Source organism: Lepidochelys kempii, chromosome 10 (genome assembly GCF_965140265.1).
Source record: "Lepidochelys kempii isolate rLepKem1 chromosome 10, rLepKem1.hap2, whole genome shotgun sequence".
In the NCBI taxonomy this organism is placed as follows: Eukaryota; Metazoa; Chordata; order Testudines; family Cheloniidae; genus Lepidochelys; species Lepidochelys kempii.
In genome coordinates this window covers 65,709,344-65,953,168 of record NC_133265.1, presented here as the reverse complement: position 1 = coordinate 65,953,168, position 243,825 = coordinate 65,709,344, and the positions used below count along the sequence as shown (strand labels likewise).

At 41.0% G+C, this 243,825-nt stretch overlaps 3 protein-coding genes and 1 long non-coding RNA gene across 8 annotated transcripts; 2 read left to right on the top strand and 2 right to left on the bottom strand.

Annotated features, from left to right (window-relative positions):
• Positions 1 to 7,232: 7,232 nt before the first annotated feature.
• C10H15orf48 (chromosome 10 C15orf48 homolog) lies at positions 7,233 to 11,839 on the bottom strand. 2 transcript variants are annotated; one of them, XM_073303983.1, is made up of 5 exons: positions 11,648 to 11,839; positions 10,286 to 10,346; positions 9,862 to 9,950; positions 8,776 to 8,836; positions 7,233 to 8,164 (listed from the first exon to the last, which is right to left on the bottom strand). In XM_073303983.1, exons 2-5 carry the CDS (start codon positions 10,328 to 10,330, stop codon positions 8,096 to 8,098), a joined length of 264 nt encoding a protein of 87 aa, XP_073160084.1. In that variant the 5' UTR covers positions 10,331 to 10,346; positions 11,648 to 11,839; the 3' UTR covers positions 7,233 to 8,095. The 2 variants fall into 2 exon arrangements, with proteins under 2 accessions (XP_073160084.1, XP_073160083.1); XM_073303982.1 differs by lacking the exon at positions 11,648 to 11,839 and adding an exon at positions 10,505 to 10,848.
• Positions 11,840 to 13,357: 1,518 nt separating this feature from the next.
• Positions 13,358 to 32,504, bottom strand: AFG2B (AFG2 AAA ATPase homolog B). Of its 4 annotated transcripts, XM_073303978.1 has the most exons (9): positions 31,194 to 32,504; positions 27,759 to 27,944; positions 24,087 to 24,245; positions 22,422 to 22,631; positions 21,591 to 21,818; positions 20,880 to 21,014; positions 18,291 to 18,416; positions 16,756 to 16,943; positions 13,358 to 14,407 (listed from the first exon to the last, which is right to left on the bottom strand). In XM_073303978.1, exons 1-8 carry the CDS (start codon positions 32,268 to 32,270, stop codon positions 16,791 to 16,793), a joined length of 2,274 nt encoding a protein of 757 aa, XP_073160079.1. In that variant the 5' UTR covers positions 32,271 to 32,504; the 3' UTR covers positions 13,358 to 14,407; positions 16,756 to 16,790. The 4 variants fall into 4 exon arrangements, with proteins under 4 accessions (XP_073160079.1, XP_073160078.1, XP_073160081.1 ...); XM_073303977.1 differs by having other exon boundaries at positions 13,358 to 16,943; XM_073303980.1 differs by lacking the exon at positions 13,358 to 14,407 and having other exon boundaries at positions 16,860 to 17,086.
• A 392-nt stretch (positions 32,505 to 32,896) lies between these two features.
• On the top strand, positions 32,897 to 35,465 carry LOC140894971 (uncharacterized). Its single transcript, XR_012154014.1, has 3 exons — positions 32,897 to 33,443; positions 34,284 to 34,371; positions 34,997 to 35,465. It is a non-coding gene; the product is annotated as an uncharacterized lncRNA (long non-coding RNA).
• Positions 35,466 to 87,610: 52,145 nt separating this feature from the next.
• On the top strand, positions 87,611 to 243,523 carry ATP8B4 (ATPase phospholipid transporting 8B4 (putative)). The gene is made up of 27 exons (XM_073303976.1): positions 87,611 to 87,728; positions 101,391 to 101,449; positions 122,027 to 122,140; positions 123,806 to 123,904; positions 135,967 to 136,028; positions 162,690 to 162,762; positions 163,736 to 163,806; positions 166,752 to 166,834; positions 179,627 to 179,785; positions 182,193 to 182,281; positions 183,992 to 184,188; positions 186,419 to 186,627; positions 188,321 to 188,364; positions 192,173 to 192,338; positions 202,843 to 203,031; positions 210,385 to 210,500; positions 212,746 to 212,910; positions 214,165 to 214,276; positions 215,507 to 215,612; positions 221,381 to 221,528; positions 223,748 to 223,931; positions 225,824 to 226,047; positions 234,809 to 234,892; positions 235,569 to 235,814; positions 239,200 to 239,338; positions 241,043 to 241,173; positions 242,832 to 243,523. The coding sequence occupies exons 1-27, from the start codon at positions 87,686 to 87,688 to the stop codon at positions 242,979 to 242,981; spliced, it is 3,462 nt and encodes a 1,153-aa protein (XP_073160077.1). The 5' UTR covers positions 87,611 to 87,685; the 3' UTR covers positions 242,982 to 243,523.
• The last annotated feature ends 302 nt before the right edge of the window (positions 243,524 to 243,825 follow it).

Sequence of the window (243,825 nt, the reverse complement as noted above, 5' to 3'; positions counted from 1 at the left end):
AAAAATGTTGTGCAATAAAGAAATCTTTGCAGTTATCTGATAGATTAATCTGGCTATTACTAGAATTGGAACCATGAGTTACAAATTGATTCTCTTCCTCCTTTGAAGAACCCAATTCTCTTTTTATGGAAGTCAGAGGCAAAACTCTCAGATGGAGCAGGTCCAGGCACCAAACCTTTATTTATAATCTACATGAATGAACAATACTGAGTGTGAGGGCAGATTGTAGGCCAAATGCAATCCAGTACACTTTGGAAATGGACTGATGAGGCCAAATTTTGATTTTGCAAAAAACAAATCTCCTTCAGATCTAGGTTCCATTTTATCTTAATTAGTATGCTGTTTTTTCCCCATCTCTGTATACATTGTGACAAAAGTTCTTCCTTTACCTTGGTGAGTCTTGCACTTATTGGTGGATTTGCTCACCTCGGAGATTCACGGCAGCCCTCAGTTTGGCCGTTTTTGTGAACCCACAGTCCAGGTCAACTCCTCCTGTCTGATCAGGAGTTGGGAGGTTTGGGGGGAACCTGGGCCCGCCCTCTACTCCGGGTTCCAGCCCAGGGCCCTGTGCAATGCAGCTGCCTAGAGTGCCTCCTGGAACTGCTGGGCGACAGCTACAACTTCCTGGGCTACTTCCCCATGGCCTCCTCCCAACACCTTCTTTATCCTCACCATAAGACCTTCCTCCTGGTGTCTGGTAATGCTTGTACTCCTCAGTTCTCCAGCAGTACGCCTTCTCACTCTCAGCTCCTAGTGCCTCTTGCTCCCAGCTCCTCACATGCACACCACAAACCGAAGTGAGCTCCTTTTTAAACCCAGGTGCCCTGATTAGCCTGCCTTAATTGATTCTAGCAGCTTCTTGATTGGCTGCAGGTGTTCTAAGCAGCCTGTCTGCCTTAATTGTTTCCAGAAAGTTCCTGATTGTTCTGGAAACTTCCCTGTTACCTTACCCAGGGAAAAGGGACCTACTTAACCTGGGGCTAATATATCTGCCTTCTATCATTCTTCTGTAGCCATCTGGCCCAACTCTGTCACAACACATACAACTGAAAAGGAGAAAATCAGATCAGGTTAAATACAAAATGACCTAGACCCAGGCCTATCACTCATACCAAACAGTTTTTTGTTTTGTCATGCCTTTTTTGAGGAGTGGTGGTGGACAGGGCTTAAGCTTTTAAAAAGTTTGGCTAACTTTCTACTTTTTTGGATGACTGCTGCCTGGACTGAAAGCACTGAGATTCTGTTAGCATTGGGGCTTTCCCTGTATTGCAGCCAATGTGCCCACCATCAGGAAGCACAGGTTTTCTCAGCAGAAATTGTCTTGTGAAATTCCTAGTTGGAGACCTAGACCAAAGAGATTCATCTTCTTACCTAAATATGACCCCCAAACCTGGGGCCTAATGCTGAGAGCTGATGAACAGCTGTAACTCCCACTGAAGTCAATGGCATTGTGGGTGTGACAATGCAGGGCATCTGCACTTGTATTGCCCCTCTGTGGTCCAGGAAGGGCACCCACTCTCAGGCTTCTGGCTCCCCAGCCATCACCTTTGTTGGGAGAAGAGCCATGTCTGTCTTCCTCCTAACTGGGGTATTTGTGGCTGCACAGCTCCCTGCCAGCACTGAGCGTTCCCCAGCACATCAGACTGTGCAAACAGGCCTGCTTTGCTTTTCTCCTCACAGGCTATAATCAGTGTAATTGCCCGCAGTTTTAAGTTACCACACAGCTTTTCCTAAGCAAGCACATTTACTGTTAAGGTAAAAGCATTAGAGAGAAAAACATACTAAAACAATAAAAGAGCCGATATGCATGCTAATAAGATTACCAGCAATCACCCCCCATCTCCACAAGGGCACTGGTCAGTGTCAGTCCTTCCAACACTTGCCTAAGGTTTGGTGCTCTCTCTTTGAGCAAAAGGTCCTCTCTGTTTGCTGGATCAGAAAGAAGGATCTCAATCAGTTTAAACTCAGTCTAGTTATCCAATAGTCCTTTTTTTGTCTGTTGGCCTCTAGAGAATCTACTTTGAACTTGTGTAGACAAGGATCCCCAAGAAAGTGACACACTCAGGCTGTAACACCTCCAGAGTGGGATTTGCCTAATCACCTCCAACTATTCTGAGTTCCTGAAGGCGCTATGGTCACCATCCCCAAAGGAATTACATTCTGTATTCATCATTGTAGGCCAGGTATTGAAAGGGCTCCCAAAGCTATTGCAGGAAATTTGCCATATCTGCCACCATGGGCACACAGGATGTTCCAAGATCCTGCCCCGTTGAGGTTCACCCATCACTCCTTATGCATCTTCCCAAAGGCTGAGGCACAGGAGACCTGATCTTTTAACAGTATTTTGAGGGGTTAGGTTGGGTTTAGGTGCATGTGCCTTGTGCTGGCCCCATGCATAGAGGTTAGTTTCACCCATGAATAGTCTAATATGATTATTCAAATAAGGACTGCTTACATGAACACAGGCTGAAGGATTGGGCCCAAGAAAAAAAACTCTGTGAAAAGTTATTCTTTTTAAAAATAGCTTCCCTCTTCCCCATGGATACTTTGTTTTTTTTAAATAATTACAAATACAACATTTTGTACAGTAAAACAAGATCCATTACGTGTGACTTTATCAGCAGTGTACACAACAACTAATGGAATCCAGCTGACATTATTACTCTCCATTAAAGGGCTTAGAGTGAAAAAGTACAGCAATATTTATGGATTGCATTAGTGCCATTGTAAGAAGCCTCAGACTACATAAAAGCCCTTGATATCTACAGAGGGAAGCAATTATAACACTTCTAAAAATGTAACTATAATATGTCTGTGTGATCCAGGATTTGTATATAAATGTCTGAGCACTGAAGGGTGAGCATGCACTATCAGAGCTATGTCCTTACTAATACTGTGTGTGTATTACAAGTTCCTCTCTGTGCTGAGCCACAAATGATACGAGTGGTTATAGATGCCAGATACAAAATCTTGCCTTTTTAGCTCAAGTTGTAGCAGCTTAGGCTTTTAGGCCTGGAGGTCCCCAATATGTCAGTCAAAATAGTAGCTGTCACACATAATCAGATACAAGGCCAAGACAGAGAAACCTTAAACACACAGAAAATGACTGATCTCTACATGGCCTAGGTGAGCACCTACCTTCTGCAAAACAGAACACAGGAGGTGGTCAAAAACATTACCTGTGAGGAGGGACAAGATATTTCAGAGGGTATTAAAAGTCAATGGGACTTAAGCACATGCTTAAAGTTAAGTGCTTTCCTGAATTGCGGTTAATGTGCCTACCTGCATTTAGCAACTAAAATTTGGCCCTTACTTTTCAAAACTGAAGGTGAAAACATGTCCCCATTGAAGTCAACGGCAAACCTCCCATTGACTTCAATAGGGCTAGGATTTCACCAAGTATTGTGAATCTTGTATAGAAAATGCAAAATGGCCATTGAGAAAATCTATAGCTGCAGTAATTAATGTAGCAAGCTGTGCAGTGATAAAGGAAAGCTCTGGCTGAGAAGATTGCTTGCTCGATTATAATTTCAGAATTCTAATTTAAACTCAGATTTGAAAGGTGTCACTTTTTCTCTCATATACACTACTGTTAATCAAGAGTACCTCCACCAACGTCAACTCTTGTAAAGCTGCTGTAATGGAGGGGAGAAGAGCGCAGTATCTTTTTCCAAAGTACTTCTCATACACACACAGTTAGAGACATATCCTGGTAGAGTGAAATTAACAAACAGTTTAGAAATGTTGTATCTACCAAATAGCTGTAAAACTGAAAATAATTTTAACTTATGTTGCTATTTAAGATGATTAATATGTAAAGAATCATTGTCAATCATTGTTAGGAGCCACACCTGCCTTAATCACACAGTCTGTTTGCACAGTTAAAAATGAAAAAATATTGAACAAAGGTTACTTCCTTCTCTCTCTCTGCAGCACGTAGGCAAATGAAACTTCTACAGGTTATTAGACTAATCAACTGACATGTGTGTGATAATACAGCTGCTGTCAACAGGCATAGCAGAAAATGGAGTTTCCAACTTGCTTTTTGCTTCCCTATATTTTCTCTCTAAATGCTTGGCTCAGAATCTTGCCCTAAGGATGAAATAAAGGACATTACCATAAATAAAACACTGTGTAAGGGCCTGCTCCAGCTTCCATTGACTCAAATTATTAAGAGATCCTCTCTCCACTTTACAACTTTTAACTAAGTTTGTAAATGGTCACTGGCATGGCTGGTAACCACATCGGCACTTAACTACCTTTGAGGAACGGCCTATCACGCATTGAAATCAAAGGGACTTCAGTGTCTAAATACATTTTGAGGAGCTGGGCCCCAGCATTTCTCTGACAGAGGCCTAGTTTATTTTTCTGTACTGTGGATATGATCTCTAACCATATTTGTGTAATTGATTTGATTGGTCATCCTACCTCCCAGCTCTCTGACCAGTTCTGAACACACTGTATTGATGCTGGTTCTGTATGTACTCCCACTCCTGGGTCTGATGCATCTGTGTACATATGCTCCAGTACATACACTTGCCTTAAAACACCTTTTTAGGTAGGTTACTCTTTAAGATTAACTGGTGGTATAGATTATATTAATTACAAACCAAATGGTATTTACTATTTTTTTGAATGCTATTATCCATACCATAATGATTATAAGAAACTGGTATGAGACATCTAAACAAAGTTTGTGTGATAGACTCAAACAGCTCCTTAACTGTCTATCACAGACAACATGCTGCCTAACCCTTTAGCCACAATGAAACCTTTCACAGACCACAGAATAGTTAATCTACCACAGAGAAACTATCGATTTTGATACCAAAGTCAATAAAAGGAAATAGGGGGATCTCATAGCTACACTGCTTAACTGGCTTTCAACCTTTCCTTTCTGCAGAAGACTAATGAAGCCATTATTCCCAAGATTCCTTGATGAGGATGTAAGCCTTACTTACAAATGTGGGCCTGGCTCAGAATTAATATTTTCTTACAATAAACCTTATAGACTTAGATTTCATTAAAATTCTGACCTCTGAAACAGCTCCATGTCACAATGGCTTTTTCTGTCTTGTCTCTGAAGTTGATATACAATTACAGCCCTTGATCATCCACCTGCCCAATGTTGTGAGCCATATGGGGGCCATCAAGACATCAAACCCACCTGGCACCAGCCTAGCAAGTATGCTGGCACAGTGCCATGAGGTAGCCACATAAATGGTATGCACCACCAAAAGTTTACCGGTCAACTGCTCAGGCATTAGTCATGTCCATTAGGGTGCAATTAGTAACCACATGAGGTAATCTCCCACTACTGGTGTTGTTAATGTTATCTAACATGAGAAAGAGTGGTAAGGTTGTTTACCAATTAGATCAGGCACTAGGAGTCTGGACTCTTTGTTCTAATTCCAAGCATTGCCAAAGACTTTGTGTGTGACTTCAGTAAGTTCACATCTGTACCTCAGATTCCACAGCAGCACAATGAGTATAATACCTACCTCACATGAGGTAAGTAAAGGTTAGTTAATATTTGTAAAGTGCTTTTCAATTGCTATAGAAGTATAAAGTAAGCTCTTTCAGGCAGAGATTGTCATTTTCTGGAAGGCCATACAATGCCCAGCGCGACGGAGCTCCAATGTGGTTGGGTTTCAGGTGCTACTGCAAAATAAACGTTAAATAATAATATTCAGGATGAAAGGAGCTATAGAGTTGCAGGTGTAGTGAAGGAAACCAGAGATTTCTTTTTGTCCTGTGAAGTGGTTGGATTGCTCGTGTTTACATGCTTTCCCCTGACTGAGTTATACAACCTTCTTCCCCACTTGTGTTTTATATTGCTGTACATTTAACTTTTCCTGTGGAGAAAATGGTACATTTGCTCCAGAGTAAATTAAAAATGATCTTGGAATTTTTCATATTTTCTGGGGCCTTGCTTGCTAATACCATTACTGGAGTGGGTAAGGGAGAGATATGAGGGAATGCCTACACATCGAGATAAGAATGATATACCCCTATATTTGCTCTTTCTAGCACTCCATTATATATAACCATTGCCCTACACTTTTTTTTCTAGTATAGGTAGACCTTTCATGGCAAGATCCGGTTTTTGCAGAGGAGACAAGTGATTTGCTGACAGACAAAAATGTTGAATTCACATATTTACTCAGAGCACAGCACACTTTTGATGAGCATATTCCAGTAAAAAATGTAGAAACACTGAGTAGATTATTAGATTGCACAGAATTATGTTAAAAATGTCTCTCTGTTTAAACAGACAAAAGCCAATATTCTAGAGGACTGGAAGGCAAATTTTTGTGGTTGCACATCTAGGGATCTTCTGATGCCATTCCTATTAAATTTGTAATTTTAGCAAAGAAAATTTACAAGTCTGATAATTCCTCTTGTCCTTACACATGAAAATTTTTCTGAAGCTAGGGAGGACTGGAGTTATTTACAGCAGTTGTATGTTGCTGAGTCATCCTTACTTGTAAAAAATAAACTTTATTGCCACATCTGTAAAAAATGCAGCACAACGGTATTGTAACTATTTTCTATTTCTCAAAATCAAACAAACTTTGAGAACTCTGAAGCCACATTAACTTAGTCTAGGTGTATGGCTTCATTATTTACATTCAGTTTTGTTTGCACCATGGCTGAATAATGTATATAGCACTTCACAACTGCTAGCATTAGGGGGATTTTTTTTTCTAATTTAGAGAAGTTATTCCCACAGAATGCAAGTCATTCTCCAGTGTAGCTCATCTAATGATTCCTGCTTTGATTTCTTCACCCTTACAAACTTGTGATTCTAGAAAATTTTATGCACTTTAGAAATACAATATAGTTAGAAACCATACAGTCAGTACATGATACTGTCTGGAGGGAGGATGTGTCGTGACACAATGAAGGAAAACCTTTCTGGAGGGATACCCTCCATGGCGATTATTCCAAAATTACAGGCACATAAAGGAGAAGAATACCTCCAGATCTCTGCATTAACCAATCTTCAGAAAAAATGTAAATTATTAAACAGGAAGTGCCTTATATAGGATCCTACTCCTAATGTAATCTTTGTTGATTTTCTCTTGGTACATGCTGTTAAGATTGTTTGCTTTATCTAGAAATCATTTTAAAATGTCTGCTGGGAATCTGCATTGTATGCTTAAACTTGTACGTACAATAAAAAGAGGAGAATAAAATGTATTCTAATAAAGTTTTATGTCCACTCCAAATTAATCTTCATTTTACTTTAATAATTTTTTCACAGGAATAACAGCAGGAACTTACAAATACAAAAGATATGCTCTTGTTTCACTCATACTGAAGTGCTGATAATTTGTCTTAGGACCTGGTCCTGCAAAGACTTACACATGTGCTTAAATTTATGCACTGAGTAGTCCCTCTGAAGTCAATGGTACAACTGACACGGTGCAAAGTTAAGAACATGTGTAAGTCTTTGTAGGATCGGGACTCACCAAATCTGAACTGGAAGCCTAATTTTCTACTATGACTGCTTATGCTGCCATGTACAAATAGCATCTCGGTACAATTAGCATACATCACTGAAATATGGTATAAAGAACTAAGAAGCAACAGACCAGAGTTCTTATTTTGGAGGTGATCTTTTAAAAGAATATTGACACTTTCACACTCATTATCGTCTTGTTCCTGCTCTTTTTGAAGTCACAGGGAATTCTGCATAAATCTAAACATTTAAACATAAGTGCCCATTTTATTAGAAAATTTACAAAATTATAATATAGTTTAAGAAAAATAATTCAGCATTCTAAAAAACTCATATGTGAATGAAGGATTTTCCACCCCCTTAAAATTCTGCATATTGAACAATGTACATCAACTTAAACATGACTGTTGAAACAATGAGTACCTGAAAGAGATGTTTATTTTTGGACTGTGTGGATGTTCTGAGGCAACCACTAAGGCAAAATGAAATTCCTCATCCAGAGTCCAAAAATGTAGGGAGACCCTAAAAATGTAGCAGAAGCAATTCCGCACACTGATTTCAGTAGTCGAGTTTGTGCAGAAATGATTCCACTAGATTCATAGAGTACATTTTTGAGGCAATGGCAACTTGTCACTTCATTATCTTTTTGACCTTCTCCAGCTCCTCTATGGATTTCCACTCCTGGTTGATTGACATAAACTAAAAAAATAAAAAGAACTATGAATTATTATTACAAAGCAAACAGTTATCCTCTCTAAAATATATAGTAAGTTTTGTCGGTTTTTTACACTATACAGCAACTTACACAATATCTTGTGTATGAAGAAAGTCTTCTAATAAATAACTTTACATTCTCTTTTTACAAGTAAACAGAAGTACAATTGAGCAATATATTTTCTTTATTAATTATCAGATAAAACAATTCGCATTTCAAATGAAAAAACATTACAATCTATGCACAGTAAATATTTACACCACTCACAATAATTTTTTGCCTACTAAGCCTGACTCTCCACAAATATCTTAAGACTTTAAGAATGAAGTATTTAAGAACATAATATTAGGTTATTTCTGATTTTATGAACACACAGGGTTTAGCCAAGTATTCCATGTTGCATTTGCTCAGCACTTTCCAGAATCAGACCAGGAATGCAGATTTGATTGTATTCTTATATTAACATTCTGCTAACTCATACACTAAATATTATGTGTATACATTCATTTAATTTAATCTCTAATGAAATAGAATATAGTTAATTAGCACTACACTCGACACCAACTTTTATGGACTGAATTATTTTATTCGTTACCTTTTGAGACTGGTTAGGATTCACATTTTCCCAAGGTTCTGGATTGCCAGACTTGTTAACGCTAAAAAAGAATTATGAAATTCATTGTAGGAAAAACAAAGAATGTTTTAGGGCCTGGTCTTGCACACCCTTAATCAGCTGAGTAGTCTCACTAGCTTCAGTGTAACTACTGACATGAGTAAAAACTACTTGCACGAATAGGGGTTTACAGCATTAGGCCATTAAACCTGGCAGAGGGATTGGCTTTTGTTTGCAGTTTGTATTCAGACATGCTGTCATTGCTTAATAAATAATAATATCGTGTTGTGGTTTAGGCTAACAGTTACTGGAATTCTTAGCCTTATGCGTAAGGGCCCAGTCATGCTCACAGGTCCATTTTAAAACTGCCATAGACTTCAATGTTTCAAGCTTGGGCCTTAAATTAACAGTCAAACCATTTTTAAGAAAAAAAGCAGTGACTGATAATGGGTATCAAAATACTGCTATCTAGATATGAGCAATCTCAGTCTGTTATTTAACAACCTGATTTAATATCTTAAAGAGGGAGTTATTAATAAAATGCCTTAATGAGGTTAAGTGAAATAAACTGAATGAGATGGTAAAGGAAGTGAAGGCAGATTCTGGGTTATTGGCTACTGGAAATGACATATTGTGATCTGTGTACCTCTGTCTCAGAAGAAAAAATGTAAAAAGACATAAAACTTGTAAAAATGATTCCTTTTCAACACATTCCTCTGAGACATATTAAATGCTCTTTGAATTCACTATTTAGAACTTTGCACAAGAACATTTTAGCTCAAACTACATTTATAGTGAAGACAAAAAAAATTTTCTGAGCAACCAATTCAAAGCTTAATCCAGTTTGGGGAATAAAGACTGGAGTAAGTTCTTTACAAAAATATAATAGGAGAATTAATTATCTGTAAAATAAAGACATTAATTTAAAAAATCTTCTGAGTTTCAGATCTTCCCTAATTCTCCCCTCCCCACTCTGATACCCTGAAGTCAATGAGGTGTATCTGTTTAGCAAAGAAAACTCAATACCAAGCACATAACTCAGAGAAATACCAAATGGATTATGCTTACATCACATCACTTTTCGTGCGTAGGAAATACAGAGAAGCACTTAGAGCCCCAACTGCTGCGAAGCCCACAAAACCAACCAAAGGAATGAGCTGAAAGACAAAAAGTTAGAAGACAAGACTTTCAAGAACAAGATGTCTCTCTTGGTGGTCCATACACGCTGGAGACATGAATTACAAAGCTTTAAAGAAAGTGAAACCACCCGCAAAGAAAGGCGTAACATAGATGCCGATCGCACCATCTCACTTCCACTGTGTCTTCAACTTCTGGGCATTCATCATTTTATTTTTGAAAGTGCATTTTATTAATTTGGCAAATGTCACGTTTTAATGTAACCTCTTCAACATGCACTTGTTCATAGGACTCTTCATCAGTGCCAGGAAGGCAGATCGGATCATCTTAGGGCAAAGCTCTTTTGCAAACTTACTTCTTTGTTTTTCCTTAGCATTTGGAAAAAGCCCAGGTTGGCCATAGCGGCAGCTGTAGACCTGAAATAAAGGGTGTCCAGTTACAATCTCATCAGTGAGGCAATTTAGGTACCATAACTGGCAGAAGTTATTACACACTTGCTACATAATCGCCTATCACCACTAATCCACTATCCCAGATACACTCTGCCGCTAGAGGCAAGGGAGCCTGCATTTACCTGGCCTGGAGGAGAGGGCAGAAGTTGCACTGCAGACACAGCCTTAGCTTGGGGAGGCGTCCAGTCTCTTATATAGCACTGCGCACACCCCAGGAGGCTGGCTGTGTCCCAAGTCACGTAGCCCAGTGCGGAGGTCGTATAGACTGATGCACAACTTCCCCTTGCGGTCTCCTGTCTCTGCAAAACCGGCAGCATGAGGCAGCGTCTCCCCCTGCGGGAATACGTGGGGACCCGGGGTCCGGAGCGCTGCAGAGTTGTGCTTGCAGGTTGGAGGCAGGCAGAGCGAGGGGTTAGGTTCCAGAAAGGCTGCCGGCGTGGGGTGCAGGAGTAGGGGGCGGGGTTGGCCGCATCGGGTGCAGAAGGAGAAGGGGGGGGTTGGTTGCACGGGGTGCAGAAGGAGCGGGGGGGAGGGGGCGTGTTGGCTGTATGGGGTGAAGAAGGAGTAGCGGACCTGGGGGAGGGGTTGGCTGCGTAGGGAGCGCGGCGGGTGTGCGCGTACCCGGGGGCTGCACAGAGGGACGGAATAAGGAAAGGGGGATTGGCTGCGTGGCCTGGAGAAGGGCAGAGGTTGTGGAGGGCCGGGATGAGCTGCATGGGGCGGCGGGGAAGGGAGGTGTGTGCACCCTTGGCTGCCTAGGATGGGGAAGGCGGGGGTGTATTAGGAGGGGTGGTTCCCCGAGGTGTGGAAAGGGGGGGTGGATCAGCAGGGAGAGGGGGCAGTGTAAGGGGGGTGGCTCCTCTGGGGGAGAAGGGGGATGGTATAAATAGGGGTGGGGATAGAGGGAGTGGGAGGTGTAAGGGGGGTGGCTCCTCCGGGGGGGGTGGCTCCATGGGGTGGGGATGGTGTAACTGGGGTGGCTCCGCGGAGGTATTTTGGGGGGTGTGTGTGGCTCGGGCACGGGGGTGGTGTATGGGTGTGTAGGGGGCTGTCAGCTGCAGGGCTGTGCTGTGGAAGAGCCGGGCAGCTGCCGAGGGCTGAGGGGCAGCTCTCCCCCCTGCCGCTCGCTGACAGGCAGGGTTGCCGCGCCCTCTGCCCCTACTCCCTCCCCGCGCCTGGGCCCCTCCCTCTCTCGCTTCTCCTAATTGCCCCCTTTGGCTCCCTCACCCAGCGTGTCTGACTGGGCCTACTCTCTGCCCACCTACCGTGCTCCCCCGTTACCCTTCGCAGGAGGCAGCTGCTGCTCGGGGAGGGGTGGCAGGTGCGAGGCAGCTGGGCTGACAGCCTCCTCCTTCGCGCGTTTCTCCTCCCCGCCGCTACCCGTGCTGCGCGCAAAGCCCGAGCGGTGAGCGGGAAGCACAGGCGCTCAGTTTCCCTCCAAGTCGCCCCTGGCAGCCAGTAGGAGGAACTAGGGAAAGCCCAGCTTGCTCCTTGCACGCCCTCCCCAGAATGCTGTTGGGCGGCCGGCCTAGCGGCGTGCCACCCCCATTACAGATTCGTTGCAGAGATGATTCACAAACACAGTTGAAAGTATGGGCACCAGTTGCTGGCCTCTTGCTAGGACTGTCCCTGCCTGAGGGCAGCAAGTGATGCACCAACACTGAGCACGAGCAGGAGGCTGGGGTTGGGCTACTGCATGGGGAGGTTGACTAGTTAGCCAATATTAGTAATGGAACAAAAGGCCTGGGTGGGTGGCTCGAATGGAAAATGAAATACAGATCCATTCACCCTAATTCCTGGCTTGATCAAAGACACCTTTGCCATGACTGGATATTGTTACCACTGATAGGTGTTCAGTAACCTGTGGGAATTGAGTTTGGTGGTCTCAGTCCATTCCCCACTGGATGTGTATCCACATGACGAAAAGCAGCATAAGGCGCAGCACTTGACACACATACAGCCAAAAAGGCAAGGGAGGGGGGAAGTAGTTAGGAAAATTAATTTTCTTGAGATAGTGCTTCAAGCTCACCCCTGACCCACCTTACCCTACGTGTTCTTTCTAAGGCCATCTCCCCAGCTTCTTGTACCAGCAACATCATTCATCCCTATTTTAAAGTTTAAGCATAACTCCAATATTCTGAAGCTCACTCAGGTTGTACCAGGCAGGACCCTAGCTCCATGAAGAATGTGGGGGTAACAAAGGCAAAACATACAATAGTATTGATTAAAAAACACTAGAAATGTAAGGAGTTTTACCTCACAAATCCCAGAAATTGCTTCAGTCACTGAGAAGGGGGCATTTGGGACTGGACACATCTTCTAAAATCTTGGCTTCAAACATTCAGTGCTGCCCGGGGACTCTCATGCCATTATGGGCATTGTTCTCCAAAAGCTTAGTAGGGTAAAGGGAATGGGGAAATCCCACACGTAGGAACAGAGAATGCTGAGCAGCGAACCACCATGGCAAAGACATCCACTAAATTAATATAACCATTTACTCTTTCACATCTGTGTCCCGATCCCAGATGCTACTTACATAGCAACGCCGAGTCAGCAAGATGTTGAATCAGTTTCTGACACTCAGCTGGCTTTGTGGGTTCCTGTATAATTGTAAGCGGGCTGGATGCAATCACTGGCCTATTCGTCCCCTCAACCAGCAAGCTTTCAACTCTAGTTCCTTCTAAAGATGTAATCTCAAAGTTCAAAAAGCAGCAAGGATTAGTCTCCTAACTCTCACCTCTATGTCTCATCACCACAGGCCCTCAACAGCAGCCCTAGGGGTTTAGGGACCCCTGCAGAAAAATGGTAACACTTCTGGGTGCCAGCAACACTAAGAACATCAGGCTACTCCTTTGTAATGTGGAGGTGGGTGGCAGCAGCAGCATAGCTAACAAATTATGACAGTAATTTATAATCCACCCCCTTTCTCACACAGTAATGGGTTCCAACTTGTGGCCAGCTGTTCTCTTCACAGTAGTTGTCTCCAACTGCCATGGAATCTTCAACGCCCAGTGATCTCACCCCAGCCACAATCTGGGGTAACGCTATTTAGGGGACCTGCTTGGGGGGTTTCTTATTATACACAATAGGAAAAAAAGAAAACAATGCCCCATTCTGAATTTTAACCTTAGGTTTTGTATTTTACTTGAGTTTCTTCGCATCACCTACAGGAGAACAGTCCAAAAGCTTTCCCCTGACAGAAACAAGATTACATTTCTAAACCTCTTGCCTGCCAAGTTAAAAGCAGAAACAAAGAGTCACTTGTAAAAATATTTAATCATGCCCTTCCAGATATCAGTGTATTTTTAACAAACATTTCCAATGCAAATGCATAAAGGATGATGGAATGTAGGAGGAAAATTGGGGATTGACTGACAAAATTCAGACTGCAAAAAGATTGTCAGTAAAAACACTACTCCTCCCCACAGCACCAATTACCACTTACCTTTGGACTGTCTTGTTTAAATAGGTTTGTGCTTGTAGTGGTATCTCTGTGTTTCACTACTAATCCAGCAACAGATGATAAATTCTTTTGGACAAAATGGGTTTCCAAATTCACAAAAATAGACAGACCACCAAATGGCAGCTTCATTTCACTGATGCTGTATACCTACAATAGCCAAAAGTGCTTCTGGCACGCCTACTGCTAAAAATACTATACAAGTTATATGATGCATGTATATATATTTGAAGATTGCAAGGAACGTACACATGACTTTAGGGCTCACAGTTCCCTAAGTCAATGGCACTTAATATACTTTATTAATACAAGCATTTTGTCCTCAGGATCCTCTGGCACTTTGCAGTATTCATTTTTTTAAATTATAGAAAAGCCTTTTACTTCTGAAGATCTTGTATCCAAAAGCCAGAACAGACCTTTAAGTATGGATATAAATTAAAAATCCTTAACTGTCCCACTGTTTCATTTTATAGATGATTGAAATCGTAATTTATCTGAGGTCCAGACGTATTGGACTATCTTGTAGAGATGCAATATTTGTCTGACAGTGACTTCTGCAAATAATCTGGGAAATGGATTAAAGGGTGAAAGTAAGTCAGTTCAGATAATAGTCACCCCCAAGGTTTTTCCTCTTACACCAAGACATCTATTTAGCCTCCCCAGATTCTAACTGACACTAATCAGTAGAACTATTTCTTGCAACTTGTTTGTGAGAATGATCTGTATCAGGATTACCAGGCTAACTACACCTCATACACTTTGAACTTTTTGAGTACACCCCCTCTGGGCCTCAGGCAATTCTCTTTTTCTTGGGGTGAAATCATGTTTCTCTCCTATTCTCAGACCAGGTGCTAGGTGGCAGTAACCTCTGTATCAACTGTGATCACCTTAGGTCTGACTTCGGCTGCCATTCTATTCCCTCTGGGGCAATGACAGTGATAATTAGTGACCAATCAGCTTCTTTAAAGCAAAGTATAATTTATTTAGACCAAAACCATTTCAGATTAAACATTTTAAAAACTATAAATCAGAATAAAGTCCATGCCTATTTTCTCTTAATGCTTACCATTCTGTGAATCTCAGAATCCCCAGTTCCTCTGGGCTCCTTCCTTCCTTGGTTGCTCTATACAGCTTGTCTGCTTAGACAGCTCGCTGATAAGTCAACCCCCCTGCCCACACAAGCTTTTTAACACTAAACTTTTGATCTCTAGTTCCCAGCCTGGCAAAACAAGATTTACGGCATGTTGGAGACTAAATGTAGGATCCCTATGTCTAACACCTGGCCTCAACTGTCCTTTTAGTGTGTATGTAGGTATTCTTATCTGGGAAGTCATTGTATTGCAGTCCTGTACAGTTCCCATTGAATTCCAGCATTATAGGCATATAAAACATTCTACTAAGACCAGTGCAAATTAGCACAATGCTTTCAGACGGCAGTCTTATAACCCAGTACAAAAAAATCATCCCCTCACTGACCTAGTCAGATATACATTGTTCATACCATTATTGCATATCAGTATTCATAGATCAAGATGTAGCAGTTCCTACAGTATTCATAACCATAGTACATATCCACTGCACTGTCAATCTGATTTTGGGAGCTGAGGGACAACAGGAAAGGAGTCCTTATAGGAGTTGAACATATACTGCTTGAAACCAAAGCAAGTCTGTGGCAGCCTAATATATATCTTACAGTTTTATTCTAAGGGCTCATCTACACTTGGAAATTCAATTTTGATAAATTTTCAGATAAGCCCTAAGAAAAAGACTTTGATGCAGGATAGAACTTATTACTGGATAAAGACTTTTTTGGTTTGTGAAAGGCTTGGCTTACAATTCAGAATAAAAGCGTAGTCCATATCAATCAGCTATGAGGAAAAGTATGTAATAACTACAGTGCAAGGGACCCAAAAATTAAGCAAGTCTCTGCCACTCAAGTTTAGTTTATATCAATAACAGGCCTTAATCAGAAGAATGCTGTCTGAAAAATTCAGTACTTTTAAAAGACTTATATTTAATGCAAACAAGATTTTAACTTTTATTTTTCCTTTAACGTGAAAGATTTTTGTAATCTAGAACAAGTAAAAATTTGCTATATTACATACAAAACCAGAAAATTATAATTCAATATTAAAAAGCAGTACAAACACAATATAATGAAAGTTGCAATCCATAGGGAAAAATCTATGCTTCAAATGATTATTGCAAATATAGCCTTGTGTAAAAGGTGAACAGCATGAGAAAAAAAGTCATTTATGCCCCTTTTAATTTCTTTATAAAGTATAAGTGTGGCATGAAAGGTCATTTTTTCTAAGCGTTTTCTTCTTTGCACTAGATATTTAGTTCTTGTCTAGTTTAGAATATTCTGTGGACCACTGGGAGCTAGTAGGATCATGACAATATTACAGTACAAAAGTAGTAAAAATCTTACTGAGAAGTGACTTTTATTCAGACTTTAAAAATTTAATTTTGTTAACACCTACTTAATTCAATCATTCAATGGTTTGGAGAAAACAAATCTTCATTAAAGATTTAATACCCTTGTGCCTTCAGTTAAAGGCAGCTTTCAATATACAGTGCAAATCCTCAAAGATTTCTGGCTGTTGTGGATGGCCCCTTTGACTGTGTCAGACCTCTTACTGGTACTGGTCTTAAGAATCGCATTCTGGCTCACAGAAGTGCTGACTGACTGGGACTCGGAGATAGAAGGTCCCATGGAAGACCATGCTTAATACTTCTATGTCAAAAACCAGCAGAATGAATATATATAAAGCCTTTCAATCCTTCTTTCTATACTGTAAGGAAGGAAAAATGGGTACTATAAAACTTTTCTGCCCTTTGTTTTTTAATAACAATTTTAGAAGAATTGTTATAAAAATCATGCATTTCTAAAAGATTATATAAAAAACCCACCAATTTTTGCATATCATTCTTCAGATTTTTCTGATTTAAGAGGATACTTCCTTATTAAATAATTTTTCATAAAAATCCAAATCTGTGAGGGTTAATGATGGTTTTACAATCTTCAGTGATTTTACAAAATGCTCATGTTTCACACAAGTTGCTTCAAGTCCATTCTCTTGTAATGCCTGCAAAGCAGCCTTAAAAAAAATACAAACAAAAACCACACGATTTAGAGAATTTGAAATGTTTTCAGCTTTATCAGGAGCTCCGACGTTACAAATCGATCTTTTCAAAACTTAAAAATAAAAATGAACTTTATGTCCAGTGTTTCGACACAGTACTGTATGATTCAAGATAAAAAAAACCAATAGGTATACATTACATGAAGTCAATTTATCAGATAATACAAATGTTAGTTTGCCTTCTCTATTCTTCTATTCCAAATTCAGTTAATACTTTTTAACTCACTGCATCCAGTTGATTGGGATAGAAGACATATCCTTGGTCACTTAATTCTTCAGATGTTCTATCTAATCTCCCCCTTCCTCAAGTATTTGTGGACACATGTCTCTTGCCCTAGGCTTTTTCTTCCTGATTTATCGATGTTAATTTCAGCAATAAATTCTATAATGTGTAGTACAAGGAAACAATTTATCTGGATTTTAAGTAAGGCTTTGAAAAGGAAAGCAAGAGGGTAAGTTCTGGAGCAAGTACTAGAGTAGTCCCTTACTCCAACTAACCTGTAAATTTTGTCAAAGAAATCCATCAGGTTTGTTTGGCATCATTTTATTTTTTTTGTAAATTAACCCATGTTGCTTATCATTCACTCTTTTAAATGCTCCCTCTGCTTCAATGAGAGAGTAAACAGAACCCAGCAGATTCTGGTAAATGCAGGTAAGAGGGGTAGAGCCACTTTGGTAGCATGCTCCCAAGATGCTCTCTGATTTTTGGAGGGGCAGGTCTGGAATACAGGAAGAGAAGGCACTCCTCACAGCGTGCTCATCTCCCTACACACTGGATATGTGCCTAGGTTGTTTCTACTAAACAGGAAATAATTTAGGCTCCTTACTTGCATTATTTGAAGGTGTTTTTGAGCACTGTGTGTTTGTCCAAGGATGGGAGCTCTTGACAGGAAGAGAGGGATTAGAACTATCTTTCTGCAGGACTGGATTTACCCTCCTTCCCAAAAATCTAAGTTAGTAAAGTTGCATCATCTGCCTTCTCCATACCATCTGCTGTAGGGAGAGTTTCCAGGCTCCACAAACTATCTGCTTCTTTTGGATGCCTCCACAGGAACAATTTATTCTAAATTTGCACCTAGTTCAACGTCAGTACTAGCAGGTCCCTTATTTACTGGGTGTATTTTATTGGTACAACATATGTTTTTCACTCAGCTGGTATAAATTTTTTCACATCTGTCTTACCCTTTTCATTAAAAATTGAGGAAAAGTACAAATGTCTTAGAATATTCTATAATTTGGCCTCTCTCCATCTAAAGTATTCACTCACAGCTTACTTCACTGATTAAACAAAAAGCTCCTTACCTCCTTGCAGAGATTTTCAATATCGGCTCCAGAAAAGAGTTTGGTTTGAGCTGCTAGGTATTCTAATGACACATCAGAATCTATTGGGATTTTTTCTGTGCAAATTTTCAAAATAGAAAGCCTTCCCTATGATACAAGCACATTACAAAAGACAAAGGACAGTCACTTATGTACTATTTGTTTAGGCCTATTTTCTGCCACCTTTACTCATGTTGACTAGTACTTTACTCTGCAAGTTCTAAACTCAAATATACTACAGTACAGTAACACCACACAATATTCTGCTTGTGATCAATAACTGCCAAGAAACAAAAACTCAGTTTACCACAGAGTAATCATACGATGCATTGAAGGTGGACAGTAAGACAGCAGTTGAAAATATTTACTGGCAAAGCTCAATAATGTATAATCAATAATGAATAATCAATAATCAAACTTGACTTGAATTCTGAACGCTAGCAGTTTGAATGAAAATCTAGTTGGGTTGCCAGGTATCTTACTGGTCTGTAGGACACTAAGATATAGTTTTCCGGCAATATCCTCACTAATTCCAACAATTTTTACATCATCTCACGATTTCTTAAAATCATGAATCACTGGATCTTGCTGCCCTTTTTTTTTTTTTTTGGTTTTCTTTTGTACCTTTGTGCTCCCGCCCCTAAGCTGGTACAGGCTATCTGAAGAACTAGAATGCAAGACAAAGAAAACCACAAAAGAATGTAGAATGCTCAACTATCTATGCTATAAAAAGAAAAGGAGGACTTGTGGTACCATAGAGACTGACACATTTATTAGAGCATAAGCTTTCGTGAGCTACAGCTCACTTCATCAGATGCATCCGATGAAGTGAGCTGTAGCTCACGAAAGCTTATGCTCTAATAAATGCGTCAGTCTCTATGGTGCCACAAGTCCTCCTTTTCTTTTTACGGATACAGACTAACATGGCTGCTACTCTGAAACCTATCCATGCTATGTTGGCTGTTGGTGGTTTTTTTTTTTTTTTTTTAGTAAGGAGTTGGCAATACTATAAGCAGATCTCTCAGCAATGCTTATGGTTAAGGTTGTCTAATACTTTCCATTCTAAGTCACTTTCTTCAATTGCTTACACCTTTACCCACATTTTAACCTTTTGGACTGAAATATTCCATGTTTGCCCTCTGCTTCAGGCTGACTTTTTCTAGCAAGTTTCAGAGAAACAGTTCAGTTTCCAAGAACAAGGCTAGTACAGTAACTCCTCGCTTAACGTTGTAGTTATGTTCCTGAAAGATGCTACTTTAAGCGAAACAAAGTTAAGCAAATCCAATTTCCCCATAAGAATTAATGTAAAAAGTGGGAGGTTAGGTTCCAGGGAATATTTTTTTGCCAGACAAAACTATATTTTATACACACACACACACACACACACAGACAGAGTAAAGTGTTAAACAATTTAATATTGTACACAGCAATGATGATTGTGAAGCTTGACTGAGGTGGTGAATTCAGAGGGTGGAAGAGGGTGGGATATTTCCCAGGGAATGCCTTACTGCTAAATGATGAACTAGCACTCAGCTGAGCCCTCAAGGGTTAACACATTGTTCTTAATGTAGCCTCACTCTCTACAGGGCAGCATGAATGGAGGGAGGTGAGACAGCATGGCAGAGACATACACTATATGTTTGTGTGTGTGTGAGAGAGAGACACTCACATTACCCCTTTAAGTAGACTGACCCCTCTCTAAGTTCACTGCCTTTTTAAGTAGATCAGGAAAGTTGCGACAGCAGCTGCTGCCAGCAAGCTCCTTCTATCCTGAGCCCTGTGGTGTGTGTCCCCCTGCTCCGTGGAGATGCGGGTACAGGAGTGGGGGGGGGGGGCAGGAGCAGGGGGACACCCTGACATTAGCACCCCTCTTCTCTACCCCCCCTGCACAGCAAGAAGGCGGCTCCTGGTAGGAGCTCCAAGGCAGAGGGCAGGAGCAGCACATGGCAGTGGGGGGAGGGACACCTGAACTGCCCAGTAACTGCACACAGGGAACTTAGGGGAGCTGATAGGAGGGCTGGCGGACCACCCTGGTTCCGAGCCCCCACCAGCTCCAACGGGCTGCTCTTTCTGTAAGCAGTGGACAAAGTAGGCAGCAGCCAAATAACATAATAAGGGAGCATTGTGCAACTTGAAACGAGCATATTCTCTAATTGATCAGCAAGCTAACAATGTAACAACGTTAACTGGGATGACTAAGTGAGGAGTTACTGCAATTTAACTGACCTACGCACAGGCAGTTCTGGCACTTCCTAACTTCTGAATGCTTGATTTTGCAAATATATCATCATCAAGCATTCAAAAGTCAGGAAGTGCCAGATATGCCTGTGCCTTGGTCAGAGTGTCTGAAGGGTGTACGTTTTTATATACATTTAAATGCTATTTTATAATCCAGGCTGCTTTCATATTTATTTTAAAAGCTGGACATTTAGTAGTTAATCTTCAGTGCAAACAGTTACCCACTCTTACATACATTATAGTACTATAACTCTTTTTGTTGTTGTTAAGAAACAGTATACCTACAACTTCACACCTCTACTTAAATTTGTGTACAGATTTATAATGCATTACCTTCTGATCTGGAGGTGGAATATAGATGATCTTGTCTAACCTTCCAGGGCGCAACAAGGCATCATCCAACTTGTCTGGTCTATTTGTTGCAGCAACTATCATGACATCTTTGTTCAAAACTTCTTGAAACTCTAGCTTAATGAGATTATATATGCAGCAAATTAGATGGGTATACAGTGTTTTATATGCTTTGGGCTACAGGACAAGTATAATTTGTAAGTGTCAACTAAGAGGAGAAAAAGAGAGGCAATACAATGAATAAATGCATATATCCATATGTAGTCATATTCCTTTTCACTACAAACCTTTCTACTTTGTGTAGGCCAATATACCAATATGTAATACAATGAAGAAGAATCAATATCCATTCTGGTAATGCATATGGAACTTTCTTGTGGTCAGAGTCTAGCAAGATTGCGTGTGTCAGACTGAGTGCAGAGATGATGTAAGATGGTGATGGAGGGTTCTTCAGTATGCCAGAATGGGGGTGAGGATGTAATTTCACCACCTTGAAATCCATTTTAACAGCATAGCAGGAGCATGTTAGCTATGCCCAATGTTGTATGTAAAAGAAAATATTGGGTACTATCAAGAAGCTGACAAAGGCAGCAGAAAGGTAATGTTTTAATCTGTGAAAGCCAATGGTTTAAACTTCTGGAGCACTTTGGCAATAAAATCTACCCTTCTTCCTATATATGCAAGTGTACTTACCTGTCTCTCCTTTTCGTTTTGTTCTTGACAATCACCTTCAAGCTGTAATTTATTTCCTCTTCTCTCTGTGACTTTAACGCCAACACCATCTAATTCATTAAGAAGGACAGAAAGAACCTTCTCTGGGGCACCATGTCCAGTTTTGCAGGCTGATCGAGATCCTAGCATAGAATCAATCTCATCCAGGAATATTATTGCTGGAGTATGTGCTCTTGCTTGGCGAAAAACCTTTTATTGGGTTCGTAAAATAAATTTAAAATGTTGTAATGCATGTATAAGCTCCACCATGTCAACTGAAAACACTAGTTATATATTTTCTATACTTTTACTTAACTAATTCACTTTAAATAAGTATTTATTTACAACACTCAGTGGAGACCAGTCTGGTTTACATTTACTGTATAGCAGACTCTAGGAGCCTAACCTAATACTAAGATAAACCAAAGAACAAAAAGCCATACATAATAGGTAGATTAAAGAAATGAGTTTGAAAAATAACTTAGGGACATATGCTCAGCTGACGTAAATGGCAATAGCTCTTCTGAAGTCAATTGAGCTGTATCCGTTTACACCAGATGAGAATCAGCCCTCAAAGTCTTAAAAAGCAAAAACATAGGAGTGATGGTAACTCAGAGTAACAGCCATGTTAGTCTGTATTCGCAAAAAGAAAAGGGGTACTTGTGAAGTGAACTGTAGCTCACGAAAGCTTATGCGCAAATAAATTGGTTAGTCTCTAAGGTGCCACAAGTACTCCTTTTCTTTTTATAGGAGTGATGAATACTTTATACAAAAATAAGCAAATTATACATCATATGTGATTAAAAACCAAACCTGAGACAAAATCTTCTCTGAATCTCCAACGTAAGGTGAAAAAAGGTCAGCACCACTAACAGAAAGAAAGGAACAATGGCAGCTTGTGGCCACAGCCTTCACCAGAGTGGTTTTGGCACATCCTGGTGGCCCATATAGGAGAATACCCTTTGGCTGACACAGTCCCATTCTCAAAAAAGCCTGAGGAAACTTCATAGGCCATTCAATACTCTGTAAATACAGAAAGGATGAAACATTTGCAGTGATGTATCTACTGACACATTAGCCAGTAAAACTATTGGATACACTACAGCCCTTTACCTTGTTGCATTATCACAGTGGAGATCAATGGACATACTCCAATTTGACCCTCTTTGTTATAAAAGAGATAAGGCAGTGGGTAGGGCATTCTCTGAGAGGGCACATTGGTTGACTAGAACTCACTTTCCCTTTAGTCTGAAATAGCCAAAATGTATAGATTCTAAAGCAGGGGCTGGCAAACTTTTTGGCCTGAGGGCCACATCGGGTTTCCAAAATTGTATGGAGGGCCAGTTAGGGGTGGCTGTGTCTCCCCAAACAGCCAGGCGCGGCCCGGCCCCTGCCCGCTCTCCGATCTCCCCTGCTTCTTGCCCCCTGACAGCCCCCCTAGGACTCCCGCCCCATCCAACCCCACCCCCCCATCCCCGATGGCTCCCCTAGGACTCCTTCCCCATCCACACCCCACTCTTCCTGTCTCCTGACTGCCCCTGGGCCCCCTGCCCCTAACTACCTCCTGCTGCCCCATCCAACCCCTCCTCTCATTCCTGACTGCCCCCCTGGGACTCCTGCCCCATCCAAACCCCTCCTTTTCCCTGTCCCCTGACTGCCCCCGGAACCCCTGCCCCTGACTGCCCCCCGCCACCACATCCAACCCCCCCTCCTTCCTGGCTGCCCCCCCAGGACGCCGCTCCCATTCAACCCCCCTCTGTTCCCCGCCCTCTGACTGCCCTGACCCCATCCACACCCTGTCCCCTGACTACCACCCCAGACTCCCCTGCCCTCTATCCAACTCCCCTGCCTGGAGCACCGGTGGCTGGCGGTGCTGCAGCCCTGCCACCCAGAGCACCAGGACAGGCAGCCGCGCCACCTGGCTGGAGCCAGCCACCCCACCGCGCAGCACAGAGCAACGGGTCAGGCTGCGGCTCTGCAGTTGCGCTGCCATCCAGAGCATTGCGCCGGCAGCGCAGTGAGCTGAGGCTGCGGGGGAACAGCAGGGGAGGGGCTGGGGGCTAGCCTCCTTGGCCAGGAGCTCAGGGGCTGGGCAGGAGGGTCGCCCAGGCCGTAGTTTGCCCACCACTGCCCTAAAGGGTTGAGGGTAGTTGGAATGAGATGGGCATATGCTGAAGCAGTAACTGCCCTCTACTGGCTGATGTGTTAATTTGCTATGGTATGCTCCTGGGTGATATATTGAGATTGTAAATTTAATTACACAAAGTGCTAGAGCCTGTGTATAGGCAATTTTAGTTTGATTTAAGAAAATACAAAAATGTGTTTTAATATTTTAAAGTAGTTAGGAATAAAATTTTAAATATGAATTAAAGACCGATGCAATTCCCATAAGAACACTTTTCAATACTGCACCATATAGAACAGTTTGAGGTAGACGGGAGAAATTATAGTTTTGTTTAAATGTATTCTGCACTCTACCTGTTTTAACTTTAATTTTACATCTTCAAGACCACCAATTTGTTCCCATGTAACGGGTTTAAAGTCAGTTAGTCCAACACTGCTTCGAAAGGAAGATGGCTGAATTTTTTTAAAAGCTTCATGGAAGTCTGCCAGGTTAATCAACATGTGAACTGAATCCTGAAGAAATACACAAAGAACAAATACAAAAGGAAAGCACTGTTTCTCCTTTGCGTTATTAATAATTTACATAGCTCCATTAGATGTCCACAGAATTTTTACAATTTGTCAAATGTAACTGACAAAGAAGAGAACCCCTATACTAAAGAGTTTATGTATGACAGACAAGTACAAACACATACCAATAAAATAGTGTGCATTCATTGTGGCTGGATACATTTTTTGTTATGGCACAGGGCTGGCCTGTAAGAAACTGATGTTTGAGAGAGTATCTTTGATTTTCTCCTAAATCTACTCTACTTCCACCATATGGGACTCTAGTGAGGGAAGCTGCTGATAAACCCAGGGTTTAGGGTCACTACATACAGGATTCCTAGTTCTCTCTCAAATATGAGACAATGGTCCCCATTTACTCACGTACCTGTTCCAGTAAATACAGCAGAATGCATTTAGATCGACTATATGGGCCAAAGGCATTAACATAACCCAGTCACTGTCCAACATTAAACAGTGTTAAATAAGGTCTGGGGTTTGCTATACATAGACCTCAGCCTGTTTAGTACCCTGGCACATACTCCATTAAAAATCCTTTTAACCCTTAACAAAAGAAAGGAAAAACAGTTAAAGCATTTGAAATGTAAAATATTACATAAGGCTTTCATTTTAACAGCATCTCTTGCTCCCTTTACTTTTAGCTGGAGAAAGTCTTCAGATGGAGAATACCCTTTTTTGACAGTCTTTTAGATGATATCAAAGATGGCAATAACTGTCCTTTTGGGGAAAACAGAAGTTAGTTGAGATGGGCTGGAGCTGCTGTTCTTGAAGTTGGATCCCACCATCGCGTCTGGGATTCAGCTGGAGTTGATATAGGTGATGATGGCATATGGGTCCCTCTCTCTGGCCCAGATCAGGGTCCCAGGAAATAATAGGGATGATAGCCATTATGGTGAAGCTTGTTCTAGTAACTAATTATTCTTCACAAAGTCTCTTTCTTTAAAGACCCACAAAGGAAACTGTGTGGAAAATAGCCCATCCATTCATTATTTTGTCCACCAATTAGGCCTACTTTCTGACATACCAATTCTGGTCTGTTGATTTCTGGTTTCATACTTTTCTTGTTTACTAAGCATGATCTTAATACAGTCCTTGAGTTCTATTAGTAGGCCTTTTTGTTTGGACTAATTCCGTCTGTTTCCTATTCATAACTTTTCCCATCAAAATTTGTTGTTATAGGCTACTGTGATCTCTTATGAATTTCCATGTCCTTTTTAGAGTTAAGCTCACAACTAGGGTAAATTTGTAGTCCCAACCACCACAACATATCTCCTCACCTCAAACATTCTATAGAATACAGGCTTGCAAAGATCTTGGATTATGGATCTATTTTTCATCCTCAGTTCATGCTAAATTTCGTCAAAGGCCAGGCTGATCCCTGGTATTGTTCAATGTTCTCCATATTCTTCTGGTCTACATTAGCAAACTCTAGCCATAATTCACCACCAATGCAGTTCCTCAAATGACATCTGAGGTAGAAGCTTTAAGGTAGACAGGACTCAGGTGTTTCCTACCATGTCACCTAAAAATGCCCCACATGAGTCCTGTCTACACAACTAGTAGCTTCCATTGTTGCTACCATCAATGATGACTTAGGGTTACCGAGTTTGTTAGTATAGCCAGGGGTTCTCAGGACAAATTTTTTAGTGGCCTCAGAGTGCGGCCACCAACTCTTGCTGGTGGCCGCTGTTAAAATTTTAACTAAAATTCCTAATTAAGTTTAGGAAAGAGAAATAAATATACACATATACATGTCCAAATCATTCCAATTTATTTATGTTGAGATTTTTTGCAGACTCAATAACAAAAATAATGTACACTTGTCTCTATTCTTTATTGGAACTAAACAGAACAGAAACATGTTCTTGTCTTTTTTCTTCTTGTTTATTGTGTGCTTTGGGTTGCTTTTTTAAAGACTTTCTGGCTAGTGAGTCTGCTGCTGTGAAAAGTGATATTAACAAACATACAAATAGCACTTTTCACAGCAGAAGACTTACTCAGCGCTGGCAAGCCCAGGACAAATTAAGCCCTGAATAGGTAGGTGGGTACGGTGGCAGTGGGGGCCAGAGGAATGGGGAGAACGAATGGAGCAGCAGTGGGGAATGGATGGGACACCAGGGAAGGTGGGGAACTCACTAGCAGCCTGCTCCTCCAGAATTTCTCTCTCCAGAAGGGAGCAGGACCCAACCCCTGCTGGCAGTCTCAGGGGAGGGGCCACTGCTTTGCGGCAAGAAAAGCCCCTGGTGGCCATATGTGGCTGGTGGCTGCATTTGAAAAATGCTGGATAGATACAGCTCTACAGGCAGAGCATGAATCTGAGGGACACTGTATTCTCCACATCATAGTGGAAAAATTCAGCACAGGGCTAAAAACCCCACTGTCTGCGAGCTATTGGACCTTCTTCCTTCCCTCCAGTGGAGAGTTTCCTGCAGCCTGGCAAGCTACCCCCTATATTATGTTTGCTGAAGTCTACAGATTTCATAATAAAACTTAATAAGCTGCACTTTGCAGAGGAGTTGGCAGCGTACACAGCACAGAGGTCAGCAATTTGGTTTATTTTTTCTTTGTCCATCTTTTGACAGAAGGGCTGCTTCTGTCAGGGCTACTGGGCTCAACTTTATTTTAATGATCATTTTCAGTTTTTGTACAGGATACATGGTGATGGAGGTTCTATAAATAAAATGTTCCCCTGTTATCACCACCTGGGGAGGAGGGTAAAGTGCTCCAGCATCTCCCATAGATTCTACGATTCCAGAGATATTCTGGATCTCGATCTCACAGAAGCACTCCTTGACTTCTTTTCTGCCCCTCCACTCCACCTTGATGAACAAGGGAGCAATCAAAGCCTTTGCTCCCCTTCTCCTAGCAGTCCTGACTGAGGGGGAAGAAAGATTAACAAATAATGCTTCCCTGAGACCTAGATCTACAACATCCCAGAAACATTACTGCAGCACAGTAGGGAATTGTAACTATTCTCTTCTGGCCAATATGTTCATGCAATATTAGACACACAAAATAAGTCTCTATTTGTGCAAACCACAACACAAACTACTAAATCACTCACCTTATTAAGGAACAGAATTTTATATACATTGCCTGTAGCTTATAGAAGAGACCTTAGGTGGAAAAATGTATACAATTTGCTCTTCAATTAAAAACAAAACAAAACAAAACTTACATTCTCTCCCTTGTACAACACTAAAAAGCTCATGGAGAGAATAAAGATATTCCACATCACCTTTTCACTCAAGGAAATGGCAGTCACTTGATGACTGGATTGAAAGACAGAAGCAAAGCTTATAATTACATCTATAACATGTTTTCTAGCTTATCTGAATATTATTTGAATATTCTCATCCCTGAATTATTCATTTTATATATTAAAGTAGAGTGATATTAGTGTGGAAAAAGTGATAAATGTGAATAATGACATCTTTCTGGTTTAATCTGACTCCTTACCAAACAGCTGTGGAGGACAGCCTGCATAGCAGCTTCTCTGCAGAGTGCTGTAAGATCAGCTCCAACATATCCAGTTGTCATTTCTGCTAGGTTAATCAAATCAACATCAGTGGAAATAGGCATATTAGAAGTAATCAACTGTAGAATAGACCTTCTCTGTTTAAGTGTTGGTGTCCCAATGATAACCTAAAATAAATACAATAAATGGAAATTTATCAGTGTTTTGCTATATTTCTCTCTCACTCTTTAGCCTTAGGTAAGTCACTTGTGTTGTCTGTATCTTAGACTCCCTCATGCAAATTCTCCTCTTTTCACATTGTTTCACAAGGGACTAATTAATGGCTCTATAACTCTGAAAATATAAAGCACTATATGAGTACTTTTCATTTACACTTATTTAATTTTCCAGGTTAGTAGCATTTCAACAAATAGATGTTTTATAAAAGAATGCCACCTAGTGTCTAAAGTCATATTTGAAAGATGAATCAAAAGAAGATTTAACAGTGAAATAATTATTTCCTTTCAACATAAGAACACAAAAGCCTAGTGCAGTGGTTCCCAAACTTGTTCCACTGCTTGTGCGGGGAAAGCCCCTGGTGGGCCGGGCCGGTTTGTTTACCTGCGGCGTCCACAGGTTCGGCCGATCCCAGCTCCCAGTGGCCGCGGTTTGCTGCTCCAGGCCAATGGGAGCTGCTGGAAGCGGCAGCCAGTAGGTCCCTTGGCCCACGCTGCTTCCAGCAGCTCCCATTAGCCTGGAGCAGCGAACCGCGGCCACTGGGAGCCAAGATCGGCCAAACTTGCGGACGTGGCAGGTAAACAAACCGGCGCAGTCCACCAGGGGCTCTCCCTGCACAAGCGGCGGAACAAGTTTGGGAACCACTAGCCTAGTGATAACACTTTTCTATTTAAAAACTGTACAGGACACAAATCAGATTAAAAAAACCCAAGGAGAACGATTAATCTGTGCCCTGTTAAATAAAGCTAATCGCTATAAAATTAAGTAACACATGGAATAAACAAAGAAAATATGACTGCACAAAAATGTAATTGAGTAGCACAAAAAAGGACCAACAAGCCCATAACTATAAAACTGAGTAGAGAATGTGCATAAATTATTGAAAACCTGCTAAAATATTATCAAAATTGTGTATTTCACTTGTTAATAATGCTGTCCAATCCTGAAAATTTAGATAAAAGTGTGAATGCAGTACAGAAGAATTTATTAAATTTGAATTGACTGGGATAATCTTTCTGAATTACTGATATTAGGCCATGATCCTGGAATAGACCCTTGCATCGAGTTTGTTGCAGGTTCAAGGTTTTAGTGAGTACACAGACAGACAATAAAGGAAACAAGGATGCATCACTTTGCTGACTGTATTTTTTGTCAATTTATTTTGACAACTGTAAGTTAGTATTTGATGTCTGAGAGAGATCCTAAAACACAAGCAAAGGTGATATATTTTGTAAAAATAATCAAATTAGTACATTAACTAAAATGAGCTCTCACTAGAGCACTCTGCTATTAAATCTTTCATGCGAGGGGCAAAAGGTGTCAATTTTGTGTGTGAATTACCATGGTTGTACCTGAACATCGCCACTTTATGCACAGTCCAAAGAGTCCCTAGAATGTACTACTTTTACATTTTAGAAGTAGATTTAGTGCTTACGAAAGGTGCCACTAACTGACAGAAGTTAGTCTTGTCTATCTTAATACATTATTGCTAATACTGTCCGCTCTTGCTACCACCAGCCAGCTCAGCTCATTGCTCCCAGCCAGGTCTACACTAGAAGATTTACTGGTACAACTCCTAGTCTAGATACAATTTATACTGGCAAAAAAGTACTTTTGCAGTCGAACTTATACCAGTTCAACAAGCAAAATGATGAACAGCAAAAGTACTTTTATGCTGCATAACTGCACGTACACTAGGGTTTTTGCAAGTACAGAAAGGTTGTTAAAATAATTCACAACTATAACCAATTTTGTTGATAATATGAGTGTAGACCTAGCCTCAGTTAATCAAGTTTCATTTGCATGGCATCTGATATCATAGGACTACTAATTCAGCAGGTGTCCATTGAGACTTCCTAGAAAAACAGGGTATAGATTCAGATTATAAAGCCACTGTGATCATCCAGTCTAACCTCCTGTATAACGCAGGCTTCTTACAGGACTTCCCTGAATTCATGTTTGAACTGAAGCAGTTCATTCAGAAAAATGTCCATATCTTGATCCAAAAATTTCCAGTGATGGGAGAATCCACAAAAATTTTGATAAGTTGTGTCAATGATTACCCCTGACTGTTAAAAATGTATGCCTTACTTCCAGTCTGAAAGTCAATTTCCAGACACTGGATCATTTTATGCCCTTGTCTCCTAGATGGAAGAGCCCCCCCTTTTTTTGGGCCATGTAGAAGCTCATAGATGGCAATCACCCCTTAACCTCACTTTGTTAAGATAAGAAGATTGAGCTACTGGACTTTATCACTATAAAGCATATTTTCCAATCCTTTAATCATTCTGGTAGCTCCTTTCTGAACCCCTTCCAATTTATTAACATCTTTCTGAAATTGTGGACACCAAAACTTCAGTATTCCACAAGGAGTTGCACCACTGCAAATTACAGAAATAACTTCCCTATTCATATTCAATATTCCTGTTTATACATCAAAGGATTGCATTAACCCTTTTGGCCACTGTCATACCAGGAGTTTGTGTTCAGCTGATTATCTACCATGACCCCCAGTCTTTTTCAGCTACTGCTTCCCAAGATAGGGTCCTCCATTCTGTAAACATGGCCCTGGTTATTTATTCCTAGATATATAATTTTACATTTGGCTGTATTAGAAAAACCTCGTACTGCTTGCTTGTGTCCATCTTACCATGCAATCCAGAGCAATTACCTGTCCTCTGCATTATTTATAATTCTCCCAACTTTTATGTCAGCTACAAATTTTATCAGTGACAACATGAACCAACCCCTGTGAGACCCACTAGAAATAAACCTGATCGACCACGATTCCCCATTTACAGGTTTCATAATGTAATTGTCAGCTAGCCAGTTTAATCCATTTAATGTGCGCCATGTTAATTTTGTACCATTCTAGTTTTTTTTATCAAAATGTTTTGTGGTACAGTTAAATGCCTTACATCAGTTTAAGTTCATGTTTAGTAATATAACCTTTAATCAATGATATAAAAAGCAAGAAGGGGAAAAAACTCTCAAAGCATCATTATAAAGCAGCAAAAAGGTAACTTTCTTCTCCTTTGTAGGTCACTGATCTACAGTGAGAAATAGGGCATCAAACCCAATCAGCCGACATGACACTGCAGAACACTATCACTAGGCCCTTCTTCAGCAATTTTTCAATAGAAGAAAGATAAATGGTATTAAAGCATTAGAACAAAACATGAGGAACAGGCTATGCTCACCTCTCGGTCAAATCTACCATGCCTCCTCAGTGCAGGATCTAAGGCATCAGGCCTGTTTGTCGCTGCCATGATGACCATCTCATTTTCACTGCCTATGCCGTCCATAAGTGTTAACAATTGAGCAACAATACGATTTTCAGAGATGCTGTTTGAACTTCCCCGTTTAGGGCATAAAGAGTCAATTTCATCAATAAAGAGAATGGTTGGTCCCTCAGTGGACAATTCCCTGCCTTGTTCAAAAACTCTTCGCAAATTCTCTTCACTTTCTCCAGGCCTTGAGCCATATATAGCTGGACCACTAATGAAAAGCAAATATGCCCCCACTTCCCTTGCAACTGCCTTTACGAGAAGAGTCTTCCCCACACCTGGAGGGCCCACCAACAGTACTCCACTACGGACAGAAAGACCCAACTTCTTGAAGGTTTTGGGAAAACGTAAAGGCAAAACAATCATCTCTTTCAAAGAGCTGCCCAAATCATCCATTCCTGCAACTGAAATTTGTGCAGTGTCCTTTGACAAGTGTCTGTACCATTCTAAAGTGACTACCTCCTTAATGTTTATATTAGTTTTGGGAGCTATCAGGCCAGCTTGTTCTGTCGAAGCATCTACAGCCAGTATTTCAACACACACCACTGGATTTCCAGGAATTGGGGAAGCAGTAACAACATGGTGAAGAGAAACATACACATTTCTCAGTAGCTCTTTGACTGTCTCCTGTAGTGTTCCTTCTGGGGTGGATTTTTTCACAGTAAGGTTCTTAAGGACCACTTTCACGGTTACTTTTCTCAACCGGTGGCAGGCCAAAAGCTTCAAGTGACAGACACTCAGGGTGAGACCTTTCAACTTGCTTGCAGCTAAGCCTGAAGTTTTGCATTTCAGATCAAGCTGCAGGTAACCATCAGCCAAATCATTTCTGGGCCAGGCGGTGCACAAACAGCAGCCACCAGGAACCGTGATCCTAAGTGGGGACCCGAGCCTGGCTCCCAGAGAGGATAACGTGGCAGGTCCCATCCTGCATCTTTGTGTGCCTTCGTCCCCTGGGTCTAGGGGGAGCAGCTTCAGGAGAGCAGCCGCCATAGCCGATATTACACAGGGGTGACGGCGAAACACGTGCAAAGCGAGCCCCCTCGCCACCACAGCCGGCCGCCGACGTAAGGGCGAGGATCTTACGTGTGCACGGCACCCTGTGGCCAAGGGCGCTCACTCTCCAACGCGACCCCTCAAACCACCCGCCCCCGCGGGGAGCTGGCCAGGGGGCACTCCCCACGCACACGGAGGCTGCACTGGTGTCCCGTCCACCCCCCGGAACATACAGGGGAGCCCCCAGCCAGGCACAGGCAGCTCGCTGCCCCCAGACCCGCCGCCCCCACGCCTGACAAGCCCGGGGATGGCGGAGCGCGCCCCCCCCCCGTTATATCGTTACAGGCGGGAATGGAAGAGCTGGGCGGGTTCTCGAGCCCACCAGAGACCAGGGCACGTCGCGGGAGCAGAGCTGCGGGGCAGCCGCAGTCGAGCGGCTGAGCAGGTCTCTCGCAATGAGGAGACGCGCTCGGCCTGGGGCCGACCGGTCGCTCACCAGCGCCAGGAAAACATTGGCTTCTACCGCCTCCGAGCTATTGAGCATGCGTCCTGTCTGCGTCACCGCCTCGCGCATGCGCCGAGCCGCACCGCCTCAGCCTCCGCCCTGCTAGGGAGCCGCCACCGCTGCGCGCCGGAGTGGCATGGGGAAGGGTGGCTGTGTGTGCTGCCGTTTAACGCGCCCTCCCGGCAGCTAACGGGACTTCCCGCTCTGCTTCGCTCTCCTGTTGGCCCCAAACACGAGCCCTGGCATGCCTGTACCCCGCCACCCCCTCAACACCCCCGTGGCAGTGAGAGACGTGCCCCCGGGGAGTGCCTCTCCTCGCTCGCCCCGCTGACACACCCCTCAAATGACCTCCCTGCCTCGATCCCCCGGTGGGGATCCTGTGCCCAAAGAGCAGCCCCTGCTGTGTGAGAATCGCCTCCCCTAGTGCGCCGCAGGGTGAGAGCTCGCCTCCACCCTTCAGAGGGGCGCTTTGTACCTCAAGCCCCCCCGGCTGGGGTTAGACCTCACTCACTTCCAGTGCCCCCTCAGTCTGTCCCCATGCACTCTGGAGGGTAGGGCAACGCATTTACCAACGCCTTCGCTCATGGTTTCTGGGTCAGAGCAGCTTTAGTTCCAGCTTCAGGGAAGTGGGAAGCCATCCAGATGTCTGGAAGCTGAAGGTAGAGGTAAATAGTACATCATAATGAGTCCAGTAATTAATAATGCAAAGCACATAAGATATATATTAAAGAGAAGAAGAATACATCGCTGACTAGGAAATAACTGACTGTTTAAAGGGAATCGATTCTCTAGCCTTCTGCTCTACCAATTATTTATTTTTATTCATAGGTCTTATGAAAAGGTATCTAGGCTTGATAGAATCCAAACTAAAAGCATGCTCCTGCGAACTTCAGTCTGTCAGTAGCTTCATAATGTTCCATAAGGCTACTCTTGTGAGTAAAGATATACTTAGAAGGAACGGGGCCTAAAATATAAAACAATATTTAAAAAATCATCTCGACCAAATGCTTGGCCAGATAGAAACTGGGATTTGCAGCATACCCTAAAGGCAACCAGCACTGTAATTCTGCAGACCCACTCTGTTATGTGGGAATTCTTGATGGAGAAAGTCCTGTACTAGCCCAGTCCTGACTGAACCGAGTGACTAAATCCAAAGTAATTTCAGTGGCTTTGGATCAGGCCCTCTGAACAGACCTGCCTCAGCTAACTGTAAATGTTAGGCAGGAACATAGTATGAAAGGTGATGGCTAAGGCAGGAGAAGTACAGCATCTTCTCCCAGTTATTGTGGGAAACTGGGAAGCTTTCCCCTTCTAATTAATTCTTGCTTGAGTAGTCCCACCTACTCTCTCTTGCACTTTTTTCTTTTTCAGTTCCTGATCAAATCCCCTCATTTGTCTTTATCTTATTTTCTGTCCCCCTTTTGTCTTTTTTGTATCAGTTCGAGCATTTTTTCATAGCAGACTTTTCAATGCAAGTATGTACAAATATTTTTTATGTCGTGCAGATCTACTACTTGAAAAGTGAGCCATTTGCTGTGAGTCCGATTGCCAGGTTGGCAGGCCAGGAACTGTCTGAAGCTTGCATTCAAAGAGGTAATATTTTTAAGCCCAGCCTTTTAAAAAACATCCTGCGGGGGGGGGGGGGGGGGAAGGGGAAGGTTTCTGAAGGAACATCATATTTGAACATGAACTTCTTTGAGTCCATATTCAATTAAGAAAAACAAACAAAATATTCCATTTAAAACGGCAACAGACCTAGTTCTGAGATGGAGAGATTTCCAAATTGGCAGTGGCAGATCCTCTGCTTGGTGTTAAAAGGTTGTGTTTAGGAAAAAAAGAGCATATTTGAAACCAGGCACTATGGCCTGTGTTCAAATATAGTTGCTCTTTAGAACAGACTTCTTGTAACATCTGGAAACTCTGATTTCTGATGACAAAGAAAAACATCTGCAAACTCTAATCTCTAGTGGCAAAGAGTTCCAAATAACAATTGTTAAAATTGTTGACTTTGGCTGCTATTCACTTTAGTGGGAGCAAGGTCAGGCCCTTTCTTGTTGATTTTTGAATGATGTGTGCATGGATGGGACGCTTTATTTGTTTCCATTAAAATTTTAACACTGAAAATGCATGCGTCGCTATACTATGTGGAAAACTGGGTAATGGGAATTACATTCAGTTAGTAAAACAATATCATAATAATGTTTTATTTATGTTAAAGAGTCTAGAAAAGAAGGAGAAGATGGAGAGAAAAGACGGGGGAAAATCCTCAACTAGCCAACCAACCAAAAACAAAATAAACAAAAATCCCCTCATTTGTTGCTGTTCCCATACCGTAAGTCATGATGGTTTTGGGTTTAATTAAAAATCTATACGTATATATCGACAGATAACCAAGGTCTGTCACTACCATCCACTACAGTTGTGTCTCATCGATGGTTCTTAACCAAGATCAATATTAGTATGACTGCAGCTCCATACATGACATACCTTATGAAAAGAGGAACCCTTGGTCTGTGTCCTTTTGAGCAAGACTTCCAAATCAGGGTTGTTTCCTTATTTTGGGATGGCCTATGAAAAATCTCCCAAGCAATGGTCTAAGACTTACATAGCCTTATTAAAGCCAGAGAGAGAGAGAATAGCATATTAAAACAAATGAAACAGTTTGCATAACATACCACACTCTACAACATTCAGGAAGGGAAGAGCACTTTTGTTTTAGTTCAGTGAATAAAATATATCTTTCATTTTCTCAGAGACTTTCTTCTTCCTGTCTGTTTCTCAGCCTGCTACTTATTCAGATAGTATTCCATAGACACCCAGTGGGCTCTGTGTTCCAGTAATCTTGTTCCTCTTATTCTCCTTCCTCCTGATTAAATCTTCATAGAATCATAGAACTGGGAGGGACCTCGAAAGTTATCTAGTCCAGTCCCCTGCACTTGTGGCAGGACTAAGTATTATCTAGACCATTTCTTACAGATGTTTGGAGATTTTTAAGAGTAGGTTAGACAATGATGGAGACTCCACAACTTCCCTGGGAAATTTATTCCAGTGCTTAACCATCCTGACAGTTAGGAAGTTTTTCCTAATGTCCAGCCTAAGCCTCCCTTGTCAATTCATTTGCTACTCAAGGTGTTTACAGAGTTCATTTTTGTGTCTAACAAATAAACCAGATTTTAAAATCTTTAAATAGTACAGTTTTGATGTAATGTGATAATTTGTCACTTTTGTCTTTCCATCCACTCTGTCCTACACTTTGCTGTTGCATCCTGTTTTTATTTAGGCTCTTGATCTCGCAATTGGAGCTTCATGGGAGGACCACCTTGTTTCTCTGGACCCCCATTCAAGCCTTGGGCTCCAGTTGTGTAACAAACTCCATGAGGGTGCAGGGGTTATGGCTGAAGATGTGGAGCTGTGACTGGTAAAAAGATTCTAGGTCTCCAAGTGCTTAGGAATATACTATAGAGCACTGAAAATTTGGAGCAAAATAGCTAATATTTGTAGTCTAGTTCTTTGATTCCAGACCTAGTGTGTGTGCAGTCTGGTAGGAAAAAGTCAGGCACAAGAGGAAGAGACTAGGGCTTAGTCTGGGGATGTTCCTTATTTTGGCAAATGCGGTTGGATCCTCAGAGAAGCTTTTCAGCCATCACTGAGAACCCTTGGTGGGGGAATAGAGGAATTAGAGTCCAGGGTAGGAAAAGCCGCAGCCAGTTGGACTGTGGAAGAGTCTGAGAGAAAGAAAGCCAAGAAGGGAAAGTTGGAACAGAATAGATGGATATTTCTTCTTGATTTTTCTAGGAATCCTGGATAAGAAAAAACTTAAGCCTTGGATACTGGCTGAGTAAAGTCTCTCTCCCCCAGTGATTAATGACATTGAATTGCAGTTGAGAAAATCATGCTGGGACTGCTGAGAATTTGCAAACTGATAGTCAGCCCCTGCAGCTGAAGGAATATTTTTCATTTTACTGTAATGGGCATCTGGTATTGCGTGATATTCCACAGTTTCCATTATGTTCTTTCATTTTTGCATTCAGATAAACTTCTAAAACCTTAATATTTTGTGTTTGGCATTTGCTTAATAGTTATTTACTTGTTTATTTACGGTTGCGAAAACATGAGGACAATCTTTTCCAGCAATAATGCTTTCTTCATTGGTGGAAGGAGATCTACCGTTCTTTCGAACAGGGTTACCACAAAAGCAGCTGAAGTTTGAAATAAAGCATAAATGTAATCCTCAATAAAGAGCAGTGTCTAAGGTGTCTTTACTTAGTTTAGGGGGGAACACCTAAACTAAGTAAAGACACTTGTGGCACCTTAGAGACTAACAAATTTATTTAGGGGTGTCTAAGGTGTCTTTACTTAGTTTAGGGGGGAAATTAAAATTATTATTAATAATAAATTAGTTCAAAAGTCACTTCCAGTCATGCTTTCTGAGAGAGTAATTGAGTGCTGCTCACTTAACCACAAGGAATAATTGTCCCTGTGGGGCCTGAATCAGGGTTTGAGGCTGAAAAGCTGCTGTTTAAAAGCAATTATGCCTCATTAAAATACAACAAAATACTACCCTCCAATGTAACATCAGGCACACAAGAAAGTGATGGGGCGGAGGGAAGGAGCAATGGATTATGAAGTCTTAAATTTTCTCCATTACTTAGGCTGCATTATATAAATGCTAAGCTTTTACTTAAAAAAACAAACAACCCAACTTCATTGTGAAAATACAACCAATAGATAAAAAATGTCTCAAGTCAAATAATAGCAGTAAAGGAGGAAACTTGCCTTTCCTTGTCCTATACACATCAATAAGATGTGAACAACAAGGCTTAGGTAGGACAATTTAAAATGTTAACATTAATAAACAGTAATTTTTTCTGTTAACTTTTTAAAAACACAAGGATTAAATGTAGAATAAGTCTGTGCAATTAAAAATCACATTAAATAATTTAATCTTCCAAAATAAATGATAGACTGGGCCCTGCTGATACACAATATTTCTGTTCCTGTTTTTATTTTTTTCTGGTTAATTATCAGTTAATAAGTTACTACTTATCTGAAAAAGCATACCATAAAATATACAAGTTATGCAGTACAGGATTACAGTAATCTTTAACGTGGCTTTAATGCAGAGTTTTTCACGTTCTTTTAACTGGCTCTACTGCAGCAGGGTGGAGCCCCACTATCTGCAACTGAAGTTAATGCAGGGGCAAATGTTTACCTATATGGATCCAATTGCAGGATCAGGACCTTAATTATGTATGTTCCTGGAAAGTATATACAAAGAGAAAAGGAGTACTTGTGGCACCTTAGAGACTAACAAATTTATTTGAGCATAAGCTTTCATGAGCTACAGCTCACTTCATCGGATGCATTCAGTGGAAAATACAGTGGGGAATATTATCCCATTGTTTCATGTTCTCTGTGTATATAAATCTCCCCACTGTATTTTCCACTGAATGCATCTGATGAAGTGAGCTGTTGCTCACGAAAGCTTACGCTCAGATAAATTGGTTAGTCTCTAAGGTGCCACAAGTACGCCTTTTCTCTTTGCGAATACAGACTAACACGGCTGCTACTCTGAAACCTGGAAAGTATACGGGGTTGAATGGCAGTGCTTTGCATTTTGTTTTGTCTGTGGTTAAAACCCAAAGACAAAGAATAAAAGTAGTTGTTGCGAGCCCATTTTCTGGCAGCCACACCACTGGAACAGTTATGCTCCCCAGAATCTGACTGCAAAAGCCTGTCCGAAAAAACCCCTAAATTAATATGTTAATCGTTTTCTTAACATCCACTAGATGGCAGCTGAATTTCAGGAATGACTGTGTGTCTGCTTGCAGATAGGTCATTTTAAAGGGAGTAGTCATCAACTCTTGAAGAAACCAAATCTAATCCATCTTTCAACAGATGGTATCTCAAATCAAACCAGATAACATATTCAGTGAGTGTTCATATCATTTTCAGATTTATCACTATTTCTGCTTTTTCATATGGGGTCCACTGCTGGTTTGCTGGGAAAGAATCTTCATCTATCCTTGACTTCCTTATTTGAATGTGTATGGTTTGCTTCTTTTAAGAAGAACCCTAAAATACTATGTTAAGGACGAGAAATAATATAGCTAGTTTTATGCTAGAGCTGTCTGTTGGTTTAGGTATAATAAGATGTTGCATGTCATTCCCAGAATTCATAAAATTTAGATAGGTGTGTTTTGTTTTGAGAATTTTCTTCATACAACAGAAACAAGATATTAAACCAATTATCTATTTGCTAAAATGTATTAGGTTCAACCAAAGAGGGTTTATAAATATTGATACATTTTATTAAAGCTCTCTCTGACATTGGTTTAGCATGGCTTATTTTAATGGTAAATGTATTTGAAAACGTTCTATTGATGTATTATTAACCAGGCAAAGATTGCATGATGTGAAGAGTAATGTGTTTGTGTGAGAGAGAGAAAGAGCAAGAACAAGCAAGATTTTAGGGATTGGTAGAGAGTTCATTGAACATATATTAATGCTGTTGTATTCTGCTTTCTTTAGGTATTCCCCATTACAAACACCAGGCTCAGTTGCAGAGAAAATTCTTGATAGGTAAATTGTAAAGGCAGGTCAGGACTGGAGAAGATAGAGAGATTTTATGTGTATATATCTTTATTGGTATACAGGGCCATACTCAGTGTGTTTGTTTCAGTTTCCTATCTGAAGGCCCAGTCTTGCATTGAAGTTAGTGAGGACTTTGGATCAGCAAGGAATGCAAAATTGGCTCTGTGTTTGTTAAAGAATAGGATGGATAGTGTTTACTATTTGGAGTGCTTGCTTGTCTGTGGTTTTCTGTTGCCTGCCCTTTTACTGTGACTGGGAGTGCATATAGAATGGAATTTACCTGCTAACCCTGCCCATCTCAGACCAGCTCTATTTTTCAGTAGACTTTTTTAGAGGTTATAATGCTAGGGCAGTGGTACCCAAACTTGTTCTGCTGCTTGTGCAGGGAAAGCCCCTGGTGGGCTGGGCTGATTTGTTTACCTGCCGTGTCCGCAGGTTCCGCCGATCCCAGCTTTCAGTGGCCGCAGTTTGCTGCTCCAGGCTAACGGGAGCTGCTGGAAGCGGCTGCCAGTACGTCCCTCAGGTCCGCGCCGCTTCCAGCAGCTCCTATTGGCCTGGAGCAGCGAACCGTGGCCACTGGGAGCCGCGATCAGCCGAACCTGCGGACGCGGCAGGTAAACAAACTGGCCCGGCCCGCCAGGGGCTTTCCCTGCGCAAGCGGTGGAACAAGTTTGGGAACCACATGGAACAGTTATCAGTGATCCTTACCTCTTCGGCTAAAAGTGTGGGGAGAAAAGATATGTTCATATAGCTAATGTAATTCTAAAATTAAACAGGGTCTACAAAGTAGCACACTCAGACTGCTCTCCCCTTTCTGATCGATGCTTTTCCAATCTGTTTGCAGAATGTACATCCTAATCAAAATAGTTTTCTCATTTGGGTCCCTGTAGGCCAGTGGTTCTCCACCTATTTATCATTGTGGGCGCATGTTACCTGGGCTGCAAGTTGAGAACCAGAGACCCCTATGCCCAGCGTCTCCTGCCCAGAGACCCCTCCACAGAGTGGGGCAAGGAGTGGAGCCCTGGGGGGGAGAGGGGCTGGGTGGCAGGGACCCCAGACCCTGCTGTGTGGGCCAGGTGACAGCCCTGACCCTGGACCCAACTGCGCAGGACTGGGTGGCAGGGCAGCTGGGCAGCAGCCTGGACTCCAACTCCGTGGGACATCTGGCAGCCCGAACCCCAACCCTGTGGCAACTCCAATCCTGCCGCGCCAGGCCAGGCAGCCTGAACCCCGCTGCACAGGGCAGCCAGGCAAGTGGGAACCCGGACCCTGTGTGGCCAGGTGGCCTTTAGCACACAGCTGGGCCGCAGCTCTGTGCTAATTGGGCCACATGCAGCCTGTGGGTTGAGAACTGCTGCTGTAGACTAATAAAGAAAAGGAGTTCAGATAGTAGAGAAAAGTAAAGTGTGCCCACTGTAGAATTAAAACATAAGAATAGTACCGTAATATCTTATATTTATATAGTGCCTGTATTCCAAAGTACTTTACAGACTATGGGTTAGTTCTTTATTTATGCCAGCTATTTCATCACAGGAATAAACTGGTTACAAGGTCCTTCGTGACAGAAAGTTTACAGAGGATGCTGCTGCAGTGTATGGCAGCATCCCATCTTCTCTACACCAGGTAACCTACAGGTAGCCAGTGTTGCCCCCAAGGTGTGTGTGTGAGTGCATAGCTAAATTAATCAGGGGGATGGGCTAACCTAATTTAGTGTATACTACTGAAGCCTCTGAAGATCACAGTGGAAATTTAAAGCTTCCCTCCCCAAATTTAACCCCTGAGGAAGGGCAAAGGTAGAAACAGTGCTTGTTCTGAGTCAGATTGAATGCCTCTGGGACACTGGAAGCCTCTGTGGTGAAGGGAGGTGTGATTTTCATATTAGCCAGTGGGGGTGAATCTAGCCAGTTTGAAACCAACATAACGTCATTCACCAATGAAATTCAGCCATCCCTGTGATGAAGGTGTAAAGTCAATCACAAAATTAACTTACAACAAAGCCCCTGGTGGCATGTTTTTTCGATTGTAGAACTGGGACACCCCCCTCCTAGTGTGAAGGAGGCATAGACAGGATATTTAAGATACAGAAACCACATAATGTAAATGAAAGTAAGGGTCATGCATTTGTGAGAGGTTTTTTCCTCTGCCACCCCAATTCTGAGTCTGTTTTGCCACAGTGGCAGTGAATTGATCTTTGCATTCTTGTTTGTTAGACCTGTGGAAACTGGGGGAGTAAAGATGGACCACATCCATCTGTTTGCAGTTAATTCTTGGAACAGTAATAAGGGCTTTGAACTCAGTTGCATCTCTTTTGGTCTGTAAGCATGGAAGGTGGTCAAGGTGTCTAATGAGAGAGAGAGAGAGTGCCTGTGTAAGAAGGAAGGTGAAGTAGACAGTAGAGTAATGGAATAGGTGGGGAGAAATACATTTTTCTAGGGTGATCTGGGAAAGAAGTGGATGATAGCTTGAGCTCCCTAAAGTAGGGTGAAAGAAGCTTTTATGTGATACAGTTTATGTTTAACTTTTTTATTTATAAGGTCATAGCACAAACCTGGTTTTTGCTTTTAGATTTTCGTAGAACGATAGCTTAAAATTGTATTCAATTTCTTCTTTTAAAATGATCTTCTGTCTTAACATACATTTCTTGATTTCCAAAGTAAGTTAATCAGAAGAGGTAACTCTATTTTTAAAATGCAGTATTTGATCAAGTATTCAAATATAAGCGTGTTAGGGTATTACCTCCTAAAATGTTTAGTGATAGGATTTTCCTTGGAAAAATTCATTGGTGTTTAGTGATACAAAGTTCTGGAAACTTTGGAACCAAGGGAATTAATAACTTTCCTTTCTAGAAACACAGACATTCTGGTGGTCTTACATATACTACATAGCATTACTAGATAAGGGCCTAACCTGCAGTGTTTTTATTTATATCTGAATTATGCCAAAGTGTAGGGGTGTTCGGCTCCCGGAGGGGGTGGAAAGGGGAGGAGAGACTAGCCAGCTGTAAAGTCTGGATATGTATCTGATCTTCTCCAAAGTGTTGTGAGTTGGTTGATCCAGAGTTTTAGTTTGGGCCCTACTTTAGGTAACACAGAATGAAACAACAAAATCATTAACTCTGAATAGCAACAGCTACTATACTATCTAAATGCTTAATGCAACAAAGGTGGCCTATGTGCAAAAACAATTTGGGGGTTAAAAGAAAACCAGATCACATAGGCAACATCAAAGAAAAAAATAACTGTACAAAAATACTTTTATAGATATATCTTCCCATACAATATTGAAATACATCTAATTCAAAGATTGCAGCTTTTCCAAAACAGACATAAAGGAGGAGCAGCAAAATAACTGCTTTATTAATTTTTTTTGTGCCTTAATATCAGCATGGCTGTAATAATAGTATAATGGCTCTGCAGGGGAAGCACAGGAACTGGTGCAAGAGGAGCCTATTCTTTTCACTCCCCAACTATCCTTTCAGAAGTAACATCAGCTAGCAGATTGGAAAGGGAGCAGCGGTCCTCTCTGTCATTCGGTTACATGCAAATCGTTGTATTTTTATTTATTTATTATTTTTACAAAATCAGGGCAATGGTGTTTATAAAGAGAACATATTTTCATTTGTAAGGCAGAGCTAATCACTGATGTGCATGGTAAGGTACAATTTTACTCAGTGCTTACTGTCGTTATCCTAAGTTATTTCAATGGCAGACAATGTATAGGTAGCAAGTATATAGAAGGAGATTGTGGTATTCTACTTTGAAATCTTTTCAGAATCAGAAAATGATACATTATAATACTAAATATGTAATCTCTGGCTTGTACAATTCAGCGTATCTATGAGTGCCAAACACATGGCCTCCATAAGTCCTACTGTAAAAGCAGATGGGGTGGTCCTGTTTACTTAAACTCCATGACTGATTATGCATGTTTAGCATCACAGTAATCAACACAATGTGAAAAATGCAGAACCAGATTGCTTTGTTGTTCATCTAGGTGCCATGCTTGTGCTAATATGTGGAAAAATGTGCCTTTCTGCAGTGAGGAAGCCATATCTAAAGTGAAAATAGGTAGTGAATGTGTTAAAAATAGTATTGTGGCTGTGATGCATCTACTGTGCAGAACTAGAAAATGTACATAAAAATATACTAGAAAATATACATAATAACATAGTGGTGTCCCTGGGAAACAATATGGAAGTGAGTTTGTAGTTTGAACACTGAGACATCTTTACTTTTTCTCTAGTCTAAAATGCTCAGAATATGATGTTGAACAATATGCACATGGTGCTAATAGCTGATGATGAAAACTCCTTGAGAACTTTGGCTGTATATTGGGATGCTCATTTGAACCTTCTGAGCCTCTTTGATATAGAAATATTATGGGAACAGGTTTTCTCATGAGATTTCCATTTCCTGGTCAGGCCGGAAATACTGTAGAAATAGAACTGTCTGAAGCTAAGGATTTCCAGTTCTGATATTTTGAAATTTCCCATGAACTGGAAGTCTTGAAAAAAATTTCATTTCAGAAAGAGTCTGAAATCCTGGGGTCACCTAGCTGGGAGCAGTCCATAATTTGGATATTTTTTTTAAACTCTGTTTCATGAGAAATGTTATGACCAGCTCTACACAGGAAGAGATTTTAGTTCAGATTAGAAAAGATGTGTGAAGAAATGGAAAAAAGTGTGTGTGAGGGTCGGTAGGCAAGGAAGCCGGCTAAACCTATTTAAATCTTGAAAATGAAGTTCTTATTTGATTCCAATTGAATTGCTCGTCCCTGCTAAGAAATTTGTGTCATGAGTGAGAAGGATCAGTTTCACTAACATCTTTGAAAACCTCAACTTGTATGTTGTTTCTATACTACCAAATATGGCAAAATTGAAAAATATGATTCTGTTGTTGAGAGAACTGTTTCATACAATGTTTAATTATTAGTATTGCTGACATAAGAACTTTTAAATGGCAGCTGTGACACTACATTACTGGGGAGGGGTTTAAGGTATTTCTTGTTTTGTTACAAATGCTGACTGTAATATATCCTATTTTTCCACTGCCATGTGATACTATTAAAACTTTACGAAAACATTCAAGACTATTTTATTGGCTCCTGAGAAATTATACAGTACTATTCCCTGATTTAAATTGTAAGCTCTCTGAGGCAGGGACTGCCTTTTGTTCCTGGACACTGTTCCTGCTTGGGGCCTTTGGGTGCTGTGGCAATGCAAATAAATAGTAATTCAAAACCTCTGTCTTTGAGAGATTACAGTGTCCGCTGTGTGAGTTTATGATATTAATTCCTACCCCTTACCTTTTTTTGAATTAGTTGTTTTTAGAGCCAGCAGCACATGACTAGAGCGATCATTCTTTCTTAAACATAGTTTAGGTATAGTAAGCCTGTTGTGGGTGATGGAGCTTTGCTAGAAAAGGCACCATAAAAAATGGTTTTATAGCATCTTTGGTATGTATTTTGCTTTGTGTGAATTTTCCTGGGCCCAGGCCCTCTCACCAGGTTTCTCAACAAAAACAGCTGTCTGATGGGGGCAGAGGATGAAACCACAAGGATGTTAGCAAACATTTTAAACAAGGGTTGTTCTAGTTGATTAAAGTTGCTCAGCGCCTTTTAAATTAGAAGACATTTAAGAAGAAAGAAACTGTCAAAGGGAGCCAGTGCGGTCAGAAACAGAAGCTAAGAGGATTTTCCTTGTTTGTGAGGCAATAGACAATTGTTCTCTTAATAATAATCTCTTTAAAATTCTTTTCTCTTGAAGAATCCCAAAAGTACTGTATAGACTGTTTTACAGGAATTGCTACTGAAATGCAGCTACTTTTCTGGGTGGAGACAGGCAGCCACACTGTAGAACAGGGTTTTTAACAAGAAAATTAAAGAGTAACTAAGGATTAGATATTGTGCCACTGAAGTTATTGAGAGTTTAGTTATTAACATCAATTGATGGGTGATCAAGGCTTTATCCAGTTGAAACTACAGAGGAATGTAGGTAGGCAGAAAGTAAATGTTTTAGTTGAAATTATGGAGCATGCAGTTATGTCTCCATAATTAAGGTTGAGTAGTTTTTTATGTTTAAAGCAGGGATTCGACTTCTTATTTATATTTGAAAAATTCCATCTATCCTCCCAAAAATTATAGCACTTAATCTTTGAGAATAGAATATATTTTCTGAAAATGTACAAGAAAATCCATTACATACTTTAGGAGTTCAAATTTAATTAAATAAGGAGCCACTGAAGAAATTTTAGCACTTGGGGCCAGCCTTTTTGTTGTTGTTTAAGATGAAATTAATAATGAAGCAGAAATTTCACACTTCCCATATAGTTTTAAACTCATTGAAATCTTGTGCATGTGCCAAATCTGAAGAATTTGTTTTCAGAATTAAAGGTAATTTTTCTCCCAACTATTTTTCATAACTGAAAACTTCTTTAGCAAAGGCTTAAAGAAAATGTTCTATAGAAAATTTCCAAATAACTGCTCTCTTTCAAAATGGGGGCCATCTTTCTTAATTTTTAATGAGACTGAAGCGATAGCCCACGAAAGCTTATGCTCAAATAAATTTGTTAGTCTCTAAGGTGCCACAAGTACTTCTGTTCTTTTTGTCCTCAAGTAGACATTTTGAGAAAGGTATCTATCTGTTGCTTGTCTTCATTTCTTGAATAGCACATGGTGGCTTCAGCTTCCCTGGCTTTTTTCTCATTAGGAATAATGAGAGATGGTGGCTGTTTTGAAAAAGCGTGTCAATCTGTGACCTCAGTCCTACTGAGAACAAAGGGAGAGGGTAGCCATTTTGAAAAAGAGCAGTTCTTCATGAGTTTCTGTAAAGGAGAAGATTTTATGCTCTAGCCTCTGCTGGCAGATAAACATTCAAATATGAAAAATAACAGTAAAAATGTCCATTGTTTCTCACTATTTATTTCTAAAACTAATCATTCCACTGGATCTACTCAACAGCAGGGATGAGGAAACTAGTGTATTTGTGCACACATGTGCAAGACAGTGTAGCATGCAGGAAGCCAGGGAGAGTGGGATGTGAAAACAGGGTACACTTCAGCTGCTTTGTGCTCCTCTGACAAAACTGGCCAGCATGCTCTGACTGCTTTGTGAGATTCCAGAGTGACATAAAACAACTGCAGTGTGTTGGTAAAGATCTATTTAGTATAGATACTTCATATTTTGATATTAATAGAAATATCACACAATAACATTTTCTGAGTTTCTTGTTTAGTGTTCATGTGTGAAATTATTAATATTTAAGAAACATGAAAATTCCTAGGGAAAAAACTGTTTAAAATGGAGTTACAGATGAGAGCATATATCTGTAAGTTAGGGTAACATACATTACAGGGATATTGTAATTATCTCCCAACCAAATGTTATAAGGTAACATCTGTAATGTTGTCTTAATGTAGATTTTGTTTGGGATGAAAAGAATGTCTCCAGCCTAATGAAATTCCTTCTCTTAAGTCTTTATTAAGCAATATCCACTTAAGTGCCCCTTGGCTTGGAGGCTTCCACAGACTAAGAGACTGATCCAGAGCATTATGAAGATTTGTTTGATGGGATGTAACTCTACTTCTATTGGTTTCAAGAAACACCAGTTTTTAGAAGTGAAAAAAATCTCCCATATTGACTACTGACTCCATCCCATTCTGGCAAACAGGGACCAGGCTTCATTTATTCATGTCTTTTGGCACCCCTCAGATGGACTATAGCAATGGACTATTCCTGGGTATCAAGCTTTCAGTGCTTAGGAAACTCCAGCTGTTATAGAACATGGCAGTACATCTCCTTAGCAACACTGATGTGAGCACATCAAACCTGTCCTCCATCCTTGCAGTGGCTTCTTATAGAATCCAGAATCAAGGTCAAAGTCATGGGCCTTATCTTCAAGTTGCTCCATGGCTTGGGCCCAGGGTATCTAAAAGTTCTAATAAAGTTCTGAGATGAAGTCCATCTCAACAGTTTCGTTTCTCTGGCACAATGGAACTTTCTGCAATAAGTGTAGAGGTCATCTGTGGAGGAGATAGAGGTCTCTCTGGGGCCAGTCTGAGACTATGGAATGAACTCCCACAGAAATTAAGGACCGTCACAAACGTCACCACCTTCCACTCCAAGTGCTAAGTGCATTTTTTTGACCTTGCCTTCTCTAACATAAACATGTAGCAATGTGTGTGTGTAGCACAGGAGTGAGCAAACTATGGCCCACTGGCCGCATTTGGCCCGTCAGACCTTTTAATCTGGCTCTTGAGCTCCCACTGGGGAGTGGGGTCCGGTGCTGCAGCTGTGGAGCGGCGTCGGGGGCTTTCCCTGCTCTGCTCATACCGTGGCTCCATGTGGCTCCTGGAAGCAGTGGCATGTCCCCGCTCTGGCCCCTACGCGTAGGGTCAGCCATGATGCTCCACATGCTGCCTCCACCCCAAGTGCCACCCCCGCTGCTCCCATTGGCCAGGAACCGTGGCAAATAGGAGCTGCAGGGGCAGTGCCTGTGGACAGGGCAGTGCGCAGAGTCGCCTGGCGGCGCCTCCGTATAAGAGCCAGAAGGAGGACATGCTGCTGCTTCTGGGAGCCGTTTGAGGTAAGTGCCACCCAGAGCCTGCACACCTGACCTCCTCCCACACCCCTGCCCAGCCCTGATCCCCCTCCTGTCCTCCGAAGCCCTCAGTCCCAGCCTGGAGCTCCCGCATCCCAACCCCCTGCCCCAGCCTGGAGCCCCCTCCTGCATCCTGAACCCCTCATTTCTGGCCCCACCCTAGAATCCGTGCCCAGAGCCCATACCCCCTCCACACCCCAACTCCCAGGCTCAGCCCGGAGCCCCCTCCCATACTCCAAACCCCTCTGCTTCACCTCCATCCCACAGTCCCCTCCCGCACCCTGAACTCATTTTTGGCCCCACCCCAGAGCCCACACCCCCAGCCAGAGCCCTCACCCCCTCCGAGACCCCAACCCCCAATTTCTTGAGCATTCATGGCCTGCCATGCAATTTCCATGCCCAGATGTGGCCCTCAGGCCAAAAAATTTACCTACCCCTGATATAGTGTATATATAAAAGATATAAAAAACAAAACGCTCCAGTGCTCAAACTTCTCCCCTGGGTAGAGGAGGAGAGAACAAACACATGACAGACATTAAGACACATTACTTACTGCACTGCTGGAAGATGCTCAGATACTATGGTGATTAATGTGGTATAAGAATCTTTGTGGACTAGACATTTTGTGTGGAGAGGGTCTTCACCATTTTGAATGTCAGTCATAGAAATTATAGATGGAAAAAGATGATTTAAGTTATCTAGCCCATGTACCTTCCATTTAAATGTAAGTCTGTTTCATAAAGTGTATTTAGGGCTTCTGTTTTTTCAGAATTTATTGATTTCATTTTTACAAATTTATTTTTAGCAGTTTTTGAGTTTTATGTAGATGTCCAAAAATCAAGAATTTTCAGGGCTTTCTCTTCATATATGTTGTAATGAGTAAGGCTATGATTATGTTACAGAGATCATGGAAGTCACGGAATCCATGACTTCCACTGACCTCCATGACATTTTGTGCCCTGGGGCTGGAGCTCCCAGCCAACCCTGCCCACACAGCTCCCAGCCCCGGCCCTGGTCGGGGGACCCCGCAGCTGCGACAGGCAGCAGAGGACTAGAGGACCGGAAGCTGCCCAGCCGTGGTGAGGGGACCCCCGCAGCTGCCCAGCTGCGGCGGGGGCTGGAGGACCCCGCATCTGCCCAGCTCCATGGGCAGGGGCACCCCAGAGCTCCCACACACTGCAGCGGTGGGGGACCCGGGAGCCCCAGCAGCAGTGGGTACTGAACCCACCTACCCCTTTTGTCAGGGATAGTTTTAGTGAAAGTTAGGGACAGGTCATTTTTGTTTATTGCCTGTGACCTGTTCAGGACTTTTACTAAAAGTATCCGTGGCAAAAACTTAGCCTTAGTAATGAGTAATATAGATTATATACTTTGCTCATTATGATATGTACTACTGAAATGAGTAATCTCTGTAAATGTTCCCTTATGTGCTTTAATGTACTTTTTTCAACAGCACACATTAAAGAACACTCGGAAATATTTAGTGTGCACCAACAGGGTCTACACGGACCAATTAATGCATTACATGTTAGCATGCTTCAAAAATCACACCAGTGTAGTCTGCATTAGTGCTCTGTGTAGACAAGCCCATATCTACAAGTAACTATTTCTGATGTTTTTCTTGGCATTTATTGGCTAAACACTGACGTTGGATTTTTTTAAAAATTGGGGATTGTTTTATTGGTGTTTATTGGTTAAAACCTAAAATCAGAAGCCCTATATATATTTTCAAGTGTCTTGTCCAGTCTGGCTTTAATTTTCCAGATGATGGGGTTTCTATCAAATTTGTTCACAGGGTGTTCTACAGTCTAAGAGAACTTGTGGTCAGGGAAAGTTTTCTGAGAGCCTAACTTTTTTCTTTTCTTAATTTAATCCATTATTCTTAGTTATCCCCTCTTGTCCCTCTTTTGTGTTTATACCCTTTAAATATTTGTAGATGTTTATTATGTCCCACCCTGATCATTGCGTAGCCAAACTATGCATATTTAGCTCATTTAATTTTTCTCAGTAAATCAATCTTTTCAGCACCCTAATCATTTTGTTGCTGTTTTCTGAACTTAATCCAATTTCACAACTTTTGATATTGATGCAGTTCTAATGTGATCTCACCAAAGCTATGTGCGTAGAGTGAAAACTATCACCTCTCTGATTTGTGGCATGATTCCTCTGCTTATACAACGCCACACAATACTGGCTTTTTTTTCTTCTTCAGATATACCACGTTGAAAATTCCTATCTAATTTGCTGTCTACAATTACCCCAGTAGATCTCTTTTGGCCCCCCCACGTCTTTTGAGATTTTTTCCTAGGATTGAATATCTCTGTTTTTCATTGCTCTTTCCCAAGATGCACTATATCACATTTATCCAAACTGATTTTTAGGATAAGCATATTTGTTTCATTTGAATAAGACCTATGGCAGTTATGCAGCTTGGAGACAATGTTTATGAGTGCGTGGGATGGAAAAGGTGTTCCCTCCAGCTGCCTTTACAGTATGTCTGCCCTGCAGTTGAAGGTGTGATTGCAACATGGGTAGACATATCCAAGCTAACTTTAATAAGTACCAGTAGCAGTGAAGCCACAGCGGCAGAGGGGCAGGGTTAGCTCAGTAGTTTGAGCATTGTCCTGCTAAACCCAGGTTTGTGAGTTCAATCCTTGAGAGGGCCATTTAGGGATCTGGGGCAAAAAAAAAAATTGGGGATTGTGCCTGCTTTGAGCAGGGGGTAGGACGGACTAGATGATCTCCTTAGGTCCCTTCCAACTCTGATAGTCTATGAGACTTCAGTGTGGACTAACCAAATTAGTATTTGGGATATCGGGTGGGCTTGTGCAGCCTGTTCTGAAACCTGTGCTGCTTCAGCTTCACTGCTATTAGTACTCACCCTAACTATATTAAAGCTAGCTTTGGGTCTGTTTACGCATGCTGCAGTCACACCTCTGATTGCAATGTAGATGTACCCTTTGAGTTAGCAGAGGTTATTTTAAAATCAGGTTTGTTTTTACAGTATCTTGCATGCATTTTAGGTTACATCTGTTTTAGTTTGTGCTGTCTGTGTTCACTATTGGGATTTTTGCTTTTTCACTAATAAAGCAGAGAGGTTGATTTCTCCTTTCCACACGTTTCTTTAAAGGGGTCTATGCAAAGCTGTAGCACTAGAATTAGTTTCCCCATTTCTTTTGAGTGTTATCTTATCCTTTCATTATGTAGCAGTTTGGAGAGGTTTGCTGGGGTTGTCCTTTTGGCCAACCAATTGGGTAGGTAACACTTGTAACTTATTACAGTTCTTATAGCCCTGCAGTACAGCATATTTTGATAAAATGAACATATGCTAGACGCTCTTGGCTGAAAGTAAAGAAAAGCTGCTGTTATATGTGTAAGATGAGCTAAACTAAGTACAAAGTAACTGATTATAGGGGGATGGATGGAGGTGTTTTGTTTTCTCTGTGATCAAGTATCTGGTTACATCTCTTGGGATAAGACCGCATTATGTTTGCTTTTGAAGGCATTTTGTATATTTGGATCTGTCCTAATCTTCATTTTGGTTTGTATGGAAGTATTTGTGTCCAAACATTGCTCTCTGTTTCCTTTTAATACTAGGGTGGGTCAACTTTTCAGTCTATTTGTATTCCGGAAGTTGAGACTGAGTCTATGATTGTGAGAGATAGAGGCATTTGGAGGAGTCATTTCTCATGCTTTTTGTGGTTGTGGCCTTTCTGCATGTTTAGAATCATGCTTCTTTACTACCACATGGATGGTTAAGTGACTGTTACAGAAAAACAAAATAAAACGAAAAGTGAGAGCAAAACTTGTACCCTGAAGCCACAATTTCTAGGTGAATAATTCTACATTTCAGTATCTCATTATGTTAGTAATCCATTTACAGCTGCCTTGTCGGTGTCATCTGTTTGATAAAATGTAAAAGCTGAGAGGATTTTCTTTCATACATAAATTCTTTTTTAAATGTTCTGGTTAGGAAGAGTTCTATGGTTTAAAGGTTTTACTTGACTCTGTAGATTGAGATGGGGAACAGTGGTGACTTTATTTTAGTAATTTATAGTTCTTCAGATTTCCATGGTTGAATGGAACTCTGGTTCTTCCTAACTTCCCGCAAAACTGTGTTGACCAATTCTGAACTTACACACACAGCATAGATTTTTCTAGTTAGGTGGCTGAAACTTTAATGGCTGTTTTATTTATACAAACTTTTTTTGGGATGGTGGGGATCAAACAAATAAACCATGTGGCAAATTGGAGTACTCTGACTGCAGCCATATCCTTTATCAATTGCTTTCTGGTGACTTCGTTCTGGCTGGGCACCAGCTGGGGGACCACAGGGAGGAGGAGAATAAATCTCTTTGCCCTTAGCACCAGGATGGTTGGCAGAACCAAAGAGCCACTTTAAGTGAAACACTGAACAATCCCTGCACCCTGCTGGGTACATGGGAAAGGCTTTAGTCTCAGCTGGAACAAGCGAACCAAAAATCTAAAAGGAAGTCCTAGGTATCAGTTTGCTCTTTCTCATTTTTAAGACTGTAAATAAAAGAACACTGTTCAGGCCCAGTTATGATGCATGCAACTCTTAGCTTGAGAGAGCCTGTTCTGTCAGAAGACCTATGACTTCAAGCCCCACTCCCAAAAAACTGCTGTTCAGCTTTTAAGCACGAGCAGGGGTACATCACATGGGCAAGTCACATAGTATGTCTCCTGTCTCCGACTGGCTGAGCATACTCAATGTGATCAGGAAGTTCAGGCTACCCAGAAGCCTTTTTCATTTGTTTGGGGAACTGGGGTTTATTTGAGCTCTCTTATTCATCTGGTAAAATCAAATTAAAAACATTTTCTCCTAGCCTCTCTGTCTGACTGAGTTTGGTAGCTAAGAACCTAATAAATAGGTTTCAGAGTAGCAGCCATGTTAGTCTGTATCCACGAAAAGAACAGGAGGACTTGTGGCACCTTTGAGACTAACAGATTTATTAGAGCATAAGCTTTTGTGGGCTACAGCCAGTGGTGAGCTGGAGCCAATTCGCACTGGTTCTCTGGAACCAGTTGTTAAATTTAGAAGCCCAGCCAAAAGTGTCGCCTTAGGCGCCGACTCTGTGGGTGCTCCAGGGCACCGGCAGCTCCCCACCCTGCGCCCGGCCCCAGCTCACCTCCGCTCCGCCTCTGCCTCCTCCCCTGAACACGTTGTCCTGCTTTGCTTCTCCGCACTCCCCCTGGTTTCCCATGAATCAGCTGTTCGTGTGGGAAGCCTGGGAGGGCTGAGAAGCAAGTGGTGGTTTCATACTCAGGCCCAAGGAGGCGGAGCGGAGGCGAGCTGTGGGGGGGGGGTGCGAGGAGGGCCGCCCGCGCTGCAGCAGGTAAGCCGGGGGGTGCACAGGGGAACCGCTCCCCACCCCAGCTCACCTCCGCCTCCCTGGGCCTGAGTGCGAAGCTGCCGCTTGCTTCTCAGCCCTCCCCGGCTTCCTCCACAAACAGCTGATTCGTGGGAAGCCGGGGTGGGGGCGAAGAAGCAGAGTGGGGCAGTGCGTTCAGGAAGGAGGCGGAGGTGGAGCGGAGGTGAGCTGGGGCCGGGCGCGGGGTGGGGAGCTGCCAGTGGATGCTCTGCACCCATCAAATTCTCACCCATGGAGTCAGTGCCTAAGGCACCACTTTTGATGTGATCAGTGGGGGAGCGGCCGCTCCCCCTGCTCCCCCCCAGCTATGCTACCCCACCCCTAGGAGCCAGAGGGACCTGCCGGATGCTTCCTGGGAGCTGCCCCAGGTAAGCACCCCCAAGACTCCCCACCTCACCCACCGGCAGGTCCCTCTGGCTCTTAGGGGCAGGACAGGGTGGGCACCCACTACGGTGGCCCACGAGACCCTCCTGCCCGGTTCTGGGGGCAGTCAGGGGACAGGGGAGGGGGGTGGATGGGGAAGGAGTCCCGGGGGCGGGCCACAACCCCCTCGTGGGATGAGGAGGGAACCGGTTGTTAAGATTTTGGCAGCTCATCACTGGCTACAGTCCACTTCATTAGATGCATAGGATGAACATATAGTAAGAAGATATATATATATATATATATACACACATACATACAGAGAAGGCGGAAGTTGCCATACAAACTGTGAGAGGCTAATTAGTTAAGATGAGCTATTATCAGCAGGAGAAAAAAACTTTTGTAGTGTGTCAAGGTTCCTCCCCCACTCTGAACTGTAGGGTACAGATGTGGGGACCTGCATGAAAACCTCCTAAGCTTACTTTTACCAGCTTAGGTTAAAACTTCCCCAAGGTACAAATTTATTTTATCCTTTGTCCTTGGAATAACCACTGCCACCACCAAACTCTAACTGGGTTTACTGGGAAACATAGTTTGGACACGTCTTTCCCCCCAAAATCCTCCCAACCCTTGCACCCCACTTCCTGGGAAAGGTTTGGTAAAAATCCTCACCAATTTGCATAGGTGACCACAGACCCAAACCCTTGGATCTGAGAACAATGAAAAAGCATTCAGTTTTCTTACAAGAAGACTTTTAATAGAAATAGAAGTAAATAGGAGTAAAGGAATCACCCCTGTAAAATCAGGATGGTAGGTACCTTACAGGGTAATTAGATTCAAAACATAGAGAATCCCTCTAGGCAAAACCTTAAGTTACAAAAAAGACACACAGACAGAAATAGTCATTCGATTCAGCACAATTTTTTTCTCAGCCATTGAAATAAATCATAATCTAACGCATACCTAGCTAGATTACTTACTAAAAGTTCTAAGACTCCATTCCTGTTCTATCCCCGGCAAAGCAGCATACCAACAGACACAGACCCTTTGTTTCTCTCCCTCCTCCCAGCTTTTGAAAGTATCTTGTCTCCTCATTGGTCATTTTGGTCAGGTGCCAGTGAGGTTACCTTTAGCTTCTTAACCCTTTACAGGTGAGAGGATTTTTCCTCTGGCCAGGAGGGATTTTAAAGGGGTTTACTCTTCCCTTTATATTTATGACATAGTGATAATCAAGATGGCCCATTTAGACAGTTGGCAAGAAGGTGTGAGGATACTTAACTTAGGGAAATAGATTCAATAGGTGTAATGACCCAGCCACTCCCAGTCTCTGTTCAAACCCAAGTTAATAGTATCTAGTTTGCATATTAATTCAAGCTCAGCAGTTTCTTGTTGGAGTCTGTTTTTGAAGCTTTTCTGTTGCAAAATTGCCACCCTTAAATCTTTTTCTGAGTGGCCAGAGAGGTTGAAGTGTTCTCCTACCGGTTTTTGAATGTTATGATTCCTGATGTCAGATTTGTGTCCATTTATTCTTTTGCGTAGAGACTGTCCCGTTTGGCCAGTGTACATGGCAGAGGGGCATTGCTGGCAGATGATGACATATATCACATTGGTAGATGTGCAGGTGAACGAGCCCCTGATGGCGTGGCTAATGTGATTAGGTCCTATGATGGTGTCACTTGAATAAATATGTGGACAGAGTTGGCATCGGGCTTTGTTGCAAGGATAGGTTCCTGGGTTAGTGTTTTTGGTGTGTGGTTGCTGGAGAGTATTTGCTTCAGGTTGGGGGGCTGTCTGTAAGCGAGGACTGGTCTGTCTCCCAAGATCTGTGAGAGTGAGGGATCATTTTTAAGGATAGGTTGTAAATCTTTGATGATGTGCTGGAGAGGTTTTAGTTGGGGGCTGAAGGTGACAGCTAGTGGCGTTCAGGACAGCTAGTGGCCTGTCCTGTCCTGTAGTAGGTGACTTCTAAATAGGGCTGTCGATTAATCACAGCTAACTCAGATGATTAACTTAAATAAATTAATCGCGGTTTATGACATTGTCTAATTAAAACAGAATTATGCAAACCATTGTTGCTACAACTATTATATAATTTCAGCAAATTTTATACAAAATACAACTCATGGCCAGAAAGGGTTAAGCAGCTTGCAGGCTGAATGACCCAGAACTCTCCTTTAAAGTCATATTAAAAAGGTATGTGAATGGTAATTAGGGCCATTCATGGTAGATACGCTGGAACTTTGAAATGCAAACCTATATTGTTAGACGTAAAAGGTAATATTAATTGTATGTATCTTTGACGCTAGCCAGTAAACAGTAAACAGACAGTTTCTGTCTGTCACTATAACTATTAATTCAGAGATCAAAAGGGAATATTAACATTTAGATGAATCTTGGGTGAAGTAATGTCATTGTCTATATGTCTCTTTGAAGTTTGTGATAGACTGCCTAATGAATAAATTGTCCTATGTTAATTTGCGTAACTAATTGCTGGTGGTGTTTAGGAAGCAGAAGGTTACATCAAAAGCCTATTGTTTACCCAGGACTATATGGTCAAGTGGCTGCTAGAAAACTGTATAAAAGACCATTGGGTGCTGATCCTGTTTATCTCAGATCTGCTTGAGTTTTCATGCAGGGGAAGCCTAAGCCACAAGAACTGAGATCCCAGTTCTGACTGGACCATCCTGAAATATAAACATTAAACTATAACGTATGGACTATTTCTGAAAGAACTCTTTGCAACTAAAAGGTCACCATCTCTGCTGTGCATCTGAACCTCAAGAATTGAACTCTTGTCTGCATGTATATTGATCTTTTCACCAAACTCTCTCTCTTTTCTTTCTTAATAAATTTTAGTTTAGTTAATAAGAATTGGCTGTAGCATGGTAAGATCTGGAATATTCATTAACCTGGGAGGCAATGTTTCTGATCCTTTGGGTTTGACAGAACCTTTTCTTTTATATGATGAAATAAGATTTTCAGAAATCTTCATCATATTTGTCTTGGATACTTGGATGGAGGCCTGAGGCTGGGCTACTTCAAGGGAACTGTGTTGTTGGGCAACAAGTGAGGTAATAAAGAAGCTGTTTTATGCTGTCTTGGTAAATCTAAGTATTGAAAATATCCACTAGCTTTGGGGATTATCTGCCCATTCTTTGCAGTTCACCTTAATTAAGTAACCTCAGCTGGCCTCCACTGGGACCCCAGTCACACGGTTAAAAAAATTAATTGCAGTTAATTGCAGTTTTAATTGCAATATTAATAGAATGCCAATTGAAATTTATTAAATATTTTGGATGTTTTTTTACATTTTCAAATATATTGATTTCAATTACAACACAGAATACAAAGTGTACAGTGCTCACTTTATATTATTATTTTTTATTACAAATATTTGGTCTGCAAAAATGATAAACAAAAGAAATAGTATTTTTCAGTTCACCTCATACAAGTACTGTATCTCTTTATCATGAAAGTGCAACTTACAAATGTAGCTTTTTTTGTTACATAACTGCACTCAAAAACAAAACAATGTAAAACTTTAGAGCCTACAAGTCCACTCAGTCCTACTTCTTATTCAGTCAATCACTAAGACAAACAAGTTAGTTTACATTTACGGGAGATAATGCTGTCTGCTTCTTATTTACAATGTCACCTGAAAGTGAGAACAGGCATTCACATGGCACTTCTGTAGCTAGCATTGCAAAGTATCTTCATGCCAGCTTTGCTAACCATTTGCGTACCCTTTCATGCTTCGGCCACCATTCCAGCGGACATGCTTCCATGCTGATGACACTCGAAAAAATAATGCATTAATTAAATTTGTGACTAAACTCCTTGGGGGAGAATTGTATGTCTCCTGCTCTGTTTTACCCATGTTCTGCCATATATTTCATGTTATAGCAGTCTCGGATGATGACCCAGCACATGTTCATTTTTAGAACACTTTCAATGCAGATTTGACAAAACACACTCGACCCAAGATTTAATTATCAGAAGTGCCTTCCAAAATCTGAGCGGGACGAGATGTGGAGCATACTTTCAGAAGTCTTAAAAGGGCAACACTCCAATGCAGAAACTACAGAACCTGAACCACCAAAAAAGAAAATCAACCTTCTGTTGGTGGCATCTGACTCTGATGAAAACGAACATGCATCAGGCCGCACTGCTTTAGATCTTTATCGAGCAGAACCCATCATAAGGATGGATGCATGTCCTCTGGAATGGTTGTTGAAGCAGGCCTTGAAAGTTCTTAAAAACAAGAATGTCCTACAATCAAATCCAGTTCTACAGAGAAGATTCAGCACACATCTGTATGGTCACTTGGCTTCCCAGAACTAAAACTGAGACTAAACTTCAGCTTTGAAGCAATATGACTCTGATCTTAGTGAAACAATCTCCTCCTTTTAGAACTAAGATATAATTATGTGAGCCAAAATAAGAATTCCCAATAACTGGGAGAATTACAAAAGGTAGTAACTGTTAGGGCCGGGTAACGGGTAGCCAGACCTTGAGATCGGAGCCAAGGTCAGAGTCACGGACCAGCAGTCAAGAGTCGGCTGGGTCAGATCAGGGAGATCAGAAGCAGGAAACAAACTTGAGAGCAGAACCATGAATCGGTAACCAGAGTCAGGCCAGGTTGGGATGCCAGGGAGTCAGAGGCGGGGACAAACCGGAAATCAGAATCACAAGTTGGATGCCAGAAGCAAATCTAGGTCGGGATGCCAGGAAGTCAAGCTGGGGAGCAGGAAGCATAAGGCACACAGTCTAGAGCAGGGTGGATCTCAGTTGCATGGACAATTCCTGTTCCTGTGCTGGGTTTATATAGAAGCTGTGGACCTATCACGACCCCCAGCACTCTGCCAATCTGGTTCCAGGACTGGAATCTTCTGTCGGGGTTCAGCTTCTGCCCTAGCAACTGTTAACAGTTCACTAGATGGCAGATTGGAGCTTACTAGCTCCTAAGTGTCCTGTGGACCAGTGTTCAAGACCTGTGGTCCCTGACCAGTTCTTAGTAGGGTTGTGTAGCTATTAAAAAAGTTAAATAATAGAATACCATTTATTTAAATATTTTTAATAAATACATTTTCAAATATATTGATTTCAATTCAAATACAGAATACAAAGTGTACAGTGCTCACTTTATATTATTATTTTTTATTACAAATATTTGGTCTGTAAAAATGATAAACAAAAGAAATAGTAAAAACAACAAGGAGTCCTTGTGGCACCTTAGAGACTAACAAATTTATTTGGGCATAAGCTTTCAAGGGCTAGAACCCACTTTAAAATAGTATTTTTCAGTTCACCTCATACAAGTACTGTAGCGCAATCTCTTTATCTTGAAAGTGCAATTTACAAATGTAGATTATTTTTGTTACAATGTTTTTTAAACGCAAGATTCTGACACAAAAAGAATGTATAAATCTATTTTAAACTGAATGTGTAAGGGTTCGTGCAGCATGTACAGTACCCGTTTTTCTTCCCTAAACACCATCTATCTCTTCTGAAGATCATTGCAGGTCATACACTCTCTACTGATCTGGACTCTGTCTACTAAACTCTCAAATTCAAGACTCATTCCATGAACAGGAGTGAAGGGGCCAAGTGTGACACCCCTTCGCCCCAACTCCTGTTCCAGGAGCATGTGTGATTTAGGCTATCTCTACAATGGTGCACATACTCAGTTACTGGACCGTGTTCATGTCTGCACATGCTCCCCGTACCCATACTGCGTGTCCATATATGATGTGCTGGACATAAGTATAACACTGTGTAAAAGCATATACCCATATCTCATGACCTCTGCTGTTACATGATATTAGTGCTGCCATTTCAGGAGCAGTATCCCAGGGTTCTGTGCATCACAGGAGACATTCTGGGAACTGCTTTGCTCTGTATTGTTGGCACAGTCCCCCGCCTTCACACATTTGCAATGGCAGTTCCTGATCACATCTCCTCTTGTTTATTCCATGCCAAACTGGGTGAAAGATATGGAGCAATGGGACTATGTTGATGTGGTTCTACTCCTTATTGCAGGACAAATAGTTATGCAGTGGAATACGTGACTGGATGGGATGCTGAATAGAATTTGGGCAGAACTTTGTGACATGTTGAAGACATCTGACCTTGGGTTCACATGGTACGCATATGGTGAATACCAGTATTACCATGGTATGTCTTTTGGTGGACTGTCGCTTCTGGTGCAGGAGAACCAGCAAGGTGTGGTGGGATCACATCATTTTGGGAACCTGGGATGACCAACAGTAGCTATGAATTTTGTCTCTAGCACATGTGGATGTGAGGCCTGAGCTAATTTGCTGTGATAGAAATAGGATGTGTTACTTTAAAGTTTGAGAACCCAATGAAATCGTAAAATGTAACAAAATCCTTTTTGACTTTCAGTTTGTGGGTTAAAGAAAATTCCTAATTAACCACTGGTGTTATACAAACTCTCATTGAAGTCCAATCAAGGCTGATTTAAAAAAAATGTTTTTGCAATTTGGGTCAAACATTTCTTACAGTGGAAGAAGGTCTAGTACTTTGGTTCTGTTACTTGCTGTGGGCCTTAAATTCTTACTCTGGCTTCACAAGATTGGGCCCTATATAAATTGCTGCCAGATGTAAATAATAAAGTTACCTTATTCCGTTCACTAATACAAGACCCCATTCCTTGTATTGTCAATGTATTTTACATTTGGAATATTGCTTCTATTAAGATTTAATCGTCCAAGAGACTGTTTTGCTTGCTGTAGACTTCGCTGCCTTAAAATGCTTTAAAAATAACTCTCTTGTGGGATTAATCTGAAAGATTGTGTGTCCTTCCTTTGCTGGCTTCATGGTCACTGAGGAAAGCAGTCAGCATGAGGATAGCCTTTTTAATTAGATGTAGTTTTGTTGTTATCTTGGTGTAAATTGTCCAAAGAGCAGATGAATAATTTGCATTCGTTTTCTTTGTAATTTTTTAAATACAATTCTGACACATGAGGCCTGATTCTGTGAAGTGCGGAACACTCTGAAGCTTGCATATTATTTGCACACAAATTTTAATAACTGTTTGTTTTTTTTCAGAGGAACAGCCGTGTTAGTCTGTATTCGCAAAAAGAAAAGGAGTACTTGTGGCACCTTAGAGACTAACCAATTTATTTGAGCATGAGCTTTCGTGAGCTACAGCTCACTTCATCAGATGTTTACCGTGGAAACTGCAGCAGACTTTATATACACACAGAAATCATGAAACAATACCTCCTCCCACCCCACTGTCCTGCTGGTAATAGCTTATCTAAAGTGATCAACAGGTGGGCCATTTCCAGCACAAATCCAGGTTTTCTCACCCTCCACCCCCCCACACAAATTCACTCTCCTGCTGGTGCTAGCCCATCCAAAGTGACAACTCTTTACATAATCAAGTCGGGCTATTTCCTGCATAGATCAAGGTTTTCTCACATCCCCCCCACCCCCATACACACACAAACTCACTCTCCTGCTGGTAATAGCTGATCTAAACTGACCATTCTCCAGGTTTAAATCCAAGTTAAACCAGAACATCTGGGGGGGGGGGGTAGGAAAAAACAAGAGGAAACAGGCTACCTTGCATAATGACTTAGCCACTCCCAGTCTCTATTTAAGCCTAAATTAATAGTATCCAATTTGCAAATGAATTCCAATTCAGCAGTTTCTCGCTGGAGTCTGGATTTGAAGTTTTTTTGTTTTAAGATAGCGACCTTCATGTCTGTGATTGCGTGACCAGAGAGATTGAAGTGTTCTCCGACTGGTTTATGAATGTTATAATTCTTGACATCTGATTTGTGTCCATTGAGCTGTAGCTCACGAAAGCTCATGCTCAAATAAATTGGTTAGTCTCTAAGGTGCCACAAGTACTCCTTTTCTTTTTGTTTGTTTTTTATGACTGTTTGGCCCAAAATGTTTATCAAGTCAAGTAATATGATGGTTTACGTAAACATTCAGCTTCTATTTAGGACACTGGCAAAGCCATCTTCTAAAGTTGATAGTGGGCTATGGATGGCTTCATACTACAGAAATTAAAGCTTTTCCTATCCTTAAATATAATAATCCTTGTAGCACAAGGGAAACTTGGACCCCTTGTAATTGGTGGTAAATCATTTATAAATGATGTCCAATCTTTGCTATCACACAGGCAGAACTGTTTGTGCATTGGAATGGAAAAAGTGAAGTACTAAGGTATGAAACTGACAGTTCAGTAGAACTCCTGCCCCCAAAGTTTGGATGTTTAAATTTAGTTTCTGAGAACTTTGAGACTTTCCTCCCTCCATGTCATTTTTATGTACCATAGTTCTTCTCCCTCCCCGCCCATGTCCAAATCAGATATTTATTTTTTCCTTTTTTTTTTTTGCAACTCCCCCATCTTTCTTCCTGTTCTTCTTTCCTGCTAGTTTTTTAAGATCCTAGTCCTGCATTATAATTCAATAACATGGACTCCTGTGTCTGTGTGGGATTCAGTTAAGGCCAATGCAATTACACATAGGCAAGGCATTCATATTAGCAGATTCCATTGGAGGACTGAAACCTAATTGATCACTGTGCTGATTGGGGGAAACAGGAACATGTTTTCAGTAGGGGTGTCAATTAATTGGAGTTAACTCAAGCAATTAATGCAAAACAAATTAACTAGATTAAAAAAAAGTCGTGATTAATCACCATTTTAATCTCATGGTTAAACAATAATAGAATACCAATTTACATTTATTATAAATATTTGTGGATGTTTTCTCTATTTTCAAATATATTGATTTAAATTACAACACGGAATACAGAGTACATTGCTCACTTTATTATTTTTTATTACAAATATTTGCATTGTAAAAAACATAAAAGAAATAGTATTTTTCAATTCACCTCATAAAAGTACTGTAGTGCAAACTCTTTATCGTGAAAGTGCAATTTACAAATGTCAAATTAATTTTTTTATATAACTGCATTCAAAAACAAAACCATGTAAAACTTTAGAGCTTACAGGTCCCCTCAGTCCTACTTCTTGTTCAGCCAGTAGCTAAGACAAACAAGTTTGTTTACATTTACGTGAGCTAATGCTGCCTGCTTCTTATTTACAATGTCGAGCAGGAATCATACAATTCTCCCCCAAGGAGTTCAGTCACAAATTTAATTAATGCATACTTTTTTTAAAGAGAGTCCTCAGCATGGAAGCATATTCTGTAGAATGGTGGTTGAAACATGAATGGGCATATGAATACCTGCACATAAATACCTTGCAATGTTGGCTGCAACAGTGCCATGCGAACACCTGTTCTCACTTTCAGGTGATGTGATGTAAATAAGCGGGCGGCATTATCTCCGATAAATGTAAACAAACTTGTTTGTCTTAGCTATTGGCTGAACAAGAAGTAGGACTGAGTGGACTTGTAGGCTCTAAAGTTTTTTAAATCGTTTTGTTTTTGAGTGCAAGTTATGTAAAAAAAAATCTACATTTGTAAGTTGTTCTTTCTCGATAAAGAGATTGCACTACAGTACTTGTATGAAGTGAATTGAAAAATACTATTTTTTATCTTTTTTACGGTACAAATATTTGTAATAAAAATAATATACAGTGAGCACAGTACACTTTGTATTCTGTGTTGTAATTGAAATCAATATATTTGAAAATGTAGAAAAACATCCAAAATATTTATAATAAATTTAAATTGGTATTCTATTATTGTTTAATAGTGCATTTAAAACTGTGATTAATTGTGACTATTTTGTAATCTTGTGATTAATTTCAATTCTTTTTTTAATCGTTTGACAGCCCTAATTTTCAGTAAAGGTTTTTCACAGGTTTTTTTTTAACCTTTTGTGTGTGTTTTATTGTTGATTTAAAATTCTGACAAACTGTACTGATCACCCTGCCCTAATTTAGATTATTCCCATTCTCATTTCCTCCATTCCTTTCCAACAGTGTGACAATACACAGTTCCCTAGAGAGATGGGTGGAATGACATCACAAGAATTTTTTTTAATAGCATTGTATTATATTAGTTATTTTTGGAATTTAAAAATCTTGGCTGTTTAAATAGATTTGTCTCAAAATAGCAAAAGCCTTAATCCATTTGCAGGACTATCTGTCCGCAAATTTAATAAAACATTACACAAAGGGCTTCATTATATCTATAGATCATATTTAAATAAGGTTTGACTTGTATGGAACAGTATTTTACTCTGTCTCACTTGTCATTCACAAAACCTCATAATTCTCTACTTGCCATAGTAATAATCCCAGAATTCCATGCTTCCTCCCAATTTCCTGAACCTCTTCTCCTCTAATTTTCCAAGCTCCATTTGTGAGTGGAACACTAAAGTGAATTTGGTAAAATCCGTAAAGTGTTTAGGAGACTTTTGTTAATTTCATTTTGAAGCATAGTGCCTGGTAGTCTGCTTGCCTATGTATCCTACTGACCTTGCTGGAAAAACTAACCAACAAAAATCCATGTAACTGGTTTTAAAATTATGGGATATTTTGATGCTATGACTAAAAATATAGTTGAACAGATTAAAAATATATAATAAAGAAAACATTGCTTTAGAGTTGACAGCTGCTGTCTGAGACAATTTGAAGTAAGTAGAGTATTGAACCCTAAAATAATTTGTTTATAATATGGAAAGCACACTCTGCTTTCTGGTATAGGTGGTACCACTGGTAGTTGGCTTTACCAGGGTTAATAGGTGTTGTAATTCCAGGAATTAAAATACTTTCTAAAAATATATCATCACCTAGGCGCTGGTTTTAATGCCAGGAAAAGGGATAATTGCTCTCCTGTGTGTGTGTAGGTGGGGAAAGGGGGAGGATAATTCATTTGACTTATATCATTACTGTATTTGTTCCTGGCTTTTCTTCTTTTTGAGGCTGTTTTTGTTGAGCCATTTTTATTTCACTGAATTAATTACAAGATCGGTACCAGCATGTTTTTAATTTTAATGTTGTAAAAGCTTTTAAAGATAAACACTTTCCTTTATAACTTGGTAGCATATTTTCCTCTCTCACACAGGTCTGTTTGGTTCCATGGAAGTCTTCTTTGAGCATGATATACTGTACTCTTGATGAGAAACAAAGGAGGGTCCCAAGGCGCGCTGATTGTGGCACCGTGTCAGTGAACAGGTGTGGTAGAGAACGCACCCACAAAGCAGCGACAGCAGCTGCAGGAGGAGAAGCAGAAGTTGCCCTTTCTGCACATCTGTATACTATTTTGTTTTCAATCCTCTGCTTTAAAGTCCACCCCCCCCCCCGCAATGCCTCACTCTTTTCTGTTGAAAGAATATGATTGTTTATCTAAGAGTCTCCTTCGGTGGTAAGTGGCCAAGTGTGTGACTTGTGACTTTTATCTCCTTTTATAAAAATATGTCCTCAATAGGTAAGATTTATTGAAGTTGTTTAGTGGTGAGAAATTAGGCTGTTCTTAAGTGTCAGAGGGGTAGTCGTGTTAGTCTGGATCTGTAAAAGTGGCAAAGAGTCCTGTGGCACCTTATAGACTAACGGACATATTGGAACATAAGCTTTCGTGGGTGAATACCCATTTCGTCGGATGCATCGACAAAGTGGGTATTCACCCACGAAAGCTTATGCTCCAATACGTCTGTTAGTCTAGGCTGTTCTTGTGTTTTATTGCCATACTTTTGACTCTATGGTTACAATTTTGTCCTAAAAGCAGAATATTTGAGTTGGGTCTAGTTCCCCCCCACCCCGCCCAGAGCCAATAAAGCATTTTAAGGGGGAATGTAGATGGAAAAAGTATCAAATCGGGCAAGAGTAATATAATTTTTACTCCAAAGCCTTCCTGGTGAAATACTAAAACTAAAACTGGTGAAATAGCTAGTGTCTCTTCTAATAAATGGGACATCCACAGACTTATTCCCAATGACAGGTAATGAGATACTATGAATGAATAAAACATGACAGGGTAAACATAGCTATCATTATAATCTCAAATTTTGTGGTGGGTCATGTTGCTTTCTGTAGGGAAGCCATACCTCTTCTTGGTGTATTAATAAGCTGTTTGTATCAGGCTCCCAGTTAGATTGATAGTGTTATAGGACAGGGCTGAATTTATTATCAATCCTTATCTCAGAACTTTACAAAAGTTCAAGTCTTTTAAATTTCATATTGATCGTAACTGATACTACATTATGTGACTGTTACACTATAGCAACTGTAAGATAAAGACAAAGTGTAAAAGTGAGAGTTTAACTGCATTTAATATAAAAATGAGTTTTACATTAAGTCCCTGTTTTGTTAAAGCAACATCTGTGGCCATGTTGCCATTTGTTCAGATAATGGCTTTGTTTCAACCCTCTAGTCAGTATAACGTTAGACGTTCTCTTCTTCATCTGTAATTACCTAGCATATGCTTTTATATTTGTACAGGATAGTATGTGTTATTTTAGAGAAGAGAAAGAGTCTAATCACTAGACTTGTAATGCCAGATTGTACAGCAGGCATTTTTCTTTTTTTTACGGGAAATTGGATCTCCAGTTTATTTGGAGAATAGTAGAATAGGGCAAATGTATTGGCAATGGATTAAAAAAATGTCAAATGCTCTTAGAGAACAGAAAGCTTAGTAGTTAAACTATATTAGAAAACCTTTGCCCTGTTTGTGGAAAAAATTTGAATTTCAATTGGCACAATAGTTAAGAATGAAAGATTGTTTAGTGGCATCACAGCCTAAATGCAAAATAGGGAATATTTTTCAAGTATTTGACATTTGAGCAGTGAATAATGGCAATGGCATAATTTGACTATGGAACAAAAACTTAATCATCTAAGTGTTGCACTGACAAATCAGTCTCTTTTGTATGTCTTATCTGTACATGTACAGTACTTTTGGAGAAATTAAGAAAAATAGCAGCTAGGAGACTAATTTACATTGGACCACTGCATTTATTAAACAGGAGGTGGCGCAGGCTGCTTTGCTCTGGTTATTGATAATGTGTAATCACAGAGGCTTGAAAGAAAGGTTCTTACATTTTTCTGTTTTTTGGGGTTTTTTTGTTTGTTTTAACTAAAGGCCACACAAATAAAGTCTCTTAAAATGGCTACAGACTTGGACGGTATCTTCACATATCGTGAAATGGAATAATTTCTGTTCTGATGAGAACATGAATAGTCTATTGACATGCTTTGTGGCCACCATATATGAAATCTGAAATGATTTTACCTGAGAGTGGAGCACTTAGAATGGTTGAATGTGTTTGTCAAGACCTATTCAATAGTTCTTCTAATTCATTATTGAAAATATAAATAATGTAGGCTTCACTTCTGCAGCCAAATTCTTTTTGCCAAAAGCCTTTATTTCTTCTTTTTCTTTAGGGTAGAACATCTGGCAGCAAGGAGATAAAAAGAAAACATGATTTTCTTGGGATATATCACATCACAAAGCAGGAGAGCCAGAACCAACTGTATTGTTTTGGTAAGTTGGGACAGTGACAGGGATGGAAGGATTATATCTTATATCTCCTAGTCTTACATGTAAAGTCACCCTTCCTAACAGAAGGGTTCTTCAGTTTTCAGCCACCATTTAACAAAACTCTCTCTTGCTTTTGGAAACATTTCAGTATAAATTTTCTTTAACGGGTTCAGTGGTACTCACTGTAATACATGACACTGGGCACTAATTTGATAATCATTTGAAGTAAATTTTTGCATGCTTTCCTTCGTTCCTCAGTAATTCACCTACAAAAATACATATTTTTTCTTTAATATTTTTTTGGAGCCAATTGACAAGCTGTTGAAAATACTTGGGGTCAGAAGAAATAAAACCTTTAAATTCAGCACTTATTGATTTGCCATCTTTTATTACTCAACTAGGATGTCAAAATTATTTTAAAAACATGGTGCCATAATTGTTTGTAATTAAAAAATTACAGCTCCAAGATGCAGGGGCAGGGGGACCCTGGAGCTCTGAACCCCTATGGGTGATGGGGTGCCCCAGAGATTCCAGCTGACCTGCAGCTGCCCAGTGGCTCCCCATTTTGTCATGGATATTTTTAGTAAAAGTCAAGGACAGGTCATGGCTTCTGTGAATTTTTCTTTATGACCTGTGACCTGTCTGTGACTTTTACTAAAAATATCCATGACAAAAGCTTAGCCTTAGTCATGGCTCTTGAATTTTCCAGGTCCGTGCCATGAAATTTGGAATCTGGAAGTTCTAGTACCTATGTCTATGGCTCTGGGGCAGCCCTAGTCTGTGGACTGCTCCAGGCTCAGGACCCCAAGGCTTTCAGACTCCTGTGCTGTAGTTTGCTCCTGTTCTTTTCCCATACATTACAGCATTCAGGAGTGGGCTTTATAATCTAGTTCTGCTATGTTTGGGACCTTCCACACTTGGCCCATTTGTATATACTATGCATCCTTCTTGGAGATGCTGTTGGCTTAATGACAACTGCTAAAATACAAGCATTTTACATTTATATTTTGAAATAAGAGGAAGTTTCTGTTAAAATGGCGTGGGGAGACAAGTAGGTACAATGGCTAAATACTGCAGTTTTTACTCAGTCCTTATGCAGCCAGAACTCCCAGTGATATGGTGACATATTTTGGTCCTATTACCTTTTTGATAATTTTGCATGGTTAATACAAGACATTTACATGTGGACATATTTCTGGCAAGTGCTAAATCAAAATGCAACCTGCAAATTCTGCAAGAAAGCAAAACAGTAGCCTAAAGATGGCCGTCATTTAGGTAACAAATTTTAATATGACAAAACAGAAGTAATTCATATTTCACAGTGTACAAAAGCAAGGGAGGCAAAATAGGTGTTTTGAAAACAAGTGACTTAGGGATGACTTAAAAGCTTTCCAAACAGTTTTCTTAGTAGAATGATTTGGAAAAGATGAAGGAGGGTGGGAATGTCTACTTTCCAATGCAAAAACTGAATGAAGAAAAAGAATTTCGTTTAGCCTAAATTCGGGGAGTAAAGTATTAAATAAGGACAAGAGAAGATAGAGAAAATTATTTTTGAGGGAGCATACTCTGCATCAGTCCACTTCAGATGACTAACAGCACCTCGCTTGAAGTTCTGACTTTGCATGAGGTATTAGGATTAATGAAGCTGATAAACTGATAGTCATTTTTGTATTTTTCAGTTACCTTAATTTGAATGGTATGTAAAAGGACAATTCTTAAATTTTCATTTAACTGTCAGGAATGTCAACAGCACAATCTTAAATAATTTTGGTGAATTAAACTAAAGATGCAAACTAAACTAAGCCAGTTATGAAATAATGGAAATGGTAAAAAAAAGATAAGAATAGTCCTAGAAAGTTTTCTTCCTGTTTAACATTTAGCGGCTTAGCTTTGGCTTATGGTGCAGCCATGTCAATATATTATAACTTCTGTAATTTATGCTGAAACTAACGTCTCCCGAACCACAACCCTGGCCATATGTGCTCAAGTTTACATGACTGAGGGGAAAAGGGAGGGGAAATAACAGAAGTTCATTAACCATATGTTTTATGTGAGTTTTGGAGTGCATGAAAGAAAAGGCATGTGTTATGCCCAAATTACAACTCTGCACAAGCTGACACCTGTCCCCAAGATGTTGCGAAAAACTATGCTGGTAAAATTTATTGCACCAAAAAGAGAATAATTTAGGTGTACATGTATTCATATCCCATGCTGCATGCCAAATGCATACGTACAAGATATGAAGTCCTTTTAGAACAGTCAACTTGCACCACACTGAGGACTTGCATGAGGGTCTGTAGCATCCTTGCCTTGTCCTCAGAAAAGCAGGGACTTGGCACAGCGAATCCTAAATAATTAGTGGAAGTGTTGTGGCAGTGGTGGGTTTTCTTGCAATTTTGACACATTTGCCTCCTGCAATTTTCACATTTGTGCCTACTTCTTCTTTCATATGTGACAGAAGTTAATATCTAGATTGTTTAGCCACGTAACTGCTGCATCATTGAATCTAGCAAGGTGTTGCAGGCCACCCTCCAATCGAGCAATTGTGCATTCCTCCTTCATGTTTGACTCTCTGAATTGCTGCCCTGCAGTTACACTGTGAAGATTGGGCTAAGCCAAATTTCTGCAATGCGGCAACCACTCTAGCCGGTCAGCAGCCATAGTTATTGGTAGGTCATAAGTATATAAGTTTAAAATGAGAGGAGCTAGAATGGATCCTTATGGGAATCATTTACAGAGACACATAAGCTGGCTCACTTTGTCTCTACCTTGCAACTTATCCTAAAGCCAGCCCGAACAAAAGGGCAATTATGGTGCGATAACCTTGTTGATGTGCATCCGAATGTCTCTCCATAAGCTTGTATGTGGCAAAAGGAGAGCGATGGGATGGTAGCTCTTGGGATCTTTGAGTAGCTTTCTTGGCTTTGGAATGGCTATGACCTTTTCCCTGCACCAGATTTTTGGAATGCAGCTATCCTGGAGCCATCAGCTGAGGAACTGAAGCAGCCAGCAAACTAGTGCAAACTGAATCTATTATTTACACTTTCCCAACCTTTTCAAATATGTAAATTGCATTTTTCAGATCTTAATATCTCTTATGTTTTTGCAAAACATGGATAACTTCAGATGTAAAAATAATACTGTTGTGATTGTGCAGCTGTTTCTTTGAGAACCATAACAATATTTCAGAATTGTATCAAGACTGGATTTCCTGGTTAATGCATTTAAGGACCAAAGACATGGTTCTTATTGAAGTCAGTAGGAGCTAAGTACATGCATTAGAAGGCATCCTAATTTAAAAGGGTCCTAAATTTCATTCTGTAGGAGAAATATGATCCTACTTGAAAGGAAAACTTTTGGATCTGAAGAAAACTCATTAGACCTGAGTTTCCACTCAGTTGCACTATCTTTATGCCTGTATAAATCCATTCAGGTCAATGAAGTTTCTCTGGAGTAGATCTGGTGAAATAGTGAAGAAACAGGCCCATTATTTACTGAGAATGGCCATTCCCTTAGTGGGAAGTGAACCAAAGAGGCCTACAGTGATTATACCTTTATCCAGGGATTTATCACTTTGCTGCTTAAGCAGCATAAGCAGTGTCATTGTTTTACAGAGCTGCCTGAAAATGGGGAGAAAAATACGTAGACTATTTGTAGTCGTTTTCACCATTGGTAATAAATGAAGCCAACAGAGAGCAATAATGAAGCTTAAAAGCAAAAATAAAGGAGTAGCATAAAAGACAAAGACCTATACAAAAACTGGCAACATGCAAATAAGTGTGATATCAATTTTTAATGTGTGCTGACAAAGAGAAACCAAACAGATGAAAGTAGTGACTATGCCTTAAAGGACTGAATAACCGACACCAAACTAGCAATGCCTTGGAGAAGAGTCAAAATAAAATTGGATAGTTATATAATAGTGGATACAGTTCACACAATGCAGAGTGGAACCTAGAAAAACTCAGCTGATGCAGTAGTTAAGAGCTGAGTATTGTGGCTCAGCTAAATCTGTGCAAAACCCTTAAAGGATAGTTCCTATATTTCTTTCCTTCCACCATCTACCTTTTTTCTAACCTTCATTCTTTCCCATTTCTTTCTCTTTACTTAGGCTGCCTTTTAAACTCTCCACAGTGGTCAGGATTCCTGTATTTTTCCCCTGTTAAGGCACAGCGGGAATTTTTTTTTGTTTTGAGCTGCTTTCACTTCTTTCAGTTCCCATTTTTTGTTCTTGTTTTTAATTTTCTCCCTCCTTTCTTTGTCCTTCAAAACTTTTAGTGTCTTGCCTTTTCCTTTTCATACTCAGCATTTTTCATGTGGGACAAACCTGGTAGAGTTGACTGGATGATGACAATTCCATTTGGTGGCAACTTTTGAGGTTTTGAAATTTTTTTTCGTTCCAGTATAGAATGCAAACAAAACCATGCACATGTCTGGCTAGTGCCTGATGATAAGAGAGTGGAATATGGGAGACCAGACTCATGTCCCCGCTTTGCCTGATTCAGAGTAGAGATTTTCATCCCACATCACTCCAAATCAGGCAGATCAGGACTTGAACCCAGTTGTAGAGTGTCTGTCTCTTTCTCCTCTCCATCAACCCTCCCTTCCCCAAAACACATTTGTGCTGAAAGTTTAAAGGAAACCAGCACATCTCCACTAAATTCTTTGGCTTTGATGAAATACCATATTTTGACAAAACGATATTTCTGACCAACACTAAAACCATGCTCAGACTTGGGCTGTAGAAGTTTTAATTTTCTCATCCATGGTTTTGTTTTGGGCCTATTTCCATCTTTTTGAGAATATATTTGTTAAAAGAGCAGTAGTCATAGCAGGTCTTACTGTCTCTGTTGTGCTGTGCGCAACAAAGCATGGTACCTCCACTACTACTTAAGTGCTCTTTCTATACTGCTTGCCAGAGGAGCAGTGTTAGATGCTGCAAAGAGCATGGGCTATGCTTGGAACAAACTTATTTCTGAATGATCTTCTGAGTAGACAGTAAAATATTTCTTCTGTTTTAATAAAAATGCAAATATTCTGTGTATGTTGGGGTTGGGGGAGACATCTTTTTAAATTTTGAATTTGATCTGTAGTAAATAGACTTCTTTGCAGATCTGCTGAAATACCTAGAATACTTCCGATGAACAGAGCTATAAATAGGAGTGGCTCTGCAGATGAGGAAATTTTAGTATTATCATAGCAACAGCACATTAACTAGCTGTTGTTCTATAGTCTTCTGCTACTTTTTTTTTTTAAATAAATCTCCAGCTATATATCGGCCAAATTCTCTCTTTGGATGTTTACATGTTGTTCTTATTGAAGCCAGTGAGTGCTGCACATTCCAGAACAGAATCGGGACCAAAATAATTTGTGTGATTTTTTTTCGATTTATATTTACCAAATTATTAATATCTAACTAGTTGTCGAAAAGGCAAAACTATATTAATTCAATAGTTATTAATATGAACAATAAATAACTAAATACCATAAGAATTAATTTGATACTTTTACCTTATTAAACATACAACAGCAGTGCAAGATACTATCATTTGTTAAGTGCTCTAAAGATATGTATTTTATTTACTCATGTAGGCTGGCAGTTGGGACCCTGTGAAAAGTAACCAAATGTGATGATGATTTGTAGAAAGAAGAAATTACTAGGTAAGTGATCTGTTTTGTGTGTGTGTATAGGAGATTATGTATGTGTTGTGACAAAGTTCCTGCTCTACCATGGTGGGTCTTGTGCTTATTGGTGGATTTGCTCGCCTTGGAGTTTCATGGCAGCCCCCAGCTTGGCCGTTTTTCTGAACCCACAGTCCAGGTCGACTCCTCCTGTGTCTGACCAGGAGTTGGGAGGATTTGGGGGGAACCCAGGCCCGCCCTCTACTCCGAGTTCCAGCCCAGGGCCCTGTGGAATGCAGCTGTCTAGAGTGCCTCCTGGAACAGCTGTGCGACAGCTACAGCTCCCTGGGCTACTTCCCCATGGCCTCCTCCCAACACCTTCTTTATCCTCACTATAGGACCTTCCTTCTGGTGTCTGATAATGCTTGTACACCTCAGTCCTCTAACAGTCCGCGTTCTCACTCTCAGCTCCTAGTGCCTCTTGCTCCCAGCTCCTCACACGCACACCACAAACTGAAGTGAGCTCCTTTTTAAAACCCAGGTGCCCAGAGTAGACTGCCTTAATTGATTCTAGTAGCTTCTTGATTGGCTGCAGATATTCTAATCAGCCTGTCTTAATTGTCTCCAGAAGGTTCCTGATTGTTCTGGAACCTTCCCTGTTACCTTACCCAGGGAAAAGGGACCTACTTAGCCTGGGGCTAATCTATCTGCCTTCTATTACTCTCCTGCAGCCATCTGGCCTGGGCTTTTCTTACTTTTTGCCCCTGCTTCAGCTTCCCCCCCTCAACCGGGCCAGATGCTTTTTCTTCGTTTTGTTTTTTTTTGCTGTTTTTCTGATGCCATTCGAGTGCTGGTCGGCTGTCAGTTAGCTGCCAGCCCCCCCACGCCTGCCCTTGGACGCTGCTACTGCTCCGGCTGAAACTCCCGGGGGAGGGGGGGGGCGGAACTGCCAACCCGCTCCCCGGAGGAGGGGAGTGGAAGGCCCCAGACCCAACCGTTTTGCTGTTTGTTTCTGGACCTGTACCGGGCCGAGAAGAATCTTCTTATCTACTTGACATTCTGGGCCTGCTGAAAGCCTCACTACAAAGCCAGAAGAGAAGATAGCCGACAGAAAGATCACCCAGGGAAGCTACGAAACATCATGGAGGGGGCCGTAAGAGTGAGTAACTTTTGAACTGTACTCTCATGTGGGGGGAGGTTTGACTGTGTCTTGACTGCGTTTGTAGGGGCATAGGGGGTGTGGCACGGAGCTGCCCCCCCAATCCATTGTTGCCCCCCCCAATACTACTACAACCATCATGTCCCCCCGGCCGTCCGTCCCTGTTGGCAACTTGCCATCTGCCTCTGGATTCAGCTGCTCGCCCTGATTCCACCATCCGGACCAGAAACAACAGCCGACCAAATGAGACTCTTTGGACAAATGCGTGTGGGTTCACATCCCTCCCCCCCCCCAGACTGTCCACCCCATAGTTTGCCCCTACTACCTGACCCCAACTTCTGTTTCCTCCCCCTGTCCAGTCCGATCCATTTGCCCCCCCACCCCCCTTCCCGCCTGCAGCCCTACAGGGAGAAGTGGTTAATCTGCTTCCCCCTCCCCCCTCCTCCTTCTGGTGTCTCCCCATCTCTCCCTGCTCACGATGGCGGGGAATGTGAGGGGTGAGGCCCCTCTAACAACCTCAGCTACCCCTCCCCCACCTACCCCCCCGCCCAACCCCCAAGCCTCTCCCCCCACCACTGCTGCCAAAACACCTGCCACCGCCCCCGCTGGAGCATCGGCAGCAGGAGGCACCGGGGCGATTACCGCTGCTGCCACCCCGCCCCCCAGGTTCTAGGAGAGCCCCCCCAGTTGGCCGGAAAGGCCAGGGTGTGAAGAAGGGAAAGGGCCCTGCTACAACCACCAGGCCCTCCATGGCAGGGGCTGCCCCCACCGCTGTGGCCTCGTCATCGACCACGGCATCCCTCCTCACTGTTCCCTCCACCAGCTCTGCGAGCGTCCCTCCCCCAGCCCCCAGGGTGTATGCCCGGGCGGCGGCAGCCCCCCCGCCTGCTGCCTCATCATCTTGCCCATCCACCGCCTCCGCTACCATCAGTAGTGGCCGGGGCCCCTTTCCCACCATGACCAGGAAACATGGCGTCCGTTGCCTCCTGGTGCCCACTTCGCCCCACGTGGAGACATACATGCAGGCATTGGCAAGGGTGGTAGGACCCACGGCTATTGTGGCGGCCTCCAAAATGTATGGGAAGGTCGTCCTTATCTTAGCATCAGAGGCTGCTGCCCAAGAGGCAGTGGAGAAGGGCCTGGCTGTGCGGGGGGTGTTCGTCCCCCTGGAGCCGCTAGAGGACCTGGGCGTCTGCCTAGTCCTGACCTCCGTCCCTCCTTTTCTACCCAATGCCACCCTGTTACCCACTCTCTCCACCCTGGGGAGACCCGTCTCTGTTATCAGCCCTCTCCCGTTGGGCTGCAAGGACCCCACCCTCTGTCACGTCCTCTCCTTCCGCCGGCAAGTGCACCTTTTACCACTGCCAGCGGCACGTGACGGAGAGGCGCTCGAGGGGTCCTTCCTAGTCCCCTACCAGGGAGCCCGCTATCGGGTCTTTTACTCCACGGGAGAGGCCCGGTGCTACCTCTGCTGATCAGCGGGGCATGTCTGAAGAGACTGCCCCTTGGCCCAGCGGGGAAGGGGAGCTCCCGAGACCCCCGAGACCCGGCAGGACATCGGCTCCGTCGTTGCCAACGCCCCTGGCCGCCCAGCACCTGAAACCACCTCTCCTCCTGCTCGATCCACCACTACTTCCACCCGGGCCCAAGGGACACCTCCCTTACAACACCCAGACCACCTCCCTTACAACACCCAGACGAGAGAGGGAGCCCCGTCCTCGCTGCTAACAATCCAGCAGAGCCCATGGAGGAGGGTGCAGCAAAGATAATACCGAGCATAGGAGAGGGCCCGCCCCAAGGGGAACCTCCCTTCCCCCATGCTGCCTCACCGTTACCCCCCGAGCCCCTGAACCATCGCCTTTGCCCCCCGACGCGACCCCTGCTAACCAGCCCCCAGACGATGCTATGGAGGGCTGGACCCTAGTCCAGGGGAAGCGAGGCAAGGGGAGGGCTCGAGCTCCACTTTACCCATCCGATGCGGAGGCCCCCCGGAAGACCAGGAAGGAGGGCAGTGACACCGAGCCTTCTGCTCTGCCCACGAGTGAGATCCATCCGCCGGTGTCGGGTGGGGAAGACACGATAGCACTGGAAGGTAGGGTCTCCCCTCCACGGGAGACCCTCCCCTCTGAGACCCTGGGGAAGCCCCTTCTGCCCGGACATCACCCGAAACCCCCGCGAACCCTGAGGCAACCATCGAGGCGGGTGCCAGAGGGGAGACCCCAAGGGTGGTGGAAGGCGACCTCTCCTCCATGTATGCGGAGATCGAGGCCTTAGGTTTGACCCCAGTCACCCAGGGAGAGGATGACCTTCTGCCGGCTGGCCTCGATCTGGGCAACCTCACTCCAGTCCCCTTTCCCCATGCTCCCTCCCCCTAAATGCCTTCCCAGGCAGGGACCCCATAGAAGGTAGTTCATCACCTGATGCGTGGCTGCCAAATCCACCATAGAGCCTGCGCCTGGCATCACTGGGAGCCCCCTCCCCACCGCATTAACCCTCGAATCTGTTCGGGAGGCGTCACCTCTAAGCTGCTTGCCTCCCGAAGCCCAGAGCTTCGCCTTTTCCCCTGCCCCCACCCCTGTCCCTGCCCAATTCACCTCCTCCTGCAATGCTATTGCTGCCCCGGGGTTATTTCTTTCCCTTTTTTTGTGGATTCCCCGCAAGGAGCAGCCTTTGCATTTTCCTGCCGCGACCCATTAGGAGCTACAATTTTCCCTCCGCCATCCACTTCTACCCCAAGGCTTGAGATGGACCTAATAACTTTGGCCTGTCAGACGCCCCGTCGGTGGTCCGCACCCTGTTTGCCCGCCTCAGCGGACCAGAAGGCTGCACCAAGAGCCCCACCAGGGAATAACCGAGAAATCGCAACCCCCCCCCCCATCAGCTGCGAAAAGCGTTGCGGGAGTTTTTAGAAGATGCCCGTGGCTCCCGCAACAAGGTACAGCTAGCTCTCCAGCGATGGGGGGACTTTGACCAAATCCTCCAAGCCACAAGGGCCCTTATAAGAGAGGGTAGAGGGACAGGAAGGCAAGGTGCTGTGGCCTACGGGCGGGTCCGCAGCCTCCGTGATAAATTACTCACTTACGGGACGGGTCACGGATTGTTGCACGACCCGCTGGGGGCCGCGAACACCCCCGCCAACAAGGATCTCCCACCCCCCCCAGACCTCCACATGACGCCTCTCATTATCGCAACCTTGGACTCTCATTATCGCAACAGGTGCTCTCTTTCCTTCGGGAGAGGGGTACTCTGTGGTTTTCCTGCAGGAGACCCATACGGATCCGACCGCCGAGGACAGCTGGCGGCTGGAGTGGGGGGATGGGGTCTACTTTAGCCATATCACAGTTTGACAGGCTGGAGTGGCGACCCTGTTCTCCCCCGACCTACGGCCCGAGGTGCCAGGGGTCACTGAGGCCGTGCTGGGCCACCTGCTGCATCTCCGGGTCCATATGGAGGGGCTCGTGATCAACCTCATTAACATCTATGCCCCGACAACGAGCCCAAAGCGGCCGCAATTCTATCAGCGGGTGTCCGACTTCCTCAGCACCCTAGATTCTCACAAGTGCCTAGTCCTGGGAGGCGACTTTAACACCACCCTTGAGGAGCAGGACCGCTCAGGGGCCGAGCTGAGCCCAGCCGCCGCGAACATTCTCCGAGAAATAGTCAAACATCACTCCCCAGTGGACGTCTGGCGTGACCACCACCCGGATGACACTTCCACGTTTACCTTTGTCCAGGTGGAGGCCCATAGGTCACACCACTGTCGGTTGGACCATATTTATTTATCCCGTTTCCATCTTTCATGAGCCCACTCCTCCAACATTCGGCCGGCCCCATTTTCCGACCATCATTTAGCCACCATAACAGCCTCCCTCCATGCAGAGAGGCCGGGGCCAGCCTATTGGCATTTTAACAACAGCCTGTTGGAGGATGAGGGCTTCGTGACGTCCTTCCGGGAGTTCTGGCTGGCCTGGCGAGAGCAGCGGCGTGCCTTTCCCTCGGCGCGGCGATGGTGGGATCTCGGGAAGGTGCGCGCCAGGCTCTTCTGCTGTGACTACACCCGGGACACCAGCCGACGGAGAAATGCGGCGATAGAGCAGTTGGAAAGGGAGGTCTTAGAGATGGAGGGGCGGCTGGCTGCCAGCCCCGAGGACCCGTTCCTCTGCGGAGCGTGCCGGGAGAAGCGGGAGGAGCTCCGGGCCCTCGAGGACCATCGGGCTCGAGGTGCCTTTGTTCGATCCCGCATCCGCCTCCTTCGGGAGATGGATCGCGGCTCCCGTTTCTTCTACGCCCTGGAGAAAATGAGGGGGGCCAAGAAACACATCACCTGCCTTCTAGCAGAAGACGGCACCCCCCTCACGGATCCGGTGGAGATGTGTGGGAGGGCCCATGACTTCTACACAAGCCTTTTCTCCCCGGATCTGACTGATCCTGGCGCTTGCAGGGTGCTCTGGGAGGAACTCCCTACGGTCAGCGTGGGCGACCGAGACTGACTAGAGCTGCCTTTCACCCTGGCCGAGTTTTCGGAAGCCCTCCGTCGCATGCCCACAAATAAATCTCCGGGCATGGACGGGCTGACCATAGAGTTCTACCGCACTTTCTGGGACATCCTTGGCCCAGACCTAACCACTGTCTGGGCCAAGTCCTTGCAGGGCGGGGTCCTCCCTCTTTCGTGCAGGCGAGCGGTGCTCGCCTTTTTGCCGAAGAAGGGGGATCTCCGCGATTTACGAAATTGGCGTCCCGTCTCGCTGCTTAGCACGGACTACAAAATCGTAGCGAAAGCAATCTCGCTGTGGCTAGGGTCCATGATGGCGGATGTGATCCACCCAGACCTACACTGTCCCGGGCCGCAGCATTTTTGACAACCTATTTCTAGTCCGAGACCTTTTGGAACTCGGGCATAAAGATGGTCTGTCGTTCGCCCTCCTGTCTCTCGATCAGGAGAGGGCGTTCGATAGAGTGGATCATGGGTACCTCCTGGGCACTCTGCAGGCGTTTGGATTCGGACCTCAGTTTGTGAGTTTTCTCCAGGTGCTGTATTCTTCCGCGGAGTGTCTGGTTAGGCTCAACTGGACCCTGACCGAACCGGTCAGCTTCGGGTGAGGAGTACGGCAGGGGTGCCCCCTCTCAGGCCAGCTGTACGCTCTGGCAATCGAGCCCTTCCTCTGTCTCCTCCAAAGGAGGTTGACAGGGTTGGTGCTGCAGGAGCCGGAGCTGCGGCTGGTCCTGTCAGCGTACGCTGATGACGTGCTCCTCGTGGTCCAGGACCCGGGCGACTTGGCGCGGGTGGAGGCTTGCCAGGCCATCTATTCGGCAGCCTCCTCCGCCCGAGTCAACTGCCAACAGTTGTACAACAGGTGTACATCCTCCCGCCCCCCCCAAACTGCCCACCCCGCAGCCGTGCCCATCTTGTCGGGCACTCTCAGGAGAGGAATAATCGGTGACACTGGGTGTGGCACTAGGTAAGTCAAGGGGGTGGAAGACCACGAGTGTCGAGGAAGCCCCCCTGCTCTGGGCCCAGGCTAGCCTGAACACTTCTCCCTCCTGAAGGCTGCTGTGTTATACCTTGCGTTTGCTTTTGTTTTGTTGCATAGTTTTGTTTTTTCCTTTTTGGTGATTCTTTGTAAGTGTTATGCAAATAAAATTCTTTTCTGCTTCAAAAAATTACTCTCCTGTAGCCATCTAGCCCGACCCTGTCACAGTGTGCAGTAATAAGGAGAACAAATATCTCCTGTTTAAATTTTTTATGACTTGAATTTTAATTTTGTAGAGCAGAGATGGTAAGCAATTAATCTTAACTCTGAGGTATAATTCTAATGAAAACGGACAATTGCTTTCAGGACAAGCTGTTTCCTTTTAGAAAGTAATACACTGGACAAAAGAGGGAATGTAGATCAATGGTTCTCAAACTGTGGGTTGGGATCCCAAAGTGGGTCAGGACTGCATTTTAGTGAGGTCTGGGGCTGAAGCCGAAGTCTGGGGGCTTCAGCCTGGCGTGGCGGGGCTCAAGCTCTGCCTCCCACCCCCACACCTGGGGTCATGTAGTAATTTTTGTCGTCAGAAGGGGGTTGCAGTGCAATGAAGTTTAAGCTGATGTAGATCATATGTTCAGCGATAAAGATCATTGTACCACAGAATCACACTGTTGGTAGCATGGGCAGTCTTTCCTTTCAAAGATATGGAAATACAGCCTATTACAGATGACTTTCCCACGTTTCATTTTAATGATCCTTCATACAATGAACATTTTAATCATCTATCTAAAGGGCTCTAAACTGAAGAGTTTCTGTCTTTAAATGAAATATGTTTCAGACTCTTCCATTGATTTCATATTTAATTGAGGAGAGAAGTGGAACTTGTAGGTAGCTTTAGAATTTTGTTTTACAAATGTGAGTGTTTTATTTTTTATTAATTAAATCTTCCCTTTTTAAACGTAGCTACAAGCATATTTGATTAAAGATTAAAGATTCTTCATAATTAAATAAGTTTTATGTTTACGTGAAAATAGATTAGACTATTCTTTTGCAAATAGAAATATATTTTCTAAGTGTCAGAGTATAATTCTAGCTATTTCTTTGTGGATTTGCCAATTCCAGGGAACATGAAGTATTTTAAAGAGTGTTCTTTCTGTCTTAGACCCTGACCTTGCATTGGGATCCACTAGTGCAGATTCCTTTACCTGTGTGGGATCCCCTTGACTTCTTGGGACTCTGAACAGGCAAAGAGATTTACACTAGCATAAGCTGAAAAAAGATTAGGGATTTACAGTGAAATCCTGGCCCTATGAAAGTCACAGTGGGAGTTTTGCCACTGGCTTCAATGGGGCCAGGATTTTACTCCTAGCATTCAGGGTAACTGAGATCTCTTTATGATCTTAGAAATGCTTCTATGGTTAAACATACAATTATCATAAGATCATACCTTTTTAGCTATGGGAAAAAACTCCAACTTAAAAATATATTTTTCTCTTGGTTACATTATAACAATTGTAGGAAACTATAGGGGAAATTCTTCCCCAACCCAGTTTTTCCTTCCAATACTGACTTTAATTTTGTTTTTTGACCCTTATTATTCAGTTCTTTGAGATAGATTTTAGGCTAAAACTTTGGAAAGGGTTCTCCATTTATTTTGTAAGGTAGAGTGAAGAAAAGGTTACTGCGATTAGACAAGAATTATCTGTAGCTCTTTCAGATGGATATCTAAGTTTACATACAAGAATATAAATGCAAGAATGTGACAGTATTATTTTTTTCTAGAAGAAGTGAAACTGCTTTGAATTACTAATAACTAATTTACAACTTCTTTACTTTCAAGTTCCTGTGATATTTTATTGACTGTGTTAGAGCATAAAGACCATTAATGCTCATGATATAAAATACTGTACAGCTGAATACCTGTAACATACTATTATGAATGTATATTTAATGTAGCAAATACTATCAGTGGGAATTATTGAAATGGTGACAGTAAAAAAAATTGTGTATATAGCAAAAACATACTACACAAATTGTGTATATAGGAGCACTTAAGATGTAGGTATAACATATCTGAGTAACCATGTGACATGGTAACCCTGGTCCTCACTTCCATTTTGTTCTAATGTTGCTTCTTTTGGCCTGAGCATTTAGGGGGCTTGCAGGGTTGTTATCATAGAATAAATGGATCATACAAATTGGGTATATTTTATGGTGCAATCCTGTTTATTTACAAAGAATATACACAAAATCCTGTTTCCCTGAGCACAGTAGAAACAAACAACAGGCTGTTTCCATGCTCCTAATTTCTAAGTCTTCTCCTCCAATCAGTTCTGTATCACCAGAAGCTGTCTCTCTGTTTGTCATGACCAGGACAAGGGCAGTCAGACCTTGTGGTTGGAGCAGGAGTCAGGCTGAGTCAGGTACAGGAAGGTCAGAGTATGAGTTAGGCCAGAGGGCAGACCAAGGTTCAGGCATCAGGAAGCAGTCAGTTTTAGTTTACCAGGCGAGCAGGTCAGGCACCAGATTACAGACAGCAAAAGAAGAGCAAAGCCAAGGACAGATCAGGGTCAGAAGGCAGAGACTACGGTTTATCACAAGCAAGGTCTGGGCTGGAAACAGGCAGGCAGTTTATGTTGCTCAGACAGCTTCCTATCATGGCTTCCTGATTTAAGTACTGGTACCAGCCAATCAGTGGCGACTACGGTCTGCCACTCAGGTCCTGCTGGGTGGCACTTCCCGTCAAGCCCAGCCTCACTGGGTTCTCCCTTGGGAGCCCACCCTACGCCTCCAGTGGAAATATGGTGGCATCAGCAGCACAGAATCCCCATGCCAGGTTCCATTCCTACAGGTTCTTACACTCTTTTCCTTCTCAGGTCCATGCTCACAACAGCTTCTGTCTCTGTCTGCTCACTTTTTTGTCTATCTCACGCACACACATAGATTCCCAAACATTCCCCTAGCCTCCATATTTGTGATCCGTGGCCCTATTGTTAACTTCTAATCAGGTCTTGCTTTATGGCCCATTGCCTTGGGCAGTGGCTTCTATTGCTTCTAGCTATATCACTCCTAAAGGGGCTTAAATGCTCCTTCCATGAGCTTAGCACATCCAGTGGCTTTAACCAGATCTATGACTGAATATCAAAGAGCTGCTTGATGACATCAGTTAACACCTTCCAGCGTGCAGTAACCAACCTCCATCAGTCCATGCACACACTTTGTCATTGTTACCTGTTGCCCGAAGCCCACAGTTGGATGGTAAGTTCTTCAGTGCAGGAGCAGTGTCTATTTTATTGACCATAAAGCACCAAGCAAGTTTTGGGTACTCTATGGATAATAAATTTAATAATAATTCCAATCACTTTTACTATGCTTTATGTTAGTAAGGTTTTCTATTGCAAGATTAGCTCACATTTTACCAAATCAGTTGCTCCATGAAACTACTGAAGTCTGAATAAAAGCTATGGGCTTGATGGTGGGAGATGCTGAAGCACCCTCAAGTTTCAAAGTCAGTCAAAAGCACTTAGCTCTATCCAGGAGTTGCCTGTGCTTCTAGAACCAAGCCCAAAGTGAATATCAGTAATTTGGTATAGTAGTCCTATACGCAATAGTAGATCTCTTAGAATTGTTAAACTGGTACATTCTGAAGCTTAATGAAAATATATGGTGTGGCTTTTTTGTAGTACCCCTGTTCTATTCCTAAGGTCTTGTACATATTATACTGATAGTGGAAATTATGCACATCTCTCAGGAAGCAATTAGTTTCAAAGCAGCTGAGACTCTTTAAGAAGTTTCATGAAACTAGTGTGGGGAGACAGGAGGAAATTGAGCTGAGTCCTTTCTCTGGACTAAGAACAGGAATTTTTCTGCCTCTACAGTGGTGGGTGGTCTCCTTATTCATGCAGACTTGAGGGTTTCTGTGGCTGTTGTTTGAACTCTGAAATATTAGAATAGCTCTGTGATGGGTTGGATCACAGAAACCCCCTTTGGGACTGCCACCTGATGTGCCAAAACTACCTCTGAGCCAGTTTTCCCTGGCAGCTTGGGACTTCAGTACCCTGCTGGCTTGAGCCAGACATGCTAGCCTGCAACAAACACACACCCAGGTTTGAACAACTTACCCCAAAAGCTGCAGGCTTAACTGAAAACGGCTTAAGAAGTGTTCCTATCTCCAACACTCAAATGCCCAGCTCCCAATGGGGTCCAAACCCCAAATAAATCCGTTTTACTCTGTATAAAGCTTACACAGGGTAAACCCATAAATTGTTCGCCCTTTATAACACTGATAGAGAGATATGCACAGGTGTTTGCTCCCCTCTCCCCGCAGGTATTAATACATACTCTGGGTTAATTAATAAATAAAAAGTGATTTTATTAAATACAAAAAGTAGGATTTAAGTGGTTCCAAGTAATAACAGACAGAACAAAATGAATTACTAAGCAAAATAAAACAAAACACTCACGTTTAAGCCTAATACAGTAAGAAAGTGATTACAGATAAAATCTCACCCTCAGAGATGTTTCAATAAGCTTCTATCACAGACTGGACACCTTTCTAGTCTGGGCACAATCCTTTCCCATGGTAGAGCCCTTGTTCCAGCTCAGGTGGTAGCTAGGGGATTCCTCATGACTGCAGCTCCCTTTGTTCTATTCCACCCACTTATATATCTTTTGGACAAGGTGGGAATCCTTTGTCCCTCTCTGGGTTCCCACCCCTCCTTCTTAATGGAAAAGCACCAGGTTAAAGATGGATTCCAGTTCAGGTGACATGATCACATGTCACTATAAGACTCCAAGCTCTCATTCTTCCCAGCCTGACTCACAGGAAGGCCTGCAAGCAAACAGCCATCCATAGTCAATTGTCCTGGTTGATGGGAGCCATCAAGATTTCAAACCACCATTAATGGCCCACACTTTGGATAACTACAGTAGGACCTCAAAGTTGTAATTCATATTGCTACTTCAGATACAAGAATGATACATTTATACAAATAGGATGACCACACTCAGTAGATTATAAGCTTTGTAATGATACCCTACAAGAGACCTTTTGCATGAATCATATTCCAGTTACATTATATTCACACTTATTAGCATATTTTCATAAAATCATATAGAGTGCAACGTCACAAGCTCCTATTTGAGTTTGTGCACATCTTATGTGCTGGCTAAAGAGGAATTTCTGGGACTGTCTTTGTAGTTTGTCAGTACTGCTGCTTGATTGGTTAGAGCAATAATTTGTTGAATGATCTAATGACCTTCCCTCCCATTTCTCCTGGGGTTGAATGTGCTGCCTTTGTAGCATTCCTGATGACTCTCAAAGCCAAAAGAACTCCTGCATGGCAGTTATAACAAAAACATGTACAGGCATGATCAGTAGTAGCCAGCGTGGATTTACTAAAAACAAATCATGCCAAATCAGCTTGATTTACTTCTTTGGCAGGGTAACTAGTTTGGTGGATAGGGGAAATGCAGTGGACATAATATACTTGCACTTTAGCAAGGCTTTTGACACAGTCCCACATGACATTCTGATAAGTAAGCTGGAGAAATGTGGGCTTGGTGGAACTACCATTAAGTGGATACATAATTGGCTAAACAACGGCAAAAAATGAATAACTATTAATGGAATGACAGGTTTCAGAGTAACAGCCGTGTTAGTCTGTATTCGCAAAAAGAAAAGGAGTACTTGTGGCACCTTAGAGACTAACCAATTTATTTGAGCATGAGCTTTCGTGAGCTCCACGGTATGCATCCGATGAAGTGAGCTGTAGCTCACGAAAGCTCATGCTCAAATAAATTGGTTAGTCTCTAAGGTGCCACAAGTACTCCTTTTCTTATTAATGGAATGATGTCAGATTGGAAGGAAGTCTCGAGCGGAGTTCCACAGGGGTCTGTTCTGTATCCAGTATTATTTAACATCTTTATTAATGACATAGATGTAGGAATAGAGAGCATACTGATCACAAAGCTGTGGGGAGTTGCAAACACTTTGGAGGATACAGCTAAAATTCAAAGGGATCTTGATAAATTGGAGATCTGGGGCTATAGACAACAAAATGAAACTCAGCAAAGACAAATATAAGGTGCTATATTTAGGGAAGACAAAACAAATACAAAATGGAGTATAACTGGCTTGGCAGCAGCACTTCTGAGAAGGATCTGGGACTTACAGTGGATCGCAATCTCCATGTAAGTCAACAGTGCGATGCTGTTGCAAAAAAAGCAAATGCAGTTTTGGGTTGCATTAACAGAGGCATAGTATACATGTCATGGGAGGTGATAGTACTGCTCTATTTGGCGCTGGTTAGGCCTCAGCTGGAGTACTGTGTCCAGTTTTGGTCACTAATGTATAGAAAGGATGTAGAGAAACTGGAAAGGATCCAGAGGCGAGTGACAAAGATGATCAAAGGGATGGAATGCAAACCATATGAGCAAAGGCTGAAGTAACTGGGTATGATCAGTTTGGAAAAGAGGAGATTAAGGGGGGATATGATAGTGATCTTCAAATACTTGAAAGGCTGCCATAACGGAAATGGGGAAAAGTTGTTCTCTCTTGCCACAGAATGCCAGAAAAGAGGCAATGGGTTCAAACTGCAGCATAGCAGATTTAGATTAAAACTCAGGAAAAACTTCCTAACTGTAAGAATAGTAGGACAATGGAACAGACTGCCTAGGGAGGTTGTGGAAGCTGCCTTGATTTGTCATTCAAAGTTCCCATGAATGCTACCCCTCAGTTATCCTGCATTTTGTTTTTTCATTTCTATTTTCAACTTGTACCATTCTGGCTTATATTAATTTATAAACTGTCAATTTTTGCTGCTCTTGGGCTGATTCACCCCTTCCGTTTCTCACACCTAGTGTGTGACTGTTGAGCTTATCAGTGCCAGACTGCAGGGGAAGTGGGACTATGGTTTCAATAATAGCTGTTTCTGGAGATTTTGCAACACTAAAAGTTTACTGAGAAGGACTTGGACTCCTAAACTACATTGACCTGTAAACATTGGCTGCCAAGCAAATGGTATCATCTAAGTGCTGTAATGAATGGTGATGAAGGAGATGGGCATCAAGGTATTTCAATGGGTGACTATCATTTAAGCTCATTTGGGTCTGATTATGATAGTTGGGAATTGTTCTTTGCTGATGTTGGGGGGAACATCTGTAAGGGTGTATCAGCCTGATAAAAATGATCTTTACAGGTCTCGGTGTATGACAACTATGGTGACTCCGGTAACTGAACATGAGTTCAGAGTTATCTGGTTTGCACTGCTCCAGTTTCCATTTCCCTAGGTTTCTGTTTGTAGCAGTGCTTTCTAGCACTGACATACATCTGTGAGAAGTGAGGAACAGAAAATGAAACTTAGTTTAGCTTTCTCACTTCTAACCTGGAGCCAGATGCCACCTACGCAAAAAGCTGGATCGCTGTAACTAGTTTTTAATAGAAAATAAACCATTTAGTGTAACTTGTACTTTTCCTGTTTTTTTAGTGTATTGTCCAGGAATCACAGTGCAACACACTTTGCTGTGTGGAATTAATTAATTCACAAAAGGTCATAAAGGGTCTAAAGATTGAATATTGACTGCTGCTGAAGTTACTCATCTAGCTTATGTGAACTTTTGTAACCTTTGTAAAAAAGGGTATTGTGATGCTTCCTAGATATGCACTTTTTAGGACTGGCACATCTCTTGCTATCCAAATGTTAGAGTGGGTCTCAAGTAATGAGTTCACTTTGGGGTTTTAGTTTGGTCCATTACAAAGACAAAAGACCATTTGAAAAATTCAGCAATAGGTTTGAATTTAATTTACCTTCAAATTTTGAGATATTTAGATTTAGGATTTTGATTGGGTCAATCTCTGTTAAATGCTTATTTATACAAAGCTAGAGCGCTGTAGTCTTATCCAATAGAATTCCTCCATTTTTTAAAAGATTTGTTCTGGTGACCTTACACATCAACATTTATGCAAAAACTGTGCTAAATTAGGTTTTTCTTTGTTAAAAGAAATTGTTTTGATGCAATTTCAAAAATATATACTGCTGGCTGGAAGATTATCTACCAAACAAATTATTAAAGGGAAAATTCAAAATCCTGCTTTAAATGCTTGCCTGCTGTTTAATTGACGTCTTTAGGAATGTAGTGCAAAACAGCCACATAGTCTTGCGCCACATATATGGTACTGCCTTTTTTGAACTGCTGGCATTTCAGAGAACACTGCTGTGGTTCGTTGTTGGGGTGGAACTTGTAACACAGGAATTATGTAGTTGGAAACAAGTCCTATGCCAGTCATGCCTATAGCAAAACCCCGTGTATTTCACGAAGGTGAGTGGAAATGATTTCAGTTTGGGAAGCAATTTTTGGATTCTTTTGAATGAAAGGCACCATAGAGATGTAAATCATGATCATTACCATGTAGGTGGAGAATAGTAATGTTAATGTCCATTCAAGATTTTTGAAACAAGGGCACTTGGATCAGATATGGATCTGTATTTTGACTCCTTAAAAATTAGTGATCAGTTGCAAAATTTATAGATAGAAATTTATGGGTGTTTAATCAGACATTTGGTTCCGACTCTTCTCTACTTGGATTTTTGGCCTGACTTGCACTTCATAATCTGATAACTGTTGTTTATGGTACTAACCTTCTTCTGTGGTTATAGAGCCTTGAGTGTGTGCATGGTTATACCCCTTCTCTGCATTCAGTATCTAAAAACTTTGAAATGGTCCATGCCAGTTGTGTACAGAATACAGTGCATCTTTTAAAATAAAAGAACCTTGCTTAAATCTTCAGTCTCTCATCACCATGAACATCTATCTGTTATGTCTGGCTTTCTCATTGTGTTGTTTTGCTAACTGTGTGGGTGTCTCCTGTGTTGTTGTTCTTCTATATTCCTGTGCTACTGCTTCTCCTTGATGGCAAACTAGAATCCCTCTGTGTTACGGGGCAGCTACGGTATCATCCATCCTGAATGTTCAAAAATCATGAGATTGAGTGTAAATCATAGCATTTTTAAAATTAAATTTAAATAAAAAAAAATAGCTGGGTTCGCTTCATTTCCTTCTGGTTCTTGTGCATCCAGAAGTGCCAGGAATGTATCTTTTTTTAAAAAAAAAGAATGCTGATGTTTTCATGTAATCGCATGACTCCAGATCTGGGGCTTTCAGAAAAAAATATTGCAAGAATCATGATAAAATTGTGAAAGTTGGCCACACTACATCTGGTATTTAAAACTTTGTGGTTCTGGAGCAAAATTTGAAATTGTTTTGTCAATTAAAAATGTAATACATAATTTTATACCTCATGGCATTTTGCACAATAAATCATTAGTATGAATTTGAATGTCATTTATTTTCCTTCCTTGCTGATCTTTGTTACTTTAACTTGCTGATAGAGTCATCAGAATAATTAATTTTCCTTCATTTTGTGCTTCTAAAAACTTGCATTTCTACTGCAGTGGTAGAGGCATGAAATCCTGGTAAAACAAGTGATATGCAAAATACATAAGCACAGGCTGAACTTTTCAAACACAGGGTCTTTGTTAGGCACCTAAATCCATAGCTAGGTCATATTTCTTTCTCCTTGTGTCAATCCCTCCTCCCCCCCAAGGGGTGTATGTGTCCTGATTTGTTAGAAGTTCTGAGCATCTATGTCTTCCACAGAAGTTAACAGGAGCTGTAAGCACCTCTGAAAGTGAGTTCCCTTTTAATTTAGAAGCCTAACTTGAGGAGAACAGGTTTGAAAAATTTGGCCTTCATTCTTGGAAATTGTGAGTTTCCTAGTTTTCACTAGAACGTGTTAAACCAAAATGAAAGATTGCATAGGTGGGGGTTTAGAATTTGAACCTAGATCCAGATTTGCAACTTTCTCCTATTCTTACAATGAGCGAAATCAAATTCACCCCCCCTAAACTTTGGATCTAATTTTTTCCTTACGTACCAAATATCTAAGTTCTACTTCATGTGTACAAAAGCAAGTAGTATGTGTCTTGGTATTGCCTGTAGGCAAGTTGGTAAAGTGGCTGCTGTAGCCTCCTTGAAACCTCTAATCAATGCACACTTGGGCTCAAAACCTAAGGAGAGATTCCAGGGTGGATTTGATTTAAATCACTAGTCAGGAAGACTCGATTTAATCATGGATTTCAACATAAAAGTGCATTTTTGTTAGTTGTTATAACCTTAATACATATTCTTCTCAACTCAGAGATAGATGTAGGTTTCATTTGTAGAAGGTACACACTATACATTTTTAAAGTGATTTATTTTGAAAACTTTTCAGAGGAATTTTATAGCTATATCAGAAAATGAATGATTGTTTGGTTATTTCATTTACCAAAGGTAATTGAAGCAGATATTTATGAAGTCATTGGGAGATGAACTATTTCCAATTCAACAGGTTAATCATTAATATTTGGAGGATTTTCTTGCCACGTTGTATTAGGAGGAGAACATCACCAGACAGACATTTAAATTGTTTTATTTAACTAAAACAACGTTATGTATTTTAGATTTTTTTCTTCAACAGCAAACATACAATATTTTAACAAAACAAGCATATGAATTTTTGAATTTAGTTAAACATTCAAGTTTTTTAAAATCGGGTTTGTTTTTGTTAAAATTGTTTTTAACTAAAATAGTTAAATGAAATATTGAAAAAAAAACAACCAAAAATTAAATTGACTATGTCAGCCAGGTCAACTTGAGAAACTTAAAATATTGGCTTCTGCAGCTAACTCAGTCGCCTTCACCTTCACCTTCATTTTCTTGTTTGTTCATAATCTGAAAAAGAAAAACAAGCTTTCCTGCTTTTTCAGATCCCAAATGAGTTCTCAATTTGGAATGAATTAGTCCAAACAAAGAAAATAGTCTTTTTACACCAGCAGAAGAAGCAACTGCTTTTAAAAGTGAGATTATCATAAGAAAGGCCATACTGGGTCAGATCAAAGGTCCATCCAGCCCAGTATCCTGTCTACCGACAGTGGCCAATGCCAGGTGCCCCATAGGAAGTGAACCTAGCAGGTAATGATCAAGTGATCACTTTCCTGCCATCCATCTCCACCCTCTGACAAACAGAGGCTAGGGACACCATTCCTTACCCATCCTGGCTAATAGCCATTAATGGACTTAACCTCCATGAATTTATCTAGTTCTCTTTTAAACCCTGTTATAGTCCTAGGCTTCACAACCTCCTCAGGCAAGGAGTTCCACAGGTTGACTGTGCGCTGAGTGAAGAAGAACTTCCTTTTATTTGTTTTAAACCTGTTAGGCATTAATTTCATTTGGTGGCCTTTAGTTCTTATACTATGGGAACAAGTAAATAACTTTTCCTTGTTCACTTTCTCCACACCACACATGATTTTATATACCTCTATCATATCCCCACTTAGTCTCCTCTTTTCCAAGTTGAAAAGTCCTAGCCTCTTTAATCTCTCCTCATATGGGATCCGTTCCAAACTCCTAATAATTTTAGTTGCCCTTTTCTGAACCTTTTCTAATGCCAGTATATCTTTTTTGAGATGAGGGGACCACATCTGTACTCAGTATTCGAGATGTGGGCGTACCATGGATTTATATAAGGGCAATAAGATATTCTCCGTCTTATTCTCTATCCCTTTTTTAATGATTCCTAACATCCCGTTTGCTTTTTTGACTGCCACTGCACACTGCGTGGACGTCTTCAGAGAACTATCCACGATGACTTCAAGATCTTTCTCCTGATTAGTTGTAGTTAAATTAGCCCCCATCATATTGTATGTATAGTTGGGGTTATTTTTTCAGGTGTGGATTACTGTACATTTATCTACATTAAATTTCATTTGCCATTTTGTTGCCCAATCACTTTGTTTTGTGAGATCTTTTTGAAGTTCTTCACAGTCTACTTTGGTCTTAAGCATCTTGAGCAGTTTAGTATCATCTGCAAACTTTGACACCTCACTGTTTACCCCTTTCTCCAGATCATTTATGAATAAGTTGAATAGCATTGGTCCCAGGACTGACCCTTGGGGAACACCACTCGTTACCCCTCTACATTTTGAAAATTTACCATTTATTCCTACCCTTTGTTCCCTGTCTTTTAACCAGTTCTCAATCCATGAGAGGCTTTTCCCTCTTATCCCATGACAACTTAATTTACGTAAGAGCCTTTGGTGAGGGACCTTTTCAAAGGCTTTCTGGAAATCTTTGTACTCTTAAGTACACTATGTCCACTGGATCCCTCTTGTCCACATGTTTGTTGACCCCCTCGAAGAACTCTAATAGATTAGTAAGACATGATCTCCCTTTACAGAAACCATGTTGACTTTTGTGCAACGATTTATGTTCTTCTATGTGTCTGACAATTTTATTCTTTACTATTGTTTCAACTAATTTGCCCGGTACTGATGTTAGATTTACCGGTCTGTAATTGCCAGGATCATCTCTTAAATATTGGCTTTACATTAGCTATCTTCCAGTCATTGGGTACAGTAGCTGATTTAAAGGACAGGTTACAAACCATAGTTAATAGTTCCACAATTTCACATTTGAGTTCTTTCAGAACTCTTGAGTGAATGCCATCTGGCCCCGGAGACATGTTATTGTTAAGTTTCTCAATTAATTCCAAAACCTCCTCTAGTTGCACTTCAATCTGTGACAATTCCTCAGATTTGCCATCTACAAAAGATGGCTCAGGTTTGGGAATCTCCCTAACATCCTCAGCCGTGAAGACTGAAGCAAAGAATTCATTTATTTTCTCTGTGATGTCTTTATCATCTTTAAGTGCTCTTTTTGTATCTCGATTATCCAGGGCCCCACTGGTTGTTTAGCATGCTTCCTGCTTCTTATATACTTAAAAAACATTTTGTTATTACCTTTTGAATTTTTGGCTAGCTGTTCTTCAAACTCCTTTTTGGCTTTTCTTATTACATTTTTACATTTAATTTGGCAGTGTTTATGCTCCTTTCTATTTACTTCACTAGGATTTGACTTCCACTTTTTAAAAGATGCCTTTTTATCTCTCACTGCTTCTTTTACATGGTTGTTAAGCCACGGTGGCTCTTTTTTAGTTCTTCACTTCAACAGTCTCTGAATCCAAGTGCTTAAGTGACTTCCAACTGTTCACTGGTGTGACTTTCTTTAAAACATCATCAACAAACATATATTTCTTGAATGGTTCATTCCTAGCTCTGAAGTTTATTATAGTTGGCATTATGGCGGGATGATTGCTGGATGCCTATGTCATAGCCAACGCCTTTTCTTCAGCAGTTAAGGTTTGACCCTGGTACTGAGTATTGAGAATATTTGCAAGAAAATGAGTTGAAGATAGTGCTTGTCCCATTGTTTTTTTTAATGCTTGTAATTTAAAAATTATTATGTCATTGCATATTTCTCTTTTTAAGATCTCACTCAGTTCCTTCCAAATTTCAACAGCATCAGCAATAAAACAGCAATTTCCCTTCATTTTGTTCAAGGCTGCAGAACTAGGCTTCAGGGTACTCAGCATGTGTTCAACCTTTATCTTCAGCCCCATGTTGAGAACTTTGGCTGTGACAGTGCCATGTATTTTTTCACAATTTTGTTTTCAAACTGTCTTCACATTAGGCCAGTTCTTGATACAGTGCTCAAAACAGTTCACTACTGAGTTCCATTGCACGTCTTGTGGGAGAGTGAGTTTGGTTCCTCCCACTTTTTTCAGAGCAGCTGCTACAAAGTGGTTGTTACCGAAGTATTTTGCAATTTCAGCAACATTAGCCTTTATTTCTGGAACACTGAAATCTTTGGCTAGGAGGTGCATCATATGAGCACTGCAACCGTATGTTATTAGCTTGGGACTCTCTTCGAAATAATTTTTTCTCATCTTGGATACATTTGCAGCATTGTCTGTGACCAAGCTGCATACTAGACATTTTAATTTTTCCCCCGCAGTTTGTTATACCTTTTACTGCTACTTCTTGTAAGTATTCTGCTGTGTGTGCATTTCGTGATGTATCAATTGTTTCAGTAAGGAAGACATTCCCTTCTTTGGTTGTCAGACAAGCACATGCAACAGGATCATTGTGGACATTGCTCCACCCATAAAGACTCAGGTTAACAATTTCACCCTCTAGACTTTTTGCACACTGCTCAATTTCTCTTTCAGACACTTTATCCAGCAATTTGCCTCTGACATCCGTTCTGTTTGGTGGACTGGTCTTATTGACTGAGCCATGTTAATGAAGTGTGGATTCTCAATCATATGGAAAGTTTGTTGCATTAAACAAACCAGACAATTTTTTAATCTTTTCGTAATCTGCTGGTTCTTATCACAAACTTATCTATGGTTGTTACTGGATGATGGAGATTTTTTTCCCTTTTTGCTACAAGTGATATACTATGGCTTTGTGACATACATGATGTGACTGAAACACTATCACTGGCAGATAATTCTGAAACTATAGAAAATGATGGTGATCTTGAAGGTGGATAGTCTTCAGAATCCTGTATGTGGAGGATGGATTCTCCTAAGCAAAATAGGGCTATTGCTACACTTGCAGATGTAGAGCGCTGGGAGTTAAACCAGCCCTCAGAGACTGCAGCAGGGAAAGCGCTGCCATGTGTTTACACGGTCAGCTGCAAGCTCAGTGGCATGGCCACATTAGCAGCTCTTGCAATGCCACGGAGAGCAGTGCATTGTGATAGCTATCTGAGTGTGCAAGTGGCTGCAGTGTGCTTTTCAAATGAGGGGGTGGAGTGTGACAGGGAGTGTGTTGTGTGTATGTGGGGGGAAAGACAGTGTGTTTTGGGGGGCAGAGAGTGTGTCAGCATGCTGTCTCATAAGTTCAGACAGCAGCAGGGGGAAACCCCAACATCAGCTCCCCCTGCCTCTCTCGCTCACACACGCCTGCCTCTGCAGCAGCAGAATTCCACAGTAATGGTTTGCTTAGTATCCCTGAGCAGATAAACAGCCGGCTGTCAGAAATGGAACTTTGAAAGGGGATAACCGCATGCCTGCTGCTGAGTTCAAAACAATGACCAGAGTGGCCACTTGACTCAAGGGATTATGGGACGTTTCTGGAGGCCAATCACAGCACAGTAATGCATCATGTCGTCCACACTGACACCCGGGCGTTTCAGCCAGGGCACAGCAAGCTCTATGCTTCTCGTGAAGGTAGATTACCAGAGGCACTCCAACCACGGAGTCCAGGTGCTTGCCAGTGTGGACACCTCAGGAGTTAGGGTGCCTGGGGCTGATTTAATGCACTCTAACTTGCAAGTGTAGCCAAGTCCTGAGTCAATGCACTTATTTAATTATATTACCATACTGCTCATTTAGTATTACTCATTGCGGTCACTGACACTCAGTACTACTTTAATGGTGAAATTGTAAAAGAAAGATCTGCCTATTTCAGCTATTTACTTTTTATCACAACTGCATCTAAAATGATAGTACCATAGAGTAACAACTATATTTTTTGCTCAAACATGAGAATTCAAGAATAGTCCAGAAGGAAGACAGGCAGTCCTTAAGAAAGAAGTATGAAATAAAAAAGTTTACCTACCTGAAGATCCTGCATGTTCAGACATGTTCCTTTCATTATCTTCAACGCAGCTTCCTCGTGAGAAGGAACACTTCTCATGATGTTGTTTCATTCGGGCAAAAAGGCTTTGCATTTCTTCGTTGCACTGTTTGCATTTTGCACACATGCCTGTCTTACCCACAGATAGAGGAACTTCATTAAAATATTCCCAAACTGGGTCTCTTTTATGGCCTGTTGCCATTATAGATTTTCCCTGCTAGTGAGAGAATGGTATGATAGATCAATGAAGGCTACTCTCAGAAAGACCTCAAGACTTCTGGAATATGCTGCTCAAACAGTTTCACTGTTGTTTCTACTGCCTGTCCCTCCCTTCTCACATTTATCTCCAGACTTATTCTCCTTGTCCAGATCTGTTCTGCCCCCAACAGTCTTCTATTCACTGACTTTTTGAAACTTTGCACTTTTAGAGAGAGGTAAGGGATTGACTCTGTGCACACAAATTTGTAGAGGGACACTAGAGTTGAGGTCTTATATTGTTTATTTAAAAACATTTTTGCTATGAACAAGCATGTTCTCTCTGGAGACACAAATCCACAGTTTGAGAACTGCAAAACTAAGCATCTCCGATTGTATCTTCTAGACTGAGCACTGAGTCCCACTGGATAGATAGAAAGATTAACCTAAATAATCTATACAGAAGCCCCTGGAATCCTATAAAATTGGGTCCTTAATCCATGAACTATTGGAACTCATTTACAAAACTTTTCTTAAACATTACATGAATATGTTGTCTCATACTACAGAATTAGAATTTATAATCCCTATTCCATGATGAGCTATCTTTGAGCTATCTTAAAACTATCTTAAGACAGGTTTTTTTCCTCAAAAAGAATTTTATCAAAAAAAGCCAATTTAAATAAAAAAAATCTGATTTTTTTTAAATCGTTGATTTTTATCAACCCTGAGAGATTCTAACATTGCTTTTCAGGAATTGCAAAAGTCAATCACTTTCCCTTTTTATGAAAAGCCAATAAACAGTTGGGCATCACTTAAACAGGCAAATGTTGAAAACAGTTTTGCTAAACTCATTGCTAATGTATTGCACCAAAGTTTCAGTGATGGTTTTCAAAACCTTGAAATGCCAGCGTCTTTTTCGTTTTGTGGGGAGACTGGTGCACTTTTTTTAAAGATAGCTTGGACACAGAAATGATTGCTTGTTTGTTGTTGTTTGGACATGCAGTAGTATCTGTTTTCAACACTGAAAGCCCCCTGGGATGTTGTGTTGAATAACTAGCTCACTCAAGATACATGTTTTGGATGAATCACAGAAATACAAATATCTTTGAAAGTATGACTATATCTAAGGAAATGTCTGGAAAATGTCTCCAGACATTGCTGTCCTGGAGAGGATTTATAACTCCTCATAGCAAGAGTAAAGTATCAGGTAGAAATGATTTTTCACACAGATGGAAGATGAGTATCATTAATTACTGCATGTTTCTTTGTTATTTTTATAGTGGTTGGCTTGGTCCTATTTATTCAAATATATAATTGCATTATATTTTTTGTCCTGTGTTCTGGGCTTTGTATATTTCTTGTCATGCAAAATGTAGAATACAGAACTCAAAGATTTAGGCTTGGACTTTTGAAGGAACCTAAGGGAATTAGTCATCCTTGGCATCCAGCTGAAAGGATATAAAATAAAGACCAAAATGTTCTTGTTCTGTCTGAAGTGTAATGGTGAAGTGTGCTGTGTCTTTTTGCATTTTAAATTAGCCTATCCAAAAGCTAGATAGTCGGGTTTTTTTCTGCATACCATACAAATGAATATCCCCAGACTAGCAAAACTCTGCTGCCTGCAGAGCTGTTCAGGATGTAGAAATGTCATTGTTCTAACTGAAAACTCTCAGACTGAACTAATAGGTATACAATAGAACCTCAGAGTTACGAACACCAGAGTTATGAACTGACTGGTCAACCATACACCTCATTTGGAACAGGAAGTACGCAATCAGGCACTAGCAGAGACAAAAAGAAAAGTAAGTACCGTGCTGTGTTAAATGTAAACTACTAAAAAAATAAAGGGAAAGTTTAAAAAAAGATTTTGCAAGGGAAGGAAACTGTTTTCTGGGCTTGTTTCGTTAAATTAAGATGGTTAAAAGCAGCATTTTTCTTCTGCATAGTAAAGTTTCAAAGCTGCATTAAGTCAATGTTCAGTTGTAAACTTTTGAAAGAACAACCTTAATATGTTTTGTTTAGAATTACGAATGTTTCAGAGTTATGAACAGCCTCCATTCCTGAGGTGTTCATAACTCTGAGGTTCTACTGTTCCCTGTTCTAGTGCACAGGGAAGCTTAATGTTATTTTTGTGGTATGGGCTGTGGAGGCATATCCCTCAGAGGTTTAATTTTTTATTGATACATTATTAGTTAGTTTCTCTCTTGGAGGAAGTCTTGTTTTGTCTGTCTTTAAAATATATTAGCCAAAGGTTAGGACTTTTTTTTTCAGTTTGGTCTTGGTTTAATAATTAAGTTTAGACAGTTTCAGCTTTCTTCAGATTGTACCCATATATTTGCTTTGTTATTGGATTAAAGTGTATTCTACAGTTTTTGTTCCCTTTTAGAGCTGAGGTTACTTTTCTCTTATATACAGGTCTTGGCATGTTTTTGTTTTGTTGTTTTTTTTTTTTTTGAAGTGTCTTTGCTGATTAAAGAAACCTAGTGAGCTAGAAACACTTCTGTTAATGATAAACCAGTTGTGACCAAAATAAATTAATTGGCTGTTGTGGGCATCCTGTGGGAGATGAAATAATTTGAGTCAGATTATCAACAGTGCAAAGAAGCATCTGTTCAATATGACAGAAGTTTTTTGTTTTTTTTTTCAAATGTAGCATATCTGTAATGCTGCTGGTGAGGCTCCGAGCAGACTGATAGGAAGCAGGGCACAAACCCCAAATGGGCTGTGAGTTCTATACTTAGATTTCACGAACCAGTAATCAAGTGTAAACTCCTCAGACACTATAACAGACCCCAACACTATAACAGCCCTAACATGGAATCACAGACAGTTCCCTTGAGTATTCTGATCTGTCTCACCAGCAGGTGAGTCTACCTTTTTGATAGAATCACAGCAATATTCAGGATACTCATAGTCCCAAAGGACCAGTCACTTAACCCAGGTCAACTGCACCTTAGATCTCACATCAAAGACATTGCTTGTAACCTGTCCTATAATAAAATATATGAAGATTTATTAAATAATGTAGCAGTGTCCCTGCAGGGCCCTCCTGGCTCCTGCCCCCGCTGGGCTGAGAAAGTCACACAGAAACCTTTTGGTGCAGTGCCCACCTGGTGCTTTTATTTACAGGCTGTTCTCCCACCACCTTTCCACCATACAAGTAGTCCCCTTCTTGCAGTCCACCAGCAGGAGAGAGGGGGCAAGCTATCTCTCTCTGCTTCCCCTCACTGCCTTTCCTCTACTGCAGCTTTCCTCTTTCCAGCTCCGCCCTGGCTTCCTTCCCCTGGGGCTCTTATGCAGCCCCAGCCTGATGAGGCAGCAGCTGTTCAAGCTTCCCCAATCAGGGGCAGGTGGTCTACCCAGGTCCAATTCACCTCCCTGAATTGGAGCTGAAGTGACAGAGGGTTGGCTAAGCAGTTTTCTGCTTAGCACCCTGTCACAAATAGGAAGAGGAAATAAGAGAGTTATTTGCAAAGTTAAAGCAGGTAAACATATATATACAAACCAGTTACAACTTTAAGTTTCAAAACATAATAGAAGCTTCTATAATCAAGCTCTAGATGTCCTTTAGGGCTAACCGAAAGTCCTTTGTCCTCTTTAACATCCCATAGTAGTCCACCTGGTGTTGATGGACCTTTCCTGTTGGGAAGGACGTAACCCCTTGTGTTACAGCTCAGCAGTTCACACTGATTAATGTGTCTCTCCTGTCTGATAGTCACAGAAACTTACAATACAACTGCTCAAATATTACCTTAGAATATGGGATACTGATGTTATATGTGAGATTAATGCGTGCAGCAATTCACAAGCATCCAATAAAGTCTAAATACTAAGCACATTCTCATAATTCTTATACCTGTTTTTAACAATACTAACACAGAGATGAGTCAGATTCATTCCAGCTACGTATTTGTTAGTGTTCAGTTGAGACATGGTGATTTGGGCATGAGCTGGCACCTGGTTTGCCAGTAGCACAATATCATCCTGTTACAGTGAGAAGAATAACTAACCTAATATAATGAGTTGTAACTCCTCAGATTATAGGTAGGGCTGGTAGTGTTGCCTGTTATTAAGGTTGCCTGACTCTTCCCATTGTAAGCCCCTGTTTTCAGTTGCCTCTAAGTTTGCCAAACTTTAATTGTTTGGGTTGACATTTTCTGTGCTTGATGTTTGCCTCAGGCTGAATTTTGTTTTGAAAATTTCAGCCAAAATAGTTGAGCTATTTTTAAGGAAGTGGTTAAAGAAAGACACATTGTTTTTCCCATGTTAAAAAAATTCTAGTAGTCTTTTCTTTGAAATGTTTTGAAGCTGAGACTTAAAATTTGGCATGGGGTGGCCTTTGTGTCAGTGATGTACCCTTTGCCATTGCTATTAAAAATCTGCTCGAATTTGGCTAAACTGTAAAGATCGTATTCTGCATGTGATTAGTAGAGACTTCTTTGATTTCAACATCTTAAATCTCTGAAGAGTCCATCCTCATTGAATGTGCTTGAGCCTCTCACAGGTCCTAGTGCTGAACAGACTGGGTATGAGGAAGTGCCATCCTCCCAGAGCAACTGAGCATGCTCCATCCCCTCATGGCTTCTACCTCCGGCTGGATTGTGCATGCATAATTCCCACAGAGTGACTGAGCATGCTTCTGCTCAGGGAAAGAGGGGTAAAGCTGGACTTCCTCTGTTATTGCTGCCTCCAGCTGCTCCAGGCCAAAGTGCAGCGGGGCACGAGGACTGAGACCAGGGAGCCTGTCTCTGCAATGCTCAGTGACCTCCCCTCTGAGAATAGGCAGAAGAATCTGCCAACTAGAGGACACTTTCCTCCAGAGCCTGGGGTGGAACCAAAGATTCCTGTGTCTCACCATCCCTTTGCTGTCCTCTGATATCTGTGAAACTCACAAATGTAGTTTGTGCCTCATTGCCCTCTAGTGCTGGTCCACATAGAAGATGACAACCTATGACCGCTATAGGTTATGCCATTAGATCAAGTGGCAGAGGTTTGTGTGGTGGATCTAAAGGTTTCAAACCATGGGGGTGTCAGTAATACAAATAATAAAGGTAGAAAGTATCAGGAAACAAATCATATTACCTAACATATAGTATGAAATCTAGTGAATGTGAGTTTATCCAACTGTTGGACTGATATGTATAGTGAAGACTCTACTGTAGATGGAAAATATAATAAATACACAAACCTTTATTTCATGGAGTTTTCAGTGGAAATACATGGGGCAAAACCATTAACTATCTGACATCAAGAGAGTAGGTATTATTTACTGAACCTGTTCTAACAGGAGTAAAATTATTTGCTCACATTTAAACTATTGTATCTTTTATCTATTAGCATTTGCATAATGTTCTATTCAATAAATTAGCATGTGGTTATAAAATTAATCTGGTAAAATTTAGTTTATTTTAGGAATCAAATTTGATCATGCACAGAGTGCAATCTGTCATAATGTCTCTACAGTGCAGGGGGAAACATGCTCAGCACTAACTTGTTATGCCTCTTAAAAATAAAATATACTCCTTAAAATCTCTCCCTCTCTCTCTGACCTCCCTCACTGCCCTTCTGGCCATAGCCAGTGGACAGGGAAGAATGCACTGGTGACGTTCTTAGTTACTTAGACCCCTTCTGGGGTGTGTATTTAATATTACTCTCCACCCCTTGTAGTCAGATAATCAGAAAGCCACTTTATGGTTGCCTTCTGTGTTGGGAGAGGGGTTTCCTGTGCTCCTGTTAAGCGAACTCCTTAAGGAAGAGCCATAATTTAGCCCATAATCTCACCAGTGCATTTTGCCTCTTTAGTCAAGCACGAGAATACTAATGTGGCATATGCTTTTACATGACAGCAGAATGCACTGTCACTTTCTTTGTGAGAGCATTATTGGATTTTGTGACATTTTGGTTTGTAGCACTGCTGGCCTCGAGAGATCTGGTGATTACATTTGAAACAGTAATTCCTGGAAACTGCAAAATAAAAAATCTCTCTCTCTAATATTGAACTATCTAAAGTGTCTGAAGATTAGCTTTTTAAAAGTTGAACTATATTGGGATTTTAATAAAGAATTGGTCTATTGAGTGTTCCTAAAAGTTAAGTTTCAGAGTAACAGCCGTGTTAGTCTGTTGTTAGTCTGTCCGTGTTAGTCATTGTTTCCTAAAAGTTAATGAAGTGTTGTTTATATACTGATCTCTTACACTTTTGTTCTCAGCTCTGTTTGGTCTTTTAAGATACTATGGTGGGTTTTTTTTCTTTTTTCAGAGGAGGAGCGGAGGGTGAAAGCCAATGATCCTGAACATAATGAAAAATTTCAGTATGCTGTGAGTATAATGCATATTCAGCATTGAAACCCTGCACGGTAAGGGATGTATATTCACACATAGATGTATGGAGAGTTTTCAGTAATGTTCAGAAAATCCCAAAAGTTTTAGAGGTTTAGTTCAGATAATACTCAAACGTCTTATTTGAACTTCCTGGGTCTACACGGTTGAGCTGGAAATCTTTGACCGGGGAGGTTAAATACCCAAGCTGACTCTGCTGTTTAATTAAATTTAGGGAAGTAATTTATTTGTCTATTAATGGCAATCGCATTATGGTAACAACAAGTATTCTAAGGCATATCAATATCACCTGAGGAAGAGTTGACCTACTTATGTTACACACATGGATTTCATCTAAAAACATGAGCCTGCTATGAGTAATATCTCATAGAAACCAGTGGACTCCTGTGAAGAGTGAAACATTAACCCTGTCACTCAGCACCGATTGGCTTCTGTGCACTGCCATCCACTGGAGCATTCATAGTGTATAGGAATATTTTCACTTTTATAGGAGGAGGAGCGCTTAACATTCCCAAGGAAGTGTTCAGTGTACACATACATACATGTTGTAACTCTCAGACTTCTCTAATCTTCACATACGAAATAAATTATTTCCCACCCTCCCCGTGGACTGTAGCTTCCTCAGCTTAGTGTTTCTGAAAGAATATATTGATAACTATAAATACATGTCATTGTAGCAACCTCTTTTGATTGTAGAGTGTCACTACTACACAATTAAGGGATTTTTTTTGAGGGCATAATTACTAAATTGGTAAACTTATTTGTTCTCAGTTTTTTCCTAATAGATCATCGACCATAAAGTTTAGCTCACCTTCTCCCTATTGTCCTTTGTAGTAATATATTGTGTTAAAGTTTTGAAATCCTGTCCTGACTTTTCTGCATTTGAAGTAAATGACATAATGGAACGCTACAGTTCCTTTTTCAAAATCCAGGTTCAAAGATGTTAGAGTATTTTTCATTCAGAAAACAGCTGGTATGAAAATGATTAAAACAAGAACTTTTTCTTGGCATTGTAAAAATCCAGGTTTGATGGCACAGTCCTATTTCGGAAAGTTGTGGTTTCTTTGGTACTTTTAAAAATTAAGTTTAATTTTTCAACAGGATTTACCAATCTGGCATTTGTCTTTCCTCTCATTGTTATGTTTGCAATTTAAAATTAATTGTTGACTGACCTAATTTTAAAAATAATGACAAGCAGGATGACAGGTCTGAATTAGTCATGGAAAGTGCCAGTAATTTGTTTTTGATATAGGTTTTTCATTATTAGCTGTTGTTTGTTTGTTTTGAGACATCACTATAGTGACTGTTTGTCAGAGATTTATTACAAATAACTACACTTAGAAAAAACTCCCTGCCCTCCAAAATACAATCAAGTGATGCAAATCAGTTCACAATGTAAGTAATTAGCAATTATTCCTTTCCAAGCAGTTGAGCTCTAAATACCTGCAAGCAGTCAGACAAGCATTATCCTGTGTATTGTGTGAAATACTTTCTGCCTTTGGCAATTCTAGTTATTTGGCAAACTAGAAAAAACCTGAAATATTAGAAATCTACGTTGGTTTTACTTTCATCTTTTCTCAGTGGTTTACCTTGCAGCCCTCTTTCAAATGAACAGTAATTTACAAGCAAAGGCACATATCAATCCTATAAATTAGTCTAAACTGTTGAGGGACTTGTTAGACAGCCCCAATAATTTAAAAAAGAATATTTTGGATTAAAAAAAAAAACCTTGAAACCAAACACAGAACTGTGATTATTCTACTGTAATTAGAAAGGGCTTTATGTATTGCAGAAATTATTTTAGGATCACTGATCAGGCATTCATACCTAACAAAAGGACTCATCTAAAGGTTAGGCTGTGGAAAATCCTATTTCACAATTGTATAGGTGTCTGATAGTGGGGAGCCAAATAGTATGGTGACTTTAGGTGAATACATTTCCTCTTCCAGGAGTCCTCCATTTCTAATAGTGCATGTACATAAATGTATATCCAGAACCTGTACAATTTTGATAGCTTTTTAAATCGCTCACTGCTGCAATGATTGGTGGCTGTTTTTTAAATGAAACATGCAAAGATTTTTAGACAGCATTATAGAGCGTTATAAACAGAGTTTTTGACCCTAAACATACATTTGAGCTTAACTGTTTTGACACATGTCTCTTTAATTATGGACTTGAAAGCCATGGTTCAAATTGTCAAGCAAATATTTGGCTATATTATCCAAAACTATGATGTTTGTTGTGCTCCTTTAAGAGTAGAATACTGTCTTGAACTTAGAGGCCCAGAACACCAAAACATTACATAAAATGAACACATCAAGCCAGAGAAATTAAAAAACTTAGAAAGTAAACAGAGAATGAAAAAAGTAAGTATGGTAGGTCTCTTGAAAGGATAGGAAAGGAGAAACCTAATTTTCGTTAATAGACAGTGACTGTAAAAGAACTAAATCTATAACTCAAACTAGAATGAATTTACCAAGACTAATAGTTACAATACTTCCTGGAAAAACCACCAACTCCAACTGTCCCACAATGGTTTTTAATGTGGTTGCATAATTCCATTAATTGTCAAGTAGTGAGATATATTTTCACTTACACAGGAAGCTTATGACAATTTTATATTGTTCAGTTGATGTTCCACGTTCAGAGGCTGAAATATAATGCATTTGGCTGTTTTGCTTTCTCTCTTTTTCCCTTACCATGTCATAAATATTTCCATTGTTATTATTTACATATTTATTATTAATGCCTTTTAGAACATTCAAAATAAGCAGATCCTAAATTTTGTGTTTTAGTACTAAGCAGAACCTGTGAATGCTCAAATGAATGGTATGTCTGTGTGGCAGCTAGATGCCAGCCTTCCAGGCTGGGTAGATAGACTTGTGCTAGCAGGACTTGAACTAATGTGCTAAAAATAGCAGAATGGACATTGTGGCTTGGACTGGAGCTTGGGCTCTCAAACCTAGGGGTGGGGGTCAGGTGGGCTTGAGAACCTGAGCATCTGCCCAGGTTGAAATGTCTGCATTGATATTTCTAGTGTGCTAGCTCAAGCCACACTAGCGTGAGTGTTTACCCAGGCTGCGAGGCTTGCTTCCAGTGCCAGTGAAGACATACCCTTAGACATAAAAAGAAAAGGAGGACTTGTGGCACCTTAGAGATTAACCAATTTATGTGAGCATAAGCTTTCATGAGCTACAGCTCACTTCATCGGATGCATACTGTGGAAAGTATAGAAGATCTTTTTATAAACACAAAGCATGAAAAAATGGGTGTTTACCACTACAAAAGGTTTTCTCTCCCCCCACCCCACTCTCCTGCTGGTAATAGCTCATCTATATATGCCATCATGTGCCAGCAATGCCCCTCTGCCATGTACATTGGTCAAACTGGACAGTCTCTATGTAAAAGAATAAATGGACACAAATCAGATGTCAAGAATTATAAGATTCATAAACCAGTCGGCGAACACTTCAATCTCTCTGGTCACGCGATTACAGACATGAAAGTTGTGATATTACAACAAAAAAACTTCAAAACCAGACTCCAGCGAGAGACTGTTGAATTGGAATTCATTTGCAAATTGGATACAATTAACTTAGGCTTGAATAGAGACTGGGAGTGGCTAAGTCATTATGCAAGGTAACCTATTTCCCCTTGTTTTTTCCTACCCCCCTTCCCCACCCCAGACGTTCTTGTTAAACCCTGGATTTGTGCTGGAAATGGCCCACCTTGATTATCATACACATTGTAAGGAGAGTGATCACTTTAGATAAGCTATTACCAACAGGAGAGTGGGTTTGTGTGTGTGTGTGGGGGGACGGACCTGGATTTGTGCTGGAAATGGCCCAACTTGATTATCATACACATTGTAAGGAGAGTGATCACTTTAGATAAGCTATTACCAGCAGGAGAGTGGGGTGGGGGGAGAGAAAACCTTTTGTAGTGGTAAACACCCATTTTTTCATGCTTTGTGTGTGTAAAAAGATCTTCTATACTTTCCACAGTATGCATCCGATGAAGTGAGCTGTAGCTCACGAAAGCTTATGCTCAAATAAATTGGTTAGTCTCTAAGGTGCCACAAATACTCCTTTTCTTTTTGCGAATACAGACTAACACGGCTGTTACTCTGAACCCTTAGACATATATATTCAACCTTGGGAATGCAACTGTCCTGCCCTTTCCAGTTAGATGAGAGGGAGATTTCAATTTGGAGAAATTTGAGAACCACTGCAAAGATTATAAACAAACGTTAACGCTATATAGGAATTAAGAACTTGGATTGTGCAGGAACAAAATGATGTCCCTTAGTTAAGAATATTACTCCTTCATATGTCAGGAGGTGTATTTTCAACATATAAGGATCAGAGTACCTGGCACATTATATACCTGTGAAGGTTTTCTGGACAAAGAAGATCAATGGACATAAAAAGAAAAGACGGGAAACAGAACCCTCTCTATCTAAACTTTAAAATGTTATTAGAAGAATGCCTATCATTACATTACTTTGAATTTGTATTCTCATTTTAACAAAATCATTTTGCATTTGGCCAAGCAAACAACTCCAAGATATACACTACTGTCAAACGAGGTAGTTTGTTCTTAATTACCCATTTAGCAAATCCCCCAAACTTCCATTAAACTAAAGAGTGAATGTTTTCATATCTGGTTGTAATGGTTTCTAAGTCTTCATTCATATGTTTCATTAGTATTTTTGAACCTTTTCCCCTTATTGCAATGTTTAATTTCTCTTCTATAGCTGTTCTTGTGTGACACATTTCCATTGCGGTGTTAAGACCTGGGTGAAACCTTGTTATGGGTAGTGTTAAAACCTCATTAAAACTGCATTGTGAATGCTCCTTTTGCTGTAAGTACAGTATATAATGCTGGAAAAAGCTAGAGAGTTTTTGGGTTTGATGCTGGCTAAAGGGTCTTCGGGCTGTAAGCAAAATAAATTGGTCCTTTTTGTTTTGGTTCCTGCTGCATTTGCAGAAGCAAGACTTTGTACATTCCATGTAAACAAACAAGATTGCATCAAAGAAAATAAGAGACTCCACCAATTTTTCCTCCTAAGTAGAACATCCCCAGGACCCAGAATTTTTACTGGCCACTAGGATCAAAAAAGGGGCAACATTGATGTTAGCAGTGGGGTTCAGTTTCAAGGTGAGAACTGAAAATAGAGGTGCTTGCAGAAATAAAAAATGACCAGTGTGATTTAAAGCAAGATCTAAAAGAGGAGCTGGAGACTTCACAAAAGGGATTAAAATATACCTGGAGGTTTGCCAGAGAGGGCTGAGAGATGACTTGCATACAGAGGTGAAATCTCTGGATCAACAACTATAAAGTATCTGCACAGATTGGGAAGCCTAGCTGCAAAACTCCTGGTCTGGATTGGTAAAACAGATTGATGAGGTAACCAGCAATCTCACTCCCATAGACAAGAAGGTTTTCCATGAAATAGTGGAGACCAAGCAAGCTTTAGGCAATCTGGAACTTGCTAACCAAGATGAGTTGCAGAAAGGACTTAAGGAGATGAAAATCAACTCCAGAAGGAAATCAAAGGGTCAAACCACAGTGGAAGGCAGCCGTCCGAATGAGGAATTGAACCAGACAGAGAACTTGGATAAGACCAGACATTTACAACAGTTTTCTATCCCATTTGTAAACCGCAGAGGCCGAGAGAGAGAGGTCTGGCTGTCCCAGCTCAGATAATGCAAAGGCCCATTATCTTTGAGGGAAAAATTCCCTGGGACGCTTATTTTGCTCAATTCAACATTATAGCTCAAATGAGTGACTAGGATGAGCGACAGAAAGGGGATTTACTAGCAGCTAACTTGGGTGGCCCAACTCTGACTGTGCTGCAGAACTTACCCCGGCAAACAGACTGAGTTATGAAATGAGCCGTCAGCATGCAGTTTGGTGCTAGGAGAGGGAAAAAAGAAATCCCACCTGAATTGGCAGAGGACTTGCAGAAACTTGTGTGCCTGGCATACTAGATACTACCAAGACCCCCCAGCACCCTTGTTCCAGCACCTATGCAGGAGAGCAAGGAATTAGTCATTCAGGGGGATGTGTCTGCCTCTTTGTCTAATTTGCAGGAGAGCCCATGTTCCTGGTCCATCCATTGGAACAATGGAGATGGTGTTGCAGGAATGGACCCCAGAGCAACTAAAAACTTCCTAAAGACAGGATCCTGATATTAGGGTAGTGGCTGACTGGAAAATCAACTGGCAAGTGGGCCTCCTTGCCCATAAACCAGCTTGGAGAGCATAAATTAGTTTTTAGATTTGTCCACATGAGAGGGAATTGGGTCTGGAGGAATCTGCTACAAGGGTGAATCATTTCACAAGAGACTTTGGGTTTACATTCCCCATGTCCAAAAGTAAGTTTTACAACTTGGATGACTTTGTGCCCTTTTTGGAGTATGCCAGTTGTGTGCAAAATAATGTTCTCAAGAGGTAAGAATATAAAAAAGGAGCAAGAGTGTTTTGTTCAATAGAACAAACTGCAATCAGCTGTCCAACATTCATGAGCTCCTCTCCAAAACTTTTCCTCACCTCACATCTTTTGCTCATTCCATTATTATATTTCTTTCTTTTCAAATCGAAAAAGAAAAGCTGGTAATACCTATCCCTCAGTGATACTGACTGTGGGAATACTAGTGTAAACTAATGGTGTAAAGTGGTTTTCTACTCTGAAAACTGACTGCAAAAATGGCATAATACGTTTCTATGTTTGCTCTGCCTCTCAATGATTTGTGCATCAGATATGCTTAGTTTACAAGATAATAGAGGGTTTAACAGTCAGCCTTCCCTGTGCAACCTGGGATCTGTGAGTTAAGTTTTATGCTTTAATGACTCGTACATGGTCACCTCCTGTAAACATTCTGCCCTCCCTTGCTCCTGGACAACACCATTGGAGCTGGAACTTAGTTGAGATTTCTGTTAATGATACATGAGCCGATAGAATCTAGCTGTCTCTCTTGTTGAACTGTATTGATGCTGTAGGGTTGGCAGGAGATAAAATTAGTGTGAATTTATTTTATCCCTAAAGTAAGTAGCTTTTGTTCTGAATACATACAGGAAGTTGAACTATTGAGTAAGAAGTTGCCATTTTAATACACTTTTAAACAATTCTGCCTTGCATGCACATGCAAAAATCCTGATGATACTTATGTTCTTTATGCATAGTGCCCTTACATGCTTATAAATGAAAAGGTCTAAAATTATGGATAACGGAGAATCCTGGAAGGTATACGAAATCATGATTCTCCCTTCGGGCTCTGGTGCCATTCAGGAACTGTATATTGCTCAGGCAACACCATCATAGTTTTATTAAGACACGAGTCCCCCTTATAGGACTCACAGCATTATGTTCACTCTGGAGCCGTGAGTTATCCTGTGCATGTATAACACATACAGCTTGCCTTGGTGTTGTCATTAGGGTTCTTGAAATAATATGAGATCTTAGGGTTCACTCTTGATGAATCCCATAGTGAGTCTGTGACACTAATTATCTGAGTCCCTTGCTAGAAGTGATTTACTTCAGTAGAATTAGCTTATGATAGTATATTCATTGCAGAATGTTTAAAGGCATGGTGGCAGCATATAAATCATGTCTGAAAACACTTTATCATATGGTGAAAAGTAATTTGAATTTTCAACATTATTTCAGTTTTAACACCACGGTGTTAGCCACAGAGATATGAAAGTTTACTTCCTGATCTCATTGTGTACATTTATTAGTGTATGTTACAAAGCTTGTTAAAGATACCAGAGTACTGGATGGATATTCTTTTATTGTTGTTTGCAAAAATTCAAATAAATAAAATCTCTTTCTTTTTTTTTTGACATTGAAAAGAGACTGCACATTCCATTTTTGTTTCAGCTAGTCAGTTTCACTGTATAAATTCCCATGCACTATCACAATATGTTATTGTTGGGTTTACAACACTGCACGAGAATGTTTAAATAACCCAAATCCTTGTTTTCATTGGAATAAAACATGCATACCTGTATGCTTTCAATGCACAGCAGATTTTGTAATCTTTTCCCTTCTTTGCTACCACCATTTGCTTTGTAATAATATTGATTTAACTACCATCTCTTGGGGAGGTATATTAACTATGCCAGTGGAAGAACCCCCCCCGTTGCTGTAGTGTGTTACACTGAAGCACTACTGTGGCACAGCTGCAGTGCTACAGCTGAAGTGTTTCAAGTGTGGATAAGCCAAAAGTCCCTTGAAGTATAAAAGACCAGTTTCAAATTTCTTTGCTCATTGGAAGATGAATAATATGAGTATGTTAGTTTGGCTCTTTATGTAGCTAACATAAACTATGTAATACTTTGTAATATTACTTCAGTATTAAGTAACTTGGTAGTCCCAACTTACTTCTCATTGTGAAACTACTTGCTTCACAATGAGTCACCAAATAATAAAATTACATTTAAAAAAAATTGGGCCTTCTCTTCTCCCCACAGTGATCTATTTCTTCCCACGACAGAAGTTCTATACACAGTGGTGAAAAACAACATGATCTCTTGTTTGTTCTCATTATTTCCCTCTGTGGTGGCCATTCAAAGGATCACCGCTTGTGTTCACATCTCTCCTTTGTAACAAAGGAAAAATTCCCCTTCCTATGCCATAAAATAGTGACTTTTGCTTTGTTAACTTGCACTGTTTTATAATACATAGTAACATTTTGTGCCAGCCAATGTAATATTTTTAGTTTATTATTAGGTTTCCTGCTATTATATCTGCCATAGAGAGATAACCAGATATCAGTTATTGCTTAATTATGTGCCTGTGTACCAAGTGCCAAACTGGTTCAGTTGGTAGCATGCTTTCCTTTGGGACTGAAGGTCAAAGGCTTAAGGATTTGCACAGTCATGTATGATGGTAGAGCCAGCTGCTGTTCTTTGGATGAGATATTCATAGTGAGCTCCCTGCTGCCTGTTCTTCTAGCTGGACATTGATATGCAGTTTAAAAAAATAATTAGTATTATTTTGAAGAAAAGGCTACTTGTTCTCTATAGGCTTTTGAGAGTAGCTTTGGCATGCGTGTGTATGTTAAATAATACCAAAAGCATTTGATGTCAGTTCCTAGCTTCAGTGTGAGAAAACAAGCATGAACTTGGAAAGAGAAGACTCTGAGAACAAAGGAGAAACTGGTTCTCTTAATATTTAAAGACACATAGAAGATGATTTAGCTGCTCTAGGTAAGCAGGAATGAAAATACCTTGAATTTACATGAGCTCTAAATTGCTTGGCAAGGATGCACCCTCACACCTGCCCACCCCAGCTTTATATTTTATAGAGCACCAGTTCCTGTCTAGATGAAAGAATGATGGGTTAATTTCAGTAAAACTTTGATTGGTGCATGTGCCATTATGCAGACATTCCAACTATATTTTGATACTAGGTCAGTCAACTTTTTCACTGGAGTGACTAGGCAGGATTGTATTGAGAAATGCACCCTTTTTAGAGCTCTTACCTACTATTATCAAATGTGCTTGAGGGAGTTAGGCACCCAACTTCCATTAAAAGTCAATTGGATTTGGACACGTAACTCCCTTATGCTCATTTGAAAACCAGGTGTAGAATTTATCCAAATATGAGGGGATTTAGTAGAGCGAAAAGGGCATAAGAGTGTTTGCAATAGAAGTCCCTTATCTTGCAAAAACTTAAACTTGTGCCTAATTTTTCACACCATGAGTAATCCCATTTAAGTCATTGGGTCTACTCATAGGGTAAGTTTCATGGGGTTTCGAGTGCAGTTCAGACCAGTGAGGAGTTGTCACCTCTTACCTGTAATCCTGAGCATCTCACAAGACTTTGGTACTGTTACTCCCAGCCTGGGATACTCAGAGTCAGCAAACAAGCATGCAGATCACACCCTGAGTGTCTACATGCGATGCAGCCAGCTCTGGTTCAGCAACTCTGATCCCAGCAGCCTGTCTGCAGCCCCACTCTGGCTTCCACCAGCCTTGGTTACAACTAGCAAGGTGACCCCAACACACTCCCAGTCCTGAATTTTCCCCACACTGTGTGCTCTGCAGTGTCCAGCCCTCTCTTGAACTGTTCAGAGAAATAACAAGGTTCATTTGCTCCTTTAAAGAGACCAAAGCACATCACAGCTTATTAACTTAACTGGCTAAATACACCTTTCCCTGCAACATTGAGTAGGTTTATAGTAAAAATAAAACAAATGTATTAACAGGACATAGGTTAAGTGATGCCAAGTAAAAGGAATAAAGTTAGAAAGGGTCTCAAGTAAATAAAAGTGAAAATACACATCTAAAAATCTAAAACTTAATCTATCAAGGGACAGGCTTTGTTTAAGATGGCTTTTTTCACCCACAGTCTTCCAGAAAAATGGTGTCTGACCCCCTCCTCGGTCAGAATCTTCTCCAGAAGCCCAAAAGTGCTGGTTCCTTTGTCTTCTTAGGTGAAAGAGATTGCTTAAGCAGGTCTCTCAGCTATATTCAGTTTCCAGAGACTTCAGCCTCTCCTTGGTTGAAGCACCCATCTTTCTCGGCTTGCAAGAGGTCTGCTCTCTGGTATCTGTTTAGTGATGGATTAAGAAGTTGGTTTCTGTCCTTGCTTGTAACTTCCAAAGTTCAATGACTTTGTTTCAAGAGGCAGGATGACCTCATGCTGTTCTTCCCTTCCTGTGGGCATCCTATCACCTTGTCTGTACATAAGGCTTCCATTGTTTTGATTCTACCATGCTCAATTTACATAGGAGACAGGTGGATACCTTCTTTGTTGTCTGGGAGGGAGTCCCTGTTTGGCCACAGACTTTAAAGCATAGTATCATGAAGTATCCATATTCTCTCATATAGTGTTAATATATACATTTCACAATTATATTAATCACCAGTGGGTCATTAGCTTTCAGAAAAGACCTCACTCTATACACTTTTATAGTACAGTAATGCTGTATACAATCTGTTGATTCAATTGCTTACACTTGAGGTTCGGCCCCCTGTCCTTATAGACCAGTAAACCTTTTAAATGGATTCTTCTGAGTGACTTCACTCAAAGTAGTTTATTCAAGCTGTGAGGAAGGTGACATGGAGTCTGGAGGTGAAGGAAGCTCCATGCTCTTTCTTCCCCTGCTGGTGTTTGCTAAAATGCAAATTATTCTGCTTCTGGCAATTTCCCCCCACCCTTTGTTGGTTTGATGGCCTTGTTTACTGCTTATATGTAAATATACCTTAATTATCTCTGCCTGATGATCGGGCACATTCCTTAGTCTAGGGCAGACCTGTTTACCAACATCCCCTAATACGCCTGGCTTAAACATAGGTTAGTCATGACTGTATCTTATATCCATATCTCTTAATACACACTGTGTACATACATCACACAAGAATATTAATGATCAGTGAGTTGTTAGTTTTCAAATGACACTTCCAAGGCATATTTTGTATGAAGATTATTACAGTAGTAGGTAGGGTGTAAGTACAGGGGTGCTCAGAGTCACAGTAAGCATGTGTGTAAATCTTTGTGGGATCACTGACTAACAGTTAAATATTTGTAAGCCCCAAGTCGCCTTTTGGTTTATGATCCTCAATTCTTTTCTGATCTCAATAATTTGTTTTGCAATTGTACTTGGATTAGGTTAGCCTACAGATGTATTTCAATCTCTCTGAGAGATGGGAGTGAGAGTTAGATACCATCTAGGGAATAAAAATTAGAACATATGAGAGGAAAAAATTAAGGGTTAACAAATACATAGGTGCAAAGTGTTGGGCTTACTGCTATAAAGATATTAAGGCCAGGTTGTGTCTGAGCGATGGGGAAAGTAGAAGGGCTATAATGCAAACTCCTTTTCTCCCTCCCCTCCATGGAAGGGCTAGGCCTTTAACAATCCTTAGTCTCTGAGAAAATTCATTTCTAGGGCCCCTGCTGTGCAAGTCAGCAAATAGCAGAGAGTGGGGTGGGGACATGGCCCTGCCGTCTCTGTTTCAACCTGTGGAACTGTCCAGGAGATGCAGGGTGGAGTTTGCTGCACCATCCAAAGAATGGTGCCGCTTGAACAGTCCCTTGATTCCCAGGTAGCCTGGGAACCATGGTGTTTCCTGAGGCATAATCTCTCCCAGAGCTCCCCCAGGGTGACACTTGTGAGCCACAGTCTCTCCTGTAATTGGAAGTTATCATTACAGTTAGTTACAGATTGAAAGTGGATACTTAGCAAGTAGGGATGCCATTCGTTAAATAAAATTCTGCTAACGGCAAATAGTTGCTTGATAGCTTTAGCTGAATTATGCCCTGTGAACCCAAAGTCAGACATGGTGAAAGCAGGTGAAACTCTTCTGAAGTCAGTGGCGTTGAACCCATTTAGACCAGGTCTGAATTTGGCTTCAAATGTTCCCTGTCTGTTTTGTAGGTATAGGTAATACAGGAAGAATACATTTCTTTTTAGGCACTGGAAGGTTGATGCTTTATGTCCTTTATTACATATATATGTATATCAATTGTTTGTGGATACAGTGATACAGGGCTTCTCATCCTCCTCTCCAGCTATGTCATTCTTGAAGGAAAAAATTACTTGCTAGTATGGGAAAGTCGTTGTACAACGTATGCTGTTGAGAGTGTCTTGGAGGAAATAAACCGTACAGTAACTAAATTAGTCTCAAAGGGAAATTTAATTTGTTCCCCAACGAATTCTTCAAAATCAGAGCTTTGCAAATAAATTTCAGTTCAAAGACCATTTATGTTCACCACAATGACAGTTAGAAACCAGGAATGATAATTCAATGAAGCAGTGCTCAGAGAATTATGCAAGACTAACAACACTGGCTAACAAAATTTTTGTAATGAAAATGTGGCTAGAAAATATTTATAAACCATGTTTCCCTGTGTAAATTATGGGTCGGAAATTAGACTCCTGAGACATGAGACACAGTGTTCTCCGTAGATCCAAAAGACTGAAAGTGACTGTTCTAGTTGATTGAATTAATGCCCATAGAGCTGAAGAATATTTTTCTAGTTTGAATAATCTAAGTAGATCTGGTTATAAAACAAACAAAAATCCAGACATTAAAAATATTGTGCTATGTCATGACATTTTCCAATAATCTCTAAATCAAGGTATTATTACTGAGTACTAAAGGTAAGGATACATTTGTTTTATCTTGACTGTGCCCTTTTAAGATAATCGGTTAATATCATGAGTTGTACTAGAATATCTTGTCTGTGCTCTTAAAACACTATCCCTTACTAGTTAACATATTATTTATTCTTTGTATTATCAGTGTTTGCTAAACATATTTTGCTACTGTGGCTTGTTAAACATGTGCCCCAGTTGGGCTGTGGCAAGGAAGAGAAGGCAAGTTTCTGGGAAATGTTAGACACTGCTCTTCAGCAAATTCTAAAAAATGAAGTAGTTATTGGTGCCAATTTAAATAGGAATGTTGGAAGAGACATGCGTGGATATTGTAGCATATGTGGTGGCCAGGGCTGTGGAACTTTAAATGATGAAGGAGAAAGCATAGTGCAACTGGCACAAGCTCATGACCTAGTAGTTTCCAACACATTTTTTACAAAAAGAGATGAGTATCTTATTACTTACAAGAGTAGAAGGACCAGAAGCCAGATTGACTGACTACTTTCTTGTTTCCTGGCAGGAAATAAAAGGTATAACAGACTGCAAGGTGATTGCAGGAGACAGTCATTGATTTATATAGTGTCATCATAATATTTTTCTGTTTTATTATCTATCCTTTTTCTAGTGGTTCCTAACATTTTTAGCTTTTTTGACTGCCACTGCACATTGAGCAGATGTTTTCAGAGAAGCATGATGACTCCAAAATCTTTTTCTTGAGTGTTAACAGCTAATTTGGACCCCTTCATTTTGTATCTATAGTTGGGATTAAGTTTTGCAACGTGCATTACTTTGCACTTATCAGCACTGAATTTCATCTGCCATTTTGTTGCCCCTTCACCCAGTTTTGTGAGATCCCTTTGTAACTCTTTGCAGTCAGTTTTGGACTTAATGATCTTAAATAATTTTGTATCATTTGCAAATTCACCTCTCCCTGTTCAACCGCTTTTCCAGATAATTTATGAATATGTTGAATAGCACAGGTGCCAGTAAAGATCCTTGGGGGACCCTGTTATTTCCCTCTCTCCATTGTGAAAAAGACCATTTATTCTTACTGTTTACTGTCTTTTAACCAGTAACTAACCCATGAGAGGACCTTTCCTCTTATCGCATGATTGCTTACTTTACATAAGAGTCTTTGATGTGGGGACCTTGTCAAAGGCTTTCTGAAGGTCCAAGTACACTATATCAACTGGATCACTGTGTCCACATGCTTGCTGATGCCCTCAAAGAATTTTAATAGATGGATGAGGAAAGATTTTCCATTACAAAAGCGGAGTTGACTCTTCCCCAACGTATTGTGTTCCTTTAGGTGTCTGATAATTCTGTTCTTTACTATAGTTTCAACCAATTTAGCGGGTACTGAAGTTAGGATTACTGAATGCATCCGATGAAGTGAGCTTTAGCTCACGAAAACTTATGCTCAAATAAATTTGGTAGTCTCTAAGGTGCCACAAGTACTCCTTTTCTTTTTGCGAATACAGACTAACACGGCTGCTACTCTGAAACCTGATTTGTAATAGTCAGGATTGCCTCTGGAGCCTCTTTTAAAAATCAGTGTTACATTAACCATCATCCAGTCATCTAATAAGGAAGCTGATTTAAGTGAAAGGTTTTTTACCACAGTTAGTAGCTCTTAAATTTCATATTTTAGTTCCTTTAGAACTTTTTGGTGAATACCATCTGGTGCCGGTGACTTATTACTGCTTAATTTATCATGTGTTCCATAACCTCGTCTACTGATACCTCGATCTGGGATAGTTCTCCAGATTTGTCATCTAAAAGAATGGCTCAGGTGTGGCAGTCTCCCTCACATGCTCTGCAGGGAAGACCAATGCAAATAATTCATTTAGTTGGAATTTAATTAACAATTCTGTTGATGATGCTTGAGCAAGAATAGATACCAAATTCTTTGTCCCATAGCTGTACTGCCTCTGCATTTATAAAAGGAATTAAATAGTAAGCCCCACCTCCTGTGTTTATCACTAATGTAAAAAGAGCTGAAAACGTACAAGTGTCATTTTTACAGGCTTGCGTTTTACAGTAGAAACACATTGTTAAAACCGGGGAGAGTATCTTTAAGAGGTCTGCAGAATGGTTGAGTGCATACATCAAGAGAAATGACTAAATAGTGCATTATGAAGCTGATAAAGTGTATAAAATAATTCTAAAAAAGAGTAACAAAGGAGTAATTCTACCTATGCCCACCAAATTCCATTGCAAAAGTGAATATCCGTCTCTCTCAGCTCCAGATCTTCCCAACTGCCTCAACTTTGGCCAGAAAAGTGGAGACTCTTTTCTTTGACTAAATTTAAACACTACTATGATAGTTTTAGGTAGATTTCATTAGCCAGGACTAACTTAAAACAGATCCTCTAATAAAATAAAATATACAACTTCCTCTAGAAATTGGGCATAACACATATATATTGAAAGCAATATTAGATAAGTATTCATATACCAAATATATGGCCATCTGCTGGCTATCTGAAAAAATGCCCACAAAATAGACACACATTGAAGCTGCAGAAGCATCAGTACCTTGCGTCCACAGCCTGACCATCAGTGGCTCTTTTTGATTGTTGGCTCCCAAAATATTGACTCAGCAGATAAGTCCTCCTAAAAGAAAGAAGAATCTGCATGGGTCAGGAACCCTAAGCACACTAATGTAGCCCTGCCAGAAATACCCATCTCGGTTCTTGTCACGTGTTTTCTGCATGGATTTTTTGGGGGGAGCCAGTATCTCTGCATGTAGAACTTCTGCCCCATATTCCTCCTCTATTTGTGGGTTTCATTGTGTTCATGTGGCAGCCAGATTTTAGCCTACAGTATCCACTCAGTGATCCAAGATAGCATCTAATGTATGTCTGTATGTATCTATATCAAACTATATCCATTTTGTTTTATGAATGCCACAGAAGTGTAAAACTGCACTGTACCTTCACTGTTGTCTTTTAATCTCCATATTGAACTGGGATTCCTGGAGGTGTTGTCAGAAGGCTAACAGTGGAAAGCAATCAAGGTTTGTTAACCTGGAGGAACTCCAATTCAAATGGAAGCATCCTAGGACAATGAGCTAGTTGCCACCCGATGAACCAGTTCTTCCAAGTAGGCTTGTAACTAAGCAATGGATCAGCTGATGAGGTCCCTTCCAACTAGATGACCTCCTGAAGTCCCTTCCAACCCTGATATTCTATGATTCTGTGAGGGACTTGAAGCCATTTGGAATGGTCACCTGACATGGGGACTGGAAACTTATAAAAGGAAGGGTTTCTTACCTGCCATTTTAAAGAGCGAGGATACCAGATTGCAAGGCTGTGCAAGAAGAGAGGATGGTCCTGGGACCCAGGGCTGTGGAAGGACTGGCAAAAACCTGAGGGTTGTTGAAATGGTGAGGCTATTGGAGGGAGGCTTTTGACGGCAGGTTTTTGTTGTTGTTTTCTATAGATATCTTTTGTGCTTTGTCCATGAGTAAAGTGTGATTGGTTTAGAAATTCCTTATAAAGTATCTGTGTTACTTGCTTTCATTATCATGTAGTCCCTGAAGGGGAAACAGTAATCTGAAAGGTGCACAGCATTGGTTGAACTCTGTGTACTTGCAAAAACTACTGGGGAAGCTTGGGGGAACTGACACTAGTTTTCCTAGGCCTAGGACTGCAGAGCTGTATATCTCAGAAGGGATCCTAGACAAAGGATTTTTACCTTGAGAATGTGCCTAGAAACCCAGAGCCAGTGCCTAGACTAGGGGCGGGCAAACTTTTTGGCCCGAGGGCCACATCTGGGAATAGAAATTGTATGGCAGGCCATGAATGCTCACAAAATTAGGGTTGGGTGCGGGAGGGGGTGCGGGCTCTGGTTGGGGTGCAGGCTCTGGGGTGGGGCCAGAAATGAGGTGTTTGGGGTGTGGGAGGGGGCTCTGGGCTGGGACTGAATGGTTTGGAAGGCAGGAGGGGGATCAAGGATGTGGGAAGGGGTGCAGACTCCAGCTGAGGGTGCAGGCTTTGGAGTGGGGCTGGGAATGAGAGGTTTGGGGTGCAGGAGGGTACTCCAGGCTGGGATCAAGGGGTTTGGAGGGTGGGAGAGGGATCAAGGCTGGGGAAGGGGGTTGGGGCATCAGGAGAGGCTCAGGGGTGCAGGCTCCCAGCGGCACTTACCTCAAGCGGCTCCTGGAAGCAGCAGCATGTCTGCAGGCACCTCCCCTGCAACTCCCATTGGTGCGCTGGAGGGGGCCATTGGAGTGCGTAGGAACCGGAGCGGGGCCATGCCATGGCTTCCGGGAGTTGCGTGGTGAGACCCCCGACCCTGTGCCCTGACTGGAGTGCTGGAGGGGGGCCATGCCATGGCTTCCAGGAGCTGCGTGGTGTGGCTCCCGCACCTGTGCCCTGGCTGGAGCACCAGAGTGTGCCCACCCCGTGGCTGCAGGGAGCTTCATGGTGCAGCCCCCGACACTGTGCCCTGGCTGGAGCATCAGAGTGGGGCAAGCCCCAGACCCCACTCCACAGCGGGAGCTCGCAGGCCAGCTTAAAATGGCCTGCAGGCTGTATCTGGCCTGTGGGGTGTAGTTTGCCCGCCCCTGGCCAAGACTCTGTTTGAACCTAAAAGGCCAAGAGCATATGGAACCCCAAGGGTTGATCCAAATACAACAATCTAGTGAGTGTCCACTGGTGGACCTAATTCAGAGTTGTAACAGCATTTATGGGTTTTCTGTGGGCATTCTTGCACAACTTACTGCTTTGCATACCAATGACCTGGAGGATTTATATTTAGACAGTAAAATGGACCCTTTGAGGAAGTGATTGGAGCAGTACAACTTTCATTTTTGTCTTGGCTATAACAGACATGGTACCAGCAGCAAATTATAATTATCCCTTACAAAGCATTTTCCTTTTGGTTACTAGCAAAATTTCAGATTAGTTACAAATTAACATGTCTTGAAAAGACAGACCTCTCTGAGGTGATATTCCGAGTTGCAGAATAACAGCTGATACAGACTAAACTAATTTACCCCATGATATCAGTCTGCTAGCCTGTTGAAAGAACAATGAACTCTGATACATGCTTTCATATGTAATGTGTTATACTGTGCTGCATAAGTTACAATTAGATAATATGTGTTTGTAGCCGGGTGGCTACTCTGCTCCTAAAATAGAAGGGGTTAAAAGCAGCCCTGGAGAGGGCTGTGGCTGGGGATGGCTGATTGGGGAAGTAGCCGCAGCTAGGCTATCAAGTTTCCTTCCCCACTCTGAACTCTAGGGTACAGATGTGGGGACCTGCATGAAAGACCCCCTAAGCTTATGCTTACCAGCTTAGGTTAAAACTTCCCCAAGGTACAAACTTTTACCTTTTGTTCTTGAACCTTTATGCTTTATGCTTTGTTCTTGAACCTTTATTCCAAAGTGGTGCACAAAGAACAGGGAAAGAGCCCACTTGGAAACCACTTTCACCCCAAAATCCCCCCGAGCCCTACACCCCCTTTCCTGGGGAAGGCTTGATAAAAATCCTCACCAATTTGCATAGGTGAACACAGACCCAAACCCTTGGATCTTAAGAACAATGAAAAAGCAATTAGGTTCTTAAAAGAAGAATTTTAATTGAAGAAAAAGTAAAAGAATCACCTCTGTAAAATCAGGATGGTAAATACCTTACAGGGTAATCAGATTCAAAACATAGAGAATCCCTCCAGGCAAAACCTTAATTAACAAAAAGACACAAAAACAGGAATATATATTCTATTCAGCACAATTTATTTTATCAGCCATTTAAACAAAACCGAATCAAACATATATCTACCTAGATTGCTTACTAACTCTTTATAGGAGTTCTGACCTGCATTCCAGCTCTGGTCCCAGCAAAAGCATCACACACACAGACAGGACCCTTTGTTCCCCCCTCCCCTCCAGCTTTGAAAGTATCTTGTCTCCTCATTGGTCATGTGTCAGCAAGGTTATCTTAGCTTTTTAACCCTTTACAGGTGAAAGGGTTTTTCCTCTGGCCAGGAGGGATTTAAAGGTGGTTAGCCTTTATATTATATTCCCTTTATATTTATGACATGGGCCACACCCCAATCAGGCCCCAGCTGGTAAGCTGTGAGCTAGTGGCTTAAGGAGTCTCTCTTTAGGCTGGGAAAGAGTAGGGCCTGCCTGTGCTGCCATACAGAGTACTGAGGGTGGTGCAGTGCTGGGGGAGGAGCAGGCTGAGCGGGGGCACTCCAGGCTGGCAACTCCCCAGGCTGTAGGGCCTGGTCTGAGGCACTGGGAGACAGAGGAAGACAGCAGGTCTGAACCCCCTTGCCGATGATGAGTGGTCTTTACACTGCAGTCTGCTCCAGGGAGTGGGGGCTTGGTGATGACTGGCAGTAGCCTAGACTGAGGCAAGGTGGGGATAGTGGGTTGGGGGTTCCCCCGGAAGGGAAGACCCAGCGGCAGGGTGTGGGGGTACTGCCAGGGAGCAGAACCTTAGAGAAAGGGGTACCGGCGTCTGTGAGGGACACGGGGGCCAGAGCTGTGTGGATCACTGGACTGCAGAGGGCACTCCAGGCTGGAAAAGCACTAATTCCCAATGACCAGCAGGAGGCACTGCAGGGGTGAGTCTGGCTCTTTTATAGTATTAATGAATGATTAAGGTTTTTTTATATTCATAGTATTGTAAAAGTAATCACAGTTGTCACCAAGGAAAACATTTGTTGTGGTAAAACAGCAGAAGTGAGGGCCATAGATAGTAAGATAACCAGAATCACAAGGTCCACTTCAGAAATGAAATATGTTCTTTTTGTGGGTCTTGCAGTCCCCCCCCCCCAAAATAATAAATTCCAGGCTTTCATAGCAGCCAAGCTAAATGTAGGTTGTGTTGAATGGGGTTGTACATTTCAGAGCATTAAAGTAAAAGAATCAAGCAAATGTGTGTGGGTGTGCAATTTGCTATTGGGTGTTGCATTTTACCTCTAGCATAGCTTAATATCTGCCTCCTCTGTGCTTCAGTCTTGCAGTGACATCTGCTGGGAAATACATGAAACCCTTATTGGAATCCCCTTCCCGGCCCCCTTGCCCCAAGCCCCCACTATTTGGGTATTGCTCCTGAATAAGGAGCGTATGTGTCTGAACCCTTCCTGAATCCATCCTTTCTCCTAGTGTGTACACGCTTCTCTTACCTGCCCTAAATAAGAGTTTCCAGATAAGGAATCTGGAAGCTCCCATTTATTGCCTAAAGATTTTATATCTTGATTTAAAACATTGTTGAAAATTAGAACTTCTATTACCAATAATTTAAGTAATATTTATAATCAACAATTTAAGCAATAATTGTAACAAAACTGAGATGCTACAAGATGACTTTCTGATTTTAAGTGTCATTACTGCTGTGTGTTCCAAACTTGAAGTAGATTTTTTGTATAAGTTTAGATTTTTCTCTGCTGGTACTAACATGCATTACGTTGTTCTCTTATTTTTCAGAACAATCGCATCAAAACGTCTAAATACAACATTCTTACTTTCTTGCCAGTTAATTTATTTGAACAGTTCCAGAGGGTTGCAAATGCTTACTTCCTTTCCCTTCTGATTTTACAGGTGATGTATAACTTCCTTTTTTTCGCGGAAGTGTAATTTTGATATTCTCTTCTCTTAACAAAAAGACCCAATTATTTGTGTTAATAGCAATGCAATAGCCACTTAAAATACCAAACAAATGAGTAAAATTGTTCTATGTTGATCAGATTTCATGGGTATTAAAATGTAGCCGTTGATGGACAAATATCAAATAGCCTAAAATGACTGTTTCTGATGAACTCTATTAAGAGTATTTCCAAGATAATATTGAATGGGCATGACAAGAGGGAGAAAGAGCCTGTTGGGCACATGTGGTGAAGCAGAGAAGGAGCAGCAGCACCAGACTTCTTTGTTAGGGCAGTTCCTCAAATGATTAGATGCAGTTTGAGGTATGGGTGAAGGCCCAGGTTAGTTCTTGTTTTACCCAAACTGGTTTGCTTGTTCCTTTTTAAACTTAAGTTAATTGGATAAGTAAACCAGCCCTGATGATCTCTGTAGGATGCCTAGAGTATGTGAGGTGATATAGAAAACTATTCTTGTCTAAATTAAAATCTACATCCCAATCAGAACTTCATGATTAGAGTCTCTCTGTAATGGAATCCCAAGTCCAAACTTTTGGGAGACTTGAAATCTGGACCTGAATAAATCTGAATTTTGCATCTATAGTTAAATGAAACCCTAGTCAAATGTACAAGTTTGGCACAGAATATTTTTTAAAGATCTCAATAAAATAAAAATCTTTCCTGCTATTTAATAAACATTTTTCTAATCTCTCATTCTTTGTTTGTGGCTCTCATTTGTTTGCCATTTTCTCTGTTCCATCTCACTTTTTGTATGCAGTATTGTTATAGCCCTGTTGGTTTTAGGATTTAAGAGAGACCAGGTGCGTGAGGTAATATCTTTTATTGGACCAACTTATATTGGTGCAAGAGACAAGCTGTTGAGCTACACCGAGACAGCTGTTGAGCTACACCGAGTTCTTCAGGTCTGGGATCTTTTAAGAAGGAGCCTCTGAAGAAGAGCTCTGTGTAGCTCGAAAGCTTGTCTCCCTCACCAACAGAAGTTGGTCCAATAAAAGATATTACCTCACCCATCTTGTCTCTCTTTTTGGAATTTTTCCTTTTTCTGAGTGTTCTCCCTTGTATTGCATTCTTTAAGGTTCCATATACCTAGCAAAATGTATTTTGGGTTTACTCACGGTTTAGTTCACAGTAGGTCTTCTTACACTTTTGTATTGTTTCATGGCCTTTTGCTTTACTTGGGCCCTATTCTCCTCTCATAGGTTATGAATACCTCCCACTGAAGTCAGTGTGAGTTATTCATCTCTGTTCTCATTGTTTTCCTTGATTTCTATTTTTGCTTCATTTTCTCTGCTTCTCTTTTTCTCTCCCCATTTTTCTTTCATTGTGCTATCCATTCTTAATCTTTCTCTCCCATATCTACTCTTCTCCCCATGGTTCTCTCTAGTTCTTTTTCTCTTTCTTCCAGCTCATCCCCTCTTGGCTCTTCATTTACACACTATTCCATTTGCTGCAATTTTACCTGCCCTGTGTATTAATTATGACAATGTAGCAGATTTTCTTTATTACAGGACTACTTTTTATGAAAAATATTACTTTGAAATATTGTTACTGAAATTTCACTAAGATTTTTTTTAAAAGTATTTAATAGAACTTTATCTTGTAGCTGATTCCAGAAATATCCTCCTTGTCTTGGTTTACTACCATTGTGCCTTTAATGATGGTATTTACCATTACTGCTGTCAAAGATGCGACAGATGACTGTGTAAGTATTTGCAGTAAGTTACTTTTACAAAGTCTTCAGCTGTCCTTGTACTGTTACATAAATTACTAGGTAGCATATTATTCACATATTGATTCTAGTGCCATACTGTGTAGAAGGGGCACATGTATTCACAAAAAAGCTTTATTTGCTATCACTTGAGCACATTTGTGTCTTAAAAGGCACAGTGTCTAAAATATGTTTGGTAGATGTTGTGCTGTTGTTCAATTTAACAGATTTAGAAGTCTTCCTTTCCCATTCTGTTACAACTTCTGTCAGTAAGTATTATACACAGTGTGTTATAATCTGCTCATTAAATCACAGATAATAGATCTGATGGAGGTAAATCCTTGTCCCAAGTCTTGTATAAACAGATTAAAATGAATAAATTCCAAAAATAAATATTAGTCATTTTCAAACCCTTTGTTAACTTATCCCATATAATGGCCAAAGTCTTGTAACTTTTATGACTGTAAAGCATTTGATCCTGCTCTTACTTGTTAGTTCCAAAGCTCCCAGTTTTTTACAATGACATAATATTTGTATGAAATAATGACAATAAAAACCATAATGCATCTATATAGTGACTCGCAAGGATCCTAAAGCACTTATATAAACGGCTTTTTTACACTCCCTTTTCCACTTTGGAAAGGGTGGAAGTGGGCGGGGGAAGGGGTGGGGGCCAAAAAAGGAGTCAAATGCATGAGGAGTAAAGGTGTAGAATTTTACTAGTGGCATGGAGTTTTTAGTTACCAAATCTCACTTTTATCTGTAAAATACACTATTCGTATTTCTCCCCAATTTTAAAACAATCCATGTGTCTATATGAACCCTAGATTGGGGAAACGAAGTTAAACAAAACACTATTGCAGATGACCTTTTAAATCTAACTTTTGTGTTAGATCTCATGTATAGCTATCATACTTTATGGCTAAAATGTTCTGATGCTACCTTGGTGCAGTTTTTTTAACCCCATGTGAAGCATTTTGCATCAGGTAAAGCACAAAGAGGGGAAAGAAAACAATGGAAAATCATAGACATGATGCAAGGGACAAGGAGTGGTGAAATGGATCTGTGAGGCAGAAGTCTTACTGCAATAGCAGAGAAACCTCTGAGTTCTTCAGATTCTTTAGGATATGTCTATGTGGCTGTAAAACTCCCACAGCAATGAGTCTCAGACCATAGGTCAACTGACCCGAGCTTGCAGCGCTCAGGCTGTGGGGCTATAAAATAACTGTAGAATTCAGGCTCAGGCTGCAGCATGGGTGGCGGGTATCATAGGCTAGGGGAGACTGTGCCTCCCAAAATGGCCTGGCATGGCCCTGCCCATGCTTCACCCCCAGGCCCCTGCCTGCAGTGCAATTCCTTCCTGCTCTTCCATAGTAGCCTAGGCTGACTGGGGCTGGGGAGAGCTGGTATGGTGCTGGGATTCATGGTGGCTGGTGCTGGCTCCGTGGCTGCACTGCCCACCTGGCACTTGGGGTGCTGGAACTGCACCCCCTGGCTTCCCAGTGCTCTGGTTGGGGGCTCAGCTGGAACTCCATGGCTCGGGGCACTCCATGGCTGGGGGTGCTTGGGTGGCCTGGGGCAGGGGGCTGGGGCTAGGGCTATGGTGGGGGTGCTCTGGGCTCCTTCAGGGGATGGTGAGGGGCAGGGCCTTAAGTAGAAGGGGAGGGGCTGGGGGCTAGCCTCCCCCTATGGCTGGTTCAGCAGCTGCCCATGGGCTGTAGCCTAGGGTCTGAGACCCTGCCCCCTTGTGGGGTCTCAGGGTATGTCTATACTATACTGCCATTAGGATACCCATGGCTGGCCCATGCCAGTTGACTCAAGCTTGCAGGGCTCTGGCTAATTTGCAATGTAGATGTTCTGATGTGGGTTGCAGCCCAAGCTCTGGACCCTCCCACCTCTCAGGGTCCTAGAGCGTGAACACCAGTCTGAGCCTGGACATCTACACTACAATTCAACAGCCCAAGCCCCATGGACCAGCCGCACGTGTCTAATTGCAGTGTAGACATACCCCCAGAGGCCAAAAGTCTACACTACTGTTTTATAGTCCTGCAGCCCAAGTCGGAGTCAATTGACCTGGGCCAGCCGCAGCCATGCTGCAGGTCTTTTATCATAGTATAGATGTACCTTGAGAATACAATCCTAGAAGGGTAGTACAGTCTATTTCATATTATGGAGATTTAAAGTTACTAATCCTAGCTGAGATCAAGCACTGATCTTTACTTAAAATGGAAAGCTGGGTTTGCCTTGGGAAGTATGAAGTAATAAGCTCTCCAAGGTAGCGTATAAAGGAACATGACAATGACTTCAGTGTAAGCAGACTGATTTTAAAGACACTGACATTTCACTGGAGAGCAGGGAAATTCTCTTGGATAAGGAGTAAGTTTCTGAAATCTCAAAAGCTGATATTCTTGAGGGAAGTGGTAAAGAGTGATACATGATTTATTGGGAATAGTTCAGTTAGAACGTGATACAGGCATGATTAAGAATCTCTGTATCCCAGTGAGATGGTACAAGACAGTTGCACCGTCAGAACTTTATTTTCTTTTTTTGAGGCTCATATTAATCAGACTCAGATGACTCCAAGGATTACAAGCTTTGATGTCAGGAAAAATAAAAACAGATTTAAAGGGAGAGGAAAAGCAGGGAGGAAACAACATTTTTACTGGGAGAGCACAAGCATCATAAGATCAGTCTTAGATTTTAAATTAAAAGAATGTGGTTGATACCAAGATCTTTGAATGAAAACTGAGCAGCATGAGCTATCATAGCATCTGCAAGTTCATGAGTAATTCTGTTCTCTCCAGTTAACAAGACCCTTCACCTTGCATGGTCCCTTAAAATATGTATTAACTACTGATGCTAAACAATCTGTTTCACTTTGTATTTAGCAGTGACAGTCATTTCTCAAACCTGAAGAAGCGCTCTGTGTAAGCTCAAAAGTGTGTTTCTCTCACTAACAGAAGTTGATCCAATAAAAGATATTACATTACCCACCTTGTCTCTCTCAGAAGCCTGTACGCCAAGAATCCGTTAAATAGGTGTTTGAAAGAAACCGCCACATGACACTAGGGTCTTTTTGCAAAGAAAAATTTGTGAGGGAGATATGAAAGCTGAAAAAGTGAGAGAACAGAAAGAAGAACTGGGGGACAGCTTGGCATGTATTTTGTTGTTAATTTTCATAGGATTAGAACATGTTAGTCTCTCAGGGTTTAAAACACAGTTGATAACTCTTGAACAAAAAGTAGAAGACTGTATTGGTTCTGATAAGATTGTTAGACTAAGTTTGACCTGCCTCAGGTAATCTCTGTAACCACACATAAAGCTCTCCAAATTAGCATGTGGACAGTGTAACTAGAGTGTTTTCAGTAGTATTAGTCTGCAACCAGTTGGCTCTATTTCCTTTATGCTCTTGAGAATACCATGAAAAATGACAAGCAAAAGAAATAATCTATAATGGATGAAGAGAATTGCCTCATTAAAATTAAAATGGTGTTATCTGTCTCTTCCTCTGTAGAAGGAGGGGAGTGTGTTTTACAATAGAAAAGAAAGCAAAAAATATCAGACAGGATTAAGTATAAAAATACTTTGTATACACACATACGTGTGTGTGTGTGTGTGTGTATACACACATACGTGTGTGTGTGTGTGTATACACACATACGTGTGTGTGTGTATACACACACACACTTTTATTCAAGGATCTCAGTCATTTGCAAATATTAAGTCTCTTCAATGCCCTGAGAGGTGGTTTACTAATTTTACAGATGGATAAACTAAGAAGCAAGGATTTCAAGTGGTTTATTCAAGATCACACAAGTGAAGTGGTGACAAAGCTGTGAACAGATGAGACTGCCCACTCATAGACCACTACACTACATTGCCTCTCTCACATAAGCTGTTCTTAACAGTACCAAAGAAACAGGAAAACAAATCTTATGGTGATCAGAAAAGTTACTGATTATAGATTTAAAATTTACAGCCAAAGCAAAATGAAATCCAGCTTGTGACCTTTAATATGTATAAAAATAAATCATGTTGACATGAGTCAGAAGAGCAGAGGTGCAGTAAACTTGAACACGAAAATGAATGAGCAACTTAATCTATTCCACATGAATATTAAGTCTTGAACCAAGGTTGAATACAAACTCTCAAAAATTATTGAGAAAAATTAGGATTGGTCTTCATTAAACAACTGAAGTATCAAATGACTATGGTGATTAGCCAGAAAAAGTGTTTGGACAAGGGGAAAAAAAAAGGAAATACCACCACTACCATCCCTTTACTAGAAAGATGAAGGATGCTGAAAGATAAATCCTCACTCAAGTTTAAGTTGTAGTAAGAAGTTGTCACAAACTGCTCTTGATGAGCTCAAGTCCGGGTACGTATTTTGTGTGCCCTCTTTTTCATCTTATGTTTGCTTTGTCTCTCTCCAAGAAAATTTATGTGTATACCTCTAATTTATAATGGCAGCTGTCTTCCCTCAAAGTTTCTCATAGACTTTCACACTACCCCTCACCAGCCCAAGTTTACACATTTCAGCTTATTCTGACAAAGCCAAGCTTCTGCCACAGCCAGGTTTCCCCATCCTTCTATTCTCTGTCAACTTGCTAGCTTAATCCTGAAGCTTTCAGTCAGTAATTCTTCATTGTCTTTTGATATATTTAACATGGATATTTATTTTTCTGGTGTCCACACTTCCAAAAATTAGAATGGGTTCAGAAAAGAGACAATGATTTGGGTTCTGGAAAACCTTACCTAGAGCGAGAGATTTAAGAAGCATTATTTATTTATTTATTTAGCATATTAAATAGATGATTAAGGTGACTTAATCAGGTTCTATAAGATTTGTTAATAGATATACCACACAAAGGCATTCAATGGAAGTTGAAGCTAGACAAATTCAGACTAAAAGTATGGTGCACTTTAAAAGTAAGGGTAATAAGTCATTGGAAGAAGTTACCAAGGGATGTTATGGGCTCTCTGTATATGTCTGCAAAGAAAACCCCCCAGTGTCAAGTCTCAGAGTCTGAGTCAACTGAAGCTAAAAAGAGCAGTGTAGTTGTTCAGGGTCGGGCTGGAGTCTGAGGTCTGAAACCCAACCAAAGGGGGGGAGGGTCTCAGAGCCCAGGCTCCAGACCAAACCCAAACATCTACACTATTTTTAGCCCCGCAGGCCAGGCCCTGTGAGCCCCAGTCAATTGACCCAAGCTCTGAGAGTCAGGCTACATCTACACTACAGCTGGGATCTACGCTCTGAGATCTATCCACCGGTGGTTGATTTAGTGGGTCAAGTGAAGACCCGCCAAGTCGACAGCAGATCACTCTCCAGTTGACTCCTGTACTCTACCCCCGACGAGAAGAGTAAGGTAAGTCGACAGGAGAGTTTCTCTTGTTGACCCCCTGCGGTAACGTGACCTAAGGTATGTCAACTCCAGCTACGTTATTCACATAGCTGGAGTTGTGTAGCATAGGTCGACTTACCGCAGTAGCGTAGACATAGCCGCAGTGCCATGGGTTTTTCTTTGCAGTGTAGACATACCCTTTGTCACTTAGGCTTTGTCTATACTGGCACTTTCCTCATTAAAACTTTTGTCACTTAGGGATGTGAAAAAACATCCCCTTGAACGACAAAAGTTTTAACAGCAAAAAGCGTGGACAGTGTTTCATTGGCGGGAGCCTCTCTGTCGACAAAGTTACCGCCCCTCATTCGGCATGGTTTTATTTTGTCACCGAGACTTGAGAGCTCTCTCCCTGCGACAAAGAGTGGGCTACCCAGTACACCTTACAACAGTGCAGCTGCAGCGACACAGCCACGCCATTATAAGGTGTGGAGTGTAGACGTAGCCTTAGTCTTTAAATCAGGAGTGGCAGTCTTTCTAAAAGAAATGCTCTAGCTCAAGTAGAAATCATTAGTGGATGAAATTTTATGGCCTGTATTATGCAGGAGGTGACATTAAATTTTCATAATTGTTCCTTCTGGCCTTACAAATCTATGAACAATTGTCTCTTTGCCCACCTCTCCGCCTCCACCCGTAGAGTTCTCCTTTATCCTTTCATTAAAAATATATGGCTGGGATTTACAAAGGAGCCTAAAGCCTTTGTAAGATGCCCAAATCCCATTGAATTTCCCAATGAATTACCTTGGGCTCCTCTGGAAATCTCAGCCGACGTCTTTATAAGAAATTAAAGTATGTTTGAAGTAAAATTAAAAGAAAAGGTAAAGCAGCTAGTCTGGTGTCCTCTCTACTATGTATTATCTGACTGTGGAGACCTTTTGAAGAAGGCTGCCCACTGAGCATGAAGGGAAGCCAGCTCAGATGTGTTAGTGGGAACATACCACCATCATCACCCCTGTTCAGTGAGAACAATATACAAATTCTAAAAATTTTAAAAGCAGCAATGCCTTTGGTATCCATGGAATTTGCTTGCTGTTTCTAAACAGCCCCTGTTTCTAAACAATCACAGATAACAACACATCACTGAAAGAGCATTCGCTTGATCTGGCAGTCACAATGCTTAGTCTTCAGTTCAAGGTTCTCAAACTTTGATAATAAAAATGGAACTTGCTTCACGCTGAGAACAAATAGACCATACAAAATAAGAAATAATAAAAATAACAAATAAATAATAATTCTTGAATTACATAAAATAAGTTTTCTGCCAAACTAGAGGTAAAACAATTTTGAGACGGTTTGTGCTATTGATGTTTAAATAAATGTACTATTACATTTAGAGTAAGCTATCTGGTAAAAAGCCAGGGTTGCTTTGGATTTCTTTAATGTGTAACATTAACAAAACCTTTGACAGCCACTAAGTTTTTTTTCTTGAATAAAAATACATGCTGTAACAAGTTGTTTCTCAAAAATAAGTCATTTTACATGTTTCATCTTCAAAGAAAGTCATAAAATGTAATGATGATTGAATGTTGGGCCAAAAATGATTTTTTAATAAAATAAGTATTGAGCATGTGTGTCTTAGAAATGGAAAGAGCCTATTGTAGCCAAAGAGTTGAAAATCAAAAATGTTGGGCTAGATTCTGCAACCCTTATTGACCTTGAGTAGTATTTACTTCAAATAGGCTTACTAATTGACATGAGTAAGGTTTTATATTTTCCTGTAACTGGGCTGATTGTTCCCTCAGAATCAGACTAAAATGCTCTTAAGTAACACCTGTGAGCCCCAATTCTGCAAGGTGTGTTCAGTGGTGCAGCAACTAGTGGTGCTGGCTTGAAGTAGTGATAGCAAACACCAAATGCATGGTTTCCATCATAGGCGCCGACTGGAACACCCATGGGAAAAATGGTGGGTGCTGAGCACCCACCAGCAGCCCCCCACAGCTCCTCCCCCTCTCTCCAGCACCTCTCGCCTGCTGATCAGCGCCTCCCACTCCCTTCCTGTGCCTCCCGCCCACCACAAATAGCTGTTCTGTGGCGTGCAGGAGGCACTGGAGAGGAGGAAGTAGGCCCCCCAGCACATTAGAAAGTCTACTTCTTTGGTTTCTATGGCTTCCATCATCTGCTCCCCCACTATAAAGTTTGTTCCAGCACCCTTGGGTGTGTTCAAGGGGCAAGTGCAAGCCTAATGCTTCTTCAAATGCTTGCTCATGTTCATTCCATTCTAGGGTGTGCACATGCCCATGTGCATGGTCATTGGAGATTTTTGTCTTAGCGGTATCTGTAGGGCTGGTGACAGCGCCCCCTTGAGTGCCATGCTCATGCGTCGGTATATCAGGCGCCGCCAGCTCTACACTCTCTCAGTTCTTTCTTACAACCGGCGGTGGTTAGTCAGAGTGCCTTTCCTTGCATAGCAAGGGCTAGCAGTTTTGTCTCTACTGACTTGAGCTTTAGGACCTTGTAAATAGTTTGTTTATAGTAGTTTAGTAGTTAGAATCCCAGTGGGGACTTTGCCGCAGGCAGGGCATGCCCGGGTCTCCCGGGTTTAAGCCCTGTGTGGACTGAAACAGGCCTATACCTGTAAGTGACCTCCACAGCAGCTGCCTCAAGTGCTTGGGGGAATCACACATGAAGGACAAGTGCCGTATTTGTCAGAACTTTCGGCCCAGGAGTCAGAGGGAGTGGGATATTCGTTTGCAGGCTGTCTTCATGGAGTCTGTCCTTCATCCAGCTTCCAAGCCATCCTGCCAAGACTCACCAAGTACCTGCCTGGCACTGCTTCCCATTGCCGGTGCCCAAGAAGAAAGCAAGGAAGCATGGCTCCCCAGCACCAGGCAAGAAGGGCCATGGGAAGGGACCCAGCTTGGGCTGCCCAGCCACTCCAGAGCCACGCATCTGTGCCGGTTGGGGCTCTTAGCTCCTTAAAAGGTCCACTGCAACTCCCAGGAGTGGTAGGGGACCCAAACCCCTGATGACATCGAAGTCCCAAGCTCTCATGTCGCTGAGATAGCAGAGGCCTCCACCTGCGCCGCCGACACAGCATGTGCTGCAGGAAACAGTAGAGGCTCCCCACGAGGGCAAGCAGCCACTAAGATCCCTCAGAGGGTAGTGGAGCGCGACCGATCCCCCGAGACGAGACAGTGCTTTCCACCTCTGCACCGCAGATTGCCAGAGTCACAGCCCAGATCATCTGGGCCCTGCCCTTGGTCACTGGCACCACAATCGCGGTCCCCCTGTCTCAACACGGATTGCCTAGAGGAAGGTGCTGGTGTCTGTACTACTGGCACCATTTGCCCTTCTGCTGGTCGACCTCTCCGTGCAGATCTTGGTCGCCTGCCCCTGGAGAGTGCTACCCATCACATCTCCGGTCCCCCTGGCACTGACACCGGTCCCCTCAATACCGGCACCGATCCTCTTGCTCCAGGCACTGGTCTCCAGTGGCGATGGTCATCCGGCAGACTCAGGTGGCGATGACCCCACCGTGCTCTCTGGAAGATGAATTTCTCTGGCACAGAAGGGCAGCCCGGCCCGGCAAAGCATCCTGGGAATCAGAAGTGCTCATTTTGAAGATGCACTTGAGAGCAACGCCTGGATCCACCTTGTTCTATGTTTGACCGCCTTTGTCCCTACCATTCGGCCTGGTCATGGGTCACCTCGGGCTGCTGGGTGCTGGACATAGTTTCTCGGGGCTGTATCCTGCAATTTTCAGCTGCCCCTCCCTCCGTCCCCTCTTCTTCTCCGTCCCTCTTTGAGGACCCTTCTCACGAGCAACTGCTTGTCCAAGAGGTCAAGAACCTCCTACGCGTGGGGGTGGTGGAGCAGGTCCTTTGGGACATGAAGGGAAAAGGGTTCTATTCCCGCTACTTCCTAATTCTGAAAGCAAAAGAGGGACTCAGACCCATTCTGGAACTGCGTCGCCTCAACAAGTCTTTCAGAAAGTTGAAATTTCGCATGGTCTCCCTGGCCTCCATCATTCCCTCCCTGGATCCGGGAGATTAGAATGCCACTCTCAAGGTCACAGATGTTTCCTCCATTTCATAGTGGGCAGATGCCATTTTCAATTCATGGTGTTGCCCTTTGGCCCTCAGGGTGTTCACAAAGTGTATGGAGCTAGTGGCCTGAGATATCAAGGGGTCCAGGTCTTCCAATATCTCAACAACTGGCTCATCAAGGACAGGTCTCGGTAGCAAGTACAGAGGAGCCTTGATCTAGTGCATGTCACCTGCTGTGACGGGGGCCTATTAATAAATGAGAAAAAATCCACTTTATCACCTGTCCAGCGAATAGAATTCATGGGGTGGGTCTCGACTCCACGCGAGCCAGAGCCTTCCTTCTGGAAGCGCGTTTTCAGGCCATGTCAGACTTGATCTCCCATGTAAAGAACAACCCGCTCACCACAGCCCAAACCTGCCTGTGGCTGTTGGGCCACATGGCTGCTTGTACATACATTATCAGCCATGCTCGGCTCCATCTCCGGCCTCTGCGAGTGTAGCTGACGTCAGTCTACATCCCCAACAGGCACGACCTAGACCAGGTAGTCAGGGTGCCGGACCACATATGGTTGTCCCTGGATTGGGGGTTGGACCCCAGGTCGGTGTTGGAGGGAGTCCCCGTCATTGACCGTAGTCTCTGATGCTTCGGACCTGGGCTGGGGAGCCCACCTGGGTGAGCTGAGCACCCAGGGACACTGGTTGTGGGATGATCAACGTCAGGGAGCTCAGAGCTGTTCGCCTGGCCTGCCAGGCTTTCTTGCCCCACCTAAAGGGTAAAGTGGTGTAGCTCCTTATGGACAATACCGCCACGTTGTATTACATCAATAGGTACCAGGTCTTCAGCCCTTTGTCAAAAAGCTCTCTGCCTTTGGGATTTTTGTGTGTGGCATGCCATTCATTTAATAGTCACTCACTTGCCTGGAACCAGGAACATCTTGGCAGATCACCTCAGCAGGACTTCCTCGTCTTGCCATGAGTGGTCGCTCCATCCCGAGGTAGTCAGTATTATGTTCCGGAAGTGGGGAACTCCCAAGGTGGACTTGTTGTGTGTCCCACCAGAACAGGAAATGGCATGTGTTCTGTTCCCTAGAATGGAATGTCCATGAGCAACGCATCTTGAAGAACAACAGTTATGAAGAGGTAGGTAACCATTTTTTTAAATGGGCTCCTTGTGCTTAATGTTAGACGTGAGTTTAAGTAAGTTGCTGAATTTGGGACATAGTGCAGTATGTTAATGTGGATGAGGGAAATACACCAGATTAAATTTATCTGGATGTTTTGGATTTTTAAATGGGCTGAGAACTGGCTGAAGGACTGCAAACAATTCACTAAGGATAACCATCAGTGTATTGAGATGATGGAGATATTTAGATGGATTTCTATGGGACTGGGGTTAGATTTAGTCTTACTGAACATTGCCATCAGTCAACTTGAAGTGAACTAAAAATGCATATTAATGAATGCAAATGCAGTTTAATACTAAACTGGAAGGAGTTGCAAACAAATAATACAAAAAAACAGAGAGGCTAGGAAAAAAGATAGGAAAAAACAAAATTAACTCCAATGTGGGGAAAATTGCAAACTAGAATAAATAAAGAAAAATTATCCAAAATACTTATGTTCAGTGGGGAAGGAGATACCTGGAAAATATTAATTCCAAAAAGGACTTATGTAAGAAGGAAGAGTGGACATGGTATTAGCTATGAGTTTAAAACAAAATACGGGAAAAAAATATCCAAAGCAATTTTGGGCTAGGGATCGTAGTGCCAGGACATGATAGTACTTTTCTAGTGGGTCTTGTAACAGTGCACCAGAAACACTGTTCTCAGTGTTTGGTTACCTCTTGGAAAGATGTAGATAAATTTCAGAGAGTTGGAAAAAGAGCAACAAAAATAGCTGAGGCTGAATGGATAGATTTATGAAGAAAGATTATATGAGCTAAATATGTAAAACGAGTTGAGCAACTATTAAGTGGGAATGGTACATAATAATTCATAAATATTTATAAGGACACCAAGAATGGAGAGGAATTATTTAGAATGGTATCGGTGGCATAATTTGGAATATTGACATGAAAATGAGAGAAGAATTATTTTGTAGAATATAAAGGAAAAGTTATTTATAAAAAGTTCTTCCAGTGAAAGTGTGTCTTTTAGGCTGTGGGATAGTTTACTAAAGAAAGGCAGAGGAAGCCTTTCTCTGGGCACATAAAACTGGACTGGACAAAGCAGTAAAAAACTTGTTTTTCATTGGCAATGTTATGGATGAGGAGAGCAATTTTCGATCTGTAATGTCTATGATTTAATGTATACTTATTTAGTTAGCAACAGTCAATAAATACTTTTACAGGCAATGGCTTGCTAATTTTTATATTAAATGCATAGAATATTGCATGTGTTAATTAAATTATTGTGGGGCAAATGAATACTTTAGTGTTTACCAATTCATTTTTAAAAACAAAGAGTTTATTAAAATATTTTTTATGTCATGAAAATTATGTAAAATCAATGTGTGACATTCTGGTCCCATTGAAGTCAATGGATTTCACTCACAGAGACTGCTTGCTTGCTTAAAGTTATCTGTATACTTAAGTTCCTTGTTTGATCAGGTCCTTATGTTCACTTTGGATCACAAAAAACTAACTAGTATTTTTGTGTCATTAATATTGCAGTTTCGCCATAAGAGTGATAACCAGGTGAACAATCGACAGGCTGAAGTACTCATTGATGGCAGGTAAGAAACAGATTTTAAAGATGGTAGATTTATTTTTAACTTTTAGATTATCTCACCAATATTCAATCACAATTCTTTTGCATTTTCAAGCTATAGGGCTATGCAATTGAACCATCAAAAATTTTTTTTCCTGTAAGATAACAGAGATTTCACTGAGGAATTTCTTGGTTTGATCCAGTTTTAAGATTCACTCTTTCTCATAATCCATATTCCTGCTGATTTTAATTAGATTTGGTTGTCTAGAATGATAGAAGAATTTGGGACCGTAGAAATTCTTTAACTCTTATTTTTTTAGTTTCATTTTAATTTTGCTCATTGTACTTCTGTTGTCTCAAACTACTTTTAAAATTTCCTTTTAAAGATTCACATGAACAGTCTAGTACATTGACTTTAATCCTATTAAACACAAAAAACTATATTAGAAGAACATTATTAAGGTTTTGTGACAAAGTTCCTGCTCTACCTTGGTGGGTCTTGTGCTTATTGGCGGATTTGCTCGCCTTGGAGCTCCACGGCAGCCCCGAGCTTGGCCATTTTTCTGAACCCACAGTCCAGGTCGACTCCTCCTGTGTCTGACCAGGAGTTGGAAGGATTTGGGGGGAACCCGGGCCCATCCTCTACTCCGGGTTCCAGCCCAGGGCCCTGTGGAATGCAGCTGTCTAGAGTGTCTCCTGGAACAGCTGTGCGACAGCTACAACTCCCTGGGCTACTTCCCCATGGCTTCCTCCCAACACCTTCTTTATCCTCACGATAGGACCTTCCTCCTGGTGTCTGATAATGCTTGTACTCCTCAGTCCTCCAACAGTCCGCATTCTCACTCTCAGCTCCTAGTGCCTCTTGCTCCCAGCTCCTCACACGCACACCACAAACTGAAGTGAGCTCCTTTTTAAAACCCAGGTGCCCTGATTAGCCTTCCTTAATTGATTCTAGCAGCTTCTTGATTGGCTGCAGGTGTTCTAATCAGCCTGTCTTAATTGTCTCCAGAAGCTTCCTGTTTGTTCTGGAAACTTCCCTGTTACCTTACCCAGGGAAAAGGGACCTACTTAGCCTGGGGCTAATATATCTGCCTTCTGTTACGCTCCTGTAGCCATCTAGCCCGATCCTGCACAGTTCCAAGGTTAAGTACTCAAAATTTAGGAAATGCCAGAATTAAGGTTGCTCATGCAACCTTAATTCGCCCCCTTCTGTATATGCATATGATACAGTCTTTAATTACATGATCACATACTATTTTTTTCTTCCTCATTCAGTGCACAGGATAGATGGTGCTCACTTAATAAGCAGCTGTTCAATATTTTGTTTTCTCCTCATTGTTCAATGTGTGATTCCATCCGTTATTTACTGCGCGCTATTCAAACCCTGCTTTGAAGACAGAATTATTAATTTCTTCATAGGTTTTTCTATGATGCACATCAATACAGTATATGAGTGCTTCACAAATATTAATGAATTTATGTTTCCCAAGTGGGCATTATCTCCATTTACAGATGGTAAACTGAGTCACAGAGAGATGAAAGTAAAAGTATCCACTAATTTTGGGTGCACAATTTGAGATGCCTAGGACTTGATTTTTCAGAGTACTTAGCATTATGTAGCATGTTATATGTTCAGAGACATTGACTTCAGCTGTGAGTACTCAGCACTTCTGCAAATCAGACCAAGGGACTCAAGTCAGACACCCATAAAATGAGGAACACACAATTAGTGACTCCGTGTGAAAAGTTTTGTTTTAGCTAGCCTGAAATGGGAACCCTGTGGTGGAGACCAATATAGAATCCAGTTATCCAGGGCAGAATTCAACTTCCTTAACCATGAGACCATCCTTTCTCCTCCTGCAGTCCCCTGCCTCGTTCACTACACTTGTTCCAACTTCTTCAACATAGGAGGCAGTGATCATATAGACAGCCGTCTCTTACTCCACCACCCTGATTCATCCCCAAAGCAGGTCCATCTTGTGCACTGAATGAGGCAGGGTTCCTGTGACAAAAATAATATGTGATCACATAATTAAAGACAGTATCATAATACGTGTGAGTAAGGGGTCCAAATTAAAGTGGCTCAGGCAACCTTAATTCTGACATTTTTAACTTTTGAGTGCTTGAGTTAAATGTAGAGTTGGAGTCCTTGCTGCAGGAAAGGGGAGCGAGGTCAAGTGGCAACTCCCCCAGGCCCCAGAAGAGGTAGTAGCTTGTTCTTAAGGATTAAGGAACCCTTCACTCCATGTTTTTTTTGGTGAGACTGTGGCCACATCCTGGACTGGAAAAGTAAGTGGTAGTAAGTGGCCAGGGAGGCAGCCTCAGAGCACTTCTGGGTCCTTGATATTGCTGCCAGTCAGAGCCTGGGCTCCCCTACAAGCCAGGCAGCAGCAAGGATGGCATTACCCCTTCCCTCCTTGTGATGAGGGCGACATAGGCATTGTAAGCCCTGAAGTAAGGGTGTGAGGCCTTTGGGGGCCTGGAGTTGGGCTGGAAAGTCCTTTTTGGGGGACACTGGACTACTATAATTTATTGGACTCCATAACCCTGGAAAGAGGTAGACTTCTGTGGTGACCTGGCAAGAGGGCTGAGTTACTATCTACCAGAGTGACCACCAGCAGGAGACGCTAGAGATGGGGGAAGAGTTGAAATCCAGGGACCTAATCCCTAGGCAGTACCAATGGTAAGGTCAGCCCGGTCACCATATGCAATAGCTTAGGTTTTTAAAATCAAACTGAAAAAAAAAAGAAATTCCATCATGTGGCATCATATTGATACACACGTGGTTCATCAGCAGGTTTGGAACCATGGCAAAGATTCTGCCATTTGAGGTTATGGAGTAACTGATAGTAGTAGTAGATTATTGTTTATGTGGACCAGCTCTTGAGGGGGATGGGACACTTTGTCAATGGATTTCACAGATATTTGCTGACAGCAGAGGAAACTCAGGAATCTTGGGTTCCATTTCAGGACAGTGTGCTCTAGGTGCAACAGACACTTCTGGCAATTTCCTCCCAAGTTCGATTCCTTCTGTTCTGTCCCCTCCAATCTGTCTCAGTCCCTTTCCTGCCTCTACCTCACTACTGACTCCTGTTCCAGTGACATTGTCTTCACCTAGTCAGTCCCAGTCTCCACTTCAATGGCTTTTGATATTAATCCCAATCTCCTTGCCCAGCCACTGCCTAGGAACTGAAAGCCCTAGTGTTCACTTCCCAGTATCTCCTGTCTGAGTCCCAGTTTCTCCCTTTCTGGTCTTCTTATCCAGCCATTCCCTGTTCCCTCTCCTTATCCAGCCATTCGCTGTTCCCTCCCTATCTCTCTCTTTTATCTCCCCCTGAACTCCAGTTGCCGCTTCCACTGCCCACATTCCCGTTCCAACTGGATTCCAGCACTAGTCTTCCTCTCATCCAATCTCGATGTCCTCACCTACCATGGTTCCTTGTCCCATTGTCTTTGCCCAGTCAGCCCCAATTCTCCCCCCTGTACATCCCTTGTCAGATCTGTCTCCCCTCACACCTACCTCCTTTCTGCTGCCCCATTGGTTCCCACTTCCAGTGCCCCCCATTTCCTTTCCCAGCTCCCAGACCTTGTCTCCTTGCCCAGCCAGTCCCAGTCTCCACCCCCTGCCAGCCTCCAGTCACAGGCTCTGCCTTCCAGGCTCCTTGGCCCAGTCACCTACTCCACAGGCCTTCTCCTGCAACACCTTATGTCCAGCTCTTGTCCCTTCTGCATTTGAATCAGATGGCTTCCTCCTCCATGCTGCTTGGGTGCCAGCAGGGGCACGATTGAAAGGACAGGAGAGAGAGGCTCCCTGCTCTTCTTTCCAGTGCCAAGCCCCACCCTGGCCCAGATCAGTCAGGAGCATCCATAAAAAGGAAAGTCTGGCTTTGCTTCTGTAGTCAGGAGCTGTAGGGAGCATGCTGTGGAGATGGTGCTTGTGCAGTCTGGTCACCCTACGAGCTATAAGAGGCTCAAGCAAGCTCATTGAAGGCAAATTCTTCTGAGATTTTTGAGTTGCTAAGATCTAGCACAAGGGTGGGCAAACTTTTTGGCCTGAGGGCCACATCAGGTTTCTGAAATTGTATGGAGGGTTGGTTAGGGTAGGCTGTGCCTCCCCAAATAGCCAGGTGTGGCCCGGCCCCCGCCCCCTATCCAACCCCCCTGCTTCTCGCCCCCTGACAGCCACCCCGGGACTCCTGCCCCATCCAACCCCCCCGTTCACTGTCCCCTGATGGCCCCCCAGGACCCTTACCCATTCACCCCTCCCTGTCCCCTGATCACCTTCAGAGCCCAGCCCCTGACTGCCCCCCGCCACCTCATCCAACCCCTCTTCTCATTCCTGGCTGCCCACCAGGATCCCTGCCCCATCCAAGCACCCCTTCTCCCTGACCGCCCCCAGAACCCCTGCCCCTGACTGCCCTCCGCCGCCCCATCCAACCCCCCTTCTCCTTCCTGACTGCCCCCCGGGACCCCTGCCCTCATTCAACCCCCCTGTTCCCCACACTCTGACTGGTCTGACCCCTATCCACACCCCTGACCACCACCCTGAACTCCCCTGCCTTCTATCCAACCCCCCCAGCTCCCTGCCCCCTTACCGTGCTGCTTGGAGCACCGGTGGCTGGCAGCGCTACAGCCGCGCCGCCCGGCTAGAGCCGTCCACGCCACCATGCAGCACAGAGCACCGGGTCAGGCTGTGGCTCTGCAGCTGCGCTGCCCGGCAAGAGCTCGCAGCCCTGCCGCCCAGAGCCTTGTGTCGGCGGCACCGTGAGCTGAGGCTGCAGGGGAGGGGCCGGGGGCTAGCCTCCCAGGCCAGAAGCTCAGGAGTCGGGCAGGAAGGTCCCGCGGACCAGATGTGGCCCGCGGGCCGTAGTTTGCCCACCTCTGATGTAGCTAGTCTCTGGATATGTGTGAACTGTGATTTTTCAAAAGTTTGTAGCTTGGCCAAATTTGGGTGGCTTTTCATGGGGATGGCAAAAGGCACATCCCTGACACGAAGGCCAACCCTCTGCCCAATTTCAAGTCCCTGCTCCAAAGCACTAGGACACTAGAGCTTGCCAAAAAAAAAAAAAAAACCCAAAGGAAAAAAAAAAGATTTCCAGGTCTTTAACATTGAAAAATAATGTTAGCTTCATTCTTGGGAATGTCTGAATTGTTTTCTAGATTTTTCCAAAACCATTCAACCTGAGGCCACCCAGCTTGGAGAATTGCATCCCCAATGGTTAAAATCTTGCAAAGTTATAAGCAACTGAATATATAGGGTCTTATGAGGAGAAATGTCCAGCAATCTTAATAATGGCCAGTGTTACTGGCCCTTTGTACAATGATTAGTGCCAATGTACAATGTAGTGCCAATCTTTAAAAAAGGGAAGAAGGAAGATCCTGGGAACTACAGGCCAGTCAGCCTCACTTCAGTCCCTGGAAAAATCATGGAGCAGGTCCTCAAAGAATCAATCCTGAAGCACTTGCATGAGAGGAAAGTGATCAGGAACAGTCAGCATGGATTCACCAAGGGAAGGTCATGCCTGACTAATCTAATCGCCTTCTATGATGAGATTACTGGTTCTGTGGATGAAGGGAAAGCAGTGGATGTATTGTTTCTTGACTTTAGCAAAGCTTTTGACACGGTCTCCCACAGTATTCTTGTCAGCAAGTTAAGGAAGTACGGGCTGGATGAATGCACTATAAGGTGGGTAGAAAGTTGGCTAGATTGTCGGGCTCAACGGGTAGTGATCAATGGCTCCATGTCTAGTTGGCAGCCGGTGTCAAGTGGAGTGCCCCAGGGGTCAGTCCTGGGGCCGGTTTTGTTCAATATCTTCATAAATGATCTGGAGGATGGTGTGGATTGCACTCTCAGCAAATTTGCAGATGATACTAAACTGGGAGGAGTGGTAGATACGCTGGAGGGCAGGGATAGGATACAGAGGGACCTAGACAAATTGGAGGATTGGGCCAAAAGAAATCTGATGAGGTTCAATAAGGATAAGTGCAGGGTCCTGCACTTAGGACAGGAGAACCCAATGCACAGCTACAGACTAGGGACCAAATGGCTAGGCAGCAGTTCTGCAGAAAAGGACCTAGGGATGACAGTGGACGAGAAGCTGGATATGAGTCAGCAGTGTGCCCTTGTTGCCAAGAAGGCCAGTGGCATTTTGGGATGTATAAGTAGGGGCATAGCGAGCAGATCGAGGGACGTGATCGTCCCCCTCTATTCGACATTGGTGAGGCCTCATCTGGAGTACTGTGTCCAGTTTTGGGCCCCACACTACAAGAAGGATGTGGATAAATTGGAAAGAGTCCAGCGAAGGACAACAAAAATGATTAGGGGTCTGGAACACATGACTTATGAGGAGAGGCTGAGGGAACTGGGATTGTTTAGTCTGGAGAAGAGAAGAATGAGGGGGGATTTGATAGCTGCTTTCAACTACCTGAGAGGTGGTTCCAGAGAGGATGGTTCTAGACTATTCTCAGTGGTAGAAGAGGACAGGAGAAGGAGTAATGGTCTCAAGTTGCAGTGGGGGAGATTTAGGTTGGATATTAGGAAAAACTTTTTCACTAGGAGGGTGGTGAAACACTGGAATGCGTTGCCTAGGGAGGTGGTGGAATCTCGTTCCTTAGAAGTTTTTAAGGTCAGGCTTGACAAAGCCCTGGCTGGGATGATTTAATTGGGGATTGGTCCTGCTTTTGAGCAGGGGGTTGGACTAGATGACCTCCTGAGGTCCCTTCCAACCCTGATATTCTATGATTCTATGATTAATCCTTTCTTGGAACTTATTAGGTCGTGACAAAAAACTAATACTGTACTATGGAAACTTTGTGGTTGTGATTATAAATGCTTTGACTTATATAACACCTTTCATCAAAGATTTCAATATATTTTATGGACATAGATTATTTCTTAAGATGTTGATATTTCCATGAAGGTGCTTTTAGATTTTTCTGAGTACTAGGTCAGCAGTTAGTCTATCCACTGCTTGGTTTCAAGGCTCACTATGGAGTTTTCACTTACTGTTTCAGTCATTACTATATAATAGTTGTTTTTTCTCAATTGCTTCCTCTCTCATCTTTGACTTAGCTTGTTATAACAGTATGTATATTGTCTGTCTGCTCTGGAATAAAGACAGGAGTCAGTGGATGTGGTTTCATTAGGTTGCAACTTTATTCTCTTAAAATATCTGTGAGTACTCGGCAACAAAATGTATAGGCAGATCATCATCCTTTCCTTAATCATATCCACACAATCCCCAACCCAGGTCCTAGTCACCCTTCCCTCATATGAAGTGAAAGGGGACGAGGCTATAAAAGGAGGGGGTTGACTCCCGCTGTTTCAGATGTAAGAGCCCCAAACTCCCATCCTCAGCTGCCTTAAAAGGGGCCTAGGAATAGGAGAGAGGTTGGCTCCCTGCTGATGGGATGTAGGAGCCCCAAAGTTTCTTTAGAATCATAGAACTGGAAGGGACCTTGAGAGGTCATCTAGTCCAGTCCCCTGCATATGTGCAGGATTAATTATCTAGACCATTCCTGACAGGTGTTTGTCTAACCTGCTCTTAAAAATCTCCAGTGATAGAGATTCCATAATCTCCCTAGGCAATTTATTCCAGTGCTTAACCGCCCTGACAGCTAGAAAGTTTTTTCTAGTGTCCAACCTAAACCTCCCTTGCTGCAATTTAAGCCCATTGCTTCTTGTCCTATCCTTAGAGGTTAAGAAAAACAATTTTTCTTCCTCCTCCTTGTAACAACCTTTTATATACTTGAAAACTGTTATGTCCCCTCTCAGTCTTCCCTTTTCCAGACTAAACAAACCCAGTTTTTTCAATCTTCCCTTGTAGGTCATATTTTCTAGACCTTTAATCATTTTTGTTGCTCTTCTTTGGACTCTCTCCAATTTGTCCACATCCTTCTTGAAATGTGGTGCCCAGAACTGGACACAATACTCCAGATGAGGCCTAATCAGTTTGGAGTAGAGCGGAAGAATTACTTCTCGTGTCTTGCTTGCAACACTCCTGCTAATACATCCCAGAATGATGTTTGCTTTTTTTGTAACAGCATTACACTGTTGAATCATATTTTGCTTGTGGTCCACTATAACCCCCAGATCCCTTTCCACAGTACTCCTTCCTAGGCAGTCATTTCCCATTTTGTATGTGTGCAACTGATTGTTCCTTCCTAAATGGAGTACTTTGCATTTGTCCTTATTGAGTTTCATCCTATTTACTTTGGATCATTTCTCCAGTTTGTCCAGATTGTTTTGAATTTTAAACTTATCCTCCAGACCACTTGCAACCCCTTTCAGCTTGGTATCAATTCGCAAACTTTATTAGTGTACTCTGTATGCCATTATCTAAATCATTGATAAAGATATTGAACTGAACATAGTTTTCATGATTTGTCATTGCAGAGGAAATAGGTTTTTTTTAGAGTTCCATCTGTTTTCAGTTCCTCTGAACTGCAAGGAAAAATTTTGAATTTTTGTTTAAATTTTCCTTTTATTATTTGAAAAATGATGAATGAGGTGTTTGGTTTTGAGGTTTAATCTCTCTCTCACACACAGAAAGAGGTGGGGGTCAGGAACCATAGGGGCAGCATTCTAATCCTCATTTCTTCAAACAGGAGAACATCAGTACATATCTTTTAAACTCTTTGGGACAGGGACCATCTTTTTATTCCGTGTATGAACAGCCGTCTAGCACAGTGGGGTCTTGGTCCATGACTGGGGCTCCAGGGTGCCAATGGGACAATACAAATAATTAATAACCATGTTATGAGCAGGGTGAAACCTTGTTACAGGTCAAATTAAAACCTCGCTGAGACTGACAGGTGGGAACATATCTTTCAGTTATCATAACTATAAGGAGAAGTCCATCACAAACTCCTGTCTAAGCAAAAGAGGTTGTGAACCCACTAGGAGATTTTGGAGTGAGGGGCTGGAGGCATTTTGTGGCATAGTGGTTTGGGTAGGGTTTTGGGGGAGTGAGGGAAGGTGGAACACACAGCAACTGAGAACAGATAGAACAGAATTTATCTCTGTAAATAAACAAGATTTCCTCAAAGAAAGTCACAGACTCCATCAATTTCTACATCCAGCAGGAATATACCTAGGGCCCTGAACTTTGACTGGCTGCTTAGGTCAAAAAGGGGCAACAATAATAACTATGAAAGCGATCAAAGTAATTATAGTGCAGTGTCACTCTCCTGCCAGGTATCTTTACCACCCCCTCTTTTTCCACATAGAATTCAAACGCCTTCTCATTCTTAAAGTTCTTCCTAGCCTATCCATCACCTGTTGCCTCCCATTGCACCTTGCACATTCTTCTCTCTGTGTCGCTCCATTCATCTGTTCATCCCATTCTCATCTTAGTACCCCCTTTCATGCTGTTTCTTATGTTTGGAACGATATCCCTCTTCCTGGTCACCGCCAATGAAATCCTGGCCCTACCGAAGTCATGAGAATTTTGCCCTAGACCTTAAAGAGGCCAGGATTTCATCCGAAGTGTCCTCACTCTCTTCCTTCTAATCCCCTCTCAAAACCAACTTGTTTCATCCACTCCTCCTTGTGTGCTGCTTGCAGCTGCCCCTCAGTCCCTGCTAAAACTTACAACTTATCTGTTTGCTCACTATATAACACAAAGATTTTGTGTAACACAACTCAACTGTTAGTGGTTGACTTTGCAATCATAACAGTCTTTTAACATAATTTTTTGTAGGTAAATATTAACATAATTCCTATTTTTAAGAAAGGAAAAAAAAGTGATCTGGGTAACTACAGGCCTGTTAGTTTGACTTCTGTAGTATGCAAGGTCTTGGAAAAATTTTTGAAGGAGAAAAAAGTTAAGGACATTGAGGTCAGTGGTAATTGGGACAAAGTACAACATGATTTTACAAAAGGTAGATTGTGCCAAATCAACCTGATCTCCTTCTTTGAGAAGGTAACAGATTTTTTCGACAAAGGAGATGCAGTGGATCTAATTTACCTTGATTTCAGTAAGGCATTTGATACGGTTCCACATGGGGAATTATTAGCTAATTTGGAAAAGATGGGGATCAGTATGATAACTGAAAGGTGGATAAGGAACTGGTTAAAGGGGAGACTACAATGGGTCATACTGAAAAGCGAACTGTCAGGCTGGAAGGAGGTTACTAGTGGAATTCCTCAGGGACTGGTTTTGGGACCAATCTTATTTAATCTTTTTATTACTGACCTTGGCACAAAAAGTGGGAATGTGCTAATAAAGAGAAAACCTTGATCTATGCAGGAAATAGCCCGACTTGATTATGTAAAGAGTTGTCACTTTGGATGGGCTAGCACCAGCAGGAGAGTGAATTTGTGTGGGGGGGTGGAGGGTGAGAAAACCTGGATTTGTGCTGGAAATGGCCCACCTGTTGATCACTTTAGATAAGCTATTACCAGCAGGACAGTGGGGTGGGAGGAGGTATTGTTTCATGATTTCTGTGTGTATATAAAGTCTGCTGCAGTTTCCACGGTAAACATCTGATGAAGTGAGCTGTAGCTCACGAAAGCTCATGCTCAAATAAATTGGTTAGTCTCTAAGGTGCCACAAGTACTCCTTTTCTTTTTGCGAATACAGACTAACACGGCTGTTCCTCTGAAACCTAATAAAGTTTGTAGATGACACGAAACTGGGAGGTATTGCCAATAGAGAGAGGGACCTCGGAGTATTGGTTGATCACAGGAGCTGCCAATGTGATATGGCTGTGAAAAAAGCTAATGCGGTCTTGGGATGCATCAGGCAAGGTATTTCCAGTAGAGATAAGGAGGTGTTAGTACCGTTATACAAGGCACTGGTGAGACCTCATCTGGGGGACTAAGGTTGGGAACCAAAAGCTGTCAGAAGCTAGCCTTTTCAGTTGGCTGAATACTCCGTTCCTAATATCTTTCCCTGCTTCACATGCCAAGTTTTGTCATACACAGAAATCCCTCCTTTTGTCATTTCTAAACTGGAATACTGCAGTCTGCTCTAATTAGGGACCTCTCGGAAACTAACACTGGTGCAGAATGCAGCAATTATCTCAGCTCTAGGGATACTTCACCCATCCTTTTTCAGCTGCCCAGGCTTCTCACTGGATTTCCAGTGCAATTAAGTGTTAAAGTGTACTTTAAAAATCCAGTAAATAAAAATATGTTTTGGAAGTCTTTTCTTTTTGCTGAGGTATACATTTTTTAAATAGAAAAGGTCTCTTTAGATTAAACCTCTAAGGGCCAAGATCCTATTAATTCAGTGTTTGGCTTGTGGAAAAAACAGCTAACTGTCATTTTACCTTTCTAGCCAAGACATATCATAATTCTGTGTGGTTCAAAAGCCCCATTTTCTAAACAATATAGCGAAGACATTTAATAGGTTTCTGTTTAGAAACAAACAAAAACCAGCCACATATTTTGCCTTTCAGTTTCTTGTAGCTGAAACCATGGTTTTTAAATTAAACAATAGAATTATAGGAGCAAAGCACATGCACTGGAATGCAGAATTTGGCCCTGACAATTTGTAGTTACTTTTTAGATTACACTATTTCTAGAACAGGATAAAATTTGGCCACTAAATTACTTGTGGACAGTTTGACAGCATAATTGTGCTTAATTGTGGACAGTTTGACAGCATTTTTGTGGACAAGTGCACAGCATTTTTCAGCTTCTCTTCTCCTCTGTGACCTCTTCCCGCTGGCCCTCCTCCACTCATGTAGCATATGTGCCATGCATATGTAACCCTTCTGCCCATCAGAGTTGCCAGCAGCAAGGGCCGGGTTCAGTATCTAGGGGTTCCATTCCAATAACACAGTGCAAAACCGGCTCGAGCCCCCACCCAGTGACCTGGGACAAATATATACCACCTCCGCTGGGCTCCTCCAAGAGGCAATACTTCCCCTCTTGCAAGCACAGAGTCTGAGTGTAGCAGAAGCCTTTTAATAACAGAGAGAAACAATGTGGCATTATGTTGGGGAAATACCACCAGTAGGATTCATAACACAACCCATGAGCAAAAACCCACCCCAAGCAAATTGGGCCTTTGGTTCTTGCGTCCAGCAACCCAAAAGTCACCCAAAGTCCCAAAAGTCCAACAACCCAAAAGTCTCTGTCCTTGGTCAGTGCAGCCCCAGAGTTCAAAAGTTTATCTGCAGAGTTTTACCTCCCAACCTGGGTGGAAATGGGGGGGTTAAGGGGCACCTTACGTGGTCCGAAGCCAATTGCCCCACCTCTCCATGGGGCTCAGCTCTGCTCTGCTCCACCAGCCATCCCACAAATCGCTATGCTCTGGCAGCTGCTCCGCTCCACCAACCATCCCGTGAGCTGCTCCAGCAGTCTCGCAAACTGCTCCGCTCTGCTCCACCAGCCGTCCCATGAACTGCTCCAGGTGTCCCACGAACTGCTCTGCAATATAGCTTTGGGCCCCCCCCACTACTTAACACAACGCTCAGTGATTTCAGCCTGTAGTAGGGGAGCCCCAGTGCTGGTGCACCATTGGCCCAAAGTGAATTCAGCTTCACAGTCTGTAACTAGACTCCTATTGGAATCAAAACTAGATCCAATATTCCACAGTGGAGAAAGGAGAAGATGCAATTAGCATGTAGGACCTTCACCAGGGACCCATACCACCAGGCATTAATACCTATCCTCAGCCTCTCTCCATTCACTGGGTTTTGGAACCCATGACCCTTGCCTAACGAGTGCTGCTTAGTTGATGGCGAGTCCCTCCATATAACAAAAGGCCAAGTACAGTTCCACTGTCCTTGATTCACATAATCAGGATAATAACAGTTTATTCCTGCCCCAATAACAGAGAAACTGGGGCTCCTACAACAGCCAAAGTGACCATCTAGGTGGGGTGGGTGTGCCTAAGCAAATGAGATCAGCCCCTGAAGTTCTTTTCCACAACCCGCCATGACTCGCCACCAGATGTCAGGGTAGAGCTCATCTTGACTCTGCTTACACATAATATTCATCAATGTATGCAGTGAGTGTAGTGTAAGGTGAGAACTCACCAGTCTTGGCATCTTCAGACTGCTATATAGAAAGTTTATACTTATCTCTAACATAAAGATTTTGTGAATAGATAGGTGCTGCCACAAAAGATTCCCATTCAAATCTCCTCTTTAACATGTCCTTGCATCACATGCCATAGTAAATATCATGCTGCTTTCATTACTGACACATGTAAGTCACACAAAGAGCAATAATGAAAAGCAGTCCTGTCATTTCTGAATTTTTTATGTTGTCATAATTGCAATTATATCCTATGTATCATAAAAGTAAAATTTGAATAAATAGGATCCTTAATGGGAAGAGCATTACAGACAATCTCTATTCTTGTACTTTTTTCCTTTGAGAAGACATGTTCTACAAACAGCTCTCCCAGGAGATTTGACAAACTGGCAGCACTGTCACTTTTTCATTAACAACAGATTGTATTATTAAATAGTTTGGAAATCTAAGAACACCAAGTGACTGGACCCATTTGCCCTTATATAGTAAATTATGAGGATAGTTTTCCATCTGCAACAGCAGTTCCTTTGCCCAAGTGGTCCTGTTCATGCAGAGAGGTGTTTTTGCATATATGTAAAAAGAAAAGGAGGACTTGTGGCACCTTAGAGACTAACCAATTTATTTGAGCATAAGCTTTCATGAGCTACAGCTACAGCTCACGAAAGCTTATGCTCAAATAAATTGGTTAGTCTCTAAGGTGCCACAAGTCCTCCTTTTCTTTTTGCGAATACAGACTAACACGGCTGTTACTCTGAAACCTTGCATATATGTAGGCTCTTCAGAGAGAATTTGCTCTCTCTTCTAACACTTGTTTTTAGAAGTGAAGCAAAAATGTTCTTTCTTTGGTGTGAAAGTCAGTTATGTTTCTCACTGCCAAATTGTTACTTCATGAAAGGAACAGGCTATCAGTAGGATAAATTTATATTATTATATTTATATCAGAACACTACAATGTTCTGAATTAAGGTTTATCAATATATACTGTAGATTATTATGCACAAAGAGCTCACTCCTGCAAAGTGCTGATAGGATGCCCTATGAAGGCAATGGGATCTGTGTTTTCTTTGTTGCAAAATAACATTTTCAACCATTTCTGTCTCTTGCATTACAGTTTTGTTTTTTGCATTGGACACCAAGTACAGAAGGAGTCTATGCCCAGGCTCAGGTCCAAATAATGCTTCTTTTGACCAAATGACTGGGCAAGATGTGGCATCACCAAGAACTACTTGTGAAGTACATTATTTTTTAAAATAGAACATTAATCCTTCAAATAGCAAAGAGTCATGGATAGCACTGCAGGTTTGTCACAGTGATAAAAATGTCACAGAGTGATTTTTCATTTTATCCGTGACTCTCTGTGTCTGAGATTTCTCTTGCTGCGCAAGATTATGTAGGCCATGAATCTGGAGGGGCCACCCAGTTTGTGGCCCTACCACTTTAACTGCCACAGCCCAGCTCGGGGCAGGTGATCTGATGGCACCAGAGCCAGAGGATGGCAGGGTGTCATGGGGGAGGACCCTGCTTGCACACTATGGCGAGAGCCAACAGGCCAGAGCACGGAGCTGCGTCAGGTCTGTGGTACAGGAGCTGCTGCTGCAGGGTGAGTGGTGGGCAGGCTTGTTGTACAACTCTCCAGTTCCTAGGCCACACCACCCAAGGGCAGGACTTGACCCCACCAGGTGGAACTCTTTAAATGGCACTCCCTTGACTTCCCCCAACCCCTTAAACCTGTGACTTTTACTAAATTGACCATGACTGGTGGTGACTTTTTGATTAAAAAATGCTGTGACCAATCTGCAGGCCTAGCCCTGAACAATATCAGTTGCAGTTGGCGCTTGTCTCAATGTGCTGTGGTAGTTTGTCTGCTCTGCCAAGTTTTCTTCCTTCTTGTTTCTTTTCCTTAAGATTCCACTCTCAGTCAGCATCCCATCAGCAATTTCTTCCGTTTCTCTCACTAGCTTCTCTCCCCATCCTCACATGACTAACCATAGTGAATTCAACTCACAGGATTGTGGGTGCATTGGATTCTGTTCAATGTTCTGGGCTGAGTGAACCACATGAAACTGTCTGCTTAGTGAGGGCAGACTTTAAACTGATAAGTGTCTGAGAAGTGGTGAGATGTATCTGGAGAACAGTTAATGCCAAACTGCAAAATGAAGGGCTGGATTCTTGTGAATTCTCTTTCCCTGATGTTTGCAGTGTTATAAAAATTTGCATTCAAACTAAAAATATGTTTTTGATCATTTTAGCCATTCTAAGCAATTTTTTGTTGTATTTCTTTTTGCTATACAGATACTTCAAAACAGTCTGTAAGCTTCAGTTTAACTTTGAGCACAAGTCCCTTTGTTTAAAAGCAAAGGTCAGTGAACATACTTTCACAATTACTTTATAGTAAACAATGATATATTAGGCCAAAGAAACTATGACATTCCTACAGACTTTATTTATTGGTTGGGTAAAGCACCTATCATTTGACTATAGGTCATACTTAAATAGAAACAAAGAAAAAACATCATAAAATCCACACAATATAGCAAACCTCCCAGCCAAAGCCATCCAGGCAGAAGAATACCAAATAATCTAGTAGTAATAATCACACACAGGCTTCAAACTGTCATTTTACAAAAAGACTGCAAATAAAAGGTGAACACTGCAAAGTGCCCTTAGGTTAATTAATTCAGTCTTTGGCAGACTGGGGGTGGGGGTGACTATAGAGAGCAAGTTTTAGAGTTGTGGAGAACTCAGACACCAAAATGTTTCAGAACTCCAAAATTATGATTGCATTATAGCTGGTGATACGTTTGCTAGTATTTAAATGCCCAATTTATATTTTAAAAATCTCAACAAAATTCAAACTATTCCATTTGTATCCTTCCTGCTGTTGGGATCTAATCATCAGAATTTATCAAGAAGCTAAACAGTAGTGACCAGTCTGAAAATACTCCAATAATACTCTGTTGTAGCTGTATATCTTGTCAATATACTAGGAAAGATTTTGTTCTTGAGTTATTTCACCTGAAGATACAGATATTCAATTCAAATGATGTCCTCTTTTCTGCACCTGCAACTAATTACAAAAAAAGCAAACATCATTCTGGGATGTATTAGCAGGAGTGTTGTAAGCAAGACACAAGAAGGAATGCTTATGCTCAAATAAATTTGTTAGTCTCTAAGGTGCCACAAGTCCTTCTTTTCTTTTTGCGGATACAGACTAACACGGCTGCTACTCTGAAACAACTCAAATAGTGTGTCCAGTTCTGGGCACCACATTTCAGAAAGATATGGACAAATTGGAGACAGTCCAGAGAAGAGCAACAAAAATGATTAAAGGTCTAGAAAACATGGCCTATGAGGGAAGATTGAAAAGGTGGGTTTGTTTAGTCTGGAGATGAGAAGACTGAGAGGGGACATTAAAGTTTTCAAGTACATAAAAGGTGGTTATAAGAAGGAGGGAGAAAAATTGTTCTCCTTAACCTCTGGGGATAGGACAAGAAGCAATGGGCTTAATTTGAAGCAAGGGAGATTTAGGTTGGACTTTAGCAAAAACTTCCTGTCAGGGTGGTTAAGTACTAGAATAAATTGCCTAGGGAGGTTGTGGAATATCCGTGATTGGAGATTTTTAAGAGCAGGTTAGACAAACACCTGTCAGGGACGGTCTACATAATACTTAGTCCTGCCATGAGTCCCGGGGATTGGACTAGATGACCTCTTGAGGTCCCTTCCAGTCCTACTATTCTATAATTCTAATTGTGTGTGCAATGCATAACAAAACTTGGAACGGGCACCCAAATGATGATAGGATTTGTGTTTCTGGTTGCAGGTGCAAAATATGTGTGCACAATTTTTATTAATGTAAAATTATTCCCACAAAAGGGAGGCAGGACTAAGGCCCCACTGAAACGCTGCCCCAAAAGCCTTATAAAATGACTATTAAAGGGTATTTGGCATTTAAGGGAAGTGAGAAGGGGTGGGGTGATTTGGTCTAGACTCTTTTACTGACCTGTCAAAACTTAAAATACATTTGATTTACTTTATTCTCACCCCCTGACTTGGGGGTGAGAATAAAAACCCTGTAGGTTTTTTCGTTATTAAAAATTACAGTTTGTAAACTTGGGAAGCACTGCGCTGTTTGGCAGCTAGTACACAAATAAAGAGTTCACTTATACTAATACCAGATGCCAGTATTTTTCTAACTTGTCCAGTTTCAGATAAAAGGGCCTGGACTGTTCATCTGTTCCTTTTTTGAAGATTCATATTTGGAAAAACAACAAATGCCTAACCCTACTTATATTACTGTGGCCTGGCTGGATAATACTATCAGCTCTGTTTTGATTGCCTTTATCCAATAAGATATTTGGTTCACACGAGCTTTAGCATGGGTTGGGATGGGGTTATGCTTGTGCTTTGTGTATCTTACTTGACATGTGGGTACTGCCCCACTAAAAGACAGAATAATTTGTGTGTCCATTTGATAGGCAGATGCCAGGATAAAACATGGGGTGGGAGATCGTCAACAAGTGGAAAGTGTCATAACTCCATTGAAGTCAACAGTTGAGAATCTGCCCCAAGGAATGTTGATAATGTCCAGACAACTTTGCTGCTACTTGGGAGCTCTCTGTGATTTGAGCTCTTCTCAGCTCATGAGTTAACAAGACTTATTTTTCAGGGTGATTTCAATGTCCATGTCCACAATAAGTCTCAAGCTTTCACTCAGTGACTCCCTGATATAGCTTCAGGCTCAGCCTGGACACACTGAAGGAATTAAAAGAATAGTTTTGTTATGGCCAAAATATAATTGTTACTGTTTCTGAATGTTATCCCCACCTCTTTTGGAGTAGAGGGACTGCTTTAATTGTTCATCATAGGAGCTAGCAGACCCAGGTGGGTTCTAGGTACCTCTAGGCAGGGCTGGATTACGGCGGGGGCTTTAGGGGCTGCATCCCAGGGCCCCGGCTCAAAAGGGACCCTGCAAAAATGAATCACAGGCAGCGATCTCCACCTCTGGGCCGCTAAAAGTCCTGCGGTGCAGTGGGGCACCCAGGCAGGCTGCATGCCTACCATGGCCCCACGCCACTCCCGGAAGCGGCTGGCTGCTAGCACGTCTCTGCAGCCCCTGGCAGGTGGTGGGGAGCAGGTGAGGCAGCTCTGCACATGGTCCCTTCCCCCAGCACTGTCCCTACAGCTCCCACTGGCTGGGAACATGCTGTCCCGCTCCTCTCTGGAGCCGCAGAAACGTGCTAGCAGCCAGCTGCTTCCAGAAGCAGCATGGGGCAATGCAGGCAGGCAGCCTGCCTGAGCCCTGCTGTGCCGCCGGCCGGCCGGGAGCCATATGTAGTAAGCACCTCCCAGCCCGAGCCTGCACCTCACACCCCCTCCTCCACCCCAATGCCCTGCCCAAGGTCAGAATCCCCTCCTTCACCCAAACTCCTTCTCAGACCCCGTACCCCCTCCTGCACCCCAAACCCCTGCCCAGCCCCCTCCAGCACCAAGCTCCCTCCCAGGAAAAGACTTGTATACAGGGGCCCCACAAAATCTAATAGCCCCGAGCCCATAGGAGAGTTAATCCAGCCCTGCCTCTAGGGCAATGGTCTTCAACCTTTTTATGCACAAGATCACTTTTGGAATTTAAGATCAACCCAGGATCTACCCCACCCCTTCCCCGAGGCCCCACCCCACTCACTCCATTCCCCCTTCCCTTCGTCACTCTCTCTCCCCCACCCTCACTCACTTTCATCAGGATGGGGCAGAGGGTTGGGGTGCAGGAGTGAGGGGTGCAATCTCTGGTAGGGAGTTTGGATGTAAGGGTCATATGGTCACACGACACCTAATCTCATAGAATCCTCTGGACATTTCATGAATTTTACTTTTTATTAGTGTCATTTGTGGTTTATAGATCCAAAATCCTTCAGGGATTGTCATAAATCAGTGTAACATTCCCAACTGTGGGGTGTGCATTGACTGAGCCTGGGGCAGGGGGTTGGGGTGCAGGAGTGAGGGGTGTGGGCTCTGGGAGGAAGTTGGGGTGCAGGAGGGGTTTCTGGGCTGGGGCAGAGTGTTGGGGTGCGGGAGGGGGTGAGGAGTGCAGGAGGCACTTACCACAAGCGGCTCCCAACCGGCGGCGCAGCAGGGCTCAGGCAGGCTGCCTGCCTGCCGTGGCCCCACACTGCTCCCGGAAGCGGCTGGCTGCTGGCACGTCTCTGCAGCCCCTGGGGCGAAGGGGGGAAGCAGGTCTCCATGCGCTGCCTGTGCCCACAAGCACCAGCCCCACAGCTCCCATTGGCCGGGGGCAGCGCACAGAGCCGCCTCCTGCCCCCCAGGAACCACAGAGATGTGCCAGTAGCCAGCTGCTTCTGGGAGTGGCATGGGGCCACGGCAGGCAGGCAGTCTGCCTGAGCCCCTCTCTGTCACTGCACTGTTAGCAGCCCGGAGATCGCGATCGACTGGCAGAGGCTCCAGGATCAATTCATCGATCACAATAGGTTGGTGACCACTGCTTTAAAGTATAATGTATGCCACATCACTATTGTAAACAAGGACATAATTTGAGAACTAGGCACAGTAATGGTTTCATTTAATTTATATGGAGCTAGTGAAAATATGAACTGTAATATTATTGGGAGTCACCAGATGATGCTATTACAGATACTTCTAATTATTTTTATTTGAAAGTACAGTATAAGCATCATCTCTGGGAGAAATGCTTATGGTCAGCTCTGATGCAGTTATTTTTGAAAGGGAGCATGGTGGCAATAAAGTCTTTTCTGAGTTTTTCTTTCTCTGTTTCTGTCCTTGGGTGTAGTTACTGGTTGCTTGTTTTGTGGTTATAACACGTAGGCAAAGCAATCCATGGTGCCAAAACATTAACTTTACAGAAGGTTTGCCAAATCAACTCACAGTAAGATGAAATACTGAGTTCCTTGACTGTAAATGACTTTCATAAATAAAACCATAGGTCCCCAATCTTCTGCTAGATTTCCAGAGAGCTAGGCGAGTTTGAGGTTCCACTGAGGCAGCATATTTGTTTCTCGGAAATTAGAGAAGATTTTTCTTTAAAATGGAATTTTTTTGGTTTTGATTATTTTTAAATAAATAACATATAGTCTGAAAATATTAAAGGCCAGCTATTTTCTGATTTGTTTAAGCAGATTTTTGAATTGTAAATAATGTATTAATGTAAAGCAGTCAGAGAACAAAAAATGTCTCAAATGGCAAAAATAGTTACCAATAAATAAATCTCAAGCAATCAGATGTAACAAATGGAAGGACTGTAACATAGACTTGGAAGAGCTGCAGTACAAGAGCAAACAAGAAGAGAGAACAATCCCAGTGATCACAGAAAAAAGTAGAGATGCAATGGACAGGGAGTGATCGGTGGACAGTGTGGGCATAGGCGTGGGTTTTGCTCCCCTGTATAGTATGTGTAGTATGAATTCCATTGAATAGCACTGAGCACTGAGTTCCTGTTAAAAATAACAATAAAAAGAAAGCCCCTTCCCCCTGGATGGTTTAACTTTCAGACCATAGAACTATGGCCTATTTCAAAAGGCAGCAGTTTAATCAATACCTTTCAGGCCATTTGTTGTGCTCTTCCAGTGCTGGTTGTCCCATTGTACAAGACTTGCACGTAAATGTTTGTGCAAAGCTTAAAATATTTGGTATTAGACTTGTTGGAGCCCTGATCCTCTGTTAAATTAAGACGTTGTGTGCAGTTGTTCTTTGAATGACTGCATATTATGAACAAGCGGAATCAAGATAATGTATCATTGATACAATGCTGCCTCCCCAGAAAGAAGTGGATGTTATTAAACAGGAATTCATGATAAACATCAGTGAAGTTGGAAGCCTTCTACTAGGTTGGTGCTACATATTTACAGTTGATATCCTTAGAGGCACTAAAGAAAACTGATAGAAAACTAGATAGATGCCTATTTCACACAAGTTCCCCTAACAGCATAGTATGAAAATAGTTTGAGGTCATGTTTGGCAACTACTTGTTTATGAATCTATTGCCTTACCTGAGTGCGGAGAGACTCTTCTTTTTAGTCAAATGCAACTCTGATCAGGGATGGTTTTATGATTGGTGGGGCCCTACGCTATCAGAGAAGGGCACAGGTGTGGGGAGGATACAGCAATGGATTTCCTCCGCTCCAATCCCATTTGGCAGTAAGTTTCCTCCTACCGTCAGACCTGCTTCTGTAGTGGCGAGTGGGTCACCTTGTGAATCAGCCCTGTGCTACATCAGCCCAAAAATATTGGGGATTTAGAGGGGGTATAGAAGTATAGGGACCAAATAGTTGCTTGCATTGCATGTGCCTAAGACCGGATTTGCTTGTGTCTAAATGGATATTTACAGTTTAAATTTTTTCCCCCACCAATGCTGGATACATAACTATACCAGACTGACCCCTGGAGAAACACTGTTATTTTGTTTTTTTGCATCGCACATAACATTGTATTAGTTGCTGAGCAGCATAATTAGTTTTTTTTCCAAATTCAACAAACATTCAGCTCTCTCTTGACCGTCTCTAGTACAGACTGATTGGTTAAGAGCCCCACTAGGGGCATCTGAATGGCTAATCTAATGCTGTCTTGTGAATTGGTGACACAGCAGGTCAGGCTATTCCCTTCCGGAGGGAGTACGGTTTATTCTGTACTGGTGTTTTTAAAGTACAGGGACTGTTGTTCCACGTTACACATTTTTTATTCTCTGAACTGTGGTCTCTGCAAGGAGAATAATTCACAAATGTGTCTTCAGAACGAGAAATTGTAACTGTTAAGTGAAAACTTAGACTTTGGTAAAAGTTGATCTTTAATCTAAGCTGCTTTTTAATACTTGAGCCCCAAGAAGTAGGGTTTTGTTATGTCAAATGTAATGGAAAATGCTAAAATGACGGTTCACACAAAAAGCACTAGATATGTTGCCACCAATATCATGATGTTTAAATTGTATTTTGTTCTATCATCATAATCCTCCATTTATGTATTTCACCATGGCACTTTCAAGAGATGAAATTAAATCTTGTCTACACTAGGGAATTCCACAAAAATAAAACAAAGCAAACAAACTGGTACACTCATCAGACTACCCAAATTGGTGTCAGGGCATCTGGGAGCCCCATTACAAATACAGCTTTGGCAGCCCTCACCACAAAACGGTGGCAAAAATGTCAGAGCATCTTGAGCCTTGTAAAATCTCTCTGTATTCACAGAATAGCTGTATTTGCAAGCCTGGCTTCTACTGGAGTCACTGTAATGCACATACAGTGAATCCACGGGGCTCCAGTGAATCCTTATGTTCCTTATGGAACGGAACAAGATTCCATGTGTAATGAAGTGACCTGTTAGGCAGACCTGAATTTTGAAAATGAGTAGAAATATCATAATAGTGAGTATTTTGTTCCTCAGTATTTTGACATTTTAATGGGGATGATATCTATCCACAGAATGAACGGTATGCTACCTGAACTCATTGATGACATTAAAGTCAAAAAGCAAAATTTAAAAGAGTTAATAGACAGAGAGCTCCAAAGCAGTTCATGTGCTCTGATGCATTCTCTTTTTCATTCTCACTGTGTGTTTCTCTCTCAATCTCCCTCCATTTTAAAAACAATTTAGGCTGGGATTTTCTATAGAGTGGCAGGGGTGGCCAACTGGAGCCTGAGAAGGAGCCAGAATTTACCAATGTACATTGCCAAAGAGCCACAGTAATATGTCAGCAGCCCCCCATCAGATCCCCACCCCGCTCCCAGCACCTCCTGCCAATCAGCACCTCCTCCTCCTTCCCCATACCTCCTGATCAGCTGTTTCATGGCATGCAGGAGGCGGGGGGGAGGAGGGCATGGCAGGCTCAGGGGAGGGGACGGGAAAGGGTGGAGTGGGGGGCATAGTCAGGGGTTGAGCAGTGAACACCTCCCAGCACATTGGAAAGTTGGCTTCTGTGGCTCCAGCCCTGGAGTTGGTGCCTATACCAGGAGCTGCATTTTAATTTGAAGAGCCGCATGTGGCTCCAGAGCCACAGGTTGGCCACCCCTGGTCTATGCGGTTTAGGCTTCCAGCTCCCATTGGCATTCAGTGGGAGCTGGGTAACTAACCCCCTTAACCCTTTTGAAACTCCCACCCTAAATGTTCTGTCTCTTCTCCCTTTCCAACTAGTGCAGCTTAATATTTTTTCTGATGTGTTAAGTGAGCTAATCAAAATGTCCAAGACAATGTAGGTTCAAAATGGTATCTGCTGTTCAGTACACAGTTTTCATATGTTGTCCGGAGGATTTTTTTTCTACACACAGTATAGCACATTCTGCCTACGTAACTGTAAAATGGATCAACTCTTTTGGAGCTGTCAGCCTTCAATTGCATACGCATTTAAAGTATAGCACAACAACATATTGCAGTGATCCAACAGGGCAGAGTGATGGCTTTTGGTCTGGTTGGCTATGTAAGTTACTTTTTAAAATTACTGTTTGGACTAAATTTATGGCCCCTGCATAAAGCCAGAGTGATCTGTCTTTGTGAGTGAAATGTGTGGAGTTTCTTGATTTAAAATTATACATAATATATACTGCTTTATTAAATATTAATTGGAGATGCATGAAGTCACCAAATACACTGAGGTATAAAATGTACCGTTTTTGGAGAGGGGAATTAACACTCTAATCTGGGCCAAGATGCAGGGCTACAGAGGGCCTTTGGACTGCTCTTCTCCATTGTTCGCACACTCTGTTAGAGTGACTGGATCTACAGAGTTGGATTTCTCACTGCCTCACTTTAATTCTCCATTCCACCTTCCATGTCAACCTATGTGGAGCCAGTAGAGACTGCTTTCAGGGAAGACTAATTAGGGTACATCTACACTGTATTTTAAAACCTGTGGCAGCAAGTCTCAGAGCCTGGATCTACAGATTCAGGCTCCCAGGGCTTGCACTACACTGCTAAAAACAGCTGTGTTGATGTTTGGACTCAGACTTTGAAGCCAGGGGTGGAGGGTGCCTATGGTTTGCTTTTGCAGACATACCATGAGGCTTGTGGAGGGTGGTGTGCAGGTCCTGTGCACCCCCTGTAAATATCTAGTCAACTAAAGGAGCTTTGAAGGAATAAGTTCTATTTCCTATGTAAATAAGTCACAGTTAATGAGGCATTTGTTTGTATTATGTATTTACTGAAAGGTTTGGACTGGTCCTCCCGTAAATACGGAGTATTTTGTAAAAACCTTCCAGAAAAAAAGTTCAGTTAAAAACACACACAAGAAACCCCCAAGCATGAACATCCCTTGGGATGTTTTACTGTTTAAAAATCATATTTAAATAACATAGTTGCAGCGCTGTTAAAAGCCAAAAAAAATCATGATTGAGCCTGAGGCTGCCCCTTATTTCAGGATGATGTGAGCTCCCCCCATTATCTCTCCAGAACAGAATGATTTTAGGGCAAAGCATGAGCCATAGCTTTGGATTTTCTGACTTTTTCAATATGTGCCAGAGGCTAATATTAATATTAGTAATTGGGTTTGCTTAGTGGTTTTCCTGGATTCTTTTTGAATCCTTAGCCCTCAAATGTCATGATGACTTGTCCCTCTGCTGGGGGAGGACTGGCTGCAGTTCTGAGTTGCCTGTCAGAGATCACTTGAAGAGCAAGGTTATGCTTTATCTCTGAGCTGAGCACTAACTCTCCAGCTCTTTCAGCTCTTGCTGGGATTATCATTCTTTAAACAGATTTTATAATGACTAGATTAACAACAGATTACTAATGTCAATTAGAGATGGGCCCAAACTATGACATTCGCCTCTAGTTTGGGATACAAATTATCATGAAACTTGGGTGTAAGGATCTAGGGTCCCATTTTGACTATAAATGATGACTAAAACTTCTATCTCTATCAATTAAATTTGCCCTCAAGTTTTGTCCTACAAATTACCATGAGAAACAATATTGCAAATAAATTACATTCCCTACAACTATTTCCTTTAAAGATTATCCAAATACATAAGTGCACCTGAAAAACGAAATAAAATTAAGTTAAATGTGCTGCAACTAACATACATTTCCCCACTTAAGATAAAGTACAGAAGAGAAGAGGGCTGGAAAATGGGTGAATTCTGGCTCTAGATGAAAATGCTGCAATTGAAAACTTTCCAGAACAACATGTACTTGGATCAGTATTAAAGAGAAGTTCTTCAAATATCTAAGCCAAATGACCTAGCATGCTGATAGTGCAGGGCATATTTCACAGTTGTATAAATATTTAAACTGTTTTCCAGCCTATAACACAAGTAAATGAGATTTTTTTTTAGCTAAAAATAAAACCAACCTTTATGACTACCTTGTAGTAACCCATCTTTATTCTGAACTTGACTGGAATCGGTCAGTACTGTTATATTATCACTGCAGAGAAGTACTTTATTAATGCTTCATTGCAAGAGGACATAAGCTCTCTGACATGGCAGTGAATTTTATACAAAAACATCTGAAAGTTACACTGATGCACATGGTCTGCTTTCCCTCTGGCTCTCTACAGTTTTGGGGAATCCTTGCAAAAGTGTCAATAGGGCCCCATTTATTTCTGCCCTTCCGATTCAAGGCAATATCTAATAATTGCAGAGCCTTTGCTGCATTATAATTAAGGCCCTATCAAATTAATGGCTATGAAAAACAAACCATGAACTGTGAAATCTGGTCTCCGCTGTGAAATCTGGTCTTTTGTGAACTTTTACCCTATACTATACAGATTTCATGGGGAAGAATAGTGTTTCCCAAACTGGGGGTCCCAGCTCAAAAGAGGATGGGGGGGTTCACAGTGTTATTGTAGGGGGTCGTGGTATTGCCACCCTTACTTCTGCGCTGCCTTCAGAGCTGGGTGGCCGGAGAGTGGAGGCTGCTGGCCAGGCGCTCAACTCTAAAGGCAGCGCCCCACCAGCAGCAACGCAGAAGTAAGAGTGGCAAGACCATACTGTGTGACACTTACTTCTGCACTGCTACCTTCAGAGTTGAGTCAGGACCCCTACAGTTACAACACTGTGAAATTTCAGATTTAAATATCTGAAATAATGCAGTTTATGATTTTTAAAATCCTATGTCCATGAAATTGATCAAAATGGACCGTGAATTTGGTAGGGCCCTAATTATAATGCATTTGAATTAGCCAGTGGAAACATAGAAGAATTTTTCAGATGTTGGCAACAATGAATACTTGTTGAAGCAAGCTTGAAAATAGCTTGATATTTCATTTTTCTTCTGTTTTCTTTGTTCTCATTGTTTTCTTTCCTTCTCTTCTTCCTTTTCCCGTGTCTTATCTCATGCATCTAAATCTTCCTCCCCACTTTGCTGCCTCATGTTTTCGTTTCCCTTCTCTATCTCTGTTTTATGCTCTCCAGGAATACGTGCAATGATTATGACAAAGATCCTTCTAGTATACAGGAATCTGGTAGGGATCTTACTGAATAAAGTCTATACTAATGTTATCACCAACAGAAATCATTTAAAAATGGATAGTAGTCAGTAGTTTGTCATACAGATCTTTTGTTAATAATGGAACATAGTGTTTATTTTGAGTAAGGCACCCTGAGCATTGATTTTGTAATGTAATAGTGCATATTTAATACCTTGTAAATGACCGTAAGACTATAAGGGTAAATTACTATCTCTAACTAAATATATTTCTAGAAAAAAATAAGTGTGTATGTGTGTGTGTTTTATCTTTCATAGATTACAGAATGAAAAATGGATGAATGTAAGACCCGGTGACGTCATTAAACTGGAGAATAATACATTTGTAGCTGTAAGTAGTTCAGATATTTTCTTCCATAATACAGGTCATAGAGAAATCAAATAGTAACAAATACTTGCCTCTCTCTATCTTTCTGTGTGTATTGTTGCCCCTTGTTTCCCACATGTATTCCCACAAGTTCCTTTGGAACTTACTTTGTCTCTATATCACTGAAAATACTTTTCTCAGAAGAACGGTATTGTAATCAAGCACAAATATACATCTGAGTAATGTTTAAAGTTTTATTTACATGTATAGAAAACCACTTTTCACTTACTCCTTTTTGCCTGTGTAAAATAAGGGCCTAAAAGGGTATTTACAGCTCATCCTGTCAAGGTCTATTATATTATAAATTCTCCTTCAAAAATACTGTGATCTGTCAAGTAAAAGTGGGCACACTTTATGATGTGAAGTATTGGCATCACTAACACAGCAATGAGTTTTTTGAATCCTATCTAGTGGTGAAGGCACTATGCATGCACGGTATGCTGAATTCCTGTACCCAAAATCCTGCAGGAATTTTTCATTTCGAAACCTTAATGTTCATGAATGGGAATTATTTTAAATCTGAAAAGACTCAATCTTATAAATTTTAGACCAGATTATCATCTGATTTCAATGGAAGTACGCTGATTTACACTGTCTAAAGATCTGGACCTTATGTAAAAATATCAATTAATCCACCTCATGGATTTATTGAAGTCATTGGAGCTATGCCAATTTACACCAGGTGAGAATCTGGTCCATAAAGTCTGTATGTATGTATGTTTTCTCTGTTCGGTAATTTAGGGGAAAAAATTAAAATTTGTTTCAGACATTGAGAATTTTAAAGAAGTATTTGTGCTGTATATCTAGAGAAGAAAAATTACAGAGAACATGGTGGTGTATCTTGGAACTTTTTTGTATCTTATATGAGCCTTTTCTCAGTCCTTTTCCAGCTTTTCAAGATGATATAATATATTTAACATCACTTCTTTTTTTACAGGCTGATGTATTACTTCTATCTAGTAGTGAACCACATGGTCTCTGTTACATTGAAACAGCTGAGCTTGATGGGTAAGTTTTAATCCATTAGAGTAGTTAACAGAATAACATAATACATTTTAAAATATATTATTTATGTGTGTGTGGCATGTGGACACCAGCTATTGATCACAGATATATTTTATTCCTAATGTTCTTTAAGTGGCCTCTACATAGTCCCACCCTTGGGATGTGTTGATGATGCAGCTCTGACAGTGTTACACTTAATAACAGTGAAGTTGGAAAACTTTTGCACCCCCTCCTACCCATCCTCTTGCTATTCCTGCGTGTTATGAGAGCAAGGCTATAAATGGAGGGTATGACGCTCCAGTTTCTTCTGTTCCTTCCCATTGTGGTTGCAGAGACTGGATCTTCCCTGGATCCACTTCTTCAATCAACAAGTGCCATTGGCTAGTTTTAGTTCTTGGTTAGTTCTGGAGTGATTTTAGTCCTTTATTTTGTATTACTTTATTTGAAATTCTTTCTTCTACTTTTATTTATTAAGGCTCCTCTAGGTTCTAGACCAATGCAGTCTCATGGATCCTATGGTGGTTCCGAAAGGAAAGTGGCTCGGATTTTATCCTTCCATCTTTTCTACCTCTGATGGCCCAGAGTTGGGAAAGATGGAAGGTATCTAGCATGCTTAGGAAAAGGACACTTTCCTTCTTAGTGCGTAATATGTAGAATCTTTACTCCCAAGAATCTCTAAAGAGCACCAAAACCAATCCCATGCCCTTCCATAGCAGAATGCCCTGGTGGCTAAACCCTCTGGTGTCAATCATTTCAGTTCTGTGAATAAAGATAAGCCTGCATCAGCCCCAGTTGCCTCGGAAACTAAGATACTTGTGATATCTTTGATATTCCTTAAATATTTTGCCATTGTTAAAATCTGCAGAGCTGCAGCTTGGATCTGTATGTACACATTCACTGAACATTACTCCCTTGATTTAGCATCCAGGTCTGAACTGAAGTTTTGTAGAGTAGTACTTCAATCATTGTTTAATTAAGACTCCATGTCCCACCTTCCTTATTTCACAGTCCTGTTTATGAGATTATCCCAAGAGTGGAAGTGTGTAGAGACCACTCGAAGTATGACTCACCTCTAACCAGAGTTTTTTTATATGAACTCCGCACATTCACAATCCCCGTCCGTCTTGACCTCTTCCCCAGAGACCTTATTACAGCCATGGACCTGAGGAGTCATTGGAAGGAGCCGAAGTGGATGGAGCAGCATGCCACTGATTTATAGCCTCTCTGCATTGAGGAACAGTGAGGGGAGGGGTGTGAGAGAGCTCCCGTGGCACTGCTGTGGAGCATTGCACCATCAGAGCTGCACTGCTAGCACATCCCAAGGGTGGGAATGTGTAAAGTCTGTCTCAGAGAACTCCAGTTACAGATGAACAGTGTGTGAATGGTGTACTTGTCAAATGCAGTAACAGTTTTAAATACATTCATGTGAAGATCATCACAAAGTTCAGGGCTCAGGTCTTTGGTGCTTATACAGCACCTACTGCAATGTGGGTCCTATTAGAAACCAATAACAAATAATAATTAAGGAAGTCACATTTTTCTTTCTGCTCATTGGTGCCATGTACTCAGATACCATGGTGATAAATGACAGTGTAAGAACCTAAATAGTCTGATGTGAATGATAGTTCATATAGATAAATAGTCTTACACAAGACCAAAACATGTAATGAAATATAAAACTGAATAACAGATAGAAAATCACATAAAATCATCATCATAAAACCAAAGTAAAAAAACCTACTCTAACAAACTCATTTATAGCATATCTAACTATATGAACCTTTCATACTGAGTTTCTGAATACCAAGAGATAGTGCTGGGAGTAGTTTCCTTAACCACACATATCCAAGTCCGACTTCACCTCTTTAAAAGAATTAATATTCTCACTTGAAGAAAGTAATATATATTTTTTTCCAGGAGTGAATGACTGACATCATTGGTTTAGATACTGGTAAATTTGTAGATACTGTACTACTTTAGCATGGACATAGCTTAAGCTGCACTAAAATTTAGGCATTAATTTGTTTGGATTTTTATTATTGTTAAGTATTCCAATATCTGTTCCAACAACCATATGCAGGTGTGTTCACTTAGGAAACTTTGCACTTCCTTCTAGAAAAGTATGTGATCTTTAACATTAGTTTTTCCTGCCTTAAAGCACAGCAGTTGAGGACATATCCAAAGTTCTAGACCTCTTTATTTGGAATATCTAGGACTCTGAGAAAGGCCTCTGCCAGGGTATCCCATTTTCCCTATTTTCTAGGGGAGATTAGTTCAGTGGATAGTCGGTGGCCGTTGCGATTGCTCAGCAGTCCTGGAAATCAGGCCACTTCTTTAGGTGCCTAGCTTTAGGCATTGAAGTTTGGAAAATGTTGGTCCCTGTAAGTAAATTAGTATTTAGTCATAAAGGGAGCTCTCTCAAACCCACCTCTTAAGAAAGGGTGACTCCAATTCCCCCTTTTCCCAGTTCAATTTCAGCTACTGTAAAATTAGGGTTTATTACATTTTCATTAAAACCTTTTTTCATAGCTCAAATATCAATCTTTGCCGTGGTGTTAATCTCTTTCAACTGGCAACTGCTGTGCCATTCCTATTGCAGTTAGTAATTTGTGCATGATGACCGGATGGGCTCTGACTAAATCATATTTATTATGTCCTCTGTTCAAAGAAGCAAAACAAATTGTAGTTATGCAGATGTGCATTCATTATGATGCCAGCACTTATTAAAACTGAAGCTCCTTCTCATGTTTTTGAATCAGTTACAAAAGTGTTCTTCCAGAATAACATTAGAAAGAGCTCTCTGAATGGCATCTTTCTATAAATGTGCTGTCTTAGTCCACAAAGTTAGATTCTGTGGTACTGAACATAGGTTCATGTGGGTGAGAGAAGGCAGGGCTGGGGGGTTATGGAAAGAGTCTTATATAAAGGTCATGTTATTAATTTTACAGTGAGACTAACCTAAAAGTACGTCAGGCTTTACCAGATACTTCAGAACTTGGAGCAGATATTAGACGGCTTGCAGAATTTGATGGTAAGTGGTGATAAAAGTTAATTTGCTGAAACCAAGGTTTTTATTTTTGGGTTTTGTTGTTGTTTTGTACTTGGATGGGAGAGGTAAATGACTCCAGACATTAAACGCCAAGTTCTCATTCTTTCACTATCAAGATTAAGGATGTTGTTTACCAATATGACTTTCAGATTCTAAATCATTGTCTTATTTTTTGGGTATGTCTTAATGGGCAAAAAGGGTTATTCAATCAAGTTAGCTTAATAGTAAGTTAATATGATTAAAAAGATGTTAAAAAGTTAGGATGTAAACTAACACATTTGAAGCCATGTTATCTGGCTGTGTTGTAGCTTGGGGCATGGGGATGAGTTAACTTGATTAGCTTAACATTATTACATAAGAACATAAAAGTGGCCATACTGGGGTCAGACCAAAGGTCCATCTAGCCCAGTATCCTGTCTTCTGACAGTGGCCAATGCCAGGTGCTCCAGAGGGAATGAACAGAACAGGTAACCTTCAAGGGATCCATCCCCCTGTTGCCCATTCCCAGTCGCTAGGGACACCATCCCTGCCCATCGTGGCTTATAGTCATTGATGGACCTATCCTCTCTGAACTTATCTAGTTCTTTTTTGATTAAAAAAAACAAATTAGTTTTGCCCATCAAGACAGGGCCATAGTGAAGTTTAGCAGATGTAAAACCTATATCCTAACCCCACAATTTATATATTGAATCTTCATTCTGTTTTCACTTTCCATTACTTTGCTCACTGTTGCCTGTCCTTTGACACCTATGTAACTCCATGGCTACACCTACACTGGCAACTGCACACAGGTCCAAGCAAATGGTTGTGCCAGAGCCCCCGCCTCCACCAACCACATCTAAACTCCAGAAGCACAGGTTTCAGGGTGTGTACAGGGCAAGAACATTAGCAAGCCTAAGGGGCATGGATGTGAACATGCTTCAGGCTGTGGCATAGCCCTGTACCTGTGTCAGTTGGTAGTGTGGACAAGGATAAGGTGCATGTCCCAGGTATTGAGTTCAGTAGTTCTCCAACCCTGTTCCCACAACACTCTGAACCCTTTCCTGCCTGACCCTTACCCAGAAATATAAAGGTCCCTGTCCCTGCTGTTCTCACCCATAGTAGCAAGCTGTGCTGACTACTTCACAAATTTTCTGCTGGACTCTTTTCACCAGCACACATAAACAAGGAACATACTCTGAGAGCAGCTGTCTATCAGCTCTGTGTCAGCCAAGCACACACAGGCCTTGATAAATGTGTGGTTGGAATTCATTGTCCTCCAGTACCAGGAATTCACAACTGTACCAGGAAGTTTCAGAAAGTCTGGCATGGGCGGGTGTTCACTGTACTATACTGCATATAGGCAGGTACAGAACATATATTCATGTTCAGCACAGCATATTTGGACACCTGATGTGGGTATGGGGTACATGGATAAGCATACATATGGCTCTGTACAGGTATCCAGTCGCCAGAATAGATGTAGCCCATGAATCTTCCTCTGAAAACTCTGAGGAGCAATAGGAACCAGACAGTGTTCTCCAGAGGCCTGAAAAAAAATGAGAACACTCCTTTCAACATTCACCATCCTGAGAATGAGAGACCCTTAGTCTCACAAGTGCAGTTTGGAAGAGTCATTCTTGATTGCCATCTAACCCGCAGGGTTTTGCTGTTCCTTGAGCATGTTTTAATTGTTCCTTTCCCTCGTATCTCTTTTCTCTTCTCTTGTTACTCCTTTGAATAAAAGCATGAATAACAGCATCTTCAAAGTTCAGTTAAACTGCAGCCATATTTATATTTTGGAATGTCTCAAAAGCCCAGTTTACAATTTTTATATTGTTTATTATATACTTATTATATTTGAAACATCTTTCTGGATTCCATTAATACATTTGGTAACCTTTTGTAATAGAAATACTTATTACAACTAGTATTTACTGTTCAAAAATTGACTTCTTCCAGATTCAGAAGGATTTAGGTTATTTAGCAAGGACATTTTTAATGGTTGTGTCATGTGATATTTTGGTTTGGCCAAAACAAATGTCATTTTTTTCCCCACAAAATGCCTTAAAAAAGTTATTAAAGTAAATAGTATATGAAGCCAGCAAATTTTGTTTAAAATACTTACTGAAGTATTTATGGGGCCAGTTTTCCACTAACAATGTAATCATAGATGAACCTCAAACTGTCTGGAGGTAATATATAGTTGAGATAAGCATCCAAAAGTACACTGCACATCTCAACGTCTTCATATTATTTTAGTCTAAAAATCATAGCAAAATATTTTGAGAACAAGTCTTCTCGTGAACAACTTTCTGGTTCAATGGAGTATAATAACAATACTTTTTTGCATTGTGCTAGTACTTAGGTTTCTGGTCCTCAGTGAAAATGACAAGTACAGAGTTGCATCAGAGTGACGAAGGGCGAGGACAGGTGTGATTATAATATCATCTATTTCTGCTACATTCAGGGTATAACTTTTGGTAGCACTCACTTGTAATTTAATTAAAAGCAAATGTCCTGACATATGGAGCAAAAATTTAGACTTTAATAGCATAATTGTAAGATAATGAAAAATGACAACAGTCAGTTGCAGATACAGTTCTACACTGTATCTTCTTTACCTGGCATTATGCCATTTATTCAGGTATAATCCATTCCCCTGGTTGGGAGCCCTCCTGCTTGACACAAGCATATCGTTCCAATGCTAGTCTCCAAGTTTTAAGAAAGGCTCATATCTTAAACTGCTGAAGCCAACTGAGGACAGAATACAACCCCCTGTTGTTCATTTTCCAACTTCTTAAAAGTTTCCTCAGTTCCATGTATAGCTTTTGAAGCAAACATTTGACCTTGTCAAGAATTTTCTAGTTTATTCACCAAAACATGGATGCTTTTAACCTTGAAGCGTGAACACGAGAATCTCGGTCGGTAATTCTGATTGACTGTCAATCTCAAATTCTCTTTGTAGTTTTGTTGCTCAGTTTCCAGTCTGTTTTTTACACGCTATCATTGTCCAGAAATTCACTGGTACATATATTTTAAAGCGGACAGGGATAAAGAACTGAAACAGAAACTAGTTCAGGGTAACCATACAAAATGTTACTTCACAAACGTAATAAACTTAAACTTCCCAAAGATTACACATGTTCATTAAAACAAAACATAACTGTTCTACATCAGCATCTAGTAATGTTTCACATTCAAATTGAATTGACAAAGCCACACATGGACCTCCATGTGTCTGAGGGTGAGAGGGAAAGGGATGGTATTTAAAACTAACATTAATGCAGTGTTGATTTTGTGAAATTGAGCACTCCTTATTGCAGGATTAACTCACCTATATTGACTAAACTGTATATTTTATTATAGAGATTATGTAACAAAAATAAAAGTACAGAAAGAAAATTTGAACATGAAGGGACAAAAGTGCCCATGTTAAATCTTCATAGTTTTATAAACCTTCTGAATTTTCTTCTTCTTCATAGAGGACTATAAAAAAGCCACATTCAAAGTTCCTTGCTTCAGTCATTTTTGAGGAATGCAACCACAGAAATTAAAATTGGGTGGGCCTTCCCATCTCCCCCCACCAAAAAAAATGGTTGAACTGATTTTATTCAAATTTAATTTAAAAAATCACCTTTGTATTGAGAACAAAGCATGAAAAATTTAATGACCAATGGAAAAGCGTGGCTGCCTCTCAAACGTAACCATCTCAAATGCACCCATAGAGTTCACGGTAAGCTTTACAAACACTTAAGGGAACAGGGGTTCCTTTGCAAGAGGCTTACAGTCTAACTCACACAAAAGAGATGGAAAATCGGATACAACAGTGGATACAGATGATGCCAGAGTGCAGATTAATGTTCTTGATTAAAAAGAAGCAGGTTTACAGAGGGATTGGAAGGAACAAATGGTAGGCTGTTGCACACATAAAGGATTCTACCAAAAAGCACATGCGGTTTGTGAAGGAGATGAAAGGAACTCTGAGGACAGAGAGCTGGATGGAAAGTAGGACATGTCAGGGGTGCAGAGCCTTGAAAGTGAGGACGAGAAACTTCAACTTGATGCAGTACAAGAAAGTGAGCTGTTTAAAGGAACTGAAGAGGAAGAGTTGATTTATGGCTGCAGTTTTGGACAGACAGAAAAGAGGAGTTGGCAAGTAGCGATTCCAAATTGGAGGTTCCAGTTGTGGAAGCAAGTGATGAGCAAATAATGGGTGAAAGATGTAGTAGCAGGAACAAAAGGTCAAGGGTGAAATTTTAAATATCTAAATTGATTAACTCTTATGATTTATGCTTCATTTGGAGGGTGATGATGATTTAATTCACCAGTTTGACTATTTCCTTTATTATGAATCTAAGAGCTTGATTGAAAATCCACTGAAATTAGTGAAAGACTCCAATGTGGATTACAGCAATACTGACGCTCAATCAGTGGACAATAATCTTCTATATTATGATTTTCATGGTAGCAAATGACAATTTTACAACTTGTTGTTATGTCACTGTACTGGGATCTTTACTGTTTGAATTCATGTTTTTATTATAATTTTATTTTTATATTTTAGTCAAAGTTGTTCGACGTAATCTGGAATGAATTTCAGGAAAATATGTCCTTAGTGTCTTGAGAAAGGTTTTTTAGGACTTTGTTTAGACTTTATATGGAATTTATTGCTAAACTCATGCATGATTCCACTAACAAAGTTTCATGGGAATCATTTTAGATTATTTCTATTAGTCCCCAAATCTGCGTTAAGGCTTTGTTTGGTAGGTTTTGCTAAATATAGGGAATATAGATGACAGTAGAGAGGCTCTCTGCTGTAATGGTGTATTTAACAGTTTTCAGTAACAATGAAAATGTGAGTTCAGTGTCTTGAATAAATCTAATTCTTTGGATTGCAAACTGCTCTTGAGCCAATAAAAGAAGGGGTACATTTTTGTCTAAATAATTTATACAATTGGTAAACTTATATAAATGGTTCTAACACTGAATAAATATTTACATTGAGCCAGCATTCTTTTTTTTTTTTAGTTTCTTATTAGAATTTTATGGGCATTGAAGAGTTTTTCCAAGCAAAGAGAATCTAAAAATATACATGAGCTGCACATACTTCAGTCTGATTTCTTGAAGTAACTACAGTATAGGCCTTTTCCCATTTAATGCTGTCTTTTTCATCTCCCTGATTTTTGACTGCTGTTGTGATCTGTTTTATGCAACTTATGACAAGTTTACATATTTTGCATGGCTGTTAATACTAAATTCTGTATCAGAGAAAGGTTTAGGAGTCCTTTAACAGGAAACATCCAATACCTTGTGGTCATTCTGACAGCATATCATGCAACTGAAAAAGAGAAAAATATAACATTTATGTTTAGCAAATATCTATTCACATTTTATTACATCAGTTCTCATGATAGTATACAGGGCTTGAAATATATTTATGCTTATTTTAATTTAAAACAGTCCACAGAAGGAGAAACTGAAGGCAGTTCATGGGAATAACACTTTTGTTTATTAAAGACTAAGAATATCAGATAGAAAAGCTCACTATTAGTCCTTTGCTATATAATAGCAAAGGATTACACCTTGCAGCATCCCAGTGAAGTCCCCTGCTGTAGCCAGTAGACAAACTCCCTTCTGTAACTACTGCATTAAGCAATATTCAAGAAGTAATGTTTGAAAGGTTCTGAAATAATTTGTTAAATTTTCTAAGCATAACTGATATTTTAAAAAAAGATTCTCCCAATAATAAAGGATAGCTGTTTCCATATGTTCAAGTGGAAAGTGACTTTTGTGAAAAGGCTCCTCTTTCATCATAGTAAAGCGCCAGCAGAATCAGTATCTCCTTGATGAGAAAAGCCGTCTCAGCTGGGTTTTTTTTTTAAAGATCTTCAGTTACCTTGTGGTCCACTGAATCCATTGGGATATTCTTTGATAGGATTAATTTGACAGGATTATCAGCCTAGTGGAATGGGGGGGAAGCAGTAGATGTGATATATCTTGATTTTAGTAAGGCTTTTGACACAGTGCTGCATGACATTCTCATAAGTAACCTAGGGAAATAAGGTCTAGATGAAATTACTATAAGGTGGCTGCACAACTGATTGAAAAACCATACTCAAAGAGTAGTTATCAGTGGTTTGCTGTCAAATTGGGGGGGTGTATCTACTAGGGTTCCACAGGGGTCAGACCCACATATGGTACTATTCAGTATTTTCATTAATGACTTGGATAATAGACTAGAGAGTATGCTTATAACCAGGGTTTCATGTCTGTCACAGAGGTCCCAGAAGTCACAGATTCTGTGACCTCCATGACTTCTGCAGTGGCCAGTGTGGCTGACCCCTGGGCTAGCCACACCGGCCACTGCTGCATGGCCCTGGGACTAGCTGCACTGGCCACTGCTTGGGCAGCCCAAGGTAGCTGGCCCCAGTGACTGCCCGAGCAGTGGCTAGTGCAGCTGGCCCCAGGGACTAGTGGCTGGCCCCAGGGACTAGTGGCTAGCCCCGGGGACCGCCCAAGCAGTGGCTGGTGCGGCTGGCCTTGCAGACTGCTCATCGGCCCCCAGCAGCAGTCCCAGGATAGCCGGAGTAGCCACGATCGGCGCCCCCAGCAGCGGTTCCTAGGCAGCTAGAGGAGCTGTGATTGATGGCCCCTCCAAGTGATCCTGGGGTGGCCAGAGCAGTGGCTCCCCGGGGCTCCCTTCCCAGCAGCCCTTCCCAAGATTTAGTCAGGGGTATTCTAGAAAAAGTCATGGACGTGTCACGGGCCATGAATTTTTGTGTATTGCATGTGACCTGTCTATTACTTTTACAAAAAATATCTGTGACTAAATCATAGCCTTACTTATAACATTTGCAGTTAACACCAAGCTCGGAGTGGTTGCAAATACTTTGGAGTATACTTTTAAAATTCAAAATTACCTTGACAAGTTGGAGAATTGGTCTGAATTCAACAAGATGAAATTTAAGCAAGACAAGTGCAAAGTACTTGACTTAGGAAGGAAATATCAAATGCACAACTACAAAATGGGGAATAACTGTCTAGGTGGTAGTACTGCTGAACAGGATGTGGGGGTTATGGTGGACCACAAACCGAATATGTGTTGTCAATGTGATGCAGCTGCAAAAAAAAGGCTAATAATATTTTGGAGTGTTTTAACAGGAGTGTTGTATGTAAGATGCAGGAAGTAATTGTCCCGCTCCACTGAGCATTGGTGAGGCCCCAGCGTGATACTTGTGTCCAATTCTGGACACCACAATTTAGGAAGGATGTGAACAAGTTGGAAAGAATCCAGAGGAAAGCAACAAAAATGATAATAGGTTTAGACAACCTGATTTATGAGGAAAGGTTGAAAAAACTGGGCATGTTTAGTCTTGAGAAAAGACAACTGAAGGGCTACCTGATAAGTCTTTCTGTATGTTAAGGGCTGTTATAAAAAGGATAGTGATCTACTGTTCTCCATGTCCACTGAAGGGTAGAACAAGCAGTATTAGGCTTAATCTGCAGCAAGGGAGATTTAGGTTAGATATTAGGAAAAACTTTCTAACTATAACAGTAGTTAAGCTCTGGAATAGGCTTCTAAGGAAGGTCGTGCAGTCCCCAGCATTGGACAAATTGGACAAACGTCTGTCAGTGATGGTCTAGATTTACTTGGTCCTGCCACAGCACAGGGGGCTGAACTTGATGACTTCTCGAGGTCCCTTCCAGTCCTGCCTTTCTATGATTCTATGTTGCTGGGCCACATGGGCAATTCCAAGATATATTAATAGACAGACATGGTATGCTAAGAAGTAGGCAATAGATTCTTTGCCTAGGCTTATAAACTATCAAGACTATTTACAAGATTGGCCTATGTGTTCAGATACCAATGTGGTGAGCACTGTATAAATAATTTGTACTAGATAGACTAAATGCTAAATAATCCTCAAAAAGCTTTATTCTTTTGAGATCCTGAAGTTCAGCGGTTTTCTGAAATGTACGAAAATGGGACTGAGACTCTTTGCTCTAAACATTGGGCTGGAAATCTTGCAAACAGCTTTGTAGCAAGATCTCCAGTAATTGACTGTTTTGGTTTGGCTGGAAAAAGCATGAAAACAGCTTTTCTTGTAATATATTGGAATTTCCACTTCACATACTAAAACAAATCGGGGACCAAAGAACATACTCTGGATTTAATAGTGAAAGAAGTGGAGAAATATAATCTTCAGTGTTTCAGTTCTGAGCGGTCAATGGGAGACAACCTACTGAAAGTTATTACTTATAAATGGCCTATCAGATTTGTTTTTTGTTTTTTTACAATTTTTAAAACCGTTCTCAGGCAGGCAGTACAAGCATTATGCCAAGTTTCAGTCCACAGCAAATTCTTATGGTTAACTTCTAACCCTAGAAAGTAGGAAATATGAGTAAACTGTGACATAACTGTGGGACCAAGCTATTGTTATAAAGGTCATACCAAAGATGCTGTTTTTAAAGTAGAAACAAAGTCTATCAAAAAGGAAAAGAAAGGGTGCATGAAGTAGGACAGCCCGGTGAGAGATCTTAAAATATGGGAGACAATAGCCAGTGTTTGTGTAACTCTGCAAATGAAAAGGCTCCTCCTTCCCCATAACTAAATACACAAATTTGGTTAGTTTGGGTGAAGACAAATGTGCATGAGGTTTCATAATAGCAAGTTTCTGCACAGCATGTTAAGCTACGCAGAATTTAGCAGTCTGACATTATCCTTTGCACTTCAGTTTTTCACATTTTATGTTGGGCCAAACTATCAACCTGCAGGGCATGAGAATTAAGGACAGATGCACTGTGAATTTGGGATGTGACCAAATCCAGGGGCAATGAATTTGCATGCATATCACCTTTGTATACGTGGGTGGCCCCTTCTGTCACTCTCTGCTTTCTTTTCCTGCAAGCTGTAGGCTGCCATTTCTGTTTTCACTCCAGAAGCACTAATCCCAGTTGGCTGCAACAGGAGTTTGTTTTTTCCTTACATCACATGATGTGCAAGATGCCATTAATGTAATTCTTTTAGAATATCTGACCATCTGCAGCACAGGACTGTGTGTTTACTGTTTTTTCCAAATTTGAGCATTTTCTAATCAGGACCATGGAACAAATTAAACAAGAGTAGTGAAAAACCTCAGGACAGCTGAAAAGAATCACTGGCATTCCTAAATAAACACAAGCTGTACCCTGGTTAATCATGTACCACATTTATCTGAAGCCCCAATTTTCAGACTGAGGTATACAACATTTAACCAGCTGAACTTTTACACTTTCAGCCAAAATATAAAGAGAAATGCAGAATACAAAATACAGTCTACCTTAATATTACTGAAAATGTGGCCTGGCTTGCAAGATGACAGGAAACTAGGTACTCCCTCACCAACAGGAAAGTGGAAATGTGAACCTTAAAAAAGAAACCACTCTCTCACTAGGCAAAAAATCTTAAAGAGGATCTCTGGTAGGTAAAGGTTTCAAAGGGCAGGGGCCATCTTTCCTCTCCTAATGCTCAACTTTAATTCCTGGAAAGCAGTTTTTCCAAAAGATGTCACGATCTTCAAAGAAAAGTGTAGCCTCTCCTCCAAGTTTTTTCTTAGAATAAGTGTACACGGCAAAAGAAAACAAACCAAGCCAAAAACACCTGTGGCAGTGAGTGTCAGAGCTCAGTCTACAGACTTGGGCTGGTGACGCCTATGCTACTGTGCTAAAAATAACTGTGTAGATGTTCAGGCTCAGGCTGGAGGTTGTGTTCCGAAACCCACATCCTTCCTTGGGCTTCAGAGCCCAAACTCCAGCCTGAGCCTGCATGTCTACATGGGTATTCTTAGCACTGTACTGTGAGCTCTGTGAGCCTGAGTCTGTAGACCAGGGCTCTACGACTCACTGCTGTGAGGTGTTTTTTTTGCCTTGTAGTCAAACCTTCTGTAATGGTGTTCCTCCAAAGGATAAGGATTCTCGGCAGGCAAACGTAGAGAAATGGGTCCTAAAAAGCAAAGGGACACAGGAGCTACTTTGTTTAAAAGCAAAGGTATGGTTGTGACATTCCCCTCTGGTGTTATCTGGACCAGTGATCTGTTAGGTCACTCCAATCCTTGACTCTGGGAGCCAGCCTTACCCTGCTCTGCTGTGAGAACCCCCACTCCCTAGCTGTTCATGCATAGTCTCTGGCATGTAAGCTGCTCCCAGCTACTTGCAACCGAATGACACTAGCCAATATCTCTGGTCCCAGACACAACCCTAGGAACCTCTGTCTTGCAGTGTCCAGTTACGCCCACTGGATGCTGCAAGCTTATATGAGTTTGTCAATTTAAAAAAGAAATTGATATGTACCAGGCCTGTTATCTCAAGGGGAGTCTCTGACACACTTCAAACCAAAATCACTGCTTCAGGTAGAATAAACAAACAGATTTATTAACTACAAAGATAAATTTTAAGAGATTATAAATCAAAGCATAACAAGTCAGATTTAGTCAAATGAAATAAAAGCAAAACACATTCTAAGACAGGAGTGGGCAAACTTTTTGGCCCGAGGGCCACATCGGGGTTGTGAAGGCTGTGCCTCCCCAAACAGCCTGGACCTTGCTCCTTATCCACCCCCTCCCACTTCCCGCCCCCTGATAGCCCCGCTCAGAACTCCCGACCCATCCAACCCCTCCCCGCTCCTTGTCCCCTGACCACCCCCTCCCAGGACCCCACCCCATATCCAACACCCTTGCTCCCAGTCCCCTGACTGCCCCGACCCTTATCCACACCCCCGCCCCAACTGCCCCCCGGGACCCCACCCCCTATCCAACCCCCTTGCTCCCCATCCCCTGACCGCCCCCCCACTGAACCTCCGCCTCATCCAACTGCTCCCTGTCCCCTGACTGCCCCCTGGGACCCCCTCCCCACCCCCTTACCATGCCACTCAGAGCAGCAGGAGCTCGCAGCCAGCGGCGCAACGTGCTGAGGCTGCGGGGGAGTGGAGACAGCAGGGGAGGGGCCAGAGTCTAGCCTCCCTGGCCGGGAGCTCAGGGGCTGGGCAGGATGGTCCTGTGGGCCGGATGTGGCCCGCTGGCCATAGTTTGCCCACCTCTGTTCTAAGCTGATCTGAACACTTTCAGTGCCCTTACAAACTTAGATGCTTCTCACACAGGCTGGGCTGGTGGCTTTTCACCTTTGATCAGCGCTTCAGTCGCTTGGTGTGATGTCTGTAGATGTAGGTGGAAGAGACTGGAAGAGCATGGCAAATGTCTCTTCCTTTTATCATTTCCTTTCTTCCCTCCTGGGTTTGGGCTGTTCCCCTCTCCCCCTTCAGAGTCAGGTGAGCATTACTGAGTCTCTCCAAGCAAGGTTGAGTAATTCCCCTGGTGTGGCCTTATGCAGGTGAGTCATTGCAATGTAGTTCCCTTGCTGGACAATGGCTGTTGATGGGTTGTTTGACACCCTGCCCAGGCGTTGGTTATGTTCCTTGCTGTTGCCTCTGGAAAGTTAATATCTGGCTGATTCCCCCAACTTACAGCATGTTTTAGTGGCAACCATACGACACAATTCTCATAACTTCCTATGCATTAATGAGACACATATATGGATAGAGAAATGACTTTCAGCAGATCATAACCTTTCCCCTGATACCTTACAAGGCATGCTTTATGTGTAAGATCACAATTATATGAAAATGAGGAATATGGGGGTTACAGCACACTTCCCCAAGGTATAGAATGTCACAATGGTTATTGGTGATCAATTTTTTCTTTCCTTTTCTCGGCCTATTTAATTTTCTGTGGACTTCAACCATAGTTCTTTACCAGCAGAGAACACAGTCTTTCCTCTCTGTGTCAGCTGTCAGTGCTGTTGACCAAAAGATATACACAGAAGAACAGTGCAGGAAGCTTTTTCCTTCCCACCACTCCAAAGATCCAGGTTACCACTTATTTGAGTGTCAGTCTGTAAGGCACTGACATCAATAATTGCCAGTTACTGCAAAACTCCCACAGGGCAGCGCAGTGTGCTAGTTTATACTAGTAGGCCAGATTAACATCAGTATTACTAGGTGTTTCATTAGGGAGAGATCATGTGATCAAGGGCATTGGACTGGGAGTCAAGAGACCTCAGTTAATACTCTGTTTGGCCAGTGATCTGCTGTGTGACCTCTGGCAAAACATTTCAGTTTTTTGTGTCTCTGTTTCCACTTCCACTTTCCGTCTATCTTGCCTGTTTAGATTGTAAACTCTCTGGGGTAGGGACTGTGTCTTATATGATTGTACAGTGCCGAACACAATGAGGTCCTGATCTCAGTTCAGGCATCTGAGCACTACTGTAAAGAAATAATAAACTTAATAGTATTAATGTATGTAGATACAGAGTGATGTTCTTTCCTAGGTTTTAAATGCCGCTGAATCTCTGATTGCTGTTATATAAAAGAGCTTGCTAGTCTTTCAGCCTGGTGTTCCTACAAATTATTTTGGTATAGCTACCTCTCTCAGGGCTGTGAAAAATCCACACACCCCTGAGAGACATATATTTACTGACCTAACCCCGGGTATAGATCAGCGCCAAGTCAGTTTCTGAGAATTCTTCTGTAGACCTAGCTACCAATTCTCGGAGAGGTGGATTACCTACACCAATGGGAGAAGCGCTCTTGTCTTGTAGAAGATTGTGTCTACACTGAAGCACTACAGTGGCGCAGCTGGAGTGTCTGAAGTGTAGACAAGCCTGAAGAGTGTTATCCCAGAAACTGCTAGTTAGTGTAAAATGTTATCCTGGTAAATTGTGTGTGAAAGGGTGATAAGAATTTAATTTTTCACTTTACAGGTGTTGTTGTCTGTGAACCTCCTAACAACAAGCTGGATACATTCACAGGAGTTCTTTTCTGGAAAGATAATAGGTACTCGCTCAGTAATGAAAAGATGCTGTTACGAGGTTGTGTGTTGAGAAACACAGAGTGGTGCTTTGGAATGGTTATTTTTGCAGGTAAGACAAACCTTTATGGATTAACAGCAATTTTAACCCCTAATGTGCTCACATACCAGTACCCTGTATAATGGTTATGTATCATTATGGCTTGGTGTCTATAACAGCTGACATAGATACTCCACATTTAGATAGAGCCTTTAGTCTTAGGATCTCAGAAATATTTTACAAAAGTATATAGGTATAATTGTCCCCATTTTACAGATGGACTGAAAAACGAGGCATGGAGAGGTTACCTGTCTTGACCAAATGTCACAGTGAGTCACTAGCAGAGGCAGGAGTAGAACTTAAATATCTTGACTCCCTCTTTCCTATTTTAACTAGTAGGTGGTAGCAGGCACTAGCCATCTGAATTTATCTGTATATACAAGCATCTCAGACTTTAGTTGTCCCAGAAGGTGTCAGTGTTCCAAAGTCCTGAACAAAAATGTAATAAATGGATCAGCCTTGCAAAATTGTCATGACTTTACCAACCCAAGCACAAAATGCACTTTCCTGTCCATTTACCATGATGGCTGATGAAAGAGCTAACAATATTTTACTTGCCCAGAGCAAATTGCAAGTAGAATTTTGCAAGAATGCAATAGATGCTCACAAATATATTACAAAATTTCATATGTCCTAGTAATGCAAAGAAACGGAGACAAGGAAAATCCTGGCATTAGGAATGATATAGGAACAGTATAGACAGTGATTAGGTCGGGTAGCTGCAACACATTGGGATGCTGATGTAAAATTGACTACCAAATAAGGTGAATATGGACTTCTATTCCACGTCAACGTATAATGGCTGGGTGAGCGGAGGCAGTTAGGGAAGGCTGACATTATGTTTACACAAAATTTATGTAATACCAAACAAAATGTGTGTATAGATATATAGATAAAAATTGTGTATATTTTAATTTCTTCCGTATTCAACCTTTGTTAGTCCTCGTCATATGTTGTAAGCTCTTTGGTGCATGGACTGTGTCTATATTTGTGTTTATACCTAATGTAATGAATCCCAAATTTGTTAGTCTCTAAGGTGCCACAAGTACTCCTTTTCTTTTTGCGAATACAGACTAACATGGCTGCTACTCTGAAAACAGTTCTTGACTGGACACTCTGGGTACTAACCTATTATACACATTTAATAATAGTAATAATAGAGGGAACCTCAGGATGAATTTAAACTTTAAATATATGTAATGATATATGAGGTAATTACATTCCATATAGTCAAATTAAGACATTGTGCAAATCAATATCCATGTGACGTGAATCGGAGTCCTTGGTTATACTACAATTATCAATCAAGAAGAATTCACATTTAAAACCCACACCCAAAAAAAGGTATCCCCGCTCTTCCTGGATAATCTTTGCTATGTGTTTACTGCAAATATGTATGTAGAGCACTGGTGGTTTTAAATTCATGGGCAATGCCCAGATGTGTCAAAACACATATATCTGTGCCTAGAATGTAGCCAATACATTGGTTGGGCCAGGTTCATTTGCTCTATAGTTGAGCATGTCCTTGTCCTTAGATTTTTGGAATTAAAAAGGAGCTCAGTTTTGAGGAGCTTTTATGAACTCTCTGGCTTGCCATCAAACAACTGCTTGCTGATGTGCCTTGAGGACCTCTCTCTTCATTCATGTGGATGTTAATACACATTACTTTACACACTCAGTCTCCAGTGACATAAAAGTTGGCTATATTCCATGTAAGCCCGGCAGGGGGATGGGGGGGGGAGTTTGGCTAGAACAACCACACATAATGAGAGGAGACGCTGAGTGCTTGCTTGCTGTGGGCCAGCATTACAGAACTTGTGGAAACTAATGAATGAATAAAATAATAATAATAATTGGCACTTCTGTATCACCTTCCGATTGAGCATCTCAAAGTGCATTACAGATATTAGAAATTTAAGCCCCAGAAACGCCTGCTGAGATAGGTAGGTAAGTATTTCCCCCATTTTATAGATGAGAAAACAGAAGCTCAGAGAGGTGATGTGTAATGAGGTCTCAAAGGAAGTCTGGAGCAGAGGCAAGCGAAGAACACAGAACAGCTTGTTCCTAATTTTGTAGTTTTATGGGAATAAAGTCCTCGAAAATTTCCTCAGTCTGGAATGAAATATTTTTGGAGCAATCAGATTTTAAATTAGATGATGATTTTCACCACCCCAGTCTAACCACCATTCTACAGTGCTGAATATTTTTCAGACTTGATTGCGAAAGCTCAGGAATGCTTTTAGACAATTAAAATATGCAAAATGAGAATATCTCAGTTTTTAGAATTTATTTCTTGCATATGCATTAGAAAAAGTAGCTTCAATATGTGTATTTTTAAAAATTTCAGTAATGTATTTAATAATTTTAGTAAATAATTTATCATGTAATGATTTTAAAAAAGATTTACTTTTTTTTATAGGCCCTGACACTAAATTAATGCAAAACAGTGGTAGAACTAAATTTAAAAGAACAAGCATTGACCGGCTGATGAATACTTTAGTATTATGGGTAAGTTATCGTCAGATCAGGAAAAATCAGTGGGCATTGCATCCACATCATTAATCTACTCTACTAAATTATCATTTCAGATATCATGGAATTATCTGTATCAGTAGATATTTCTGGACAGTGTACGATACCAATATGAAACCTTTGCAGCACAGATACATACATAAGGTTGAAAGAGACACATTTATCCATCTTGAAGACCGTTATCTGTCACTGAGCACCCCTGCATTACAGGAGTATTTACAAGCAGTAGCAATCCGTTGTTCTTTAGGGCAGGATCTTTTCATGAGGCTACTGGTATGGTGAGCTCAAGACAAATGCACAGAAGGTTTTTACAGCAATTTTTCTTATCCCTCACCATCGTTCTGGTTCCTAACCTTCAGTGAGAACAGGATTGTACCCTTCCTGTTAATTTGGTTTTTGTGACAGGTTATCCCCAGGTAGTGAAGATCAGGTGCAGAAATTTGTAACTAGGAACCTTCAGCGGACTGAGTATTTCACTTCTGTGTCAAACTTGGTCTCTACAATTAAAGCTAAGGATATATCCAAATTCCTTATGGTTACTTAGTGAAACAAAATATTGCAGTTTTGGCATAGGCAAACTTCAAAGCTACTACTTTTCTTAAATATTGTGTTTTTGATCATGGGAGAAATTATGGAGTTGCAGAAACTTTTTAACTGAGTAAATCCAAAGATTCATAGATGGGGTTGTGGATGAAGAGAGAAGTTTCCATGTGAGAAATAGTGAAATTTTTCCAACATGGCTAAATACTACTCAGATTTTTAAAGTTATTTATAGCTCTTTGTACCCACATGCTATTAAAATTAATCATTTACCGATGACTTAGAAAAACACATCTTAAACCAAACTTTTATAAGCATGCTCACAGCGAGTGCTCATTGAGGTTTTTGTTATTTATCACAACAATAAAAAAAACCTTTTTGCCAACTCTTCTAATAACTGCACCTATTTGTAGTTTATGTACAATATCAGATTATAATGATGTTGGGCCAGATCCTAAGGTCTTCACTATTGGCTAGATTTGCCTTTAGATCACAGCCCATAGAAAGTAGCAGTGTAGAACTACATCATCTTGGAAGAGCATCAGGAGACATTGTGTCTCAGGAAGACAGGATGGCACCCAGAGCCCCCAACATGCATGGGGAATGTGCATATGGTTACAGTGATTTTATGTGATGCATTGTAAACCCCCTCACACTGCACTGTAACTATCCCATGATCCAGAGCAGAAGGAGATTGATACCTAGCCTCCCTTTGGCTCCAGACTGCAATTTGGCCTCTCCCCTGTGCAAAGCAGGCACACTTGTACATGTATGTACGTACATACACACATGTGCTGTGCACTTGCGAAAGAGTCAGGGGAACGTGGGCTCTGGTTTGTACACAGCCGGTATCTAGACAAACTAAGTAAGGAATGGAGACTAACTGGAGACAAACTAATTATGGACTCAGATTTTGGGCCTTTATTTGGAGCAAAGAACAACAAAGTGAGATTTTCCCCCCAGTTTATTAGCGATGAAATATTCTTTGCTTTGTGTAGTTCTGTTTTGGATCTTAAGCCACCTGTTTACTTAGACTGGGTAATACCAATATGTATCTGTAAGTGAAATGTATAGTTTGCATGTATCCATTTTAGGAAATAGTACACATTTTGAAAAACCTAACCAGCTCTGTTATTCTCATTTCAGATCTTCGGCTTTTTGGTATGTATGGGAATAATTCTGGCAATAGGAAATTCAATATGGGAACATCAGGTTGGGGCCCGTTTCAGAATTTACCTTTATTGGAATGAAGTGATGAACAGTTCTGTATTTTCAGGATTTCTCACATTTTGGTCGTACATTATCATACTCAATTCAGTTGTGCCCATTTCCTTGTATGTGAGGTAAGATGAGATATTATGATTTTATAAAGCATATAAATATTAATAGCTATTTCACCTCAACTTTTTTTCTAAATTGCAATGTCATACTTTATCCCTTTAATTTTTGTGTTTTTAAAACTTGATCTGCTGTATATTTTGTACATAAGAAACCTAAACCTTTTATGGAGATAATGCTTAGAATTGGAGAACAGCACATGCTTGCTTTCTTGCCTTCTTTCTTTCTTGTCTAGAATTCATTGTCATTGAATTATGTTAACTCTTTTGTTTCCTCCTTGCTTTGCTCTCCAACAGCTGACAGGTAAGCAGTGGTGGACATCTGTCACTCCCTGCACCTGACCTTTGGTTTGAGAAATAGCAATGCGTTCATCACCTTTGTGTTATTTTTGTTGTTCATCTTTTCCCCAGAATGTCCTTGATGTGTATATTTAATTTTTTCTTCCTTAAATGTTGAGTCCTTATGTAAAAATTTCTTTTGTTCTCATGCTGAACAAGTTTATTGAGAAGGCATTATTGCTTAACTAAGGTTCCTGTTCACACAATTTTTACATTATTCCAGTACCTCTTAACGTTCAAAAATATGGAAATTAAAATCTACAATGTATATTATATGATGGAATATTATATATATTATATGGGACGGAAGAATCCCATGCACTGTTACAGACTAGGGACCGAATGGCTAGGCAGCAGTTCTGCAGAAAAGGACCTAGGGGTTACAATGGACGAGAAGCTGGATATGAGTCAACAATGTGCCCTTGTTGCCAAGAAGGCTAACGGCATTTTAGGCTGTATAAGTTGGGGCATTGCCAGCAGATCGAGGGATGTGATCATTCCTCTGTATTTGACATTGGTGAGGCCTCATCTGGAGTACTTTGTCCAGTTTTGGGCCCCATACTACAAAAAGGATGTGAAAAAATTGGAAAGAATCCAGCAGAGGGCAACAAAAATGATTAGGGGGCTGGAGCACATGACTTATGAGGAGAGGCTGAGGGAACTGGGATTGTTAAGTCTGCAGAAGAGAAGAATGAGGGGGGATTTGATAGCTGCTTTCAACTACCAGAAGGGGGGTTCCAAAGAGGATGGATCTAGACTGTTCTCAGTGGTACCAGATGACAGAACAAGGAGTAATGGTCTCAAGTTGCAGTGGGGGAGGTTTAGGTTGGATGTTAGGAAAAACTTTTTTCACTAGAAGGGTGGTAAAGCACTGAAATGGGTTACCTAGGGAAGTGGTAGATCTCCTTCCTTAGAGGTTTTCAAGGTCAGGCTTGACAAAGCCCTGGCTGGGATGATTTAGTTGGGGATTGGTCCTGCTTTGAGCAGGCGGTTGGACTAGATGACCTCCTGAGGTCCCTTCCAACCCTGATATTCTATGATTCTATAGCTAATCTCATATTTTCACTTATTAGTCATAAAACCACCATCTTTCGCCTTGCTAATATTGACATTGCAGTTAGACAATTCGTTGGGTAGAAAATTAGCAGAATGATTCAAAATAGTTTTCTGGCTCCTTCGGGCATCAAATCCATGTTAATAAAGAATAAAATGCCAGGATTAGTGGAGGCACAAAGATGACTTAGAGCCATCCCACTCTCCTTCTCAGTTATGCTGACTTGTGCTCCAGTGCATATTAGGATTGAGTCCAACATGCACAGCCTATTGTCAGTACATGTAAGTAGCTCTCACAATTGGAGTCTGTATGCACAATAATGGGGAAATAGAACACTGTGGATCAGCTGTCTAACTGTAATAATCTGTAACTGTATACATTAATAGACAGCCCAGTTGTCAGCTGACCACATGTGGATGGTTTTGAAGATAGACCTCATGTGATCTTTATCTCTAAAAATGCGGGCCTCTACCCAATGAGTGAAAGTAGTAACTACTCATTCATCAAGTATTAACCTGAAAAGACCTAACGTACTTGAATTTAGAATGTCCATATTTTATTCTCAACTGATAATGCTATATCATTTACACAATGATAGAAAACTATGAAGTTTACATACATTTTTAAATGTCAGTGTTCTTACTATGCATGTTACTTCACAGAGGAATTAAAAGTGTGATAGCATTGTATAGAACAGTATAATGTTTACTCTGCATATCTCTTTTGCTCTGAACTCTAAAGACTGCTTTGATTGAACTCCTGCATTTGATATATTTTCATGTGAAAGGTTTTACGATTCTGAAGAGTGTTTCTGTGTGTGTGGTTTGTTTTTTTTTTTCAAAGTGTGGAAGTGATTCGACTTGGACACAGCTACTTTATAAATTGGGATCGTAAAATGTATTACCCCAAAAAAGATACACCTGCTGAGGTTCGGACTACCACACTCAATGAAGAATTAGGACAAATTGAATATATTTTCTCAGACAAAACAGGAACAATCACTCAAAACATAATGACTTTTAACAAATGTTCCATTAATGGAAAAACATACGGTAAGTCAGTGTTTATTAATGTTTTGCCAGTAAAGTTTACTTCTAATTGTGATGTTGTTTAGCTCATTCGCTGATTATTGATGACATTTGTTCATTATGAGCCTTATCCAGCTTCCCTTGAAGTCAGTGTAGAGACTCCAGTCAACTTCTGTAGGCTTTGGATCAGGCTCTATAAAAGAGAAATACTATCTGATGTTGGTGTGATTCCTTAAGTATGTAAATATGGGTTTAGAGATACCTTGTCCATCTTCTGATAATCAAGGGTTTAATGCAGGATTAAAGAATGGAGATAAAACCAGTAGTCATGACATTGTATATATATAAATTAAACATAGGGGGCTTTTTCATGAACTTTCAGGTCATATTACTACCTTCAATGATTTATTGTAATCTTCCCAAAACTGAGTAATATTGTTTTAAATGCATATTCATGATACTTCTTGTACAGGCTGAAAAGTCTTTTATAATATAACTATTTTGTAATAATGTCTGATGTTAGAAAAAAGAAAAGGAGTACTTGTGGCACCTTAGAGACTAACCAATTTATTTGAGCATAAGCTTTCGTGAGCTACAGCGGATGCATACTGTGGAAAGTATTATCCGCTGTAGCTCACGAAAGCTTATGCTCAAATAAATTGGTTAGTCTCTAAGGTGCCACAAGTACTCCTTTTCTTTTTGCGAATACAGACTAACACGGCTGTTACTCTGAAACCTGATGTTAGAAAGTGATTGATTGCCTAGCACCAGGGAGTTGCTGGGCAAATATCCCATGTCTCTGCCAATGCAACAAAATTGTGTCCTGCCACAGGCCTGATACCTAATATTCCAAGTATCTATTTTACAACACTTCTGTAATCTTGAAATCAGTCCCTTAGAGACTAGCTTGAGACCACCAAACTGTGATCTAATTCAAAATTTGAAGCCACGTCTTCAGAGGTGAAAAAGCGTATGCCTTCATTACTGTGCCACTTAACTCTCAGGTTAAAAGACATTGAATAAGTTAAGGTGAAAGGGTGATATGTATATTAGTTGAGTTTTAGACTTATAAATATAGATATAATATAATATAAAAACATGGTATTAAAAATCCTTTAGTGTAAAGTGGTAATTCTTTAAAAACTTCTAAATTCTAAAAAAAACCAACTGTCTTACAGAATGTTTTAGACTAATAAAATAACTACATTAGTATTTGCTAATATTCTGGGTAGTCTCTGTATAGAGAAGTTTAGGTAATACTACAAATACTAAGGTAATTTTTTCAGCAAGTGAATATTTGTATGTCTCAATTGCATAATAAACACCCCGTATAAAACTTGAGAGCCAGATCCTGAAAATATGCAACAAGTATACTTTATAACCCTTGACTTCTATGGGGTTACTCATGTGAATAAAGTAGATTCTTATGCATAAGTGATAGCAAAATCAAGCCCTAAACAATCAGAATAAATACAATAGCTGGAGGAAAAAATTCAGTGGCATTGTAGACAATAGAATGGAAGCATTTACTTTAAGATAATGTTGGCTGTACCATGATCCACTGCAATATTTTATATTTTTGAATGTTGTTGCAATAAGTGTTTCCTCTTTGATGTCTACCTCCATAGTCTAAAAAAATATGAAAAAGTTATTTCATAAAACTCTAAAACTGGAATTAAATGTCATATTTTATGTTAATTAATTTTGTATTTTGTAGGTGATGTATATGATGACTTTGGCCGGAAAACAGAAATTAATGAGGTATAAATATGACCAAGTTACTAAATATTTAGTATATTGTAATATAGCTTATTTAATCATTAAAATATTTTCAATAGATCAGTAATTTTCAATTAAATATTAATTTTCCCTGAACTTGAAACATGCTGTAGAATAACTTATAGTAAGATGTAGGCAAGAAAAACATGAAATTTCTTTTCCCTCTAGGAGTTTGATTACATTTTAAAATTTACCAAAATAGCTATTCCGAAATAATTATTCCAGAACAGTTATTTCAGTATAAGCACCTGTATGAACATTCTTATTCCAGAATAGCTGTTTTGGTGAACTTCCAAGTGTAGACAAGCCCTTACATCCTCCTTTTATGGCCCTTCTTTCTCTAGGCAGTAGGGCTGAATGCCAATCACACAGCACCAGGTGTAACTTCAAGCAGTACTGTTTCAGGTAATTAAAAGCACCTACATTTTGTATGTAACAATCAAATAGAACAATGAGTATTTTGGAGCAGGACTATACTGTGAGTTACTATGATGATGGGAGCCATGTAAGTAGCCAGACTGCTTTGTTTTCACACTCCAAAAGATCAGCTATTACCAAATGCGCAACTACAAAATGGGGAATAACTGGCTAGGCAGTAGTACTGCTGAAGAGGATCTGGGATTATAGTGGAACACGAATCAAATATGAGTCAACAATGTGATGCTGTTGAGAAAAAGGCTAATGTCATTCTAGGGTGTATTAACAGAATTGTTGCATATAAGACACGGGTGATAATTGTCCTGCTCCACTCAGCACTGGGGAGGCCTCAGCTGTAGTCCTGTATCTAATTCTGGGCACCACACTTATGAAAGATGTGGACAAATTGGAGAAAGTCTGGAGGAAAGCAACAAAAATGATACAAAGTTTAGAAAACTTGACCTATGAGGAAAGGTTACAAAGCAGGCATGTTTAGTCTTGAGAAAAGAAGACTGAGGGGGAACCTAATTATAGTTTTCAAATAAGTCAAGGGATGTTAAAAAGAGGACTGTAATCAATTGTTCTCCACGTCCACTGACGACAGGACAAGAAGTAGTGGGCTTAATCTGCAGCAAGGGAGATTTAAATTAGATATTAGGAAAAACTTTCTAACAATAAGGGTAGTTAAGCTGTAGAATAGGCTTCCAAAGGAGTTTGTGGAATCCCTATCATTGAAGTTTTTTAAGACAAGGTTGGACTGAAACCTGTCAGAGATGGTCTAGGTTTATTTGGTCCTGCCTTGACGCAGAAGGCTGGACTCAATGACTTCTCAAGGTTCCTCCATCCCTACATTTGGTTCTGCCTGTACCACTGAAGTCAATAGGAACGGGAACAGACCCTTACATAGCGAAATAGGGACTGATAGAAGTCATATAGCCCAATTAGATTCCATTATTTCTCTGGCTTTATAAGGACTTGGTTGTAGATTTTTTTAGCTAGACAGCAGCAAGATTTGAGAGGGAAGAGTCAGAGTGATATTCTAATCTCATTCACTCTCTTCTGCTGAGCTACATAAAATTAGAAGGGTCACATTTCCTTATTCATTTCTAAATTATTTAGTATTAGCTACACTAAACAAGATTTTTCGGCCCCCCCCACTATGCAACTAGTATTGACTCCCTGGCATTGTTTGTGTTGCATAGAAGTATAGAAATGTAGTGCTAGAAGTGACCTTGAGAGGTCATCTAGTCCAGCAACACCCCCCCCCCGCCCTTGTGCTGAGGTAGAACAAAGTATCTGATGTTGTGGGATAGCTAGAAAGTCAATCATTTGACCAGTACTGTTCGCTGTATCTGCAGTGATATGAGTACATTGCCCTTGAACTCTAGTTCATATTAGATTCCGCATCCTTTTCCACATCAGTGACACTGTGGAAAATTATGTAAGGTAGAATTAGACAGGAACATGTTTGTGCTATCATTTGTTACAGCTTCTTTTGTTCCTATTATCTCTACAGAAGTTCTTCATCTGGGTCTTTGAATAGCTTGTTCAGGGGAAGATGCACTACCCCCTCAAATTCAAGATCAGTTTTATTGTGTATAATCACAATGTTTATAGTAGGTGTAACCTCAGTTCTGTGCTTATTAACTTTTTTGGAAATACAGATACATGCTACAATTCCTTGCCCTCTAGTGTTTGGAGGCCCTACAAAAAGGCACAGAAGCTATTAACATGTACTGGAGATAATCCTTAGCTAAACTCAAGAAACCCAGGCTGGGTGCGGGGAGGAATGGAAGAAAATTACTATAAATGTGTAAAAACCTATATATTTGTAATGATACTAACCTCTTTTCGACAGTGCTTTGAAATCTATTGATGAAAAGCTCTGTATCAGTGGTATAATTATTATTATAAAAGGCCATGCCATAACTTCATAAGCTAACCTCCTGATTCCTAGAAACTCATTGTTAGAACACAGTTAGGAATCCTAAGAATAACAAGTCTGCCAGTTACTTAGCTACCATTAATTGAACATGCAGCAGTGATCCTAATCTGAACATAACAAAAAATGGCCAACTTCTTATCTTATTAATTTTAAACTATCCTAACATTCTGATGGACTCTAAACCTGTGTGTATGTTATTTGTTAACTATGAGGTATCTAGATGTGCCCTTGCTTCTGGTTGTTTTGATACTTTTTCTTTTCTTCTGTATATTTCTTTATAATTGGTTTGCATTGAGAAGCTCCTGCTCTGTACTTCTGATATCTTTGTCTTTTCTGTCATTTGTTTTTGTAAAGAAAAAATTACATTTCAGTAAACAAAAACTAAAACTCAAATGAAGCATGTTTCCCTGCCTCTGAAGCTAAAGGAACAGTTCAATTGGCTTTCAGTGGTATTAGGGTTTATATCTTCTTTGCAGGCTAGCCATTAAAAAGGAAAAACAACAAACATTTGATCAATTTTGACTCCAGTAAGCAGAGTGCAGTGACATACATTCTGGAACACAGCAGCCAGCACATTGCATGACAAATTTCCTGCTCTTGTAGTGTCTTAAAATAGACTGCATCGAGCTCCCCTCTGTCTCTAGATGAAAGTGACTGAATATTTCCAGTCCAAATTTACTTCAAAAACACTTTTTCTATGAGATGCCTGCCACAGTAGAAATGATTTTATGACATAATAAGCAACATAACTTGAAAATGTTTGGAAAATGACATCAGGCATGTACCAATTTTATTCTTAAGAACTGTCCTTACTGATTAAATGGAATAACTGGTTTTGAAATACAAAACAAATAATAGGTTGAAAATGTGTGTATTTACTTCAATGTACTTCAGTCTCAGACTACGCAGCCCATGTCTGCTAGAGTGTTTAACATTTAGCCTTATGTCTGGACTCTGGAGACTTGTTAAAATTGATTAGCTTTTAGGCCCAGCTGCCATCTGTGTCTTTGAAAATATCCCCACCCCTCAACAGTCTTGTTTTAAAAACTTATCTTTTTAATATTAATGTAGCCTTGTCAGTTAAAAAACAAATGTCATTTTTCTGATATTTAACTTTTTTGATGAAAAAGGATACATTACAAAACTGAAGATTAAGGACCACTTTCTTTTGTGCCTGTAGACCAAATACAAGTATTAATTTTCTGTTTTAGATCTTTTTCAACCACTGTCAGTGAGAACAAAAAGGAGTCTTAATTACAAATGCAAAATCCAGATATGTAATTGTACCATGAAATTAAATTATGCCATTTTACTTTGTGTGGGTTTCTAATATAGTCTCTTAATACAAAAATATCAAAATAAAAGGATCTCAACCATTTAAAATCCTTACTCTTTTAAACGTTGTGTTTGTTTGTTTTTCTCTTGCAGAAAACAGTGCCAGTGGATTTTTCATTCAACCCACTAGCAGATAGAAAATTTCAATTTTATGATCACAGCCTGATTGAATCCATTCAACTAGGAGATGCAATGGTACATGAGTTCTTTAGGTTGCTTTCCCTCTGCCATACAGTCATGCCTGAAGAAAAAAATGCAGGTAAACTACTGAAAAGCTTAGTTATAAGAGATTCTAAATATTTGGTTTCTATAGCACTTTTCTAACTTAAAAAGTATAGGTTAGCCACATTTTTAAAGGAAGAAGTGAGTCAAGAAAGAGCCATAAAAATGTGGATGCAGATCTTGCACCCTTAAAACTCTGGGTACACTGTCAGGTGTTTCTGAGTACAAATTAAGTAATTGCACATGCAAATCTTAGTTGCGTAAGCAAATAACTGATTTTTCTGTTCTCTGACACATGTAAATACCTTTTCATACTTGAAATTGTCTGATTTCCACAGGGTTCTGTGAGCATAGCATTGGCATACACTGTTTGTATTGGCTTACTTGTTATGCTGGCCCCTAATTTAGTTCAGGCAATTTTGCCTGGGGGAGTGATAGTGCACATAGGTGCATGTGCAAAATTAGAGGCCAGGTGGATCTTCATTAAAAGTTAGTCTTTTTTAAGTCTTCCCACAAAAGAGAGGGAAGTAAGATTATTTCATCTCTTTAGAGTATTGCATACAATTATTTTTGTTTCCACTTGATTATTGTGCCTTTTAGTATTGGTTTGGATATTTTTATAAGTGTAATATATGGTACATATCTTGGATGAGCCATATAGTTCAGGTGTGTGAGCACAAATTGTGTATAATCTTGGTCTGGAAGTGTTGACAATATTTTCAGCTTGCAAACTGTTACAATTCTGAAATCGAAAATTAGGAAGCCTTTAAACAATGTTAGCCATATCATGTGTTATTCATGAAGAGAGGCTAGTCTTACTATAATTCCTCATTTTTGTAAAAATCCCCTTCATGATCCAAGAATTGGGAGTTCCACTGTATCACTAGGGCCCTACCAAATTCAGCATCCATTTTGGTCAATTTCATAGTCATAGGATTAAAAAAATCGTAAATTTCATGATTTCACAAAAAGAAAAGGAGGACTTGTGGCACCTTAGAAACTAACAAATTTATTTGAGCGTAAGCTTTCATGAGCGACAGCTCACTTCATCGGACGCATGCCTGATTTCATGATTTCAGCAATTTAAATTTGAAATTTCATGGTGTTATAATTGTAGGGGTCCTGACCCAAAAAGGAGTTGTGGGGGGTCACAAGGTTATGTAGGCAGCATTGCAGTACTGTTATCCTTACTTCTGTGCTACTTCTGGTGGCAGTGCTGCCTTCAGAGTTGGGCAGCTGGAGAGCAGGAGCTACTGGCCAGAAGCCCAGCTCTGAAGGCAGAGCTGCTGCCAGCAGCAGTGCAGAAGGAAGTATGGCATGGTATGATATTGCCACCCTTACTTCTGCTCTGCTGCCTGCAAAGCTGGGCCCTCAGTCAATAGCCGCCACTGTCCTAAAATAATCTTGTGACACCCCTGCAATTTCCTTTTGAGTCAGGACCCCCAGTTTGAGAAATACTGGTCTCCCCTGTAAAATCTGTATAGAATAGTGTAAAAACACACAAAAGACAAGAGTTCATGGTGGGAGACCATATTTCATGGTCCATGACGTGTTTTTCATGTCAGTGAATTTGGTAGGGCCCTATGCATCACAGTCCACCTTTCAAGATGCAGACTAATTATCCTCACTTTGTTATGTTGCCGTGTCATGTGCTCATTCTATACTGGTGGCTGAATTAAAGTTGGATACTTTTCTATGGTATTAGACTCTTTAGAACCAGTCATGCTGTGTGTAACATGAAATAAATCACCATAGTCATAGTCACAGAGGACAGGATTCTGGGAAGAGAAGATGTATGGAGTGTGACAGCACCTCAGTTACCTGTCTCATGGATGAGCATATGTTAACACAGCATTTACAAGTAGCTAATGCATCTTGTCCATTGTTTAACACAGAAATAACAGGCCTTTGATTTTAAACCTGTGCCCTGGTCTACACTAGGACTTTAGGTCAAATTTAGCAGCGTTAAATCGATGTAAACCTGCACCCATCCACACAATGAAGCCCTTTATTTCGACTTAAAGGGCTCTTAAAATCGATTTCCTTACTCCACCCCTGACAAGTGGATTAGTGCTTAAATCGACGTTGCCGGCTCGAATTTGGGGTACTGTGGACACAATTCGATGGTATTGGCCTCCGGGAGCTATCCCAGAGTGCTCCATTGTGACCGCTCTGGACAGCACTCTCAACTCAGATGCACTGGCCAGGTAGACAGGAAAAGAACCGCGAACTTTTAAATCTCATTTCCTGTTTGGCCAGCGTGGCAAGCTGCAGGTGACCATGCAGAGCTCATCAGCACAGGTGACCATGATGGAGTCCCAGAATCGCAAAAGAGCTCCAGCATGGACCGAACGGGAGGTACGGGATCTGATCGCTGTTTGGGGAGAGGAATCTGTGCTATTAGAACTCCGTTCCAGTTTTCGAAATGCCAAAACCTTTGTCAAAATCTCCCAGGGCATGAAGGACAGAGGCCATAACAGGGACCCGAAGCAGTGCCGTGTGAAACTGAAGGAGCTGAGGCAAGCCTACCAGAAAACCAGAGAGGCGAACGGCCGCTCCGGATCAGAGCCCCAAACATGCCGCTTTTATGATGAGCTGCATGCCATTTTAGGGGGTTCAGCCACCACTACCCCAGCCGTGTTGTTTGACTCCTTCAATGGACATGGAGGCAATACGGAAGCAGGTTTTGGGGACGAAGAAGATGATGATGATGATGAGGTTGTAGATAGCTCACAGCAAGCAAGAGGAGAAACCGGTTTTCCTGACAGCCAGGAACTGTTTCTCACCCTGGACCTGGAGCCAATACCCCCCGAACCCACCCAAGGCTGCCTCCTGGACCCAGCAGGCGGAGAAGGGACCTCTGGTGAGTGTACCTTTTAAAATACTATACATGGTTTAAAAGCAAGCATGTGAAAGGATTACTTTGCCCTGGCATTCGCGGTTCTCCTAGATGTACTCCTAAAGCCTTTGCAAAAGGTTTCTGGGGAGGGCAGCCTTATTGTATCCTTAATGGTAGGACACTTTACCACTCCAGGCCAGTAACACGTACTCGGGAATCATTGTAGAACAAAGCATTGCAGTGTATGTTTGCTGGCATTCAAACAACATCCGTTCTTTATCTCTCTGTGTTATCCTCAGGAGAGTGAGATATAATTCATGGTCACCTGGTTGAAATAGAGTGCTTTTCTTCAGGGGACACTCAGAGGAGCCCATTCCTGCTGGGCTGTTTGCCTGTGGCTAAACAGAAATGTTCCCCGCTGTTAGCCACAGGGAGGGGGGAGGGTTGAGGAGGTAGCCACGCGGTGGGGGGAGGCAAAATGCGACCTTGTAACGAAAGCACATGTGCTATGTATGTAATGTTAACAGCAAGGATTACCCTGAAAGAGTGTAGCCACTGTTTTATAAAATGTGTCTTTTTAAATACCGCTGTCCCTTTTTTTTTCTCCACCAGCTGCATGTGTTTCAATGATCACAGGATCTTCTCCTTTCCAGAGGCTAGTGAAGCTTAGAAAGAAAAAAAAACGCACTTGGGATGAAATGTTCTCCGAGCTCATGCTGTCCTCCCACACTGACAGAGCACAGACGAATGCGTGGAGGCAAATAATGTCAGAGTGCAGGAAAGCACAAAATGACCGGGAGGAGAGGTGGCGAGCTGAAGAGAGTAAGTGGCGGGCTGAAGACAGGGCTGAAGCTCAAATGTGGTGGCAGCGTGATGAGAGGAGGCAGGATTCAATGCTGAGGCTGCTGGCGGACCAAACCAGTATGCTCCAGTGTATGGTTGAGCTGCAGCAAAGGCAGCTGGAGCACAGACTGCCACTGCAGCCCTTGAGTAACCAACCGCCCTCCTCCCCAAGTTCCATAGCCTCCACACCCAGACGCCCAAGAATGCAGTGGGGGGGCCTCCGGCCAACCAGCCACCCCACCACAGAGGATTGCCCAAAAAAAAGAAGGCTGTCATTCAATAAATTTTAAAGTTGTAAACTTTTAAAGTGCTGTGCTTAAAGTGCTGTGTGGCATTTTCCTTCCCTCCTCCACCACCCCTCCTGGGCTACCTTGGTAGTCATCCCCCTATTTGTGTGATGAATGAATAAAGAATGCATGAATGTGAAGCAACAATGACTTTATTGCCTCTGCAAGCGGTGATTGACGGGAGGAGGGGCGGGTGGTTAGCTTACAGGGAAGTAGAGTGAACCAAGGGGTGCGGGGTTTCATCAAGGAGAAACAAACAGAACTTTCACACCGTAGCCTGGCCAGTCATGAAACTGGTTTTCAAAGCTTCTCTGATGTGTACCGCGCCCTCCTGTGCTCTTCTAACCGCCCTGGTGTCTGGCTGCGCGTAACCAGCAGCCAGGCGATTTGCCTCAACCTCCCACCCCGCCATAAACGTCTCCCCCTTACTCTCACAGATATTGTGGAGCACACAGCAAGCAGTAATAACAGTGGGAATATTGGTTTTGCTGAGGTCTAAGCGAGTCAGTAAACTGCGCCAGCGCGCCTTTAAAGGTCCAAATGCACATTCTACCACCATTCTGCACTTGCTCAACCTGTAGTTGAACAGCTCCTGACTACTGTCCAGGCTGCCTGTGTACGGCTTCATGAGCCATGGCATTAAGGGGTAGGCTGGGTCCCCAAGGATACATTTTGGCATTTCAACATCCCCAACAGTTATTTTCTGGTCTGGGAATAAAGTCCCTTCCTGCAGCTTTTGAAACAGACCAGAGTTCCTGAAGATGCGAGCGTCATGTACCTTTCCCGGCCATCCCACGTTGATGTTGGTGAAACGTCCCTTGTGATCCACCAGAGTTTGCAGCACTATCGAAAAGTACCCCTTGTGGTTTATGTACTCAGCGGCTTGGTGCTCCGGTGCCAAGATAGGGATATGGGTTCCGTCTATGGCCCCACCACAGTTAGGGAATCCCATTGCAGCAAAGCCATCCACTATGACCTGCACATTTCCCAGGGTCACTACCCTTGATATCAGCAGATCTTTGACTGTGTGGGCTACTTGCATCACAGCAGCCCCCACAGTAGATTTGCCCACTCCAAATTGATTCCCAACTGACCGGTAGCTGTCTGGCGTTGCAAGCTTCCACAGGGCTATCGCCACTCGCTTCTCAACTGTGAGGGCTGCTCTCATCTTGGTATTCATGCGCCTCAGGGCAGGGGAAAGCAAGTCACAAAGTTCCATGAAAGTGCCCTTACGCATGCGAAAGTTTCGCAGCCACTGGGAATCGTCCCAGACCTGCAACACTATGCGGTCCCACCAGTCTGTGCTTGTTTCCCGAGCCCAGAATCGGCGTTCCACAGCATGAACCTGCCCCATTAGCACCATGATGCATGCATTGGCAGGGCCCATGCTTTCAGAGAAATCTGTGTCCATGTCCTGATCACTCACGTGACTGCGCTGACGTCGCCTCCTCGCCCGGTATCGCTTTGCCAAGTTCTGGTGCTGCATATACTGCTGGATAATGCGTGTGGTGTTTAATGTGCTCCTAATTTCCAAAGTGAGCTGAGCGGCCTCCATGCTTGCCTTGGTATGGCGTCCGCACAGAAAAAAGGCGCGGAACAATTGTCTGCCGTTGCTCTGACAGAGGGAGGGGCGACTGACGACACGGCTTACAGGGTTGGCTTCAGGGAGCTAAATCAACAAAGGGGGTGTCTTTACATCAAGGAGTATTTCAGGCAGGACTTCACGGAGGGTTCCAATAGGAAATGGTGCACTTAAGTTATTGTTCTTATTGGAACAAGGAGGTTAGCCTGGCCTCTGATTGATACATGGCTAGATTTACCTCACTGCACCTTCTCTGTGAGTGACTGCAGTGTGACCTAGAGGAATGAGTCCCCTAGACGGGGGAGGGGGGGAAGCAAATGAGTACAAAACAAATCTGGTCTATTTCTTGTTTAGATCCACTCCATCTATCTTTTACATCTTTGGCTGGCAGCAGAGGGTGCAGAAGGACTGCATGCCATCCACATCTCATGGCTGCTCGGCAGAAGATGGTACAGTACGACTGCTAGCCATCCTCATCTCTTGCCTGCCTGGCAGAAGATGGTACAGTAGGACTGCTAGCAATCTGTATCACCTGCCTGCTCACCATAAGACGGTTCAATAGGACTGACTGCAGGACTAAAGAGAATGACCTGGTCAAGTCACTCCAAATTTAGTCCCTGCGCCCATGTCTGCCCAGGCGCTCCCAGCCGACGTGGCCAGGAGCACCTCGGACATGACGATGACGGCTACCAGTCGTACTGTACCGTCTGCTGCCACAAGGCAAGGGGTTGCTGCTACTGTGTAGCAATGCCGTACCGCGTCTGCCAGCACCCAGGAGTCATAAGGTGACGGTTACCTGAGCGGGCTCCATGCTTGCCATGGTATGGCGTCTGCACAGGTAACTCAGGAAAAAAGGCGCGAAACGATTGTCTGCCCTTGCTTTCATGGAGGGAGGGAGGGAACGGGGGCCTGACGATATGTACCCAGAACCACCCACGACAATGTTTTAGCCCCATCAGGCATTGGGATCTCAACCCAGAATTCCAATGGGCAGCGGAGACTGCGGGAACTGTGGGATAGTTACCCACAGTGCAACGCTCCGGAAGTCGACTCTAGCCTCGGTACTGTGGAAGCGCTCCGCTGAGTTAATGCACTTAGAGCATTTTCTGTGAGGACACACACACTCGAATATATAAAACCGATTTCTAATAAAACGACTTCTATAAATTCGACCTTATTCCGCAGTGTAGACATACCCTCTGTTTCTAAGCTGTGAGACAACGATTCTATCTGCCTCCCAAGAAGGTAGATCTGTTAAGGAGAATTTCTTATTTTTATCTAATCAAATTGTATTGGTTTATGTTGCTGCTGTGGCATATTCAAAAGGAAATGGACCATATCGTAACGATTAACTGAGATGTAACACATTTTGGCTAGTACTTATGCATAACTGTTTTGAGACATGATCTCATAACCTGTAATTGTCTTGCTATGTTTTGTTCTGATGCATGTTTTTTTCAACTTCAAACAGTACAAAAATCTTTAATTCATAGTAAAAAACTTTGTGTTGATTTTGAAGTTGATTGAAACTGATGGGAGTACTTGGCTACAAAAAAGTCAGGGATTTTGTGTCAAAAAGTATTGAGTAACTCTAAACTCTTCCAGTTCATTAGGAAGTAAGTATCCAGTTAATGCTAACTCATTTGGGCACTGCAAGCTACCTTTAATTTTTTTTTTTTAAGTTGAAGAGGTGGGTCAGGAGGTCTCTGTTTTACAGAAGTCCTCTTTTCACTCACAGTTTCTATCCATTCACAAGTTCAGCTCAGAGAATGGTGGATCATTATGGGAATGTTTGCACTGGCAATGTGATTTGAACTAGAGAGTCTTTCTTTAGGGCTCAGAGGGCATTTTAATCTTGATGCCCATTTAATTCTTGGCTTCTTTCAGACTGCCAACATGGTGCCAATTATGATTAGGAACCGGACTGAGACCAGCTTACTACATTTAGGCCTCATAAACATGTGGCAATTGCTAATGACTTTGCCACTATAGACTAAAGTTGAATTAAAGCAGTGACTTGGAGGTGGAAAGTTTGATTTCTTTTCAGTCCTCTTCCTTCATCTGGTGTAGGATCAGTCAGTCTATTTCATTGCTCATATTATTGTTCATGGAGCCTTTTTCATTTCTTCTAGCGGGAGAGATGATAGCTAAATCCCAAAAATTTAATGGATAAGTTCCATGAGAATTTCATAAATGCAAAAAAGGAGAATCCACAACCTATCTCTTCTATCAGTTATTATTGGATTCAGTTTTTCACTTAAACAAGGTTTCAATCTGTTTGTTTTGTATGTAGATATAGTGTGTCTTCCCAAAATTTATTCCATGTGTAAAAATTCTCTTTTCTGGGGATTTTCAACCAAATCTCTATCTGAATTAAAATTAATTTTAAAAATGAGACCTTTACGAAAATTTTCTACATTATCTGACCTTTTTTCATAACCCTTTTGCCAACAAATGGCTGGCTTGTGATGAATCTGGTATTTTGGTATATATATTGCACTTGGAAAAATTAATAAAAAATTATAAATGGCTGGCTTGTTATCATTCATACTTTCCACATAGTTAAACTTCATTGCCAGCTAGCTTTGTATGTAAATTGGAAGAAATTAATTTGTTGTTAAGCAAAGTTATTAATGATTGTTTTCCTAGGATAGTGCCATAGAAAATTTTATTTTTAATATCCAGAATATGAAGCACTTTTGAGCATTTGTGGATGAAGTTCTGCACTGCACTGAGCAAGTTTAGCCACAGAAAGAAGCTTATGATTTCCACAGGCTATATTCATTGTGGAACAGTTTGAAGTGCACTGTGGTCTAAGATTTGCCTGGCAGGTGACAGAGTTTTATAATGGTGACAAAAGGTGGATTGTATTTAAATTTATATCTACTGGATTTTTTTAATTAATAAGAGAGCTAGTACAATATGTTCTAGTTTCCATGCCACAGTTTTTCATTTTACTAGCATGACACAATTTCCTTTTTTAATGCTTTGTTTTTTGATTGTGCAAGAATAATTAGTGTTTGTAAGACCCTCTCTAAAGATGTAAATCAGGCACAGCAGAAGTGCTAAGTATTATTATTATTAAGGCTTAGCAGTACTTTTATATATTTTGTTTTTGAGAAGCAAATGAAATAAGGTTGAGCTCTTGTTTCTGCTGTAGCCATTCCACTTTCTCCTTTTTCATGTATTCATAACTTTCTCAAAAAAAATCTCTTTAGGCTGAATTTATTCCTGCATTGTCTCAGTCAAAAGATTTTTTTTTTTGAGTCTCAGCCAAATTCGTTCAGCTACTTTGTACTGGATGAAAAAATTGGGCATGCAAATAAATATTTCCTATAGATGTTTGTCTTTAAATTTACATCTTAATAGTAATTACTGTTTTATGTTCAGTTCAGCATGAAATATATAGAATGTGCACTGAAGCTGAGTTAAGACTCTTTTAGAAACTCTGGGCTAAATTTTGCTCTCTGTAAATCTGGAGTAACTCCATCAAAGTCCATGGAGACTTTGATGCTAGTGTAATGGGGAAAATAATTTAGACTCATTCGTTTATTGAATTTTTTGACTTCATGGAGTTGATTATTCCACCTTTTACCATTTCATTAAAGTTAGTTTTATATAGTTTATAGTTTTTAACTATAATTTTCTCTACTTTTCTATAGCAATCTCAGGACTGCAGGAGTGAGAAACAGAATGAAAAAATTCTGACATCTGCCCTAGTTTTAAGATTCTTCTGGGGTTATTTTGGTCACTTGTGTGTTAATAATTTAGTTCCTATTTTTGTGCTACCTGACTGCTTCTGTCTCTGCCATGTAGTTGGGCTTCTGATGGGTTTTGTAGCTATGACTAAACTTTGATTCTGAGGAAATTACTCATTTGCATCTGTTTATTGGCTAGATATCATACGGATCTCTTGACCTTTTCACAGAGGCCCTTTTTAACCATAAAAGGATATCTTTCATGCTTATTTACAGTATGACTTGGGCAGAATGTGAATACTGGTCTTTGAGTATCCTTCTGTGTATCTTAGTACACATGCCCCTTTAACTTCAGTGTGGAGTATCCAGATACAGAAATTTGATATATTAAAGTAACAATATCTGAAAAATGAGTCCAGTGTCCTTATCTACATGTGCAATATCTTATAGGTTTATACAGTTAGGGCTTTATCCAGCCCTAAATTCCCATAAGGTTCTGTGCCATGTAAGGCCAGCTGATGCATGCGATGCAGCATGCTTAGATATGCTGGGTATGTTCTTCAACATTTTACCTCAAAAGAAGAGAATTTTCAAATTGTTTGGGGTAAAGTTATTTTTACCTTCCAATGGTAATATCAAGTTCTTAATGGGAATTACTGTACAACACTTCCGAGGCTGAGGGAGCGAACAGACTTTCTCTGAGAATATGACTCTGAAATCACACCCTGAATGTGAAGTCCCTTTCCATGGTATCTTTGTCCCAGGCATTCAGTGCACAGAAATTGAACCCTTATCTATTACAAATGTCCTCCAAACCCACACGGTTGTCCTACTTCCTTTTCTGGCTTGCCACCCACAGCAGAGCCCTCCTGGCAGTAGCAGCTGGGGCCTGGACAATAGAGGAGGCAAAATTTTGGTTTTCTTGCCATCTAGGCAGGTTTTGACATTAAACATCCCAAAATATTTTCATGGCTGACACCACATCATTATGTTGCACTGATGAAGCATAAAAGACACCGCAATGCACACCTCATTCCCTTTCGCAATGTGATGAGTTGGTCCCAGAGAAAAGACTTTTACTAAGTTTTATGACAGATCATTTTCCCGCCTTTTTTCCTTCTCCCCCTGCCTACTGATCACTGCAGTCAGACAGTGCAGCTCTGCCTTCAGCAGAGGTTATCAGCCATGAAGTACTGTTCAGTTCTGCTGTTCTTTAATGGACTAAAAGTGAAGCTATTAATGCAGGGCTCAAAACTCGGTTACGTACAGTGTTTGGGTTTTTTTTCTTGTAGGTGAATTGGTTTACCAGGTGCAGTCGCCAGATGAAGGTGCTCTAGTAACCGCTGCCAGAAACTTCGGTTTCATCTTTAAGTCCCGGACCCCAGAGACCATCACTGTGGAAGAAATGGGCAAACTTGTTACATACCAGCTCTTAGCAATTCTGGATTTTAACAATATCAGGAAAAGGATGTCTGTAATAGGTACAGCATGTAGCTTTCTCTTTGTTTCTTTCATGCCTGTTGTTTGCAAGACACACAAGCCTAGAGCCAGCTTGTAGCTACCAGTGAGAGCTCTAACCTGCCAACTGCCAAAGGAGGCAGTTTAGTCTCACGGTTAGAAAAAGGAAGGAAGTGGAAGTCTCAGGATATCTAGATGTCACTTCCTCCTCTGCCACAGACTCTCGGTACCTTGGAGTCATTTAGACTGTGCCTTTCTCCATCTATAATATGGGGACTATGATACTTTTCAGTTTAGTAGAACACTCTGAGATTCTTGGATGGAAGGATGCAAAGTATAGTAGCAGTAGGTTATTAATTGCATTGAATTTTGTTTTCTGAAAATTTGATAATGAAACAGTTTTTCAAATCCATACATTTTGCTCTTTTTCTCACTCTGTTTCTGTAGAGCATGTGACTGGCAACTATAAGGATTTACAATTAGGATTGATTTATTGGTTTTACATTGCTCTATTAACATTTATCAAAGTGCTTTACAATAATCAAGCAAGTGTAAATGATCAATAATATCAACAACTAAATAATAGAAATCTTAAGTATATCTAGAAAAAAACTTTAGAGTGTGTAAAACCACACCAAAAATCTGCTTTCAGAATAATACAGGCAGTCCTTGGACTTACGACACAATTGGTTCCTTACAATTGCGTCGTAAGTTGGAACTCGGAACCACAGTCTACTCCATTGTGGGACTGAACATCATAAACTTGAAACCAATAGTCATAAGTTGAATCAGGGTGTCAGTGTAGAAGCATCGTAAGTGCCGTTCATCATAACTCGAACATCATAAAGTCGAGGACTGCATATACTAAAAAAAGTTTACTAAGCAGGCTAAGTTTGCAAAGAAATGATCAAGTTGTTGCCTTTAAAAAGTAAGCATTTAAAAACATTTACCACAGTTTTCCCCTGTGCTTAGAATAGAAAATATTTGTTATAACCATAGAGTATCTGTTAAATGCTGACTTTTTATGGTTTCAGCTGAAATTAGAAAATGTAAGTAGAAGGGACAAGGGAAGTACGTCTAATTAAGACTAGGAAAAAATTTCAATATAACAAAGACTAAATGTAAATCACTTAATAATTTCTTCACTTATGATGGAGAGAAAAAGGTGAAGGAGACAAATATGGGAGGATATCCAGGTGACAGATGAAAAAAATGATGAAGGCAAATGAAAGGAGAGAAGAATAGGGATAGAGAATGGAAGAAAAGCAAAAATGAGGGTAATAGAAGACATGATGAAAAATAGGCTCTGGTTTGGTTTAATCTCTTTTGAAAGCTACTTCCCATGTTGAACCCCCTTAACTTAGAAAGGAGCTGCACAAACAGGAGCCTGCAAAATAACAAGAAGCAGTTGCTTCCGCACAACTGAGGTTCCAACTAGAGCTGGGTGGAGAACAGTAATTCCATTTTGTGGAGGATTTTGACATTTCAGCATTTGATTTGGTTCCAATTTGGAACAAAATCCAAACATTTTGAAATTCTTCTGGAATGGGCTGTGGGGCACTTTGTCTGGTGGGCTGCTTTGGAGCTGGTGGACCCTGGGAGCCAAGGAGATGTAAGCCTGAGAGGCAGGGTTCTCAGTATCCCACCAGGCTGCATTGGAGCCCTGCCTGGTTGCCATCATAGTTTCACCAAAATTGACACAACTCTGTAGAATGTTTCAATTTTGATGAATCTTCAAATATGCACAAAAAAAGTTTCATTGAATTTTTTCCAATCTACTCTCGTTCCAACACCAACAGTACCTTACATCTCTGCTAGCCTTCCACTTATTAGCCAGGGATCTTAAATAAAATACAATTAAGAAACTCATCTATTTTTTACAGAAAAATCACTGAGAGAAACTTGCAAATCTATTAATTGGGTTTTCACATGAAAAAGGCTGGAAATTTTTTTAATATGAGAGCGAGCAAGAGAGCGTTTGCTTAAATTAAGTGGAGCTTGTGAAATTTCCCTGTTCTCTCATGGAAATTAAAACACATATGGAGACCAAAAGTAATAACTAAAGTGTCTTGCATTTCAACTTGGTAAACATATGATTATACACTAATTCTCATTGAGGATTAGAGGATAAAGCAAGTTTGAAGTTTTTACTGCAAGATGTCTGAGTTATGAGTGCCCCAAAATGTTTCTATAGAACAGAATTTTAAAAATGAAAACTACCTCTTTTTAAAAGCCTTGTGTCATAAATATAAAGGGAAGGGTAAACCCCTTTAAAATCCCTCCTGGCCAGAGAAAAAAATCCTCTCACCTGTAAAGGGTGAAGAAGCTAAAGGTAACCTCACTGGCACCTGACCAAAATGACCAATGAGGAGACAAGATACTTTCAAAAGCTGGGAGGAGGGAGAGAAACAAAGGGTCTGGTCTGTCTGTCTATATGCTGCTTTGCCGGGGATAGACCAGGAATGGAGTCTTAGAACTTTTAGTAAGTAATCTAGCTAGGTATGCGTTAGATTATGATTTATTTAAATGGCTGAGAAAAGAATTGTGCTGAATAGAATAACTATTTCTGTCTGTGTATCTTTTTATAACTTAAGGTTTTGCCTAGAGGGGTTTTCTATGTTTTGAATCTAATTACCCTGTAAGGTATCTACCATCCTGATGTTACAGGGGGGATTTCTTTACTTCTACTTACTTCTATCTCTATTAAAAGTCTTCTTGTAAGAAAACTGAATGCTTTTCATTGTTCTCAGATCCAAGGGTTTGGGTTTGTGGTCACCTATGCAAATTGGTGAGGCTTTTTATCCAACATTCCCCAGGAAACGGGGGGTGCAAGTGTTGGGAGGATTGTTCCTTGTTCTTAAGATCCAAGGGTCTGGGTCTGTAGTCACCTAGGCAAATTGGTGAGTCTTTTTACCAAACCTTGTCTAGGAAGGGGGATGCAAGGTTTTGGGAAGTATTTTGGGGGGAAAGACGTTTCCAAACAGCTCTTCCCCAGTAACCAGTATTTGTTTGGTGGTGGTAGCGGCCAATCCAAGGACAAAGGGTGGAATATATTGTACCTTGGGGAAATTTTGACCTAAGCTGGTAAAGAGAAGCTTAGGAGGTTTTTCATGCAGGTCCCCACATCTGTACCCTAGCGTTCAGAGTGGGGAAGGAACCTTGACATGGTGGCAGAGTGGTGGGATTAACCTGAAATCATTTTGAGATCCAGTTGAGATTTTTTGAACTAGAAATACAGATTTTAAAGAGGAAATTTTTTTTTCCTTTGGAAAGGAAGTCCAGAAAGCAGCTGAAACTGAAAGCAGCTTGTTTTCTCTCTGCTTTGGAGCCAGAGCTGAGACAAAAGGGGATTATCTTTGTGAATTGCAGGTTTTCTTTGCCTGGAGGCAGGGTACTTAGCCTCCTGCGGGGAAATTCACAGTCTTGGTAAACCAGAAGTTTTTTTTTCTTCTAAAAGTAAACGGAGGGGGGGGGGTGTTCTACCCATTTGCCTGGAGACAAAAGTGGCAGGGTTTTTTTTTTTTAGGATTTTAATTTTTTTGTTTTACAAGGAGCACAGGTTTGAAAAGGAATTTTTTTTCCTTTGGGCTGCTGGTAAGCAGGTTTCCAAGTAGTTGGAGGTTTTTTGCTTTGATTTGGGCCCAGAGCAGAGACAAGGGAATTGTCTTTTTCTGTAGGCTGACAATCACTATCAGAGAATAGGTATTCTATTCCAGCACAGCAAAATTTTACAGCCAAGTTTTGTTTGTTTATTTCTAAACCTTGGGGTGTAAAGTTAGTTAAAAACAGAGAGGTTAGAATGACAAAATCCACGGCTCGACAAAAGCTGGAATTAGCCAGTTTTCAGGCTGCGGAAAAACAAAGGGAACATGAAAGACAGATAGAACTCATGCGGCTGAAAATGGAAGCAAGGGACAAAGAAATGGAAGCAAGGGCCAAAGAACTGGAGGAGAAGGAAAAAGAGAGGAAGCATGTGGAGGAGGTGGAGAAGATAAAGGCTCAGCGGAATATCCCAACAAACCCTAGCAATCCTTCTCCAAGTACCACTTCCCATCCCAGAAAGTTCCCCACCTACAAGGCAGGTGATGATACTGAGGCCTTCTTAGAAAACTTCGAAAGGGCCTGCCTTGGGTACAGCATTTCTACTGACCAATACATGGTAGAGCTGAGGCCACAGCTCAGTGGACCCTTAGCTGAGGTGGCAGCTGAAATGCCTAAAGAACACATGAACAAGTATGAACTGTTTAAATCCAAGGCAAGAGTCAGAATGGGGATAACACCCGAGCATTCTCGTCGGAGGTTCAGAGCCCTAAGGTGGAAATCAGACGTGTCATTTACCCGACATGCCTACCACGTTGTGAAACTTTGGGATGCCTGGATATCAGGAGCAAGTGGTGAGTCTCCAGTAAATTTGCCCTTCCTAATGCAAATGGAACAATTCTTAGAGGGTGTTTCTGAGGAAATAGAAAGATACATCCTAGATGGGAAGCCCAAAACTGTAATCGAGGCAGGAGAGATTGGAGCCAGATGGGTGGAGGTGGCAGAGAAGAAGAAAACTGGTCGCAGTTGGAGTGGACACCAGAAGGGACAACCCCAGACCACACCCTATTACCGAGGGCTGCCCAAAGAACCCTCCAGACCCCTTATCGTCCCACCACCCCGTTCTCCAGCAACCCACCTCGCCCCAGTGACCCGTCAGCTGGACGATGTTTTAAATGTAACGAGCTGGGGCATGTAAAGGCCAACTGCCCCAAGAACCCCAACAGATTACAGTTCATTGCACCGGAATCACACCAGAGGTCCGCAGGCCCAGATACCTCCCAGATACCCTTGGAGTGGAGGGAAACTGGGACCTTGACACCTTGTAAATCAAAAACAGTTTGTCTGATTAACCTTAAACTATTTTCAAAAATACGTTCTCTGGGCAGAGACAACACAAAAGATACATTATGCAGAAAAAACTTCTTTCAAAATGATAGTTCAATGTATTTGTGGACGGCAATGTAAATATTAGGCATAAAGTGGAAATATTTAAACTATTTGTATGGATCATATTGCAACTGTTAATTCATACAAATCACTCCTGATATATGGTCCAGTGAGGAAGTTTCTCCACCTTGAACTCGCTCAAGACTTACTCCTCTCTAGTGGAGCTAAGCATTTTTTACTGGTTAGTTATTTTATGTGGTGCAAATGACAACAGTAAATAGGTGTTGCACATAATTTTAAAATGTGTAAATGTCAAGCTGATGCTGTGTCAACCATAATATATTTATAAAAAGCCTGGTATTTAATGGCTCAAGGTGTTCACAAGTACGTACTGGCATAAATCTGCTTCTTTTCTGAGGCAGAAAACCATCAGCAACAATTAATCAGTCCCCCTCCGGAGCCCTGCTAGCTCTCATTAATACAGCTGCACATGCTCTCAGAAGCTATTGCCCTGAGATTAAACGGTATTCTCTTCCTGAGTACCCTTCATAATACTATTTGCTATCTTGCTTTTTCCTCAAGGGTTCTGTGCTGTAAAGTGATGTTCATGTTATGGTACTTCATTCCAGTAGAAACAAACTGAGATGATGCAGAAGGAATTATCTCACCTGTGTCATTAAAAAAGAGAAAGTCAAATAGCTGTACTTGTGAAAGAAATTAAGGGAATCTTCATAAATGATTTGGATAACGGCATTGACAGTACACTTATAAAGTTTGCGGACAATACCAAGCTGGGAGAGGTTGCAAATTGTTTGGAGGACAGGGTTCGAATTCAAAATGATCTTGACCAACTGGAGAGATGGTCTCATATAAATAGGGTGAAATTCAATAAGGACAAATGCAAAGTACTACACTTAGTAAGGATTAATCAATTACAAAAGTACAAAATGGGAAACGACAGCCAAGGAAGGAGTACTGCAGAAAAGAATCTGGAGGTTATAGTGGATCACAAACGAAATATGAGTCAACAATATAATACTATTGGAGGAAAAAAGCTAACATCATTCTGGGATGTACTAGCAAGAGTGTTGTAAGCAAGACATGAGAAGTAATTCTTCTGTACTCAACAATGATAAGGCTGATAAGGAGTATTGTGTCCTGTTCTGCACACCATGCTTTGGGAAAGATGTGGCCAAATTGGAGAAAATCCAGAGGAGAGAAAAAAAATGTTTCCAGGTCTAGAAAACATGACATAGGAGGAAAGATTGAAAAAACTGGGTTTGTTTAGTCTGGAGAAGAGACAACTCAGGGAAGATGTGATAACAGCTTTTAAGGGGGAGGGATAGCTCAGAGGTTTGAGCATTGGCCTGCTAAACCCAGGGTTGTGAGTTCAATCCTTGAGGGGGCCATTTAAGGATCTGGGGCAAAAATTGGGGATTGATCCTGCTTTGAGCAGGGGGTTGGACTAGATGACCTCCTGAGTTTCCTTCCAACCCTGAGCTTCTACGATTTCTAAGTATGTAAAAGGTTGTTATAAAGAAGAGAGTGATAAATTGTTCTCCTTAACCACCGAGGATAGGACAAGAAGCAATGGGCTTAAATTGCAGCAAGGGAGATTGAGGTTAGACATTAGGAAAAACTTCCTAACTGTAAGGGTAATTAAGCACTGGAACAAATTGCCTAGGAAGGTTGTGGAATCTCTGTAATGGGAAGTTTTTAAGAAGAGGTTAGACAAACACCCTGACAGGAATGGTCTACATAATATTTAGTCTTGCCTCAGTGCAGGGGACTGGACTAGATGTCCTATCGAAGTCCCTTCCAGTCCTTCCTCTCTAAGATTCTGTGAAGACTTTTGGGGAGAATGTTGTATAATAACTACAGATGGGCTGAGAATGTCAGAATTTGGGTTTAGATGTAGATTAGTTAGACTAAAGTTCAAGGTTTGGATTTGAGATTTAATTAGTGGTAAGGTTCAGAGTCAGATTTGATGGTAGCAAAATCTTGCAAACTTCTTTTATGATATACCAGCCCCAAATGGTGGAATTTTGTGAGCCCAGCTGCTGTGAGACTTTGAGGCACAGCTGATGCAGAAACAGAAAAATCTGATTCACAAGCAACACTGATGGAGAGGTTTCAGATCCAGGGACTTGTACCTGTCCCATCCCTCTGAAATTCAAAGGAGTTCAGATTTGAGAGGTTCCAGTTTTTGCCTAATCGCTAGTTGAAAAATTGATCAGTATGTGTTCTGTTCATTTTTAAAGTATACGTGAACTGTACCTAACTCCTACCCAGGTGATGGGATTGTTTTCTGTGTGCTGACTGCTGTACTATTATTGATATGTATAGAAAACATCTAACTAGACCTGATAGGTCAAATAGACATTTGAAGAAAATGGAAGAAAAGTAATGATTTCAGTCTTAATTTCTACTTCTCTTTTCTTTTTCAGTTCAAAGCCCAGATGGGCAGATAAAACTATATTGCAAGGGAGCAGATACTATTTTATTTGAGAGGCTTCATCCCTCCAATGAAGAATTAATGTCTTTGACATCAAATCATCTTGAGGTATGTGCACTAAGTCATAAAAGCACTTAAACACACACTTAACGTTAAGCATGTGCTTAGGGACTTACGTTTAGAGTTAAACATGTGCTTAAGTATTTTCCTAAATACAGATGCTTTTCTGAATCAATACCTTAATAGGCCTTCTGCTCTGAAATGAGCCAGAATTTCTTAAATTTCAGCCTTACCTTTGGCTGCCCAGAGAGCTAAATCCAATTAAATGATAGAGCTTTGTGTGTGCACTGTTAACTCCTGAAACAGCTGGTATATTTACAGTGTTTATAAGTCCTTGGAGTCCCTTGTGAAAAGCCAGTGGGAATCTGTGGATGTGGATACAAAGTATCCAGTTTGGTAACATGGTGTTAAAGAAAATAAGTGTCTTCTATTCAGTTTGAGGGTCTAACCTAATGTGAACTTTAAGGGAAACTGGATAAAGCCCTCATTTCCTGCATTTATTTTTTTAGAATTCATGTTCTTTGTAAGTGTCCACATTTAATACAAACCATTCCATGAGTCTTTAAAAAAATACTCCTTTGACATTAAGTATACAGTATGATGGTTTAGTAATATTGGTTACAAACATAACTATTGTTTTTGTCTCTGTAATAGAGCTTTCTTGGTTTTCTTTTAATGTTTTCCAGAAGGCCAACATGTTTTTTATGAAAGCAAGGCTGGAATCATATGCATCTGATCTTTGCAGTTGGTCAAATGCAAAGACCTTGAATTTTCATACTTGCCTAGTAAAGTTAAGGGAATACGTACTTGTATATTGATGTATTATGGTTTTTTTCACATCACTCTAATTTCCCCTTTCCATTATATTAATTTAATTCCAAAGCCTTACTGTTTTTTCAATCCATTAAATTCTGAGTTTTATCATTCCTGTTTATATATTAATTGTAATAGCTGTATAATAGAACAGGGGATGTTCAAATATTCACTGAAGATGAAAAAATGTTGTTAGTGGAGCATTGTAAACCGTTTGATTTGTTGAGATGAACTACAGGGTCAAAGACAGTTCCCGAAATGTTTTTGGTTTTTAACAGTAAAATTGCTCATGATAGTTGTTTGACTTTGAAAAAAATCAGTCATTGAAATTCTAAGATACAAAGGAGGGAATATATATATCTAATATGCTGTGCAATCTGTAAGAATGTGTACATTTTGAATAACATCATATATGCAATCATTTTTATATTAAAGAAATAATGCGTTGTCTGTGGGATTCTGCATGAGCCCAGCAGTCTGCACCAGACAATTCTGATACAGGATCAGAATCTAAATTAATTAGCATGCGCCACCAACATATCAGACGATATTATGTTTTCACCCTTTTTAAGTGTTGGGGGGTCAGCTTTACATCTGTTTCTCTCTGTGATTAGGTTGAAGGGTCTAACCTGTTAACCTGTGTACACATATCTGTGTATTGACCAGTGGTTTCAAATTTGGATGCTGATTACTGGAGATGTGGTGCAGCCACAGCTCCCATTCACTCTAAGGCCTCTATTGTCAGCGTAACAGATAGGTTGCACCTGAGGCTGTGATACTGTGTCATGGAACTATTGTGATTCACATACTGCTTGAGACATTTCTACTCCTATTATCTGGTCGAGCTTCTTACAGTTCTTCCATTGATGCCATCCTAGGTACATGGGTATTATGCTTTTAAGATGATGGATTAATGATAATGTTCACAATGAAATTATTATTTATTGTTAATATGTGGTAGTACCAAAAGTGTGCTAAGTATTTTAGTTAATTGTGCTAAAGAGAGTAGTCTGGGCACACTAGCTGCCTTTCAAGGTTAAAACTTTCATCTGTTTAATACCTAGGTAGCCATTCACATTCAGCTCTGTCTGACTGCAACATTTCACTTCATCCAATTTTTAGATTCGGGTTTGGCATTAAAATAATATTAGGCACTCCAATTTCTTGTTAGAATATTCGTGTACATATAAAAGTTGCCACAAATTATTCAAGTTATTTTTTTAAAGAACAAAATCTAGCTATAAAGAGAAAATGTGCCCACAACCTTACCTCAAAGTAAAAGAAACCTGAAGAGTTAAAATCCCCCAGAAACAAGGTTTATGAGAATTTAATTTCAGTGGTATCTTAGAGTACCTTTGCTTATTGACTCCATAATCAAGACGGATGTTAACAGAGTGGGAAATTAATATAATGTGGTTCTGACTAATTTAGTTCACATTGTTCCCATAGATACTGCTCATCTTTTATTTTTATGCGACAGGAGTTTGCTGGAGAAGGCCTTCGGACCTTAGCCCTTGCATACAAAAACTTGACTGAAGAGCACTTTAAAGAGTGGTCTAAAATACTTCAGGAGGCAAACACGTCACTAGATAGCAGGAACGAATATCTTGCTGCAGCATATGAAGAGATTGAAAAAGACATGATGGTATATTCTGAGAGACATAGCACAGGAAAAGTATATTTGCAAAGTGATGTTGTATTATAGATTGATACTTTTCTATGCTCTTACGTTCCTGATGTTGTGCTACAAGCAAGACTGCTGTAGTCTTTATATATGTTCACATTCAGGCAGTGCCCCTCTTTGTTTAGAAGGATGCTAATGAATGTCGAGGCCAGTTGTGGTTAGGCTTTAAGATATTCGAGGCAACCAGTGAGGGGATTCTTCCCCATGGTTAACTGACTCGTTTTAAATATAAATTTACCTGATTTTTTTTAAATTTAAGAAAGCAGCCATTTTCTTTCCCCTAAAACTCTCATCAAGTCACATTCATGTTCCATTTCAGAAAAGACCGTCCATGCTGCTTTGTAACCAGAAAGCCAACTTTCAATATGAAATATATACAATTAAAACAATTTAAAACTTACTCTTGCCTTTACTCTATAAGTGATGGTAATCCTTTCCTCTGTCTACTCAGATAGCTGTTCCTCTTCCATGCCTGCTCTTTCCAATTCCTCTCTCTGTAAAGGCCAAATCCCACTCTCGGATGTGCACTTACAACTCCCATTGTAGTCAATGTGAGTTGAATATATGTATTTGGCCCCGTCTTTTGAACCCCCAGCTGGGTTTTCCCAATTCCTTTGAAATTCTGCACCCTTTGTTGCCTTGATGGAATATTGATATTTCAGAGTCTGGTCTCTGCAGCTTATTTTAAAGGGGCAATGCATAAACTACAATTCACATTATATCCCATTGTGGTATTATACCCATGCCTTCAGTTTCATCCTTGCTTTTTCCCCATAAGGATGCCTTTGGCTGAGACTGATATGGAGATATAGTCATATTAAAAGAGCTGACACAGAAACTACAACCTTGAAGATAATGATGCTAGATCTGCTGCTGCCAGCCTGTTGGGCAAGAAAAGGGCTTGAGGGCCCCCTAAAACCAGGGAATCCCCAGCAAAGATTGCCCTGAAATTATGTATTATGTAGTTCTTGATTCAAATTAGACTGGAGACTGCCTTTGAGACTTGGGGAAATTTCCACTGCTCTCAGTGGAAGCTGTGAATGTAGATCAAGGGTAGTATATTGTATTAAAGTTTGACTTGCCTTGATGTTATCCATGTGTAGATGTTTAAACTACATAGTTTATCCTGTTTATATTCCCCAGATCTCTTAGTTTAACTAAGTGAATTTGCAGAGTTTGTAGAAAGTCACTTAAATGTTCTGCTTCCTTACAAAGTTACTAGGTGCCACTGCTATAGAAGACAAGTTACAAGAAGGAGTTACAGAAACAATTGCCAGTTTATCACTAGCTAACATTAAGATCTGGGTTCTAACAGGAGACAAGCAAGGTAATTCATTAATACTGCGTAATTCTGGGGGTAAGTGGGTGGGGTGGGGTGGGGTAGGGTGATAGAAAACCCTAAATGCAGTGAGACTTCTACAGTTCCCTTGCACGGAGTGCAGGGAGCACATTCCCTTGAACATTATTGTTATTTAACATTTATAAATCATTAATAAAACACTGCTCTGAGAGGCTTGATGCACATTAAGGCAGAGCAATGAGGGTAACATTGAGTTGTGCATGGGGATGCCGGGAGGATGGCAGAGGTGTGACTGTTGGATCTTGTGGTGAACACCCTCCACCCTGGCATTGGAGAGCATCTCCAGCAAGGTATACTGTAACCTATGGCGTTGGGGGCAGGGTTCTCTCCATATGACCCTAGTGTTTGTTTGGGCAGTGTGCAGGATCCTGGATGGAGGTCATGTATGGAACAGTGACTACAAATAATGTCTTGTAAAACCATCTAAAAAGTTCTACCAATTGTTTTGGTATTTGTGGATTGAGATTCGCAGCACAGTATGCATAATATTTTCAGTTGTTAATATCACAGCATGATTTTGGGTCCTAAATTCTTTGGATATGGCACTTGCCACAGGTGCGCAGTGGAAAGAAAAAAGGTCTCAAATGGCACGTGTGTACTTGAGCATTTTAATCTCAATAACAAGCTCTACAAAAATATAGTTAAATAGCATTTACAGTATTTCTAATGATGACCCTATATGGGTTTAATCTCTGAGTTTTTTTTCTAGTGCACAAGGGTGACCATCTATGGGTTACTCCCCATATGGAAGGCAGTGTGATCTAGCACATAGGGCACTGAATTAGGAGTTAGGATACTTGGGTTCTAATTCCTTCTTTTTCCACTGATCATCTGTTTGACCTTGGGCAAGTTTTTTTTTTCCTGTGCCTCAATTTCCCTTCCCACTTTGTCTGGCTAGTTTATTTAGAAACCTTTTTGGTCTTTCAGTATGTGTTTGAACAGTGTTTACAACAATAGGGCTTTGATCTCAGTTGGACTCTGAGTACTACTTCACTATAAATAATAACCATAAAATATAGCTCAGAGGAAGGTGCATTTTTAGTAGTACATTTATATCAAACCCAGTAATTATGTTAGAAAATTACTCTCATTATGTTAGTACTGTACTCTCAATATGCTCTGTTGATATTACAAAATAAATAAGTAATGATTTTAACTACAACCATTCTAATCAAAACTGACATTATTGTCTCTCAGAAACTGCCATGAACATTGGTTACTCCTGCAACATGCTCACTGACACCATGAATGAGATTTTCATAGTGGCTGGTCACACGGTAACGGCAGTGCGTGAAGAACTCAGGTAAAAAAACATTTAAAATACATTATCTTATTTTCTTCCTTGCAGACCGTATACTCCAGTTAGACTCTCTCCCTATGATGCTACAAATCTTTCCTTAAGATTCCATCTGTTAAAGTTCTGTCAATTGTCGTAAAAGTGTGCCAACTTCTTGTCTGAAGGCAACCAACCAGCAACTGAGGCTACTACTCCAGACTGCAAGCTAGAATACTGGTTGCCTCCCACCCTGCATGGGTGATAGGGCCATGGCATATGCATAGTCATGAATTCCATAGCCCTGACTCACTCCCACTGCTGCCTTCCATATGCCTTTATGCTTACATGTGGAACGGTTAGAACAAATGCTATTATCACTTCATCTGGAAGAGGAAATGTCTCTAGAGTAGGCCCTGTAATAATAATTTGGAGAATAACTACTGTTAGAAATAGTGCCGACATGGGCACAGATCTCAACCTCTGTTTCTTTCTCTCTCACACATGTTTATCTCCTCTCTCAATGTGGTAGCTGAGACTTCTTGAATGATACACGTAGCTGGCATTATGATTTTCACTGTTGGAGATTTATGCAAATTTCCTTCCTTGGAAGAGAATAAATTATTACCACTCACAGCACAGTTGGGAAATATACAGACAATATGCCAACATAATACAATCCTGGCCCTTTCAGTTCTTACTCTTCTGCAGGAGAAGAGCCTTTCCCTTTTTCTTTTCTTTTTTTTAATACAGAAACAAGTTGCACATGTATTTAAGTATTGGTCAATAGCACTGGAAGCACACATGGTACCATACTTTGTACAGTGTTTTATTATAATGTTACTAAATATGGAAAATGCATTACAGGCAGCAGCATCCTTCCACCTTTTCCAGACAGCATACTGAATAGATGTGTTTAAAGATCTGTAGGCCATGTCTTTCTCTCCCTTCTACTTTTTGTCAGTGACCTGTTCCTTCTCAGTTCTCTTCTCTTACTTGTGTCTCTTTTTCATTTCTGTGTATTTTTTTTCTACTTGCACTAGAGCCAAACATAGCAATTTCTAATTTTTTTTCTGTAATTACCATGGACATAAAATTCTTGCCTATTTTGGGTATCAGACAAACAAGGCATCAGTTTACCTAATTATCCCTTGGTATTTTAGCACCAGCCAAGTGGTTTGGGCATTTCAGTCCCAGCCTATTCCTATAACTAATATATCTTCAATCTGAATAATGGGAAACTACATAATACAACAGTTTAAGTAAACAAACACTTTTTTTTAGCCTTTTGTGATTTGTGTATTTTGGTTAAGCATTATATATTATATATGGCCTTGATTCAATGAAAATAAGTTACGTTAACATGAGTTCTATTTTTGCATAAACTATTTATGTAGGAATCAATTTTGGTATGAATTGTGGAGCTTGGCGCATGGGTGGGGGGTGAAAATCACTCACAGAGCATTAGGCCAGGGTTCAAGCAAGAAAGCAGTGTGGGAACCAAATATGGACATGGTGAAACACAGTAAACGATTCTTTTTTTTTTTTTTCAATCTTGGAAACATGAAAGATGGGCAGAACTGAGGTACAAATGTGTACCATGTTTTGCATAGTGAAAAGATTGTCAAAGAGTTGGGTGATGCAGTTGCATTGTGCAATGTAAATAACTACATATCCATATGTGATTCCAGTTATCAAATGGTGTAGAAGAAAAGCTTTAGTTAACAAAAGGCAATGCTGCCGTCGGATATGTGAACCCATGTAAATTCCACCATGTGTCTGAGGGCATCCCTGAATACAAGTAAATCCTGGCTTGCATTTTACCCTTTGGGGAATATGCTACTGAGGAAAAAAAGCAGAAACCGAGTCATTAGTACAGATTGGAAAAGGACTTAATTAAACAGGAAACCCATAAATACTCAGATTTGTTTCTGAGAAACACATCTAGGAAGTCTGCATGCCCAGTATGTTGTGTCATTGAAGCTAAAAGATATGTTTAGAGATGTTATGAATGGAGAGAAGTTTTTAGCACTGAATTTATGATATTACAGTCATTTCCATGGCTATATATAGTAATTTTGTAAACACTGTGGTTTGATTTCAGTGCAGGATCCAGTAGAAGATGGTGCTTAGATCAATGTTAGTGTTAAGACACATCTTCAGTAAGACAGAAAATGGGCAACAAAATATATTATTTAATATGTATATTTTCTGAATTCAAGTTTGTTCCAGTATGCAAGTTCCCCTCCCCCCCGCAAGCACTTCTTATTACCAGTTCCTCTTCTCTCATAGCACGCATAATTATCCATTGTTTCATTCTGGTGTCATCTTTTATTTCCTATGTAGCACCTTGACTTTATCCTTATTATGATTTTGGGGTGGAATGCACTGGTTGTCTCTGTACCATATCCAGATCAACCGCCAGGTGGCCTTCAAAGAACAAAGAAGACATCCTTTCCCAGGAGACCAGCTGCATCAATGCTGTGGTACTCCTGGTCTCCATTGCATAATAGACATGTTGTTCTGGAATTCTGCATATAGCACCATGATATCCTGCAAATACAGACTAGATTTGGGTATTTTAAGTAAAAGTATGCTATCTTTTACTGTAGACATTGTAAATAAATAATTAAATCCTGGACTCTGGTGAGCAGCATATTTATTTTGGTATTTTATGCAGAAACTGCCTCTTGTTTAGAAAACAACTTATTCACTGAACCAATAACTGAAACTTTTTTCAAAAAATTAACAGATTTATAAAACATCTGTCATGTTAAACATTGTGATCTGAGCCACAAAGCTCAGAGCAGTTTTCTGATGTGAACGTCTTAAAAGTTTAAGGCTGTGTTCAGACCAGATTCTTGTAGAGCAACTGCGTATTATTTTTCTAAATCTGAAAAGATGAGCGAATGATAAAAATAAAATAAATTTGAAAAATATTCAAAGCTAAATAGTAAACCGTATTTCACAGAAGGAAAAAAAAAGGTGAAAAAGCAGAATATCAGATTCAGACATCTGACATATATCACTTCTTAATAGCAACTGTCTATAATATCTTGGTCAATAATATGAAAATTCAAATTTATGACGAATTCATACATTACTATATAGAACACAGAAAAGAGTTTATTTTCAGAATTCTGGTAATTAGAAGATTTTTAGATAATCCATTTCAAAAGTCTCCACTTTAAATTCATCTTCCTCTTCACACGCCTAAAACGATGTTTTTGTCATCATATAAAACCCTGATCCTGCAAAAACTTCAGCATGTGTATAATTTTATGCCTGTGCGTAACCGCTGCTGAAGTCAATAGTAGCACTCATATGCACAAAGCACACATGGTGAAGTCTTTCCAGGATCAGGGCCTCTTAAATGTAATTGCAGGCCCTTATGTCACAGCATATTTCATATGCAGAGTCATAATCTAAGTAAAATATATAGAAATATATGCCACGGTTTCAGGACTATCTGCACCTCTCTCTCTTTTCTAGTCTCAGAGTTTCATAGTGCGCCCTTTCAGATGTTAGCCTGTGTCTCCAACTCTTAGACTGTGCCCTGCGCTATGATACACTGAGGATCAACTGTACTTAGCCAGCAGGTCTGACTGGGTTTGACACCAGCTGTTCTCTTCGGGAGTTTGTGGCCACTGGTATTCAGTGACAAAACAGCCTTCTTAAACACCAAAGTATTGTTTATTTTAAGAGTAAGAACAAAGCATTTAGAGAAAAATGATTTTAAAACAACAAACAGTTGATACATGTGTCTGTCTTCCCTAAAGCCCTACCATCCAGCGATAGTTGCCTAGATGGGCCTAACGTCTTCAGCGATCTGAGAAGGTTCCTGGGTCAGGCAGGCTTCCTTGAATAGCTCCCCAACAAATACCTCCTCTTTGGAGAGAGAGAGTCCCTTATAATCCATTTCCTTTGTTCTTGCCAGGCTTTGGGACAAAGTTCTGGACAAAATCAGTTTGGTAGGCTCAAAAGGAGGTCCAGCCAGACTTTGCAGTACCTATGGCTCTGCCACTGTGCTGTAAGAGCCCTCACATGTTAGCTGAGGGGTGGTCTATATTGACCTATTCTTCCCTTCCTGCTTGTTTTTCCTTATGGTCTGCTATTAAACTAAATCAGTGTATTCATACAACAAAGTATGCAGCTCAACATACAGCATTTACAGAGTAGTCCCACATCTGTCACTATATATACAGTGTTGTTGTAGCCCTGTTGGTCCCAGGATATTAGAGGGACAATGTGGGTAAGATAATATCTTTTATTAGACCAACTTCTGACAGTGAGAGAGACAAACGTTTGAACTCGCAGAGAGCTCTTCTTTTCCCAGACCTGAAGAAGAGCACTGTGGAAGTGCAGAAGCTTGTTTCTCTCACCAGCAGAAGTTGGTCCAGTAAGATACTAATGTGACGAAGTAGGGAATACGGAGTATTAACCTGGTAATGTTGCATGGGAGTTTTACTGGCTTACTGTCTGCATCAATACTAGATGGTGGTAGGATATCAGGGAGTGACTTCACTTGAGGGATGATACTTGAGCACGTCACCTGAGCCCAGGAGGGGGTTGGGGCCAAGTGACCTTCTTCCTGGGAAACTGGACAAAAGCTGGAGGAGGAGCTAGGGTGTGTGGCTGGGTGAGACTGCTGGAGGTGGTTTCAGTTTGGAGCTGGCTAGGGAAATGGAGGGAGGCCCAGACTGGGGTCTGGGCACCCTGCCCCCCAAGATGGACCTGACTGAGGGGGTCCTGTTGTCTATAACTACAAGCTCTGTTTTGGACTGTGTTCCCATGTCTAATAAATCTTCTGTTTTACTGGCTGGCTGAGAGTCACAGTGAGTCGCAGGAAGTGGGGGTGCAGGGCCCTGACTCCCCCACACTCCATGACAGTTACCTCACCCACAATATTACATGCATACAAAATTTCCAGAAAGTGAAAGTAAAAAAATCTCCAATAAAGTTATTGTATGATAACTTTATGAAAAACCAAGAGGAGTTCGCAATAAACAGACTGTGGGCAAAATTTAAATCTAGGACTGTGACAACAAACATAGCCTACAATAAAAAGGGGAGCCTAATTCAGCGAGCTGTAAAAGGCTTCACCCTATGGATAGCTGAAGTAGCAGGTGGTGCCACTCCCAGAGGCCAGTTGGAGATCGTGGCAGAACCCAGATGAGGGGTTGGTTCAAATATTTAGACTAGATTTATTAACTTATGATCTAAATTTTCACAACATTCCAATGTGTTGGTTTTCGGCTATCTCTGCTTATGACATGGAGGTGCTAAATAAGTTTACTTCTATAAATGGACTTGTACTGTAATTTGTAAAAGGTCTCAGTTTATGTTATTCTGAAATTGTATATTTTTTTTGTTTTACAAAATAAAATTAATACAATGTTGCCAGGAATTCCTGGGAAAAGAGTTTCTCCTCAATCTTTGCTCCTGTAAATGTAACTACAGCATTTTCTGTGCCAAACTCATCTTTTTTTTAAGCCTGGAAAATCTTAATACCAAATTAATGATAAATGACTCAGTTCAAACTCAGATCAAGATTGCTATTTAACTTCTAAGTTATTTAAAAACACTCAAGAATATTGTCTTACCTTCATACCTACCCAACCTACTTTCTTGGATTTTAAACACATTACAGTATCTTCATCACGTAAAAGAAATATCCTTCTTGCCTACTGAAATTTGCTTGTATGTAATATTAGATCAGAACAGCAGAACTGAAATTAGCTCTGATTAATCACTGTCTGATTAAAATTAATAACAACATATTCCTTTTTTCTTTTAAGGAAAGCGAAAGAACATTTGTTTGGACAAAACAAAGACCTTTCCAATGGCCATGTATTTTGTGAAAAAATGCAAGAATCAAAACAGGGCTCAGTCTTGGAGGAAACTGTCACTGGTGATTATGCATTAGTCATAAATGGACATAGTCTGGTAAGTCAGTTTTTTCAGGTTTTGTCCTTTCCTTCCCAACCCAAATAATCATGTCTGTTTTGTTTTCTAACAATGACGGATTTCTCTCCAAACTCTAAAACTGTTTCATAAGAAAGCTAAAAACAAAGCCTGACATAATTGCAAGAAACAATTAAAAATTACATCTTAACTTTTGGATATGTATGGAAGAGAAATCAAATGAGTAACTCTACACAGCTTTTTTTAATAACTGCCACAGTTGAGAAGGCCCGATAGTAAGAACTAGTTCACACAATCTTATCCCTTCTTAACTAGACATAGACCACTGCTATTATTGTTTAAGTACTTGTGTGAGGGGAATATCACAAATCAATGCCAATTAATTAAGAGAATGCAATTAGGCAGATGTAATGCTGTTATTTTTTCCTGATGTTTGTTGTTTGAGAGCACAACCTGACCTTAAAATAATTACTGCACCAAATTAATGTCATTAAGATACCTCCAGTGGGTTTTCTAAATATCAGCATTTTACAGGGATGCCAAAAGAATTTGCTTTGATTAGGAAATCTGGTTCTTGTCGTAATAGAATAAACTTACATTACTTTAGTGTAGTTCAGGTTCAAAATCTTGAACAAGTATCAAAACGATCTTCTGACTCGCTAACTTAAGAGAGTTAAAAGCGCAGGCTTCACTTTTGAGAAATTAGCCGCTCATGAAGATACATGATCTTTGTACATTCATATACTTTGATCTTTATTTTCTTTTTAAAAATTGGGAATAAGAATGGCTCTGCCTTCAGACAGTTTCTTAATAGAAAAAGGAGAAGTAAATGGGAATATTGTTTAAGTTTTTCCATAACATCCACAGCCACTTAAGGTAGTTCTAAGAATGTATGGCTCTCTCAAGCTGCATTCCAGCCATAAGAATGTGCTGCTTTCTACACTGTGAAAGTTATGGAAAGTTGCAGATCTCTGGTCTAGGGCAGATTATCCTCTCCAACAGAAAGGTCATGTAGTCTGCAGAAGCTATTTCTCTCCTATGTCCAGATTTGTGGTTTCAATATCATCTCAGAACTGTTTAGCAGCCTGTGTCAAAAGATTAGAATAAGACCACTAGCTCGGTTGTGAACACCTCCAGCAAGCACCGTAACTGGCATTAAGTGGCACGCTCATTGGCAGTGTCATCAGAGAGTCAAAGGAATGGGAAGAGCAATGGATGTTGCTGGTTTTTGCAGTGTTTAAGATTAGAATTGGGAAAGAAGATAAAGTTTCTAGTTACCCTTTTTGTTTGGAGATATCTAAAAGGCAACCAGCTCATGCCTCAGTCCTTTCCCCTGAGCCTTTTCAAAGATCTGGAAAAGCATTCTCTTTTCCCCATTCCTTGTGTATTCTTCCTCCCCCCCCCCCCATCATCATAATATCTAAATCAATAACCTGAAATTTTTCCTCTCCCATGATTTTGAAGAGATCCCTGTCCTTTTCTTGCCTGGGGCTTTCAGAAGGTTTCCTCTGCCTCCTCTAGTTTAATGGAAAAATTGTCACACAGTAAATAAAACCGCATAATATATGTCAAAATGGGAACATTTTATGCATTTTTCCAGTGACCCTGCTCACATGCCACATACAGTTGGATTAGCTATATGTGAATCCAAAGGAGAGAGGCAGACCACAGAGTTTGGCCAGACTTTATTTAATGATAGTTGCCAGCATTTTACTGTGTCTGAATTGTGAAGAGGCTCCATGGGTGCTGAACCACAAAGATACATGGAGTATCTGCAGCTAAATACTTGCAGTGGAGCTGATGATTCACTGGATTAGGCCCTTTTAAATTCTCATAAAGTTAGCTGGAAAGTCAAGCGCTGGACTGAAATAACTGTAATGTATCCAATTTTAGGTTATTTCTTCCTCCTATGTTAATATTGTTTTGAACGTGTAATTAAATCAAGTATTTCACATCAAAATGTAGTTTCGCTCTCATTGTGTGTTAGGATTGTATGGGCTATGTGTATGTATATATTTACTGTATACACTTACGAGACTGATTTATTGTGTTTACTGGAGATGTGTGGTATCTTCCACTAAAGGCTTCAGCTGTTTAAAAAAAACTTTTGAAATCAGTTTATTGAAAAGTGATGAATCCTATTTATTATATGCAAAGAATTCTCATTTCCCATCCATCACATCTTCTATTGATTATAGCTACAGAACCAGTATTCTGATAGGGAATACTTTGTATTGCAGGCTCATGCACTTGAGGCTAATCTGGAGAATGAATTTGTGGAAGTTGCCTGCTTGTGTAAAACTGTGGTTTGTTGTCGAGTGACTCCCTTACAAAAAGCACAAGTGGTAGATCTGGTTAAGAAGCACAGGAAGGCAGTCACCTTGGCCATAGGAGATGGAGCCAATGACGTTAGCATGATCAAAAGTAAGAGGAAATTGTGTCATAATGACAGGTTTCAGAGGAACAGCCGTGTTAGTCTGTATTCGCAAAAAGAAAAGGAGTACTTGTGGCACCTTAGAGACTAACCAATTTATTTGAGCATGAGCTTTCGTGAGCTACAGCTCACTTCATCTGATGAAGTGAGCTGTAGCTCACGAAAGCTCATGCTCAAATAAATTGGTTAGTCTCTAAGGTGCCACAAGTACTCCTTTTCTTTTTGTGTCATAATGTTCAGTTAAAAGCATAAATAGAAATGCCAATAACATGCTAAGGTTTGCCTATCAATGAACTCGTATTTATAAGCATTTGATAAATAACTGCTGAATCCACCTTAACTGGGATACCCAAGTGGCTCACCTTTCATTCTGATTAAGGAGAATTTCTGACTAACCGGTTTTTGCTTGTACCTGAAATGGTTCTAAAATTGCTTTGTTTTGTTCACATTTAACTTGCTGGTTCTCTGAAGAAATAAAGATGTTACACGTCTGTCACTTACAAAACAAACAACACCGCACAGAACATCAACAGTTATTTTCACCCAGATGGAGCTAAAATTGAACTACCAAATTCAGGGCCTTCCAGCATCCTAGCAGTCCTGTACTGTTTCCATCCTTAAAAGGGTTAATTTTCATCAGTGTTTCAAAGAGCCTGGAGGGAGATTGTTAAAACACTTCTGCTTTGGTAAACGAGCACTGACAGAGGCCAAGGATTTTGGAAGGGTGTCAAAGCACCATCAGCCTCTGAACATAATAAAGACATAGTATCCCTATTTGAGTACCACTACTCATATGTTGGCATCCCAATTAAGTAGAATTCCTTGGTAGTATAGCTTGGCTATCCTGGGGAGTATCCCAATTGAATTGTGTCCTGATTAAGTGGAGGGTGCAATACAGCCATGAAGAAACATCTTGTATTTTACAGTATTTGCATGGCAGAATACAATTCACAAGTACAGCATTAGTAACTACTGTAAATTCTTTTATTGTAGTGTCAGTTACTTGGAAGATATTTTGTATATTAAAATATGCTACTGTGAAAGCAGGTTGTACAATAAATATATTGCCTTTATAATTCATTAATGGGCAGCCCTTAAAATAAAATAGTAAGATGCCTTACATAGCTGCTAATTTATTGTGTTGGTTGCTTACAATATCTCATCTGCTTGCTAACTGTCACCCAATCCTGCCATTGTATAGAATCCTACATTCCAATGGCATTTCTTCAAGCAGATAAATGGCAGGGTTGGGCCCCACCTTATATTCAGAGCCCATTAGACTGAAATTGAATGGTTTGAGCCAGTCTAAGTACACGGTTGGTGAACAGTTACCTGACTACTGCTATATCTCAATCTCGAGTTGGGTTTTTAAAAACTAAATTTTATTTATTTTAAAAGGTTTCTGCGTTAGCTTCAATAACAGCAGGGCCCTCTTCCAATTCACCTATTTAAAATGGGCAAAGAATGGGCAAAATAAACATTTTTGCTTCCAGAGAGAAGGAAGGAAGATGGGTTGAAAGAGGAAGGGAGAGTTATGGGGGCTTTAAAAATAATCATAACAAAAATTATTTTAAATTAAAGAGGCGGCTAATGCTTCCCAAGATGCTGAGGGTGAGAGGCAGGAGTGCATGATTCAGTATAATAGTAATAATAATGCTAACTTAGTGGGTGTTCCCTGTTGATTTGATAACTTCTCTGCTTTCTACCTCATCGTTTCAGTAGCTCAGGAAACTGTTATTACTTTGTAAGGCAGGGATCACCTTAAAACTGACATCTGCTTATGTCTCACTAAACAGAATGCTCACTGTGATAGTTTAGCAAATGAATGTGTCTTTTTCAAATACTTAGTAGAGACACATTTCTGCTTCTTTTTTACTTACAGGTGCACACATAGGCATTGGCATCAGTGGTGAGGAAGGAATGCAAGCAGTCTTGGCCAGCGATTACTCCTTTGCCCAGTTCAGATACCTTAAGCGGCTCCTGCTTGTTCATGGCAGGTGGTCCTATTTCAGAATGTGCAAGTTCTTGTGTTATTTCTTCTACAAAAACTTTGCCTTCACTCTGGTGCATTTCTGGTTTGGCTTCTTCTGTGGCTTCTCAGCTCAGGTTTGTTTTTGGGAGTAAAGTTTATAAACCAACAAAACAATGTTGTATATGTTTAATGTACCCACCTATTAAAAGGGGTGTTTTTTTAATTACTGGATAATTAGAAATCAGAAAATTGAACTGAACAATCCAAATGTTTGAGTGAAAATCATTTGGAAGTTAATTAAAATCATATTAGTCTTTATTTTCTTTCTTTAAAAAATTAATCTGACTGTAATCATTATACTTAACCATTTCCTTCATTTCCTCCAAATTGTTGGAGACATTTCGTGATTTCATTTGTTAGGCCATGCTGCCTTATGCTTAAAAGAAAAAAGAGAACCATATGTCCTAATCCAATAAATAGTTTCTTTAGGGTTAAATCCTGATTGTGTGGTTGTCAGGAGTGCATAAATCTATAAATTCTGCAGGTCACATAAGTAGGCCCCATGCCAAGCCAACTGATCCTGACTAAGGTCTAGCCAAAGTGTAAGGTAACATAAGGGTGTCTTGCAAAGCTGCTTGGGGACATGGGGAACTCCTTGTGGTCTTTCAGCAAATCCTTCTTTTCCTCATGTTTGACCTGCAGAAGTTACTGAAAGCCCAAAGCCTTCAGTAAACGCCAACAGCTGCTGTCAGAGACAGCGAGGGAGATCAGGAGTAGAGTCCCTGTATTTATTTGTTTATTTTAATTATATTCTTGGGCAATTAGGAGAGGTTGTTGTGGGTGATTGTTTCTCACTTTCAAGTTGTAGTGGGGGAAATGGGTCTTCAGTCCAGTGGGCCCTGAGTCTGATGTGTCCTGGCTGATCATTTCAGATTTGTTAGATAGCAATAGTGAATTAGATGAGTGAGGCCCCTTTAAGTTTCTCCAGCTTCCTTGATGTCATCGTGAAGAACCAGCCCTTTCCCAAACTCCCTTGTCCAGAGGTAGGGAGGCACTACATATGTATAGTATCCTCCAGATGAAAAGTGTCATCTATACTAGTCAATGTTCAGTTTTGAATAAAAAAAATCAAACCCTTTACTCTTGTTTGAATTTGAATGCATATTCACATATTTATTGAATGCTTGTTTGTATATTTGAATGCTTACTTAGCATCCTGGGGATTTTGATCAGGGTCTTTCTCTGTTGGGAAAGAGTAAAGGATAATAACTGGGGCTGCACTGTGAATCTGTATTTTGGAGGGCCACATTACAGTGAGATGTTGCTGAAAGCATAGCAGGGGGGTTTCTCAAAATCTTTCACTTCAGTTGGAGATACATGCAACATTCCGTAGGTTAATACTCTTCCTCCACTGCCATCCCCTGAAGACGTGCACACCCTCCCTCTCAAATCCATCAGTCCTTTCACTCCCATCCCTTTTGACCCACAGTGCTTCCCCCTAGCATCTCTGGAAGCCTTTACTAGGTAGCTCTCCATACCAGGCAGCTGTGCCTCACAGCAACAGTGTTGGTGTCAACAGGTCATTTTGTGACCTTTGGCTTACTGGGTGGTTATTCAGATGGGCAGTGGGACCTTCTCTGGTGGTCCACTGGTGGGTTGATTGGGAAATGAGTAGGTAACCCTTTTGTTATTGAAGTGGGCAAGTCTCCTAGCAGGCAAAGAGGGTCGCATTGAGGAAGTGAGTCTCCCCTATCTACTTTAAGGGGTGATGTCAGGAAGAAGGTGTACTCAGGAAGGGTACTGGTTCTTCAAACTCAGTACTGGGGCTGGGGAGAGACATGGGCTGCAGCAGCAGTGCCATTGTCTGAAGATGCATGCAGTGGCAACCTGGGAAGGGGAACCATTCCTAAGGTCTGCTGTCATGGTTCCAGAAAAGAGGGGATCAGGAATTGTATAAAAACATGAATAATGCTAGAAATATTTTAAATGTCTGAGCCTTGGGAAACAATATTTGTATTTCTGGGGAAGGAGAGACATTTCATAATTACAGCAATTAAACATAAAATTTGGTATGATTTATATAGTTACGTATTGTTGGAAAGCTTTTATTGAACACTAGAATATCAATATTCTTTTCATGAATACTTTGCCATTTTGGCTCATATTTATAAACTTAACAGATGCAAGAAAGAATTTTCTCAGCAGTATAAAATATACATCTTAATTTTGTTTTTACATAATCTGGTGTAGAGGATTAATGTTTTCTAGCCCTTCTGATTGATTCAAAATAGGGGACAAATTTCCATGACTATGTTTTGAATAATAGACTTCTTAATGCTGCATATTCTCTCAACCCACTGTACTTTGTGAAATGCACCAAAAATACGTAACATTGAAAATGAGAGGGCTTTGCTTGAATGTGGATTTTAGGAATAACTTGTGGAGGGATTCTCTTGCATGACCTATGCAAAAATGGAAATCTGTAGGATAAAATTCAAATGTAAAATGGTACAAGGAAAGGAAATTAAGTAATCTGATGGCAAACATAGCTGTTTGACTGGGGGCCATCAGTTTAACTGCCAGTATACTGGAAACTGTTTCAATCTTTTATTTTTTCATCAGAAAAACTCTAAGACTTGCACTTCTGTCCTACATTCAGGTAGTTGTCAGGAACATGTTGCAATCAGGTGGTTGTCAGCTCTTGGCCTTTGACCTCAGACCTCCCAGTACACACTAGACCAGAGGATGTTTTAGATCCCACATTGTTAGGCAATGTGTCAACACACAGCAAGAAGCCATTCCTGCCCTGAAGTACTTACATTCTAAATAGGCAAGGATTGGGAAGGGAAACAGAGGCACAGAGAAGTAAACTGACTTGACTGAGGTCACACAGCAGGTCAGTGGCAGATCTATAAATAGACCCAGGTCTCCTGACTCCCAATCCAGTGTCCTATTTCTGGACCACACAGACTCTTGGAAGAAGCTCAGCATGCACTGGGCTGCCTTCTTGGTAAGACAGTTTGTCAAAATCACATTACATTGTTGTTCCACATTCTACACTGGATCTTCCTGCACTTCAAAGTCCTGGTCCTAATTTTTAAAGTCCTTAGTGGGTTAAAGATTAACTGCCTCAGAGATGTCCTCTCAGTGACTTGCCACAACAGCCATGTTCACCAGAAACTCTGTTCCCAAGGTGCAATTTTTGGGGACAGGTGATAGAGCCCTCTACCTTGAAGGCACAATGACTGCTCTCATTCCACTTGCTTTCCCTCAGTAATGAAAAGTTGCAGAATGGCTCAGAAATATTGATTCTGAAGACAATCCCATGTAGAAAAACAAACATGAGGGATGGGGGTACTTTTGTACAGTAGTGATGATCCTAGACACTGAAGTGATGGACACCTTATGACTATCCAGATAAATTAGATTGCTGTGCTTTCAATTACGAATCTAAACTATTTCCTGCTTTTCTACATCTCATTACAGTAGCTATTCAATTGAGAATATAGGAGAAGAGGACTTATACTGTTAAGAACTACGGCTGAAATTTTACAAAGTACAAAGGACTTAGGAATTTAAACTTAGACACCTGAATGTAAGTAGCTGATTTTCACAGATGCTCAGCACCCACAAATCCCACTGACTTGCTCAGCACCTCTGAAAACCAGGACACATATACCTTGGTGCCTACGTGTAGATTTAGGAATGTAATTGTAGGAATTCAAACTGGAAAATTTTCACCTATAGTTACATGATACAATAGATTAACCAATAATGGTAACAATTTTTGGACACTCCTTGTGTAGCATAAATGTGCCAGTCTATCCATTCCCCAGAGAAGAGAAATATATATGCTTATTAGGAGAAGAGAATATGTTTTACTCCACTGGAGTTTTGAGTTTTCTTTTAATGAAAACATAGGGTGAAATGCTGGCCCTTTTGAAGTAAGTAGCAAAACTACTGCCTGGAATGGGTGCAGGATTTCATCCACAGTCCGATTTTATATGAAAATCTCTGTAGTCTTCTCCCTTTTTTTGGTCTCCTTCCATTCTTTGATTCATTTGAAGCGCTAATATACCTAGAATCAGACCTAAAAAAAAGTCTGAACATCTATATCTTCTTTTATATGCTTTTACGGTTACCCACACTGCAGCTGAAAACACTTGGACAGATATAGACAGATTAGGCTTTTCTAGATGCAATGTTGACTTTAAAGCAGCAGTATAATTACATAAAGTAATGTGCTGTATTTCTTTACTACCTTGGGTTGCCTCTCATTATTGCTGACACTGTTGAATTTGATCACTAACTGTTGCTCTTTGATGATATGCTCCAGCCTGGCCCAGCCAAGATAACTGGTAGGTGGGCTGCATATCACAGATGTGAATTTCTGGAATATGTTCCTCTGGCATCTGGGTCTGTGAGATGTTCTTTTAGGTGACTCCATGATTTGTGATGCAGACTTAGTGACAGCAGTGGTGTCATTTTGCTGGTGGATTGGGATTCATTGTATTTTACTTTAGATTTAATTTCAAGTGTGAGTGAGTTGGTTCCTGTTTATGAGTTTGCAAACAGTCCCTGGAGACTCTTATGCAAGACCTATTCAGTGTGAAATTCTGTATTTCCCCTATTTCCAAATCTACCTATTTTGGGAAAGGATGCAGTTAATGCTTTCTGGGAAATAAGAATTCCATTTCGTAAAATGTCAATGTTTTGACATTTGGTTTCATTCTGTATCATAGCAGAAATAAACCTTTCAAAAATTAGATGAGAGGGAGCGGGTGAGAGAGAATAGCCAATAGCTCACAGATAACGGCATGCATCTTGGATGTGTGGAAGATTCAGGTTCTAGTCTGTGCTGTGACTCATTTGCAGTGAGAAATGGAACCTGGATCTCCCACATCCGAAGTGAGAGTCCCAACTCGGGGTGTGAGTGTCTCCACTCTCTCTCAAGCAGATAGTCCATCCTGGGCCTGAGAAACCTTCCTGACAAAGTTTCAATGTTGATGAATTTGCATTTTCTGACAAAAAAAATTTGTCAAAAAGTTCCAGCTACAACTATGTGCAAGAGGGATGGGCAAACTGGATCAGATAAAACAAATGGCTCTCACCTTCACCCTCAAACTCTGTGTGTTTTTGCTGATCTTGGTTTTGTCCTAAAACAGAAGTATAAATAAGGAAATACCATGTTCTTAGGATATTTCTGACTCAGCTATAGCCAGAAAGAAACAACAATCCTGTGGGATCAGGCATTCTCATGGGATATTATCCAGCCCAAATTCCAGGCAGTTGAGCTTTGTACAACATTCTATGTCAGCTCTTAGATACTCTGGTGTGACTGAACTAGGCCTGAAATGTTGAGATGTGTACATAACAGCGATAGAGAAAGTTCTAGATTTTGTTGGGAGTAAAAGTTGGAAATCTGAGTCACAGGCGCACCCAATTTAGGCTTAATCAATTTTTGCCTTTATTTATGCAATTTCAGAGAGAGTTATTTTGACTTAAAGTGCCTGAGCATACATTTATGCCAGACAATTACAAATGCAATTGGTAAAGGGCCTGAGTTACCACATTTCAGGGCACTGGGAAATTCTCCAATACTTTCTATGGTTGTCATCTCCCCTGATCTGTTGGTCTAGTCCTTCTGTCCCATCCTTCAGTTTCTGGTCCGGTGTTTCTCCAGTGTAGGCCTATGTTCACTTAGGTCTTGTATACATTTCTACATTACAGATTAAGTAATCTTTATCAAATTGGTTCTTAACACATCAACCCTTTGAGTTGTAGGTTACCCACACATTATGCATGTGCAAGCTTCAGTTACCCAACTTCTGCATTTTTTCTTCTCGTTCTGCAGTTTCGGTGTCTTGGTATTTTTTGTGTCACCTTGCCCTAGCTCTCCCAGTAAAAAAGACTTCTTGGTGTTACAGGTTTTTGTAACTTCCAGCACAGCATTGTCTTGTCAGCAATATCATCATTTTAAATATATTAGTAATTCTATGTAAAAGAAGAATTGGCAAAACCACATTTATGCTGGCAATGCCTTGGCCTAAGTGTTACCTCAGCTGTACTCTTTCACTGTCCATAATTACAGATAGTTAAAAAAATATCTATCAAAGCTCTTCATCTAACCATTAGAAATTCTTCATTTTATATTTCAGTGTTATAAGTCAGTATGTTATCCCCCTTCTACCCTTTAATCTATTAGAAGGGGGGAGTTATGGAAAACATGATAATTCTTTAATGTCAACATTTCTTATCTTCTTTAAACATGGGTTTTCCATTCAAAGTCCAGTTTTGTTTGTGAATCATCATAAAAAAAATTTGTTGGAAATTTTCCTGTGAACACATTTTTTAGGGCTGTCTCAATTTTAGGACTTCGATATTTAGTTGATTTTAATGGAAACCCAACAGCCTGGTTCAGCCCCTCGTGAAGTAACATGCAGAACCCTATCCAGTATATCTCGCACTTATGACAGGGTCCTCCTACAGTTACATCCCCACAAAACACACATCCCTAGCCCTGCCTCCTGCCTGCAACTGAAGTTGTGATAAACTTTCTTCTCCTCTCACATACATTTGAATCTCTGTTGCCTCCAGTAACCCCAGTACGTGAACTTGAAGCTAGGAGAGGCAGAGAACAATTGTCCAAGCCCAGAGCAGGGTCTCAGTTCTCTATCTCTAGAATGGGGATAATAGTAAATCCCTACTGAATGGGGAGTGGGTAGTATCCCTTCAAATAGTCCGGGAGCCCTCTACTGGGCTTTCCTGTCTCTATTGCAGAAGCCACCAGAACCCCACAGAGTAGCAGTTTATATATGTAGCCAGGTCTTATATGTTTGTGTATTAGAGAATATGGTTAGTTGGAACCCAGCCGTGTCCATTTAGTTTCCTCATATTCTTAATGTTATGTAAAGAGCAAAGATATAACACTATCTCACAGGGATATTGTAAAGAGAAGTACAGCAAAAACTGAGGTGCTTAGATATCATGGTAATGGAGGCCATATAGATAGATACATAGATTAGAGAACTTAATCTCTGCCACAGCCTGCTGGCACTAGAGTCTGACAAGACTGTAGACAGTGAATCAGGGATAGTGCACTGGTTCATGAGATGGGTGTGTACTTTTGGGGCCTGATCAAGCTACCACTGAAGTCAATAGACAGTCTATCATAGACCTCAGTGGGAGTTGAATCAGACTCCACATGTGGGGTTCCAGTACCCACACAGGGAGCATAAATTTAAGGCAACTGCTTCTATGTTGTGCTCTTGCAACCTTCTACACTTTTGTGTACACATATGTGGACTCTTAGATATCAGTGAAGACGCACATTTTTAAGTGCTTGCGCCAGAACATTTCTTGGGGCCTTATTTAGGAAAGTTATGAATCAAACCAGTTGCAACTACTGGCATTGTTTGCTTAAGAAATGAGACTATCTGATGACAATATGCCATTGTCAACACTACAGAGATTTAAGGGAAAGCTTTTTAAAAAGAATATGGAAACAATTATCCTGTCCATGAATATAAAAAAAACCTTTGTAGTATGCCAAACAATATAAACAAGTCACAGTTGAAAATATGAAAATAGCATGTGACTATTAGACTAGTCTCAAAGGTTTTGATAACCGCAAAGGTTTTGATTACCTGTGAAATAGTTATCCAGAGCTCTTAGCAGATATAGTGACTGGCTAAAAGTGCAGAAAGAAGCACTGTATGTTGAAGAATGTTCAATTCCTTCTGCATTTCTCGAGTGTATTTCTGCTAATTGCACAAATAAAGAACAGATGGAGCAGGGCACCTCTTATTTATTCTGTAATATGTTTTCTGCAAGACAGACTTTTCATAATAAAAATAGCTTTATAACTTTAATGTAAAGGAAACTAAAAAGCAGTATAAATAAAGTAAAAAGAAAGGGAGTACTTGTGGCACCTTAGAGACTAACCAATTTATTTGAGCATAAGCTTTCGTGAGCTACAGCTCAAAAGCTTGTGCTCAAATAAATTGGTTAGTCTCTAAGGTGCCACAAGTACTCCCTTTCTTTTTGCGAATACAGACTAACACGGCTGTTACTCTGAAACCTATAAATAATGTGCAACTTTAAAATGAGGGGTGCTTAGAAAAAGGCCTTCATCACTAAATGGATTTGCAAGTTATTGTTCATATAAACTTAGCAATGGGGACTTGTGTTTTCATGTTGCTGGGAAGGATCAGGCATAAATCCAAATTGATCCTTGTAGAGGATCTTCAAGCTTTCACCTTTAATTCAGACTTGGCCATCTTTCCTTGGTTGGAACTAGACATCCTTCCTGTTGATGAGCTAAGATGTACCGAGCCTGAGGGTAAATGTACCCTCATCCTTCCTGTTGATGAGCTAAGATGTACCCTGCTCCAAGGGTTACAGGGGAAGTTGACTTGAATGTGGGATGGCCAGATCCCTTCCCCATACCACATGCCTGAACCCTGTTAAGCAGCCAAGTGTGCTACAAATGTGTAGTAAAAAATATGAGATTGTCTGGGATTTTGATAATGCTGTTCAATAATCGTCCCTTTGTGTCACTCTGCCATTTCCAGACTGGGTATAAGATCACATCTTTTTCTGGGGTAGATGAAAAATACATTAACCAAGCAACTTATTAAACATTGTGGATTTGCCAGCTACCCCATTTTTCATAATTAAGTATGGTATGAAATACTATAGGATAACCCCTGGCATAGAAAGCAAATCACTAAACTCTTAGATATTCATTATTTTACCTGTTTTCAAAATTCAGTTATCCTGTTCATGAGAGCAGATATAAAGCATCCTGTTGTGTGTTCCGTTGTGCCAAATAATAATAGTGAAAAGTTTTAAAAATGTCACTTGTTCACTTTATCAACTGCATCTTCTTTTCAGACAGTTTATGACCAGTGGTTTATTACCCTCTTCAACATTGTCTATACTTCGCTGCCTGTACTAGCTATGGGGTTGTTCGACCAGGTACAATTTTATCTTATTTATAGCATGTCTTAAATGTCTAAAATGGAAGCTGTAAATGCTGTTGATAGCATCATTAACAAGTCAGTTTTAAATGCAAATAATGTATAATTAAATCCCCTTTATTTATCTGCCCCTCAGGCTATTCTAATTTATGCTGGGAACCAGCCCCCAAATGGCCCAGGATCAGGCAGTAGTCCTTTAAGAAGCTGGCTGTGGGCTCATGATTCTTTGACTGGTTTTGGACAAGCCTAAACCTTAGCCTGAGCAATAGACTGTTCCCCCATCCGGCGATTGCTGAAGAGCACTGTGTTCTGTCTACAACCCTTCCCTGCCCCTGTTGCTCCCTATACCAAGATCAGGGAAGTGAGGACATAGCATAGAAGCCAGCTATGCTGGCTGCATGTTTATTGGAGACTCCCCCATGTCAGTGGATACCCCATCAGGGCAGATATGGCCATATTCCATCTCCTTTGCAGCGTTAGTGGGACAGAGTAGGAAAGAGAATCTTCTTCCCTAGCTCTAAGCACACTTCAGTTCTGAGAAGGTACTATAGTTAAGGGAAATTCCTCCTGCCCTTTATTAAAGGCACAGACATTTTACTCACTCTGTATTATACAAACTTTAATATTTTCTGAAACTATTAAAGTAACGCGTTCTCCAAATGGATTTGTTACAGGATGTGAATGAGCAGAATAGCATGGATTATGCAAAACTCTATGAACCTGGGCAACTAAATCTACTCTTCAATAAACGCAAATTTTTCATCTGCATAGCACATGGAATCTACACCTCTTTTACCCTTTTCTTCATCCCTTATGGAGCATTTTATTACACAGCTGGTGAAGATGGAAAACATATTGCTGACTACCAGTCTTTTGCTATCACAGTTGCAACATCTTTAGTAATTGTAGTCAGTGTTCAGGTAAAAAATAAAGATTTGTGTTCAGTGTTGAGTTTTTTCAGTATTTTTTTTTCATTTCTAAATACAGAAATTCCTGTTAAAAGTGACACCTACACTTGAAGTTGTAGGGGATTGAGACAATTTCTAAAATTCACATATAAATACTTAATGGTCTAAACTAGGGTGTTCCTCCTCTTAGAAACAGCTTCATCAGCTCGATATGTTTTTCAGAGTATAGGGTAAAGAGCAGAGTAATCAAAGACTTATCTGAGAATACTGACCCCATTGAGGCCTTAAACAATTTGAGAGAGTCTAGATGGTAATAAACATATTTGTCAGAGTCAGTTCACCATAATAGTTTTCTGTGAGATAAAACCATTCCCTTTTGTGAGTTATTTTAATGCTGACTGCAAAGGATTGTAATGGATAAATCCCAAGCATTACTGGGTGGTGAACAAGTTAAAGTTTTCCCCTGGAATTAAGAAAGAGAACCTGTCCCACTGTGTCTTGATTTTACTTGTCTGGCATGAAGATATTGACCTCTAGGAAAGGCTGCTTAAAGTCTCCCAGGAGAACAGGGGCCTGATGAGCAAAATTAAGAAATAAAAGAGAGAGGGGATTAGAGTGGTGGCTTTGGGAACAGCTGACCTACCAATAAGAAGTAGCCACGTTGGCCAAACTTGATTGATCCACCAGGCAGGAGGGAATAATTTAGATTCTGGAACTGAATATTTGCTAGATTGCTCTCTTTCTATCAGCCTTTGTGTCCTTGCTCTGGACATGGGGGCGGGGGAGAAGAGGGAGAGCTGAGAAACATTTAGTTAAATACCCTGTCAGAGTGCTGTATTGTGTTTTTCTTTAGATACGGAGTCACCTTGTGTTATGGTGGGACTGAGCAGCTGCTCACACTGACATAATAAGTTGGTAATATATTATTTGTAGTTAGCTATAATTTTCACAAATTACTCAAGAATTCAGAATGTGCTTTTGATAAGGAAGCATGTAATGAATGCATGTAGTGGTTACATGTAAGCTTTGGGATGCCATAAATCAAGATAAGGTCAGGATTCAGTTTAAGTGGTATGTTCATTAAATAACGCAAGAAGCTTGGCAGAATTCATATTTCTTGGATAATGTAATGGAAAGCGGATTTCAGAATGATCTGTCATTGCAGAGCAGAATTGTGTTTATATAGTATAGCACCTTCCTCCTTAGAATCTCAAAGCAATTTACTAATATTATTGACTTGAGCCTGACAATACAGCTGTGGTACTAACCACATTTTACAGAGAGGGAATCTGGGACCCAGAGCAACTAAGTGATTTGCACAAGGCCACCCAGGGAAGTGTGTGGCAGATCCTGCAATACCACCCAGGTCTTGTGGCTCCTATTTCTTTGAATTAACCACAAAACCATTCTTTCTGCCTTTTCATGTTTTGTTCCTAAATATTATAAAGCTTTCTGAAAAGAGCTTTCACATTTTAGGCCTGATTCTAATCTCACTTGTGCTGTCATAGATTACTACATGTACTGTAAAATCTACCACTGTGTATGTGGAGTAAAGGGGTGATAATACTTTTATTGATATTAGAGCTCTGCAGAGCTCAGTAGTTTTGGTGTACAGGGATTCGTATAAAGTATTTTTTCAGTACTGATTCATGTGTTTTCTATCCCCTGAGTTTTGGGTTGAGATTGTGATACCCTTGAATTCCAAATCTCATAGGAAATTCAAACAAAACTGATGAGTTTTGTGTGGTTTCCACAGACTGTTGAATTGCTCCAGGATTCTGTGAAAGGGTGAAGAACTTCCACAAACCTTTTGTCAAATCTAGGATGATTCTTATTTATGATGAAATGCCAATCCAGATGGGTTTGATATGGTTTGGGGTTTCATAATGAGAATTTTACTCACTTCTGTTAGATCCTGCATATGCATATAAGGAACAAATGTAAGAAACTGTTAATGTTAAAACTCAGAACTGGCCCTATTTTTTATTTATTTATTTTTTCGCATTTTGAGTTTTAACATTAGCAATTTCTATGCCAATTATTCTGAATGCAGTGTTGTTGTAGCCGTGTTGGTCCCAGAATAATAGAGAGAGAAGGTGGGTGATGTAATATCTTTTATTGGACCAACTTCTGTTGGTGACAGAGACAAGTTTTCGAGCTTACACAGAGCTCTTCTTCAGGGCTGGGACATGTACTCAGAGGATATGTCTACAATGCAATTAAAAACCTCAATTGGCCCATGCAAGTGGACGCAGGCTCATGGGGCTCTGGATAAGGGGCTGTTTAATTGCAGCTCTAGGACCCTGTGAAGTGGGAAGGTCCCAGAGCTCAGGCTGCAGCCTGAGCCCGAATGTTTACACGGCAATTAAACAGCCCCTTAGCCTGAGCCTTGTGAGCCCAAGTCAGCTGGCATGAGCCAGCCGCACATTTTTAATTGCATTGTAGACATGCCCAGAGTGTTGCAGGTAAATGCCCTAAATGCCCCAATAACAACTATGTGGGGAAAACGAGACAATCACTATGCTCTTGAACGAACTTACACAGAAAAACTTATAAGACAAAAACACCATATCACCTCTGGATGAACACTTTTCAGAAGGGTTTCAGAGTAGCAGCCGTGTTAGTCTGTATCTGCAAAAAGAACAGGAGGACTTGTGGCACCTTAGAGACTAACAAATTTATTTGAGCATGAGCTTTTCTGAACTACAGCTCACTTCATCTGATGCATGTAGTGGAAAATACAGTGGGGAGATTTTATATACACAGAAAACATGAAACAATGGGTGTTACCATGCACACTATAACGACAGTGATCAGTTAAGGTGAGCTAATACCAGCAGGAGAAAAAGTTACTTATTCTGAAGTAAATTATTCTCCCGGCACAAAAACATGCAAAACAGAGTCCTGAAGTGAGCTACATGATGGCATATAGTTAATGTTATTTGCATCTTGGTTCCTAAATTTACTTTTTATTGTTTGGAAGATACAAAATTTGCTTCCCTGACTTGAATATAACTAAAAACTTGCACCCCGATTTGAATATACATGAACTCAGAAATAAGTATTAATCTGTTTTTAAGAACAATTCATTTGAAAGTTAAACTGAATTCTTAAAAACTATGCGTGCATGGGGAGGAGACAGAATATGTTGTCTGCTACAGTTTTGGTGCATTTTTCAATTAAATCTTTAATTAAATTTTTTTGAAAAAGAGAACATGTGATGGGAAAAACTAAAAAGTACCAAACAGATCCAGAACACTGTATTAACATTTTAAAAAAATCCCAAATCCCTTCTCTGTTTAGATACATAACACTCCACTCAATAGGATATGTAGTATATTTTCTAAACCCCTTGAAGATTCTTGGTATAATATGTTTTGTCTTATTTTATTTGCAGATAGCCTTGGATACCAGTTACTGGACTGCCATCAATCGTTTTTTCATCTTGGGTAGTATAGCTGTGTATTTTGCTATTTTATTTGCAATGCACAGTGATGGGATTTTTGTTATATTCCCAAACCACTTTCCTTTTGTAGGTGAGTCTATTACCTCGTATGAGATTATACAGGCAATATTTATGCAATTTGCCACAATCTATGTAGAGTGAGATCTCATAAGTATATAGAAGAATCGCAGATATGGAAGGGAAACTTTGTTCAAGTAATGTTAATGCTTTTCAAGTTTGCAAAAGCATCCTATCTGTATTGAGAGGCCTTTACAGAATAAGTAAATTAGTGAAGTGAAATTTAATTTTGGAGAGTTTTTTTCTTTCTTGCCTGCTCAGAGCACTGGCCAGAACCCCCACCATCCCAGGAATCCACAAAATTCCTGTGCACAATGGGGTCAGAACAATTTGCTGAGAGGATGTAGTTTGTGCAGCAGCTGTGCCATACAAGGCCACTCCAGTAATTACTGAGTCTCAGCAGGACTTCACTGAAGTCAAATGATGACTGTGTTCTCTCAAATGTATTTTTCGTAGCCAAATGCAAGCTACCGGAAGTGAAATTTCTGTTTTTTTTAACAACTCCTGGAGGCTTAAAGCATCAAGGAACTTCCAAACTTATTTGATGACTTGAGATGAGTTTGTTTATGCTAATAAGGACAGCTGGAGCCATATGGAATTTGGTAGTGTGATATGGTACCTGCCACTATCCAAACCTCAGAAGAACCTTCATGAACAAATTCCGGTCCTACGTTCCTTACACTTTGTGCATTTCCAATCAGACTTTGAACAATACTACCCTAAAAGTGTGTCCACCAAATCGCAGAAGAATATAAACTTTTTTTAATGGTGCAGCTAGTCATGCTACCATGTACGCTTGGAAATCTTGATAATCAGAGTCATGGTTAAATGATGTAGAATGTTTCTGATGGCACAAATGGATCAATTGTTTTAGTCCACAGGATACCATTAGCAAACTCACCAGTACAAACTTGGCAGATTTGCTAAATGGTCAACTGGAAATCTAGTCACTCTTGGGCTGAATAATGCCACTGTGACCTGTCTATAGTGTAGGTTGGACCATTTGGGACCACATAGAGCACCTGAGTGTGATTTGGGAGGGAAATGAGGTAGTATTAAATAAATGAAAATAATTAACTAGATGGGTTGAAAATGTGCATATTTCTTAATGAAAACGTTGGTTAAATGTCTGTTGGATGTCTCAGGTGACAAGCAACTGGATATGGCTCCTTTGTTCTTTAGGACACAGCTTTTAATGTGGCTTTAGCGGTTTAAAGCCAATTGATACCATTTGATGGTGCTTCAGAATTAGGGCCTAATACAGAGTAGATACTTTAAATGTAACCCTCTCATGAATCATATGTGAAAGAAGAATAAGGTGGTCAGAGTATTGTTCCAAAGAGCAGAGATTGTCATCTGGCCATTCAAACAGAAACCAAACAATCTGACAGTTCAAAACCAGATGAGGAATCTGATATGAAGAAAAAAAAATAGCAGTGCCACCAGCGTCTTCTTATGCTACTCTTGTGTTCATCAGTGCAGCCACTAACTTTGGAATCCATCTTGCATTTTTGGATTATGTGATATTTTAGAAGTTGCCAAATAATTTTGTAATTTCAGCAGTAACCATTTGTATCTCGAGAAAAATTCAAGCATTTTTGTAACAGAAACATATGTTAACATAAAGAAAATATAATTTAATATGTCTCACAACTGCAAACTATTAACAACAGCCTTGTACTCCTAACAAATATGTTTCATTTTCTTGTGTTAATAGGAAATTCCCGTAATTCCCTGGGCCAGATAAGTGTTTGGCTTGTCATCATCTTGACTACTGTGGTTTCAGTCATGCCTATAATAACATTCCGATTTTTGAAGGAAGATTTAAATCCAACGCAAACTGATCAGGTATGACTTAATCCTATAATGTGAGAGTTTTTCTTTATCATTGCATCCCCCATATAGAGGGAACTAAATTTTTTCCAAACAGACAGAATTTATAGTTCTTACATAACTACTGGGGGAAAATATACCATTAGTTCTCTCAAAGCATCACCATCGACTCTATATAGTTTGGCATGTGCAAGAAGTGAAAAATAATAATTCATAATAGACCTTTGGGTCAGCAATTTTTTTTAACTTTTTAATTATAAATTTAAAAGAAGTTAAAACACACAAGCAAAGGGCAATGTTGGGCCAGTATGTTTTAAGCAAACTAATTTATATGGGAGCTTCTGCATAATTACTGATAGCATAATATGTCCCAAGGTTTTACATTCCTAAGAGTGAATAATAAGTGATGTCCCATCCCAACAGTTGATTTAATGGCTTATAGTTTGGGCCAAATGTTGTTTACCTTACACATGTGAATAATCTCACTGACTTCAGAGGGATAGTTCACATAAACTGCTGGTTAACATTTATTGGAATAGAAATCCAGGTAATTCTAATCCATGCCAAACCTTAACAACAAATAGATAGTTTTCTGCCATTCCTTCACTATTCATAAAACACATGAAAAGTAAAGTTGTAAAGTATATACCATCTACATGGTAATTTATCAAGCAATATAAGAATCCTCAAGTTATTCAAGTTATTGGGTATAAACTACTGTAACAGAATGTCAGGTGAGGTCACAGTTCTACAACAATATATACTGTGAGTTTATTTTCAAAATTTTAAATTATGGGGGAGGGGAAAGCAGTTGACAAAATGGTCCAAATGTTCTCTTTAATTCTCTGATTTCAGTGACATCAAGGTGGCAAATTAGCTTTTAATAGCACTTAGGTAGCATTTCACATCTTCAAAGTGCTGTTATGAACACTAACTAAAAACTCCTCACAACAGACATTTGAGTATTATTATTCCTATTTTACAGATTTGAAAAAGAGAGCGAGATTAAGTGATTTGTGCCAGGCCACAGAGAGAATCCGTGACAGATCTAGTATTAGAACTCTTGCCTTCTAGGCGGGAGATCTTCACCCCACACCCTGGCCTCTGTACTTCTCTGGGCTGAAATGGCATAATGGGGCCCTAAAAGCCCTGATTCAGCTGTGGAAGCAGTCCCTTGGTGCAAGCATTGGGGAAGACAGGCATAAGGCTGCTTTCCAAGGACCTCCTCATAAACTCTGGCATAGGAGGCAAGGCTGCAGCACTGCAGAGATTCCAGGGAGTGCTGTTGCCCATAGTGCAGCCCATGGAATAACTCAGACAGGCCCCAAAGCTGTTGCAGTTATGCCAGATGCCCCAGGACTGGGAGTGTATGAAGGTGGGTTAAAGCCATTTTAGTCCCCAGTTTCTCCGGGCTGCAAGTTCTGTGCTGTGCCTCAAGAATCTTCCCCATGGCCTTTGCTCATCCCAGTAGAATACAGTGCCTCTCTAACACTCCACTGATGGCTTCAGCACATGTTTTTACTTTGGAATCCACTGGAAACTCACCTGTGTTGTTGTTTTTCGTTTTGTTTTTTCATTATAAAGGCCCCACCAATATAACCGAGATCTCAAAATTAGTCAGCATTTACAACACAAAAATAATTTCACATATCAATGGAAACTTTTCCCCTAAGGTTCGGAAGTTGCAGAAGGCTAGGAAGAAGCAGAAACCATTACAGAACTACATGCGTCGGGTGTACAGAACAAACTCAAGAAGATCTGCATATGCTTTTTCTCATCAAGAAGGCTTTGGGAAACTTATAACATCTGGAAAGAATATGTGAGTCAATAATTCACATCAAACATCAGAGTTAGCTAGGACCATGCATAATAGTATCACTTGGATCGAGAATTTATGTAAGAAAACAGAAGAAACAGTGAACAGCTTCAGTAGTGACAGAACTGTGAGTCAAAGAAGAAAACAGAAGTTTATTTTAAAAAACTGTGGCCATATCTTTGCACTGTTTGCCACTTTGTAAACATTAAGCATGAAATTTCCACGTGTGCTGAGTACTGTAGCGGAAGTGTCTAACCCACAATATTTTACAGCGTGTTCAAGAATGTTGTCAACACACAATATTTTCAAAGGGATCTCTTAGTTTTTTTTCTTTTTTCTTTTTTCTGAAAAGCATTTACCATACCAAAACAATGTGTGCAGCTGCTTCAAGAGGTTGGACTATCCATGAGAATATTGATAAGAAATTTCCCTCCAAGTTAAGGGAAAATGCAGTATTCAAATATTTGAATTAGTCATATATTCCAGCATAATTATTTCATACTGCTTGTACTTATTTAAACAATGTAAAAGTTTCAAAGTCAAATGATTTCAGGGTGTATATTTTTAAATATTTGAAATTAAGTTTTTAAATTGTTTATAAATTGAAACCAAAAATAAAATACTGTGTAATATATACAATATCTGTCCATATGTGTAGTGTGTTTCTGTTGTTTCCATTCACTTCTATTTTATCTGCTGTTTACTAATTACGTGCATAATTTGAAATTACGGCATAACTCTGTCCTGCTGAAAGAGTTAAATCCTGTTCAGATATAATGGACCTGATTCACTTGTCTACTCTGATGGACCTGATTCACTTGTCTGCTCTGATGTAAATTAGAAATTACTTT

Coding starts and splice junctions, on each gene's coding strand:
- C10H15orf48 (XM_073303983.1), bottom strand. CDS start 10,330: ATGGCCAACCTGGGCTTTTTCCAAATGCTAAGGAAAAACAAAGAA. Junction 9,951..10,285: donor TGCTAAGGAAAAACAAAGAA/GTAAGTTTGCAA, acceptor TTTGTCTTTCAG/CTCATTCCTTTGGTTGGTTT. Junction 8,165..8,775: donor ATCCTAACCAGTCTCAAAAG/GTAACGAATAAA, acceptor TTATTTTTTTAG/TTTATGTCAATCAACCAGGA.
- AFG2B (XM_073303977.1), bottom strand. CDS start 32,270: ATGGCGGCTGCTCTCCTGAAGCTGCTCCCCCTAGACCCAGGGGACGAA. Junction 22,632..24,086: donor TAAAATTAAAGTTAAAACAG/GTAGAGTGCAGA, acceptor CTGTATTTACAG/AGTATTGAATGGCCTATGAA. Junction 18,417..20,879: donor TTCCACCTCCAGATCAGAAG/GTAATGCATTAT, acceptor CTTGTATCATAG/GGAAGGCTTTCTATTTTGAA.
- ATP8B4 (XM_073303976.1), top strand. CDS start 87,686: ATGCCAGTCATGCCTATAGCAAAACCCCGTGTATTTCACGAAG. Junction 87,729..101,390: donor ACCCCGTGTATTTCACGAAG/GTGAGTGGAAAT, acceptor TTCTTTTTTCAG/AGGAGGAGCGGAGGGTGAAA. Junction 226,048..234,808: donor TCTGTGGCTTCTCAGCTCAG/GTTTGTTTTTGG, acceptor TCTTCTTTTCAG/ACAGTTTATGACCAGTGGTT.